Below are 288,358 nucleotides of genomic sequence, written 5' to 3' on the forward strand. Positions count from 1 at the left end.
TTTTATTCTAATATATATGTATTTTTTTCACCTGTTCTTTGGCATTCATGGGTGTCAGTGTAATATCCTTGGATGAAAAGACTGAAAAGTCATATCTTCTATCTCACACAAATCAAAGTGTACCCAAAATGAGAGTATTAGAGAGAAACTACCCATGTTTTGCCAGCTACTGTGAAAAACACATAACAAAAAAAAGGATCCTCTAGTCTTTGAAGAATATCCCAAATAAATTTTGCAAGTTCCAATTTTCATCTTCTTGAGAAATATTACCATGTTCCCTCTGAATCACCAGTATAAGTTGTTGCCATTAAATTCAAATAGCCATTTTACTGACTTGAGGCCAAAGGTTAAAATGCAGGCATATGAACTGTGCAAAATGACTGTGTTTTTCTTCTGAGGGAATGTAGCCGAATTTTTGTTCTTAAAAATAGCATGCAAAGGTGTAGAGAAAATATCATTGCCTTATTAGGACATGGTGCTCACCTTCAGAGAAAAAAAATGTACCTTCTGGGGAAGCTTCCATGGGTGAGGAGAAGAGGCAAGATGTTCTACTGAGAGCCCTGGAATCCTAAGGACTTGAAAGTTATGTCCCCTCTGTTATTGCTGTCAGTCTCTCAGTCATGCCTGACCCTTTGCAACCCGATGGACTATAGCATGCCAGGCTTCCCTGTGCTTCACTATCTCCCAGTTTGCTAAAACTCACGTCCATTGAGTCAGTGATGCCATCCAACCATCTCATCCTCTGCTGCCCCCTTCTCTTCTTGCCTTCAATCTTTGTGAGCATCAGGTTCTTTTCCAATGAGCTGGCTCTTTGCATCATCAGGTGGCTAAAGTATAGGAGATTCAGTTTCAGCATCAGTCCTTCCAATGAATTTTCAGGGTTGAGTGCCTTTAGGATTGACTAGTTTGATCTACTTGCTGTCCAGGGGACTCTCAAGACTCATAAGCAATTTATTTATTTAATTCCTCTCTTGCTTTGGTTTCATCAGCTATAAAATGGGGTTTCAACTACACAGGTCTACTTACACTAGAAAAATTTTAAATAAATACAGATATTTACTGTAAATGTCTTTTCCCTATGATTTTCTTAACATTTCCTTCTCTCTAGCTTACTTTCTTATAATACCTATAGCATGTAAAATGTGTGTTAATCAATTTTTATGCTAAGTTTCTTGTCAACAGTAGGCTATTGATAATTAAGTTCAGTTCAGTTCAGTCACTCAGTCATGTCTGACTCTTTGCAACACCACGGACTGCAGTACTTCACTGTCCTTCACCAACACCCAGAGCTTGCTCAGACTCATGTCCCTCGACTCAGTGATGCCTTCCACCATCTCATCCTCTGTCATCCCCTTCTTCTCCTGCCTTCAATCTTGCCCAGCATCAGGGTCTTTTCCAGTGAGTCAGTTCTTCGCATCAGGTGGCCAAAGTATTGGAGTTTCAGCTTCATCATCAGTCCTTCCAATGAATATTCAGGACTGATTTCCTTTAGGATCAACTGGTTGGAACTCCTTGCAGTCCAAGGAATTCTCAAGAGTCTTCCCTAACACCACAGCTCAAAAGCATCAATTCCTCGGTGCTCAACTTTATTTATAGTCCAACTCTCACATCCATACATGAATACTGAAAAAACCATAGCTTTGACTGTACAGACCTTCGTTGGTAAAGCAATGTCTCTGCTTTTTAATATGCAATCTAAATTGGTCATAGCTTTTCTTCCAAGGAGTAAATGTCTTTTAATTTCATGGCTGCAATCACCATCTGCAGTGATTTTGGAGCCCAGAAAAATAAAGTCTCTCACTGTTGCTACTGTTTCCTCATCTATTTGCCATGAAGTGATGAGACCGGATGACATGATCTTAGTTTTCTGAGTGTTCAGTTTTAAGCCAACTTTTTCACTCTCCTCTTTCAGTTTCATCAAGAGGCTCTTTAGTTCTTCTTTGCTTTCTGCCATAAGGGTGGTGTCATCTGCATATCTGAGGTTATTGATATTTCTCCTAGCAATCTTGATCCCAGCTTATGCTTCATCCAGCCCAGCATTTCACATGATGTACTCTTCAGATAAGTTAAATAAGCAGGGTGACAATATACAGCCTTGACATACTCCTTTCCTGATTGGGAACCAGTCTGTTGTTCCATGTCCAGTTCTAACTGTTGCTTCCTGACCTGCATACAGATTTCTCAGGAAGCAGATCAGGTGATCTTGTATTCCCATCTCTTTCAGAATTTTCCACAGTTTGTTGTGATCTACACAGTCAAATACTTTGGCATAATCAATGAAGCATAAGTAGATATTTTTCTGGAACTCTCTTGCTTTTTCAATGATCCAACAGATGGTAGAAATTTGATCTCTGGTTCCTCTGCTTTTTTTAAATCCAGCTTGAACATCCGGAAGTTCATGGTTCATGTACTATTGAAGCCTGGCTTGGAGATTTTTGAGCATTACTTTGCAAGTGTGTGAAATGAGTGTAATTGTGCAGTAGTTGGACCTTTCTTTGGTATTGCCTTTATTTTGGATTGGAATGAACACTGAACTTTTCCAGTCCTATAGCCACTGCTGAGTCTTCCAAATTTGCTGGCTTATTGAGTGCACCACTTTCACAGCATCATCTTTTAGGATTTGAAATAGCTTAGCTGGAACTCCATAACCTTCACTAGCTTTGTTCACAGTGATCCTTCCTAAGGCCCACTTGATTTTGCATTCCAGGATGTCTGGCTCTATGTGGGTGATCGCACCATCATGGTTTTCTGGGACATGAAGATCTTTTTTGTATAGTTCTTCTGTGTATTCTTGTCACCTCTTCTTAATACCTTCTCCTTCTGTTAGGTCCATACCATTTCTGTCCTTTATTGTGCCCCTTTGCATGAAATGTTCCCTTTGTATCTCTAATTTTTTTGAGATCGCTATTCTTTTCAATTCTATTGTTTTCCTCTATTTCTTTGCATTGATCACGAGGAAGGCTTTCTTATTTTCCTTGCTATTTTTTGGAACTCAGCATTCAAATGGGTATATCTTTCCTTTTCTCCTTTGCCTTTCACTTCTCTTCTTTTCTCAATTATTCATAAGGCCTCCTCAGACAACCATTTTTGCCTTTTTGCATTTCTTTTCCTTGGGGATGGTCTTGATCACTTCCTCCTATACAATATCATGAACCTCCATGCATAGTTCTTCAGGGACTCTATCAGATCTAATCCCTTGAATCTATTTCTCACTTCCACTATATAATCGTAAGGAATTTGATTTAGGTCATGCCTGAATGATCTAGTGATTTTCCCTACTTTCTTCAGTTTAAGTCTGAATTTGGCAATAAGGAGTTCCTGATCTGAGTCACAGTCAGTTCCCCACCTTTGGCTGCAAAGCATATAATCAATCTGATTTCGGTGTTGACCATCTGGTGATATCCATGTGTAGAGTCTTTTCTCGTGTTGTTGAAAGAGGGTGTTTGCTATGACCAGTGCATTCTCTTGGCAAAACTCTGTTAGCCTTTGCCCTGCTTCATTCTGTACTCCAAGGCCAAATTTGCCTGTTACTCCAGGTAGCTTTTGACTTCCTACTTCTACATTCCAGTCCCCTATAATGAAAAGGACATCTTTTTTGGGTGTTAGTTCTAGAAGGTCTTATAGGTCTTCATAGAACTGTTCAGCTTCAGCTTCTTCAGCATTACTGGTTGGGACATAGACTTGCATTACTGTGATATTGAATGGTTTGCCTTGGAAATGAACAGAGGTCATTCTGTCATTTTTGAGATTGCATCCAGGTACTGCATTTCAGACTCTTTTGTTGACTATGAGGGCTACTCCATTTCTTCTTGGTGATTTTTGCACACAGTAGTAGATAGAATGATCATCTGAATTTAATTCACCCATTTCAGTTCATTTTAATTCACTGATTCCTAAAATGTCAATGTTCACTCTTGTCATCTCCTGTTTGACCACTTCTAATTTACCTTGCTTCATGGACCTAACATTCCAGGTTCCTATGCAATATTGTTCTTACAGAATCAAACTTTACTTCCATCACCAGTCACATCAACAACTGGGCATGGTTTTTTCTTTGATTCTGTCTCTTCATTCTTTCTGGAGTTATTTCTCCACTCTTCTCCAGTAGCATGTTGAGCATCTGCTGACCTGGGGAGTTCATCTTTCAGTGTCATATCTTTTTGCCTTTTCATACTGTTCATGGGGTTCTCAAGGTAAGAATACTGAAGTGGTTTGCCATTCCCTTCTCCAGTGGACCACATTTTTTTCAGAACTCTCCACTATGACTTATCCATCTTGGGTGGCCCTTTATGACATGGCTCATAGTTTCATTGAGCTAGACAAGGCTGTGGTCCATGTGATCAGTTTGATTAGTTTTCTGTGATTGTGGTTTTCATTTTGTCTGCCCTCTGATGAATAGGAATAAGAGGCTTATGGAAGCTTCTTGATGAGAGAGACTGCCTGAGGGGGAAACTGGGTCTTGTTCTGATGGGCGGTGCCATGTTCAGTAAATCTTTCATCCAATTTTCTGTTGATGGGCAGGGCTGTGTTCCCTCCCTGCTGCTTGACCTGAGGCCAAACTATGGTGGAAGTAATGAAGAAAATGGTGACCTCCTTCAATAGGTCTTGCCACACTCAGTGGCCCCGACCCCACAGCAGGCCACCACCGACCCACGCCTCCACCAGAGACTCCTGGACACTCACAGGCAAGTCTGGGTCAGTCTCTTGTGGGGCCACTGCTCCTTTCTCCTGGGTCTTGGTGTGCATAAGGTTTTGTTTGTGCCCTCTATGAGTCTGCTTCCCCAGTCCTGTGTAAGTTCTGGAAACTCTGTGGTGGGGTTAATAATTAAATTGGGCAGAGTCAAAGATACACATAGGAAAGATACACAAAGATACACACATCAGGAAAGAAGGTGGTTAAGCAGAGGTAAAACGAAGAGCAACAGGTGTTCGTTTCTCTCATGGAGTTTACAATCTAGTAATCTCAAAAGCCTCCCCACCTTATGGCTCAGACGGTGAAGCATCTGCCTACACTGTGGGAGACCCGGGTTCGAGCCCTGGGTTGGGAAGATCCTCTGGAGAAGGAAATGGCAACCCACTCCAGTACTCTTGCCTGGAAAATCCCATGGATAGAGGAGCCCAGTAGGCTACAGTCCATGGGGTCACAAAGAGTCAGAAACGACTGAGTGACTTCACTTCACTTGACTTCAATCTCAAAAGCAGATATGCACTTTTGCCAGCTAGAACTCTCTACTCCACTCTGATTCTGATTAATTTCTACTTATCCTTTAAGAATCATTTTAGGGGAACTTCCCTGGCTAGGAGTGGATATGAATTGATTTGTCAGTGCAGGGGACATGGGTTGAATCCCTGGTCTGGGAAGATTCCACGTGCCACAGAGCAACTAAGTTCATGCGCACAGCACTGAAGCCCACTTGCTCTAATGCCTGCCAGCCACAACTAGCAAGCCCCTCTGCCACAGCTACTGAGGCCCCCAAACCCCGAAGACAAGTCACAACCACCGAGGCTGCATGCTACAACTACTGAAGCCCATGTGCCTAGAGCCTATGCTCTGCAACAAGAGAAGCCACCACAATGAGAAGCCCGTGCCCCTCAACTAGAGAGGAGCCCCCGCCTGCTGCAACTAGAGAAAGGCTGCATGCGGCAATGGAGACCAAGCCTGGCCAAAAATAAATAAATGAATACAGCAATGTGTTAATGTCAAAAATAATGAGTATATATATACATATATATATATACGAATCATTTTAGAAACAAATTATTCCATTAAACTTTTCCAAGTTATATGCTATGATGATCAGATTTATGGATTAATTTGGTTCAGCTACAGTCCTCAGCTATTTGATCAAACAGTATTTTAGGTGCTACTGTGAAGGTATTTTGTTGACATATGATTAAAGTTCATAATCAATTGACCCTAAGCAAGGAAGGTTATCTGAAATAATCTGGGAGGGCCTGCTTCAATAAATTGAAAGGAACATACAGCAGAGCTGGGGCTTCCCTGTGAAACAGTAAATTCCACTTTTGAACAGCAGTGTCAGCCTTTGCCTGAAAGGTCCAACCAGCTCTTATGATGGTCAGCTCTGCAGATTTCCAATTGGTCTTGACAATCGTGTATGTCTGTTCCTTGCAATACATACATTCATACATACACCAGTGAAATAATGACTGCACCAATGAATGTAATAATCAGTGAATTAATGAAAATTAACACTTGTCTGGTTAAACGCTGACCAATACAGATGCTTCTATCTTATTTCTAACATAACACTTATTACTCTCCTATTATAATTGTCTCTATTATAACTAGTTTTTGGAAACATAATAGATAAATTCTCCTTGCTAGGAGAACACCTGTCACATAGTGAATTCTGTATGGATTTGTCTAATTAAATTAGTTTTAGATAACTGTCATTAGTAAATATCCTCTAAGGATTAAGCTTTTGGGTGTTAGGAAGACCTCAGTTTTTGAGTTTTGTCTCTCATTAACAGTGAGGTTTCAGGCAAGTTATCTAATACTTTTTACGTTTTATTCTCCTGCTTTAGTCTGGGATGCTATGACAAAAACATGATAGACTGAGTGGCTTATACAACAAACATTCACAGCTCTGGTGGTTGGAAGGTGGAGGATCAAGGTGCTGACAGATTCAATGTCAGGTAAGAACCTGCTTCCTGGTCATAGGTTGCTATCTTCTCACTGAGTATAGTGAAAGCAGGAAGGGAGCGCTCTAGGATCTTTTCTCTGAGAGTGCTAATAGGGCTTCTCTCTCATGACCTAATGACCTTCCAAAGGCTCCACATCTAATAATATTACACTTGGGGTAAAGGCACTAACATATAAATTTGGGAGGGACATAAACATTACATTCATCTTCTTTTCAGCAAAAAAGGTAGTGATAATATATCTACCACATAGAGTGATTTTAGGAGATATGAGAATAATTGCATTAAAATAGCATACTCAGAGAAGGCAATGGCACCCCATTCCAGTACACTTGCCTGGAAAATCCCATGGATGGAGGAGCCTGGTGGGCTACAGGCCATGGGGTCGCTAGGAGTTGGACACGACTGAGTGACTTCACTTTCTCTTTTCACTTTCATGCATTGGAGAAGGAAATGGCAACCCACTCCAGTGTTCTTGCCTGGAGAATCCCAGGGATGGGGGAGCCTGGTGTGCTGCCATCTCTGGGGTCACACAGAGTTGGACACGACTGAAGTGACTTAGCATAGCATAGCATAGCATAGCATACTCACTGTCAAACATTAAGAATATGATAAATATTTGCTATTCTTGTTCTTATAATCAACTGAAATGTAGAACAACTCTATGTGGCCTTTCTTTGAGAAATGTCCAATTAATTACCCAAAAGCAATTAATCTTTGTATCTGTGCCTTATTCCTGATGCTAGATGCCTCAGAGAACAGCACCTTGGCTGAGGTGCCTGCTGACCCAAGTCTCTGTAATGGACAGCCAATAACTAATAAGGTGCTGATCCCACTTTTAGGATTCTCTCACACATGCATGCATAATGAATCCAATGAAATCTCAAACAGTACTTTCTTTTCATAAACATACCAAATCCATACAAGAATATACAACACCTCGCTCACTCAACTCTTCCCTGAAAAATGCAGCAATGATAAATCCACCACCACCAAGGGCACTCATATCTATGTGGCCCTATCCCTTCAAAGCATTTTAATATTAAACAACCTTCTTTGAACCTTAGAGTAATCATTTAATGAATAGAGAGCATTTGCAAGTTCCCTTGGGCATTTGATGAGACAAATGATTTTTATATTGGTCTGTCAATTGTGTGAAGGAATTTATTTAGACTCCATGCAGCTTAGATAAAGACACTGGGGAACATCTCCCACTTACAGACTCTGTTTGCTAGTGTCTCTGCTGTGAGAATCTAGATCTTATGTACTCAAAACGTTTTCTGGGAGCACCAAAATACAGGGATGAAATATTGCCTTTTCTTTTCAAGTTCCAACTCTAACATTATGAGTTGTACACCCTTGTACAATTCACTTAACCTTTCTGAACCTCAATTTCTTTAACTGTAATGTTGGCAATAGTAGCATCTCCCTTAGAGGATTGTGAGGATTATAGTTACTAACATAGAAAGTAGCTCATAGGATCCTTTCAAGAAATGTTAGCTACAAACACCTTTTCTTTCGAGAGGCCATTGTATGGCGTAGGAGAACTGCTGCTGCTGCCTGCTGCTAAGTCGCTTCAGTCGTGTCCGACTCTGTGCGACCCCATGGACTGCAGCCTACCAGGCTTCTCCATCCATGGGATTCTCCAGGCAAGAACACTGGAGTGGGTTGCCATTTCCTTCTCCAATACATGAAACTGGAAAGTGAAAGTGAAGTCACTTAGTCGTGTCTGACTCTTAGCGACCCCATGGACTGCAGCCTACCAGGCTCCCCCATCCATGGGATTTTCCAGACAACAGTACTGGAGTGGGGTGCCATTGCCTTCTCCCTGTAGGAGAACAAGCTGACCCAAATGCTTATTCCCCAACCAAGCTCAACAGAGACACATAAGATGACATATTAACAAGAACAGCCAAACAGTGAATAAAGAAAGATTATAGCAAATGTCTATATTAATGATGTAGAAAGGTCATGGTTACAGAGTATTTTTCATTTCACAAATTTCCACCTGTGATTAAGGAAAGCAAAGTATACCTATGCTTTTCCTTCATCAATATCAGTGCCTACTCATGAGATCCATATGCTAAGTACAGAGAAATCTATCAAGAATATTATTAGAAAGACATTTTTAAAACAGCAGTGAAAAATCTTAAAATTTATGAGTTTTACTTATTTCCTTCATTTCCTAAGTTATAATCTTTTTCTCAAAGGATAGATGCTCTGATATAGTATCATAAAAACAAATAAAATATGTTTAACCCTTTCTTGCTAAACAATGTGAGCAACACTGCCACTTTCTGAATTTCTTCTCCATATTACATCCATTCTGAAATCTGAGCTCTAATAAATTTTTTAATATAAGATAATGTTATTTATTTCCCAGAACCAATAGCTTAGTTTATGTCTTGCAGCTGGTGTACCATATCAAAAATTCTGATAACATTATTAGGACCCTAAAACATCTTCATAAGATAGAATATTGAACGCTTCTATTGGTCATTTTCTGAGGCAATTTGATATTGTCCCATTTGGGGAAAAATAGAGCACTTATATAAGGGCTCTCAGAAGCAGATCTTTACTTCTTTCTCTCAGCTGCAAAAAAAGAACTTACTATCTGACATCTACCAACTCTGTTTCTTTCTGTGAATATAGCAAGCCTCAGCACCTTGTCCAGCTCTCTATCATCACCTTCACCCTATTCCCACATCTGTCTGCACATTTCACTAACTAACCTAATCTTTCCCACATCCTTCCACTCTATCCTCCAAAATATACAGACTGCCTTATTTAAAAAAAAAAAAAAAGAAAACCTTTATATCCTTAACTTGTTCATTGATGTTTCTGTTAACCTTTCTCTCCCCACTTAATTGAATGTGATCTTTCCACAAGGATACCACTTGCCCTAAGCCCTCTCAAGTAGAAAGTCACTTTTTCCTCCTGCACTCCAACACCTCAAGGCTAAGAAACAGGCAGAGTATTCCTCATACTATTTTCACTCCCAAGCTAATTTTTATCCTTCCCCCCACCCACACACAGACACAAAAAATCTTAGAACATAGGTTTTGAAGTTTTAATCATCGTAACTAACAACCACTATCCCTTCCCTTCTTTTGTAGATGTCATTTCCCAACCTCTCCTTGCCATTCCTCTCATTTCTTTTAAAATGTTAAGGTGCTCCTAATATCTGTCTTCACCTCTTATCTGATCAGGTGTATCCTTGAAAACACTTTAGATACTCTTGGATAATCCACTCATGACTCTGATCTCTCTTTTTCTTAACTTTCTCATTTACAGTTATCTTTTCCATCATCTCAATTCAGCCACCAGTTACTATCACCAGTATCATTCTCAATATTTGCAACTTCTTCTAGCATTCAAACTTATTGCTTCTAGAAACACCATGTAAAAAAAAAATCATATTTTTTTATATTGCCCATTTATTAACTCTAATTTCAATTAAGGTATAATCTCATATATTACAATGAACTGAGTATTAGATTTCTGCTTACTCCCCATACTAGCAAATATTTAATGACAGCTGGTATTTTTTCACTTCTATATTCTAGTGGATATCTGGTAATATTTCATATAAGTTTAAATTAGCATTTCTTTGATTACTAGTGATGTTGAGCATCGCTTCATGTGCTTATTGAGCATTCACATGTTTAATTTTATGAAGAATCTGTCAAATCTTTTAATATTTGTGTATGTGAAAAATATGTGTTCACATAAAGACTTGTACGAAAGTGTCCATAGAAGTTTTAACTACAATTGCATGAAAAAAGAAAGTGAAACTGAAGTCTCTCAGTCATGTCTGACTCTGCAACCCCATGGACTGTAGCCTGACAGGCTCCTCCATCCACGGGATTTTCCAGGCAAGAATACTGGAGTGGGTTGCCATTTCCTTCTCCCGGGGATCTTCCTGACCCAGGGATAGAACCCAGGTCTTCTGCATTTCAGGCAGACTCTTTACCATCTGAGGCACCAGGGTAACCCTACAGCTACACGCTGCTGCTGCTGCTGCTGCTGCTAAGTCACTTCAGTCGTGTCCGACTCTGTACAACACCATAGACGGTAGCCCACCAGGCTCCGCCATCCCTGGGATTCTCCAGGCAAGAACACTGGAGTGGGTTGCCATTTCCTTCTCCAATGCATGAAAGTGAAAAATGAAAGTGAAATCCCTCAGTCATGTCTGACCTTAGCAACCCCATGGACTCCAACCTACCAGGCTTCTCCGTCCATGAAAGTTTCCAGGCAAGAGTACATACAGTAACACAAATATAAAAACCATTATGTTGAATGAAAAAAAAACAGACAAAATAGAGTTCATACTGTATGACTATTTGTTTGAAGTTCTAAAACAGGCCAAACAAGCCATAGTGACAGAAAACCTATCAATGTTTGCCTGGAGCTAGAAGCAGGTGGGTGTAGGTATAGTTTGCAAAGTACACAGGAAACCTTTGAGTTGATGAAAATGCTATATCTTAAGTTAGAAGTAATTTCATGAATATGCACATATTAAACCTCTGAATCAGTTCAATTTATGGTATGCAAAATATACTCTAATACATATTATTTTTTAATGAAAACATATTAATTTCAACTTGGGCCTAATAGGAAACACTGAATAAAGTAATGTTTACCCCTCACTGCACTCAGTGTGATTAAAAATTCAAATGTTACAATGAAAATAAGGCTATTATTTGGAGAGTTCTATATATGACTCTGTATATCAGGGTAATATGTGGCTCAATCATTTTCACTTTGAATGAGAAAATTGGGGCCATGATGCAATTATGAGTTTATAACTCTGGTGAATAAGAATGAATGAGAAACTGAACTTTGCTACCTAATGAAGTATGCATGAAGATTATTTATCCAGATGAAAAATAACAAAAAAAGAAAATTTTACAGAAGAGTAATACTTTTAGAAACTCGCAACCAATTCAAAACTATTCAATAACAAAATATAAAAAGGTAGAGTAACATTTTGTGTTGAAGGAAAACTATTAATTAGTATAATACATAATAAAATATATAGTCATATATATGTTATGTAAAATGTTTTATAAGCACTATAAAGTATTATTTTGGATGTTTCAAATATCCATAAGAGTATCACACTCTTACTGTGTTTATTCTACTTTGGGGATATAAAAGTTGTTTAAGAAAAAAACTCTAAGGCAAAGAGCTGTAGTTGGAAGGATCCTCAACACTTAGTATCATTAACAGCTCTATGTCTGTTGGTGAGATATTGCACAAGGGTGTTTTTACTTATGTATATCCTAGACAGTATTGATGGTTTCTCTGAAATGTGAAACCTGATTATGTGAATTTGCTTCACTATTCTGTGACATTGCTTCAAGCTGTTTTTGTGCCTGATCTATCAATCTCTTTCAACTACTGTCATTTGAAAATGGGATTTCCAGACACCAGCCCAAGGACTTGAAAGCAAAACAACTCACTAGTCTGTGAAACTAGGTACTGGTGTTTCCTTTAAAAAAAAAAGTCATTTATCAGCTGCCTGTCCTTTTCCAAGAAAGAAAATCATGAGAATTCCAGTGCCATTCTTATCCTCAATCCTGGCCTCTCTGCAAGCTGTTATCTTCATAGTACTGGGATTCTGACATTTCAAAATGATTTGCGTAAGTGCAAGTCTTATTCATCCATTGTGGCAGTTGCTTACTGTCCTCTTCACTGTTAAGACCCATGTTCTTCAATCATGGGAACTTGTATACTATTTCTTTGGTATAAAGTCATCTCTTTTAATCTGTTCTACATTTATGAAATAATAGGTATTCTAATACTGCTTTTCCTGGATGAATCCTAAATTTTCAAAACATTCTCCCCAAAGCAGATGTAATTTAATCTGCTTTTGAAAAATCTTCCATGGTTTTTATCATCTAACACAAAGAATTTGTGGGAAAAATAGAAATAAAGTTTATGCTCCTGGAAGCTCAGCTTTTCTAATAATGAGTAGATTGATACTAACTTTCTCATAAGGAAAAGCCCCATGCTCAAGGTTGTCTTCTCATGCTACTGCTGCTGCTAAGTCGCTTCAGTCGTGTCCGACTCTTTGCAACCCCATGGACTGCAGCCTACCAGGCTCCTCCGTCTATGGGATTTTCCAGGCAAGAGTACTGGAGTGGGGTGCCATTGCCTTCTCTGTATCTTCTCATAAGAAGGACTAATCCATGGAAAGAATTTAAAAAACAACAAAATTTAAGGGAAAATGTAAAAAATTGTAACACAATTGGAATTGGATTCTCAGAACAAAACGAAACACAGAACATGCTAGAAGTAGTTTTCCATGTTTAATGCCTAAGAATTTTCCAGAACTGATGAATGAATCTATTTCATAGATTCCAAACCCCAGAAAACCCTGAGCAGGATAAATTTTAAAAATAATAAAATTTAATATACAAAATAACAAGTGGATACATTTTGAAACTGCTAAAAATCAAAGATTTTTCATCTTAAATGAGCAAAGGTAATAGAGGTAAATCATCTTCAAAGGAGAAAGATTGGTATTTCTTAATAGAAACTAGAAAAGCCAACTGACTAGACAATAGCATTGTTTAAGTGTTGAAAGAAAAATATTGTCATATTAGAATCTTATATCTTACAAAAGTATCCATCAAAACATGAAGTTTAACCAAACATTTTCAGACACACAAAATCACAGATAAATTGTCACTTGAGTGTCTGAACCAAAAGTAACAATAAAAAGAATTTCTTGGGCTCAAGGAAAATGATGTCAAATGGATGCACAGAAATGTTAAAAGGAAAAGGTCCACTGTAAAGGGTAAATGTTGACACACTGCAGTGTTCAGTACAGTTTAGATATGTGTATTCCTTGATGGTACCTGGTGGTTTCAAAACCGCAGTAGCCAAAGATTTTTACTCTTTTATGTATTTCATGATAGAATATATCTGGACCATCCTGATCTCTCTTTCCAAAAAGCATGAGACATAAATAAAGCTGAGTGTCATGTGTCTTACTGTAAAAAAGCCTCCATTACTCCATGGGGATGCATCATGCTTATAAAAATCATCTAGGCTGCTGTTCCCACTCCTTCACTCCTCCTCCTTGTAACTGTCTTCTTCTCTACTGCTACTGCTAAGTCACTTCAGTCTTGTCCGACTCTGTGTGACCCCATAGATGGCAGCCCTCCAGGCTCCCCCGTCCCTGGGATTCTCCAGGCAAGAACACTGGAGTGGGTTGCCATTTCCTTCTCCAATGCATGCAAGTGAAAAGTGAAAGGGGAGTCGCTCAGTCGTGTCTGACTCTTCGCGACCCCATGGGCTGCAGCCCACCAGGCTCCTCCATCCATGGGATTTTCCAGGAAAGAGTACTGGAGTGGGGTGCCATCTCCTTCTTCTCTGCAGCACCACCTTTTTACCTTTCTTACAGAAAACAGGGAGGGTCCCTGGCAATGCCTGCCAGAGATGCTGCTTTGATCTGGACAGTGACCCTGGGGTATTGAACCACTCAGTCATTCCTGAGTACGGAAGGACTTGAGCTCTGATCCAGATCCCATTACCTCCTATGGTATGTGACATCTAGGGAAACACTATACTTTGAGCTTCAAATGTCCCTTTCTATGAGATAGGGGTCATAGAAATAGGTATGGCACAAGATTGCTGTGCTTTGACCATCCCAAAGCTCTGGGTTCCAGGTTCCAGGTTTTCATCTCCCTCATAGTTCAGGGACACCCAAGGAAACATGAAAGGGCTTCCTTGGGTTGTATCCTGTGAGACCGACAGCCCTTTCCATCAAAGTGTTGGTCACTGGAATGAAAAGAGGGCCAAGTTAAGGGTGTATGAGAGCATTGCGATCCTGAGTGATTGGAAAGCACATCAAAGAATGTTTTAGGGTTCCAGACAGCTTTGACGCTGGAATGGAAATGAATGGCTCTGTGGCATCTAAATGAGGAAAATTGATGGGAATCAGGTGTTCATTGGTGACCACTTAGCCTTAACAATCACATCAGCCATCTCTACAGATACTAATGTAAGAGTCGCAGGGAAGAAAAAAGTGGGAAATGTGGGCGTGCCATATATATTCCTGAAGGGGACAGTATTTTTGCTTACAAGAAGAGGACTTTGCATGCTGTCTTAAATAAAATGGAACTTTTGGGAATCTAGTAACCACACACTATTGTATTCAATTCTGCTTCTACGCATTCAGGTAGAATGTGAAGTCTGACTCAACTAAGTCTTATGATCTTAGTTTTGAACCACACCACTTGCCCTTAACAGACAAACCATACTAATGGCCTTTGGTGAGAGTTTCTTATTGTAGGCATTTGTTGATATTTGGCTCTTTATATATTGTAAGTGGTGATTTTTAATTCTCATAATACTGTCATGTTTAAAATAGTTCTAAAAATTATTTTACACTGAAATAAAATATAGTAGTGGAATGGGAATTATTCTTCTGTATGATTGCCATCAACAATATTCATTGGATACCCTCTGTGTGCTGGAAACTCTGGAGAAAATTAAATATAAGATATTACCTTATATGCTTCTTTAGTTGGGAGGCTAAAAGGAGTCCTCCTGTATGCTTCTCTAACTAAGGGGGTAAAAGTGACTGTATGTATTCTCACACATACCGTCTGGTACAAGGCAATAAACACCAAATGAGAATGATAATTAAGTGGTTTCTAAACTGACTGGTCATTTAGATCATCTCAATAGTTTAAATTTCAAAAACCTTATTCCAACCCCCAAAGACTGATCTGATCATTTGGATTAAGCTGATTCTTGGGCATTGGAGTATCAGTATAATTTTAACACAAATTTTTAATATTATTTACACCTACAAAGTAAAATTTTTAAATTATAAAAATGTAATGAGATATGTTTTACTCATCATCTGTTCTCTTGTCTGCTTTCTCACAAGCAAACATTTTTACAAGTATTTTAATCCTGTGTGTGCGCACACACACACACATATCTTTTTTTGAAAAAGTTAACCCACATATACACTGTTCTTTTACTTTTTCACTTAATGGAACTTGAGATTGTTTTATATTCTCAGGTAAAAATTGTTGCAGCCCTTTAACAGACCAGAACCTGGTGGTCCGGAATCAACGATAAGAAAGTGAAAGAGAGAGAGAGAGAGAAGGAAAGACACGGGGACCCAAGCTCTGATGGAGCAAGGGTGCTTTATTAGCAGAAATGCAGGCTTATATATCATTAGTAAGATGATTACTCAGCTATTATACAGGATGAAATTTTATCAATAGCCACAATATGGATAGTCTAATACATACAAGGTCACTGACGCTGAAAAGAGTCACTGCATGTCTCATCCTATGACCTGAGTCCTGAGAACTGCGTAGAGCTCCACTGGTTCTCGGAAGAGGAACTGATAAGGAACAGAGAATCCTTGAGAAATAGAAAACAGCATGCAGGAATCCTCCTGTTAAATGTTCCCTGACAAAAAATAAAAATCATGTGCACAAACTGTGTCAGTATTGAGACCATTCCTTTTATGCCCAAGTAAGACTCTGATGCTGCGAGGGATTGGGGCAGGAGGAGAAGGGGACGACAGAGGATGAGATGGCTGGATGACATCACCGACTCGATGGACGTGGGTCTGAGTGAACTCCGGGAGTTGGTGATGGACAGGGAGGCCTGGCGTGCTGCAATTCATGGGGTCGCAAAGAGTTGGACATGACTGAGCGATTGAACTGAACTCAACTGAACTAAGTGGGGAAAAGATCATCAGGCTGAAAGAAGGACAGGGTGAGAGGTATGGAGAAAATAACATGAAAATTTACATTACCATATGTAAATTAGATAGCCAATGGGAAGTTCCTGTATGACTCAGGGAACTCAAACAGGGGCTCTATAACAACCTACAGGGTAGAATGGGGAGGGAGATGGTAGTGTGAGGTTCAAGAGGGAGGGGACATACGTATACCTATGGCTGATTCATGTTGATGTTTGACAAAAACCAACAAAAGTCTGTAAATCAATTATACTTCAATTAAAAATGAAGAAATTTTTTAAAAATATCAGACATACCAAAGTATGTCAGTTAGGAATTTTAACTGCAAACTACTCAAATTGGCTCCAAAATCACTGCAGATGGTGATTGCAGCCATAAAATTAAAAGAAGCTTACTCCTTGGAAGGAAAGTTATGATCAACCTAGATAGCATATTCAAAAGCAGAGACATTACTTTGCCAACAAAGGTCCATCTAGTCAAGGCTATGGTTTTTCCAGTGGTCATGTATGGATGTGAGAGTTGGACTGTGAAGAAAGCTGAGCGCCAAAGAGTTGCTGCTTTTGAACTGTGGTATTGGAGAAGACTCTTGAGAGTCCCTTGGACTGCAAGGAGATCCAACCAGTCCATTCTGAAGGAGATCAGCCCTGGGATTTCTTTGGAAGGAATGATGCTAAAGCTGAAACTCCAGTACTTTGGCCACCTCGTGCGAAGAGTTGACTCATTGGAAAAGACTCTGATGCTGGGAGGGATTGGGGGCAGGAGGAGAAGGGGACAACAGAGGATGAGATGGCTGGATGGCATCACTGACTCGATGGACGTGAGTCTGAGTGAACTCCGGGAGTTGGTGATGGACAGGGAGGCCCTGGCGTGCTGCGGTTCATGGGGTCGCAGAGTCGAACACAACTGAGTGACTGAACTGAACTGAACTGACTCAAATTCCAAAGAAGAGGAATTTTCAATGCAACCAAAGTGAAGTGCAATTGCCAACATGCATATGATATTTCAGTCATAAATATGAGACTAGATATGAAGCAGGACTGAGTGGACTTCTTCCAAAGCAAGAAAATTTCAGTTTCTTACTTATTATAATTCCCATGAGAACTTTTGTTAACTGTAATACTACTGCTTGTGGCCAAAGTAAAAATGATGTCCCAAAATATGATTATATCAAAAGTGAAGGAAACCAGAATGTTTGAAATAGAATATAAAATGAAGCTTAACAATATTTAGACTGAAATAACTGGAAAGTCATGGGCTCTCCTATGATGAAGACAATGGTCAATGAAAACTGGATTTCACTTCTTTCTATTTGACACAATCTAGTTTTCTTTGTCTTTTCAGTTTTGAAGTAAAAGTCAATTTCATCTGAGAGGCAAATGCTGATGTTATTGTTATTACCTTAGATTTTAGAACCAATTATTGACAGAAAATCAAAATCGAGAATCCCATTAAGAGAACTGGCAGGAAATTTCTGCCTGATTTGTGTAAAGTTACCATCAGCATTTCAACTGAATTGTTAGGAAGATGGAGCAAATGTAATGCTTTTAATAAAACAAGCATGTATATGGCATGCAGGATAATTCATTTTTCTGCTGTAGCTTTCATTTTTTCCCTATAAATTTGGGAAGTTGAACTAGATCAGAAAATTATGATTTGTGCCCCAAATCCAGCCTGCCACCTGCATTCACATATAAAGATTTATTGGAATACAGTCACACCATTTATTAGTACATTGTTTGGGGCTGCTTTTGTCCATGATGTCAAAGTTGAATAGTTGCCACTGGGATTATATACATGGCCATAAAGCCAAAAATATTTATGGAAGTTTATAAACTGCTAAATTAAATAATGACTAGCAAGATTTCACATTTGTGGAACACATGCTATATTCCACAAACTATACTAACAACTTTCTGTGCTTTATTTCATTTGTATTTGTAAAAATGTATAATGACTACTAAACTTTAGTACCTAAACTCATCTCAGGGGAAGTAATCCTAGTTCAGGTAAGATGGTTTTAAGGTCCTCATTCCTTATACAACACTTGTCAGTCTAATTAAGGACTAGGTGTATTTATGGTATGTGTATATTTGATAAGATATGATGGATTTAAGAAGTAAAATGCATGAGTAAAATAATTGTTAGGCTATTTGAGGACAGGCATGATGTCTTTCTATTTCCCTAGTAATTATCACAGAACTGTCCTGTAGTTGGCACCTATTAAAATTTGCATGAATGCATCAAGTCTGTGATCTTAAAGCCCCTTAATATTATATGAGATGACAAAAGACAATATAAAACCATAATAGAAGCCAGATATATTGTGGTATACTCCTCTAAGAGACATAAGAAAAGTAAGATGTGTTACTGGAGGGAGCAATCAAAGTTGAAGCTTTCTATAATGCCTTTGAACCAGAAAGTGAATAGGAATGGAATGAAGCTTGGACCTAGCTGCAGAATCTGTCTTCCAGAGCACAGCCTTAAAATTCCAGTTAATTCTCCAAGGCATAGAGTGCTTACTGTCACACATCTGGAGAATACAAGTACTAACTACCCTTTCTGCATGTTTTCTTGTGTGTGAGGAGACCTCCTAGACAAGGAGATTGCTTTCTAACTAGAAAATGTTATGACTTATTCCTCTGGCCACACCTCATTCAAAACAATCAACTGAAAAATTTCTAACTTCCTGTAGTACTAATAATTCTCAAAGCAGTCTCACAGGGATCAGTTTCAAATCCGAACCAGAAAAAGTATTAAGAGATGTTATATAGATTTCATGTATTAGAGTAAGAGATCCCCAACCAAATCTAGGGGTTGCCAGAGTTGGTTAAATATTACTTTTATGTATTCTCTGGTTTTATGTGCCTATCACTTTGAAACTCTTATAAATGAAAGGTATTTGCCTGTTCCCATCTGCAACAATAGCCCTTCACTAACTCAAAAACTGTTTACACTTGAATGATTCAACTCAGCTTAACACTAGGTCATATTTGTGACCATAATGTGATCGAAAGACACAAGCAAAGAACACTTAATCTCCTCTGTCAAATCTCCAGTATTATATTTTATATCAACTAGTCCATGTAGGAGCAAAAGCCAATAGTGATTAAACTTCTGCAAGTCATAAAAGGAGGACTGTGATGAGGTGCCAGCCACCCACTGATGATTTCCTGGGATCATCAAAGCTTGTTGTCTTGAAGGAAGGAAGGGTCGCGCTGTTCAACTATCATAAGTGTGAAGTGAGGATAGCAGCAACACAAACAAGGAAAGGAGCAAGCAATGAGCACACAGAATCATAAAAAATAATTGACCTCAGAAGCCAGAATACCAAGTGACTGACAACTTCCCCCATGGTCATACGTGTGAATGGAAATATGGGAAGCTTCCTTTCTTAATATTACAAGACACTGAAAGTCCTGTATTTCATAAAACACACACACACACACACACACAGCCAGTAAAATACATGCACTTGGGTTAAAAATACATCTCACATTCAAGGAAGTTCTAGACTGATTTTAAATCTTAGCATGCACCTGAAATATGGTCAAAATTGACTTTTCTTCTGATTGACCTCTCTCAAACCTACGTACCATCCCAGTGGTTTCAGAGTCCTTATAACAAAATCCTCTGCTTTTAACTTGAGAACCCAGACCACCTGCATCCACAAAGATTGGGATCTATTTGTGTCAACATGACTCTTTCTTATTTGCTCAAGAAGATTCTTAGCCAAGAATATAAGGCTATAAACCAATAAATCACTTCACTATTGGTTCCAGGAATTTTCTAAAAGCCAATATATTTGATTGAATAGTTTGCTCATCTGAGCAAACAGTCTCTGCTCTAGGAACAATGAGTTGGTCACTTAGCCAAAAAACTCACTTATCAAACAGCTATTCATCAAAACGCCTTATAAGACTTATTCCCCTGTGTCCACCGAACCAAAAATACTACCTCATGAACTTTATCCAAATCCAACTCAGAAAATGCCTTGAAGGACCTGTCCTAAACCATTAGGTCTCCCAAAGTTCAAACTCCTACCAATATCTACTCCTGACTTCTTTTTGAGGCACTATTGAGACTGGCAAAGTGCTACTCTCCCTTCCTGCAATAGGTTTAATGAGCTTTGTTTTGAACAGTAGTTTATCCTGATGGTCTTTTGAGATGTTGATAGTCAATCTTTCCCAACTATATACCTGTCAGCTGCAATCTCCCCTGCTCTCTGAATAATTAAACTTCAGTAAGCATGGTGGGAATGTAGAAGAACAAGCTACTGAGGATGTAAATATGGAAAACCTATTCTACCTTCAGACATTTAAACTAGCTTGTCAGAAACAAATAAGACCACAATTTTATCTAAAATCAAAAAGGTGTTTTTGTCATATATGTGTATATTCATGAATCATCAAATACCTTTAAAAGACTATCGTGAGATTTTATGATTCACATTTCAGATTATTTAATAAGAAGTAATAATACCTGAAAAGATAGGAAAAAGAGAAAGAGACATTCCAAACACAATTTGTAATATACATTTTGTTATTTTAAATAGCTTCTCAACACTCGTTCCCACCCCCCCACCTCAATTCCCTTACTTCCTCTCCTGGTAAATGGCTTTGTTGACATCGGGTGTCCAACAATGCTTTGGAATTTTGGACATATTTTGGAATGTTAAATCCCCCATGTTAGCTCAATTTTGTCAGCCAGAAAATTTCCTCCTTTCCATCCTTCATCCTTGTTTCCTTCCTTCCTTCTATTCCCTTTCTTTCTTTTTCTTCCTTTCTTCCTCCCTTTCCCATTCCCATCCCTCCCTCTTTCCTTCCTTTCTTCCTTCCTTCTTTCCTTCCCTCCTCTGATTTGCTTCTTCTGTTTTTTGTATTAATAATATATAAATATTATAATGATATTATAATATATTAAATAGTTAAATATATTAAAATATATTTAATATATTAAATAGTTCTAATGATGCTATGCTAGTCTGTATCAATGAATAACTGGAAATGTTATGTGAAATATGCTTTATAAAAGATAATTTCATGACAGAGCTAGTTTTAAACTTTTCTGCTCAATTATATCTATACCATTTGACCTCTGGGAGATAGTGAAGGATAGGGAAGCCTGGCACACTTCAGTCCATGGGGTCATAGAAAGTCGGACATGACTGAACAACTAGACCTCATCGTCAGCTCTCCTAGGGGTCACACGCTCTGAGTCACTCTAAGAGTTTTTATTTATTACTGGTTGATTACTCATTTAATTCTTCCTGCGCTGTGTTATGCTGTCCTTGGTTGCTCAGTTGTGTCCAGCTGTTTGAAAACCATTGGACTATAGCCCACCAGGCTCCTCTGTTCACAGGGATTCTCCAGGCAAGAACACTGGCGTGGGTTGCCATGCCCTCCTCCAGGGGATATTACTAACCCAGATCTCCCATGTTGCAGGCAGACATTCTTTACTGTCTGAGCCACAGGGGAAGCCCAAGAATACTGGAATGGGTAGCCTAGACCTTCTCCAGGGGATCTTCCTGACCCAGGAATCAAACTGGGGTCTCCTACATTTTAGGCAGTTCTTTACCAGCTGAGCTACCAGGGAAGCCTTAAGTCTTTCTGCTCAACCCAAATAACAAAATTAGCTATGTATTAAGTGTTGTTTCCCTGTTGGCTCAGATGGTAAAGAATCTACCTGCAATGTAGGACACCCAGGTTCAATCCCTGGATTTAGAAGATCCCCTGGAAAAAGGAATGGCTACTCACTCCAGTATTCTTGCCTGGAGAATCACCATGGACAAAGGAAACTGGGCTACAGTTCATGGGGTCACGAAGAGTTGAACACGACTGAGTGACTAACCCTTTCACTAAGTGTGGTTGTTTAAAAGAATGATTCATAAAAACATCCTACTATTACATTTTATGTTTGTTTTGTTGTGTTTTAAAATGTAGGGTTTTTTATTTTGTAGATATGGTGAGGCCAGCGGATCAAGAGATGATTACCACTGGAAAAAATAGTTTGTTACTCACAGTACTCCAGAGAAGGGGGCACACCAGGCCACACAGGACTACATAGGAAAGCAGCTAGGTTAATTAGGAAGCAGCAGTAAGGGGAAAGTATAAGCAGGAGCCCCAATTGTGGTTTTTGCGGGAAAAGTAAGACACCACAGGATAAGTAGACTTAGAATAAGCTAGTCTGAAATATTTCTGTGTACAGCACTTCTGGGTGATTAAAAGGTATTTTAGGTTTTACCATGCCAGTAGTCATATAGCGATTTTCAATTATGGTTTCAATTTCCATTTTCCTGATAAAAAATGATGTTGAACACTTTTATGCATGTTGGTTAGTACCTCTCCAGGATGTTCTACCATTTTTCACATTGAATTCTCTGTGTTTTTTCCTCAGTTAATTTGTAGAATTCCTTTACCTTTTCTGAATATGAGTCCTTTGACAGGTAAGTATTTAAAAATATTTCCTCCTAATCTGTGACTTCACTTTTATCTTTCTTAACAATGTGTTTTGACAAATAGAAGACCAATGTATGGTGGCTCAGATGGTAAAGAATCTGCCTGCAATGTAGGAGACCTGGATTCGATCCCTGGGTCGGGAAGATCCCCTGGAGGAGGGCATAGCAACCCACTCCAGTATTCTTGCCTGGAGAATCCCCATGGATAGGGGAGCCTGGCAGGCTACAGTCAATGGGATCACAAAGAGTCAGACACGACTGAGCAACTAGGCACAGCACATGTAGTTTTTTACTTTTATTTATTCTTTATCCATTCATCTGTTGATAGACACTTAAGATGCTTCCATCTTAAGCAGCATCTTAGCAATATGCTGCTTTGAACATGTATCTTTTTGAATTAGTCTCTTCAGTAAGTAGACAGTTACATTTAAAAGAATGAAATTAAAACATTCTCTAATACCATATACAAAAATAAACTCAAAATGGATTAGAGACCTAAATGGAATACTAGAAACTATAAAACCCTTGGAGGAAAATATAAGCAGAACACTCTTTGACATAAATCATAGCAATATTTTTTAATCTGGCTCTTAAAGCAAAGAAAATATAAGCAAAAACAAGAAGGCAGACCTACTTGAACTTAAAAGCTTTTGCACAACAAAGGAACCCATTGACAAAATGCAAATATAGCCTACAGAATGGCAGAAAATATTTGCAAATGATATGAACAATAATGGGTTCAGTTCAATTCAGTCGCTCAGTCGTATCCAACTCTTTGTGACCCCATGAACCGCAGCATGCCAGGCCTCTCTGTCCATCACCGACTGCCAGAGTCTACCCAAACCCATATCCATTGAGTCAGTGATGCCATCCAACCATCTCATCCTCTGTCGTCCCCTTCTCCTCCTGCCCTCAATCTTTCCCAGCAGCAGGGTCTTTTCAAATGACTCAGCTCTTCGTATCAGATGGCCAAAGTATTGGAGTTTCAGCTTCAACATCAGTCCTTCCAATGAACACCCAGCACTGATCTACTTTAGGATGGACTGGTTGGATGTCCTTGCAGTCCAAGGGACTCTCAAGAGTCTTCTCCAACACCACAGTTCAAAAGCATCAATTCTTCAGCACTCAGCTTTCTTTATAGTCCAACTCTCACATCCATACATGACTCCTAGAAAAACCATAGCCTTGACTAAACAGACCTTTGTTGACAAAGTAATGTCTCTGCTTTTTAATATGCTGTCTAGGTTGGTCATAACTTTCCTTCCAAGGAGTAAGCGTCTTTTAATTTCATGGCTACAGTCACCATCTGCAGTGATTTTGGAGCCCCCAAAAATAAAGTCAGCCACTGTTTCCACTGTTTCTCCATCTATTTGCCATGAAGTGATGGGACCGGATGCCATGATCTTCATTTTCTGAATGTTGAGCTTTAAGCCAACTTTTTCACTCTCCTCTTCCACTTTCATCAAGAGGCTCTTTAGTTCTTCTTCACTTTCTGCCATAAAGGTGGTGTCATCTGTATATCTGAGGTTATTGATATTTCTCCCAGCAATCTTGATTCCAGCTGGTGCTTCCTCCAGCCCAACACTTCTCATGGTGTACTCTGCATATAAGTTAAATAAAGGGTTAATATCTAAACTATATTAATAACTAGTACAAATTAGCATTGAAAAACAAACAACCCAATCAAAAAGTGGACAGAAGACCTGAATGGATGTTTTTCCATAAGAGAAATGCAGGTGGTCAATAAATACATGAAAAGATGTTTGACATCATCAGGTAAATGCAAATCAAAACCTCACACCTGTCAGAATGGCTATCATCAAAAAAGAACACAAATAACAAATGTTGGCAAAGATGTGGAGAAACAGAAACTGTTGGTGGAGATGTAAATTGGTGCGGCCACTGTGGAAAACAGGATGGAGTTTTCTCAAAAAACTAAAACCAGAACTACCATGTGATCCAGAAATTCCACTCCTGGGTATACATATCCAAAAGAAAGTATTTCCTACCAGTTCTCCTTGAAATCCTCAGATGGATATTATGACCTTGAATTTTGTTATAAACTATGGTAAGGACCAAATGTGACTGATCAGAAAAATATAACAACCACATTAAAAAACTCCACTGTGTGGCTACTTTCCCATAATCCTTCATTATTTAATAAATATATATTGATTTAATATATTAGGAGAAGGGGACAACAGAGGATGAGATGGCTGGATGGCATCACTGACTCGATGGACGTGAGTCTGGGTGAACTCCGGGAGTTGGTGATGGACAGGGAGGCCTGGCGTGCTGCAATTCATGGGGTTGCAAAGAGTTGGACACGACTGAGCGACTGAACTGAACTGTACTGAGACTATAAAGCTGAACAAGAAAAACATGGTCCTGAACCCTCAGGAAACTTCGGGAACTTCTATTATAGTAGGGTAAATGGGTCAATTCATAGACCAGAAAAATAATAATTGCAGGATATAATGAGTGAAATAAAAGCAAGTGCTTTGACAGAGAAGAAAGGGGCCAGGCCAACCCTCAGATAATAACAAGTGATCAGGGAAGATCACTGCAAGGAAATACAGAGCATCCACAGAAAATTAAGCTAACCATACAATCTAGCCAAAGAATTGATGCTTTTGAACTGTGGTGTTGGAGAAGACTCTTGGAATCCCTTGGACTGCAAGGAGATCCAACCAGTCAATCCTAAAGGAAATCAGTCCTGAATATTCATTGAAGGACTGATGCTGAAGCTGAAACTCCAATACTTTGGCCACCTGATGCAAAGAACTGATTCATTGGAAAAGACCCTGATGCTGGGAAAGATTGAAGGCAGGAGGAGAAGGCGACAACAGAAGATAAGATGGTTGGATGGCACACTGACTTGATGGACATGAGTTTGAGCAAGCTCCGGGAGTTGGTGATGGGCTGGGAAGCCTGGCATGCTAGATGGGGTCACAAAGAGGAAACAACTGAGTGACTGAACTGAACTGAACTGCAATCTATCCAGGCAACTTCACATGCAAATTGCTCACTGAGGCAGGTAAGAGAGCACATTGACAGGAGGGAGGTCAGTTGCTTAATTTGCTTATTTATCTGACTTTGAAAGTGGAGCAGACAAGACTAGAAATAAGAGCAAGTTTGTAAAATACTGCAAGTGAAATCCCAAGATGGGCTGTCAGTCGTTCTCTCCAGGAAAACCATGTCAGTATCACTGGGAGTCCTTAAATCCTGCTTGTGCCTACACACATAAAGGCATAAAATAAAATAATTCTTATGGCACAACAGACACCCAGCCTACAGCCAGGAAAATGTCCAGAGATCCAGAGAGAACATTTGGTCTCATGGACTTCGATCTGGCCAACCTATAGTCATGGGACATAAACTATTCCAATTTCCCCCAATTCTCTCTGGCTGAAGTTTATTTTAGCCTTGCCACTGATGGGTTTATTATTTTTAATGGTGTTCTGGGCAAAAGTACAACCTATTTCTCAAACAGAGCCTTGGTTTGTTCCACAAAATAATTTAACTTCTTCAGAAGACCCTGAAACTTTCTCAACTAATATAAAAAGAACTTTGAGATCTAGCACATTGCATTTTCATCTAAACAGTTCATATTTAGAGTGTAGAGGCATTTTTGTCTAGCAAAGGAAACACCAAATTTTTCTTCCTCTTTTATTAGCTCTAAGTTAAAAAAGAAACATTTCTTTAAATTTTTTTTTGTTATCTTTTGGAATTCTTTTTTTTCTATAACTATTCTGTGCTGCTACTCTCACAATAAAATAGAGAACACAGCACAACTATTTTCTATGAAGGCTCTGGATTCTTTTCACCAAGGATTCTCTGAACTTGATGTATTTCAGAATGTTAAGATACATGAATTAGAATATCTGGTGACTAGATCTCAGTCTCTTATGATCAAAACTCAACTAAATATTTACAAAATCTGCAGTGAGATGGCCCCATGGTGTCCAATATTCAGGTGTAACAGAGAGGAAGAATGCTAGATTTTTCCCCCGTTTCCATCCTCAAGAGTAAAACTGGAAGAAACATTGTCGGTGAGATATTGTTTTCTTTGGACTGATACTCTGAGCAAAGGCTTGAAATCACTCCTAGATGAAAAACAAGTGCCTCAGAGAATTCAAGAAGAAATACTGAAAAATGTGTTTATGAGGTTAAAGTTAGCACAATAAATTGTTTAATCCTCTCTAGGTGGAAACTAGATAGATAAGCAAAAATTGTAAATATATGTTTATGAGGGAGAGTTATATGCTGAGTTGTTTCCTATCAAAATTCTTATGCTGAGGTTCTCACCCCATTCCCTCAGAATATGATTCTATTTTGACATATGATCTTTACAGAGCTAATTAAGGTTAAATGAGATCATTAGGGTGGGTCGTAATCTAATATAACTGGTGTCTTTCTAAAAAGAGACTAGGACGCAGACAAACATAGAGGAAAGAGCAAATGAAGACGTAGGGAGAAGACGCAGCACTGTTCTCCCTGAAGATAAATAGGTAGATGTCCCAGGTGACATGTAGTAAAGAACCTGCCTGCCAAGGCTGGACATGTAACAGAAGCAGGTTTGATTCCTGGGTGGGGAAGATCCCCTGGAGAAGGGCACAGCAACCCACTCCAGTGTTCTTGCCTGGAGAATCACATGGACAGAAGAGCCTGGCAGGCTGCAGTCCACAGGCTGGCACGGAGTAGGAATGACTGAAGTGACTTAGCATGCAGCACGCAGGCATGTATCCTCTAAAAGTCCCCTGCCTTTAAGAACACAATACCCAGGCATGAACAAAGCAGGTTGGCTAGTTTGATTAAGATTAAAGTGCATGTAGAGAAGAAGTGGACAATACATTTGAGAACAAGGGGTACTAAAAAGGGCACTGACTGCAAGTTAGGCAATCTGGGCTTTTGCCTTGCTTCTGCTACTTAATAGACTCGCCAAACCTGAATAAGTCATTCCACTTACTGAGGCTTCTGTTTCTTCATCTGAGAAATGGGTATCATAACATTTTCACTTTTACCCTCAGCAAAAGTTATGAGAATCAAAAGAGACTGTGAATAAGAAGATGCCTTGAAAACTAGTGCACTGTATAAATATAAATTGTTTTTTCAAAAATTACAGTTTGTGCCCCAAATAGAGAAAACTAAACTCACAAAGCAAATGCATTGTTTTTATGTCGAGACATTTGCATTTCCTTCAGAATGGGGTCTTGTTTATAGCAAGAGCATTTTCACACTAGAGGAAGGATACTAATTAGCTATCTGTAAAAGCGAAAGGGTAACCTTTCTATTTTTACTATAGAAACTGTAACTTAAACTTATGCAAGTAAATTTGTATTAAATTCCATGCAGCATTTTGTTCTCTGATTTTCTGCTCTTAATTATGGATCGCAGCTATTTGATTACTATAAATGTATACATGCATATTGTTCAGAAATATTTTATGTTCATTTAAGGTATGACTTTTATTGTCTTTTATTATGACTTTTATTGTCTCTTTGGTAGACCTGTTGGGTAGACTATGTCTTGTGTTTCTGAGAGAACAAGATGTTTTCTGATATACAGAGAGGCATATTAAGCTATGGAAAAATATAATAATATACCCATGTAGCAGCATATTCCAAATTCCTATTTCCATTAATATAGAATTAAATAGAAAATATCTTCTCCTATAGAATTTACTGGCAAGTCATCTTTTAGCATGCTAAGAGTGTCTCTACAAATTCTGAATTTCACAATTCACAATTTGTGATCTAATAGTTTAAAAATGTTGCTGTTTAGTCGCTAAGTCGTGTCTGAGTCTTTTGTGACCCCATGCACTGTAACCCACCAGTTTCCTCTATCCATGGATTTCCCAGGCAAAAATACTGGAATAGGTTGCCATTTCCTTCTCCAGGGGATCTTCCCAACCGGGCATTGAGCCTGATCTCCTGCACTGGCAGGATTCTTTACCACTGAGACACCTATGAAATTCATTTAAAAAATAATCCTAGCTAATATTTTTGATAGACAATTATGTGCCAAGAACTGTGAATTCTTTACATGCCTTAACTCATTGAATCTCTAAAACAAAGCTACAATGTGCTTGTTATTAAGATCCTACTTTTATAGATCAGGAAAGAGTGTGTATCTCTCAGGATTAATCAAAGGAAACAAAAACTACTCTAAGTGTTTATGGCAGAATTTTTAAAAATCATTCTGCTTAATCATTCACAATTTAAAGAAAACTCTTAATAGACATTTTTAAAGATTAATGGCAGACACTACATATCAAAGCACATGGAATGCATCAAACATAGTCATTTGAACGATTTTGTCATCTTAAATACTTACATTAGAAGATGTTGAAGCCTCAAGATGAATGAGCTAAGCATTCACACTAAGAATTAGGTGGTCCACTAAAAACCATAAATAAACCCAAATAAAATGAAAGAGAAGAGAGAGTAAACATATAAACAGAAATTCATATTTAAAAAAAAACAGCAAGAAAGTTGGTTCTTTTAATAAAAATTGTAACAAAGTTACCTATGTTAACATTTTTAGAGAAGAGAGTAGATGCGATATTACAAATGAATATAATCACAGATAGTATAAAGGATAAAAAGATGAGAATATTAACAACTCTTTGTCATTCCTAAGGAAAACATGCAATTTACAGGAAGAAATTGAAATTTTGAATAGTTACATAATCATTAATGAACTTGAAGCAGTGATGAATCTATAAACCAATACCAAGGTCCTTTTGGTTATAAAACACAAGTTCTACAAAACTTTGCACGAATTTCTGTACCTATTTTCCTGATCAACAGAAATGGATGATTATTCCTCAATTCAAAGTATGATACCAAAACTAGACAAATCATTATGGGCTTGCTTCATTCGTAAATATAGAACCAAAATTCCTAAAAAATAAAAAAAAAAAAGTTTAAAATTATAATGAAATAGTGCATTAAGAAGATAATGTATTCTGACCAAATTGGATTTATGGCAGGTATACAAAAATAGTTTATAAAATCTAGTAATGTAATTTTCCACAGTAATGGTCTAAAAGAGAAAATTATATAATCATCTCAATAGATGCACAAATGTAACAAAATGCAAAACCTATTCAAGATAATAATCTATTAGTACATTAGAAATAGAAAGGAACCTCCTTAACCTAATAAAAAATATATCTCCCAAAATCATACATTACTCTGAAGCATTAGCTTTAAAATCAAGACAAGAAAGCAAATTTATCACCTTTTTAGCTTTGTTTTTGTTTTTTTATTTATTTTATTTCAACTTTCAATGATTCTTTTTTTTTTCTTATTGGAATATATTTGCTTTACAATGTTTTGTCTGCCATAAAGAGTGAGGTAAGTCAGAAAGAGAAAAACAAATATTGTATATTAATACATGTATATGGAATCTAGAAAAAGGGTACAGATGAATCTATTTGCAGGGCAAGAATAGAGATGCAGACACAGAGATATCTATCACTTCTAATCTACAGTGTGTTGAATTTTAAAGCTACTAGCATTAAGCAAATGAAAGAAACTAAAGTCACAAGAATTAGAAAGGACAACATTAAACTGATATATTCGCATGTACTCTCATTCACCTACAAACCCCAGAAAATGCATAGAAAAATAATTAGAAAAAATAGCAGCAGTTAATAAGGTGAATGGATATAAACATTACATAAAAGTCAGATATATTTTTATTCTCCAGCAGCAAAAATGAAAAAAGCATATTTAAAGAGAGGATTCCATTTAGAACTGTATCAAGTAAATATTAAGTGCATAAAAATAAATCCAAAAAAATCATGTTCAATATCTGCAAAGGAAAAATTTTAAAACTCTGTGAAGTGGTATTCAAGAGTACCAAAGAGATATAAACCATGTTTATGGACAGGCAGACTTAATGTTATGAAAATGTTAGTTTTCCAAAAATTAATCTATAAGATGAACAAAATTTCAAAAGCCTTCCTCAAAATGTTGGGGTTTTTTTTAGTGGAACTTTACAAAGACTATTCTAAATGTGTATGACAAATTTGGAGCTGAGCATACCCAGGAAAATTCTAGTAAAAGCAAGAGGGAAGTATTCTCCTTATTATATATCAAGATTGATTATAAAATGTAAATAATCATGGATAGATAATAAGAATACAGGTCTTTGAGATGACAGATATATTACGTAAGATGAAGAAAGCAGAGATTAGAAATAAGTAATAAGTCAATTTGAACACTCTTTGCCAAGGCCTTTCTTTGGGATTGGAATGAAAACTGAACTTTTCCAGTCTTGTGGCCACTGCTGAGTTTTCCAGATTTGCTGGCTTATTGAGTGCACCACCTTACCAGCATCATCTTTTAGGATTTGAAATAGCTCAACTGGAATTCCATCACCTCCACCAGCTTTGTTTGTAGTGATACTTCCTAAGGCCCACTTGACTTCACATACCAGGATGTCTGGCTCTAGCTGTGTGACCACACTATCATAGTTATCTGGGTCATGAAGATCTTTTTTGTATAGTTCTTCTGTGTATTCTTGTCACCTCTTCTTAATACCTTCTCCTTCTGTTAGGTCCATACTTTTCTGTCCTTTATTGAGCCCATCTTTGCATGAAATATTCCCTCGGTATCTCTAATTTTCTTGAAGAGATCTCTAGTCTTTCCCATTCTATTGTTTTCCTCTATTTCTTTGCAATGATCACTGAGGAAGGCTTTCTTATCTCTCCTTGCTATTCTTTGGAACTCTGCATCCAAATGGGTATATCTTTCCTTTTCTACTTTGCCTTTCACTTCTCTTCTTTTCACAGCTATTTTTAAGGCCTCCTCAGACAACCATTTTGCCTTTTTGCATTTCTTTTCCTTGTGGATGGTCTTGATCATTTCCTCCTGTACAGTATCATGAACCTCCATGCATAGTTCTTCAGAGACTCTGTCTATCAGATCTAATCCCTTGAATCTATTTCTCACTTCCATTGTATAATCATAAGGGATTTGATTTAGGTCATACCTGAATGGTCTAGTGATTTTCCCTACTTTCCTCAATTTAAGTCTGAATTTGACAATAAGGAGTTCATGATCTGAGTTACAGTCAGCTCCCAGTTTTGTTTTTGCTGACTGTATAGAGCTTCTCCATCTTTGGCTGCAAAGAATATAATCAATCTGATTTTGGTATTGACCATCTGGTGATGTCCATGTGTAGAGTCTTCTCTCGTGTTGTTGGAAGAGGGTGTTTGCTATGACTAGTGCATTCTCTTGGCAAAACTGTATTAGCCTTTGCCCTGCTTCATTCTGTACTCCAAGACCAAATTTGCCTGTTACTCCAGGTAGGTCTTGACTTCCTACTTTTGCATTCCAGTCCCCTATAATGAAAAGGACATCTTTTTTGGGTGTTAGTTCTAGAAGGTCTTGTAGGTCTTCACAGAACTGTTCAACTTCAGCTTCTTCAGCATTACTGGTTGGGGCATAGACTTGCATTACTGATATTGAATGGTTTGCCTTGGAAATGAACAGAGATCATTCTGTTGTTTTTGAGATTGCATCCAAGTACTGCATTTTGGACTCTTGTTGACTATGAATGCTACTCCATTTCTTCTAAGGGATTGGTGCCTGCAGTAGTAGATATAATGGCTATCTGAGTTAAATTCATCCATTCCAGTCCATTTTAATTCACTGATTCTTAAAATGTCAATGTTCACTCTTGCCATCTCCTGTTTGACCACTTCCAATTTGCCTTGATTCATGGACCTAACATTCCAGATTTCTTTCCATATTGCTCTTTATAACATTAGACTTTACTTCCATCACCTATCACATCCACAACTAGGTGTTGTTTTTGCTTTGGTTCCATCTCTTCATTCTTTCTGGAGTTATTTCTCCACTCTTCTCCAGTTGCATATTGGGCACCTACCAACCTGGGGAGTTCATCTTGCAGTGTCATATCTTTTTGTCTTTTCATACTGTTCATGGGGTTCTCAAGGTAAGAATACTGAAGTGTTTTGCCATTCCCTTCTCCAGTGGACCATGTTTTGTCAGAACTCTCTGCCATGATCCATCCATTTTCTGTGACCCTACATGACATGGCTCATAGTTTCATTGAGCTAGACAAGGCTGTGGTCCATGTGATCAGTTTGATTAGTTTTCTGTGATTCTGGTTTTCATTTTGTCTGCCCTCTGATGGATAGGGATAAGAGGCTTATGGAAGCTTCTTGATGGGAGAGACTGCCTGAGGGGGAAACTGGGTCTTGTTCTGATGAGTGGGGCCATGTTCAGTACATCTTTCATCTAATTTTCTGTTGATGGGCGGGGCTGTATTCCCTCCCTGTTGCTTGACCTGAGGCCAAACTATGGTGGAGGTAATGAAGATAACAGGGACCTCCTTCAAAAAGTCCTGGGCATGTGCTGCCACACTCAGTGCCCCCGACCCCACAGCAGGCCACCACTGACCCACGCCTCCGCCAGAGACTCCTGGACACTCACAGGCAAACGTGGGGCAGTTTCTTGTGGGGTCACTGCTCCTTTCTCCTGGGTCCTGGTGTACACAGGGTTTCATTTGTGCCCTCCAAGAGCCTGTTTCCCCAGTCTTGTGTAAGTCCCAGTGGTTTTATGGTGGGGTTAATGGCGACCTCCTCCAGGAGGGCTTATGCCATACCCAGGCCCACTGCACCCAGAGTCCCTGCAGCAGGACACCCGTTCCTCCACAGGAGACACTCAGACACAGTTCCAGTTCAGTCTCTGTGGGTTGGGCATGTGTTTTGTGCCCTTCCAGGTCTGAGCAGCTCAGGCAACCAGGTGCTTGGTGGACGCATTGTCCCAGGTGGGCCATGCGTCTTAATCACCTTCCTGGTCCTGGCCGCTCGGTTTCTCCAGTGCACCGTGAAAGCACCTTTTCAGGTGTGCCGTATGTCTCCTCTGGAGAGCTGATCTCGGGCTGCAACCCTCCTGGCAGGTGTCAACTATTCACGATCTCGGGAAGACATGGTTAGCAGCTGGGAGCCTGCTTCCAGTTTGGTGAAAGATGCCATCTCTGGGGCTGAGATTGTAGCAGCCCCTTGCCTTCCAGCTCTGGATGTTGTAAGCCCATCTCTCTGCCTCCAGGTGGGGAGGGGCCGGTATGCAGCCAGCTACATTTCCTTTGGTATTGGCTCAATCCTTTGTTCTGTGAGCAGGCCAGGCTTCAGGCTAGGGTGTTAGGTTAGAGCTTTTCTCAAGAAAGTTTTCTTTTCTGCAGTTGAGGTTAGGCATGTATTCTGTGGGGTTTTTGGTTTTTTTCTCCTGCTGGTGTTGCCTTCTGAGATTACAAAACTCCCCATAGACCTGCCTGTAAGAGGGTTTCCTACTGTGTGGAAACTTCTCCTCCTTCACGACTCCCTCCCCAGGTCAGATCTCCATCCCTAACTTTTTTGTCTCTCTTTTCGTCTTCTATATTTTGTCCTACCTCCTTTCCAAGAGAGTGGGCTGCTTTTCTGGGTGCCCGGTATCCTCCACCAGTGTTCAGAATTTGTTTTGTGGAAGTTGCTCAACATTCAAATCATCTTTTGATGAATTTGTGGGGGAGAAAGTAGTCTCCCCATCCTATTCCTCCTCCATCTTGAAGATCACTTTGACTGTGTGGATCACAACAAACTGGAAAATTCTTAAAGAGATGAGAATATCAGACCACTTGACCTGCCTCCTGAGAAATCCGTATGCAGGGCAAGAAGCAACAGTTAGGACTGGACATGGAACAACAGACTAGTTCCAAACAAGGAAAGGAGTGTGTCAAGGCTGTATATTGTCACCTTGCTTATTTAACTTATATGCAGAGTACATCATGCAAAATGCTGGGCTGGATAAAGCACAAGCTGGAATTAAAATTGCCAGGAGAAATATAAATAACCTCAGATATACAGATGACTCCACCCTTATGGTAGAAAGCAAAGAAGAACTAAAGAGCCTCTTGGTGAAACTGAAAGAGGAGAGTGAAATAGTTGGCTTAAAGCTCAACATTCAGAAAACTAAGATCATGGCATCCAGTCCCATCACTTCATGGCAAATAGATGGGGAAACAATAGAAACAGTGAGAGACTTTATTTTGGGGGGCTCCAAAATCACTGCAGATGGTGACTACAGCCATGAAATTAAAAGATACTTGTATTCCTTGGAAGAAAAGCTATGAGCAACCTAGACAGCATATTAAAAAGCAGAGAAATTACTTTACCACTGAAGGTCCATCTAGTCAAAGCTATGGTTTTTCCAGTAGTCATATATGGTGTAAGAGTTGGACTATAAAGAAAGTTGAGTGCCTAAAAGTTGATGCTTTTGAGCTGTGGTGTTGGAGAAGACTCTTGAGAGTCCCTTGGACTACAAGGGGATCCAACCAGTCCATCCTAAAGGAAATCAGTCCTGAATATTCATTGGAAGGACTGATGCTGAAGCTGAAACTCCAATACTTTGGCCATCTGATGTGAAGAATCAACTCATTGGAAAAGACCCTGATGCTGGGAAAGACTGAAGGTGGGAGGAGAAGGGGATAACAGAGGATAAGATGGTTGGATGGCATCACCAATGCAATGGACATGAGTTTGAGTAGGCTCCAGGAGTTGTGATGGACAGGGAACCTGACGTGCTGCAGTCCATGAGGTTGCAAAGAGTTGGACATGACTGAGTGACTGAACTGAACTCAACTGAACTGAGTAAGTCAATAATTAGTCAATAAGTAATAAGCTTCCCTGGTAGCTCAGTTGGTAAAGAATCTGCCTGCAATGCAGGAGACCCTGGCTTGATTCCTTGATCAGGAAGATCTTCTGGGGAAGGGATAGGCTACCCATTATGGTATTCTTGGGTTTCTCTTGTGGCTCACCTGATAAAGAATCCTCCTGCAATGTGGGAGACCTGGCTTCCATCCCTGAGTTGGATAGATCCCCTGGAGAAGGGAAAGGCTACCCACTCCAGTGTTCTGGCCTAGAGAATTCCATGGACTGTATAGTCCATGGGGTTGCAAATAGTCAAAAACAACTGAGCAACTTTCATTTTCACTTTTCAGTCAACAAGTAAAGTAGGGGAACTTGGCTATTTGTATAGGAAAAGATGAAGTTGGATCCCTACCTGATACATTATGCAAAATCTACTCCATATGAATTAGGACTTAAATATGACAAATAAAAATTAAAACTCTTAGAAAATATAGGTTATAACTTTTTAGTCTTTGAGATATGAAAAAAACTTTTATATGTTTACTGTAAAAAAAAATTTAAATCGATAAATTATGCTGTGCTACATTAGGGTCAGGAAGATCCCCTAGAGTAGGAAATGGCAACCCACTCCCATATTCTTGCCTGGAAAAACCCACAGACAGAGGAGCCTGGTGGGCTACAGTTGCAAAGAATCAGATACAACTGAGCACACACACATTAAAATTAATAATTTTGTTCAGCAAAATAAAACTTTAAGGACTTTTAAGAAAGTGAAAACACAGGCCCCATGCTTGCATGATATATTTATATTACACATAGTGGACAAAAGATTAATATCAAGAAGATATAATATAATATAAATTAGCATCCAAAACAAATACAAATATAGAAAAATGGGAAAAGAAATGTTAGAGTTCTTCACAGAGCAGGAAACATATGATCAATAAATGTGAAGAGCTATTCATTATATCAGAGAGAGAAAAATTAAGACCATAATGAAATACCATTTCACATCCTTTCAATTCACAAAACTTAAAATATCCGAACATTCCAAGTGTTAGAAAGGATCCACGAGATCACTAAATTTTTTCTGATGGGGATAAAAATAAGCACAATCACTTTGAAAAAGTTTGATTTTATAGTCAATTATTGACTTCTCATATATCTGAAGGCTCAGTAATTCAACTCATTTTGTACACAAGAGAATCTCTTGTGGAGGTTTAATAGAAGTTTCATTCAGAATATTCATAGCAGTCCTCTCTGTGATAGCAAAAACTTGGGAATACCCCAGCAGCCCACTGAAGACTATATAAACAAAATGTGTTTTATTCACATGACAGAACATTGCATTGCAGTTAAAATGAATTAACTACAGTGTCATGCAACAAGCTAAATGAATCGTAGTCATATATTAAGTGAAATTCTAAGTCTCAAATGATTACATGAAGCATGCTCTATTTTAAAAGCTGAAAATAACTTTTAAAAAAAGACATAGTGCTTTAGGAATGATTATAGAGGCAATGAAAATGAGAGCAAGGGGACAATCATAGGAGTCAGAGGAGCGGGGATTCCTCTGGAGGACAGAACGAAAAGCGTGAAGCATATAGCTGGATATAGATTATTTTCAAGGTCTTGGTTGTAGTTTTGCATGACAGGCTCACGGATGCTTATCAAATTATTGTTTAGCTTATATATACTAGTGTGACTATGTTAACTGCAACCTCCTAACTTATCCCCCTTTCCCCTTATCACATTATTAAAAACAACTAGCTGAATATATAAATAAACATGGGGCATTCATTGACCATAGAGAAAAGTGTATCAAAGGATAACAAAAGAAAACTGCAATGTTTATATATTGAGTATTCCTAAATACTCAATAGAAACTCTCCTTTATATTACTGTGTGAACAGCCAAGGTTGGAACAGTGCAACAAAAAACAATTACAGATCATTAATCATGATCTAGATCTGTTCCAAAATGATTTCAATTTCTAAGGAATTTTGCCCTAAAAGTTATTCTCCCTGGGTGCATCAGTCCCTCAGTTGCTACACGCACTTCAAAGGATCCCAGTTTATGACAATTTAAATAATTTATACTCAACAAGTAAAGCAAAGCATGAAAATTAAAGACATCTTAAATCATTTTAAGGTTGCATAAGCATAATAGAATAATCTGAGAAGTAATTACATGATACCATGGGTGTGAATAAAGTCTAGCTCATGAATTAGGTTGCCTGTATCCTTTCTTAGTTCTCTACAAATGAGTCTGCATTTTAGAAATTTAAAGAGAGTTTAAACTAAGACCTCAGTGAAATTCTCTTTAGGGGCGAGCAGGCTGGCTCCTGAGTAGATGTCTGATATATGAAACAAAAAAAAAAAAAGGCATTTTTCAAGACATTTCTTTTTTCTCTTAGATAGAGGAAACATCCCTGTTTATCAAGTTCATCAGCATCTAAAATATGTTGCAGAATGACAATAAAGCTGTCATGGAGAAAATAATCCTAACCAATTTACTTCAGATGAGTCAACCCACTGTGTTATCTTCTCCAAGGGAGTGAAACAGTAACACCACAGGAGCAAACGCAGCAGGTTTAGAGGAAGGAGGACTATTATTTCAGTGGTGAAGTGAACCTGCTTAGCAGGGTCAGCGAGCAATTGAGAGCCTCCCTTTATCACAGTATACTGATAAAAGATAAGTTTAAACTGCCTTTCAAATTAGCAAACCACATATAATATGTTAAGTTTGCATTTGGTGGAAAATGCTCAGAGATCCACCTTGGGTATGAGACACAAATTTAATAGCTTTAAACCACTCTGTATGGATAGAAAGAGTAACTTCCTAAGTTTCTGCAGGGAAAAAAATAAAACCAAAGAATCACAGTCTGATACCTGTGGCTGTAAACTGATGTCATTGACAATGAAGAGTCCGAAGAGTAAATAGGATGATTTGAGTCAAGACCAACCACCCAAATATATTCCTATAGTGCTTGATTCACCTCGGGCTGCCATCACAAATTGCCACAGATTCAGTGACATGAAACAACAGAAATATATTCTCTCACAATCCTGGAAACCATTAAATACTGGATCAAGATGTTAGCCCATGGTTATTCCTGCTGGAGACTCTGAAGAAGAATCTGCTCCATGGTTCTCTCCTAGATTCTGATAATTGCTGATGATCCTTGGTGTGCCTTGGCTGGTAAACTCCTCTTTCCATGCTCTCTCCACTTTTTAATGGAGTTTTCCCCTGGAATTCATCACATAGTGTTCGCCTAATGTGTCTGTCTCTGGGTCTCTTCTCTTTTTACAAGATATCAGGTATACTAGATGAGGGTCCACCCTAATCAAGCAGGATCTCATCTTAACATGATTACTTCCACAAAGATACTATTTCCAAATAAGGTTACGTTCATGGGCCCTGGATGTTGGCTCTTTAATATATTTGAGGTGGGGGGGAATTCAACCCACAACACTAATCAGTGGGAAAGTTTCAGGAGAAAGAGAGAGAATTATGGTCATAAAAAATAAAATTTCCTTCCCTGCCCTTTTATTCTGAGAACATCATTTGATTAAACATTCTGGGAATTAATAAGTTCCCAACAGCAAAGACCAGTAATACATTTATATGTCTCATAGGCTAAGAAGGTAACACTATTGAGTGAAATAGACTGCTTAATATGAGTTGATTTATTCACTTTATACATTAAAAAAAAAAACAGCCTTAATAGAAAGTTTAATCCCTACCTTCTTTTTCAAATCACCATGTACCTTTTCCATATATATTTTCCATGCAATTTTCATAATTCTCATTATGGTTTGTTTTACATAGGCATCTTGCATTGAACCTTTGACAGAGACACTTCACTGGAAATGTAGAAATACTTCTAATTTCCACAAGGATATATGTTTTGTCTCAATTTTCTTGAAACACACACTTAGTCTAGCATATATCCTCTAACTTTTGATAGAATTATAGGCAGAAAATCATTTCCCTACTCTAAGACAAACTATAGTAAAAGCATAATGACATGCAGTGGCTGACACACAACTTCAGTGATAGGTGTCAGTAGGGAAGAGTGGGGTTTGCCACACCTGTCCAAAAGAGGAAGACGCTACTTAACTTCAACCAGTTAGCGCCAGAAGAGCAGGCATGGGCAGTCCTGAATGCAGGATGTCCAGATAAGACATTTTAAGAGAAACTGGAAATCCAGTTCTGGTTTTTCAAGAGAAACTACAAAACCACATTTTTATGAAAAATCTCCAGATTTTTTAAAAACATAAAAATATTATTTTATGAAAGCCAAATAAAACACAACTGTGAATTACATTCAGTTATAGACCACTTGGACTGCAAGGAGATCAAACCAGTTAGTCCTGTATGTTAGTTCCTCAATTGTGTCTGACTCTGCAACCCCATGGATTGTAGTGCACCAGGCTCCTCTGTCCATGAAATTCTCCAGCCAAGAATACTGGAGTGGGTTGCCATGTTCTCCACGGGATCTTCCCAACCCAGGGATAGAACCCAGGTCTCCTGTATTACAGGCAGATGCTTTACCATTTGAGCTACTAGGGAAGCCCAGTCCTAAAAGAAATCAACATATCAACCTTTAATATTCATTAAAGGACTGATGCTAAAGCTGAAGTTCCAATGCTTTGGCCACCTGATGCAAAGAGTTGACTCGTTGGAAAAGACCCTGATGCTGGGAAAGATGGAAGGCAAAAGGAGGAGGGGGAAGGGAGGTGGCAGAGGATGAGAAAGTTAGATAGCATCACTGACTCAATAGACATTAATTTGAGCAAACTCTGGGAGTTACTGAAGGACAGGGGAGTCAGGTGTGCTGCAGTCCATAGGACCACACAGAGTCGGACACGACTTCGTGGCTGAAGAAATAGGCTACTACTTGTATCCTTGAGACCACCAGGACAGCCATTTGAATGAATAGTTTTCCCTTTGGAAAGATTGGCTTCCCTGCCTCCTTTCCCATTTCACCACTTCCTGTCACTGCCTCTTCCTCTTTCTCCTTATCCTCTCTTTCTCCCTCCATGACTATGTTCTGGCTCTCAAAATATGCTCTCTTCAAACAGAATTTGAAAAACTGAACCTAAGTAATCAGCTACTAAAATTAAACTCTTGTTGCCTAATTTGTAGAAGAAAATTTAATCTATGAATAGAAGAATCTCGATTTTAAAGTTTTCTTCCTCAAACCAGCCCATGTGTTTTACCACTGACAGGAGACTTGATTATGTACAGTTTGACAGCTTTAGCTCTCTGCAACCCATCTTTATTGGATGTTATTTTCCATTGCATACATGAAATTAGACACTTTTTTTTTGCTAATATACAGATTTTTTGATAGACATTCATCATTCTCATTAGCTACACAATAAGAAAATCTTTCTTCTTTTATCTTCTGAAATCTCAATTTCACAAAACAAAGGAAAACGATTCTCTTACTAGAAAGTTCAAAGAATGACTCAAGTACCCCAGAAGAAGTTGAAAATGCCAAATGCTCATGCTTCACTATCAGATGCACCAGCTAGAATTTTGATACCCAAGTTAGGACCAAAAAGTAGCAGAATCTGTCCACAATCCTTTCTGGTGAGAGTGCTAGACAAATTGACCAACTTATAGAAATCCACCTTGACAGGCAGCAGGGAAAGTAATGGTTCTAGCTATAATGAATGATATTCAGCATTTGAGAACTGGTGGTGTCAGCTTGAACATCTATACCCAGGAGCAATGTTCAGTGGCAGTCCCCAGAAGGTCTTCATGTCCCATGGCATAACATAGGCACTGCTGCTGGCCGTGAAATCTCTAAGCTCAATTTTCCACATATCCAGAAGATTATGGATGATGTTGGGAAAGACTGAAGGCAGGCGGAAAAGGGGATGACAGAGGATGAGATGGTTAGATGGCATCACCGACTCAATGGACATGAGTTTGGGTAAACTCTGGGAGTTGGTGATGGACAGGGAGGCCTGGTGTGCTGCGATTCATGGGGTTGCAAAGAGTCGGACATGACTGAGTGACTGAACTGAAACTAAAAACTGAATTTCAAGTAACCAGATAATTTCTGTTGCTTGTAACCAAGTTGCTTGATTTATATAAAAATTAAATGGTAACAGTTATAGTATTTGTCTCATGATGCCTAAGAATTTTGCCTGATGAATAGCTTCCAGAACCACTGTTCTAGAGATGGAAGCAAAGCATAGTGGTTATTATTATGGACTCCACCTTAAATCCTGGCTCTGCTAACTCTTTGCACTTCAGTTTTCTCATATGTAAAAAAAGGAGTGGGTGCAGTAATAATGAACAATTATGAAATTTTTGTGAGGATTAATTAGACGCTTGAACACAATGAACACTCAATAAATGTTGCCTATAGACATTATTTTCTCCTGAGCTATGCCACACAATTAGATGGAATTAGCCATTCCATCTGGATGGATGATAAAGACATAGAGCCAGAGAGGAATTACAAGGTCTTGAAGCTGGAGTACTTAGGGTTTCAATCTCTTTTGAAAGCAGTCCGCTGATACAGGAGTTGGATTACCCCAAAGTCTAAAAGCTTAAGAGAAAAACTGCAAATAATATCTGTTGTTTTAATGCTTCCCTCCAAATTCTAAAAATAAAAATCCTAGGAAGTCTCACCATTTCCATTCCTACAGTTTTTCCTCAAGTCTGGTATTCTCACAAGGCTCTTGGGATCTTTCAGAGAATACAATTGGAGATCTCTGCCAGTAGAGCTTATAGTATAGAACAAAATATATAAATAAATTAATGATAAAGTAGTAGGAAGGTAATTCATATGGTATTTGCACTGTAGTAAGTATTAGGGGATATAATTGAGCAAGATAAGGGAAAATCTACAGTGTCTGGAGTCAGAAGTTATAGCAAGTTACAATTTTAGAAGAGGTTGATATTTGAGTAGAGTTAAGGAAATCAAGAAACTACCTGTGTGTGAATAGCTCTGGAAAGAGCTTTCCAGGAAGAGGGAACAGCCACTGCAAAGACGCTAAGAAAGTTACATGCCTAGTCTTTTGAAAGAAGAGCAAGGAGTTTTAGATGGAGCAGAGTCAGTAGGGGAAATTCACTGGATGAGATCACAGAGACAACTAGGGATTATTTTGTGGAGGCCTTTGTAGTTATTACAATGATTTTGACTTCTTCTGAGTGAGATGAAAAGCCACTGGAGAATTTTGAAGAGAACCAACCTCATACAGTTTATGTTCTAATAGCATCATTCTAGCTACAATGTTGACAATAAACTATAAACAGAGATAAGGCAAAGATAGAAAGAGGGAGACCTGTGAGGCAACCACTTCAGGAATCCAGCAGAGCAATGACAATGTCTTATCCCAAAATGGTACTAGTATACATGGTAAGAACTGGTCATACTCTATTTACAGTTTGAAGGTAGAATCAGTAAGAGTTCTGGATACTGATGTTTAGCTCTTCCCTGTGTCTTGTCAATCCCACTTCTGTATTTTGTCTTATCTCACACCAATGGCCATCTCTCCCGCTACATTGATGTGAGAGGTTCACTTCAGACATTATCATCCTACTTTCCTGAATTATCTTCCATGGCCCTTCACATATCTTACAATATAAACTCCTTAATATAACTCTCAAGACCTTTTATGAACTGGCACCTGTCCATGCACAGACTTTACCTACCTCTATCCCTGCAAAAGCGCAGTTGACTTCAGCCAAAGGATACTGAATGACGTGCCCTGTACTCATATTGCTACTTCACATGTCTGTGCCATCAGACCTACATTCCTCTTCCCATAACGTCTCTCTCCAGCACTTCATCTTGCTGACTTTTACTAGAGATCACTTAATCCAGTGTTTAATGAAGAAAAGTGATTTCAGGGAAGGAAAAAAAATGTCAACAGCCAACTACAGAATATTGACCACATTTATGAAAAGCTGGGAGCATAATTAGATTTCTAAGTTCATTGGATATGATTAAAAGAGATGAAGATTTCGTATGTGCAGAAGTTTCAGTTAACTACACATCAGCAAAAGCATTATAGCAGAAGGAAATTCAGAAAAAAACACTCTTTTTGTGTGTTAAAGTACACTCTTCATATCATTTAGTCAAGGAGTGACCTTAAGCATTCTCAAAGGACCCTTTCCATTGGAAAAAAAGTAGACTCTCTACCCATAACCTGCATCCAAGAGAATTTGAGGAAATGATCTGATATAAAAGTAAGTAGGGGAGTGATATAACCTGCTTACGTTTTTAAGATTATACGGGTTCCGTTGTATAGGATGGCAAGGAAGCAAAATTTGAGACAAGGACACCACTTAGGAAGCTATTGCAGTAGTGGTTCATGCATGAAATTGTGAGGCCTTAGACTAGGATTGTGGCTCTGAAGATGGTGAGCAGCAGCTAGATTCAAGATGAATGTCAAAAATAGGGTAGGTATAGCCCACTTGTGAAGGCTTATTCATGCTCAGATATAACAGCATGAGAGGAATCAAGAGTAACAGTCGGCTTTTGCTTGAAGCAATGATGTCAGGACAGTGGTTTGTACAGTGCTGTACATGATGTTGGAAGGTCTCTGTGAAGTCAGACATACACTGATATACCTGAATGTGAGTGACCAACATCTCCCTTTCTGCCAACCCTTTGGACAGCTCCATCACCTGGCTAGAATCAGTGCCTGTTACCTGTGGCTATGACATTTAAGAGTAAGATGCCAGATTAGCCATCTTCTCAACCTTGGAAACTTGTCCTGTAAGTTCCCACCATGAGTGGTTACTGGGAATGTCTCTTCAAATGTGCCCAGACACTATCTGCACCAGGCTGGTTTATAATCTAACACAGAAAGAACATTAAAACAAGAAAGAATTCTAGTGTTCAGAACACCAAACCATCTACAAATGTTCTCCAAACTTACCTAATTATCATAATAACTTGCTAACAATGCAGATCCCAGGACTCACCCTGGATCCATTGGGTCAGAATTTCCCAGAAAGGCAACTGTAAACTCATTATTTTTCTTTTTTAACAAGTTCCCCCAAGTTAGACCAATGAGGAGCTCAGTTTGGGAAACACTGGTCAACACCCAAACCTTCATTACAAGAGGAAATGAAAAGCCCCAAGGAGTTAAGTAATTTCAAAAAGAAACAGTTCCCCTCCTGCAACTGAGAGTTTTACTTTTTTGCTTTCTTCTTTTAACTTTCCTCACTCCCTGTGCAATATATAGAAGTTACACGTTTTTGATCAATTTCGGAGAGGACTTGCTAACACTTCCTAATCATGTCTCTCAGGAGAAGTGACTGGAAACCTGAAATGGTCTCGGGAACTGCTCTATCCTTTCCTCATAAAAAGCTCACCTTGAAACAGAGGCAGACAGTCTCTACTCTAGGAAAATTATTTCTTCTTAATTGGAACCATCTAGAGAGATTTGGACCCATAAAGTCTCTCTGCCAAGTCTAAAAAAAAAGAAAGCTGTCCCTTTGTCCTTATTATTTTCGAGATGATACATGTGATCTAACGGTTTTTGCACACCATGAGGCTCTCGTGGACATCAATAGGCATTATGCATGTAAAAGGGCAGCAGAAGTAGCTCATTATCTCCAGCCCAAGCAGAGAGAAATGCAATAATCATCGTTCTCTGCTTCTCTTCAAGCTTTTAACTGGCAATGGAAACGTAAGTAACCTTAATGCCTTGGGTTAGGTTGAGTAACACCTTTTTCAGTTGCCAGATGGGATTCAATACCTGCTTGAAGAGCACAGAGGACTCAGTGAAGGAGCCATGGAATAGTAGGAAATATTCTTGTCTCCAAAATGGAACAATTTGATTTGACTGAGAAGAACAGTGAAACCCCCAATAATACTTTCCAATACGCCCAAACTCTTAAGTAAATGAGGACTCTGTGTGTCCATCAAAGTTTAAAGTTATCTACATCAAAAATAAAAGTTGACTGGAGAAAATGCCAAAACCGACTTCAAAAACATTAAGTCAAATCACTTTGCTTATCGAGTCTTCTGTTCTTTTTCTGGTCTAGACATTGCTGTTGAATTGATAGAGCTTTATATCATACGAAGCCAGTTAGGTCTCAATTACCTGTTCCAATGACAGAAGCCCGGCACAGATCATTTAAAATAGAAAAGGCACATCTCTGGATCAAAGCCTTGGCTTTTCTTCCCTCTGAGAAGCAATATTATCCTCACTTTTAGTCTTTCTCTTTTCCTGTTTACATTCTGAAGCTTCCAGGAGAAGAGAGTCATTCATTCATCACTTCCTTTGCTGAAGCAAAAATTATAAGAAAAAACACTATTTTTTTCCTAATAATGATGGTTTCCTCCTCTCCACTTGTGTAGGCTCTCAAACTGCCTACTCTGTTGTATCTCACTCTTTTCCCAAAGGAAAAAATCCTTTTAAGATTCTTTTGGTCAGCATCCTTTCAGAAAGGTGATCTTTTAATTGAGAACTGGATTTCAGGATTAAGATTTGCCCTGAATATCTGTCAATACTGCTTCAGTCACCCAACCATTAATATCAGCGGTATTCCTTTCAAGCCAAGCTAATTCAGGCCAGTCATGCCATCAAGCATGATAAACAACAAAATCGATATTATGAAAATTGAGATGACAAAGATCTCAATTTCTCTAAGTAATTCATTGAGAACAGAGCTTTACTTTTGTCTTTGCATTCTAAGCTACAGTAAATATTCTGTTCTTTTTTCTTGCTGCCAATAAAAAACCTGTTTTTTTGTTTTAGTTTTTGAAATACATTTTGGCCACAGCCTTTTCAAATGCAGTGAAACATAGAAGGAGGCCGGCCTGATCCTTGCTCTCCTAGGGCTATTTCCAGAGCATTGATTTATCCTTGAATCACCATGTTCCCTGGGGTCTTTCTGCTGGAGACCAGGCCACTCAACTTCACACCCACTCCATGTACTCAGAGCTGATACCTCTCACTTCCTGCTGTAAATACACATGTGCACATCCCTAACACAAAATTGCATACCTGGGTATGAAGAAAGAGCTAAAAGCCAAGCATCCTGCCTTCTCAGGTGGTAATGGACGAGAAAAAAAGCCAAGAAGGAATGTAAGTATTCTTTTCATGCTTCAGGCTGTGTCACAAGCCTATTATTGTTATCAAATCACCTTTCTTTCTATAAAACCACCCTGGCCCCTGAGCTAGATGATTCCTTAAGAGGAAGGACTGTGATTGATACTTCTTTGCATGACTCTCAGCTCAATGCCAATCACACAGTAATGGTCAAGAAATTCTTATTAATGGGCAGAAAATGTGATAGGTTTTTTAAATCATATAATTTAAACCCTTTTTTAAAAATAGTAAAATGTTTTCAGAAAAATGAAATGTAATCTCTAAAGTCACATGTATAACCAACAGGAGCCTAAGGCAGGACTAGAATCCAGGAATTGAATCCATGAACATCTAGGCTTTTTGTGTTTCAAGAGCATGGTCAAATAGATCCTCAGAATGATTCAGATATAAGAGATGTGGAGTTCCACACTTCCAGCCACTCAACTAAGGTGTCCTGTCAGAGAAGCAGGCCAGAAATTCAATTTGACAGGGATGAATTGGGCACCTTCTACATACAAAACTCAGTGTCAGGCATTTGGAAGAAAATATAGTAAAGTATATTGGTTTATTTATACTTCACAAAAACAATGACCCAATTGTCTTTATATAGATCACATACTTAATGAGTATAAATGTGTAGTAAACAAGTACATCTTGAATGATTTTTATGAAAAATAATGTAGTTACTCAAAGGACAGAGTATTTTTATTCATTCACTCATGTATTCACTTATTCAAAAATACATGTTGAGAATCAAACATTTTCCAGGCCATCTCTCAGACAATTTGAATACAAAAATGAATAATTCCCAGCCATTATTCTTTGTGACTTTACATACCAAAAGAAAAGTAAGGACGACAGAGTGAGAAAAATGTTATGGCAGCAACTCTGCTCTGTAACAGACCATTGGCATGGAGATGGAAGTTCATGAGAAAGAAGAAGTCAGCTCATAAAGTATTTTAACTTGGAAGACACTCATTGAGCAGTTAAAGGTGAGATTTGTTTCAGATGGAAGGGAAAGATTAAGACACGAAGACTTGGCACCACCTTGATGAAGGCTGTGGAAGAAGAAAGGGATGAAGTCAGGGAAAACAACAGGAAAGAATGGGGAGAAAAAAAACAGATCAAAATCTTTAGGAATTGATAAAGATTTTGGATTTTATTCTGTGAGCAGTAGAAGCCAATGAAAGTTTTCCATCAAAGAAAGAATTTGATCAGATTTGAGGTGAAATGGGGAGATATGCTCAACAAAACATAGACAGCTAAATGATGCTTGAAGTTTTGAATTAGAAACAACTGACTTTTGAATACACAGTAGAGGTTTGATAAGGAAGCAGGAAGGAGGTAAAGAATTTGATAACAAGTTAGATTTTGGACTTTGTGTTAGGCAGAAGAAGGACTCTCCACAATGTCTCTGCTTTAATCTCCATAACCTGTGAACACATTACCTAACATGGCAAAAAAGATTTGCAGATATTAATAAAGTTATGAACCTCAAAGGCACAGATACTTTCCCAGCTTCCCAGCTATGGTCAGAGAGAGGTGAAATGAAAGGAGGGAGAGATTCAAAGTGTAAGAGGGATACAACTCTCCATCTCTGGCTTTAAATATGGAGAAAAGGGGCCAGGAGTTATGGAATATGGATGGCCTCTAGAAATGGGGAATGGGCCTCAGCTGATAGCCAACAAAGAAGGAGAGATCTCAGCCCTATAAAAACAAGGACCTAAATGATGTCCAAAAGCATAAATAAGCAAGGAAACAGATCCTCTTCTAAAAGCTTCAGAAAGAAACATAGTCTTACTGACATCTTGACTTTAGTTTGGTGAGATCTGGTGAGACCTATATCAAACTTCTAACCTAAAGAACTACGACATAATAAATTTAAGTTGTTGAACCCACCAAGTTTGTGGTAATCTATTGTGGCAGCAGTAGAAAACTAATACAGATTTGAAGACAAAAAAAAAAAAGTCTAAAGAATTCCCAGAGAGGGAAAAGAAGAAGAATCTTCCAGAGATTTTGTAAAGGAAGAATTGGAAAGGTAAAGAGAAATCAGAGGAAATAATAGAACCAAAAGAGGAAAGAACTCTGAGAAGGAATGATCCAAACTGCTAACTGCAAGATGTCAAATAATATTGGACTGGTAGCCTTTGCCAAAGATAGTCTTCAAATCTGTGAAAAGACTCTTTGAAGGATTAAACTAAAAGCTAGAAACAAAGCCTGTGCCTGGTGGACTGGCATCCCATAAATGAGTTGGTAATTTGCAAGAGATGATTTGACTCTAATTTGAATCAAGAGAGGAAAAGTCCACAGAACCAGTAAAGGCATGAAATGTGGTTTCTGTCTTCCTTTTGGCTTTATGTTTCATGAACATACACCCTAATAGGTTAAACCAGTTAGTTTTAAAGCACTTAAAGTATTATTTGAAAGCTAAAAAGGATAGTGATTTTCTCTATTCCTTGGGGTTCCAATGGCATGAAGTGCAGCTGCCAAAGAGCTAAAAAAACTCTAGTTGATCACCCTATTCTCCCACACGCTTTCAAACTTCTGAATGACTTTAATTTAAATACAGCTCTTTACACCTATACCAGCCAGGCCTATCTTACTCAACTTTGTATCTCCAGCACCTAATCAATGGTGGGAACGTAGTAGATCTGGAAGATTTCTTTCCTGACAGCATTGGTGAATAAAAAAGCCTCATTATAAGTTGGTGAAGTCATAATAATATCCAAAACACGAATTATCACATGACTTTCAAAGACTCCCATTACCATGCATAATATTCATTATATCTGAACCTAGTTCTATTAAAACCCATACAAAACAAAGTTAACAGTAGCATAGAGATAATATTCAAAGTATTACATGTTCCCACATACCTCACAGAGCTTTGTTCCAGAGAATAATTGTTCCCAGGAAGTACCTTATCCTAACAAGGCTGGTTTGGCACACAATTGTGATGTATGTCCTTGACTAAATTCAAATTCACAGAACACAATACATATTTTATTTTCCGAAATAACAGAGCATTGTCTTGCCCCAAGCATTCCTGGGAATACTTGGGTGTTATTTGAAAATCACTTTGAGATTCTCTGGGCAGCTTTTTTCAATATTTCCCCAAGTAGGTCTTCAGTTCTCTTTACCCACATTATCCTTAGCTGCCTTCTCTCTTTAAAGCTTGCCTCAGCTAGAGCCTCCAGGGCTCTCTCACAGCCCACCTCCACAAGAGCCTAAACTCGTCAACTTACTTATATGGAATTTAGAGACTGCTGGGGGATTTAGAGACTATTCAGTCCCACCAAGAAGAAGAGAAAATGGAATCAAAGGAACTGAGGTGAGATGTTCAGGAGATAAGGCTTATTAATGGCAAAGCCAGGCTGCAATCCTTGTTTATTGACTCAAAGGTGAATGTTCTTCCCACAACATACAGAAAGATGCCCATTCTTTTTTATAGGATTCAATCAACTTAGACAAAGTTTATATTCCTTGCCCCCTTTGCAGAATGATTCTTCTGGTTCTTTCTCAAAGTATTAGGCTGATTAATACTGTCCAATGCAACCCACTCCAGTATTCTTGCCTGGAAAATCCCACGGATGGAGGAGCCTGGTAGGCTGCGGTCCATGGGGTCGCTAAGAGCCGGACATGACAGAGTGACTTCACTTTGACTTTTCACTTTCATGCACTGGAGAAGGAAATGGCAACCCACTCCAGTGTTTTTGCCTGGAGAATCCCAGGGATGGGGGAGCCTGGTGGGCTGCCATCTATGGGGTCTCACAGAGTCGGACACGACTGAAGAGACTTAGCAGCAGCAGCAGCAGGAAGGCTCAAATAGTAAAGAATCCATATGCAATCTGGGAGACCTGGATTCTATCCCTGAGTTGGGAAGATCCTCTAGAAGAGGGCAAAGCCACCCACTCCAGTATTCTTGCCTGGAGAATCCCCATGGACAGAGGAGGCTGACAGGCTATAGTCCATGGGGTCACAGAGTCGGACACAACTGAGTGACTAAGCACACAATGTGTAGATTGTTAAACCAATCATAAAACCCCATGGAAATCAATCCATGATATCCTCAGTTGTGGACTTGTAACATCTTTTGGAATTCATGTTATTTCCCTCTCCAACTCACTTCTTTCTACTCAAATTAAATTACATCATTTAGTCTATTTATCCATTCTTTTATTCATTCGTTATTTATTTCTATTTATTCATGCATTCAATATTTTATACTTATAAACATTTATGTATCATTTAATATTATGACAATCTATTCCTAAGCACTAAAAATACAGAGATGAAAACAGAAATGCATGTGTGTGTGTGTGTGTGAGTGTGTGTGTGTGTTTGCTTGCTTGATGCGAAAGGTCACCAAGAGATTTGGTTTTATCCTCTTTATGTGTTATGCTTTTACTAGTGATATGGACAAGTTTATAGGCCCATGCAAATGGGAAAGGGGAAGGAGATTTCAAAATAGGAAAATCTGAACAAGAATTTTACCCCCCAAAATAGCTTTTATTTCTTCAGTGCAAGTGATTTACAAATAGCTTAATTTGTGACTGTCAGGTATATTCTGTTATTTCTTTGTAGTGATAAGAGTTTCCTTGGAGACTGGCAAAATCCAGGCTGGGAAACAGATTTTTAGACAGATAAAAAGCCATCTTCTATTTCAAGCATAGCATTTGGTCTCCTCCTTGTACTATATATGTGCTCAGTCACGTCTGACTCTTTGTGACCCCATGGACTGTAGCCTGCCAGACTTCCCTGTCCATGGGATTATCCAGGCAAGAATACTGCAGTAGATTGTCATTTCATCTTCTAGAGGCTCTTCCTGACCCAGGAATCAAACCCATGTCTCCTGCATCTCCTGAATTGACAGGTGGATTCTTTACTACTGAGAAATCTGGGAAGCACTTCTTCTACTAGATAACTACTTAAACATAAGAAAGATTTGATAGATAGATGATAAATAGATACATACATTCTTTCAGGGATTTCTGGCCCAAGATTTAGATGGATGCCTTTCCCTTTGCCACGCTCCAGTTAATCAACTGATTCTTTTTATATTTAGAACATGAAAGATTCCTACAGTTTCCATGATTCCCCAGATTCCAAGATTCCTCAAATGTCCCTTCAGGTGAACGTGCTCTGAGGAGCCTGAGCAGCTGACAGCCCCCATCTGCCACATGCCAGAGCAGTTATGTCTAGACCAGGTTCCCCTGGGGGCTGCTCTCTCTTATTAACTGAGCACAGCAGGGGATGAGAGCTGGACAGTTTCTGCCCAACACAGCTTCTCTGCTGGGCAACCTCTGCTCTGAGACTCTTGTCACCCTGGCCAAGACTCTCAGAGCTGCATGGAAATCTGAAACTCCTTCTTCCTAACTATTTACCCTCCCTTCTCTTCTTTCATAAAAGTCATTCAGGCACTGTGGGTGAGAGTCCCTTATGCCTGTTCCCAGTCTCAGAGGCAGAACTCAAGGAGATAAATATTAGTCAAGGGATGTTTTATACTTCTTTTATGGCTTCTAAGAGCTCTCTTGATAAGTTTTCTTTTTAATTTCAAAATTCTATGCTACAAAGAAATCCTCATCCATATTCTACCCATTTTAGGAAAGAAGAGAAAACGGTCTACAGGCAAGCCTTGTGGGTATGCCATGATTACTGCTTCCTAAGAAAGGAGGTGTTTGGATGATGGACCATGATTGTATTGAGTCACAGGTTTTCTTGAACTGAGGAGCAGGGAGGGGTCTTGAAGCCAGGATTTTTCTGTTGTGTAACAGAAATGTTGCAAAGGAGCAAAGCTAACTAATTCATCTAAATAAAGAATGAGATGTGAGTTCAAAAGCCTGTTGGTGTTTCTGTTTCTTCCCTCTGTCATAATTATATAAACCATCTTTTGTAATGAAATTGCCAAGGTCTTTCAGGAGTCAGGAAACACTTGTGATGTTCTAGGGGACAGACTATGGCCTGAATCATGCTCTCCCAAAATTCGCATGTTAACAACTTAACCCACCATATGACTATATTGGGAATTGAATCTTTAAAGAAGTGATTAAGATTCAATGAAATTGTAAGAGTGGGACTTTAATCTGATAGGACTGGTGCCCTTTTTTATTAATTAATTGATTTTTTGATCTTGCAGCATGTGAGATAGTAGTTCCCCAACCAAGGATTGAACCTGAACCCCCTTCACTGAAAGCACAGAGTCTTTACCTCCGGACCAGCAGGGAAGTCCCAGTGCCCTTATAAGAAGAGGTAAAAACACCAGACCTCTTGAGCTCTCTTTATCATGTGAGGACACAGTAGGAAGGTAGCCATCTACAAGCCAAAAGCAGATGCTTCAGACGGAAACCTACCTTGCTGATACTTTAATCTTAGACTTTCCAACTTCCACAATTATGTGAAATAAATTTCTGCCATTAAGCTATCCAGTCCAATTTTAAGATAACTAATACAGGCATTAGGACAATTATCGTCTGTATTTTTCCAAATATTGTCATAGGGTAGGTGGCCAAGAGTCTCCTAATACAGTGACATACAAAGATACCTTTTAAGGAAAAAACCATTAATTTTCTCCTTTGGTTAATTTCCTATTAGATAACTTTTACTGCTTTTATATATTAGTTAAAATATATAACTCAGTACCATTTATTCTTTGATTAATTCAGAAGCATCTGCAAAGTTCTGCTAGCACCCAAATAGTATCTCAAAAGAAAAATATTATAAAAAGAGTTAAACTTTCACAATCAAGGCTACGGTTGGTACAAAAGTGTATGTGTGTTGGCGTGGGGCAGTAACATGTAATAGACAAGAGACAGAGATATATAGATAGAAAAAAAAAAGGATGCCTTTAAAAATTCCACTAATTGCTATTTGTTTTCCTTTTAATAGAAAAATGTTGGAAAATAACAAAGAATAAAAAGTTAACGGGAAGCCCCCTTTCTAACAGACATTTTTCTCTTACAATCAGTTAAAACAGTGATTTTATCTCTAGTAAAGCAAGGTCATGTTTTGTTTGTTCTCTGCAGTAAGTTTAGATGGAGTTCCTTAGAAAACTGAGAATGGAAAGGCTGAATGACAGTTGCAAAGTCAACTGTTGGAAAGTCAGGCAAGATACACTAAATGAAGAGTGGTGATCAGATTCCCCTCACAGACTCGAATAAGCACAGACCCTAGGACTGCTTTTTTTAGACCATGCTCCTCAGGATCCCTGGATTTCCTAGAGATATATCACGGGACTCCTGGAGTGGGATGGGGACCCTAATCAATTGATACTTAATGTTCCCTTCCTCAGCCCCTCTCTATTTCATAAAAATGTTTTAAAACCAAGCATGGTAGGTGCCTCCCCAAAAATGTTCAACTCCTGGTCTCCACATTGTGTGAATATATTGCCTCACATAGCAAAAAGGACTTTGCTGATTGATTACTGATTCTGAGACAAAAAGATCATCTTGGATAACACAATCACAAAGATCCTTATAAGAAAAAAGGGAAGTAGGAAAGAGTCAGAGAAGCAGATGTGACAGCAGAAGCAGAGAGCCAAGTGATGGAAGGGAGCATGAGCCAAGGAATGTGGGCAAAAGCAAGGAACCAGATCTCCACGAGGGCTTCCCTGGTGGCTCAGTAGTAAAGAATCTGCCTGCAATGCAGGAGACCTGTTTTCAATCCCTGGGTCAGGAGGATCTCCTGGAAAAGGGAATGGCTACTCATTCCAGTATTCTTGCCTGGAGAATTCCATGGACAGAGGAGGCTGGCAGGCTATAGTCCATGGGGTTTGAAAGAGTTGGACACAACTGAGTGACTAACATTTTCACTTTCTTTCAAATCTCCTCTAGAGCCTCCAGGAGGAATGGAGCCCTGTTGACACTTTGATGTTAGTCCAGTGAAACCCATTCTGCATTTCTGATGTCCACTCTGGACTTCTGACTCTCCCAGTTATAAGGTAATAAGCATGTATTAAGTCACTCAATTTGTAGTAATTCACTACAGCAGCAGCAATAAACTAACACACTGATGAAATACAACAAATATTTCTCTAACTTTAATATATATAAGCTTCATCTAGTATTTTTATAAAATATTAATTTCCAGACTCCATTTCCCAGAATTCTGATGTAAGTTGTCTTCTGGTTAGTCTGAGAACATGCATTTTTAAGGAATCCTTCTCCCTCCGCACATGATTCTGATTCCAGGTTTTCAACACTGAATGAAACCAGATTCACCATAAACAATCTCATAAGATACAGGAAACCATGATACTAGCTAGAATAGTGTTGCCACAAATATCCCATCCACCCTCTAGTACTTTCAGCAAACATCCCTAAGAAAGATGCATCAGACACTGAACTCTGCCTGTGTTTCACAGCAAGCTTCCAGTGTAAGCTTCCATCTTACAACCGTTCGTTGTGACAGTACATTGCAATGGAGGAGTTATTATTTACCTCACCAAAGAAATAATAAGTATAAGGAAATATAATTTAAAAGATCTGGGTCTTAAAATCAGTAGAGATTGATCGCACACTCTTCTGAGTCCCTGTCTAGATGCATGGCACTGGACTTCTCATCTTTGAACCTCGGTTTCCCCACATGTAAGGTGAGAGTTTTTAACAATCTCATAAGTACTTCCAGCAAGAATGTCCTTATGGTCCACTTGAGTCTACTTGAAAGCAAGCAAAAGACACCAGCAAATTCCACTTTTTTTTCCTTTTGTCTCTAATCAACTTTGCTTCCTAAGGACATTCAAGAATGTATGGAATGTATGGAAAAGGGTTTCTTTTCCACTTTCAGGTGTCTACATTCTTAGGAAAATTATATCCCTTCAAGGGGAAACATATGTACACCCAGAATATGCCTAGTTTCAATGACTATTTCTTTACAGGCACACTTTCCCTCCAAAGAAGGTCATGACATATGGAGGGCGTGCCTGTTCATCTGGCAGACCTACCATCTTCAATTACTCTGAGACTCATGCAGCATCCTATTAATCATCTGGTTCCTTTGTTTCACTACTTCTTTCTCCCACTAGACTCATCCTTATCAGTCCTTTGGTTTGGCGTAATTCCTAGAACAAGGTAAGTAACTACCTTTCTCCACTCTGAACTGCTTAAAACAGACCTGGAACATTAAGCTTACATTGGAGAGGGAGATGGCAACCCACTCCGGTGTTCTTGCCTGGAGAATCCCAGGGACGGGGGAGCCTGCTGGGCTGCCATCTATGGGGTCACACGGAGTCGGACACGACTGAAGCGACTTAGCAGCAGCAGCAGCAGCCTGGGGTGGGTGAGGGGTTGTTATCACATCTCACAAAAGAATTATAATGTACAATTAAGAACACCTACTTTAGAATAAGAAAAGGCCCTAGTTCAAATCCAGGCTCTGCCAATGACTAATACTAGATATGCATCTTTGGGAAAGCTACTCAACTTCTCCTTACTTTGGTTTCCTTAACTACAGATATAGAGAGATACAGATTTATATCTAAATCTATAGAATGAAGATGACAATACCTAATTCACATCATTGTGGACATTAAAGGTAATGTTTGTAAGGTACCTGGCACCCATTAAAAGCTTAATATGGTAGATTTTATTTTCCCTATTATTCTGGTCAGTGAACTTTGGCATGTCCAGAGCTTAGGGATCTAGGATGGCTAGACTCAAAGTCATAGCATAAAATTATAAATATCAGGAGTATTTGGCATAAGGAGACAGAACACAGGAGACAAAATAATTGTCTTTAAATATATGAAAAAACAAATTACATATGTTTTCTCCATTTACTGAGAACAGAGCAAAATTTGATAGGAGGATTTCTTTTCAGCCTAACAAATAATTTATTGACTTCTAGGACTGTGTGGGAATGGAAAGGACTCCCTTGAGAGGTAATGAGTATCCCATGGCTGAAGGAATTCAAGGGAAGCCCAGCTAGCCCTTTGGTGGGCATGTAATATAAAAGATTCAAGCATGGAATGAACTATTGGATTTTCATGACATTTAAAATACCTTCTAAGACTGAAATTCTATGGTTCTGTGATTATTACCAGCCCCAAAAGAGGAAGCAGGAGAAAAGTTTTAAAAGGTGAAAGAAAAACCAATCAATTTGGCTATCTACAAGAAATTCTTGAGAGAGACAGATGGGCTACAAATGTTGGCAGCATTAGTAAAACTAAGGATTGGGGATTGAAACATTCTGCACCTTCCCATTTACCATGGCTCTTAAATGTGCTTTTCTCAGTTGTAGTCCTGTAATGCCAAATACATTATGTAAAACCTAAGTGTATGGATAGATTGTGAGAGACTCTTTAAAATGTAAACTCAATGGCAGAGCCCATTACATGAAATTATGTTTACTTAACTAGCTAAGGGCTTCAAAGCAGTTAAAACACATAAACCACCTTTTCTCCAGCTGAGAGACCATGAAAATGGATATAAAGAGTGTTAACAAGTATCCAAGGATTTGTAAAATGTCAGGCCCAGTGAACTCTTGAGTTTTAAGGAAGTGTACATCCAAGTGTTTTGAAGTCTTAATAAAGGCTGCATATTGCTCTCTCACTAGATCACTGTCTTTGGCCCTCTCTCTCTTCTTCAAAATGATTCAAGCATGTCTCATAGAAACAAGAAGTTAGTAGGCTCATAATTGAAAAGAAATTATGGTAGATACTTTGGACATTATTTATAAAGAAAATTCAATAGAAGCATTTGAAAAAAGCTGATGATACATGTACGTACATGTACCTACACACACGCGTGCACACACACACACATACACACATATTACAGACTAACAGACTAATATCCTTCTCTAACACTAACAAAGTTAGGTGTTGATCTTAGGGCCTGACATAAATGCTAGGATGGATTTTCACCATGTATCAAATCACTTTTTAAAAAACAACATTCTTGAACTGTGGTATTGGGGAAGACTCTTGAGGCCCTTGGACTGCAAGGAGATCCAAGCAGTCCATCCTCAAGGAAATCAGTCCTGAATATTCATTGGAAGAACTGATGCTGAAGCTGAAACTCCAATATTCTGGCCACCTGATTCGAAGAACTGACTCATTTGAAAAGACCCTGATGTTGGGAAAGATTGAAGGTGGGAGGAGAAGGGGACAACAGAGGAGGAGATGGTTGGATGGCATCACCGACTCAATGGACATGAGTTTGAGTAAACTCCAGGAGTTGGTGATGGACAGGGAGGCCTGGTGTGCTGCAGTCCACGGGGTCACAAAGAGTTGGACACAACTGAGCAACTGAAATGAACTGAACTGAACTGAAAGTTTGCAAAGGGCTTTCAAGTCTATCTTTATTCTCACTCCAGTCTCTGTTGAACCAGGCAGGAAGAAAATTTGAGGATCAACTGTATTCTTAATATTATACATGGCATGTGTGACCAGCACACACACATAGAACAACATACACTTCTGAAACATTCAAAGTGGAGTCATCCAAAGATGCTGATGATTTTTTGTTTCATACAGTGATTATTATCAAAGTGCTACTCACATTTAGAATATTCATTGAAAGACAAGAAATAGATTATGAGTCCAGAATATCTTGCAATGTTCAAGGGCTTTTCTGTCACTCAAGAATGTATATATGCTTTTGAAAAGAGAGAATTTTATTCTTTGCAGTTTCTATTTAAGCAAATTAGAATGACTCCAGTGTTAAGCTTTGGTGACAAGTTGTACATTTAGTTTCTAAAAGCCTTTAAAAAGAATGCGTAGGTAATCAACAAGAAATGAAAATCTATCCATTATGCCCTGATTCTATCTGCAAATGGTACTATAAATAGGACCTAATAAAAGGACCAGAACAAAGCCCTCTAGTCAGGAGCTGGGCCCCAAATCATCTGAAATTCTATTTAGGAGATTAGATTGAAACCAATTCAATCCTTAAACAGAGGAACTAACATTAGACCTTAACAGAGATAACAAGATACGGTGATAAATGACATCAGAGGTGACCAGTAAGCCTAACAGGACTGGAAAAGCCTACAAGTCATTCAATTTGCTGCTTTTCCAAGTAAATCACTAATGTCCACAAGCTGGCTCCACAGGAGCTGTGGGTGTGACTTATGACCAAACCTGAGAGGCTGAACGGTGTAATTAATGGAACATAGAAAGGATCTAACACTGCCCACGCCTCTAAAGCAATCACTGCTGAATGCCCATGGAATGAACTGAAATCTCAAGTTTTTCTCCAAGGAGCTTTCCTTTTCAAATGAAATTTAATATGACATAGCTTTAAACCTTTACTATGAATAAAAATCATAATAATAACTAACATTTATTGAGCACATAGCATGTGTGGGTATCAAAATTCAGAACACCATGAAAAGGAAAGAATTCTAGATTTAGGCAGGTGTCTTAGGTTATAAAAAGTAAAAATGGCAAGGCATGAACACTGAAGACAAGAGCAGTATCTTTTTTTAGGATTAAAGAAAAAACTATTGAAAGCAACCCTGGATCTGGGAGAGCTCTGAGAAGTAGCTGTTCATCAACAGCCGCTGAATGCAGGGAAGAGCAGGGGACATGCAGGAAAGCAGGCTGCCAGCTAATAGGTATGATGCTCCAGAATGCTCTGTGTTTATGTGAAGGAATTTACAACCCAGCAATCACTACCGCAAAGCTTATACTTATCTCTTTACAATGCGTGCCTGCTCCTGGAGTTTTCCTGTTCCCTAACTCAGCTGTCGAGAGAAAGAGGGGATAAAGTCCCAGTAATAAGAACTGGAAGACAAACCACTATATTTAGATATAGATTTAACCCTCTGTCTATATAAGTAGTGTCCGTGAGGCACAAAGCTGCTTAATCTTCCTCTCTTTGTATGCTTCCAAATCCCATCTCGTTTTGCATCCTGTGTGCTCTGCACAAATGCCAATCCCCTTGGATTCAACCCTGATGTCAAATGACAAAGGGAAACATTCCCACTTGAACTCCTTCCCTTTCAGCCTTTTTGCTTCAAGTCTCCTTCAAACAAAGAATGCCTCTAATTCCCAGCTTGAGACTCCTTTCTTACATGACGGGTAGCCTGGTGTGGCCAGGCACTTAAGGAAAAAAAAGGCAATGCCTTAGATTTCCCCCATGATGTAAATTAGAGAGTTGCAACCCCATCAGGGTCCTCCAATGAAGCTGCCCGCTGAGTGAGAAAGTATTGGATTTCCATCTGTGTGCCTCATACCATTGGTGGCTATTGTTTAAATAAACATTACTTTGTATTGCATTTTTTAAAAATTCAATACATGTTGATGCCTGGTTAAAAGGAAAGAAAATTGCAGTATTAAAAGACTAGTATTTTCAGAGTCTTGTGATGTAAATTGCTAATTTAAAACCCAAAATATTGTTAAAGTGTCTTTATTTAATAGCAGGTGATTGCAAGCTGTAATTTGCAAGCTGTAGATGCAGATGGTAATGTTTTTCCTCCCTTTTCAGCACTGCAGTACAGTATTTATTGCAGATCTATGCAGACACAGAACAGCCAACTGTGAAAGAAAACATTCTGCAAGAAGATTAACCACAAAGTTCATAAGACCAACATGGCTTTTGAGACCTGAGCCACTCTGTCAAGGCAGGATCCTCTCCTTCCAAGCTTAGAGAATGTTTGCTCACCAAAAGAAGCTGAAGGTGACGTCATTGGTCTGCCAGGTCCCCACTAAGGTTAAAATACATGAGTGAGAAAGTGATATTTAATTTGGGCTTCATTTATTTATTCTCTGGCAGGAGAGAATCCAGGGAAGAGATGGAATGTAGAGATAGGGTTAGAAGATAAAATATAGGACTCTCAGTTAAATTTGAAGTTCAGACAGACAAACAATAATTTATTAGGATAATTGTATCCCAAAGTGCTTGGGACATCCTTACACTAATAAATTATGGATTCTTTATCTGAACTTCCAATTTAAGTGAGAGACATGTATTTTAATTGGGAGACATATATAGGAGGGCATGGCAACCTACTCCAGTATCCTTGCCTGGAGAATCCCATGGACAGAGGAGCCTGGTAGGCCATGGTCCATAGGGTCCCAAAGAGTGGGACACAACTGAAGTGACTTAGAACGCATACATAGACATATTTTTATTTGCTCAATCTTGCAACTCTATGTAGCGAGAAAGGGTAAGTAAATAAATCTCAATGTCATTTTCAGACAACAGACATGGCACTTGATGTTTATGAACACTGGGCTAGGGACTTGCCTTTTGCTGCCCATGTAATCATGGCGAAGATTTATCAATTAGCCTTATTTTGAAGATTCATAATTGTGGTTCAGAGACCTTTGGTAACCTTCCACATAGAGTTCACAGTAAGTCTGGACTTGGTGAGCAAGGTCTCTGTGACTTCAGAGCCTGAGTTCTTTCCATAAAATGATGCTGAGGGTTCACCTTTGTTCATTCTATCTCACAATACTCAGGGCATCTGACAGAAAATCAGTGCTGTTCACCAGCTCCTGGTGGCCTCCCAACTCTCTCAACCCTGTAACAAAACAAACCAACAAACAAACCCATCTATATCCCCCTGTGGGTGTGTGCTAAGTTGCTTCATTCGTATCCGACTCTTTGTGACCCCAAGGACTGTAGCTTGCCAGTCTCCTCTGTCCATGGGAATCTCCACTCCAACTGGAGTGGGTTGCCACACCCTCCTCCCAAAGATCTTCTTAATCCAGACGTTGAACCCAAGTATCTTACATCTCCTGAATTGGCAGGCAGGTTCTTTACCACTAGTTATGCCTGGGAAGCCCACCCCAGTGACAACTAAAGCACTATTTGCTTTCATTTTTATTTTCAACAAGGATAACAGCTGTTTCCCCATGCGTGTCATCCAAGTGAACTCCTGATAATTATTATATTCTCTTTGATTTGATTGTAACTGATTACCAAAAGACCTGGGAAGTCTGGCCTTCTTTGAGCACTTGACCTTACACATTTGTATGGAATTCCAAAAGTGGTGATGTAGGACTAGAGCAAGAACAAGAAGGGGGCTGTTGACTGCTGACTCAGTAGCCACACCTCCCTTCTTTCCTGTTGATTCAGTGTCCACTACCTTACCGATGACTTCATAGCAGGTCATGATTGAGTGGTAGGGCTCCTCAACAGGCGTATTGTTGGCATTTGGGTGACCTAATTCTTCATCCCAAGGGACTCCTCTGAATATCACACTTCTCCTTCCTGTATCCTGGATCCTTAGTACTGCAGTTGGGCATTTAGTCACTTTGTAAACCTAGAACAGCCCTACTCATTTCTAATACTTCTGTTGGGGCAGGGACACCTCCATCAGGCAATCTGGTTATCTCTTTACCTTAGCAGTCATGGTTTGGTGGCCAGAGTCATCCAGGTCGGGCCAATGTAGACCTGAAGGGAAGTCCACTTGGAGCTTCTAAGAAAGGTTTCCTCACTAAAGGAAAGAGAGTCAGGGACAGAAGAGTGTCTCTTTCATCACTGGGTGTGCTTGTGTCTGTGTGAAATGTGGAGCTACCACAGCAATTTTTCACCCATTAGGGCAAAAACTGAAACTGGGAAAATGGCAAAGTGCAAAAATGGAAAAATCCTGGGCCCATTATGACATCACTGAGCTGCAAATTAGCAAACCTTGGGGCTGCCTGACTTGAAGCGTGCTGTCCTTTTTAAAGGCTCTTGAATGTGGGGGAGGGGGAGCACTCAAGCCACTTGCAGCTCAGAGGACCCAACTGTTCCATGATCCAAGGGCCCTGGACGTTTGAAGGGAGGGCAAGGAAAGAACTATGATGGGTGTGGGGTGCCAGAGACAACTTTGGCACATGATGGTACAATTATAGGGGGAGAGGGGAAGGGGTGAAATCAGAGTAGTGGAATTGGAAGCCTAACTCTATCCCTAAATAACTTTGCAATCTTGAGTAAGGTCAATCATTATCTCAGCCTTACATTTCCAATCTGAAAACTATAAGGATGAAATTTACAAAAGGTTTTAGCTCACACCGTTGGGCCACCCTACACCGACAGGACTGCTGTTTTTCACTGGTCCCTCCTCCTGACACCTGTGTGGTTCAGCCATACAGACCACTAACCCCACAGTCTTATAGCCAGGCCTCTTCACTCATCTCACCTGTACAGTTTCTGAGCCACTTGAATTCAGCAACCCAACCTAAACCCACTCCCTTCACCCAGCTCCCTATCTGCCTACACTGCAGCCATGGCTCCTATGAAAAAGCTTGTGGCATAGGGATCAATGAAAAGAAGCAGATCCTGACGTTTCCTCTTGACAGTGCCCATCCTGTCAAAGATGGAATCATGGATGCTGTCAGTTTTGAGCAGTTTCTTCAGGAAAGAATCAAAGCGAGTGGAAAAGCTGGAAATCTTAATGGAGATGCTGTAACAATGGAAAGAAGCAAAAGTGAGATTACCATAACTTCTGAGGTGCCTTTTTTCAAAAGGTATTTGAAATATCTCACCAAAAATATTTGGAAAAACATAATCTATATGATTGGTTACAAGTAGTTGCAAAGTTACAGATTGCATTACTCCAGTTTAATCAAGATAAAGAAGAGGAGGAATATTTTGTATGATGTCTTGAATAAAATTTGGGCTTCCCAGGTGGCTCAGTGGTAAAGAGTCCACCTGCCAAGGCAGGAGACGAGGGTTAAAAACCCATCCCCTACCATCCTAGGAGATGTAGATATTGTATTTTATGGCTCTAATATGAATGTCATTTGGGTCAAGAATCAGCCTCAGGATCTCTGCTATTTCTACGCATCTTTATGTCTGCACCAAATGAATGTCATGCTAATTAAAATACCAAAACCCAGTTCTGAGACACCCACAGTTAAAAAATTACCAATTTTTACTTTCAAGGAGCACCTAGTATACAGAATACATAAATGTTAACATTGCATCCCATCCTGTTCAACTTCTTATTAACATTTATTTGCAGAAAAATAAAAATTACTTCTCTTCATCTACTTAGGAGTATTATATAAACCACTTAGATACAGGATTCTCTAGTGCCATCTAGGGGATTTCAGACCAAAAAAAAAAAAAAAACGAGAATCGTCGGCTCAACTGAAAGAGAAAAACAAGAACTGAAAAATCAGCTATGACTCACAATGTAATTTCTTATACATCCCCAATAATGTTTCAGTAATCTTTTATTTTACAGTTTGGATGGCTGAGCAAGATCACACATGGTGCAGCATCTGGGGAACACATTAACGAGCAAAATGTATGACATTGCACCCGTGCTCTGTAGCCTGATATTTCAAAAACATAACCTTGAGAGAAAATGTTTCCCTATTAAAATCAATGCTTCTTTCTAAAACCAAATCAAGCAGGGTTTGCTAATATTTTAAAATGTGTTTTCTACATTCCTGGTTCCTACATATTAATCATGTGCAGTTAAGAATCCCAGCAAGCTCCCTATAAAGTTAAAGAGAAAACCCAAAAAGTGATGCACTTTGCAAAGACCTCATCTTCATCCTCAGGCCTGAGCACAGTGCCAAGCAGATTGAGGTCACAGCTAAGATTTCATTTTATTGAACCGAGGTCAGTGAAATGAAAGTGAATGTCACTCCGTTGTCCGACTCTTTGCAACCCCATTGACTACACAGTCCATGGAATTCTCCAGGCCAGAATACTGGAGTGGGTAGCTGTTCCTTTCTTCACGGGACCTGCCCAATCGAGGGATGGAACCCAGGTCTCCCACATTGCAGGCAGATTCTTTACCAGCTGAGCCACCAAGGAAGGCCAAGAATATTGGAGTGGGTAAGCTATCTCTTCTCCAGGGAATCTTCTTGACCCAGGAATCGAACTGGGGTCTGCTGCATTGCGGACAGATTCCTTACCAGCTGAGCTACTAGGGAAGCCCAAACTGGGCTCAGTAGCTTCTAAATGGTGTTGATTGACAATATGCAGTCCATCACTTCAAACATGCCATGGGTGACCCAATTACAGTAGTCTCCATGGACCTAAATAGCACATTTCTTGGGGAGGTTTACTTATATGATGACACTGTGAGGCACTTCTCCCTTAGGGGACTGCATTTAATCCTTCCCTCCAAACCTCTGATTCTTATAAATACCTATTCCTATTTTATACATAAGAAAACTGAGGCAAAGAGAATGGAATAGCCTCTTCAAGGTAACACAGTAAAAAAATGTATAAGCAAGGTTTCAAATCCATATCAGACTTCAGCCTCAAGCAGTGTGCTTCTTCCAATAAGTGGAATTTCAAATATAGTATTTAAATATGTCTACCAAATATCTTACAAACTATTTCAGCCAAAGGGAAAGTGCTCATCAGGCTGAACCCTGTGAAATTCCTGACATTCAATCATTTTGTGCTACTGAAAGAGCACTTACATGCGATTCAGCACATGGGAAGGCAGACTCAAAGAAGTCTGGGGAGAAAAGAGACCTGTGTCTAAGGGTGTGCAGTACCCTGGGCTCTGCTATGTGAGCACCACCCCCAGACTCCAACCCCATGCATCTTTTACATGCAGCAGAATTCCCACACAATCAAAGAGATGGTCTTCATGGAGAAGCCTAGGAAGGGAAGAGATTTGTGTCCAGGTCAAGAATGGGGCACATGAAAAGTCTGACCACCTGGACAAGGGGGCAACATCTGACCTGGGTTCCTGGTACCCACATGTGAAATGACCCCCATTCCAGGCCTTAGGTCACACCTGCGGGGAGCCCACCAGGGCCCCAGTGCTGGTGTCCCAAGCTGAGGACTGCTAGCCTTCCCTCCCTGCTCCTTGGCAACAAATCTAAAGTTCTAACAACAATTCCATCTGGTAAGGGTAGCCCTGGTAAACAGGTCGCAGGTGCCTGTCTCTCTGCTGGTTTTCTGCCCTGAGGTCACATCCTCTCTGTCTTCTCCCTCCTCCAGACACTGTGCTGTGCTTCTACACACTTCCTGCCTGCAGCTGGCAAGCTCCTCGAGCTTTCGATCTTAACTTCCATATTCCTTTCCCTAGGAAGGGTTCACCTCACCTCCAAAGCTAAATCCATGTCCCTTTTTATGTGATCCTTTAAGGCTGGTAGGAGGAAAAGGTAGCTTTTGTTACATTTGATTTGCCATAAGCTTTTCAATTCTTCACTACTGCAGACTTTCTTCATTAAACTGAATTACCTCCAATGATGCAGCTTCCTCATGTATACTCATGTGCCTGTCAAGATGAAGGTTCCTAAACTTCACCTCCAAATGTATTGATTTTATTTATCCCACAAGTATTCTGTGATAGTAGGCACTGGCAAGGCAGCTCTCACATAATTTCTTCAGACTAACTTTGCTAATATCTGGCTTAAACAAATGTTCTTTCTCAGTTGCTTCATTTAGCTGGAATAAGTCTCCGTGAATGTGTTGAGTTTGATGGGGTGATCAGGAATAGATGATGGGTGGGTAGATATTTTATCTAGCAATGGGTCAGAGCACCTTATTATTTTACAAAACTGAAAAGCATTGACTGTTTAACGGTGACTCTCAAGCAACCCTGATGGAGCCGCAATGGGCCTTACAAAGGCCATATACTTGAAAGTAGAAATGATCAAGGCTTATTGGTTCTCATTCCAATAAAGCTAATGACTTCTGCTTAATATGCAGTCAAAGGCTAATTGGTTTTAAGCAAAGATTTCATAACTTACTTATACTTTGTTTCAAAATACTTTCTCTCCATCCTTACCTTTCAAATATAGCAGGGGAAAATATAATTTATATATGAGTATATATAACCTCCTTCTTTTGTTCAATCCATCTCCATCTACCCATGAAGGAAATATTTTGCAGAGTTGTCAAAGGAAACGAGGATAGGGACAGAAACTGGGGCCCACAGAAATGGCTGTGCAGAAGCACTTCATGGAAAACTAAAAGACAGGAAAGAAAACAAAAATTGAGCATGGACAGATGTTGTGGCAAACAGGAGAACGAGAGGAGTGTGAGCAAAGAATTTAAGAAATACTTTCATGGATGATGAAGCGGAGCATCTTTGACTTTATTGAAAATTATCAAATAAAATAATATTTCTCTATTATTTCAGAATGCTGAACTATAACCAATCAATTATGACCCTGCAGTGAGACTAGGCTATGTGGAGCCCTAAGATTTACTCCTCATAACCTGAGGCAAAGAACTGACTCATTTGAGAAAACCCTGATGCTGGGAAAGATTGAAGGCTGGAGAAGGGGATGACAGAGGATGAGATGGTTGGATGGCATCACTGACTTAATGGACATGAGTTTAAGTGAACTCCAGGAGTTGATGATGGACAGGGAAGCCTCATGTGCTGCAGTCCATGGGGTCGCAAAGAGTCAGACACTATTGTGTGACTGAACTGAACTGAAGATTTACTCAGATTACACTAATGTGATGTACAATAAGAAAGACGAGTAGAATTGTGACTTTGTATAGAATTATCCTGCCCAATTAGCCTGCCCTATTTCCTCTAGGGCTGCAGGATTTATTGCATTATTTGGTTTTCTGATTTTTATTGTCAACTCTACACAGCATCCTGACAACCAGTGTCTCTGCTGTTCCCCTTGCCTCAAATATCCCTCACCTGAAAAATCTCCTTACAGTATCAATTCTGAGTTCCCCTGAAAGAGAAGAGGATTATAGATAGAGAATGAAATAACACTTGAGATTAGACCTTTAGTGGGAATCTACCCAACCATTTACCAGGGCCTCAGCTAGTCTGCTGGAGAAGGCAATGGCAAGCCACTCCAGTACTCTTGCCTAGAAAATCCCATGGATAGAGGAGCCTGGTGGGCTACAGTCCATGGGGTCGCCTTGAGTCGGTCGCGACTGAGCGACTTCACTTTCACTTTTCACTTTCATGCAATAGAGAAGGAAATGGCAACCCTCTCCAGTGTTCTTGCCTGGAGAATCTCAGGGACGGCAGAGCCTGGTGGGCTGCCGTCTATGGGGCTGCACAGAGTCGGACATGACTGAAGCAACTTAGCAGCAGCAGCAGCAGCAAGTCTGCAAACCATCAGGATGCTCACTAAAACCCAAATCCCAGAGTTCCATCCTCAAAAATGATGACATCCAGACATTCAATATTTGAAGGCCCAGTGGTTTTCTTTACAGCCTTATTAACAAAGAGAACACTAAGAAAGTTCTCTTTGCTGACTTCTTTCTTGGCATTTCTTTTTTTTTTTTTTTTTTTTTTGCTTGATTGTTTTCTGTTGACATGATCTGTCAACAAAAAGGCACTGAAGGCGGTAAGCCTCATTTTAATTGTTCACAACGCCTTCTATCACCTTATACCACTGGCTTATCACAATCTTGGTCACTAATTTTGGACTTCACTAAGCCCCAGTTTTCCTAGTCTATGAAGTGAGATGTTGCAGCTTTCCTTTCTTCAATATATTTTTTTTAATATCCTATTGGATGGTTTGAGATGCACATTAACTATTCCTGACCATGAAAGGCTTATTACATTTTAGGCATTTAGCTGTTTAGCTAAATTTATGGCATTACATTATAAGTTTTTGATATAATATTCATTAGTGACATCTGAAATGTGTTCACAAGTACACTGGCATTTATTGGAACTAAAAAAACTAAGTTGGTTTAACTTTTACACTGTCTACAACTGCATATTTCTGACTCCGTGGGCTTAAATCGGTAACTTTACCTCTTTGATCTTCATTATTTCATGAATAAAATGACTATTAGAAAATTATGTTAATAACGATGGAAATGACTAAAATAAACACATTAGAATCTTAGTGGTTTGATACAACAGAAGGTTTTTCTTATTCACATAGTGTTCAGTATGGGTGTTTAGCATTGTCTTCCGTGCAGAGATTCAGGGATGCAGGCTCCTTTCATCTTACAGATTTGTCTTCCCCTTCACTATGGCTCAGAGGTTAAAGCGTCTGCCTGCAATGAGGGACACCCAGGTTCGATCCCTGGGTTGGGAAGATGCCCTGGAGAAGGAAATGGTAACCCACTCCAGTATTCTTGCCTGGAGAATCCCATGGAGGGAGGAGCCTGGTGGGCTACAATCCACAGGGTTGCAAAGAGTCGGACATAACTGAGCTACTTCACTTCACTCACTATCTGTAGGACTTCCCTGGTGGCTCAGATGGTAGAGTCCACTTGCAACACAAGAGATCTGGGCTCAATCTGTGGGTCAGGAAGGTCCCTTGGAGAAGGGAATGGCAACCCATTCCAGTATTCTTGCCTGGGAAATCCTATAGACAGAGGAGCCTGGTGGGCTACAGTCCACGGGGTCTCAGTCGGACACAAATTAGTGACTAAACAACAACAAATGGGCATATATGACTCTAAGCAAGCCTGGAAGAAAACTTGTGTTGGCCCAGGAGAAAAAGAAACTAGGGTCTTATAAATTCATAACATTATCTGCCAAAACACTTTTTTCAATGGTTGTGGAGAGGGTCATATGAGATAATGAGCATGCAAAATTACTTTGTAAATTATAATCTGCTATGCAACTACAGAATGCTATTTTTATTATAATTACTATATGTAACGTCTCTGTGAATACCTTACCACCAGGGAGTGGTAGCCTCCTTGGAAAGAAGAGAGTTTATGAATATAAAAAACACAAAATTTGGGGATTAAGCAAACTCTAAAAATTATGTTTTATGAAACAGGGTAATCAGAGCCCTTTCCTCCAACTTGGGTGCCCTGGACTGCCCTGAAATTTCTTCTTCCTCCATGGTAGTAACAAGTTTTGTATGCAGAGAAACAATTACCGAAGCACTTTCCAGGTTATCTCAGTAGTCAGATTATTCACTGTAAAATTGAAGTTTATTTATGATACCCTTCAATGCCAGAAACAATGAGTTGGAAATATAAAAATGAATCTACCCATAGTATTAACTAATTAACTAAAAAACTGTGGTTAATATTCTCTAAGAGTAAAGCACTGTGCTGGGAAGATAGGGCACATCGGAAATCATATAAACCAAGATAAAAACAATTCTCACTGTGATTCCTTCAATCAGATTTTTGAAGGTCTCACTTCTAAACCATTTAATGTTTGAGATCGGGTCATAGTATTTTTTTCAACAGCCTTCTCACAAAGTAGCATGAGCAGCCCAATTATTCCACTAATTTTCAAAGAGTTCACTTCTGTTTGTGTCTTTTAAATGATGGAACATGGAGAAAATGAAAATCCAAAAGATTGAATTAATTATATTGAATAGGGATAAAGCAGGAATGATTCATTCATTTATTTAATTTTTAGCCAAGAGAAACCTTGAAGGGACTTCCTATGAGGCAATTAGCCATTCAACCTTTGTAATTTCAAACAAACTAAGTGAATCAGACATTTAAAGGGGTTTACAAAGATCTCACAAACTATAGGAGGTAGAGTACAGATGCATTTGCAGACCACTGCGTTGACTAGTGGGGATGATGGCGCTGGTTGAGAGTAGTGATGTGGGTGTGTCTCTATGTCTTCATATTACATATAATCTCCACACTTGTAAATAGCCTGTGTTCAATGGATAGGGTATGAGTAAAGCAGTCCAAGTTTACCCTTATTCCCCAGCATAACTGATGGCTCAGTGGGTAAAGAAGCTGCCTACAGTGCAGGAGACACAGGAGATGCAGGTTCGATTCTTGGGTTGGAAAGATCCCCTGGAGGAGGGCATGACAACTCACTCCAATATTCTTGCCTGGAGAATCCCATGGACTGAGGAGCCTGACGGTCTATAGTCCAAAGGGTCATGAAGAGTCAGACACAACTGAACAACCAAGCATGCACACTCACTCTGTAGAGTGTTCCCAGTTTGGACAATTCATTATATGGACAGGCTGTCAATGGATATGTGTTCATGGCTTGATAAGCAGAACTTGGGAAGCTGGCACTCATGTCACCTCATAACAGCTTCAAAGATGATTAAAACATCAAATGCACAAATAACTGAGCACAGAGAAAGTAACAGTATCTCCAGCTCACAACTAAAATTCTTACTTTCCTTCTCATTAACATGGCCAGAGAGATCTGCAGCAACAAGAAGATGGCCAATCAGCACTGATTTGTGAACTGCCACCCCAGAAATAGGAGGTGAGTGGTTATTTGAGAATCTGTATGAACTTGTATCACCATTGCTAAAAGCCTGAACTTTGGCACCCGAAGTAACTTGTCCAATTTTATTAAAATGCAGTATTCCTTGCTTTGATCCAGTAAAAATAATGACTCTATATCAATTAAGTCCTTTACTTATCTTTTCCAAGGGTGAATCTTGGGTGTACTTATTTATTGCCTCATGATTGATTCTGAACTTTATTAATCATAATGATAACGTTTCATATGACAAGAGGTCAGAGAGAACTTGGGCAGCATCCGGTTCTACACACTTCAAGTTACAGCACCCAGAGAGAACTAAAGCATTAGCTTATTGGAAACCTGGGGGGACTCTCCCAGTCCCCAACTCCTTACCTATATCCAAGTCATCACAACACCAACACTTGACTTCTGCTGGTTTCCAGTTCCTGCATTAGTGTTTGGAAGCATTAATACTGGAAATGTATTTCTTTCTCTAGAAGAATTAGGAAAGAGAAAATGAGTTTGGCATTCAGACAAGATCGAGCAAGTTCAGGGTGGTATGACCATAGACTAAGCTAGCATTCAGTTAGAGAAAGATCAGTTCACCCAAGCCATTCCTCCTAATTTAGGGAATAACTGTAAAACTCTTGATTCCTCCTGAGATAGCATCTTGCTTGAATGTGTGCTAAGTTGCTTCTGTCATGTCTGATTCTTTGCAACCCTATGGACTGTAACCCACCAAGCTCTTCTGTCCATGGGATACTCCAGGCAAGAATACTGGAGTGGGTTGCCATGCCCTCCTCCAGGGATCTTCCTGACCCAGGGGTCAAACCTGTGTCTCTTATATTTCCTGCATAGCAGTCAGGTTCTTTACCACTAGCACCACCTGGGAAGCCCTGAGATAGCATCAGTCAACAGCAAATGATATGCTTTCTCCTCTTAAATGTTCTCGGAGCCCATGCTCTTCCACAATCAGCCATAACAATTCTCACAACCCTCCATGTAAGGATCTTTCCTTTGTTCACTGTTGTGTCCCCAAGACCTGACCTACTGTCTACCTGGGATCTCTTTCAGACATATTTGTAAATTCATGAAGAAATGATGAAGTTCCCAAAGGGAAAATGCAACCAGAATATGAGTCTTCTGGGCAGTAAGCAGCCACGTGTCCCCCTCACTGCCAGGACTCTGTAGAGTTGAGGAACCACCAGAGTCCCTGGGAAAACTGCCTTAGAGCCCAGAGAAACCAAGTAAGAAAGAGGTTTGCAGAAAAGTTATTAGCACTGCAAAAAGAAAGGAGTCGTTCCTGGGTGAGAATATTAACATTACAGAGACACAGCAAAAAATATATGCAAGAGGTGAATTGCTTATTGCGGAGGATAATGAAAGTGAAAGTGTTAGTCACTCAGTTGTGTCCGATTATTTCCAACCCCATGGACAGTAACCTCTGTCGGTGGAATACTCCAGGCAAGAATACTGGAACAGGTTGCCATTCCCTTCATTCAGGGGATCTTCCCGACCCAGGGATCAAAACCCACATCCCCTTTATTGCAGGCAGATTCTTTATCATGTGAACCATCGGGGGAGGATAATAGCATTTGGGATTGAGTGGAGGTGGTTGTTGATAGCTATAGACAACAGAAATAAGAACACAAACTGGCTTAAATAATCCTAATGTTATATTTTCTGACATAATTGCTAGCCCAGGGTAGCTAGGCTTGTGGGCTGGAGAATTCAGAGTCAAAATGTCATCATGGGTCCAGGTTCCCTCCAACCCCTGGCTTCTCAGAATCCTCACTATCAACATGACCTCGGAATGGCAGCACCATGGCTAAAGCAAGTGTCAAATCTAGATAACAATGCCCACAGGAAGAAGAGAGACAGACACTCCCTGTGGCTCTCTTTGTTTTATTTATGTATGTGTTGTTCATTTATTTTTGAAGAATGCATGCTCTTTATTACTATTAATGAGGCTGGTAATCCCCTGACTATCGTTTTCTCCCTGAACCAGAGCAAACATAATTCTTAGAGTCAGAAACTGCAGCTTTCCTTTACCAGCAATGAAACTTTTCCAAGAAGCTCTCAGTCTTTCCACTCACATCCCATTGATTGGATTCCACTTCTTTTCCTAACACATTCCTCAAAGCAAATGGAAATCCCCTTGCTGCTCTTATAGGGGCTGTGACAAGCTTAGGCTAAAGCCTATGACTGCATAGGGTGAACACCTTAAAAAAGAGTTATGCTAGAGAGAATAAAAAGAAACTGCTGTGTCAGCACCCATTAGGACTCCAGAGTAAGAGCATCAATGATTAATTAGCAACCAGGGTTAACTCTGTGACATGTGAAGACTGAGGCAATCCCAGAGAAATATCTCACACAGGCAAGGTACTTAGTTTAAAAAATCTTTCCAGATCTCTGAAGAGGATAGCTACTGTTATCCTACTATCCTCTTTCCAGATAAGGAAACAAAGGTTCAACTGACTGACACATCAAGTTGTATAATCAGGAAGTGGCAGTTGCGTATGAGGAGTCACACAGTTAGTGAAAATGTGTCTGGTTCCCTGTAATCAAAATTCCAAGTCACAGAGTTTTGAAAGAAAACTTGCAAGCAAATGCCCGAGACCCTATGAAGCCATATGTTAGATGTATTTCAAGAATCATAATCACATTCTTTTGGTACATCATTTATTCATTTATTCAGTGACTTATTATGTGCAAGACAAACTGCCAAATACTTGAGACTAAAAAGATGAAAAATACTCCACCTCTGTGTAAAGTCCTGAGTTCACCTAACAGGTAAGAGTAAAAGGAAATCATCAACCCTATTTCCTAATCCTAAAATGTCATCAATTGGAAAACATGCAAAACCACACTGAAAAAGGAAAGGGGAGAGAAAATGCAACGTTAAGTGCACATATTGATTGTAAACTGCATATAAGTTTCAGAATGGTTCTAACCTGGAGGGAAAGACTGTCAGAAGAGGAGTGCTCTGCCAGCCAGAGCACAGGTTCTATAATAAGGGAGACATGCAATGCTTCATGCAGGCACAGAGCTGAGTGTTCTCCAAGGAGGGTGTGGGGGTGATCGATGGGGAAGTTAACATTTTAAATACGAGCACAGGAAAATGAGCTTTCCAGATAGAGAGAATCCAGGAAGAAAGAACACAATAAGAAAACTGGTGCAGGTGAACCGAGTTCCAGGGTAGGAATAGAGATGCAGATGTAGAGAATGGATATGTGGACACAGCGAGGAAGGGGAGGGGGGAATGAATGGGGGATGAGGTTTGACATAAATACACTGCCACGTGTGAAATAGCCAGTGGGAGCCTGCAGTATATCCAGGGAGCTCAGCTTGGTGCTCTGTGATGACTTAGAGGGGTGGGATCGGGGCAATGGGAGGGAGGCTCACGAGGGAGGGGATATATGTATACAATATAGCTGATTCACGTTGTTGTATTACAGAAACTTCCCTGGTAGCTCAGCTGGTACAGAATCCGTCTGCAGTACCGGAGACCCTGGTTCGATTCCTGGGTCAGGAAGATCCACCTGAGAAGGGATAGGCTACCCACTCCAGTGTTCTTGGACGTCCCTGATAACTCAGCTGGTAAAGAATCTGCCTGCAATGTGGAAGACCTGGGTTCAATCACTGGATTGGTAAGATCCCCTGGAGAAGGGAACGGGTCCCCACTCCAGTATTCTGGCCTGGAAAATTCCATGGAGTGTGTAGTCCATGGGGTTGCAAAGAGTCGGACATAACTGAGCAACTTTCACTTTCACTTTTCACTGCAGAGACAAATACAACATTGTAAAAGAATTATACTCCAATAAAATATTTTTTAAAAACCATGGTGTGGGAAACAACAGTGAATAATCAGTTCATTGTGGCTTCAAGGCAGGATCTTCCTCATTAAGGCAAGGGAAAAAAGGCACAGTGAGAAAGACAGTGAGAGAGAGAGAAAGAGAGAGAGAGAGAGAGCTGGGTACACATATAAACTAGGGCTTTTCAGCATGAAAATTTCAGCTACCCAATTATTCATTGAGCTACTGGAGCCAAATGCCTCTTGATGAGAGTCCTTAGCCCCTGCACTTACTGGCCTGGTCCTATAACTTCATTTTCCTAAGCCTCATCCCCATCCTGTGTAACAGTGGCAGAGTCCCCAAGCCTGCTTCTCAGGAGGACCTCTCAGGGCTTACTGCCAAGCTACCCAGGAGGCCAAGAGCTCAAAGCTTGGTGTGTGACAAGCATCCAATAAATGATAGCAGGCTAATAAAAATGAGGAAAAGAGACCATTACTCAGCTTGACATTCAAAGAAACACCTCTCTTGGGTGCCACTCACACCCCTTCAGGAGAGCAAGAGGGTTTAGACAGAGGGACTGTGACCCTAAACGTAAAAACAGCCCAGTGCACCTCATTTCTGCAACCACCTGAAAAAAAAAAAAAATGGCAGGGTTGAATCTAGGGAAGAACAGAGTGGAGATGACAGAGAGAGAATTATAAGCTGTACCACCTAGTAATTTCTGGAGATGGCATGGGTGGGGGAGGATGAGAGAATCTCCCCTGAGGTGTGGATGATTTCAAAATAAGGAGACTGGTGTCCCATTTCATTTGAAGATGGTTGAAAAATGGGAGGTTTACAAACGAATCAGTGGAGTGTGACAGAACCAGATTGAAGTGTTTCTTGTCAAAAGAATGGCTCTCACCCATTCTTTATGCTCTGAAGGCACTGAAGGGCACTCAGTATGATTCAAGGCCACTGAATGGAGAGGCACAGAGGCTGGTGGGCCATCATGCTGGCACACTACTCTGGACAGCGGTCCACAATGTGGGCTGGCAGAAGCCCAAGTGACAACCCCTCCACCCCAAGAAGCAGAAGTAAAGCTGAATGCTAATGGAACATGGGTGGAGATGGGGACATGCGTGCCCCAATATAACACAAGCTCACCACCCTAGCTGTGAACCCAACATTAAACAAGTCCGGATAGAGACAGTGTATGCCACCCAGTCCCCCCACCAGATTCCAGGTCTTCCTGCTGTGAGCCTTGAACAACTCCCACCATGGGGACTAACCCAGTGATGATTTGGAAAACTGTCACCAGCAGAAACTCAGGACATGAAACACACAGGCTAACCTCCTTCCCCATAACCCAGATGCCATCCTGGGAGGACGAGAAGAGGAAACTCACTGAATATCTACCCCAAGGACACTAGGCTTTAAACCAGTAGAACTTTGGGACTATGTTTTCTGCCATGTGTTAGTCTGTTCAGATAGCTGCAACACAACAGCAGAGACTCGATAACTTATAAATAACAAACATTTGTTTGAGGCTGGGATGTTCAAGATCAAGATGTGGATAGATTCAGTGTCTGGTAAAGGCCCACTTCCTGGCTTATTGTATCTTCAAGTGGAGGGTAGAGAGTGAGCAAGCAGGCTCATCTGTCTCTTCTTTAAGGGCACTATTTACTTTCTTAAGGGCTCCACCCTCATGACCTAATCAACTTTCAAAGGTCCCACCTCCTAACACCATCACTTTGGGGGTTAAGGTTTCAACAAATGAACTTGGGGGGACATATACATTCAGCCCGCAATATAAGAGGCCATGAGAGGATTCATGAGTTAAAATGAGTTTAATCATAAGAAACCCAGGAGTTGAGAGAATTTCAGCTAACATTATTGAACCTTTGATTTTGTCAGGGGTTAGGTTACACATTTACATGGATTGCCAAATTGAATCCTCCTAAGTAGATAGCTGCTACTGTTATTTCTATTCCACAGGTGAGAAAACTGGTGTAAGAATTCTGTGCTCTTATGTACATATTGAGCAGAAACAGGAGTTAAAGGAGTAATACGCCATTTTATTCTATCTCTAAAACACAGCAGCAAACATCACCTTCATGGGGGAGGAGTGCAGATACCACCGAACACCCTTGAAATACCGTCTCGTAAAAACGTGTGTTCCCAGCGCATGGGGTCTCCCCGTCCATATCAGATGGGAAGGACAGCAGTATCCAGGCAAATGTGTGATAGGGTTTTGGCCAGTGCCTCCTGTTCTCAGTGGAAAGCCTGGACTCTGGATCTGAGCTGACCAGTCTTGTCATCCTACGTCTGTGTCAACTGGGAACGTAATTCCTCTGTGCCTCCCTTTCCATGTGCATCCAAGAAGATGAAAATGCCAATGTGTCAGTATTGTAACAAGGACGGGGAGCAAGATATGCACAATGATTTGTGTAACACCTGGCACAGTGCTGTTACTTTTGCCATCTCCACAGCCTCATTCTCAGATACCTGTTCATGTATTAATAGGGAGCAAATTTCTCCTATTTTATTAGATTAAGATTTTCCGTCTGTCAAATGAAGATTAAGATTTTCAATGGGTCAAATCCCTTTCCTAAAACAATAAGAACATCATTTTAACTTTTTCTTTATTTCTAAACTCATTCTCTTCAGAAAACATGTGAGATGGTCAGGGAATGAAGCCAATATATTTTGTGAAATATTAGTTATTAAAAAAAAAGAAATAAAACATCAAGAAAGGAGATAGAGTCAACCTGTTCTTCCAAAAGGTCATGCCAAGCTATAGCGTCTAAAAACAACAGACCTTGATCTGAGTGTCTTATGAGCTAAAACAAAGTGTTTGTGTTGCTCCCGAGAATTTACACCTTTAAAGCATCTTCACCTACATGTTTTATTTGTTCCTCTCAGGAATCCAGTGAAGAAGAAATTATACTCCCCATTCAGTAGATAAGGAAACTTAGATTCCAGAAAGCAAAACCATCAGACCCAGACATCTTAAATCCTTGTTCAATGGCTGTTTGACTCTTCTGTTACCCCTTAGCTACCTACTTTCCAGGACAAGGTAGAATTCTGAAGCAGAAGAGGACTTTCGAGGTTATATAGTCCAGTTTTTAGACAGCTGTTTTGAATTATGCATGTGTTTCAATACTCACATAAATAGTATTAAATCCAATAAAATAATATTGAAATTCATGGTTATCAGTGGTACATGCTTGACAACACACCTGGCCACTTCCTTTGGGTTTGAGGTTGTATATTTTATGACACAGAGTAGCTAGAAGATCAAATTATATATTAGGGCATGATCCAGGTCCCTTTGGTTTTCTCATTTTGGGCATCAAGTGTCTAACAAGATTCATATCATTATCCCTGATAAGTCATGAATTAGGCATGTTTTTAAAAACTCTCCGTGGTTAAATAATACTTAGCAACATCATCCTCCAGAAGCACTTCTCTCCAGTCATGATTAGCCCTTTCTAATGATTCCGCTCAGCTAGGATTTTTAGTGTTTTTTAATTGTGTATTTTATGATATTTTAATTTTATGTTTATTCATTATTAATCATCTTTATTATATTTTAATTGTCAATGCAGCATCCTAAGCAGTGAGAGGGAACACTTCACATATAAGAATATTAATTTATTTGCCTTAAAATAACAATTAGGACTTTAATAAAATTACTTCTCTTAATAGGTCTCTGTGGAATGCTAATTCCCCATCCTTTAATGAACTAATGAGATACGAGGTGAATTTCATTAAGCGCTGTGCTCGCTTCTAACCAAAAAATTGTGAGCAACAATAGTAAACCTTCAAAATATTTACCTAAAGGTAAGTTGCTGATTCCCTCTAAAAGGAAACCTAAGAGTTGTACACAAAGAACTAACCTAAATGCATCCTCCCTCATTCTGGTGACTGTTGAGAGGATTGAATACACTGACACTGCCCATCCCATTGTGGGCTCCAAACCACTTTGCAGTTTACTTGCTCCCCTATAAGGAAAGGGCTCCCTATGAGCACAGTTCAGTTGTCACTCAGTCGTGTCCGACTCTCTGCGACCCCATGGACTGCTCCAACCATCTCATCCGCTGTCATCCCCTTCTCTTCCTGCCCTCAATCCTTCCCAGCATCAGAGTCTTTTCAAATGAGTCAGCTCTTTGCATCAGGTGGCCAAAGTATTGGAGTTTCAGCTTCAACACCAGTCCTTCCAATGAACACCCAGGACTGATCTCCTTTAGGATGGACTGGTTGGATCTCCTTGCAGTCCAGGGGACTCTCAAGAGTCTTAACCAACACCACAGTTCAAAAGCATCAATTCTTAGGTGCTCAGCTTTCTTTATAGTCTAACTCTTACATCCATACATGACCACTGGAAAAACCATAGTCTTGACTAGACAGACCTTTGTTGGCAAAGGAATGTCTCTGCTTTTTAATATGCTGTCTAGATTGGTCATAACTTTCCTTCCAAGGAGTAAGCATCTTTTAATTTCATGGCTGCAATCACCATCTGCAGTGATTTTGGAGCCCCAGAAAAATAAAGTCTGACACTGTTTCCACTGTTTCTCCATCTATTTGCGTGGAGTGATGGGACCAGATGCCCTGATCTTAGTTTTCTGAATGTTGAGCTTTAAGCCAACTTTTTCATTCTTCTCTTTCACTTTCATCAAAAGGCTCTTTAGTTCTTCACTTTCTGCCATAAGAGTGGTATCATCTGCATATCTGAGGTTATTAATATTTCTCCCAGAAATCTTGATTCCAGCTTGTGCTTCATCCAGCCCAGCATTTCCCATGATGTACTCTGCATATAAGTTAATTAAGCACGGTGACAATATACAGCCTTGACATACTCCTTTTCCTATTTGGAACCAGTCTGTTGTTCCATGTCCAATTCTAACTGTTGCTTCCTGACCTACATACAGAGCACACAACTCTGCAAAACATCCTCAGTTGCAGGACCATTCAAGGTGCACACCTAATTAAATAATATTGACTATTGATGATGCTGTCTTGCACCCAAAAATGTCACAGAGCTCTAAAAACATCATGTAAGCCCCACAAGTTCTCAACACCAGGAGAAGACTGCTGGTCCAGTCTTATAAACAGGGGAACTGAAGGGCAAGGAGAGGAAGCCACTTCTGTGATGCTTCCCGGACATGGTGGAAAGTCACATGGAAGAACAAGCTGGCCACAAGCAGGCTGAACTTGCCTGGCCCTTCATTAAACATGGACTATCTTAATGGCTCTTGAATTTGCCATTAAGTTCTCCTACTTATGTTGTCAACACAGGAAAGTTGTGTGTGTTCTTTCGAATGAATGTATTTTTTGTATTAAAAAGCAGAGACATTACTTTGCCAACAAAGGTTTGTATAGTCAAAGCTATAGTTTTTACAGTAACCATGTATGAATGTGAGGGTTGGTCTATAAAAAAGGCTGAGCACCAAAGGATTGATGCTTTCAAACTGTGGTGCTGAAGAAGACTCTTGAGAGTCCCTTAGACTGCAAGGAGATCAAATCAGTCAGTCTTAAAGGGAATCAACCCTGAATATTCATTGGAAATATTGTTGCTTAAGCTGAAATTCCAATACTTTGGCCACTTCCCAGATAGCTCAGTTGGTAAAGAATCTGCTTGCAATGCTGGAGACCTTAGTTTGATTCCTGGGTCAGAGAAGGAATAGGCTACCCACTCCAGTATTCCTGGTCTTCCCTTGTGGCTCAGCTGGTAAAGAATCCTCCTGCAATGTGGGAGACCTGGGTTTGATCCCTGGGTTGGGAAGATCCCCTGGAGAAGGGAAGGCTACCTACTGCAGTATTCTAGCCTGGAGAATTCCATGGACTATAGTCCATGGGGTCACAAAAAGTCAGACACAACTGAACGACTTTCACTTCATTCACTGACATGAAGAACTGACTCACTGGAAAAGACCCTGATGCTGAGAAATTGAAGGCAGAAGGAGAAGGGGTTGGCAGAGGATGAGATGTTTAGACAGCACCACTGTCTCAGTGGACATGAACTTGAGCAAATTCTGGAAGATAGTGGAGGACAGAAGAGCCTTTCAGGCTACTGTCCATACATGCATGCTAAGCTGCATCAGTCATATCCAACTCTTTGTGACCCCGTGGACTGTAGCCCGCCAGGCTCCTCTGTCCATGGGATTCTCCAGGCAAGAATACTGGAGTGGGTTACTATGCCCTCTTCCGGGAGATCTTCCTGACCTGGTGACTGAATCCGAGTGTCATGTTTCTTGCATTGGCAGGTGAGTTCTTTACCACTAACACCACTTGGTTGGCCTAGGCTACAGTCCACGGGGTCGCAAGGAGTTGGACACAGTGTAGGGACTGAACAACAACTCCAGCTTTTTTGTATTGCTGTCAAGGTTTGTTTTAATACCACCCATTGATCTTCAGCTTTCTTGTCACTTGACAGTTTTAATAATCTGCTTCCATGTTGCAGCAGTAATTTTTCAAGTTGATATTTCCTCTTTTGGCAGACAATGCTACAGCTAATATGGAATTAACCTAATATTCTTCCAGTATGATTTTAAAAATAATGCCATTATAATGGCTTTTTTGGTCATATCTGTTACTGTAGGATTGTGATATGTTCTTATACTGTTAATTTTCCAAATGCATAATTTATAAAAATCCTTCCCCAGAAGAGAAATACAAATGTTAGTAAATCTTCCCATGTAGGTAGAAGTTTTTGTTTTGTTTTGTTTCAATCAATGGTTAAAATAATTCCCTTCCCATGACTTTATTGTTTTCCTTTGAGGTCTCTGAGAGTAAACTAATTCACTTCAATGGAATCACTGCATTAGTCTATTTACCACACTGAAGTTTATAGTACATGACTACTAAATGAGACTAGCAGGAAAAAAAAAAAGCAACTCCATGAACTCTCAAGTAACAGTATGTTTTGTGCCCCAACACCCACTCCTACACACACGCACACACACACACACACACACACACACATCTTTTGCAGTGTAGTTTAGGCTCCAGACATCTTTTAAAAACCATTTGGTAACTGATTAGGAGAATGAGTCCCTCTCATTCTTTAAATGACCCATTAAAATATCATTGTAAAACCTTCTACTATAAAGTCCAATTCCCATGATATTATGAAACCCAGCCCAAGGAGAAGAACCACAGAAGTGTTATTTGTTGAGACTAGAAATAAGAAGGCTTTCAGAGCTCTCATTTCCAAGTTCTCTTTTGATCAATCAAGAAGTGAAGTCTAACAAAGATGTCATAAATCTAAAGGTATTTAACACCATAGCAACCTAAGGAATAAATCTTACAACAGCAGGACCCACTTCAAAGAGCTGAAGGTAAATGTGGGAAGTAAAATTGTCTTCAGCAAAGTGACAGAAGAGAGGGACAGTTCCAAAACACACTTGGGTTAATTTTATTTCTCTTTCCATGAATCAATCATGAATTCTTAGAGGAAAGTGTTGATCAAAATATCTTTACAAATAACAGAAATCAATAAGGGTGACACCAACATGTAGTGTGATTTTTGAGAATTAAACAATAAAGTCAACATTAAGAAATGTAAAATATACAACAGATGCCTGAAAGACACAATGGTTTTGTATAAACAAGCAAGTAAATCATAACGGACTTTATGTAATGAAAAGTAGCTGCTAAGTCACTTCAGTCGTGTCCAACTCTGTGCAACCCCATAGACGGCAGCCCACCAGGCTCCCCCGTCCCTGGGATTCCCCAGGCGAGAACACTAGAGTGGGTTGCCATTTCCTTCTCCAATGCATGAAAGTGAAAAGTGAAAGGGAAGTCGCTCAGTCGTGTCCTACTCTTAGCGACCCCATGGACTGCAGCCTACCAGGCTCCTCCGTCCATGGGATTTTCCAGGCAAGAGTACTGGAGTGGGGTGCCATTTCCTTCTCTGAATGAAAAGTAGAAGCTTATCTAAAGAATGAGAGGACCAAGCGCAAGGGATGGAGAAGGGGCTCCTTGAAGTTTAGGAAAGCAGAGTCAGAGAGCCTGGTGTTGGCAGAAGAGGGGGGCCCTGGCCCACAGGCTTGAGTCCTCCCGCTCCTGAATGTCACTTTTGTGGAGAATAGACTTGAATTACCTTAGCTCATTATTACTAGACATTAAACACCACCCTGACACAAACTCCCTTTGTTGTAGTGCTGTGCCAACCAGTCAGTCTTCTAATTCTCAACTCGCTTCCATAATAGATGTGCCGCCATTCTAGTCTAGTTATGTTGGTAGTTAAATTTATCTTGAGAAACCACCCAAAGTGGCATTTCAGTTGATACTTTCTCATTTGTGAGTTTGTTTAATCTGGTTTATAGAAACAACTGGAAAAATAATAAAATATATCTGAAGAGTTTAGGTCTGAAACTGTCTTTTCCATCTTCCCCTCTTAGGCTGTATCTCTTCCTCAGAGTCATTGAATTTCTGTTGCCCGCCCACCTCCATCACATCTCGGTGCCCATTGCTAATTGGCCCCTCTAGTTGATCTCTGAAGCTTCAGACTAGCCCCCGATATTAAGTTATCCTCACTTCCCCAGTTTAGAGGTTTTAGATCTCCAGATTACAACTGTGACTAAGACCCCTGACATCTGGGCAACCTACCCAGCTTTAATCCAATAAGAAAAATAGATCAGATAATGGAGGACTCAGACTTCAGGCAAAAGATATTAAAGGTGACAAATTAAAATGAGACTCTATGCCCCATGGCACCAGCCAGCTCACTGCAGGACATCTGCCATCTCTGGTCTGCATCCACTGGATGGCTTTGGGGTCCTCTTACCACTGAGACAATAAAATAACCCCTACAAATGTCCAAAATGTCCCCTGGGAGTGGTGACATTGGTTGAGAAGCACTGTTTTAAGATTTCTCATAAGCACAGATCGCTGCCCTCCATCAAAATAAATAAATAAATAAAGCAGCCCATAAAATAAAAAAAAAAAAAAATAGAAAGAGACCCTAATGCCTCCTTAACAATTTTGTTATATTTTCTTCTTCTCTTCATTGTCTTTTCCTCAGACTTGGCTGAAACGCAGAGAGAAATCTCCTGACCTCAGCCCCTACTGAAACCTACCAGCAGACTTCCTGTTATTCTTAGCTGGAAAGCCTGATTAGGATTCTGTGTCTCATATGAAACTGGGGACCCAAAGGTCGAAGGGACAATTTGAAATGTTTTCATCAAATAGCCATGACCCTTTAGGAAAGCCATCTGATATAGAGTCAAGGAATTTACAAGCTAGAAAGGACCTGAGAGATCACCTAATCTCATCCATCTATTATGACTCCATGTACATGGCAATGGCAACCCACTCCAGAACTCTTGCCTGGAAAATCCCATGGACAGAGGAGCCTGGAAGGCTGCAGTCAATGGGGTCGCTAAGAGTCGGACACGACTGAGCGACTTCACTTTCACTTTTCACTTTCGTGCATTGGAGAAGACAATGGCAACCCACTCCAGTGTTCTTGCCTGGAGAATCCCGGGGACAGGGGAGCTTGGTGGGCTGCCATCTATGGGGTCGCACAGAGTCAGACACAACTGAAGCGACTTAGCAGCAGCAGCAGCAGTACATAACAAGACTTCTCCAAAATCACATATATAAGATATGAAAGGGAAAATCATACTCACCCTCAAATGCAAATGTTTTTCCATTCCACCAAGCCTTTTCTTCTTAATTTTATTCAGTTCAGTTCAGTTTGGTCACTCAGTCATGTCTGACTCATTGCGACCCCATGGACTGCAGCACGTCAGGCCTCCCTGTCCATCACCAATTCCCGGAGTTTAGTCAAATTCGTGTCCATCGAATTGGTGATGCCATCCAACCATCTCATCCTCTGTCGTCCCCTTCTCCTCCTACCTTCAATCTTTCCCAGCACCAGGGTCTTTTTAAATGAGTCAGTTCTTCACATCAGGTGGCCAAAGTATTGGAGTTTCAGCTTCAGCATCAGTCCTTCCAATGAATATTCAAGATTGATTTCCTTTAGGATGGACTAGTTCAATCTCCTTGCAGTCCAAGAGACTCTCAAGAGTCTTTTCCAACACCACAGTCCAAAAGCATCAAGTGTTTGGCACTCAGCTTTCTTTATAGTCCAACTCTCACATCCATACATGACTACTGGAAAAACCACAGCTTTGAGTAAACAGATCTTTGTTGGTAAAGTAATGTCTCTGCTTTTTAATATGCTGTCTAGGTTTGTCATAGCTTTTCTTTCAAGGAGCAAGAATCTTTTAATTTCATGGCTACATTCACATCTGCAGTGATTTTGGAGACCAAGAAAATAGTCTCTCACTGTTTCCATTGTTTCCCCATCTATTTGCTACTTTTTAATACTTTGATAATTAATTTCATTATTAGCAAATAAATGGGTTGAATTTTAAAAGATTGTTACAATCTCTTTACAGTTGTAAAGATTGTAACAATCTTTTTAACAGATTGAAGCAATCTGCTATAGTCTCAACAACTCTTCTGAGTTGTTGAGACTATAACAACCTCGGCAATGTTTCTAGTATCAGATTCCTATCCCTATTTCAATTGAAATTGTAGAGAGAAGGAACTATTAGGGCACTATTAATTTGCAGAAAGTTCTGGTAGCATTGCTCAGCTTGGGGAATATAAGACATTATCCACCACCTATGAAACACATGCTGCCTGAGAATGAAGCCAGCACGGAGAAGGTAGATCTGAGAGCTAGAGACAGCATCCTGACAATGTCCCTGGGACATCTGGAAACAGGTAAGCTTAAAGTTAGGCCTGACTTCACACCTGAAAATTGCAGTTCTATGAATTTAAGGAAAAAAATCTCATTTTTCCTTCAAATAGTTTGGGTTCTGTCTCTTTCACTTGAAATCAGGAAAAAACCTAATACAATGATAACATTTTCATGCAACTTGAAGGAAAGTGATGGTCAATGATAAGGTTCTGAATTACAGAACAAAGTATTAAAAAGTGGACTGAGTATTCCAGAAAGCCTTGAGTCAGAACTGTGATTTGGGAAGAAAACTATCTTCTCTAGAATCCAGTTTTCTCATCTGTAAGACAAGACAGTACCTCCCTCACAGCGCTATGGTGAGAACTAAATTAGTTTATAAATGTAAAATGATCAGATCAGTGTCTGGCACGTATCTACATACCAGTGTGCATTTTACATTGCTGTTGTTGTTGAGTCGCCGTCATGTCCGACTCTTTGCAACCCGATGGAATATAGCCTGCCTGCCTCCTCGGTCCATGGATTTCCGAGGCAAGAATACTGGAGTGGGTTGCCATTTCCTTTTATATTGGACATTAATTAGAAATGAAAGCTAAAGTGTAAGTTATGGCAAAGGCCACTTGGGCTACACTCAAGTTGGGAGACCTCATTACTCCTGGCCCAGCACCCAAGGAACCTGGGGGAGCCCCAGATAGCAGGGGTTAATAAAAGGGCTCACTTCCACAGCTTTGAGAATCACATACAGATTCCAAAAGTGACCCTGGCATGTGAGTGCTTCATTAATATGAGTGCATTTGTGTGTACATTTTAGCTTTACTTTTTACATTTTGGAAGAATCAAGATCTTATTTTATGCTGTGGCAGCTATAGTCATCATACTGCCAATTGAGTTCTTCAACCCAGGTCCAAAAAGACAGTGACTTGTCTCTCTCATCACTTTTATTACAGTGATCATGCCAAGCTCCTAGGTTTTGAGGAAATCCCTTGCCTGTCTCATTTCCAGGCAGAGCACCAGTCAGAAAAACTGAGTAACAAACTTCTCCCCTTAGAAAAACACTTCCTCGTCACAATGAACTGACAGCATTCTTTTGAACTCTGCCTTTCCCATGTTTGTGATGTGAATAGACCTTGCAATTAATTATCAACATGAATAATATATGACTGTGAGCCCAAGAAATAAGTCAAAGGTTCCAAACTCTTTTTCTCTAGTTTCACCCATGAGTGTTCTTGCAAATCCATGTTCCATTTTAAACATGTCAACACATTTGGGGATAGAAACATTTTGGTGCTGGTCTTTTCAAAGGTGGCTCATTAGTGAACAACTCATGCAATTGATAAGTTACCGACCGAGGATGGAGACTCACATTTCTTATCTCTGCCTTTGCATGTTCAAGTGTCTCAGATGTACCGATGAAACTTTATTTTCTGTCTCCGACTCTGTCTCTCTCCTCTTTCTCGTTTTCTCTCTCTCCTCTGTGTATCACAATAATTAGTTAGAACAGACTGGAGTTTTGCCAACATGTAATTCTCTTTTATCTCCAAGTGTGTCTTTTGGTCACCTTTCTTTTCCTTCTTCCACCCTCCCACAAGTTGGTGAGTGGCTCAATCGTGTCCAGCTCTTATGACCCCAGGGACTTTAGACCACCAGTCACTCTGTCTGTGGGATTTCCCAGGCAGGAAAACTGGAGTGGGTTGCTGTTTCTTTCTCCAGGAGATCTTTCAGACCCAAGGATCGAACCCAGGTCTCCTGCATTGAAGGCTGATTCTTTATGGACTGAGCCACCAGGGAGTGACAGGCCTTTTTGATTATAAATTGAGGCTTTGCGGCAACTGCAAGATTTCAGTTACAATATCTGATATCTTAAGACATAATAAGTATTCAGTGAAGGATATAGTTCGAAGTTCCATAGGAAAAAGAGATTGGGCTAAAACAATAGTGTTTTTTTTTTGTTTGCTTTTTACATTCTGGCTGTAAGGCATGTGGGATCTTAGTTTCCCAACCAGTGATCAAACCCATACTTCCTGTGGTGGAAGCGCAGTCTTAATCATTGGACCACCAGGCAAATCCCAGTGACAGACATTCTTTATGACAGCACTCGAGCTAAGTTAAAATGGTGATGCTCACTTTTTGGGGCATGCTTTCCAGGTATCCTTTTTTTTTTCTCTCTCATTAATGACTGTGAAAACCAATATGGGAAGTAGCATGCAGAGGCTAATTTGGTTGACTGACTAAATCAAATGGGCTGTTAGTGAATTACTAGCAGGGCTGTAGATTTGCATGAATAATCTTGGCTGATATCCATAACATCGCAGTAACACTTCTGCTAGTCTGTGTTTCATGAGGGCTGACTGGGCATAACTGCTTCCTCTCTGGTTGTGCCAGTGAACTAACTACCATTCCTGATGCTGACTGCTCAATGCATCAAAGAGCCCCACTCCTCTGAGCCTAACAGAGGTGGGAGAAAACCAGGGCATTCTGTTGCTTTCTTGACAAAGGAAAAGGTACAATCCTTCCTCCTTCTTCAATATCTCTAGGCAACCATTTAGCAGACAACAGAGCTCAACCCCTGGAAGCAGAGACCTAGGCTTCAGTTCCAACCTGATCAGATACTAGTGCCGAGGACTTTAGCAAATCATTTCAATTCTGTGCCACTCATTTCCTCATCTGCAAAATGAACTTACTAATGTCTACCTTTCAAGGTTCCTGGGAGAATCTGATGACAGATAAAAAGCAGGAGCCTAAGAAATAGTAGTTCTTGGTAAAAATTTTGAAGAAAGTAAATGAAAAAATTAAGAAACAAAATTTCGTGTATATATATATATATATATATACATATATATATATATATATATACTTCTCAGGTTGCTCAGTGATAAAGAAGCTGCCTGCTAACGCAGGGGATGTGTGTTCGACCCCTGAGTCAAGAAGATCCCCTGGAGAAGGAAACGGCAACCCACTGCAGTATTCCTGCCTGAGAAATCCCATGGACAGAGGAACCTGGTGGGCTACAGTCCATGGGGTCACAGAAGAGTGGGATATGACTTGGCAGCTAAGCAACAATAGCAATATGTATACATACTTTGCAGTACACTTGAGACTAATGTAACATTGTAAATTAACCATACCTCAATTAAAAAAAGAAAGAGAAAAGGAAACAAAATATTAATAGTATCAAAGCAACAATAATACTATTGTTATTATTAAACTAATTCTATGAGATATTATCAACAAGATTATCTAAAAATGATTCCAGGGGTTCTCTCTGGATTGTGTGAATAAGAGCTAGCTAGCACTGGGGTTTACTCCCTCCCTCAGCAAGAAAAACTTCTCCTTCATTCAGCTGCCAGTGGGAAGGGGGTGTTCTTCCCAGCAGGAGGACCTGCAATGACCCACACATCCCAAAATCTATGGGTCCTGGGGAAGCTAGTTTTCCCAGACAACCCCTGTAATAGCAGCACCTAAGTCCTGAGAATCTGGATTCCAGCAGCATATCCGTCTTTTCCCTCCACATCATACCCACTTGACAAGGCCCCTGTCCCATGTTAGATTTTCTGTCTTTGTCTGTCTGAGCTGCTGTAACAAAATACAGTAGACTGGGTAACATACAAAACAATAAAAATTTCTTTCTCACAGTCTGGAGACTGGAAGTTTAAGATCAAGGGGCCAGAGAGGCCAGGTTCTGGTGGAACCCTCTCCAAGTGTCTTCACATGGTAGAAGGGATCTCTGTGCAGTTTTATTATAAAAGCATTAATTACATTCATGAGGGCTCCATCCTCAGGACCAAATTACGTCCCCATATTCTACCTCTTAACGCCAACCCACTAGGTGTTAGGGTTTCAACATGGGGATTTTGCGGGGACACAAACGTCCAGATGTAGCCCATTATAAGAAAGCACAGGAACAGGGGACAGGGTTCCTCTTCTGATATTTATCCCAGAGGTTTGCTCAGCAGAGTACCTGGTCCTCAAGCACATTTCCTTGGGGATCATGAAAGATATCAGGACTGTGCACTTTATTTTCTTGCTAATTCTTGTGTAAATTTCCCAAACGGAACCTGTTCCTTAACCACACCCTGTGATACTGAGGAATTTTTCTGGAACCTATGGTACTTAGTCGCTAGTTGTGTCAGACTCTTTGCGACCCTTTGGACTGTAACCCATCAGGCTCCTCTGTCCATGGGATTTTTCAAGTAAGAACAGTGGAGTGGCTCGTCATTTCCTTCTCCAGGGGATCTTCCCGACTAGGATTGATCACACCTCTCTTGTGTCTCCTACATTGAAGGCAGATTCTTTACCCACGGAGCCATTGGAGGAGCCCTGGAGCCTATTGCACAAGTGTAAAACTCTGGAATCTTTTTTGCCAATCAATTCTAAAGATCCATCAATGAATTCTAGTTACATTATCTGTCGTTATTGGCACAGATTTTCTTCTCTGGCCAGAGCACTCTACTAACCTCAGGAGGGCCAATTAATTAAAGTCTCCTCAAAGTGTTTGGTTTTTGTCATTATCATGTGGTCATTTCATATATTTAGGGGGAAGGAAAGAGATACAATAGATTTAGCAGGACAGAACAAAAATATATCCTCAGTGGTACCTGTGTCGCCCATTGATTGATAACAAATTATGAACCAGGCACTATACAAGTCACTTAATAGATAGTGTCTTACAAAATTCTGACTTACCCTCTGATAAGAGAACTGGGATTCGGAGTGGTTAGATAACTTGCCTGAGGTCACACAACTGGTGAGTGATGAAAAGAGTTTGAACTCAGCTCTGTTCTTGTAATAATAATTTATCCTGCTTCCTAAACAACTTGAACAGCCAAAGGGAAACTCAGAGCAGATGAATTGGGCTGGACTCAACACCCACACAGTTAGTCTCTTTCTTTCCAGTCACTAAAAAGGTGCCCCAAGGGCCTGAGAGTCTACATGTGTCTCTGTAAGTGATCATTTATTTCCAGAGAGTGACTTAGTCATTAAGGAAGAAAACAAGTAGAGTAGTTCTAGACACACAAATCACTTTGCAAAGTATCTTTGTACACTGATCAGCTCTCATAAAGCTCATATTTAAAGCCCTGTCACATTCAAAATGTTGGAAGTATAAGTCGAGCTTTTACAGTGAATAGGAAGAATAAGGACAGAGTTTCTAAAGTTATAGCAAAGTCTACAAAACATGCAAATGAAATAAAATGATATTTTTCAAGCTTCACAAGCTTCATAGTCTTTCAAATATTTACAGTTTTTAGGGACTAAAAGTACAGTACCCTTAGAACAGCAAAAAGATAATAAATGAGCAAGTCAGCACTACAAGTCACTTGAATATGCTTTATAAATTCCATTAATATTACCATAAATTGTAAACATGTTGATCCAGAGGAAGGTAAAAATGGAGCTCACATTTGTTTAGGACCAATTGTGCACTAGATTCTGTTCAGGAATATAATCCCACTTAATCTTCAGAGAGTAAATATTTGTATTTATTTTTGGCTTCCCATCATCTTATTCCCTCCCCTACATTTGAGTAATTCTCCTCCTGATGAGTCTTGTTGCAAGGCTGAAACTGCCTCTCAGTTTGGAAGTTGCAACCCTTGCAGCCAAAGTCAATATGCTCCAACTTCAGAAAACCAGTTACGCCTGCACCAGAGTATGAACAAGGAACCAGTGAGAAAAAGCAGCAGCAATTCCACCACTATCCGTGATAGTGTCCCTTGACAGCGTCTCTTGACTTTGGCCATTATTCTTTCTGCCTCCATGCCTGATTCCTCATCACTTCAGGTGATTCAGTGAATCCCGTTTCTGCTTAACTCAGCCAGACTAGGTTTCTGTTGTTTGCCACTCAGAACCCAGCCTGATCCACCTTACAACAATCTATCCTTTGGTAGGAGTATTATTATCCTATTATATAACCAAGACAATGCAGCTTTGAGATCTCTAGTGATCTTTCCAAGATCACACAGGTTGTAAGGACAGAATTGTGCACAATAGATTCTGTGTTCTGATAAGAACAACAAAGTGGTACCCAAAGCTTGTGTTAGCACTGCCATCACTTGATGAAAGCTACCCAAGGAGACAGCTGCCAAATGGCTCCTTCTCTGGAGTTGGAGTTTGCAAGGTTCAATTGTTAAGCAAACTGACTTATTTTAAAATACCAGGATCATATGCTGTCTTTTGTGAGGAGGCACTCTGACTATCCCAAGTAGAAGTGAACTTCCTGGGTAATACTGTGTGTTTTGATATTGACATTGCTATTCTGGTCTTGCAAAGCCATCCACCTAGGACCTTGTGCAGAGTTTAACCTCAGGAGATGCAGGAAGCTTCATCTGAACTTCAGCCCTGCTAACTCCATGACAAGGAAGAGGGAGGATGGGAAGAAGGAGGAGAGAAGGTTCTTCCTTTATGCCCCAGCACAAGAGAACTTTGGGGGTTGGGGGTAGGGGGGAGCGGGTGTGCAGTTTCTCCAAATGGAGGCTGAGTTTCACAAGGCTGGGATCTGTTTTCTGACACAAGGAAGGAGCAGTGAAGAAAAGTCATTGCAGAACATGAGCTTGTCACCTCTGTGTTTACCAAGTGCTCCTTATTTGTACAAGGCAGTTAATGGGAGTACATTTAAAGGAAGCTGGAGGAATCCAGTGTTTTGAAGCTCGAGTTTTTCTATCTTCCATTGATCACATATCTCAATAAATAGACTTGCTGGGTAGAGAGTGGCCTGAGTGACACTCCAAGCAGTGATGACTGGGACTTCCCTACCAGCTGGCAGAAGACCCTGCCTCAAATGAAAATGAACACTGGTTCTTGTGTTTAAATACAAAGAACACTGCAATGTGTCCTCCAGGGTCTGACAGATCTCTGTTAGAATGAAACAGGACCCACCAGTGCCTCCGTAGAGGCCCTTGCTTTTCAGATGGGAAAGGCTGATTCATTCCACCTCCCCTTAAAACCTTTGAACAACTGGCCTGAACATCCTTGTTGTCTTCAGAATATGGGCTTCAGGACGTGCTTGGGTTCATGTCTTCTGAATGGAATGTGCCTGGGTTCACACTCTGCTTCTGTGTTTGTTACTCCTAATTTTTGCCCAAGTTCTTTGCTTTTTATGTATCTCACTTTAGTTATCTATAAAATGAGAATTATAACAGGACCTACCACACTGGTTTGTCATGAAGAATAAATGAAATCCTTCCTTTAAAAGTTCTGAACATAAACTCAAAATGATACCTGTCTACAAATATCCATGTACCTCTTGGCTTCTAGAGAAAGATGAGTTAAAATTTTATGATTAGCTCAGTGCTTCCAAAGTCCCAAGCACCCCAGCGTGGCCAAGTTACCCCTCCACTTCCCCAAGCCTCACTTCCATGTGTGTGAAAATAACCAGTGGTAGATTGTTGTTGTTCAGTCATTAAGTTGTGTCCGACTCTTTGAAACCCTAAGAACTGCAGCATGCCAGGCTTCCCTGTCCTTCACTATCTCCCAGAGCTTGCTCACATTCATGTCCATTGAGTCAGTGATGCCATCCAAGCACCTTATCCTCTGTCACCTCCTTCTCCTCTTGCCCTCAGCCTTTCCCAACATCAGGGTCTTTATCAGTGAGTCAGCTCTTGGCATCAGGCAGCCAAAGTATTGGAGCTTCAGCTTCAGCACCAGTCTTTTCAATTAATATTCAGGGTTAATTTCCTTTAGGATTGACTGGTTTTATCTCCTTGCTCTCCATGGAACCCTCAAGAGTCTTCTCCAGTACTATAGTCCAAAAGCATCAATTCTTCAGTGCTCAGCCTTCTTTATGGTCCAACTCTCACATCTGTACCGTGACTACTGGAAAACCCATAGCTTTGACTATGCAGACTTTCGTCAGCAAAGTGATGTCTCTGCTTTTTAATACGTTATCTAGATGTGTCATAGAATTTATTCCAAGAAGAAAGCCTCTTTTAATTCTATGGCTGCAGTCACTGTCTGCAGTGATTTTGGAGTCCAGTAAAATTAAATCTCTCACTGTTTTCACTTTTTACCCATCTATTTGCCATAAAGTGATGGGACTGGATGCCATGATCTTTGCTTTTTGAAAATGGAGTTTTAAGCCAGCTTTTTCACTCTCCTCTTTCACCTTCATCAATAGTCTCTTTAGCTCCTCTTCACTTTCTGCCATTAAAGTGATATCATCTGCATATCTGAGGTTATTGATATTTCTCCTGGCAGTCTTGATTCCAACTTGTGAGTCATCCAGCCCAGCATTTTGCATGATGTCCTTTGAATACAATTTAAATAAGCAAGGTGACAATATACAGCCTTGATGTATTCCTTTCCCAGTTTTGAACCAGTACATTGTTCCCTGTCCAGTTCTGTTGCTTCTTGTCCTGCATATAGGTTTCTCAAGAGACAGGTAAGGTAATCTGGTAGACTATAAGAAGATCCATGGGCTTGAGGCAAGGGTCAAATGCAAAAAATATAGAAGCTGTCAAATCAACTAAAAATCGGCAGGGATGATTCAACATTTTCCTAGATAGAAATCAGGCTTCTTGCTGTTTTTTGAGCATGCAGATGATATTCTCACCTCAGACCTTCACCCGCACTGGGCTCTCTATTTGGAACTCTCTTCCACCAGCACTTTCCACAGTTAGCTCCAGCTCAAAGACCAAAGACCACTTCCTCAGAACAGTCTCCCTGACTACTCTATCTTAGTTAAGCAACACGCACACACACACACACACACACACACACACACAAACTAGTCACTTGCCCTGCATTGTTTTAGGAACCCCACTGATTATATATTTGACATACTTATTTGTGGTCTGGTTGTTCCCTGTCCCCCTCCCACCCCCACCCCACTGGAACATAAACTCCTTGAAGAGCCCTGTCTCTCCTGCAGCTAGAGGAGCAGCTGGTACATGGTAGGTGTCCAGGAATACTTACTTGATGCATTAAAGAATGAATTCTCTGTTACTCTAGTGTTTACTATATCAGTTAACACTGTGGCTGTAATCTTCTACTTACTTGGGTCTCAAGGCATTTGAGTGGCCAGGCTTTGTCAAGGTCACCCAAGGGCAATGATTTTCATGCTATGCTCTCTGGCACAGCTTCCTAAGCCAGACAATTGCTGACACATTCAGCTCTCAGGGCCTTCACCTCCCTCCTAGAGCAGAGTTCTTCCCATATTCTGAATGGGGTTTGATGAGGAAAACCTTGAGAAGCACTGCTCCTGGGAGCCTGTGTGATTCCAGAGAGGTGCCCCAGGATCCCCAGCTTAGCATGGTGTGGCATGGTGTGGTGTGGTATGGCAGGAATCCAGTGGCTTGACTCCTGGGTGCCCCACCCCATTTCCAACACAGCATCTCCACTTCATCGCTTCTTTATGCACTAAATGTCTAGAAATTGTGATATGCAAGAAATGAGTCAACAGCAACTTAAATCAAGACTTGAGTGATCCAGGCAGATGCAGATTATATCCTCGGAGGCACCCTTGCAGACCCTCTACAAAAATAAACATCTACCTTTCAGTGGTGAGTGCCTCATTGACAACAGTCCTCTAAATCACAAATTATCCTGCAGAAGGTCATGTGTCCTTGAACCTTAGAGAGAATGAATTCATTAACCCATTTTCTGAAGAATTTGCAGGAGAGCTGCTGTCTTAGGGAAGTGAGACAGAGCCATAGCACTAGGACATGATCAGAAAAGGCGTGAAGGGAGGGGGGACACCAGAGACCAATGGCCTCTCCCAGTGTCGCCCCTGCTCACACTGGTTATTGGTAAATGCTGTCCCATTGGCCCTACTCTGTCCCTTGCACAGACCTGTTGGCCTGAAGCCATTCATGAGCCGGCAGCCAACACAGCTTCTCATGCAATCCTTCTCCACATATCGTGCCAGGGAAACAGATTTTCAATGGCCTCCATCTGTAGGATATTGCTACCCATTCAGGGGTAAATTTCTAGTTCGGGGTAGCATAATAATTCCCATTAATGATGATATTATTCATGCAGCTAAAATCTGCATGCCCCCAGCTAAAACATTCCCCTGTAGAGGCTGCAACCCTTATCTATTCAGAAATCCTTCATTACAGGTGGGTAATGCGTTTGCTCTGTACAGGAGTGTGACACACAGTAATAGCCTCCCTCATTGTGCCTCTGAATCCTTTAAAACACCAGGGGATTTTTATGTGCACCTTTAATCACTAAGCCCAGACTTCTGTTTGCGAGCATCCTGCTATCAGAGCAGATGATGAGAAGCGGTGCTTTCAAGCCCTGTGTTAGGAGGGTCTCATTTATCGCAAATATCTTCTCCACTCATCCCTGGTGCTGTTGACATTTTGAGCTAAATAATTCTTTGTTGGGGCAGAGCGGCACTATCCTGCACATCGTAGAATGCTTGGCAGCATCCCTGGCCTCTACAAGGTGCCAGTAGCATCCCATCCACAGTGTAACAATCGGAAGTGTCTACAGATATCAAATAGCCCCTCTGGGGCCGAACTCACCCCAGTTGAGAAACAGGAACATAAATATAATGAAAGGAGAGGAGAGATATCCCCTATTGTCCTAAAGCCCAAAATGTGAAACCCAGTCTACACACAAAGAACCCACACAAAAGCAAGAAAGCAGGTATTTTTCGTGTCAGATGAAACAGGTAAGTGGGCGTCCTAGGTGGCTCAGTGGTAAAGAATCTGCCTGCCAATGCAGGAGACATGGGTTCTATCCATGACTCTGGAATATTCTTTGGAATAGGAAATCGCAGACAACTCCAGTATTTTTGCCTGGAAAATTCCATGGAGAGAGGAGCCTAGTGGGCTACAGTCCAAAGGGCAGCAAAGAGTCAAACAAGACTAAGTGACTGAGCACAAGCACAGCAACAACGGTCTCCAAGTAGCGACGGGAGCAGGAAAATTAACTTGGGTTTTATGGGTTTTAAATTAAATAAGTTAAGAATCCCTGATGAGAAAGGGTGATAGAGATCATTCTGGACGACTCCCCCATGATACTTGGGAGAAAACTCAAAAATGATAAGTAACTTCTGAATGGTCTCACAGTAATGATGACAGAGCCTGGACTCATTATTCAGGTGCCCAGACTCCCAGTTTTTAGCTTGCTTCTTTCTAATTTATTCATTTATTTATTCATCAGGCATGTATTTTACATTTAATCCAACGTAAAGGACTGAGCCAAGGTTTGCAGATGAAAAAAGAGGCATATTCCCCAATAACGACAATGAAGACCATTCATCAGATACCTCTTATGGATCCATGGATGAGGCGCTTTAGGTACATCATGTCAGTCAATCCTCATTTAAAAAAAAACAAAAATCTATGAGGTTGGTACTAGTTCCTCACTGGTGATATTGATGGGTGCAATTAGACAATGGAGCCCCTTAACTCAAGTGACATTTACAAAGCCCAGCATTGTAACTGGAAATGTGCCAAGTGTCCTTTAGGAGTGATGTATCCACCAGAGCAGAGAGAAGTCTACAGTCCCTCACTGCTGGTAAAGGAACCATCACCATCTGCCAGCTACACATGATGAGTGGCAAAAGAAGGGACAGCAGCAGCAGCACAGAGCTAGGGTCAAACCCTGGCTCTGCCCTTTTTCTTTGCATCTTTTGAGCTAATCATATAAGCTCACTGGACCTTGGTTTCCCTGTTTGTAAAATAAAGACTTTAAGACATTCAGTAGGCAGTTAGTGTGGCTATGAAATAGATCATATCTTAAAGTCACCTCATGTAGCCCCCCGTAAGAGTGAATGTTCACTATTTCCTTTTCTTACTTTTTCTGCATGTTGGTTTCTTTATCTATAAAATGGAGATAATAAAAGTAGTTACTTAGTAAAGTTGTGAGGACTAAGAATGTATATATTGGATTAGCCAGAAAGTTCCTTCAGGTTTTCCACACAGTATTTCCATACCAGAAAATGTATAGGGACTAGAGGTTAATACATATCAGATTTAGTTATTTTTTCAAATGCAAATAGCTCTGGAATAACATTAGTAGATGAATCAAAGGTGAGGATTCACAGATGCACCAAAGAGATGAAATATGCTTTCCTTCCAATGCCCACTTCCCTTCCTGCTCATTTTGTGGATGAACAAGTAAGAAATCTAAGACCTTAAAAATGGAATAATTTTCCCAAGAGTTCTTGGTAAGCTGCTTTGTACCTCCAAGAGCTACCCTGAATCTGGCTGGAAGAAAGTTTCCTGTGGGTCAAAAAAATGACATACATACCGGTCACAGACTGTCCATATTGAGGTCTCACTACAAATTTCATTGTGCAATTATTTAATTTGAAGAGTCAAAAATTACTCTGTTGTAACTAACAACAGAGTAATGCCCATGTAAAAATACTGCCACAGCTCCTGCAGGGTCACCCCCAATTGGAGATGCCACTGAGTCACTCAGTTCTCAGCAATTATCACTGCTTCAGAAAGCCTTTCTCTGACTATTCTATCAAAAATAACATGTCTTCCACTAAAGGTAACATTGCCTATATCACATCAGGCTTCTCAAAATTGATGTATTGAAATCTAATCCCCAGTAGGGTGGGGTTTGGGAGGTGATTAGATCACAAGGATGGAGACTCATGAATGAGATTTAGTGCCCTTAAAAAAGAGAGCCCAGAGAACCCCCTTGGCTCTCCCACCATGCAAGGATACAGAGAGAAGACAGCCATCTATGAAACAGGAAACCGGGCTTCACCAGACAAGGAATATCTGGCACCTTGATCTAAGACTTCCCAACCTCCAGAGCTGTGAGCCATAAATTCTGTTGTTTACATTATTCATGAACCACCGAGTCTATAGTATTTGTTTATAGCAGCCCAAATGGACTAAGGTACTTGGCTAATTGCTTATGTTCTCAGAGGTTTAGGTTCTTCTTCTGCAAAACTAGGATAATAATACATTCCTCAGAGACTTCTTACGATGACTAAATGAATTAATACGTGCAAAGTGCTTAGCACATGTCAGGGCCAAAAAGTGATATTTATCATTATAATTCTGAGCTTGCTTAGGTGTAAACCTCAAGAGGAAAAGTCAATACCAGTGCAGGCTTTAAAAATACCCCTTTGAAAGGTAAGAAAAATTTCGTGCAACAGGACTCCATAAATTGCTCTTTCACTGTGCCTGACAGTGTTAAAGCAGCTTCCCCAAGGACCTCTAATTCATCAGGAGAATCTGCTTCCTCCCTCACGTTTCTGCTCGCTCTCTTTTCTCCCATCTGCACCATTAGCAGGGAGCAGATTGCCAGAGACCTGGGAAAGCACCTGGAAAGCAGAAACGCCATACCATGAGCGGGTGAGGCTCTGGAGCCCGTACAGGTAATGGGGTCGAAAATGAAGATGTATTAGGGAAGAGGAGTTACAACTCTGCTGATTAAGTGATGAAGTGAATGGAAATGAAAAACACGGCATCAATTATTAAGTGATCTTCGCAGCTCCAGGCAAAGGTAACGGATGAAGGAGGCTGGATACTGTTGAAGGTTATAGAATGATCCGGCACCTGTAACCTGAGGCCTCGCTGTGACACAAAGGAGGTGACTTTACTCCCAGTGTTTTCTATATTTGTTCATGGTTTCTATCTTTTCAAAGATGTTATCAATTCTCTGGTTAGCTGGCTCTGCTCACTGAATAAGTATAGGAAATATCTTCAGATTAACACACAGATAAAAACACAAGTTTCTGCCTATAACCTGAAAATTTGAGCTGAAATATTTCAATAAGCCATTTTGGATTCTAGATGCAGTGTTGTGCTTAGTTGCTCAGGCATGTCTGACTCTTTGTGACCCCACGAACTGTAGCCCGCCGGGCTCCTCTGTCCGTGGGATTTTCCAAGCAAAAATACTGGAGTGGGTTGTCTTGCCCTCCTCAGGGAATTTTACCAACCCAGCGATCAAACCCAGGTCTTCAGTACTACAGGCAGATTCTTTACCAACTGAGTTTGTAGGGAAGCCCAAGAATACAGAAGTGGGTAGCCTATCCCTTCTCCAAGGGATTCTCCCATGAATTTTAGTTCAGTTCTGTTCAGTTCAGTTCAGTCGCTCAGCTGTGTCCGACTCTTGGCGACCCCATGAATCACAGCACACCAGGCCTCCCTGTCCATCACCAGCTCCCGGAGTTCACTCAAACTCATGTCCATTGAGTCAGTGATGATGTAGATTCTTGTAAATAGAAACTGTTGTGAAAATTTGCCCCATGTATAGACACTTTGGGCTTCCCTGGTGGCTCATACGGTAAAGAATCTGCCTGCAATGCAGGAGACCGAGGTTCCATCCCTGGGTTGGGAAGATCCCCTTGGAGCAGGAAGTGGCTAGCCACTCCAGAATTCTTGCCTGGAGCATACCATGGACAGAGGAGTCTGGTGGGCTACAGTCCATGGGGTCACAAAGAGTCACACACAACTAAGCAACTAAAAACGCACACACACACACACACACACATTCATAGGTACCTTGGGAGGGGGAGGCTTGAGTATATTTATCAAGTGATGTATTCTTCACTACTTTAAGTTGTGATAGTGGTTTCTCCCCTGACCACAGGTACTTGCTTGAATTGAAATTTCTCTCTCTGTTTTTCTCTGTCTTCTCTCTTTCTATCTCTCTCTGTCTCTCTTTTTTATCTAAGGACACAGTCTCTGGCAGTTTCCTAGAGGAAAGATTTTGTGGCTTAGAGGTTGGGTTAGCAAAGATCATGCAAGATGCCATTGCAGAGGAAAGCAAAGAAGAGATACCTCACAACTCCTGGGAGAGACTGATTGTCTTGGCTGGCAAAGACTTTCCCAGTTCCCCCATCTCACTTCCTAGGAGCCTCATTGTGCTTCCTGTTCTGTCCAGGGATTACAGGAGAGGGAACCTGATAATTAACTCTCTTCTCCTTGAAACTTTCTTAGTTTGAGGGAGGATCTCAAGTCTCACAAAGGTAATTAGCTGATTTATATGAGGCTAGAAGTCTCTTAATCACATTTCAGACAAATGGTCATTCAGACTCTGCTTGAATACCTCTTATGATGGTAAACTCATTACCTACAAAAATAGGTCATGCCATTTCTGAACAATTCTTCTTGGCCAGGAGGCCAATTGGTACAAATAAACATTTCCATTAATTAGTCAATCAACTAATAACATTAATTCAAAGCTAAGGATGAAAACACAGCCAGAGCAAGAATGGTTAATCACAATCCGATTATATATCCTTCCCCCAAACCTTCTTTCCTACAGCACCGCTGGCCCATGCACTAAACAATGAATCAGGAAGCATGGAAATCTTTTTGTCAGTTTGGTCTCTGTCCACATTTGAACAGCTAGAAGGATAGTATCAAAAGAACAACAAAAACTTACTTAGGAAACATTATAAAGCACTCTGCCTCCATTAGATTAAAGCTGGGGAGTCATAAAAAATGCTTTTGTGGCTCTTTTTGTCCATAGTTCTTTGTGTAAAATTGTGTTTTTTATTCTGGTGACAGAAGTAATATGTTTTCATTGTAGAAAATTCAAAAACATGGTAAAGCACAAAGAAGAAAATAAAAATCATCCATAACCCCACTATCCACAGATAAATACTGTCATATTGAAGTATATGCTTCCAGAGGGTTTTGTTTCTTTGATATATTACTTAATCGGGATTATATTTTTCATAGTGTTTTATAATTTGCTTTTATTTAACATAACAATCTATTATGAACATTTTAACAAGTTACTAGATTTCTTCTTCAATGTAATCTTTAATGGTTATAGTATTTGTATACATACAGGTATATAACCTGTTTATACATACTTTTGTTTACAGTATACACATATGCCATCTGTTTATATATCTGTTTGTAATGTTGTTGATGGGCCCCTAGGCTGTTAGCAGCTTCACATAATATAATATTACACATGACAGATCAGGACCTCTGGGACTACAGAGGAAGAGCCCAGAATCTAGACTTCAAGGGTCAAAGAGAGTTTCCTGGAAGGTGTGACAATGAATATTACTTTTCAGATTAGAACGTACAATAGCATACATTATCTGTTTAGTCTTCATGGTCAACCAAGACGGTCTTACCATTTTCCTTGTCCAATTAAACTTTAGACAAACTTTTTCCTGACTCTAAGCCCTGACCTCCCATCTCTTAAAGCATTTACTTCAGAAAAATCTGTCAGTTCTTTCTTTGCTCCTTTGACAGGTCAATCTTTTTAAAAGCTTCTTGCCAATTTTAGGGAACAAGAAGGTCTTTCTCAAGGACCTGGGAGCCATTCATTGGAAATGTAATCTTGGAGGACAAGGATGCCCCTTTGTCTAAGTTTCCCTGATAAGGCAGGAGCCTAACTTTGGCAGGCACCTTGCTCCAAGCTAACTACCTCAGATCATGAGAAAGTTTACTTTTTCTTTCAGTGAAGCCAATTAGCAAACACAGATGGCCTGGAATTTGCCCTCATGTTTGCTCTTAAAAGCTCTCCAGTTCTTGGTTTCAGCAGTTAAGCTCAAACTGTGTTCTGGCCTCTCTTCCTTATTGGAATAGTCTTCAGTAGAGTCTTCTTTGCCTATTAGACAATCTTTGTCTCAACACCATGAAAGTTTCAAGAGATGTCATACCTCATTGTGCAAGTGAGGAAAACATGCCAACAAGAGAAGTAAAGTAGCTAAGAAATTTGAGAGCACCCAGAGTGGATACTAGTAAAGTGTTTGAGTTATCTTTGAATGGCCACATGCTGAGCTGCTATAAAGAAGTTGAGATTAACTGAAGCAGTTGTGTTATGCCGATGAGAGTTCTGAAAGTTCAGTGGCTGCTCTGTGGCTTCTTCACCCACAAAATGAGAACAGTAATAGTACCCAATTACAGGGTTGTTGTGAAGGTGAAATGAGTTAGCACATGAGAAATAGCCATTCCTGGTACACAGAGAGTGCTGTTCTTATGAACAGCATTACAATTATTACCAAGGAAGAGCACCGATTCTAGATTCAGAATAGACTGGGAACCAATGCCAGCTGCATCACTTACTGAGTGAATTATGCAATTAATTTGTGTCCTTATAGATTGTTCAAAGGTTTAAATTGAGTAGTACATGCAAAACAAATCATTTACATTGGTCTTGTGGTGAGCAGAATTCTAAAATGGCCTTTAAGGTTGCTAGTACCAACTTATTCATTTAAACACTAATATAAAACCTGTAACCTGTAATCTATAACCCTTTATAGGCACTGCTTATAAAGGAATTTTGTAAATGCAATTAAAATCCCAAATCAGTTAACCTTAAAATACAAAGATAGCTGCAAAGGTATACTCTAATCACTCATGCCTTTTAGAAGCAAAAATTTCCTTGGCTGGTCAAAGAAGAGAAAGAAAAATTCCAAAAGTGAGAAAAATTCAGTGTGCAGTTGATGTCTGAAGTTGTAGGGGGCCACACGGAAGGACCTGAGAGCAGCCTCCTGGGGCTGAGGGTGTATGCCTGTGTGCGTGCTAAGCCGTTTCAGTCATGTCCAACTCTTTGCAACCTTATGTACTGTAGATTGCCAGGCTCCTCTGTCCATGGGATTCTCCAGGCAAGAATACTGGAGTGGGTTGCCATGCCTTCCTCCAGGGATCTTCGCAATCCAGGGATCAATGCACATTTCTTATGTCTCCTGCATTGGCAGGCGGGTTCTTTACCACTAGTGAGCAGCAAAAACCATTCCTACATCTCAGAGAACCTACGCTCCAGAGAACTGAGTTCTCCCAACAACCCTCATGAGAGTACAAGTAGGCTTTTCCCCACATCCTACAGATGAGAGCACCACTTGGCCTATATCTTCATTGCAGCCTGTAAGACTGTAAGAAGGTAGCCAAGCCTGCCCCAACTTCTGATCTACAGAACCATGAGATAATAAATGAGAGTCATATTAAGCCACTACATTTGCGTTCATTTGTTATGCATAAGTAGAAAACTAACACAGTCCATTAGTTACATGGGAAGTTTCTTTTTTTACCCCAAACCTCTTTAACCACTGTCAAACTCAAATCAAAGGCAGATCCAGGGGCAGCCATGTAACACACTCTTTCCGGGTGCCAATATCCCCTGACCCAAGGTCAAAGTATTACACTATTCCCCGAAAGATACCCTGGCCACTCAAGCCGATGTCCTGGTTAAAAGTCTAGGGCAGCCTCCAGAGTCCCTTTGAACATATACTTGCTTTTCAAGCCTCAGCACCAGTGTACTAAAGAGATCAGACTGTTTTCAAAATTGAGAATCTCAGGCAAGTCCATTTGTCCCTTTTTATTGACATTTCTGACCTTGCTGGAAAAACGTGTTATATTCTGTTATAAAAATTATCAGAGAGTGCAGCTTGCTGAGTGATGTTTTATATTAAAGGACAGAACATTCAATGCCACTCTCCTTGAAGAAGTCCTACTGCCACTAAAAATCTCTAGGATCTTGGTGAGACTTTTTTCCCCCCTAATGTCAAGCAAGTCCTCTTTGTTAAGTGGGCCTCAATGTTAGCAAGTAGGTGGAACCATAGTGTGACATTTTCTTGATTGAATCTCTCCAGCAAGTTTAAGTACAGTTTTAAATCTAAAAGAAAGGCTTAGGCCTTATAAGAAAAAAAAAATTATTTTCTAAAAGTTCTTGGTGATTATCAAGGATACTTGTGAACACTGAGTTTGTTTAGATGTTGCTTCTTTTGACAAGTCTCAAAACAAAACCCCAAATCAAATTAGGATCAAATAAACATAAGTCCTCTGGGCTCTACATTATCCTATTCAGATGTCTTCAGATAGAAAACTTGTTCTGTTTAGGATAACCCTACTATATATCTACCCTAATCTACAGTGAAAGAGTGTCCATGTTGGCCAGTATTCACTCAGACTTTAATTAAGTGTTTACTGATATATGTTAGGGACAATGACAGATGCTGGAGATGCAAGTTTGAAGGAGATATAATCCATATGTTGAAATAGAAAAGGCAGATATTAACCTGTATAAGGAAATCAAGCTACCCTTTCATCCTTTCCTATGAATGGATCAAAATTAAAAGCTGATGGGATTCCCTCATGGCTCAGATGGTTAAAAAAAATAATAATAATTAATTAAAAGCTGTATTGTGTTTTACAATAAGATAGTTGGACAACTGAGGGTCAACTCCTACTGGCCTAACTACTAGCTATGTAACCTTGGACAGATCATTTAAGTTCTCCAAACCCCACTTCCGTCATCTATAAAATGGTGGGGGGATATAATGATAATAAGATAATGAAAGTATTGTGCTGATGCAAGGAGATGGTCCATGTAAAACACTTAGCACAGTGCCAGGTCCATAGCAAACAAGGGGTGATGATGATTACCATTATTATAATGGTGATGATAATAAAAGGCCTTACTTGGCACATACTAGTACTAGGAAGATGGATTTTTCTGTATGATTAGTGAAACAGCTAAAGCTCTGGCTCCCATGAGCTGTGGCTTTTCTAATTTGTCCCTGTAGATTGCTTGTCAGCACAGGGCAGGAGGTCTCAGTCTTCCTGCAGGGATGTCATTCCCACCTGGAGAGGTTTAGGGTAATAAGGCATGAGACCTGTGAGAAGACATGTTCAGTTTGGGAAGCTTCCCAGAAAAGGACAATTTTCTAGGTGGACTAGAGAAGAACCAGTGTTGACAAAATGTTCTGATCCATGCAGAGGTAGTTGGAATGGCTAGATCGTGTGTGAGAGAAAGGAAACAGTAAAAGTGGAGACCACTAAAGTAAGGAGAATCTTGTGAAAAATGTCCTGTACCATGTCAGGGCGTTGAATGCTGAAGCATATTGTGTGGGGTTGTGGTATGTTCAAGTCTACACTTTTAAAAAGGTCACCCCTAGCAACCATGAGGTTGGATTTATAGAAAGGCAAAATGAGAGGCTGGGATCTCAGAAGGCTTTTATGCTGGAGAGGAAGGAAGGGGGTGGTTATGAAAACAGTCATTATGATGTGGACTGTGGCACAGAACCATAAAGGAATATGACATAGTGTAGTATGGACCCTACATGTATAGTAGACCATGACCCCTGTAAAGTAAAAAGCCCCACAGTGTCTTGCTGATGCGACAGTAGGAGTTAACTGCTCTCTACTTTTTGAGCCATCTTCTCCCCTTCTGATGTGAAAATCTGAGTTTCCAGTTACTCTCATGACTTAGCCTCCATCTCGTAATCTCTTGGTCCATGTTAAGCCTTAGTCTAACTGCATACTTTGTGCAAATCTCCAAGACCTAAAGAGTTTTTTCAAAGGCATAAAAGGTAACTAATTTTACACAAACCACATTTCCACTTCTTCATAGCCTGCCTTCCTCTGGAGAGAAAGAAACCAAGTTTGGGATAATTAGGATGTGGGGAATGGTACTATCCCAGTAACAGCTAGCAACTAGGGTTATGACTCTATTACCACTTCCTGTGCAGGGAAGATATTTTCATTTTAAGGGCTGCAAATTCCCTATTAAACCAAAAAAATATGAATTAATTCACCTGCAGCATTTTCTGTTGTTGATTTTCTCTTTTGATCCCCTTATCTTCCTAGTCATTCTGAACTGAATTCAAATCAGTACCTTACACCTTTGCAATGAACAACATTTAAATAAATTTCTGGTTTGAAAATTGTCTTACTGATTAATTTTCATCTTTAAAAGATATTACCAATGTTGTATTTGCATTTAGTTAAAGAAACCAGGGCTTCCCAGGTGGCTCAGGGGTAAAGAAACTGCCTGCCAATGCAGGAAACATAAGAGATGCAGGTTCATTCCCTGAGTTGGGAAGATCCCCTGGAGAAGGGCATGGCAACCCACTCCAGTATTCTTGCCTGGAGAATCCCATGGACAGAGGAACCTAGCAGGCTATAATCCATGGGGTAACAAACAGTCGGACACAACTGAAGTGACTTAGCATGCATGCAAAGAAATGAAATTACTCCCACTCACAATACCTATACCTAGGTGAAGAATGCACAATTGGCAAAAGTTATAATGATTTACTCTTTGGTTGATTTATTGATTCTGCTTTTCAGATCTGATAATAGAGAGTAGTTTTTATTATTATTATTATGCTTTTATATTTCAAAACAAGATATATCCTGAAAATCACTATGAAAACTAAAGTGCGCTCATTTTTAAGTCACAAATGAGCTGAAATTGATAAAAATAGATTTTTTTGTTTTTACTTCTAAGTCTGTGCAAGAAACTACTAGCAATTCAACAGGCATGAGAGTAATAAATATTTCTTGATTACAAACATTTTACCAGGCTCCAGAAGATTGTCCATTACTTTTTTTTTTTATTTTATTTTATTTTTAAACTTTACGTAATTGTATTAGTTTTGCCAAATATCAAAATGAATCCACCACAGGTATACATGTGTTCCCCATCCTGTACCCTCCTCCCTCCTCCCTCCCCATACCATCCCTCTGGGTCGTCCCAGTGCTCTAGCCCCAAGCATCCAGTATCGTGCATTGACCCTGGACTGGCATCTCGTTTCATACATGATATTTTACATGTTTCAATGCCATTCTCCCAAATCCTCCCACCCTCTCCCTCTCCCACAGAGTCCATAAGACTGTTCTATACATCAGTGTCTCTTTTGCTGTCTCGTACACAGGGTTATTGTTACCATCTTTCTAAATTCCATATATATGCGTTAGTATACTGTATTGGTGTTTTTCCTTCTGGCTTACTTCACTCTGTATAATAGGCTCCAGTTTCATCCACCTCATTAGAACTGATTCAAATGTATTCTTTTTAATGGCTGAGTAATACTCCATTGTGTATATGTACCACTGCTTTCTTATCCATTCATCTGCTGATGGACATCTAGGTTGCTTCCATGTCCTGGCTATTATAAACAGTGCTGCGATGAACATTGGGGTACACGTGTCTCTTTCCCTTCTGGTTTCCTCAGTGTGTATGCCCAGCAGTGGGATTGCTGGATCATAAGGCAGTTCTATTTCCAGTTTTTTAAGGAATCTCCACACTGTTCTCCATAGTGGCTGTACTAGTCATGATTTCCTATGCCTGGACTTGAAGAAAAATTTACATTTGAACAAAAGAGGTTCTAGCATCTGTTCTAACATATATTTTTGATGTCACCAATTTGTTCCATTTTCAATCTCCCCATCAATATTTGGTATGCTTAAAAGTTGATCTTTAATCAACATGATTATATAATTTAATGACATAGGAAATTGCCCATTAAAGTTAATTTCAAAATAAAAGCAAAATGAAGAGAGATAACTATTTAAATAAATGTATTGACTTCTTTAAAATCTCAGCTAAAATGTATATTCATCAAGGTCAGTATCCACACCTATTTGTTTCTTGTTTCTCTGATTCCCTTTTGTCATATTTCTATAAATAGTGCTCCATAAATTTTAATTAAGTAATTGTAGTCATGCCGCAGGTTGACATTCATGTCCCACACTCAGCTAGAACATACAACAGTGAATCAGGACAGAGCCTCTGCCACAACCACAAGAAACAAGTAGCAGCCCAAAAACCCAGACTCTAGATGTTAGTCATCTAATGAGACACATAACTTTCAGCAATTTCTATTCCATTTTCTTCACATGGAATTTTTTTGTCCACTAAGACCTCACAACAACATTTTTTGTACAAATATGCTATTTTATCTAAGCAGAGACTATGATAGATTACAATAGCTCTTTGGTCAAATATTAAAAACATAGGGAAACTTGGGAAGATAGTCTTTTGGTTTCCCCAACCCAGAGTGCTTAAGCTGATTTTAGGCAATTAGCTATCAAGGCTGAATTTTCTTCCTGCCATTTGTTTTGTTTTCTCTGGAGGAACCAATCCATCTACTGCTCCTACAAATATTCCTGAGGCATCTACTATTGGCCAGGCCCTATGCCAAATGGGAAAGTAAATAACAAATACAGTCCCTGACCTCAGGTAGTTTATAATCAGGTAGAGAAAATCTGTAACCGCTTAAAGTATTACATTAGTTTCTGACTGCAGTTCCCTGTGAATATGACCTGACAGGAGGCTGTGAGGTAAAGCTCAAAGGAAATCGTGTGTGTAAAATGATAAGTTTAAAGCCTGGGACAGTTCAAGTACCCCCACCAGCCCTTGCATAAGATCATGGAATCAGGGCCCCTGGGTACAGACACTGGGAGTGCTGAAAGAGCCTCTTTCCTGAGAGATGAGTGGAAATGGTACTATTATGGGTGACTGAGAATGCAATGGAACCTGGAAAGAAGAGGTACTGAAGATATTATTTTCCATGTGGAGCTTTTGAGAGGATAAAGCTAAAGCCAAAATAATTTTCTTTCCTTGAATATCAACTGTTAAATACCAATTCTTCTTTTGTGTACATTCTTCATTTTCTTGGCACTTGCCTGCCTTTCTAAGGTAGTTCTATAAGCCCTTCGCTGAATGACTTCAGTAGTTACTGTGCACTAGCACTACCATGCCAAGAAGTGTGCACAAGGCACCCTGCTGAGCCCTCCAAGGAAGAGCTGCTCTGCCCGGAGAAGGAGGGTGGGGTGGCCTTACCGTCGGACTGCAGGCATGTAACACAGCACATGGGCTTGGACCAACGCAATTCTCTGCCAAATTTCTAGTCACTGGGATATTACTCTTCCAAAACCTGCAGGTCATCCTGGATCTCCTCTCTCTCTCTCTCTGTCTCTCTCTCTCTCTCTCTTTCCCTCGATTCTTTTGTTTCATCAACAATCAAGTACTTAAGATTCTGCCTTCTAAATACTTCTCAAAATGGCCTCTCCTCTCTACCTGACTCCATTGGACTTCGGCTGTGGCTTCCTTCTTTACTTTGTTGCCTTCAGCCCTTCAGCTCCTTAACATGTTTTCCAAAGTCCTTTACAATCTGTCTCTTACCTGACTCTCCTGCCACATACTCCACAGTGCAGTCTGCACTTTTTCCTCCAGCACACATGCTGGTCTTTGGTCTAGGATGCTCTCTCCAAACTCATGTTTCTCCTTTGAGGAAATATAATGACATTATCTCCACATATGGTGACTAACTTGTCCAGATTTATATGGGAATTGCTAGGGTTTACACTGGAAGTCCCATATCCCAGGAAATTCTGCTCAATAGCCCCCTTCCCTGGTGGCTCAGATCGTAAAGCGTCGGCCTACAATGCGGGAGACCCGGGTTCAATCCCTGGGTTGAGAAGATCTCCTGGAAAAGGAAATGGCAACCCACTCCAGTATTCTTGCCTGGAAAATCCCATAGACGGAGGAATCTGGTAGGCTATAGTCCATGGGATCGCAAAGAGTCAGACACAGCTGAGCGACTTCACTTCACCCCGCTTCTCTAAGCTTTCCTCTCCCCTCAGGTCAGTACATCTTTGTGCTCCCATAGTGCAGGCATGCTGTCCTCACCACGCTGTAGTCTAATTATAGATTTATTTATCTTGACTCACCCTTTGACTCTAAGCTCCTTGAGGGCATATTTATTTTCTTCTTTGAATGCAATAAGCACTTAGTAGGCGGAGCCTGGCAGGCTGCGGTCTATGGGGTCACACAGAGTCGGACACGACTGAAGCGACTTAGCAGCAGCAGCAGCAGCAGAAAGAGAAGGAAGGAGAGAAAGACGGAACAAAAGAAAGAACACAAGACCGAAGTTATGTTATAGTAAATCTCGTTGAACTCCAGCTGACAAAGACATTAAACACTTCTCCATCACCATGCTTTTTAAACACGGAGTATCTGTTGACTTAGTTTTTCTTCCTAAGTGCACTTCTTTCTACAACGCATGGGGACTTCCCTGCAGGAAAAATGGTTAAGACTCCATGCTTCCATTGCAAGTGCTGCAGGCTCAGTGTCTGGTCAGGGAGCTTAAAATATCAGGTGCTACATGGTGAAGCCAAAAATAATAATAAAAAATAAAGAAAATTTTTTTAAAAAATTAAGAAAACATTCATGGGAGTAGAGAGCAGTATACTACTCAATAGGATATCTTTTCCAGGAATATACTGAGTGGGGACTAAGAATAAATGCTAAAAAGCTGCTGTAACAAATAAGTACCAACACTTCAATAGTGGGACATAATAGAAGTTTAGTTTTCATTTAGATAAAGTTGAATTTAGAAAGCAAGTGCTCTTCTACAGCAGACACCTCTCCTCCATGTGGTCAGAGTCCCAGGCTCTTTGGGGCTAATATCTCTGCCATTCCCTTGAATTTAGAGTCCTCTAAGCCTAGACAACACAGAAAAATAGCCTAGAGGATAGATTATGGGAGGCTACATAGGTCAGTCCTGATGAGGTTTGTGCACATCACTTCCCTCTCAAGCCATTGGCTAGAACTTGGCCCATAGCCACAACTATCTGCATAGAAGCTGGGAAAGGCAACCTGTGTGCCCAAGAAGTAGCAAAAACAGGTTTGATGAATGACTACTCAGCTTCTGCCACTTCACTGAAACGAAATGTACTCCTACTAGCTGGGCAAACTTGAGGAAGGAAGTTAGTCTCTCTCAGACCCAGTTTTCTTACCAGTAAAATGGGAATAATAATGGTGCTTAACTCGAGGTTGTGAGATGAGGCTCAGATGAGGTAATAGATGTAAAATGACAAGCAAAGCCTGACATAGTCTATGTGCTTCATAAATGTGCATTAATTATGATTATGATTATTACCTACTGCTATTACTATTATTACTGGTATTACCACTACCACTTTATGCCAAGGACATTTTGAGCAAGAAGTTATCATTAAAACTGTTTTCTGGAGCCCATAAAAATTTTCTTCTGGAGCCATAGCTGCCTTCACACAGTCGGGTCATTTCCTCCATCAACCCCAGCCTCAGGTCTTCCAACTGCCCTTTTTAATCCTAAGCCACTAGGAGGAGAGAAGCAGAGAGTTCAGTTCTTTGACCACATATATACTAAATAGCAAGCTTTACAAGTGGCAGTATTATCCATCATCAGGCAATGATAAACTATAATGAAATACAATTTCACTTGTACTCAACCATGTATTTTATGAAGCAGCATAAAGTTTTACCATTAGCCTCAAAACACCTATGATTCCTTTTGTTCTATTTTCCTGGGCACCTTCAACAAAAACAACTATTGATTTTGAGTTGTCTGAAGTACACTCTGTAAAAAATTACCCTCAGTCCGTGGCTTTCTTTTTACTACACTCCGATAATGAGGGAAAATAGGAAAGCAGAGAAATACACATCCAAGAGAGTTGCATGGAATCTTACGGTTAATGGCAACCTCCATTTTAATTGTCCTCAAACCTGAATCTAGAAACCAAAATCCTAGCACTGCAGATCTGTCTCGAATAGAAACCTACATTCTTTCTAATACCAAACTGAGTCAAAACAGAGACAATAGAGAAATATTATTTCAATTTCACAAAAGACTCTTCTCTTCATAGGTTTTTAAATGACCCATTATCATATTTGATCCTCACAACACCCCATGATGGAGATAACATGTTCCATGTTTAATAAAATAAAGTTTTGAAGTTAGTTAAGAGGTTGCTCAAGGTGATAAAGAAGTACTATGCTGGTAATAAGAACCCAATTCTTCTGTTCTAATTCTTGGACCATCATTCATTCCTCATTGTGGAATTCTTTAAAAAGTCAGGAGGATTTAATTCTGCAATGGATGCAAGGATAAGGTGTGAGTTCCAAGAGTGAAGCCCTTAGAACTGAAGTCACACAACACCTGAACCAGATCGTACTTACTCCAGCCGCCAAAAGGAACACGGGCAGCCATGAAGTCTCCTGCATCCTTAGAGGAGAAAGATGCATCTCTCCCAGCTTTATTTGGGGTCATGGACTTTGGACTATATTGAGGTTGTGATGTGTTTTTCACAGTTCTTGGGTCCTTTGTCTCTCCCCCTAAGCCCACATATTTCCAAGCTTGGCTCCTTTGGCATACACTCTTCTACTTAGGGGCATCCTGGTTTTTGATAGTGCATGATAAGAATTCCACAATGAGGAATAAGTGATGCTCCAGGAATTAGAACAGAAAAATTGGATTCTTGTCACCAGCATACTACTTCCTTACTACCTTGGGCAGTAGACACAGTGGCTTGTATGAAAGGAAGCTTTTCAAACAGTGGCGGTTTATTTCTTTTCCTTGCTTATTTCCCCAAAATGCCTGCAGAAAAGAAAGATACTCAGCATCTGAGCGGCTGTGGACAATTCACAAGGACATGCTTATTTCTTCCTAAATGATGGGAATTTCTTTTCAGATTATAATTTAAAACACAGAGCTGACCCCAAACCATTATCCCAGTTACTTACTAATCCTCTCTAGCTTGTGTATTTCATGACTGTGTGCAATTTCCTTTGTTTTATTATGTTGCGTTTTACCACCCCGCTCCCCCCGACTGCTCTGCTCAAGCTTGATGTAAGGTATGTAGGTGGGGGTGGTGGGTACACATGGAGGCATCTGCACTGCATCTGTCTCACCACAGCACTGTCACCTATGAGCAGAGATCCTTCTACAGAGGCACTAAAACCACCTCCAGGAGACACAGATGCTCCATAGCTTCCTAGAATCATTTGGAAACAAAGTTGCCTGTGTACACCCATAATTGTCAAACTCATTTGTAGCCTCTGCATTGCCACCACCAACCCCCACTGCCTTCTCTTACCCTAAATTGTTCCCTGAAAATGTAAGTTCCTCCCAAGCATGTGTTACCCAAAGAATAAATGCAATCATCTTACAGAAGCATTTTTGCAGGAAGACAATAATAAAGAATGACTAGAAGAAACTGGTGGCAAGTCAAAAGCTAGTAGCAGCTGATAGCTTTTGTACAACCTGTCTCAGGCAATTTGGTAAGGGTGATTTCAACCCACCCACGGGAGACACCCAGCCGGTTAATCGTCTGCCCCAATCTGCATCAGATCTTTCCAGCAACGGCCTCCTCCCCCAAGTCATCGAAATGAAAAGGCAAGTTAGTACACCTTCGCCATTAGCTGTTCACTGCAGTGCCGTCTTGTTTCACCTGAACTTTGTCATTTGGAGGCTAATGTTAGATAAAAAAGATAAAAGGCTGCTTTACATTTTATCTAGCCTGTTTTTGGAGTTTGAAAGGCTTCTGTTCTTCAACAAAGCCCTCAGTAGCTTGGCAAATGTGACAAGTGTGATTAGGCTGGAACGTCATTTTAACAGTCAAACTCAAGGTAGTGCGAGTTTCACAGGACAATGAGAACTATCGCTAGAGCCCTTCCTCCATCACCAGGTCCTGGCAGAGAGCTGAGTGCTACTCCAATATGCATTCCCATCAACACACAGCACAGAGGTCTTCAGGGCACAGTGAACGCCTTTCCAATTGAATTGAATGCAAAGGAGTTTATATTGAAATAGCCAAAGGATCCTTTTCCTCTCAAAAAGGTCTCCTGGTGGGTGATTTTCATTTTAAGGTCTCCTGGTGGGTGATTTTCATTTTCTCCTTGGCCTTTTCTACATTTTTTTCAGGTTCTCTGACACAAACATTTATTACTTTCATAATCACTTACTTGAAAATCAGTTGTATAAAAATGAAGACTCCTGAGACCCTGCCTCCAAGAGGGTAAATTTCTATTCTGAAAAATACATAAAATGCAGGTTTTGCTGTGATCCCTACAACCTTAGATTTATGAAATGATCATCAGCATAGAGAGAGGGAAATGGTGTCCTGGACCAAATCCTATACATCTCTGTAGCTCCCAGGACACAGTGATATATTAAAACCGTATATGTACATCAGGTACCTCATATACATACGTGCAGTACACATGTGTGCAAAAGCTCTGACTAAAGCTTCACAGTTTCAGCTTAAGCATTTAGGTAACATTTATTTCCTGCTGGAAAGGGAATCTAATCCCTAGTTTCTGGGAAGTATGTCACCTTTCTGTGGCCACAGAACCAAATATGTCTTAATAAGAGTCCTCACAGCATAACTGATGAAGCCTCAGTTTTCCTTCACCCCCAAAACTTTAGTGTCTTTTTTTTTACCAAACTGAAAGGGTCAGGGTTGTTGTCACCATCTGAAAGGATTCAAGTCTGCTTGAGTAAGCTTTCACTGCACTAGAGAGCTTCTGGGGGCTCCACAGTCAAGGAGAATACATGTACCTCGAATTCAGTGGAGAGAAGGGTACTGGTCCATCCACCACTCAGTCTGGACAGTGGCAGAGATGCTGCCTGCCTTTTCTCTAAAGTTGCCAAGATTTTTTCCAGTTCTCTTTTGATTGGAAACAAAACTTGGAGAGAAATTCACACCGCCATCCTTTCTCTTACTGAATTGATAGCTTTGTTCTTGCCCCTGCTGTTCATCAAAGGCTCCTCCAGAAACCCAGAGTGGTACCTGGCTCTAACTAGTTTTCTTGGGAAAGCAGTGTGTAGAGGTCAGTGGAGGGCACTGGGGTCTTGACTCAGGTAAAGCACGAAGGTGGGGAAAGAACCCAGGCTGAGGGGACTCAGGGGCTCACCGCATCCAACCCTCTTTCCCTCTCCCAGATCAGCTTCTTTCTAGGCATCAGCTGTGTTTTCTTCAAACTCCAGTAAGAAAGCTTGGTGGCTTTGCTCCTGGAAGTTCTTATCTCAGATGCTTTACACCTCACAACTGGGATTAAAACTTCAGTTTGAAAATCTAGGGAAGGCTTCTGACCTGGCTGAGGTTGTTGTGAGATTAGGATTCCAAAGCAACACTACATTCATTATCTCACTTGAACACTACCAGAATCCTATTTAAAAATATTATTGCATGCATGCTCAGTCACTCAGTCATGTCTGACTCTTTGAGACCCCATGGAGTATAGCCCACCAGGCTCCTCTATCCACGGGATTTTCCAGACAAGAATACTGGAGCAGGTTGCCATCTCCTCCTTCAGGGGATCTTCCCGGACCCAGGGATCAAACTCATGTCTCTTGCATCTCCTGCATTGGCAGGTGGATTCTTTACCATTGCATCACCTGAGAAGCCCACAAGTATTATTATGTGTTTCAAAATGAGGAAACTGAGGCTAAACAGACTTTCCCAGTGTCTTGCAATTCAAGAGTGAGAGCAGAGAAGCCCCTGCAGTAGAAAATAAAAATAGAAGGCAATAATAAATATGCTGTAATAGTTAAAATCAATATATTGTTTTACTGAAACCATAATAAGCATCTTTTATGCATTACCTCATTATCCTTTCAGCAACTGAATGGTGACGTTTCTGTTATTATCTTCATTCTACAGAAGAGAAAACCAAGAGATAAGGGGGTTTAATGACTTGCTTAAAGGCACATGGTAAGGGAAAAAGACTTGGTCACATGTGCGCTCTGAGCCACTAGTCTACATGGCCCCGTGCCTAAGAATCTGCTAATCTATTAGCATGCAAAAGTCCACTTTATGAAACAACAAGGATAGATGATATATAATTCATTGAGAAATTGTACAGGATACACCATGAGTTCTACAGGAATTCAGAACAGGAAGAAATTAAATCCATGGGACCTAAAGTAGTCAGGAAAGATGTGATCAAAGTTCTAGACTCCAAAGGATATGGGCAGTTATTTGAACAAAATGTCGGAGTGATAGCATTTAGGGAAAGAGGGCAGCATTAAGAATGGAATGCAGTCAGAAATAACTTTGGTATTTTTGAGGATGGAAAGAAGAAAATGAGTAGACTGGAAAAGCCAGTCTCTGGATCTTTTTTTCCCATTACTTCATGTTATGATCATTACTATTTTTTTTAATAACGTGGAGCCCTCCTTCAGAATCTGATAAAGGCTATGGGCTATATTTCCTCATTAAAATGTGCATACACTCTGATACCACTTACATGTAGAATCTAAAAAAATGCAGCAAACAAGTGAATATAACAAAAAAGAAGCAGACTCCTACAAACTAGTGGTTACCAATGGGAAGGGAGGGAGGGAAAATACAGGGGTGAGGAATGGGAAGTATAAACTGCCGGGTGTAAAATAGACTACAAGGATGCCTCGTTGTACAACACAAAGAACACAGCCAATATTTGTGGATAAAATGATTAAAATGGTAAATGTTACGTTATGTATATATACCTTACCAGCATAAAAAGAAGAGACAAAAAAAGCTATCCCAAAAATAAAATGAAATAATATTCAGCATTCTTAAAAGGAAAAAAAATGTACATCACCTTAAAAATTGTATCGTGCGTAAACACTATGATTGACCCTCCCCAATATAGCATTTCCTTCCCCAACCAAGCCCATGGCACCCCACTCCAGTATTCTTGCCTGGAAAATCCCATGGACGGAAGAGCCTTGGAGGCTGCAGACATGGGGTCGAAAAGAGTCGGACACGACTGAGCGACTTCACTTTCACTTTTCACTTTCATGCGTTGGAGAAGGAAATGGCAACCCACTCCAGTGTTCTTGCCTGGAGAATCCCAGGGATGGGGGAGCCTGATGGGCTGCCGTCTATGGGGTCTTACAGAGTCAGACACGACTGAAGCGACTTAGCAGCTTAGCAGCAACCAAGCCCATCCATGAAAGTTTGCTGCAGAACTCCTGCACTACAATGTCCTAGGTTGGATTGTTTTCTAAATTAAACAGAACCAGGTACTACCAGTCTACATGAGGACGACTCAGAACTGGAAAAACTGGATTCTATGTCCTGGTAATTTCAGCCTCAGTCTAGGTTCTCAACTTCTATGTCCTGAAGTACTCTGCTTCCTCATTTGGAAAATATTTATGGAACACCAAGGACTTACCCGGTGGCTCAGAGGGTAAAGAATCTTCTTGCAATGCAAGAGACCTGGGTTTGATCCTTGTATCAGGAAGATCCCCTGGAGGAGGGCATGGTGACCCACTCCAGTATTCTTGCCTGGAGAATCCCATGGAGAGAGGAGACTGGTGGGCTACAGTCCATGGAATCGCAAAGAATCAGGCATGACTGAAGGAGTAAGTACAAGGAACAGCGAGGCTTCCCAGGTGGCATTGGTGGTAAGAACCTGCCTGCCAGTGCAGGAGATACAAGAGATGTGGATTCAGTCCCTGGGTCAGGAAGATCCCCTAGAGAAAGAAATGGTAACCCTCTCTAGTGTTCTTGCCTGGAGAATCCCAAGGACAGAGGAACCTGGTGGGCTACAGTCCATGGTATCTCAAAGAGTCAGACACGACTGGGTGACTTAGCACACACTCACTTGAGTCCCTGCTAGGGAGGCTCATGCTGGGCTCTGGCAGGACCCAGTCTCCAAAGAACTCATGTCTTGGTTCTCACCCTGACATTTCTGTCCATCATCTAACCTTACCTTTCTCATTTCTACATAGGTGGAATGATGCTTTATCATTTGAAAGGGTTCAGAGTATATACTCAGAGAAGGCAATGGCACCCCACTCCAGTACTCTTGCCTGGAAAATCCCATGGACGGAGGAGCCTGGTGGGCTGCAGTCCATGGGGTCGAGAAGAGTCGGACACAACTGAGCGACTTCACTTTCTCTTTTCACTTTCATGCACTAGAGAAGGAAATGGCAACCCACTCCAGTGTTCTTGCCTGGAGAATCCCAGGGATGGGGAAGCCTGGTGGGCTGCCGTCTATGGGGTCACACAGAGTCGGACACAACTGAAGCGAATTAGCAGTAGCAGCAGCAGCAGTGAATATACAGATATACTAAAGAGTATACTTATATACTCCATTATCCTAATACCTACATACTTGATTCACCTCACATTTGCCTGCTGAACAAATCCTTTCTGGATCATTTCACTCTTACCTCCATGTTTTCTAAAATTCAACTCTGTTTATATGTGGGTGCTATTGACATATATGGAAAGTCATGTGGCCTATCAGAAGCCAGGCACCTTCAAAGCTGGAAAGTTAAAAACTTGACTCAACCACTTCCTAGCTGGAAGATCCTGGGGAAAATGGAACTCACTAGCCTTGGTTTCTGAACCTGATAAATGGGAGTAACAATCTACATTTCACAGTTATTATTTTGAAAAGAAGTAATCGATATCAGGTGTTTAGCATTTAGTTGCTATTATTCTTTAGTTGCCAAGTTATGTCCGATTCTTTGCCATCCCATGGACTGTAGCCTACCAGTCTCCTCTGTCCATGGGATTTCCTAGGCAAGAATACTAGATGGGTTGCCATTTCCTTCTCCTGGAGATCTTCCTGACCCAGGGATTAAATCTGCATCTCCTGTATTAGCAGGTGGATTCTTTGCCACTGAGCCTTAGGGAAGCCCTCGGCATTTAGTAGCTGTTCAGAAAATTATATAGTATATGTATTTTTTCATTTCTTCCAACATGTCTATTGCTTTTACATTTTAAACTGTTGGAGAGCAAAACAAATCAACAAAAGTGCTAGAATCACATGCATCATTTAATCCTGGGCAAGGGATGGAATTTCTTGTGGCAACATTAAAGAATCAGTTAGTGCTTTCTTCAAATAACTCAAAGTTTGGCATTACTCCTGACTTTCAATTATTAGCTAGTGTTGCCCAAATCCAGTTTTAGCTTCAAATGTGATACATGTCCTAATTATTTGGCTAACTGTGTAATAACAGACACTTTACTTTAAAGCATCAGTTGTGAATCCTTATGTTGCTAAGGATATATTTCAGTGCCAGAGGACCTTGTTAGATCATTTCTTATAATCAATTAGTTGGCATATAGGCAAGACTATAAATTCTTTAACTGTCCTCTCCCTATAGGTTTTGATAATTTTCTTTCTTCTTTTTATTGAAGATAAAACACCCAAGAAACACCCTAAGCAGTTGCCATCACATTTCAGATAGTTTAAAAGTTTTATCCTTTTCTGACTCAGCTTCTCATCGAACAGAAAGCAGGGGTCCACTGCAACCCCTCCCTGCCTCACAGCAGAAAAACAAGCCCACTCTGGGCTCCCTGAGGATTCTGGACAAAAGCACACAGCGCTTTGGCAAGTTACTGTGAATGCAAAGCACCACCATTAAAGGAACTATTTGAAACTAAATTGATTCTTTGTTCTTTCGCCAATTGGCTAATCCTCCTCTTGAGACGCAGTTCCATTTCAGAAATCTAAAAACACAGCTCTCGGATTGAGACTTAAAAGAGGCGAGGGATGTGCTGACATAGACATTAAGTAGGATTGAGCCGCCCAGCAGCTGCATCCTGATGAGCTCGTTCAGGATTTCCCCAGACTCCGCACTCCTGGAGCAGAAGAGAGAGAAGAGAAGGGAAAGTGAGAGGAAGGTCTGGGTGTCTGAGTCTGTGTTGGTGCTGCCCAGAGTGGCCCGTACCCTGCACCCCACCCACTAAATTCCAGCAGTGACCTTTTCCTCTGCTGGACACTTTTTAAACAGTTCCTGACTTTCATGAGAAAACTCTGGTGTCCTGGTCTCCATCTTCACAATATGGTCCCGGGGAGAATCCTTAGGTGTAAGCAGCAAAACCGTTCAATCTGCCACATGTAGTTCGCATTGCATTTCTTTTAAGGGAGGATCAGGGGGTAGGGGAAAGGGGAAACAGAAAAATGGGGGGGGGGGAAGGGAGGGTGGACTAATCTAGGAAAGCAAGGGTGTGGCCAGAACCTCATGGAGATCTCTCTGAGATCTTCTGAGTATTTATAACAACTTTGTCTTCTTTATTTTTAAGCTTTTGCATTATTTCATTATTACACGGTGTCTGTTCAATGCACAAATGTAGAAAGACAAAATAGAAAAAAAAATCATAATCCCCAAATTCTTTCATCCTTCCAGTCATTTGTATGCATATATATGTATATATGGGCTTCCCAGGCAGTGTTAGTGGTGCCAGTGCAGGAGACATAAGAGACCTGGATTCAATCCCTGGGTCTGGAAGATCCCCTGAAGGAGGGTGCGACTACCCACTCCAGTATTCTTGCCTGGAGAATCCCATAGACAGAGGAGCCTGATGGACTACGGTCCATGGGGTTGCAAAGACTAGAACGCTACCAATGAGACTTAGTACACACACGTATGTATATATACATCTTTTACATAAATGAGATATACTGTATGTATTTACTTAATTATATATCACTCATTCATTTGGGGCTAGTAAATTATGATAATTACTTTTATGTGTCAATTTGACCAAGCCATGGATTCTGAGATATTTAGCTAACTATTATTTTTAAGTGTGTCTGCGGGTGCATTTCCAGATTAGCATTTGAGTTAGTAAATTAAAGCAGACTGCCCTCCCCAGTGTGGGTGGGCATCATTCAATCCCAAAATTCACTCTCTCTGATTAACTGAGCTGCAACATCAGTTTCCTGTACCATCAGTTCCCCTGATTCTTGGTTTTCAAACTGGGACTGGAAATGCACCACTGGCTTTCCAGAGACACAAGTTTGCATCTCTGGAGAACCCTAATACATAAATACACATTCATGCTAATATTTTTAGTGGTTGCATAGAATTTTGTTGTATTACTCAGCTGTGGGTCTTTCCTGGCAGCTCAGCAGTAAAGGATCCGCCTGCAATGCAGGGATCAAAAGACATAGGTTCGATCCCTGGTTTGGGAAGATCCCCTTGAAGGAAGGCATGGAAACCCACTCCAGGATTCTTGCCTGGAGAATCCCATGGACAGAGGAGCCTGGTGGGGCTACAGTCCATAGGGTCGCACAGAGTCAGACACAACTGAGTGACTGAGCTCACTTGTACTCAACCATAATTTAATTTTTTAGTTTCCTGACAGGACATTTATATTGTTTTCAAATTTTTAACTATTATAAACAACTAAGAAAAACTTTCTTGATCACATATTACTGCACATTGTTCTGAACATCCTGATGGCCATGTGGCTTAATCATCCCTGCCCTGTCCCCAGATTCAGTGCCTGGATTATGATAGGTGATGTAGGCCCCAGCTGTTGCCTGGGATGAAGGAAAAGACAGCACCACACACTCCATCCAAAGAACTGACAGGGGCTGGGTCATTTTAGGCTTCCTTAGAATTTCTAACACCAACACATCCTTGAATTATGATTGAACAGTTACTTCTTGGGGAACACAAACAGCATGTGCTTCTCAGACATCAGCTAATTCAACCCTACTAACCACTGCTGCTGCTGCTGCTAAGTCGCTTCAGTCGTGTCCGACTCTGTGCGACCCCATAGACGGCAGCCCACCAGGCTCCCCGGTCCCTGGGATTCTCCAGGCAAGAACACTGGAGTGGGTTGCCATTTCCTTCTCCAATGCATGAAAGTGAAAAGTGAAAGTGAAGTCACTCAGTCATGTCCGACTCTTAGCGACCCCATGAACTGCAGCCTACCAAGCTCCTCCATCTATGGGATTTTCCAGGCAAGAGTACTGGAGTGGGGTGCCATTGCCTACAGCGTTGGGGAAACACCTGATAAGATAAACTCCAACCCAATCTACAAAGAATCTAAGTCAGAACTGACACTTTCAGCATCCACCTTAAGGGACTCAGAACAATGAGATCATATTACATGGTTCTTTTATTCTCACTCTGTTTTGAATGGTTTTACATTTTTCAATTGAAAAAACCCTTTTTTTTTTTTTTTGCTGCACCGGGTCTTAGTTGTGGCATGTGAGATCTAGTTCCCTGACCAGGAATCAAACCTGGACTTCTTACATGGGAGCTCAGAGTCCCACTGGACCACTGGGGAAGTCCTTTGAATGGTTTTATAATCATGTTTAGACATAGCAGCTGTAAGATGGATGGAGTTGGGAAGCTGCACTGGGGAACGAGTGAATTGGAGCAGGTGAATATAACTGTCTCCAGTCAGCAGTGGCATTGGTACACATCATAAAATATTCAAAGGCTTCCCAGGGATGTCAACTTATTCATAATTGACTTAAATGAATCACTGAAAAAAATCCTTTAATCTCTCATATAACATGTCTCTAAAAAATAAAGCTGGAACCACAGTTCAGTAAAAAACAAAAAATATATCCAGCAAGGGTTTCAATCACCTAGATGGATTTGTTGTTTGGTGTGGTGGCTTCATTAAGCATTCCACGTTTGAAGGCACTCAAAACTTGGTCTCAATGGTCTTTAATGAAAGACATATCTAGGAGGATAAAAAGGCATTGTCCTTCATGTTATCATTGGGGTTTTAACTTATTTTTCCTTCAGAAAAAAAAAAGAAAGAAAAAAACACAAAAGAAAGGAAGAGAAATACTTAAACTTCTCAACTTCACTGTTTCAAAAATGTTTTAAAATTCAAATGCAAGTGTTTAGAAGAGCCCCAGATGGAAACACCTTCTGTGTGGCTTCTGCCCCTGGAATCTCTTTGCAGAGATGTAACTGATAGTGCACACTGTGGCAGCTGATGGGCACCAATTGGGCACATCCCTTGGTCATGCTGCTGCTGCTGCCAAGTCGCTTCAGTCGTGTCCGACTCTGTGCGACCCCATAGATGGCAGTCCACCAGGCTCCGCCGTCCCTGGGATTCTCCAGGCAAGAACACTGGAGTGGGTTGCCATTTCCTTCTCCAATGCATGAAAGTGAAGTCGCTCAGTCGTGTCTGACTCTTCTCGACCCCATGGACTGCAGCCTACCAGGCTCCTCCGTCCATGGGACTTTCCAGGCAAGAGTACTGGAGTTTGCCTTCTCCATACTTTGGTCATAGTGGGAGTTTTCATCATGAAAATTGGCAAATGTTACTAATCAGAGCTCTCCCTCCCACCCCCAGAGCCAGTTGTTAAGCATTCACTAGTTCCTGCCCCATCCCTGCCCACAGCCCAGTAATCCGCTTCCTCTGACCAAGCATTGCCAGTGCAGAGAAGAGCTGCTGGCTGGCCACACACACAGTCTTTGGAACACTGAAGAAATACATCTTTATCAATCAATAAAAGAGTAATCTTAGATTCATGAATAATAGGCATTTTTCTCTATCCTCAGAAAGGACTGAAATTCTACTTATAATTCTCATTTTCACTTTAATGTTCCCAAGACACATTGACACCCTGAACTCTCACAGTAGTTAGAATAAGAAATTAAATTAGGAACTCTTGTGCAGCTTATTATAAATTGCTCATTTGTCAAACCATTAAAGTTTTCGGAATGGCTGTGACTCTTGCCTGGGTTGTTCTGGTCAGTGAGCAAAGCATACAGGCAGGTGCGTCCCAAATGCATGTCCCCAGTAAACACTCAGTTTTCCAGTGCAGTGATTGGTTCATAGTCTACAAGCCCCAGAGTTGGATCCTAGGTGAGAGCTGCTACTTCTCTGCTATGGATTAGCCTTTCCACATGAATGCATTAATAACCATCATTAATAATCACACGAGCATTAAACTGACAAACAAAAGATTTGCAGGTCATGGCTCTATCACACACAGTTTCATTTGTTCACTGATTTATTAAAATTTCATGGCTAAGATAACACAAATTTTAGCTATGCTAACATACATGGCTCTTAATTCTTTCTCTGCCAGGCTGCATTAACAAACAACATTCTCTTTGAATTTTTAAATTTTTTTAATGGAAAAGAAGAATAGAGAGCAAGATATGTATAAAAAGCTTAAAATATCCCACCAAAAACCAATAGAAGTTTTAATAGAATACTAAATATACAGTAAAGTATCCCACCAAAGACCAATAGAAGCTTTAACAGAATACTACATGTACACTAACTGGCATTCTAGTAAAAATTTGGAATCTCCAACTGGCTGCTTGGGCTGAAAGAAAAAAAAAGAAAAGAAACAAAGAAGATAAAAAGAAAAGGCACCGCTACTTTTGTTTCTCGGAGTCCAGTTGTTTGTTGGAAATCTTTCAACTCAGAAAGATTGAACTCATCCAGTCACCTATTGTAGCAAATCACCGAATACTTAGTGCCTTTAAACAACACAAATTCACGATCTTACAGTTCTAAGAGTCAGAAGTCTAAAATAAGTCTTAGCTTAAATCATGGTGTAGGCATTCCCTTTGGGAGATCTAGATTTTATTAAAAAATTTAACTTTTTTCCAGCTTCTACAGGCTGCCTACATTCCTTGGCTTGTGGTCCCATCAACCATTTTCAAATCCATTGATGTATCACTTTTAAATCAACATCTCTCTTCCTCTCTCTGTCCTTCCCTTGGACACTTAAGATTACATTTGGCCCACCTAAATAACCCAGGACAGATTCCCCTATCTCAAGATCCTTTACTTAATCACAACTGCCAAGTCCCTTTTGTCATATAAAGTAATATGTTCACAGTTTTTGAGGATTAAGACATTGCTCTCTTAAAAGGGCTCACTATTTTGTTTCAGTTCAGTTCAGTTCAGTTGCTCAGTCGTGTCTGACACTTTGCGACCCCATGAATCACAGCACGCCAGGCCTCCCTGTCCATCACCAACTCCAGGAGTTCACTCAGACTCATGTCCATCGAGTCAGTGATGCCATCCAGCCATCTCATCCTCTGTCGTCCCCTTCTCCTCCTGCCCCCAATCCTTCCCAGCATCAGAGTCTTTTCCAATGAGTCAACTCTTCACATCAGGTGGCCAAAGTACTGGAGTTTCAGCTTGAGCATCATTCCTTCCAAAGAAATCCCAGGGCTGATCTCCTTCAGAATGGACTGGTTGGATCTCCTTGCAGTCCAAGGGACTCTCAAGAGTCTTCTCCAACACCACAGTTCAAAAGAATCAATTCTTCGGCGCTCAGCTTTCTTCACAGTCCAATTCTCACATCCATACGTGACCACTGGAAAAACCATAGCCTTGTTTACCACAGAGCAAAAATTGCCTTTGGAGGCAGGGAAGATAGTTCCTCATGGTGTGTGTAGGGAAGTCAACTGGAAATACTATTGCCTATATTTATTTGTAAGATAGAGCACGGCCATGTGGATATCACTAAGGGGACTTCCAGGTAGAACGGTGAAAGTGTCAACTGGTTCTCTTGAGTAAAGAAGAGAGAGATTATTTACAGAGAGAATTGTTCAGTTTGCAGGCAGAATTGCAAGGAAATATAGATGTAATGGGTTGTAATGCAATGGGTTGAAAAACAAAACCCAGGATGTAATGAGTTGAAAAACAAAACTATTTCACCTTTTCACTATCATTAGTCAGTGAAAGATTAAAACGTGAGACCTGGCCTCAGGGTTAAGATCAAATCAGAAGTGTATTTATAAGAGCTTTTGTTAAGACCTCAGAAGGATTTAGCAGAGTGCCTAGTTAGACCCTCTCCATGAGAATAAAGAATTTCTAAAAATTTTAAAGGCCATGTCCCACAGCACCCCGACACTCAGTCCAAAATAAAGGTCTGCCTCAAAAAGAAGTACGTGTGTGAGTTTAGGAACATGGGGTGAACCTAGTCAGACTCATAGAATTCCCACTGAGTGACCAAATGTAATAATGTATCAGCTTGGACTAACAGGGGTATAGACAGTTTAAAACGAATAGAGTCTGGGCTCTACCAGCAGCAAGTGGATGGAGAAAGCTACCTAGCTGCAAATACAGGCCATTTCTTTTGGAAAAAGAAATATCAGAGGGTAAAAACAGAAGCTGCAGAGAACAATGGATTAGGAAACAGCTAGGGGTGGGGTGGGGGGTGGCAGAATTGGACCCTCAGCAAGCAACAGTTCTTTATTTGGAATAAGGAGCCCTAATATGGTGGGCCAGGCTGGAGTTCAGAATTGTTATGGACCCATGACTGCTATGAGACCCTCCTACCCTTTGTATTTTGCTTCACCTTATCTTGCTTTGTTTTTCTAAAGAGGGGCAGAATGCCACTGGCAGTGCCTCATTTGTATATATCAGAAGGGTTTCCCAGGTGGCTCAGTGGTAAAGAATCCGCCTCAGTGCAGAGACGTAAGAGATGCCGGTTTGATCCCTGGGTCAGGAAGGTCCCCTGGAGAAGGGAATGGCCACCCATTCCAACATTCTTGCTTCGAAAATTCCATGGACAGAGGTGGGCTACAGTCCATGGGGTTGCAGATTCAGGCATGACTATGTGAATTCCTTTGGCCCATAAGACACCTGCAAACAGAAACAGAGACTTGAAAAGAGCTTATATGTTTGGGCTTGTCCTCTTGTAATGCTGCCCCCATCATGACTCAGTCTAGCCTCCTTGAGGATGAAGAATCACATAGAAAAAGAGGTCCAGCCATCTCAATGCAGTCACATGAATGTGCACAGGCAAAACCAACAGAAGAGATAACAGCAGTAGATAACTAATGTAGGAATTTAGTGTGAAGATGGTCCCAGGGCTTCCCAGGTGGCACTAGTGTTAAGAACCTGCCTGTCAATGCAGGAGACATAAGGGACATGGGTTCGATCCCTGGCTTGGGAAGATCCCTTGGAGGAGGGCATGGCAACCCACTCCAGTATTCTTGCCTAGAGAATCCCATGGACAGGGGAGGCTGGTGGGCTACAGTCCATAGGATCACAAAGAGTTGGACAGGACTGAAGCAACTTAGCTGGTGCCGCATTGTCCCAGGAGCTCTTGAGAGCAAATGAACTTAAGTACCACTCTAAATATCTTTTCTAGAATCTGGACCCAGACTACCTCCTCATCTACTCTAAAAATCAACCTACCACTCAACTGGTACCATTGCCTTCACTGATACTGGATTATCATTCATAAATCCCATTCCTAAAATTGAGTCCAACTCTTGCCCTCACTTGCATCCACCTTGAGACTCCCAGACTCATATTTTAAAATTTGAAGAACAGTTGTCAATAGTTTTATGAGGTTTTAAAATAACATCATCCTTATAAGATGTCATATATGGGTCCTTGGGCCTTCTGTTTTCTAATAGCTCAGATTACAAAATTATCACGTGTCATGAGAGTAAACCTTCTTCATCGAGAGGAACTTCCGTAATATGCTGTTTTAGGAGACACTTTTCTCCCTCGAAATATTTTGTCATTTTTACAAAAAAAAAAAGCTGTTAATATTTTACGTAGCTTCTTTTTATCCTCCAGGTCTTCCTGAGCCTGGACTCCCAAGCAAAGTCAAGAAAATTAGAAACTTCTCTACCACATAGATTAATGAGGCAGATCCACATACTTCACCACCCAAGTCCCTCCTGGGAAGTAACTCCCATGTTTAGAAAAGGGCTCTTCCAGGTGGAAGCAGGCTATAGCACCAATGGGAAAATTAAAGAGCAGAATGACTCAAACAGATTCTCTTACTCACTGCCAAGGACACTGGTAAGAAACAAGTTTTCACTATTATATCATTTCACCTGCTTCTCTCCTCACACCCATGAGATGAGCAGAGCTGGTCATCATCACCACTTTAGAGATAAAGAAACTGAGGCTTCAGAGGACTAAGCGATGGCCAGGAGATCATGGAGATTGTATGAGGCAAAGCCACAGCTTCAGCTCAGGTCCCTCTTTGAAACAGTATTTTGACAATTATCACTGTTTGGAGATGTCTGGACCCAAGCCTTGAATCTTTCTCATATGAGCAGGTAAATTTGAGCTGATTTTGTAATTTTATCTTTTATCTGTGGATGATAGTAGTTGCATTGCAGAGTCATCATGAGAATTAGATGAAACAGTGGGGGGGGAAACAGAGAAGCAGCTGTTTAATATGTAAGAACTGAATCAGATTGTATGCATGCATGCTAAGTGCTTCAGTCGTGTCCAGCTCTTTGCAACCCTGTGAACTATGACCCTCCAGGCTCCACTGTCCATGAGATTCTCCAGGAAAAAATACTGGAATGGGTAGTCATGCCCTCCTCCAGTGGATCTTTTCGACCCAGAGCCTGAACCTAAGTCTCTTACATTTCCTTCATTGGCAGGTGGGTTCCTTACCATTAGCACCACCTGGGAAGTCCTATGTTGTTGCTCTTGTTCAGTCACTCAGTCGTGTCTGACTCTTTGCGACCCCATGGACTGCAGCACACCAGGCTTCCCTGTCCTTCACCGTCTCCCAGAGTTTGCTTAAACTCATATCCATTGAGTTGATGCCATCCAACCATCTCATTCTCTGTCGTCCCCTTCTCCTGTTTTCAATCTTTCCCAATATCAGGGTCTTTTCCCATGAGTCAGCTCTTTGCATCAGATGGGAAGCCCTTCAGTTCAGTTCAGTTCAGTTCAGTTCAGTTGCTCAGTCATGTCTGACTCCTTGTGACCCCATGAATTGCAGCACGCCAGGCCTCCCTGTCCATCACCAACTCCCAGAGTTCACTCAAACTCATGTTCACCAAGTCGGTGATGCCATCCAGCCATGTCATCCTCTGTCATCCCCTTCTCCTCCTGCCCCCAATCCCTCCCAGCATCAGAGTCTTTTCCAATGAGTCAACTCTTCACATCAGGTGGCCAAAGTATTGGAGTTTCAGCTTTAGCATCAGTCCTTCCAAAGAACACCCAGGACTGATCTCCTTTAGAATGGACTGGTTGGATCTCCTTGCAGTCCAAGGGACTCTCAAGAGTCTTCTCCAACACCACAGTTCAAAAGCAGCAATTCTTTGGCACTCAGCTTTCTTCACAGTCCAACTCTCACTTCCATACATGACCACTGGAAAAACCATAGCCTTGACTAGACCGATCTTTGTTGGCAAAGTAATGTCTCTGCTTTTCAATATGCTATCTAGGTTGATCACAACTTTTCTTCCAAGGAGTAAGCGTCTTTTAATTTCATGGCTGCAGTCACCATTTGCAGTGATTTTGGAGCCCCAGAAAAATAAAGTCTGACACTGTTTCCCCATCTATTTCCCATGAAGTGATGGGATCAGATGCCATGATCTTCGTTTTCTGAATGTTGACTGAAGCATGTTAATATCTCTGCCTCTGTTTCCACAACTTTAAAATGGAGATAAAGATAATAGTCTTACATCATAGGATTTGGGGGAAGATTAAGGATGAGCTAATGTGTGAAAAGCTCATCTAACAGAATCTGGCTTATAGTAGGTATCAGTTTGGCCTGTAAGTCACATTCAATTGGGTACAAGTCCTGGGTTCTTTCCCCTGCTCCATGCTACCTCAAAACTTTAGGGTTCCCAGGTTCAAATATCCAGTTTGCAAACCAAAAGACATAACTCCTTTTAGGTGGCACTATTTTTAAAAAATAGAGAGTTTGTCTCTGCTTTGATGAAGCACTAATGATTTTTCTGTGTGTGCCTGACTATAACTGACTGTATGAAATAAATTATTTGCTATGACAGGGGAAAAGACTGAACATTTTTGAACAAAAGAAACAGTTCCACACCACCTAAGAAAGCTCCATGGTCCCCTGTGGAGCTGAGCAGACACTGGTAAGGATCAATGTCTCGGAGAGCCTAGACTGTACATTAGCCATTCAGCAAACCTCTATCAGCCTTCTGAGACTCTGAGCTCTAGGGATAAAAGAGGATGTCAATCAGAAATGCTAATAAATCCTGAGTCTGAAAACAAAGGAGTTTAAAAATAATGACAGAATTCAGTGCATAATCAGGGGAGTTCTATTATATGCCTGTTTAATTTTTTTTTATTTTTTGTAATTAAATTTATTTATTTTAATTTCAGGATAATTGTTTTACAGAATTGTGTTGGTTTCTGCCAAACATCAACATGAATCAGTCACAGGTATACCTATGTTCCCTCCTTCTTGAACCTCCCACCCACCTGCCTCCACATCCCACCCAGCAGGCTGTTAAACAGCCCCAGTTTGAGTTCCCTGAGTCATACAGCAAAGTCCCATTGGCTATCTATTTTACATATGGCAATGTACATTTCCATGCTACTCTCTCTACACATCCCACCCTCTCCTCCCTCCCCCGCACACATACAGACATAGTTTTTATAAACTTTAAAGATATACTTTTAGGTTAAAAAAAGAAAAGTCAGAGAGACGGGGAGATAAGGAAATAACCACATGAGGAATGCAGTTAATCTCAACCAAAACCCTACTCGCCATTACTACAGCCGGGCATGACAAGGACAGGACAGTGACACAGCCACCTCACAGTAGACTCACGAGCCTCCCCAGTGGAGTCCCTCGCCTCACCGAGGTGTGAATGGAGGGCAGAGAGGGGGCTGCTTTTCATATAGCCTGTCTCAAAGGCAAGCTAACATCTTCCCCTCGTGCCCAACCAAAGCAAGATCCATCTGCTTTACTAATGACCCAGTTTTGTTCCTTTCTACGGCTGAGTAATAGTCCATTGTATATATGTACCACATCTTCTTTATCCACTCATCTGTTCATGGTCATTTAGATTGCTTCCAGGTGGGTGTGTGCTTAGTCATGTCTAACTATTTGCAGCCCCAAGGACTATAACCCGCTAGGTTCCTCTGTCCATGGGATTCTCCAGGCAAGAATACTGGAGGGGGTTGCCATTTCCTACTCCTGGGGATCTTCCAGACCCAGGGATTGAGCCCATGTTTCCTGCAACTCCTACATTGGCAAGCAGATTCTTTACCACTGAGCTACCTGGGAAGCCTTGCTTCCGGTCCTAGTTATTGTACATAGTGCTACAATGAACACTGCGATACGTGTGTCTTTTTGAATTATGATTTTCTCAGGATATGTGCCCACTAGTGAGATTGCTGGGTCATATGGTCAAGGCTCTGTGATGATCTAGATGGGAGGGAGAGCGGTGCGGTGGGAGGGAGGTCCAAGAGGGAGGGCATATATGTATACATATTGCTGATTCGCTTTGTTGTACAGCAGAAACTAACACATGTTGTAAAGTAATGACACTCCAAAAAAATATATAAAAGTAAAATTAATGCCAAGAAAAGATGCTCCATCTGCTCTTACACTGGAGGAGAAACAGCCTTCAGTGGATTTCCTGACACAAATGTCACATCCAGTGAGCTGCCTTCCTAAGAGTTTTTAAGGGTAATCTTAACAACAGGAGATGTTCACCTCAGCTGCAACTCCATTGTTCTGTATTCTTAGAATGTATACAACAGTGCTTCAACCCTGGATCATTAATGTAACCTAGAAGAAATAAGAAACTTCAGTCTTCCTTCTAGAATGCAATTGATCAGGCCTTGTCAGTTCACACCCATACATTTAATTGGATTGCATTTTGATAGAACACAGAATTGCAATCTTGTGTACAAAAAAGGAAAACAGAGATATTTATTATTCCTTCACCCATCCTAACAATTATCGTGCTTCATCCTGTACGAGTAACAGTGCATTCACCCTTCAGCCACTGGGCTTTGGCCACATTCCTGTGATGAAGTGTAATATTTGCAATAATGAAACTCAGCAGGAGTCATTTCTTTGAAAAAAAAATGTAGAATAACTGTAGTACTACGCTTTCATCATCTGCTATGAAAGTAATACCACTGTCAGGAGGATTTGCTTTAAGTTTATCTGAAACTAATTTATACAGAATGGGATAAAGTACTGCTTCTCCCTGGAAATTGTGTCTGAGTGAGGAGAGGGGAGGAGATACAATTAAAGAGCCTTTCCAAAGAGAGCTTTTAATATAGGAGATTCAGACAGATAAAATATCTGTTTTCAATAGAGTTAAAATTCCTTAAACTTGAAGCTTTATTTTATATATAAAATAAAAATGAAATGATCCTATTGTCTCTTTCTCAGCTTGATTATCAGCATTCAGTTCAAATTTGGCCCAGATTATGTTATCAAGAAGCAATGCAAACAAAAAAGAAAAATAAATTCTAAGTATTCAATTGATAGCTGAATATCAATTGATATTATCAATTGATAGCTAAGTATTCAATTGAAAGCTGCTCAATGAATTGCATCTCATTTAATTGATAAAGTTATTAGTATTATTCCCATTGTAAAGATGAGGAGCCTGAGGTTCCAGTAAATTAAGTGACATACTATTGTCTCATAGGTGATGGAACTGGGATTGAACTTAGTTAAGTCTCTTTACCCCAACATGGCTTTTTTTTCATATGACTCACATCCCTGAACCATAGGACCATACCAAAGGTAGCTAACTTTACTCTTTGTGTAATCAGAGATAGATCTACTATATCCTGGGCCACTGACTAAGAAAATAAAGAAGAAATAACATCCTCAGGCCCTCTCTCCTTGGCCATTTTATCTATGCTTGGATAATCTGGGACAAATCCAAAAGTTATAGTGCGCTGTCTTTCAAGAGCAACTCTTCCTCTCTAACAGCTGGTGGAAAACTGCATACAATCTATGGAAATCACAAATCAATTAATCAATCTGCTGGCCAAAATCAGAGCAAAAGATATTTTAAAACCTGTAATAATTCACTTAATCTTAAAGGTGTAAAAGGTTTAGAAATTTAAGAATGTGTCATTATAAAAGGCATGTTTGGGTACCACTGAAATCGCACCCAGACTGCTGAGCATTCAGCAGAGAAGAACTGGCTCAATGTTTAATGTATCAAGTGCTCTCTGTGGTGGCACCTGGCCCTCTCAAGGCCTCCTCCTCTGCTCAGCCTCAGGGAACCAGAGGAGCAGCAGCCTCTAAAAAGCACTGGGAGCAGCAAGAAAAAAAAAAAAAACAACTAGGTAACTTGAGATTAACTTTCTATCCCTCGGGCTGATAAATGCAGAGTGGGCAAAAGCAAAAAATAGAAATTTCCCATCACCTTCTTGCAATCTTCCCCCAGGATTCTGCAAGACCACTGTGCTGTTGATGGTAGCAAGATGTATTCCCTCACCCAACCACAGAAGACTGGCTTCTTCAGCAAACACCCTGTTTTTCACACACCTTGATTCTGTCTTTTCTAGTTTTCAATTTTCTAATCCATTTCTTCCAATAGCTTCCAAGAGAAAAGGGGAAAATGCTTTCAAACTCTAATGTAAAAGTATACAAATGAATAATCATATGCAATCGTATGCACTTCTGTATGCTTTTAAGTGAGTATTTTGATTCTGTCGACAAAGCACAAAATGAAGTGGGTACTAGAAAATAAATTCATTCCTCACACATAATTCAGGCCTTCCAAAATCAAATGGAAGCCCAAATTATTTGATCAAGTGAACCTGATAATAACCAGCTCTGCATTGTCAGTCAATTGCATGTGGGAACAACTTGGTGGAATGCCATTGCTTATGACTGTTATCATGGCCATCTACAATGCAGCATTTAGACACTTAACAAGTTCTAAATAAGCATTGTGTCTCACCACTTACAATGGTCCTAAATAATGAATTCTCTGAGGTTTAATTTATTAATCTGCATAATGAGTAAGTTCAAATAAATAAGCCCTGATATCCTTCCCAGCTATCTTATTTTCTAAAAATAGTCTAAGACCCTCAGTATGCCTGAAATAAGGGCATTTTGTAAATTATAATTTAAACCAAATGAAAAACAAGAAATTATTTTAAGGAAGCCATCAAAACAATGGACAAAAGTCAAAGGAACTGATTGTCTTGGTTAGCTATTGTGAAATAAAAACCACATGAAATTTAATGCAATACACAACAGTAATCAGTTATCAGTATTTCCTCTCACAGTCTTGGACATTTTAGGTCTTGGAGGTGGGTGTTGTTCAGGATTTTCCATGAAGTTGGGGTCTGAAGTGCCTTGGGGCTGGAGTCATGCCAAGCTGTCCTCACTCCTCAGTCAGGTTCTTGACACCAGTGATCAGCTGGGAAACAGCCAACGCTGCCCAAAATACCTTTGGGTAGCCTGTACTTTCTTGAGGCATGGCAGCTAGATTCCAAGAGGGAGCATTGCACAAGAGAGAGCTAGGTGGGTTGCCTTTTATGACCTGGGTAGTCACGTATTTTCACATCCCTGCATTCCTCCATGTTTAGCGTTCAGAAGCAAGCTACTAAGTCCTATCCATATTCAAGGAGAAAGGAAGAAGTTTATACTTCTTGATGAGAAGAAAGTCAAAGAATTTACATGATTTTTGAAATTACCACATTGGCTTTGGTCAAATCACTTAATATTTATGGCTTCACGATTCAATAAATTATGAAAATATGTATTTTGATGTTTAAAAGTCAAATATAAAACAGCAATGAATTCACCTGCATTTCTACAAATAGTTTCTCTTTCAAGAAAATAATAGCAATAGTATTATTAGCATTCATTGTGTGATTATTATGCTAAATGCCTTAAATATATTTTAAATTCCCTATGTCATAAATGTAATTATCATCCCCTTCAAACCTTATTGGGCTTCCCTGGTGGGTGATACAGCTGCACCTAAAACTCAGAGTAATATGTTAACATTTGAGAAACCTAACAAAATCTATGTTTGCAATTGCTCACATAAAGAAAGACTGTAAACATTTCTTTAGAGCTCTGCAACAGTAATGTTATTTTGGTTTAAAATGTGTTTTCAGTACACTGATCATTATCAGGGAATGTTACTTATTCTTTATATGGAGAATAAATACAACCATCTCAAGTCCCTTTCCCAAGTTCCTCTGGGCAATTTATTCTGTAGAATAAATCATCCCCAAAGGAGTGTGCTTTGAGGACAAATGTATGTTCCCATTCTGCCAGTAGACACTCCAGAAGAACCCTTGAAACCACTTTGGAGGATACCCATTCAATAAAGAAAACTTACCCCTATCAGAGAAGACCATGGGCAGTTATGGCAGGCCAGGCTGCAGGGAAATTCTGAAAGCAGAACTTTATCAGAATGCCAGAGCCCAAACCCAAGTGTTATTGAGCATGGAAGAAGCCTGTTCCTTCCACAGAGCATTTCATGCAGACTGGCCTCATTATTTTAAAAGACAGTCAGTCACAGCCTTAACAAGAGGTGCATGTAAAAGCCAGCTCCAGCATGATCAGGCATTCAACTGAAAAGTGAGTGTGTGCAAAGGCCAGGGGTTAAGTTAGACAGAACATGTCCCTCCCCTCCCCAATTATTGACATATTGACTGAGCAGAACAGTCAGAAAGCCAGGCCATCCCTCAGTCCTCCAAGTCCACACCACTTTACTGCAAAGGGAAATAGCCTTGCAACAAGTTGGAGAGCATGATGCTGATTATACTAATCAAATGTCGCTCTTTCATCATTTCCAAATCACCAAAATGACCATTCAGAAAAGGTCAGCTTTAATTCAACACAATCACCCACAGGGAGTATGGAATCCATGCTATATTAGGGTTGGATTAAAAAAAAATTAAAGAAAAGATAAGTAACAGTACAAAACACCTAAAGAAGAAAAGGAAAAGAACAGATACTGTTCAACTTCCCCCTTGGAATTTATCCCATTGAAAAGTGTTTCCATGCACATTCAGCACCCAAGGAGGCTGGGGTTTTATTATATATCAGTAGACAAGCAAATATGAATAAATCAAAACCTGAATTTGCTTGGACAAAAATATGCCTGAAAAGAAATCAAACTGGCCTCTTATGATACACAGAAGTCCAGATAAACTTAATAACAGAGTTTATTGAAACGGTTGCCATGCTGTTAGACTTTTGCCAGTCCCTGCTACCTTGTGAAATTTCCGTTATGTAATTAGCTTGCAAACATCCCCTGACTGCTCTTATATATGCTCTCCAGGGATGACTAGGAGGGCTCCATGATTGTTCTTGCTTATTGCAGAGCAAAGGTATCAGGGGGTTGTTTAAGATGTGGCAATGGCTATTCCAAGGTCTGGACCACACTAAGTCACCAAAAAAGGATTTGAATCCAAACTCTGTGGCTTGTTTCTAATAGACCTTGCTCAATATAGCTTGAGTACCCAAGTTTTCTAATGTTCTTTAGAAATATAGTGAAATTCCAGAGCAGAGAACATGACCCCCAAAAGTCCAAGTTTCAACAAATGAACAATATTTGTATAAATTTATATATATTTGCATATATACTTATATATATATTTGTATATTATATATAAATTATATATAACATATGTAATCTGTTATATATATAATTTATATATTTGTATATTTTATATATATGTATTAATTATAAACCATTGAGTCACCGCCTTATTTTCTACTTTCTCATACTGGATGTGTTACTTTTTTTCCCCTTCATAGTAGGTGGTCACTTTTCATTGAATACAAAGACTCAGAATTAATTTTAGAGTTAATTAATGTATGTTGAAAAGTGCATACTCTATGCTAAAGACTGTGAAAGGCACTTTCAACTGCTTCTACCTTATTTAATCTTCCACTCCTTTATTTAATCTTCCAGCTTCTCCCTCTACTACATGATGTGGGTAAGTTAATTGGTGTCTTGGAGCCCCAGTCTCTTCATAGGGACAACAGGAATAACTGTTGTACCTACGTCATAGGATTACTGTCAGAATCAAATAAAATAATGATGAAAGTGAAATGGAAGTGTTAGTGGCTCAGTCGTGTCCTACTCTTTGAGACCCCACGGACCACAGCACACCAGGCTCCTCTGCCCATGGGATTCTCCAGGCAAGAATACTGGAGTGGATAACCATTCCCTTCTCCTGGGGATCTTCCCAATCCAGGGATCAAACCTGGGTTTCCCACATTGCAGGCAGATTCTTTACCATCTGAGCCACCAGGGAAGCCCCGAAATAATGATAGTGTCTATATATAAGGATTTTTTTGTTGCAAACAAATTTAAAAAAAAAAAAAGACTTGAAGAAAAAAGGTTTGGAGAAAAAAATGGAGGAAGTAAAAAGATTAATGAAAGCCTCAGGACAATGTTCTCAGCAGCTACAGATTCCCAGAAAGTGTTCAGGGCAGGAAGCATGCTACCGTATCACAGTGAAGGCACCAGCAATGAATGAATTCTAGCTATATCTGCCAGTTATTTGCTCAATATATATGACTCCCAAACCAGAAGCTCTGGTTAACCATATTTGAATTATGTGACTTTCCTTTGGGGCTTCCCTGGTGGCTCAGTGGTAAAGAACCTGCCTGCCAATGCAGGAGATATGGGTTCGATCCCTGGGTCAGGAATAGCCCATGAAGAAGGAAATAGCAACACTCTCCAGTATTCTTTCCTGGGAAATCCCATGGACAGTGGAGCCTGGTGAGCTATAATCCATGGGGTTGCAAAAGAGTTGGACATGACTTAGCAACTGAATAAACAACTTTCCTTTAGGTATATTGGGTGAAGTAAAGAAAGATCTGGCAAAAGGAATCCCATCAACTCCAAGGTTGAGAAAGGAGACCCTGAGTTGACACCCCCACTAAGAGGCCACAGACCTAGGGAGAGTTAAATCTCCCACAGGACACGGAACCCTATCAGAGGGAAAGAGAATGGGTGCCATGTATCAGGATAAAGGAAGTCCACTACTGTATGACATACATGGTGCATGCGGGAACTCAGTAAGCGTCAGTTATCTATACCTTCCTTAGGATGTAGCTATGGTTATTCCATTCTGCAAAAATAAATAAATAAACTAAAGTTCAGAAAGGTTAGGTAATTTTCCCAAATTACATTTAAAAAATATTAATAAGTCAAACAAACTATCTGAATTCCAAGGCCAAACATTTCCAGTGGGAAGAATGCGGGTGAAGAGTTGAGAAAAAATAAAGAGCTATATAGTGCAATGAGTAACAAACAAAATATGTTTAGGATTTTAGTTATTAAGCTTGCTTTTTCCTTGGGCAAGGCCTGAATTTTCAATGTCTTGCTCTTCTGCAGTCTTTTCTGTGATCTTTGGATGTGCATTCCTGTGGGGATAAAGTATCATTATTCCCCCTTGGGGAAGCCTTCTGTTCAACAAAAGAAAAGCCAAACTTCTTCAGAGAGGTTAGAAGGTGCAAGTACAAGCTTTAACCATGTGTTTTCTGATGAAATGGTAGAAAGCAGTAAATGTTGATGAAGCCAGACACACATGAATTTTGCAACTCATCCCACATGAAGGGAAGGCCACCTGAGGCAGCTGAGATGGCAGAAGGCATTGGTATCTTATGACGGTTATCTGGACATGTTTCCCTGAACCCTAGACCCCAGTCATCTCTAACTGATAACAAAGCCTGTTATCAGTAAAAATATTAAAATTGAAGGAAAATAATGCATTCGTTTTCAAGGGTTACTTCCTCATTCCTACCCCACAATCACAATTCAAAGAAAATTCTAAGTGCAGCTTGTAGCAAAGGTCTGAGCACTTCAGACAGAGTGGAGAAATGCTAGTGGTATATATGCTGCCCTCAATTCTAGCATGTTGCTGCTGCTGCTAAGTCACTTCAGTCGTGTCCGATTCTGTGCGACCCCATAGATGGCAGCCCCCCAGGCTCCCCCATCCCTGGGATTCTCCAGGCAAGAATACTGGAGTGGGTTGCCATTTCCTTCTCCAATGCATGAAAGTGAAAACTAAAAGTGAAGTCTCTCAGTCGTGTCCGACTCCTAGCGACCCCATGGACTGCAGCCCACCGGGCTCCTCCGTCCATGGGATCTTCCAGGCAAGAGTACTGGAGTGGGGTGCCATTTAGGACAGTTTACTAAGAGTTCCCTTTGCAGAACTTTAGGGAGAAACAGGAATAGAATTTAGTGAAGTTGGTTAGATCCTTGGACATCAGGATAAACACTCCTGTGAAGGAAAAAAAAAAAATGAGGTCAAAAAGTATATGAGGGGATGTGGGGCTTGGAGATGGTATATGGCAGACATTCACTGTAAAGAGGAGCATCCCAGTGCCCAGATTCTGCCTAGAGTCAGGGGATTTCAGGGTCAGCAGTGAGGGGTGCGTTTTGAGGGTGGTGATCCTTGTTTCAAGTACCAGGGCAGCAGGAAATATTCACCAAAGGTGTCGATTTTCTATGAGAGATGAACTAGTGAGAGACTCAGCTGGGACAGGAGTAGCCAGAGCTAAGAACAGAGAAGGTGCTAAGGCAGTAAAAGAAGAGGATAGCAGACAACCCTAGGGAAAAGAGAAGTGTGTCATCAGTGGAAACAGAAAGTAGGAGGATGTTCACAGCCCCAAAGAGCACATGAGCAGTCAAAGAACCAATGGGAATGAGAGGGCAAGTAGATAAGCCATGGTATAACTGCTCTTTGTGCCGACGTGCTCGTAGGGTACTGACCCTGTGCAAGCACTCATATTTTCTCATAACAACAGAGGAGGTGTATTATTGTCCCTGTTTTACACGTAAGGAGACTTAGCAAGGGCAAGTAACTTGTCCGAGGTCACACACGCTACAGTAGAAGCAGGGCAAAACCCAGTCTGTCTCCACAGCCCACAGTTTGCATCAGCGCACTATGCCCATATTCCAACCTACATGTTGATATACACATGTCAACATACAACTGTCATGTGCATTTTTCTCTACAATTCTTTATAACAACTGCATTCTATCAGACATATTACCTTGAAGCTTGAATTTTATTCCTTAATATCATATCTGGGATATTTCTTGTCTGTTATCTGTTCCTTTGGTAATTTTATCATGTTACTTAGAATATCACAGTGCACTGGTCAGCAAACTATAGCCCACTGGCCCAATTTGGCCTGCCACCTATTTTTGTAAATAAGTTTTACTGGCACTCAGCTACATTCATTTTTTTATATTTTCTATGGCTACTTTCCTGCTTTAACAAGAGTTGAACAGTAACTACAGATGTTATATGGCACAGATAACATTGGTATATTTTTATAAACTTTCTTTGATTACTAGAAAGAGAATGAATATCCTTTCATATGCTTATCGTCCATTGCATTTTCTCACCTATTGCCGCTTTGCTTTGCTCACTTTTGCACTATTGTTAGGAGTACAATGTAGGATGAAGCATACTTTCTCTGCATACTGCTGGAATTAGCTAAAATCCTGTCCCCAAAACTTATTAGTTGTGTAATATAGGGCATGGCACTTTATTTTTCTGTGCCTCAGTTTCTCAGTCTATAAAGTGGGATGATAATATTGTCTCTGTTTATTACAATTATTACAAGAATCAAGAGAAAACTATCCTTTTTATTTATCACTTCTCTTTTTCTGTTTTTGACATCCTGTGTAGTCAAACAGTAAGAGATTTTGCAACTTCCTTTTCAAAATTCCTAAAACACAGAATTTTTAAAGGCACTAAAAAGTGTGTTGTTGGCCTTTGGGTAAGATCAAGGAGGCCCATAGCTAATGGGAACAGAAGATCTTGCTGATGTGATTCCGGGTGGTACAAGAATAAAATATCTTGTTTAATTTCTTTGCTCACAAACCTTTCCTACATCAGTCCAAGAAACCATAAGTGAATCTTACTGTAATAAGTTAGGGATCACCTTCTTAACATTAGTTTCATTGTATCGACAGTAGGAGACAGAATCCAAAATCCACTGAGACTGTGGTCTGCCTTGATTGGAAAAAAAAACATTTTTCCCCTAAATTGCAGATTTCCTGCAATTTGGAAAAATATTTATATCCCTCTCATTGCTCTTATTATCTATATTAAACTTATGTCCTCTTTTAGCTATTAAATTGAATGGCTTGAGAACAAACTAAGCATTTGTTTTATCTTTGCATACCTCACAGGCCCCAGCAGAATATGTTACACAAATAGGTGCTCATTAAATAATAGTTTACCATCAGATCAGATCAGTCGCTCAGTCGTGTCCGACTCTTTGCGACCCCATGAATCGCAGCACGCCAGGCCTCTCTGTCCATCACCAACTCCTGGAGTTCACCCAGACTCACGTCCATCGAGTCAGTGATGCCATCCAGCCATCTCATCCTCTGTCGTCCCCTTCTCCTCTTGCCCCCAATCCCTCCCAGCATCAGTCTTTTCCAATGAGTCAACTCTTCGCATGAGGTGGCCAAAGTACTGGAGTTTCAGCTTGAGCATCATTCCTTCCAAAGAAATTCCAGGGCTGATCTCCTTCAGAATGGACTGGTTGGATCTCCTTGCAGTCCAAGGGACTCTCAAGAGTCTTCTCCAACACCACAGTTCAAAAGCATCAATTCTTCAGCGCTCAGCCTTCTTCAAAGTCCAACTCTCACATCCATACATGACCACAGGAAAAACCATAGCCTTGACTAGACGGATCTTTGTTGGCAAAGTAATGTCTCTGCTTTTGAATATGCTATCTAGGTTGGTGCCGGGGACCAGCCCCGGCTGATCCAGGGTATTCGAAGGAGAGACGGCGTAGGCGAAGATCAGGAGACAATTGCTTAATTAAACGTTAATTAAGGATATAAAGAGTAATAGAATGAGGATAGCTCAGTAGGAAAATTCAGTGGAGAAAAGAGGCTGAGTAGCTTGGTTTACGCGGGAGACCAATAAAACTTCAAGACAAGAAGTTTGCACCACTTACGTAGGCCGCAGGCGTCCTTCCGTTCTCCCGAAGGAGAGGAGTCACTGAGGCCTCCCCGGTCGGATCTTAGAAGCCCAGGCATAATTAGTAAGCATGGCGGGTTCCGCGCTCCAGATGGAGACTCAACCAGAGTGAGAGAGAGAGCGACATGGGGAGACCAGTATTTCGAGAAACTGATCCCAGTTCTTTATTTTCCATGGTCTACTTTTATACACTGAGATGTTATGCAAAAGTCATGCGGGGTCAGCAGTCCTGACTTTTATCAAAGTCAGGTGCTTCATACAAATGTATACAGAGGTCTTAGGGGTGTTACATCATCTTCTGGCCAGGGGGGCCTGCTGACAATTTATGACCCTCTCCTTGTGACAACGGTCAGTCAACCAGGACACTTATTTCTCCAGGGGTGATTATTCTTAAAACAGACGCCACCCAAATAAAGTTACATTCCTACAGGGTGAGGGTGTAGTGGGTTTTAGTTAAGGAAAGAATTTACTTAGCCTAAGGTCTAACGTGATTAATATCAAAGGTTAATACTTATTTCTTCTATATATTCATTAACGTGTGTAAGGGCAGGGGATGTGGAGACTTAGCAACAAACATTGGCTCAACAAATGAAAAACCCTTCACCAATACAATTTCTAATCAGCCCATTATACTTATACTAATAGTTTTCTAACTTTTCTAAGGAACCTGTTTTTAGAAGGTTTAAAGCATCTTGTGCCTCTCACGGTTGGGAGGCTGTGAGCAATCACATGTGGCCGGACAAGCCTGTCAGGCAGGCTAGAGAACCTTCAGAGGAGTTTGTAGGTTAAAACACTCTTATCATGCCCAGGAATTATTATTAACTGGAGCTCTAGGTTAACTCCTTCTCCGAAAGAGGTGGTGGGGGACAGCCCCCCGTAAAGTCAGAGATGTAGGTGAGAGCACAAAGTAGTAAAGTAGGCAGGCTCTGGTTATGGGGGTAGATGCTTGAGGAGTTCCAGGGGGACTCCTGAGGCTCGATCCCGCCTTTGCGTATGTCGAGCCTCCTTCCTCATGACCTTTGTCACGGGCGGAGTACCTCACTCTGGCCCCCAACAGGTTGGTCATAACTTTCCTTCCAAGGAGTAAGCGTCTTTTCATTTCATGGCTGCAGTCACCATCTGTAGTGATTTTGGAGCCCAGAAAAATAAAGTCTGACACTGTTTCCACTGTTTCCCCATCTATTTCCCATGAAGTGATGGGACGGGATGCCATGATCTTCGTTTTCTGAATGTTGAGCTTTAAGCCAACTTTTTCATTCTCCACTTTCACTTTCATCAAGAGGCTTTTTAGTTCTTCTTCACTTTCTGCCATAAGGGTGGTGTCATCTGCATATTTGAGGTTATTGATATTTCTCCCGGCAATCTTGATTCCAGCTTGTGTTTCTTCCAGTCCAGCATTTCTCATGAAGTACTCTGCATATAAGTTAAATAAGCAGGGTGACAATATACAGCCTTGACATACTCCTTTTCCTATTTGGAACCAGTCTGTTGTTCCATGTCCAGTTCTAACTGTTGCTTCCTGACCTGCATACAAATTTCTCAAGAGGCAGATCAGGTGGTCTGGTATTCCCATCTCTTTCAGAATTTTCCACAGTTTATTGTCATCCACACAGTCAAAGGCTTTGGCATAGTCAATAAAGCAGAAATAGATGCTTTTCTGGAACTCTCTTGCTTTTTTTATGATCCAGCGGATGTTGGCAATTTGATCTGTGGTTCCTCTGCCTTTTCTAAAACCAGCTTGAACATCAGGAAGTTCACAGTTCACATATTGCTGAAGCCTAGCTTGGAGAATTTTGAGCATTACTTTACTAGCATGTGAAATGAGTGCAATTGTGCGGTAGTTTGAGCATTCTTTGGCATTGTCTTTCTTTGGGATTGGAATGAAAACTGACCTTTTCCAGTCCTGTGGCCACTGCTGAGTTTTCCAAATTTGCTGGCATATTGAGTGCAGCACTTTCACAGCATCCTCTTTCAGGATTTGGAATAGCTCAACTGGAATTCCATCACCTCCACTAGCTTTATTCGTAGTGACGCTTTATAAGGCCCACTTGACTTCACAGTCCAGGATGTCTGGCTCTAGGTCGGTGATCACACCATCATGATTATTGGGGTTGTGAAGCTCTTTTTTGTACAGTTCTTCTGTGTATTCTTGCCATCTCTTCTTAATAACTTCTATTTCTGTTAGGTCCATACCATTTCTGTCCTTTATCGAGCCCATCTTTTCATGAAATGTTCCTTTGAAATCTCTGATTTTCTTGAAGAGATCCCTAGTCTTTCCCATTCTGTTGTTTTTCTCTATTTCTTTGCATTGGTGGCTGAAGAAGGCTTTCTTATCTCTTCTTGCTATTCTTTGGAACTCTGCATTCAGATGTTTATATCTTTCCTTTTCTGCTTTGCTTTTTGCTTCTCTTCTTTTCACAGCTATTTGTAAGGCCTCCCCAGACAGCCATTTTGCTTTTTTGCATTTCTTTTCCATGGGGAGTGTCTTGATCCCTGTCTCCTGTACAATGTCACGAGCCTCATTCCATAGTCCATCAGGCACTCTATCAGATCTAGGCCCTTAAATCTATTTCTCACTTCCACTGTATAATCATAAGGGATTTGATTTAGGTCATACCTGAATGGTCTAGTGGTTTTCCCTACTTTCTTCAATTTAAGTCTGGATTTGGCAATAAGGAGCTCATGGTCTGAGCCACAGTCAGCTCCTGGTCTTGTTTTTGCTGACTGTATAGAGCTTCTCCATCTTTGGCTGCAAAGAATATTATCAATCTGATTTCGGTGTTGACCATCTGGTGATGTCCATGTATAGAGTCTTCTCTTGTGTTGTTGGAAGAGGGTGTTTGTTATGACCAGTGCATTTTCTTGGCAAAACTCTATTAGTCTTTGCCCTGCTTCATTCGGTATTCCAAGGCCAAATTTGCCTGTTACTCCAGGTGTTTCTTGACTTCCTACTTTTGCATTCCAGTCCCCTATAATGAAAAAGACATCTTTTTTGGGGTGTTAGTTCTAAAAGGTCTTGTCGGTCTTCATAGAACCGTTCAACTTCAGCTTCTTCAGCATTACTGGTTGGGGCATAGACTTGGATTACTGTGATATTGAATGGTTTGCCTTGGAAACGAACAGAGATCATTCTGTCATTTTTGAGATTGCATCCAAGTACTGCATTTCAGACTCTTTTGTTGACCATGATGGCCACTCCATTTCTTCTGAGGGATTCCTGCCCTCAGTAGTAGATATAATGATCATCTGAGCTAAATTCACCCATTCCAGTCCATTTCAGTTCGCTGATTCCTAGAATGTCAATATTCACTCTTGCCATCCCTTGTTTGACCACTTCCAATTTGCCTTGATTCATGGACCTGACATTCCAGGTTCCTATGCAATATTGCTCTTTACAGCATCGGACCTTGCTTCTATCACCAGTCACATCCAGCTGGGTACTCTTTTTGCTTTAGCTCCATCCCTTCATTCTTTCTGGAGTTATTTCTCCACTGATCTCCAGTATCATGTTGGGCACCTCCCGACCTGGGGAGTTTCTCTTTCAGTATCCTATCATTTTGCCTTTTCATACTGTTCATGGGGTTCTCAAGGCAAGAATACTGAAGTGGTTTGCCATTCCCTTCTCCAGTGGACCACATTCTGTCAGATCTCTCCACCATGACCCGCCCATCTTGTGTTGCCCCTCAGGCATGGCTTAGTTTCATTGAGTTAGACAAGGCTGTGGTCCTAGTGTGATTAGATTGACTAGTTTTTTGTGAGTCTTTTGTGAGTATGGTTTCAGTGTGTTTGCCCTCTGATGCCCTCTTGCAACACCTACCGTCTTACTTGGGTTTCTCTTACCTTGGGCGTGGGGTATCTCTTCATGGCTGCTCCAGCAAAGTACAGCCATTGCTCCTTACCTTGGACGAGGGGTATCTCCTCACCGCTGCCCTTCCTGACCTTCAACGTGGTCCTCCTGCTCCTCTAGGCCCTCCTGCGCCCGCGCAGCCGGCTCCTTGGACGTGGGGTAGCTCCTCCCGGCTGCCACCCCTGACCTTGCACGTGGGGTAACTCCTCTGGTAGCTGCCCCTGACGTCGGACGCGGGGTAACTCCTCTCGTCGCCGGCCCTGATCTCGGACGCTGGGTAGGTGGCTGCGACGGGCATGCTAAAGCGCAGGCGGCTGCGATGGGTAATTATTAGTGGTTATTACCATTAATAACAATGTAAATAAAAATCAACTATCCCACCTGGTTTCTTTCTTTCCCCAGAACAAAATTTTTAAAAAGGAATTTTAGTCAATTTAGGGCTTTGTGTTATTGGGTTATGACTAATTGATTTCCAGGTTGAAGGGTGGCTTAAACATCAGAAATGTATTTTCTCACAGATCTGGAGCTTGGCAAGTCCAAGATCAGAGTGTTGGAAGGTATCATCCAAGGCTTCTCTCCTTGGCTAGATGGCCTCCATCTCATCATGTTCTCATGCGGTTTTTCTCCTATACACATGCATGCATCCTATACACGTGCATCCCTGTTGTCTCCTTTTGCGTCCAAATTTCCTCTTCTTTTAAGGACACCAGCCACATTGGATTAGGAAGCACCCAAGACTTCATTTTAACTTAATCACCTCTTGAAACACCCCATCTTCAAATACAGTCACATTCTGAGGTAATGCAGGTAGGGCTTCAACATATGAATTTGGGTGGGAGATGCGATTCAGCTTGGAGCAAAGAAAATCTCTCTCTCTTTAATTGGAGGCTAATTGCTTTACAAAGTTGTGTTGGTTTCTGTCATATATCAACGTGAATCACATGTCCCCTCCCTCTTGAATATCCACCTACTCCTCACCCCATCCCTCACCTCTAGGTTGTCACAGAGCAGTACCAGGTTGGGCTCCCTGTGTATACAGCAACTTCCCACTAGCTATCTATTTTATTACATGTGGTAATGTATGTTTCAATGCTACTCTCTAATTTTGTTCCACCCTCTCCTTCCCCTGCTCTGTCCACAGGCTTGTTATCTATGTCTGCATCTCAAAGAAAATCTCTTTAAAACAAGTATAAACTATACTCATTGACCCACAAAACTGAGTACAAGTAGATGATGGAGAGATGTTCAGAGGATTAATACTCGGAATTCTAAGTGACCCAGATTATACAGCCCGTCTGAAGACTTGAAGCTGAGTCATAGAGCCAATTATCTCAATTATCCTCATTTCACTGCAGCGATACTTCAGGGGTTATGAGTAGTATTACTTTTTAGAAAGATTAATTATAATGGCAAATTTCACCAAAAAGTCTAAAAATAATTTTAAGTATGTTGCCAACCCTACAGGTTATTAAACATCTTTAGACTAGAAAGAACAGAAAAGGCACTTCTAAAATTAGAGACCTCTACATCCTGCATGGTGGGAGGGAGATGAGGATGAATTTGTCTCTAGCTGTGTATGATGATGTGAGTCTCTGGTTAACTGATGTTTTCCTGGCCCCATGCCTTTGCTTAGGTTCATTCCTCTGTTGAAGTCCCCTTTCCTTGACCCATGAAAAAATGTTGAACCTAAATGTCCCCTTCACCATGAAGCATCCCCTGATCACTGCAGCAGGAAAGGATCTCTTTTTTTCTTATATTTCTCAGAATGACTTAGGAGTGAAAACTGAGCTCTTGTAATGAAAACCCCCAGAAACATTGTGGCTTGGATAAGATGAAAGTGTATGGATTTCCAATATAAGATTCTTGAAATAAGCAGTCCAGGCGAGCCCCCATCATTTACAAACCCAGACTCCTTTTGTCCTTTGGTTCTGCCATCTTTGGGGTCATTATCCTTATCCACGTAGTTGAAGCTGAGTCACATAAAAGAGCTCAGAGGAAGTAGAAATAGCAAGAATCCAGGGTCTGTGATGTTCTTTTAAGCAAGAGAGACAAAATTTGAATATGCCATTTTTGCTCACATTTTACTCATAAAATTTATCTCATGGCCACACCTAACTGCACAGAAGGATGGTGTACTACTTGGGGTTCTCCAGAGAAATAGAACCAATAAGAGAGAGAGAAAAGGGGGGGATTTATTACGGGAATTGTCTCATGCAATTATGCAGGTTAAACAATTCTGTAATCTTCCATTTGCAAACTGGAGGACCAGGTAAGCCAGCAGTATAATTCACTTCAAGTTCAAAGTCCCGAGAACCAGGGCATGATGCTCTATATTCTACAGCAGGAGAAAATGGTTGTTTCTGCTCCAGCAAAAGGAGAAAATTCACACCTCCTCTGCCTTTTTGTTCTTTTCAAGACCTCAGGTGAATTGGATGATGCCCACTTGCATTGATGAGGGCAATTTTCTTTCCTCAGTCTACCTATTCAAATGTTAATATCTTTTGGAAACACCCTCTCAGACACAATCAGAAATAATGTTCTACCAGCTGTCTCCACACCACTTAGCTCAGTTAAGCTGACACATAAAATTAACCATCACAGCTGGGAAGTGTATTTTCTCACCAGAAGAAAGGTAACTTTTGGGTAACTAGTTGTCACCACTCCAAATTCTTATAACACTTCTAAAACACCTTTTATCAGAGTTCCTTGTGAAGGTGTTTTATTTCCTCAATTCATTGTAAACTCTGCAAGTGCAGAGATGACTAGAACTCATGAGACTGGATGTTTTGTAGCAAGACGGCTCAGCGGCCCACACTTGTGTTTAATAAAAAAGAGCTAGATGAGTGAAATGTTCACCTTATTTACACAGAGGCCATGGATACTCTGCCTGATCACTCTTCTTGTAACACATACTTCAATTAAAATGAATCACTTATAAATATATCTATTTAATATTATTTTCTCCTCGTGTGTACCATATTCCTTTGTGATACTATAAGTAAAATGAGGACAGGGGCCAGGTCTGCAGTCTATGTTCACTTGGCAAGTACATAGAAAATATTTATTAAATAATTAATGAGTGTATTTGTCAAATGGTGGTGATGGGTTCTTAAGAAATGTAGAGGTGAGGGTAGTAGTAAGGAGTGTGCTAGAGACTGGAAGGCATTTCCCTTTTCCCCTGGACAGGCAATTGGACCTGTTGGTGACAAGTGTGGTCTTGAGGGTGGGTTCTGGCCAATGGGATGTATGGGTGTAAGGGTAAAAGTGAGGTCCTTCCCTTCTAGCCCCAGGCCATGTAACCCCTCCAGGGCCACCTTCTACCTGCGCATCCTCTGCCTGCTGACAAGATACAAGAGAAGACCCTGAGGTCTTGAGGGATGATGGAGCCATCAGATGGAAGGATAAAGGTCCCTGAATTATCATGTAAAACACTGCCAGCCAAGGACTTGCAAAGAATAGGAAGCAAGTTTCTACGGTCCTGAGCCACTGGTGTTCTCCACCTACCCTAACACAGAAAGAAAATCCCAGAAAAAACAATTTGATATTTCTTAATCTTTTTCAGCAAGATGCTCCACTTCTTTCCTCATTTCCAGACATGAAGTTCACTAACCAAAATGCCTGAAATTCTCACAATTGAAAATTCATTATTTTTAGATTTTAGAACCTAATTTTTGCAACAGTTTCACTGCAGTTAATAGGCATACAGTAAACTATACATATCTAAAATGTATCAATGTAATATTTCTCCACATGTAAACACCTGTTAAAACATACCTACACACATGTATCATCTCCAACAACTTCCTTATGGCCTATTTTAATCCATTCCTCCTTTTCTTCCCCATCCTCTCCTTGTGACATCCTCCTCCCCAGGCATCAACTTATCAGTTTTCTGTCACTATGCGTTAGGTTGTAGTTCCTAGATTTTTATATAAATGGAACCACACAGTATTTACTGGGCTTTTTCCGGCTTCTATCATTCACGTAATTATTTTTATATTCTTTTATATGGTAAGGTATATCTACAGTCTATTCCTTTTTATTACAGAGCAATCCTCTATCATGTGGATATACCTCAATGTCACCACCTGTTGATGGACATTTCAATGGTCTCAGTTTGGAACGATAACAAATAAAAACCATTATGAACATTGGTGTACAAGCCTTGATATGGACATATGTTTTTGTTTCTCTTAGGTAAATAACAAAGACCTTAAAGGCTGAGTCATACAGTAGGTATTGATATATGCTTAACTTTTAAAGTAAGCATCAAAGGAAATGTACCACTTTACATTTCCACCAGCATTGTATGACAATTCTATTTCAACTATATCTTCCCCAACAGCTCACATAGTCAGTCTTTTAAATTTTAACTGTCTTAGTAAGTATATATGGTATCTCATTGGCCTGAGAGAAAAATCTTGAAGCTACTTTTAAAATGCCATTTTGACATTATGAAAAGAACATGGACATTAATGGTAGAAGAAATGGCTACATGTCTTCAAAATAACATTTTTGTAAATTAAAACTCTGTCAAACAAGGGGGCATTCTAGGGAATGGCAGCTGCAAGGACTTAGAAGTATAAAAGAGCTTGTGTGACCCATGACAACCATTCAATAGTGCTAGAGTTTACAGTGAGAAGTCCAGATTGGCAAGAGACAACTCTATAAAAGCAAGTGGTGGCCAGTTCATAAAATGTATGGCATGCCATATAAATAGCTTCAGATTCTGATCTTTGAAAGGGAAAGCCATGATGGAGGAGAGTGCCATAATCAGATTCATGAATTAGAACTGGCAGATCTTTTAGGAACCAGCAGAGATGTAAACCCTGTGGAAGAGAGTCCTCTAAGAAGATTTCTGCGTGAGTGGGTCCGAGATGATGAGAACCTGATCTAGGATAGCAGTAGCAGGGAGAGAGGATGGAAACCAAGATACAGAGGAAAGAATTAGCCAGGTTTGGGAGGATTCCCTGGATTATGGGTGACTTACAGGTTTTTGCTTTGAGCAGATGGATAAGCAGGGTGTTTCCTTGTAAAATAAGGAACAGGGAGAGAGGATGCAAACAGTTGTGTCAAAGAAGATGATAAATTTTTTCCAGGACATTCTGAGATTAAGGTAACTGACTATCAAAATGGAAGCATTTGGGAGTTAACTTTTGCTTCATTTATTCAAAACAAATGTATTAGTCATTGTTTATGTGCCAGACATTGTAAAGAAATGTGGGGCTGGAAGTAAGACTAGACTGCTGATCTAAGTCGCTTCAGTTGTGTCCGACTCTGTGTGACCCCATAAATGGCAGCCTACCAGGCTCCCCTGTCCCTGGGATTCTCCAGGCAAGAACACTGGAGTGGGTTGCCATTTCCTTCTCCAATGCATGAAAGTGAAAAGTGAAAGGGAAGTCGCTCAGTCATGTCCGACTCTTTGCGACCCCGTGGACTGCAGCCCACCAGGATCCTCCGTCCATGGGATTTTCCAGGCAAGAGTACTGGAGTGGGGTGCCATTGCCTTCTCCTAGGAACTAGATATCTCGATTTCAACACTGGTAAGCCAGCCAGTCAGCTAGTTATTTTTCATTTATTTTGGATAAGTCTCTTAAATTCTTACTTATCTTTAAAACTGAGGTAATAATACAAATTTGGCCATATGCAATAGAGTAAAGAACAGTATTATATCAGATATAAGATGATAATTCAAAGTAGAAAGTGTTAAGAACCCTATAGGAGATTCAAAGGGTTCTGGAGACCCAGAAGAGTGTTTACTTAAAAATTGTCTTTGGCCTCACATTGTAATATAAGACTACTTTGCCCATATTATTTACAGTCATACGTGAGGGGAGGGTCTTGAAGGAAAGAGCCATAAATGCACTGTGATGATTTGATGAGACAGAGAGAACGCCAGGTCACAGTATTCCAGATGTGGTTCAGGCAGCAAGAGGACTGGAGAAATTCACGCTATTCCTCCTAGAGGCCAGTACAAAGGGGTGTCTCAGTTCAGTTCAGTCACTCAGTCGCATCCAACTCTTTGCGACCCCATGAATCACAGCACACCAGGCCTCCCTGTCCATCATCAACTCCCGGAGTTCACTCAGACTCATGTCCATCGAGTCAGTGATGCCATCCAGCCATCTCATCCTGTGTCGTCCCCTTCTCCTCCTGCCCCCAATCCCTCCCAGCATCAGAGTCTTTTCCAATGAGTCAACTCTTCGCATCAGGTGGCCAAAGTACTGGAGTTTCAGCTTTAGCATCATTCCTTCCAAAGAAATCCCAGGGCTGATCTCCTTCAGAATGGACTGGTTGGATCTCCTTGCAGTCCAAGGGACTCTCAAGAGTCTTCTCCAACACCACAGTTCAAAAGCATCAATTCTTCAGAGCTCAGCTTTCTTCACAGTCCAACTCTCACATCCATACATGACCACAGGAAAAACCATAGCCTTGACTAGACGGACTTTGTTCACAAAGTAATGTCTCTGCTTTTCAATAAGCTATCTAGGTTGGTCATAACTTTCCTTCCAAGGAGTAAGCGTCTTTTAATTTCATGGCTGCAATCTCCATCTGCAGTGATTTTGGAGCCCCCAAAAAATAAAGTCTGACACTATTTCCACTGTTTCCTCATTTATTTCCCATGAAGTGATGGGAGGAGAGGCCATGATCTTCGTTTTCTAAATGTTGAGCTTTAAGCCAATCTTTTCACTCTCCTCTTTAACTTTCATCAAGAGGTTTTAGTTCCTCTTCACTTTCTGTCATAAGGGTGGTGTCATCTGCATATCTGAGATTATTGATATTTCTCCTGGCAATCTTGATTCCAGCTTGTGCTTCTTCCAGCCCAGCATTTCTCATGATATATTCTGCATATAAGTTAAATAAGCAGGGTGACAATATATAGCCTTGACGTACTCCTTTTCCTCTTTGGAACTAGTCTGTTGTTCCATGTCCAGTTCTAACTGTTGCTTCCTGACCTGCATACAGATTTTTCAAGAGGTAGGCCAGGTGATCTGGTATTCCCATCTCTTTCAGAAATTTCCACAGTTTATTGTGATCCACACAGTCAAAGGCTTTGGCATAGTCAAGAAAGCAGAAATAGATGCTTTTCTGGAACTCTCTTGCTTTTTCCATGATCCAGAGGATGTTGGCAATTTGATCTCTGGTTCCTCTGCCTTTTCTAAAATCAGCTTGAACATCAGGAAGTTCACAGTTCATGTATTCCTGAAGCCTGGCTTGGAGAATTTTGAGCATTACTTTACTAGCGTGTTAAATGAGTGCAATTATGCGGTAGTCTGAGCATTCATTGGCATTGCCTTTCTTTGGGATTGGAATGAAAATTGACCTTTTCCAGTCCTGTGGCCACTGCTGAGTTTTCCAAATTTGCTGGCATATTGAATGCAGCACTTTCACAGCATCATCTTCCAGGATTTGAAATAGCTCAACTGGAATTTCATCACTTCCACTAGTTTTGTTCATAGTGATGCTTTCTAAGGCCCACTTGACTTCACAGTCCAGGATGTCTGGCTCTAGGTCAGTGATCACACCATCATGATTATCTTGGTCATGAAGATCTTTTTTGTACAGTTCTTCTGTGTATTCCTGCCACCTATTTTTAATATCTTCTGCTTCTGTTAGGTCCATACCATTTCTGTCCTTTATCGAGCCCATCTTTGCATGAAGTGTTCCTTTGGTATCTCTGATTTTCTTGAAGAGATCTCTAGTCTTTCCCATTCTGTTGTTTTCCTCTATTTCTTTGCATTGATCGCTGAAGAAGGCTTTTTTATCTCTTCCTGCTATTCTTTGGAACTCTGCATTCAGACGCTTATATCTTTCCTTTTCTCCTTTGCTTTTTGCGTCTCTTCTTTTCACAGCTATTTGTAAGGCCTCCTCAGACAGCCATTTTGCTTTTTTGCATTTCTTTTCCATGAGGATGGTCTTGATCCTGTCTCCTGTACCATGTCATGAGCTTCATTCCATAGTTCATCAGGCACTCTATCTATCAGATCTAGGCCCTTAAATCTATTTCTCACTTCCACTGTATAATCATAAGGGATTTGATTTAGGTCACACCTGAATGGTCTAGTGGTTTTCCCTACTTTCTTCAATTTCAGTCTGAATTTGGCAATAAGGAGCTCATGATCTGAGCCACAGTCAGCTCCCAGTCTTGTTTTTGCTGACTGTATACAGCTTCTCCATCTTTGGCTGCAAAGAATATTATCAATCTGATTTTGGTGTTGACCATCTGGTGATGCCCATGTGTAGAGTATTCTCTTGTGTTGTTGGAAGAGGGTGTTTGCTATGACCAGTGTTTTCTCTTGGCAAAACTCTATTAGTCTTTGCCCTGCTTCATTCGGTATTCCAAGGCCAAATTTGCCTGTTACTCCAGGTGTATCTTGACTTCCTACTTTTGCATTCCAGTCCCCTATAATGAAAAGGACATCTTTTTTGGATGTTAGTTCTAAAAGGTCTTGTAGATCTTCATAGAACCATTCAGCTTCAGCATTACTGGTTGGGGCATAGGCTTGGATTACTGTGATATTGAATGGTTTGCCTTGGAAACGAACAGAGATCATTCTGTCATTTTTGAGATTGCATCCAAGTACTGCATTTCAGACTCTTTTGTTGACCATGATGGCTACTCCATTTCTTCTAAGGGATTCCTGCCCACAGTAGTAGATATAATGGTCATCTGAGTTAAATTCACCCATTCCAGACCATTTTATTTCGCTGATTCCTAGAATGTCAACATTCACTCTTGCCATCTCCTATTTGACCACTTCCAATTTGCCTAGATTCATGGACCTGGCATTCCAGGTTCCTATGCAATATTGCTCTTTACAGCATCAGACCTTGCTTCTATCACCAGTCACATCCACAACTGGGTATTCTTTTTGCTTTGGCTCCATCCCTTCATTCTTTCTGGAGTTATTTCTCCACTGATCTCCAGTAGCATATTGGGCCCCTACTGACCTGGGGAGTTCCTCTTTCAGTATCCTATCATTTTGCCTTTTCATACTGTTCATGGGGTTCTGAAGGCAAGAATACTGACAAAATGTGGTCCACTGGAGAAGGGAATGGTGAGCCACTTCAGTATTCTTGCCTTCAGAACCCCATGAACAGTAAGGGGTGTCTAAGAGACACATATAAGAGAAAACATATAAAGCAGCTCAGGATCACTACGTCTATGTGATTTTTGCACATTAGCAGAAACTGTTTGTAGGTTCACAGGCTGTTCCCCTGCTACAAGGGTGCTTGTGTCAGTGAGAAGAATTCTATAGAAATCAGAAACTAGAAAACCAGTCTCAACACCACTACAGAATAGCTATGTGACCTTCAATGTCGCTTACCATCTCTGGTTCTCTAGCCCCATGTGGAAAGGAGAGGTTTAAATGATTCTACCAATCCTGCCAGCTCCAACAATGAATGTCTTTATGAAGTCTCTCTGGACACATCAGTCCTTGAAAAAGTAGCTCCTTTCCTTTGCTCATAAATCTAGTTGTTTGCTCACCAAGATTAAAGAACATAATAAATATTCAAGCCAGAAACTGTTTGGGCTGTGACGCAGTTTAACAATGCTAATCTGCTGCGTGGCAGTCAAAGTCTGCATCAGTTCCACATCTTTGTGAAGATATCCTTATCACCCAATGCTTGGGTCATTGTAAATTCAAATTTGCATTGGTGACTTCATTTAGCCATCTCCCTGCCACTGGTTCATTAACTGGGTCTTCAGCATATAGGAGGTCATCTATGTAGAGGGAAAGTAAATGTCTCCATATATTTTGAGAATCTGAATGCTATTTCAGAACTATAGCAAAGTGATCCAATCTGTCACCTTGGGGATCTGGATTTTCTGAGGAAACATTAATTGTTGCCCTGGTCTTGGCTAATTTTTGCTAATTATTCAGGACTTTGAACAGGCATATTGCACTGAATATGCTGGTAGATGCAATGTGAAAATCTGAGAACCTGTTTGGTGGATTGGAGAAAGCTGCCTTCGAACTTAAATAGGGCAGACTATCTTTGCAGGCAATATAGTGGAAAACTACCTTTGTCAAAATGTGCATGCTCTGCAAATGAGAGGTTGCTATTTTCCAAAGAAGTAATCTTATAGTTGGGGGGAGGGGAGGTGCTCATATAACTCTCACCAGTATCTATTACTGTAAAATGCCAGAAGCAATTATGATGTCATGTGTTGTCTAAAATTGGAGCAGTCAGACAGCTTGAGATACAGTCAGAGCTAATAAACCAAATAAAATCTGCAGTTTTACTGCATCATTTTCTTTCTTTACACAATTATAAGCACAAGAAAGGCATCTGCCACATTACAGTCAATTTATTCCTTCTTTACTTTCTCTCTTCTTTCTTCCCTTTGTTAAAAAGGAAGCATGTGAAGTTGAATTGGTTAGGGATAAATTTCAAAGGTTACAGTGGGAAAACGAGGTGCTGTTATTAAGAAAAACACCTTCCTGGAGAGGTCCAATGTAACTTTCTGTTGCAAGCCTTGAAAATACTCCCCTGATTAAAATATGCCTTCCCATTTTGTACCTGCTTTAGCATCAAGCATTTGAGAAAGGAGCAGAAAATAAGAGATGCCTGCCACTCAGGATCCTTCTAATAAATTCTACCTAAGAAGGTCCAGCACTAAGGGCTAATTTCCAAGGTATTTCCTTAATCAGATTCCTAAAGCCAAATGTATGCGTCTTTAATTTCCTTTGGATCTGACAGCATTAAGTTGAGAAAAGTCAAGAGCTTATTTTTTCATTTTCTGTGTGTTAAAAAAATTCGCCCTTTCCATGTGATTTTCAGATGAGATCAACTGTTTAATTTCTCTCAAAAGCTAACAGCCAGAGGGCAGTGAAGGAAACCTAGGGACCCAGAAGCCAAGAGGATCCTCTGACCTTGTTCTTGGCAAGCCAGACAAGCTACTTCCTTAGAGTTTAATGGAGCAATATATTCAGAAAAAGGGTTTTTGTTTCGTGTTTGCTTTATCTTCCATCACGAGCTGTAAAATCCTTCACATCTGACCGATTAAAGAAAAGAATACATCACAGTACATCAGAATGCACACCATCATTTCAATTGGACCCAAACAACCTTCAAGGTCACTGATTTCTACCAACCTCAGGCTCCCTTGCTTTCTTTATCCATCTCTCACCAGCCCTGCATACCGTGAAAAAAAGCTTCATGCAAGACGCAAGCATCACATTAATTATGTGAACCACATCTGCACACAGGTTGTGGGAGCTCTCAGACCGCATCTGTTGAATGCCAAGGCCAAAAACACCCAGCTCCACAGGGATGTTGTTTGCTATGCCCTTTTGCTCATTGGTAGATTGATTTTCATGTTCTGGCTAAACAAATAGCTAGCAATGCTGAGCATCGTTCCTTGCTTTGCACTGAAGACCCAATTAGCAAGCACAGTCAATGGACAGGTCAAGAGTTGAGGTTCAGACAGACTCCTCGAGGCCAAACCTCTCTGTTTGAACAGCTTTCCACTGACCTTTGTCCTCATCACAGGTGATCTCCTGTGAAACATGTCACCGAGCTCCATGTGCAAAGCCAGAGAGGAAATAAATAGCAGTTTATCCAAATATCATGTGTCACTGCACAGACAAATCAAACTGCTCTGGAAAGATCTTTACTGATAAAGAATGAACTGCTGGCACAGAAATGTAAAGTTGTGGGTCAGAAAAGGCTGTAAGCTACAGAGGTGAATAGATACATGGTGAATATTTAGAGCCGGCCTGTGTTACAAGTAATTTAAATGGGATATTACTTTTAACTCATGATAGACCAGCTTTGTGGATGTGGGTGTGTTGGGGATCCCCTGTGAGTAAGTAAGTGATGGAAATACCTTGCCATCAGTTACACTTCAGTCTGCTGCTATAAATTCACATCGGATTTACAGCTTTCTGAACCTTCTCAGCAGAGTTACAGAACAATAACACAACCAGAATGACAATCTGGCTAGCTGTCTTACCCAATACTCATTTTACAGACTATAGTCTTCAAGACACCAAGGGACTGTAACGTCCAGAAAATAAATCCACCAGGGGTCAGAGCTACAGGGATCGTGTTTAGACATCTGACCCATGAAACACACTTGTGCAGGTAAGATTCATCTATTTGTCTCCTGTGAGGTGCTGTTGCATAGCAGACCCATTTCTACAGAGGCTGCCCCAGAAGGACAACAAATTAACCATCAGTCCATCCACCAAGTCCCTCTGTGAGCCAACAGCTGGGGTGGTCTGGGATCCTCCGCCCCAGGAGTCATCACTGCCTTGTCCAGATGATGATGGCAACGGATTTCCAAACATCAAGGATTTGTCTCTCTTTGAGGTTTGTAAAACCTCCAAACTCTTTAAGCTGATTCCCCTCAGACACTGGAACAGAGAGATGGTGATTAGAACAATGAAGTGAGAAGCCACACATGGATGGCCCTTTCATGAGAGGGCGAATATTTTCCAAAAGCTGGACTTACTCAACCAGACGTATTCATGACTGGTTTCAGGCACTGAAAATGAAAAGAAAACAAATAAACCTAAGCAAAACTAACAATCGTCCCTGACTTCACAGCACTCACACTTTAGTGATGTAGGTGAGCCATCAGTAATTATCTGAAACCACCACCAATCACTAGGCTAAGACAATCCCTGGAGGTGATCTCAAATTCCAATAGCTATTGACCTGAACTCTTTAATATTCTTCTAATCACTGTTATCCTCCTTTCTCACTGCCAGTAGGTTAGAGTCACCAACCCTCCATCAGTTCCTTCCAATGCACATGAACTGAGTACACTGAAGCATGGTCTGAGATCTACCCAAGTGAGTGGAGTGGAGTTCAGTCGCTCAGTCATGTCCAACTTCTTGCAACCCCATGCACTGCAGCACAACAGGCTTCCCAACTCCCAGACTTTACTCAAACTCATATCCATTGAGTCGGTGATGCCATCCAACCATCTCATCCTCTGTCATCCCCTTCTCCTCCTGACTTCAATCTTTCCCAGCATCAGGGTCTTTTTAAATGAGTCAGTTCTTCACATCAGGTTGCCAAAGCATTGGAGTTTCAGCTTCAACATCAGTCCTTCCAATGACTATTCAGGACTGATTTCCTTTAGGATGGACTGATTGGATCTCTTTGCAGTCCAGGGGACTCTCAAGAGTCTTCTCCAACACCACAGTTCAAAAGCATCAATTCTTCGGCGCTCAGCTTTCTTTATAGTCCAACTCTCACATCCATACATGACTACTGGAAAAACCATAGCCTTGATTAGATGGACCTTTGTTGGCAAAGCAATGTCTCTGCTTTTTAATGTGCAGTCTAGGTTGGTCATAACTGTTCTTTCAAGGAGTAAGCATCTTTTAATTTCATGGCTGAGGTCACCATCTGCAGTGATTTTGGAGCCCCCCAAAATAAAGTCTCTCACTGTTCCCACTGTTTCCCCATCTATTTGCCATGAAGTGATGGGACAGGATGCCGTGGTCTTAGTTTTCTGAATGTTGAGTTTTAAGCCAACTTTTGCACTTTCCTCTTTCATTTTCATCAAGAGGCTCTTTAGTTCTTTTTCACTTTCTGCCATAAGGGTGGTGTCCTCTGCATATCTGAGGTTATTAATATTTCTCTCAGCAATCCTGATTCCAGCTTGCACTTCATCCAGCCCAGCATTTCTCAAGTGAGGCAAAGGCCAAGACATCTTCACACAATGTTATAGTAACTTAGTTACTAACTTGTTTAGTAGCTAACTTGGTCAGTGACTTAGAGTACATTTGGTTTGTTACAATCCACAGCAAAGACTCCATACTTTCAAGAACATGGTGTTAAAAAAACTACCAAACAATTCTGAAATTAGACTAGCTTTGGCAAAATTTCCATCCTACTTTTTCAGCCACATTTTATCTGCCTGCTCCTATTTTTGTCTGTTGATCCTACTCACTAAGCCCATACCCACTGCTCAGTCAGTGGTCACATCAGGTTTAAAACTTATTTCTTTGCATACGTTTCCCCCTTGTGGGGGAAGCATACATCTAAGTTTCTGGTGATTTCATGGTTCTGCCTAGAAAGCAGATTCATCTTCATATTATGCAAAGAGGAAGAAACACATAGAGTCTAATCTAGAGAAGTTTAAAATGCCTTTGAACTCAAGTATCCCTCTGCCTCTAATCCCACCATTAGAGTTCCACTGGTTGAATCTTGAAGAATAGCTTTTGTGGTTGTTTACCAAAATTATTCAGATAAAAACAAATATCCAATGGGAACTTAAATCTCAATTCATGTTGTAGGAAAGGGTTCCCTAACCACCTTATCCCATCCAAGCATGAAGCTTGGACTTTTCTTCCCATAGCATCTTTGCCCCTCTTGGTGGTGTTGTTCAGTCACCCTGTCAAGTCAAACTCTTTGTGACCCATGGACTGAAGCACTCCATCTCTCACCATCTCCCAAAGTTTGCCCAAGTTCATGTCCATTGCCTCGGTGATGCCATAAAGCCGTCTAATCCGCTGATGCCTTCTTCTTCTGCCCTCAATCTTTCCCAGTATCAGGGATTTTTCCAATGGGTCATCTGTTTGCATCAGGTGACAAAAATACTGGAGCTTCAGCTCAGCATCAGTCCTTCCAATGAGTATTCAGTGTTGATTTCCCTTAAGATTGACGGGTTTGATCTCTTTGTTGTCCAAGGTATTCTCAGGAGTCTTCTCTATCACCACAGTTTGAAGGCATAAATTCTTTGGTGCTCTGCCTTCTTTATGGTCCAGCTCTCACAACTGTACGTGACCACTGGAAAGACCATAGTCTTGACTATACGGACTTTGGTTGGCAAAGTAATGTCTCTGATTTTTAACACACTGTCTAGGTTTGTCATAGCTTTCCCACCAAGATACAGATGTCTTCTGATTTTATGGCTGCAGTCACCAGCCTCAGTGATTTTAGAACCCAAGAAAAGGAAATTTGTCACTGCTTCCACCTTTTCCCCTTCTATTTGCCATGAAGTAATGGAGCCAGATGTTATGATCTTAGCTTTTTTAATATTTAGTTTTAAGCCAGCTTTTTCACTCTCCTCCTTCACCCTCATCAAGAGACTATTGTGTTCCTTTTCACTTTCTGACATTAGAGTGGTATCATCTGCATATCTGAGGTTGTTGATATTTCTCCCACCTATCTTGATTCCAGCTTGTAACTCATCCAGCCTGACATTTCTCATAATGTGCTCAGAGTATGGGTTAAATAAAGGATATCAGTAGATAGCCCTGTCGTACTCCTTTCTCAATCCTGAACCACTCAGTTGTTCCATACAGGGTTCTAACTGTTGCTTCTTGACTTGCATACAGGTTTCTCAAGAGACAGGTAAGATGGTCTGGTATTCCCATCTCTGAAAGAGCTTTCCACAGTTTGTTATGATCCACACAGTCAAAGACTTTAGTGCAGTCTATGTAATAGAAGTAGATGTTTTTCTGGAATTCCCTTGCTTTCTCTATAATCCAGCAAATGTTGGCAATTTGAGCTCTGGTTCCTCCTGACTTTTCTTTTGGTGTAATGACATCTATTCTTTATTTTGGGGCTTTTATGTATATCATGGGCTTCCCAGGTGGTAAAGAATCCACTTGCCAAGCAGAAGATGTGGTTTTGATCCCTGGGTCCGGAAGATCCCCTGGCAAAGAAATAGCAATCCACTCCAGTATTCTTGCCTCAGAAATCCCATGGACAGAGTAGACTGGCAGGCTATAGTCCATGGGGTTGCAAAGAGTAGGACATGACTGAGCAACTGAACAACAACAATTGTATGTCTCAGGCCACAGAAAAAGGTGGATGTCCTCCCAGAGCAATTAGATGGCCTCGGTGAGGTATCGTAATAAGTGCCTTTCCCTCTGGACAATCCATAAACTACCTACAGGCAACTCTCCATGGAAAGTCCACATCTCACAGGGGCAATAAGGCTAACGGCCCCACTAACGCGGTTTCTCTGCCCACCTGAAGATATACATTAACAATATCTTCTATGGATTGGTTCTAGGACACCCTGTGGACACCAAAATCTACAGATGCTCAAGTCCTTTATTTACATATAACCTACTCACTTCCTTCTATGTACTTTAAATCATCTCTAGATTACTTATACAACCTAATGCAATGCAAATGTTATGTAAATAGTTGTAAATACAATGGAAATGCTATGTAAATAGTCACCAGCATACAGTAAATTCAAGTTTTGTTTTTTGAACTTTCTGGAATTATTTTCCTGAATATTTTTGATCTGAGGTTGGTTGAGTCTGCAAATGCAGAACCCATGGATATTGAAATTCAGCCATACTCTCCATTGGCAGCAAGTGATCTGCCTATGATGACTGGGCTTCAAGGATGCTCCCTTGTGCTCTGTGTGGCTACCTGTATTCTTTACCCCATACCACCTCTCCACCTGATTTACATCACCTTTCCCATTCACTCATCTGCCTCCTACTTCCCCTCCACTAAGGTCACCCATCATCCCTGCTTTTGCCTTTCATGCAGGGACCTGCCTTTAGTGATGTGGGAAGAAGAGCAGCCTGACTTTCTAGTTCTTACTCTATCCTCTCTCCAATTTTCTTGTTACAGCCCTGCTTTCTTAGGACCCACTTTCAAGGTCAGAAAATCAAACTTGATTGTTTCTTGAAGTTCCTAAAAGTATTGTGGATGCCTCTGATTAATAGGGAGAGATAGGGAAGTTGAATGGGGTGATCATGTAAAGAAAATGGGACTAAAAGAAATGCAGACTCTAATACTTCAAAGTATTATTTGACTTCACCAAATATAGGCTTTTATCATTTGAAAAGGGAATTCCTTGGTGGCCCAGTAATTAGGACTCTGCACTTCCACTGCAGGTGGCATGGGTTTGATCCTGGTTGAAGAACTAAGTTCCCACATGCTGCCCAGCACAGCCAAGAAAAAAACATAGTGAAGAAAATCAAAGGACCTTGAGTTGACTGTGCTAGATGCTAGAGTATCCCTTCCTCATAGGGCTGTTACAGTGTTAAGATAATACATGTAAAGTGTTTAACACAGTACCTGACACACAGTAGGTGCTTGATAAATGTTAGCTATGTTGTTATTATTGAGAAGAAAAAACTGAGCTGGAATTACCCAAGGAGAGAATAAAAAAAACAAAGAAAAACACCACTGTTCAATCTTAATGATAGCCAATAAGACCAGCCTGCCATCTTGATTTCTCCTTCCTTGGAATCCTTTGACATAATTTGTCTCTCATGGCAGCTAGGAAGCTTCATCCTACTTACCTTCCACAAATTATTAGACCCCAAGAAAGCTTTATCAACACTTTATCAACCTCAAAGGCTGAGTTCATTTTTGACCTATTCTTTGAAATTTTCCAGCAAGGCTTTTGCTGTGCCTGTAATTATATCGAAACACTCTTACAGAAATTCAATGTCAACATGGTATTGTGGCAGATAATACTGTTACAGAGTGGCACCATATGTCTCTAGTGACAGGATCCTGCAGGAAGTGGTCCCCTTCAAGCCACCACAGAGACCCTCTGACAACAGGTAAATACTACAAAACTATTCATTAGAACCAGAATATAACATGCCATCACCACAGGGAAAGCCAGTTTAAAATCATAAATGTCAAGACATAATTAGCTTAAAGGTCAGGTTTAATTACAGTTGTTGAAACTGAAATACACTAATTATTGAAACCATGTCAGAAAATTATTTTAATGGAGTAGAATGTTTTGTCAGTGCCTTTGTTTCTACAGAAGGACGGTTCTTAGTGCTTGATGGAAACAAAAAAAAAGATGACGGGCATTTGCTTCCCTGCATGGATGGAAGCAGAGAGCAAAACCGACAATAGGGCTGATAAAAGGAGCCCAGAACTCCAAACAGTTCCACAGAGCAATAGTCCATGTTATTGTATTATTAATCATTTTCTTATAATCTGTGCTTTAGATATAATTTTAATGAAGCTTCAAGGAAAGCTCAATGCATTACATTGTAACAACAAATGAAGAACATTTATCACTGGGTTCATAGGTTTAATGGTAAACCAAATCAGTAAATAAACAACTGGTGAGAAAATAACTCAATAACTGTAAAAAGTTGTCATACCTGTATGATTTCTAAGATTTCTACTAGGAATATTTATTGACTCACCTAAATATTTTTGTTGAGTTTTATCATCTTTCTCCTTTGAGTTTCCGAGGACGAGAGACATTTGAACAATCTTTCATTTAATTGAATTTTGTTTTGTCCCCTGTTTTGTTTAAGAAAAAATAAGGGATAATACCTCTTAAAGTTCAGCTTTGTTTGAAAAAGCAAATAAAAGGAAAAAACTCCACAAGAAATGCAAGTGATAAGTAACCATGCGTTACCAGAAGCTCCTCATAATTGGTAAGAAAAGTCCTTTGGAAGATTCGGTCTGAATACTGATATATCCCTATAGGGGAAAAAAAAGTTTTATGTAGTGTAGTTTTCATATGGAGATTAGCACTCCTGAGGAGAACTAAAACATCAGTTTCAGAAGGAAAAAAAATTGTTAAAATGAGGCAAAAATCTACAGATTATGTTTTGTCAAAATGCAGAACAAAGGGCTAAGGAAACAGTATTTTACTATCTGAAAGACACATTGGGAGAGACTGTTTTTGTTAAGAGAGGAGAAACTGCATGACTCCAGAGCATTTTAAATAGCTCCAAAGAACCCGCTTATGACAAAGCAAGAGCTGAGCTATTCCCCAGTAAGCTACAGACAATGCCAGCAGAGTCTGCACTCCGCTCTAGTTCAATAATGGAAAAAGAAAATGACATTTAATTAAGAGTCGCCTGCCTTCCAGGTACTTATGACATTGAAATCAGTGTGGACATAAGGCATTAAAGCTGACATCAACATAGTTCACCCAAGAAGTCATTTACTTAAGATTTACAACTGACTGTAAGAGAAAAGTGAAAATTTATGAAAGGTTTCCATCTGGCAGTCTATATCATTAGTATTCACACTGATAGCAGCAATGATTTAAATTTCATAATCTAAGTGAAGATATGCATCAAAAAATTCTCCTAAAATATGTCTAATAGCTCTAACTGACTGCTTTATTAGAGTCTGTCCGTGAAAAAAAACGTTAGATATCAATGAAGAAGTCATCAACCGTTAATTTCAGTCTATTCAACTAATATGCATAATAAAGTGGCAATGACGGGGGCCGAAACCCCCACCCAAACTCTCTGAAAGAGACACAATAAACTAACTGCCTTCCATTGCTTTAAGAAGTAAAAACTGATTGCCTTGTTTGATCTGGTTATAGCAAGCATTTCAAGTCATAGCAATGATTATTTATTAAATATTAATGACTATTTTGGAGAATGGAGGGGAGTAAAAAAATGCAGCCTTTGGCGTGTGTTGTTCAGGGCGTATGAATAAATCCTGTTAACAGAGAGGAGGAAATATGTATAAATCTCCTACTGCAGAAGAATCACTGTGCCATCCATTTTTCTGAATTAAAGCACACTGTCACTGCAAAACACCCTCATGTTGTCAGAGTAAGACTGTGTAAGAAGATAAACCCTGGATACCCTCTCTTAAAACTGTAGACAGAGAAGTGTTTAAAACAAAAAGAAATGTGGTTTGCACAGCAGAAAACAAAATTAGAATACCATTGGATGGTGCTGGGTACAGATTAAAAACATCTTTAAAAGAGGTTAATATAATTCCAGGAGTTTCATTAAGAGGCTGCAGAAATAAAGGAAAGAACAAGAATTCCAGAGTCAGGCTGCAGGCAGGCATTAAATTTGGCTCCACCGCATTTTAGCTCTATGACCTTGTGCAAATTTATTTATCCTCTCTGGTTGTCTGTATTCCCCTCTGGAAAACAGCACCTAGCTCACTGGGTTGTTGGACTAAGTGAGTACGTGCTCAGACGTGTCCAACTCTTTGTGACCCTATGGACTGTAGTCCACCGGGTTCTTCTATCCGTGGGATTTTTCTGGCAAGAATACTGGAGTGGGTTGCCATTTCCTCCTCCAGGGGATCCTCCAGACCTGAGGATCAAACCTTCATCTCCTGGGTCTCCTGCGTTGTCAGGCGGATTCTTTACCACTGAATCACTTGTGAATCCCAGGTAGATGTTATATAGGAGGTTCCCAAAGCAATAGTTCATAGAGAGGTTTCAGCTATGCAAATCTTATCATGGATGTAAAACTTTTTTCTCTATTTGTGGATAATTGCTTTACCATGTTGTGTTGGTTTCTGCCGTACAACAACGTGAACAAGCTGTAAGTTTATAAATGTTTCCTCCTTCTTGAACCTCCCCCTGACCCCTCTCCCCCATCCCACCCCTCTTGGTTGTCACAGAGCACCAAGTTGAGCCCTCAGTGTTATAAACTTGAACAGAAATCTCACTTAAATAGAATTGGGAGACCAGAAGGGGGAGCTCTCATGCCCTACAATATTAATAGCAGAGTCCAAAAGAAAGAAGACTCCTTTCCTAGCAAGGACTCAGCCATAGCAATGAAAAGCCATGGGCTCCATTTACTAGAGCCCTCCTAACTTTGTTGTCCCCTCTGTAAAAGTGTTCTCCTTTCCTGGCCATGGGGGGATTCACACATGATTCCCCATGGCTGCAGACCCCTAACTGCAATTCTCTGATATTCACAAATAAAACCCATCTTTGCTAGAGAAATATCTGGCAGTCTATTCATTTCAGAGCAACATGGCTCTCCATGGAACTGAAAATGCATTACACTAGGCTCTATGGAACTCTTAGACCCTTCCAGTCCCAGAAGTTAGCTGCGGGAGGTGAAGGAATAAAGTTTCTAAGACACTGTTGGTTATCCATCCAACCACCACCCCTCCCTTCTCCTTGCTAAGAATATGTCAATTGCATCCAGATACACCATATAAATGTGCACAGGAAAACAGGTGCCTCTCAAAACTCCAGGGGATAACCATGAGTGGTTTTACTGGCGGGGGGGGCGGGGGGGGCATATATAGTCATAATTAGTACTAAATAATCACCAAATATTTCTGTCTCTCTGCTGCATATGAACAAGGTCATCTGCACTTCCTGGCTTTTTTGTGCTTGGATGGAATCACGTTAAAAGTTGCAAATGATAGATGGGGAATACAAGATTTGGATTTAGTGGCTTATGTGAAATCCTCTCTTTTCTCTCTGATACAGTAACCAGTTATTTTTAAGATGGTGGCTGTTCACTCATCCTAAGTCTGAATGATGATGTGGAAAGAGACGCTGGCCAATTCATGATAGATGTGGAACATGAGCAGTAAGTAAACCTCTGTCACTGCAGCCCACTGAGACTTTGGTGTTGTTTGTTCCCATAGCAGGCCTGAAGTCTCCTGACTCACGCAATAGATGTTTCTACTGGGACCTGATAAAATGATGGAGGAATGAAAAGAGAGAGATGCACAAGGAAAAGACCTCATTCTTCCAATTCCTGTGCAATTGTGTAAGCAGTCAATTCTACCAGAGTCAGGGAGGAAGTAACGAGGTAAACATCATAGAGAAAGTAAGGCTTGAAATAAATTGTGATTTTAAAATATTTGAGCTTACCAAGTTGATTGAAGGGGAGGGTGAAAATATTGCAGAAGGAGAGACCACATTGAACAAGTAGACAGAGGAACTGGTACTCTCAGAGATTTGTCTAAAGAGATAAAATATCAGGGAAGTTCTTATATAGTCTTCACGGAATTTGGAATTTATTTGGTGAGTTAGAGGCTGTCCTACTGTAAAACCTGTGACAATTGATGATGCAATTCAGGACACATATCCCTGGAAAATCCCAGAATTTGAGTGAAATACTGAATGACATCATCACAGTCATTGCTGGTAGTTGCCACATGTTGTATCTCATGACAGAGAAGAAAACTACAGATAACCTCATTTCTTGCTATTCCATTCAGGAAAGATGTTGGAGTTCAAAATGACAAAATTCACATTGAAAATTAAATTACTACTGATCTTCAATAGGTTAACTCAATTAGTAGCAGACAGTTCAGTTCACACTCCACCAACTATCCTAATGCACTGATAGGTCCTTACAAAGAACTTCCATTGTGGGTAAGGGGAGGATCAAAAGATTTTAAGCGAGGAGTAACAGAGCTGGAGAAGTAATACATTTTAGAAAAATTTTTCTAGCAACATGGGATGGATGGAGTGAATGGGGTAAGATGATGGCTAGGGCGTCATTTAGGAGACTAGCAGTCATAGTTGTTACAACTTACAAAGAAAGACAAAAAAAGGCATGTGTCTATATGACACATTTTGAGAAAGAGAAAATCTGTCTTTCTTGGTGTCTGTGCTTAATTGAAAACTATGCTCAAATAAGTTTTGTTTTCCTCCCAATAATCTGTCAGTGATGGTACTTATCCACTTAGTTCTACCTTCTGTCTCTCTTCTCTCTCCATCTCCATTCCCTCAGCATTCCTTCATCCCTTCCTTGGGAGAACTTGTAAGTATGTTTCAAGACCTTAAGCAGCTGTGCTGTCAGTGGAATGGAGTGGCTTCCTCTTAATGCCCAGAAACCCATGATGATAACAGCCCAGGTTATGATGATGAGGCCCTGATCTGAGATAATGGCAAATAAAAGGAAAAGAAAGAGATACAGGACGTGAGTGGTAAACTATAGAACTTGGTACACCCTGCTTATCGTAGGTGGAATCCACTTTCTGATTGAACAAATTCCCAGAATATTGTAAGTACTCAACAAGTGTTGCTGAATAAATAAATAAGTTTGAGAACCAAAATGCAAAGCACTGAATGTATGTTAGGATGAATCAAATTGAGTCAACCATGACTCTCACCCTAGAAGATTTTCTGTCATTACCATTAACCTGAAACCTTAAGACATGGATAGCAAATATCTCCTTCATTTTATGCACTCATGGGATTCACTTTTAAGTTGACTACAACAATTTTTCACTTTTGAATCTAAACACACCATCGGAAGCCTTCAGAAGACAATGCTCCAGAAAGTCATTGCCAATTGATCCAAACTGGCAAGGGAAATGGAATCCAATTGCCTATTCTCAGACTTACCAATATATTTGATGAGTTGAAAAGGAATTAAGCAGCAAACTGAAAAAGAACGAGCTAATTCTGTGTTTTGTTCCTATGCTCCCTTTAACTGTATTTCTTGAGATTCTTTCCTAATGAAGGAAAACTAAAGCATTTGCCATCAGCAGATGCCAGCTGACAAGTTTTCAGTCTCAAGAGGAGTAACAATGAAGGGGAGGCCTATGTGGGTTGAGAAAGGATGGGAAGGATGAAGTGAGTGGGTTAGCCAATGTAAAGAACTTATTTTGAGAGAAAAAGATGAAATTTGTTCTATTTATTTTGTTAACACAAAATCTGCAAAAATGACTCCTACACAGATCTTTTCAGTATAAACCATCTAAGACAAATAAAGATTATGAAAACCACATCAGACAAGAAATCAAGGACCAGAACATTTAATCCTGCTCTCACAATGAATTCATAGAGTAACCAGAGATATCAACCACCTTTCAATTTCCCTATTGGTAAACAGGGGCTCAGAATTTCTTCCAATGATAAAAACCACTTATCTAATGTATACCAGACATTCTAAGCATTTTGCATATATTATGAAAGCCTGGTGCATATCTCCCTTGGAACCAGGAATGGTGAAAATGCATTCTCCTTTTACTTTATTTGTATTATTATCCCCACTTGATACATGGCAGAAATCAAGGCTCAGTAAGATTAAGGAACTCATGTTCACATCATATAAAAAACAAAGTCTGCCTGGTCCCAAAGCTAATCAGAGTAATCACTATGTTATATAGAACCTGCTCACTGTCATTTTTCAAATTACATCCAGGCAGTTGGTTGGGCTAAGACTGAGACTTCAGAAAACAGTACAATCCCCATGTGTGGTGGTAACACTTCTGTTTAAGAACATAACACTGACAAGACTGAAAATGAACACCATTCAGCAGACACCGCCTGCTTAATGACTACCAGTGTCCTGCTATATGCTGACTGACATTGGCATATAAAACATTTTATGAGGCCTTTATTGACCTGTTAATGTCACTCCCGGGGCTAATGGAGTAGTACATTATCCACAATGGAACTGTGGAAACCTCTATCCAGTGGCAGTCACTAGGACTAACTCAGAAACATACAGTTAACCTGGGCTGCCTGCCATCGGATAAATGAAGAACTTTGGCTGCTTTATCTTCCTACAACACAGATAACAGTAATGTCCTGGTGAAAAGACTGATTCTTTTTTTAAGAAGTAAATATCCCCTTAGCATTCACAATTACTAGATGATTTCACACTGTTGCCAGGCAAGAAATAGGACATTCTGGAAATGTCCTCTCTCAACATTTGGCACCTCAAACCCAGAGGAAGAAAAGAACTTGGCAAAATCACTTAGAAGGATGAGAGATGTAAGTACCATTATGAACCATTTTCCAGTGGTAAATAACCAAGCTTTTATTGGGTGAATGTAATTAGAGACAGATTTCAGTGCAGCTTGGATACAGCTGTTTCTGTCCTTCCAGTGCCAGGCTTTTGCTGGATCGTTCTGTGGCCATTGGCAATTTAGCCAATCAGTTCTGCTTGGTGCACCCATTTGATCTCCTTCTTCACTGAGATGATGGACCTGCTTATTAAGACTGCTCAGAACTCCAAACAAGGTCCCCAGATCTCAAAGGCACCTTGAAGTATGTGCCTCCAATGGCATATCTTATCTTGATAGTGTTTGTTCTGGGTTTGCTTGTGCTTTAGGAGGCGCTTGGGGAAAAAATTCCTACAAACAGGCTGATGCCTCCCTGTCACTGCCAGGTAAAGGTTTTGCTTCTCCTGGAGATCAGAGGAATTAAAGAACAATGTCTATTGTCTATTCTTCTGTAGGAAGAAATGAAAGACCTCTAAAAAAGTTAAGAGATAGAGTGTCCACAGCAAAAAGAGATACATGCAGATGCTCAAGTCTCCTATGTTTTTAAACTATGATTGCTTGCTGTTTATGGATTCATAAAATTAGGGTACCTGATGCTGGGAAAGATTGAGAGCAGGAGGAGAAGGGGCAGCAGAGGATGAGATGATTGGATCACATCACCAACTCAATGGACATGAGTTTGAGCAAATTCTGGGAGATAGCAAAGGACAGGGAAGACTGGTGTGCTGCAGTCCATGGAGTCACAAAGAGTCGGACATGACTTAGTGACTGAACAACAACAACAAAAATTAGGAGAAAGCTTGTTTCCCAATGTCCCAAATATGAGCTTATAAGATACTGATAGGACATCAGGATAAACTCAGTTTCTGTGCCTTGAATGAAACAGTAGAGGGGTTAAGAACATCCTTGGTCTTACATAAGTCACCCTTTACTTGTATGTAGACTTAAGACAAAAGCTTCATAGACATAAGCTTCAGATTAACCCCTTCAACTATTCACCTTAACAACAGGAAAGCCTTATCAACTCCTGGGCCCAATATTTTTTAGATGGAAAAAGTCTCATAGTTCTATATAGGTCAGGAAACAATATAAATAGTGCTTGTATTTGTTGGGAAACAAAGGAAGAGAAAACCCTTAGACCAGTCTTTGTCTTTTGGTGTTTTGCAATTTTAGTCTCCTTGTTAACAGTAGGAATCAAGTGCCATCTGGTCAGGAGAAGAGAAGTGCCACCAATTTGCACAGAGCCGAAAATAATCTCTCTCCACCCTAGATGGTGAGTAACTACTAGAGGACAGGAACTGTTATTCTGCTCATAGTCCTTGCCTCATAATGCTGAACACAGAACTGTTCCTCAAAGTTACTCTACAAATGTTCGTTGGATTGGATTAGAGTAGACAACAATACTCTAAATGTCTCTTCCTCAGTTTGTAACTGAAGGGAGGAACACTATTTTGTTAAAGCTTTAAATGTAGTTCTGTCTTTGTTTGCAAGGCAACTACAAGTGGTACACCTTCTTCATTCCATTGGTATTTGAGCCCTAAAAATAAAGAGACTGAATATATCATTGTCTACAGGGAAGAAGATCGGTCCTGGGTGTTCCTTGGAAGGAATGATGCTAACTCCAGTACTTTGGCCACCTGATGCAAAGAGTTGACTCATTGGAAAAGACTCTGATGCTGGGAGGGATTGGGGCCAGGAGGAAAAGGGGATGACAGAAGATGAGATGGCTAGATGGCATCACTGACTTGATAGACATGGGTTTGGGTGAACTCTGGGAATTGGTGATGGACAGGGAGGCCTGGCATGCTGCAATTCATGGGGTCACAAAGAGTCGGACACGACTGAGCGACTGAACTAAACTGAACTGAACAGGGAAAAAGTCCTACAAACTCACTGAACAACAATCTCAAGAGGTCAACTGGTCAACCTTCAAGCCAGTGATAATCGCAGTGACCACCCCCCCTTTCCCACAGCTCAAAAAGGCATTGTATTTAGAAAAAATCAAATTCCTTTCTATATAAGATCCTATTGCTACATAACAAAGTACCTCAAGTTTAGCAGCTTGAAACAACAATTATCTCACCATTTCTAATAATCAGGAATCTGGAACTCGTTTGCTCAGTGGTTCAAGCACAGGATAAGATTGCAGTCAAGCTGTTGACTGGAGTTGCAGTGATCTGATGGCTTGATTGGGACTGGAGGATCCAGTTCTATAATAACTTATATGGACTTAAACAGGAAGCTACATTTTCTTACCACGTGAGCCTCTTTATAAGATTGTTCACAAGATGGCAGCTGGTTTCCCCCAGAGCAGATAATCCAAGAAAGAGAGAATAAGAAAAAGAGAAAGAGAGGGAGAACACACACCCAAAATACAGCCCATGGTATTATTTATAACCTAATCCCTGGTGTCCCATACCATCACTTCTACCATATTCTACTGGTAACACGGACTAATCCAAGTACAGTGTGTGGAGGGGCCACGTGAAAGTGTGACAGGACACCACCCTGGCTTCCACCTTTACCCAAACCCATAACGTACAACACGGTCCCCTCTTCTGACACCTCCAAATTCACCTCATGCCATACTCCCCATGCAAACCCTGCTCTAGTAACTTGCCCTTTTGACAGTTCCTAGACAGTTCCTTGAAGTATTTCCTTCCTCAGTTTCTTTTTTTTGGCTCTTTCCTATGCCTGGAATGCTTTTCAGCAGTTCTCCAAACAGGCAAATCCTTTTCATCAGGTTAAACATCCCCTTATCATATAGATCTTTCCAAACCATCTACTTTAACGAATCTCTTCCATTGTGTGATACTCTATGGTTTGTTTGTTTTCATAGCATATTTGGACTTACTTTTACTCATGTATCTACCTGCTTATTTCCTTTCTGTAAATATAATAAGCATTATGAAGATAGGGATACTGTCTGTCATGCTCACAGTTGCATCCTGGGTATCTGGTACTAAATTGGTGCTTGATAAATATTTGTTGTCTGAAGAAAAAGGTACAGGCAATAGATCTTCCCAGGCAGTATCTTGTACTCTAACCACCCTTACCCACTCTTGCACAGTGGGCCAGTGGGCATTTTCCTAAATCAGACATCAAACCCCAGGACACCTATTCCTTTCCATATCCTCCATCTCATGATTCAGCTTCCTCTAAGCAGCCACAGACAGAGATCTAAACTGGCTTAGCACCTCTAAGGTTTCCGTCCCCACCTTCAGGTATGGAATTAGGCTTTTCTTTTAAAGTTCCCATAATGTCAACCCATAATCAACTCACCACCTTCCATCTAACCTAGCCTTTCTTGCTCTGCTGTACCAAGTTTTCTGCCAGTTGCCTCATATTCAATTTCTACTACTTAGACCAATATTGTCAGGTAGCTGCTTGGGCATTCTGTCTGCGTGGGCTCTCAAACTCAGCATCACCCAAGGATATTAAATTCCTGACCTCGCTCAGGTCCTCATTTTACAATCTTGTGCCAAGGCTGGTTCCACACCCACACTTAGCCAGAACTCCCAGAACCCCTGCTTGAGTCCAACAAGCAAGGCTCAGCCTGAATTAGAACAATGTAAGAAGCTCAGACAAGTGCTCGTTTCTTGTTTTTCTATGGCCTCTTGTTCTCTAGCGCTCTGGTTATCATTTGAACTCCCACATATAAGGTTTTCAAATACTGAATTGGTTATTTTTCTTCCATTGGTTTTAGTTAGAGCCTAATTGCCAATTGACTCATTGGAAAAGACTCTGATGCTGGGAGGGATTGGGGGCAGGAGGAGAAGGGGACGACAGAGGATGAGATGGCTGGATGGCATCACTGACTCAATGGACATGAGTTTGAGTGAACTCAGGGAGTTGGTGATGGACAGGGAGGCCTGGTGTGCTGCAATTCATGGGGTTGCAAAGAGTCAGACACGACTGAGCGACTGAACTGAACTGAATTGCCGATTTTAATCAGGTGTGATGTATGCACAACATTTGATTGAATGTTCCCCTTCCTTTAACCCTGATTCTACATTGTGAAGTGAAATCTGCCAGTAGATCTAGGTTCTAGACCAAATGCTAAATTTATCATCAGTTTCCTGATCTGTAAAGTAATAACACAGATGTTTTGAGATGCTCACCAAAGCCTTCCTAAACTTTCTAAGTGTAATATAAAATGTCAAGGCACATGCAGCTTTCTGTAGTTTTTGTTTGTTTGTTTAATCTCTGATTCTTTAGGTACTTCTGAAATCAGATGCCAGTTCCCTCAGCAACAGACATGACATCCAAAGCCCCAGTTCCCCCTCTGCATGTATTCTCTTGACCCAGGTAGCCTCCTTGCTCTGCCTGGAATTTTGATTCTCCTTTCCTCAGAGATGTGTTAGAATCATCTTCCATAGAGGTGAACAGGTCCCTATCCTGAGACATGTACTAACCTCTAGAGACCTTTACACCAATCAACCCTGACAAGGTTGTCCCCATCATTAGCACAGCTTGACTTTCTAATCAACTGAGACACAAAGTCTGTCACATTCAGAGAACACTGAAGGATTTCTCTATTAACTCCCCAGATGTGTCCAGAGACAAAAAGAAAGAAATGAAAAAAGAAGTAAGGACGCGGGAGGCGGCGGCCCTCCATTGGTCGGGCTAGTCGGCCAATCCCTGGAAGTCCGGGGGAGGCGGTGGGGGGCAGTTCGTGCGGGACTCCGGAGCCGAGCGGGAGCGTCTGGGGGACCTCGTCCGACCGAGTAGCCGAGGCACCGCCCGCGTCCCGCCGCCGCGTCCCGGCGACTCCTGCGCCGCCCAGGCGAGCGAGCTCCTTTTAAAAAAAAAAAGAAAAGAAAAGAAAAAAGAAGTAAGAAATCTAAACTGTTTAAACCTGAGTGCCAATATACAGGTACTCTGTCCCCTTTTACTCACTGTTACAAAATACATTCTTAAAATCAGTTTATACAAAATGTTTTCAATCCTTTTTGCTTTCAGGGTCTATAAACAAGAACTCGTGTTAAGTTTTGGACTTTCAGAATGACAGCTGGAGTCACACTCAGGATTTGTTGAGTCTTTGCTTTTTTCTTTTTTTATTTGCAACATTTTATTAGTTTTAGGTTTACAGCAAAGTAATTCATATTTATATATATGCAAAGAGTTGACTCATTGGAAAAGACTCTGATGCTGGGAGGGATGGGGGCAGGAGGAGAAGGGGACAACAGAGGATGAGATGGCTGGATGGCATCACTGACTCGATTGACGTGAGTCTGAGTGAACTCCGGGAGTTTGTGATGGACAGGGAGGCCTGGCGTGCTGCAATTCATGGGGTTGCAAAGAGTCAGACACGACTGAGTGACTGATCTGATCTCATCTGATATATATATATATATACACACTCACACATTCTTTTTCAGATTCTTTTCCATCATAAGTTTTAAGATTTAAATATTATAAGATTTAAATTATTAAAAGATTTAAAAATTATTATTCTTTTTCAGATTCTTTTCCATCATAAGTTTTAAGATTTAAATATTATAAGATTTAAATTATTAAAAGATTTAAAAATTATTTTTTTTAATTATAATTTTTAAATTATAAAAAATCTTATTATTATAAGATTAAAATATATTCCCCTGTGCCATACAGTTGGTCCTTGTATTTTTATCTATTTTACTTATAGTTGTCTGTATCTGTTAATCCCAAACTCTTAATTAATACATGCCCCTCCACCATCCTCTTTCCCATTTGATAATCCTAGTTTGTTTTCTATGCCTGTGAGTTTTTTTCTGTTTTGTAGAAAGGTTCATTTGTATCATTTTTTAGATTCCATAAGTGATATCATATGACATTTGCCTTTCGCCGCCGTACTTTACTTAGTGTGATAATCTCCAGGTCCGTCCATGTTGCTGCCAATGGCATTATTAAGTAACCTTTGTGCAAAAATAAAAGAAAAAAGTACCTTATTTAAGCAGATGTTTCTGCACGGACAGTTGGCTTGGTCCATGGAGAGATCTTCTATGAAAAGTAGAACAAATTTCTTTAGGGCAGATGCAACTGTGACGTTGTTAGAGGACACGGTGTGTCAAGCAGAATGGTGGCTGTATTTCAGCCCCTCCTCACCTTTGGCTTGGCTGAATATTTGTTGAATAAAAAAGCAAATCATAAAATAATATTCTGTGCATATTGCATTCTGTGTTTCCACCCACATTCATTGTTTTCTGTTATATTTGGGGTATATAAACAATCAAAAGAAGAAACTAGATTGTCTCTACCTGAAGGCAAAGTATCTTATCTTTTTTATAATTTTTAATTCAATAACAGTGCCTAAATCCAAGAGTCTTTTCATCTCTTTACACACACACACCAGACAAGCTCCCAGGAAAAATCTCCAGCTAATAATTATCACAACACATTCGAACATATCTACTTTCATTACCAAACAATGTGTGATAAGCAAAACTACAGTCATTCTGCTCAGGCTCCCGGTGCCTCGGGAAACTTTTCAAGTTTGTGAAAATGATAAGAGATTGGTCTTCCTCAGTCTGAAACCAGTTTCTCCACATTCTCTTAAAACAACTTGTTTCAGAAAATACTTTTTTCTAATCTTCTTTTTTTTTTAATCCTTACTGATATTTTCCTATAGAAAAACCAAGAGATAGTTCAGAGTCTGTAGTTAAAGAAGGCCACTTGTGCATTCCTATCAAGGGTTTTAAACTAAGAGGATTTCTTCAAAGTCCATCATGAAAGAGTCTTTCAGTTATGCAACACACCAAGAAAAATAAAATGCCTCAGAATTATCTCCTCCAAGTACTAGTCTCTTCTGCTTCCTACCACACACATATTTTAGCTACTGTGCCATCTGTTAAAATTCATTATTAATTATTTTACTTTTCTTCTGGAGTTAATTGTTGTTAATCTGCCTTCAAGACAGGTTAGAGTCATGCAAGCAAATGAACAACTCAAGGCAGAAAATACATTTCACAGACCTGGTTCATTGTCATAACTCATCCAATTATTTTCAATGAAATGGTTATTTTAAAAACTGGCTAGAAAGAAGGGAGCCATGTAACTTTGAGAAAGTTAAAAATAATTCCTTAATAGTATAGGATTAGATAGCTATTGTTCTATATAGATATACAGACAAAGGCATAGGTTACAGATTAGGGCTCTATAAAATAATTATTTGCCCTAGGGAAAAGGAATAAGCAAATCATTGTTTTACTTTATAGAATATATAGAATTAAATGACAACTGCTTTGCTCTGAAAAATGAACAGGTATCGGGTATCATATATCACGTATCCCAAATGTTAAAAAAAAAATATGTATCAATTAAAAGGAATGATTAAAACAGCAAAAAAAATTTAATTTTTAAATCTTAATTTACTGAAATCATTCTTATCTTGTTTTGGATTCTCTTATAAGCAGAACCTATGACATACTTTATGTGATTTTGCATTGCCTGAGAATATTCTTCAAAACTTGGTTCTAGAATCTTTCTTTCTCTATATGTAGTTATGCTTTCATCTGCTTCTAAGTATTCACTTGCTTCCATGGTTTAAGTTACCATGGATTTGGCTCTCAGATACTTCTTCAAGCAACCCCAGGGCTGTTCTGCTTGGAATTCAAACCAAGATATCAAAACTCAATTTTATCATCTTGGATTCCAATAAATCCAGCTCTTCACATTTTCCTACCATTGACGTAGGAATCACCATCTTTATGTCTATGCAGCTAGGCATTCTTGAAAATAATTTTTCATTTGCCCCTCTCTTTTGTCTACAGATCAGTTTCCCAATACTGTAGATTCTCAGCAATATAGTTGTTCTTAATCCATTTCCTCTTTCTCAGTACTTAGCATCATGGTTCTACCTCAGTTCAGTTCAGTCGCTCAGTCGTGTCCAACTCTTTGTGACCCCATTGACTGCAGTAGGCCAGGCCTCCCTGTCCATTACCCACTCCCAGAGTTCACTCAAACTCATGTCCATTGAGTCAGTGATGCCATCCAACCATCTCATCCTCTGTCATCCCTTTCTCCTCTTACCTTCAATCTTTCCCAGCATCAGGGTCTTTTTATTTTTATTTATTTTTTTTTTTATTTAAAATTTTTTTTCTATGGAGGATATTTAGGCTTGCCATTAAACTAAAGATTATCACTTTTTCCCCTCCTAGCTAAGCACCTTCATTTGCTTGATATCTTCGAGTTCTTATTTTCTTTTTTTTTTTTTTATTCTTTTTTTATTTTTTTTAATTTCAGATATACGCATGCTCCCCATCCTGAACCCTCCTCCCTCCCAACCTCCCCATACCATCCCCCTGGGCCTTCCCAGCGCACCAGCCCCAAGCATCCAGCATCGTGCAGGGTCTTTTTAAATGAGTCAGTTCTTTGCATCAGGTGGTAGGAGTATTGGAGTTTCAACTTCAGCATCAGTCCTTCCAGTGAATATTCAGGACTGATCTCCTTTAGAATGGACTGGTTGGATCTCCTTGCAGTTCAAGGGACTCTCAAGAGTCTTCTCCAACACCACAGTTCAAAAGCATCAATTCTTTGGTAATAATTAGAGGTTCTACCTCTTATTATATTAAACCCAAATTATTTCTACAGCTACTTTCTGGTCTTTAATCCCCGACTTCAAAAGGATCCCCATCAGTGGATTAGGACTTATAGAAACATAACAAAACTATACACTAGCTGTCTAAGAAGGATATCTTCTTCCTGAGTTTTTTCCCAGATTCCTGAGTTTTCTTTTTCCATGATTATGTATGCATGCTCAGTCATTTCAGTCATGTCAGAATGTTTGCAACCCTATGGTCCATAGCCCTCCAAGCTCCTCAGTCCATAGGGTTCTCCAGGCAAGAATACTGGAGTGGGTTGCCATGCCCTTCTCCAGGGGCTCTTCATGACCCAGGGATAGAATCCACATCTGCTGCATTACAGGCAGATTCTTTACTGCTGAGCCACCGGGAAAGCCCTTCCATGATTACAGTAGTGACCTATTGTTTCCTCTTCCAGAACATCCAGAAAAATTTTACTTTCAAACTTCCTTTGAATTGAGGCTATCTGACTGAGTTCCAGCCAGTGAAATGGCTATAATCCTTATGGTTATAAATATCTCAGGCAGGTGTCATATTAGGCCTCGAAGGTGGCAAGAAGCAGCCCAATAAAGAAGCAAGCTGAGGAGCTGGACAAGGCATTCAGTCAGAAACAGAAGGAGGGGCAGAAGAAACTTGAGGAGCTAAAAGCAAAGGCCATAGGAAAAAGTCACCTGGCTACAGGTGGAATTAGGAAATCTGGCAAAAAGTAAGCTGTTCCTTGTGCCTGAGGCAATGATGAGCCTTAGTTCCATTCCTGTTTGAACATCTGTGTTCCCTGCCATAATATCTGTTGCCACCTATAGCTAGAATGAAGTATTGTCTTGGAACCTATTGTAAATTTAAGGATAAAATTTTGTAAAATATAAACTTTCACAGGATACCCCATATCTCTCTGTGACTGGTTACATTGCTGGCCACCTGTTCCAAATGGTATAGCTAAAAGATAAAGAAGAGCCACCCTGCCTACATGACAGTGTGCTTGAAGAAAGAAATAAACTTAAATGTGTTCAACACCCATGACTCAAGGGTTTCTTGGCACAGGAGTGACATTATTACATGTCGCTTCATTCTACCTCCTGATCCCCAAGCCCTTAGATGAGGTAGCCAAACACCATGGGAGCAAAAAGTGAGTAACTTTCTTAATCAACATTCATGCAAAATGAGAGACTGAAAACTAAATTATCTTTAATTTAAATGAATCAGGAAATAAAAATGGATCCAGATTAAATTACTATAGGGTTATGTGACATCATCAGTACATTGCAAAGGAAGACGTAAGACACAGCACTCCACCAAATTACCCACAATGAGGCTCAGTCAGCTTCGGTTACTTCAGGTCTTAACCGGCTTGATTTTTCAGTAACAACGGGACAGGAGGTAGACATCTCAACCATATTGACTCTTTTATTCTACAAAGACTAAGAAAATCTTCCCAGCACTCCTCTCAACCTTTGACTGAAGTAAAATATCCACATTCTGTTCCTAAAAGTTTACCTTGTTTTCCACTTTCTTCTAACTCTTTCAGATTATCTCATGGGTTTGGACTCTCTGCCTGGCTCGGCTTCTCCTGATAGCACTGCTCTTTAGGTCGTTTTGGGCTCCAGGCTCGATGGCCTGAGGGCTAGCCCAGAATATGCATTTCAGCTAGTCCAGGCTTTGGGAACTTCTGCCTGGACTTTGAGATTCTCTCCTCATTGGTTCTGAGATACTTTAGTCCTTTTAATTGAGACTCTGAACCCTGCCCACACACTTATAAATAATTTTTCATTAAATCATCTTTTTTTTAAATTTTATTTTATTTTTAAACTTTACATAATTGTATTAGTTTTGCCAAATATCAACATGAATCTGCCACAGGTATACATGTGTTCCCTATCCTGAACTCTCCTCCGTCCTCCCTCCCCATACCATCCCTCTGGGTCGTCCCAGTGCACTAGCCCCAAGCATCCAGTATCGTGCATCAAACCTGGACTGGCAACTCGTTTCTTACATGATATTTTACATGTTTCAATGTCATTCTCCCAAATCTTCCCACCCTCTCCCTCTCCCACAGAGTCCATCATCTTTAAAGTACCAATTGAGACCTCTTTTGTTCTCTGCCAAAGTGAAACTGAAAGTGAAGTAGCTCAGTCGTGTCTAACTCTTTTCGACCCCCTGGATTGTAGCCCACCAGGCTCCTCCCTCCATTGGATTCTCCAGGCAAGATTACTGGAGTGGGTTGCCATTTCCTTCTCCAGGGGATCTTCCCAACCCAGGGATCAAACCTGGGTCTCCCACATCACAGGCAGACGCTTTAACCTCTGAGCCACCGGGGAAGGAACTTAGCTAATTAAATAAAGGAAAAAAACAATGGAACCACCACAGTCTTTGTTGTTGTTGTTCAGTCGCTAAGTCACGGCTGACTCTTTGCAGCCCCATGGACTGCAGCACGCCAGGCTCCCCTATCCTTCACTATGTCCTGGAGTTTGCTCAGACTCATGTCCATTGATTCAGTGATGCCATGCAACCATCTCATCCTCTGTCACCCCCTTCTCCTGCCCTCAATCTTTCCCAGCATCACAGTCTTTTCCAATCATTTGGCTTTTCATATCAGGTAGCCAAAGTATGTGTAGATTTGGCCATTATAAACCTGGAGTTGTATAGTTCAATCAAAACACCCTATCCAATAAAAAAAAAAACAGCACAACTACTCAAGTGATTAAAAAGTAGCTCATGGACTTCTGTGGCAGTTCAGTGGTTAAGACTATGCACTTCCACCCAACAGGGCACGGGTTCAAACCCTGGTCAGGGAACTGAGATCTCACATGCCTCATAGTGCAGGGGAAAAAAAAATAGTTCAAAGCCACTTGTAATCCACCACAGCAGATACAAATCTCACTAGAAGCAAGGTGTTACACAGGGTGGATCCAGATGCATGACATGGGCTCTTCCCCAATGACATTCTTTATGTTAAATAATAATAATAATTAAAAATAAACACCTTGCTCTGGTGCTTCCATTGCCATTTCAAAAGAACTAACTATCATTACAAAGGATTATTTACAAACACTGGTCTTTCCTGGTTCTTAAACTAAACCCAACAGCATCTTAGTTTGGGAAGGCCACATCTTTAAGCAGGGAGTGAACAATACCTTTAGCCTTGCAGAAACTCAGATGTTACTTTGCAGTTTGTATTACAGTTGGTCCTAGGTATGGTGTGTGTGTGTGCTAAGTCACTTCAGTCATGTCTGACTCTTTGCAAGACCCCATGGACTTTAGCCCACCAGGGTCCTCTGTCCATGGGATTCTCCAGGCAAGAATACTGGAGTGGGTTGCCATTTCCTCCTCCAGGGTCCTTCCCCACCCAGGATCAAACCTGGCTCTCTTACATTTCCTGCATTGGCAGGTGGGTTCTTTACCAATAGCACCACCTGGGAAGCTCCCTAAGCATGTTATTTGCCCAGAAAACAAAGAAGGGTTTGCAATTTTTATAATACAGTGTGCTCCACACAGAAGACACAGAGATGTCTTGTCTCTCTGCCAAGCAAAGGACATTGAACCATTCCAAGTGACTATTTGTAAGGTGCAGGGTTAAAGTACTTTTCTGCATGTAGATAAAACCAGCCAATGAGTCAGTGAAAAAAATTCCCCGTGAAATAGCTTTTAGATGTACTTGTTCATTGTCCATACAAGCATTTATCTTAAAAGGATATGCTCATCTGTTCCACTCACTAACGTTTATACCTATCCAAACCACAATTAAATCCTCTTGAAAATTTTGTTTTCATGATTATTATGGACCTTAATCATGTTTATGGCCAAAACCAGTTTAGTCATTTGAACTAGGCATCTTTTGCAGAACAGGCCACCTCATTGTAGACAGACCATATAACACCTTCTAGACAAATGCTCCCCACAACCTGTCCCCAAAGCAATATGAACTCAATGTTCTATGAATGAAGGGGAGGGGTAGGAGGACTTTCCAAATATTTTTATTCTCGGAGATATGCATATATGCAAGGGTATGAATATATAACATTTCAGTATTGTTGGAATATACATATATATTTCAACTTGTTGCCAAAATATACCAGAAGTTTCTCTATAAAAACATGTAATCTTTGCAGATGTGGCACTTTTAAGTCCACAGTCTTTGCAGGACCCAATCAGAAGACTCTACTCAAAGAAAAATAGGACAACTACCAAAGTAGTTAAAAAGGATGTCAAACCCACTTGTAATCCATCACAATCTCTCCTTTTCTCTATACTTCTCTCTCACCTTCATCTTCAACCAACGGTGATTTTTTTTTTTTTATTGAATGACCAAAAACTTTTTCCCTCACATATCCTCTGTGGTTCCTACATGGATCACTAATGTTGACTGGCCTAATATGTTGACTCTCTCAGCCAACAATAATCTTTCTCTTGTTGGGAGCAGAGAGAGAAGAACCTGGAAAATTGAGGATAATAATACATGTGGACAGTTTTTCTCTAACACAATGCTAACATTTAAATAAATATTATTTAAAAGTTGTAAATTTTACTATAATCAACTTTCTATTGTGAGAAACAGAAATTCAAACTAGCTCTAGAAAAATAGAGTAGTGGAAAGGGAGAGTTATCCTTCCTATAAGGATACAATAGGCATTTCGGCATTCAAAGACAAGAAATTAAACAGAGCTGGGCCTTCCTGGAAATTGTAAATTTAGAAACTGAGTTTTCTGTTTCTCGGGGGCCTATCTCCATCTCTGTTTATGAGCTCTCTGTTCTCTTTATTCCTCTTCCTGAGTTGCTTTATTTACTCACCCTCCACTTTGCCCATAACGCGGACATCAGCCTCTGATCTTTCAGATCGGGTCTTCTTTACTTAAATCACCTACTATGCATCGTAGTTTGAAATCAAACCCTGCCCCCCCAAAAAAAAATTAAGATTTAATTTAGTGAATTGATTTACTGCCTTGGGTTAGGGATTCTTCCCTGGCCCAAGAAGCCAGAGCTAACAAACAGGATCTCATGGGATGTAATACTTCCACTTGCAGAAAAAACATCATACTTTCCAGCCACACCTTTGAAATTCTGAAGTCTAGATGAGAGCTGCTAGTATAATCCTGATGTTTGATAGGCTGGTGACAGGTTCTGCTAGATGAACTGACTCACCATCCTTTCCAGCTTCCTTCTTAAACTGTGGACAGCTAAGAGCCACATTTCCCAGACTCCCTTGAAGACACATTTTGGATATAAACTGGTTTCCATTAAATCTTAAATACTGCCCTGATATTTTGTCATGAGATTTTAGAAGGTGAGCATGAAAAACAGGGCTTCCTTCTTCCTTGGTATTTGCCATTGCAAACATGGTCATGAAAAATATTGGGATTTACTATGTGTAGGAGCATTTGAGGTCTAGCCCTTAGCCTCATGTGAGTGGGGTAGAAAAAGCCAGGAAGTTAACCCTGAATCACAGACAAGGTGATGTGTTCCTGGGGACACTGTTCCAAGGGCAGTCTCCTCATTCCCCACATTGTTGGCACAATGAACAGTTTCCCTGATAGCAAGCCTAACAGGCTTGTTCTGGAGGTCATTTCCAAGGGCTGGTCCACGTCTGAAACATAGCCCTTCCAAAGATTGTGTAAGCACTAGATTCTTATATTAAAACTCATTCTACTAAAAGTAGCCACAGTGGTTTATATTTCCTGCAACTGAAAAGTCACTGGGCCCAGATCAATAAGATTCAGTGTAGCAATCAAAATCTAGAGGAAAAATAAAGCTGAAAGTCAAGAAGTGTCTCCCAGGAATAGAAAATTACTGTGAGGTTATCAAGAAGCTTATTCTCCGTTCTAGTTGCCTAAACATGGAGGGAGCTTTGGATACAACCATAAAATATCCTCTGTTAAAGGAAAAAACAACTGGACAGTACTTAAAGCAGTAAAAACAGATTTTATTCAGGAACTATAGCAATAAGGGGAACAAGACCCAAGTATAGAACCAGCCTCAATCTGAATATAACAAGGAAAACCAGAGATTTGTAGCCCAAAAGCAGGGTAGGGTGTCAGTGGATGGAAAAAAAAAAAAAATAGTACAAGAAAACATTACGGACAAGGGGATTCTGGTGAAACAGATTCAGTAGGATTCTTGCTGAAAGCAAACTGAAATGATCAGATACCACCTGGGGGAACACACAGGATGAGGGATCTTATCAGATGATCGAACACTGAGGGTGGAGGATTCTCTCTAAAGGGATTTAGCATGATTTTTGCAAAAATTGGGTGATACAAAGATGGACATGTAAGTTCAAACTAGTTGAGGAGAGCATTCAGAGGCATCAGACTAAAGTTAAGTCAAGGACAAACTCTTTGTCCCCTCTACTCCAACCCCAAAGGTACAGATCTGGGTTCATATAGTGGAGGTTTTAAGGAAATGAAGGAGTAAGCCCAATCTCTTGATAATTAAGTAAAATGACTGTCACATTCTGAGACCTACAACAAACTAAGAGAATAAAGTTAACATTGATGAGGGAAAAAACATCATTCCCCTGAACAGTCAAGATGATAAAGTTCTATTTGAGAACTTTAATAGGCACAGAAACCACAGGAACAGATAAAAGCTAGACACGTGAATGGAGACTAGCCAGAGTACCTTCAGCAGGTGCACTTCCGTAGATAGCAGATCATGAGACACTCAGAACAAGTAGGCAAGGTGTTCACTCTCATCAGTCAATGGTGCAGCCCAGCCCTCCTAGTCTGAGTCTCGGGGCCATTCCTACTGATATCACTGGTGGCCATATTTCTGATGTTACAGGGGAACACACTCTTTTTATTTTCCTTGACGAAAGTAACACAGATCTAAAGGAAGATTCAATTAGATATTTTCTTATCAGGGTTCTACCATGATGTGAGAAGTAAAGGGAAAATATGTGGATTTGAAAAATGGGAAAAACATGCATGAACATAAACACAGTTAAAAATAAGAAAATGATAAAAGGACTTGGAGACTGATATAAGAAAAATAAGAAAGATCAATTTCAGAAGGAAAGAGAATGAAAATGGCAATGGTAAAATACAATTTAGTAAACAAAATTTATTGAGTACCAACTCTGTACCAAGCATTGTTCTAAGGCCTGGCGATATTGGAGTGAGTTATAAATACAAGGAGAAAAGACATGGTCTAATGAGACTTAGATTCTGATAGTGAATTAGGATAAAAATCAACAAAGAGCTTTTTTAAAGCAATTTTGACATTGTCCTTTAGAAAATCAGGAGCCATATTTTTAATTTTTGAAAAATAATTCTGGCTCATGTTAGAAATGGATTAAAAAGAGATAACACTCCAATTCATCTATTCTTGCAGTAGATAAAATAGGTAAGGGGCTATTGCAATGGTACAAGCAAAACTCATTATCATCTTCACCACCATCATTATCACTTGATCTTCCATAATTACTTTTTAATTGTTTTCATCACTTTCTATCTTGAATAATTAGGTAGCATGAATCACATTGGTAAAGGCAGAATAGGAAGTTTTCTGTTTCCGTTTTGGTTTAGGTTTTCAGAAAATAGTTTTCTGTTTTGGTTTAGGTTTGGAAGGGAACTCAGAATACTACCGTGGCCTGTTGAATTTGAGGGACCTATATCATAACCTGGCTTCCCTGGTTGCTCAGCTGGGAAAGAATCTGCCCACAATACAGGAGACCCAGGTTTGATTCCTGGGTCAGGAAGTCCCCTAGGAAAAGGGATAGGCTACCCACTCCAGTATTCTTGGGCTTCCCTGGTGGCCCAGACAATAAAGAATCCACGTGCAATGCAAGAGACTTGGCTTCTATCCTTGGGTTGGGAAAATCCCCTGGAGGAGAGCATGGCAACCCACTCCAATTTTCTTGCCTGGAGAATCCGCATGGACAGAGGAACCTGGTGAGCTACAATGCATGCAATGGTAAAGAGTCAGACACGACTAAGCAAATAAACACACATATCATAACTAAGTGAAAGTGAATGTATTAGTCGCTCAGTCATTCCGACTCTTTGTGACCCCACAGACTGTAGCCCACCAGGCTCCTCTGTCCATGGGACTCTCCAGGCAAGAATACTGGAGTGGGTTGCCATTCCCTTCTTCAGGGGTTCTTCCCAACACAGGGATCAAACCCACATCTCCTGCATTGGCAGGCAGGTTCTTTACCATCTGAGCCACCAGAGAAGCCCAACTAAGTTAAGGTTAGCTCCAAATATCAATAATTATAGTTTGAGAAACTGTAATTAGCATATAGTTTATGCTTTCCTACTGGGCTTAACGGAGAAGGCAATGGCACCCCACTCCAGTACTCTTGCCTGGAAAATCCCATAGATGGAGGAGCCTGGTAGGCTACAGTCCATGGGGTCGCTAAGAGTCAGACCAGACTGAGCGACTTCCCTTTCACTTTTCACTTTCATGCATTGGAGAAGGAAATGGCAACCCACTCCAGTGTTCTTGCCTGGAGAATCCCAGGGACGGGGGAGCCTGGTGGGCTGCCATCTATAGGGTCGAACAGAGTCGGACACGACTGAAGCGACTTAGCAGCAGCAGCAACTGGGATTAAGGAAATGTTTGCCAGCTCAAGGAAATCCAAGCTGTCAGTTTCTCCACAGTATACACCACTGAGGGCTTGGAGCTTCCCCTGATCTTATGTTCTACTCCCATCGTACTAACCCTGTCTTATCCCTCCAAAAATTCCCTCCAAGGATGAACTCCCTGCAACTGTCACGAAGAGTTTTCATAATCTTGGAGAATATTAGCAGTCCAATGATTTCTGAGATGGGGAAACCTCCAAACAGGCTTTTAAGTCAAATCCAAGTAAATTAGGTGTCTGTGTCCAAAGACAACTAGTATATAACCAGGACCTAGTACCAAGTCCAAAGTACTGGTGCCTGAAATGAGTTTGAAATAACTATAATACTTTAAAGAAGTTTAAATATATCCTCTGTACTGGGAGTACCACATTATTTATTTCTCCCCACACCATCATCACCTTGCCAAGCTTACTAGCTCTATTATGCCCTAATGCACCTGCCATGTGACCCTGCCTCCTTTGACTACAGTTTATTGGACCAGAAGTAAATGACTGCACCAAATTGGGCTATTAGATTCTCTCTCTTGGAAATCACTTAATTAAAGCAATTCATTCTGAAAGATCATTAAAAACACAAAGGCTGCCCTTTTTAGGTGGTCTGTTGTGAAGAACCCAGATACAGGCAGATGAATGACAAAGAACCTGGCGAAAAGCCAGGAGATAAGCATAAATGAGAGACCATCTGACCAAGGATGAGAGAGGTGAAACAGCAGTTGTCTGACATTGTCCCAGGTCCTGGGAGCTCCCCAGTGATCCAGGGGCACCAGGGACCAGAGGAACTAGTGTGTAGATGCCCCTTGCCCTCCCCCTTCATCTCCCCATCTCTTCTGATGACAAATTGAAATTAAACTGGAACATCCAAGTTCAGTGTCCAAGAATAGATTAGGAGGCCATGGAGAATCTGGTCTCAAATGCATCTCTGCACCACTGAGAACTTGAACTTTCTGTGAACGGTACCTAGCCAAGGATACCAGCAGTTTTTAAAACACATGCCAGCTGAAACTTTGTGTCTCAACGTCTCCCCTTGTAACTATGCCACCGTGTCCCACTCCAACAGATTCCTACTTAACAAGCACCATTTCTTCTTTTCAGCTCCAACTATAATTCTTGATAAACAACTCGTGTAACTACTATAATCTTGCCATTTCTGCCTTTCATCAGCTTCCCCCACTTTGAAGTCTGGGGCAACACAGTAGAAGTGCTTACTGAATCTATGTTTCCTGGGCTGCAGTCCTCACAAATCCAAATAAAAACCTTTGATTTCATTCAGTTATCCATTTCTGACATTTTGGTTAACACTTCCAATCATCTTACCTCCTTTGTACTTCAAGGAAGTTTATCTCTTTGCTACCTAGTTGCTTTTAACTGGAAGCAAAGGAAAAATTCTGGCCAGGCAGAAGAAAACAGAAGTCTTACTTGAATCAGCAACAGAAAAAAGTCAGAAAATATGGATCAAGATAGATAAAAATTCTAAGAGCACAGATATCAGGAAGAGTTCTAAAGTAGTTTGTTGAAGTAAAAGAATCTAGAGAAGGCTGGGAATTAAGACACATACAAAAGGGATTTGTGAAAGTGTTGCTTTAGCTAATGAATTGTTTTTGTTGTTTAGTCGCCAAGTCACATCTGATTCTTTTGTGACCCCATGGACTGTAGCCTGCCAGGCTCCTTTGTCCATGAGATTTCCCAGAGAATACTAGAGAATGAGAATCCTAGTGAGAATATTAGAGTGGGTTGCCATTTCCTCCTCCAGGGGATCTTCCTGACTCAAGGATCAAACCCACGACTCCTAAGTTGCAGGCAGATTCTTTACCACTGATCCACCTGGGAGTTTACAAATTCAGTTATTTTAAAATCATCTTCAAATGACCCAAGAAAATAATATTCTTATTTGATATATTTCAGAGGCTAGACTATGCATGCTTGTGTGCTGAGTCACTTCAGTCATGTCTGACTCTTTGTGACCCTATGGATTGTAGCTCACCAGACTCCTCTGTCCACTGTGATTCTCCAGGCAAGAATACTGCAATGCATTGCCATGCCCTCCTCCAGGGGATTTTCCAGATCCAGGGGTGGAACCTGAGTCTCTCATGTCTCCTGCATTGGCAGGCGGGTTCTTTACCACTAGCGCCACCTGGGAAGCGAAGTCTAGACTATGCTGGTACAGAAATGTTGTATACTGAGTCATAGTACATAGGCCCTAGGTTTACATGGGGTGAACCTATATTAAATTTTCAATCTTTTAAGCTAAATTGAGTGAAGTCCCGTTTCTTGTTTCTGAATCATTCTTTGGATATCATCTTTAAAATTTTAAGATTCAATCCCAAACTTATCTCATTCATCAAACCATCTCTCCATCCTTTGCTGTAGTACAGAGTTGGGTATCTTGTTCTTATTTTACAGAGAGAAAAACAGAAGCTCTGAAATTCTATTTGGAATAAAGAAATACAGAATTTGACTATCTTTTCTATTAGCCTGATCTCCTTCTAATTTAGATGGAGTTTTAATAATTATTGAAAGTAAAAATAAATGGATGAATATTAAATAGTAAAACAAGTATTAACACTTCTGTCTCTGGATTTTAATTCCCAGTCCTCTAGCAGACTGACTTGCCCCCCACTCACTATTCAATGTCCCTTAAATTTAATGGTATCAAGCCCACTGCCATTTCCATCTTTCTTCATTCAATAGCTGGAGAAATTGTCATTGGTATGCAGACTGGTCTCAGGCAAGGAACATTACTCTTTAATCTCCTAATTTTAATTGGTATGCCATCACGCAGACTGAGGCTGCTAATGGCCTAGTTTGTAGATTAAGATCAGCAGACCTGAACTACGGTATGCCATTAGTTACAAATAAAGAGAGGAAAAACACTGAACAATGATAAAAGAGGCCATTCCAAATCAGACAGAAGATGATTCTTCCTCATCTTCTCCAAGGTTCGTGACCCTATTTCAATGTCCATTTGTAACACGATCCAGATTAATGCTTTCTGCTTGGTCAGATAATTTCAGAACAGTTGGTAAATTGAAATGATTAGTTGTGTGTTTACCACTGTTATTGGCTGGCCCAGAAAATGTTGCTGAATTGTTTGCTCATAAAAGCATTGTTCCAACTGATAGAGTTGTTTCTTTCACTAAGAAATAAATATTTTAAATGAAAAGACTATTTCATTATTTAAGGAAAGCATGTTTTTCTCCAATGGAATTATGACTTCTAGTGTCTTTTCACCCTCCAATAAGGAAAGAATCCAATATAAGTTGAGCATTCATAGAGTTCACACATATATCTGTCACCAGTAAAGTTCCAAGTGAAAAAGGAATATATGTTTAGATAGATAATTGATAGACACACATATATATAAACACATAGATGGACAGATAGATAGATAAGGGAGACAGTTATCAGACATTATGAGACAGGAGTAAAATAGTTTACTTTCCTGACCATGGCAGTGGTTCTTATTTTCTCCTTGTGAGAAGTTAAATAAAAATCATTGCCAAGGTTAAGAAAATAGACAAAAAGGAAAGAAGGTCGCGTTACTCTGAAAACAAAACTAAGGAAATACGGTAGTTTTATTCCTAGTTTGTTAAGGACTCTCCATACTGTTCTCCCTAGTGGCTATATCAATTTACATTCCCACCAGTGATACAGGAGGGTTCCCTTTTCTCCACACCCTCTTCAGCACTTACTGTTTGTAGATTTTCTGATGACAGGCCATTCTGACTGGTGTGAGGTGATACCTAATCATAGTTTTGATTTGCATTTCTCTAATAATGAGCAATGTTGAGCATTATTCATGTGTTTATTAACCATCTGTATGTCTTCTTTGGAGAAATGTCTGTTTAGATCTTCTGCCCACTTTTTAATTGGGTTGTTTGTTTATCTGGTATTAAGCTGAATGAACTGCTTGTATATTTTGGAGATTGATCCTTTGTCAGTTGTTTCATTTGCAAGTATTTTCTCCTTGGAGATTCCTTTAAAAACTAGGAATAAAACTACCATATGACCCAAGAATCCCAGTACTGGGCATATACCCTGAGAAAAACATAGTCAAAAGACACGTGTGCTTCAATGTTCATTGCAACACTGTTTATAATAGCTAGCGCATAGAAGCAACCTAGATGTCCATTGACAGATGAATGGATAAAGAATTTGTGATATATACACACAATGGAATATTACTCAGCCATAAAAAGGAAGGCATTTATTAATGAGGTGGGTGAACTTGGAGCCGACTATACAGATTGAAGTAAGTCAGAAAGAGACAAATATTATGTATTAATGCATGTGTGTGGAATCTAGAAAGATGGTACTGATGAACCTATCTGCAAGGCAGCAATGGAAACACAGACATACAGAACAGACTTATGGACACAGGGAGGGAAGGAGAGGGTGGGAAGAACTGAGAGAGTAGCACTGAAACGTATGCACTACCGTGTGTAAAATTATTAGGTTGGTGCAAAAGTAATTTGGGTTTTACATTGTTGAACTTTGCCATTTGATATTGGAACACATTTTTAAATAAATGTGGCTATGTTACTTTAAAAAAGTTAACTTGTATCTCAACTGAAAAAAAATCTAAGGAAATAAAATACAATAACATGTTAATGCCTATTAAGAGTTGAGTTGTGTCCCCTGAAAAGATACAATGAAGTTCTAATTCTCAGTGCCTATAAATGGGACCTTATTTGAAAAATAGAATCTTCACAGATACTCAAGTTATAATAAGGACATTAGAGTGTGTCCTGATTCAAAATGACTATTTTTGTTGTTGTTCAATCATTCAGTCATGTCCAGCTCTTTGCAACTGCATGGACTGAAACATGTCAGGCTTCCCTGTCCTTCACCATCTCCTGGAGCTTGCTCAAACCCATGTCCATTGAGTCGGTGATGCCATTCAACCATCTCATCCTCTGTCATCCCCTTCTCCTCCTGCCTTCAATCTTTCCCAGCATCAGGGTCTTTTCTAATGAGTTACCTCTTCACATGAGGTGGCCAAAGTATTGGAGTTTCACCTTCAGCATCAATCCTTCCAATGAATATTCAGGATTGATTTCCTTTAGGATTGACTGGTTTGGTCTCCTTGCAGTCCAAGGGACTCTCAAGCATCTTCTCTAACACCACAGTTCAAAAGCATCAGTTCTTTAGCACTCAGCCTTCTTTATGCTCCAACTTTCATATCTGTACATACTGGAAATACTGACTACTGGGAAAACCATAGCTTTGACTATAAGGACTTTTATTGGCAAAAAAAAATGACTATTATCTTTATTTTAAAAAGGGAAAATTGAACACAGAGACAGACACAGTGGAAAGACAATGTGAGGACGCACGGGGAGAAGACAGCCATGTGTTTTCTGGAGTGATGTATCTACAAGCTAAGGAACACAGGATTGTTAGAAAATACCAAAAACTGGAAGAAACGGAGGAAGGTTCTCCCCTAGAGCCTTGAGAGACAACACATCCCTGCTGACACCTTGACCTGGAGACCTTGGACTCCAGAGCAGTGAGAAAATAAATGTCTGCTGTTTAAAGCCACCAAATTTGTGGTGCTTTTTTTTTACAGCCCTAAAAGCTCACACAATGCTTACTTTAATTCCACACACACATACCTTATTTTAGTTTATTTCTTACAAATTGAAGGTTTGTGGCAACCCTGAGTTTTGGGTGATTGTTAGCATTTTTTAGCTACAAAGTATTTTTAATTAATAATTGTGCTTTTTTTTTACACATATAGTGCTATACACACTTAATAGACTCAGTTCGGTTCAGTCGCTCAGTCATGTCCAACTCTTTGCAACCCCATGGACTGCAGCACACCAGGCCTCCCTGTCCATCACTAACTTCCAAAGTTTACTCATGTCCATCAAGTCAGTGATGCCATCCAACCATCTCATCCTCTGTAGTCCCCTTCTCCTCCCACCTTCAATCTTTCCCAGCATGAGGGTCTTTTCAAATGAGTCAGTTCTTCACATCAGATGGCCAAAGTATTGGAGTTTCAGCTTCAACATCAGTCCTTTCAATGAATATTCAGAACTGATTTCCTTTAGGATTGACTGGTTGGATCTCCTTGAAGTCCAAGGGACTCTCAAGAGTCTTCTGCAACACCACAGTTCAAAAACATCAATTCTTCAGTGCTCAGCTTTCTTTATAGTCCAACTCTTACATCCATATATGACTACTGGAAAAACCATAGTTTTGACTAGATGGACCTTTGTTGGTAATGTCTCAGCTTTTTAATATGCTGTCTACATTGGTCTTGGCTTTTCTTCCAAGGAGCAAGCATCTTTTCATTTCATGGCTGCAGTCACCATCTGCAGTGATTTTGGAGCCCCAAAAAATAAAACCTCTCACTGTTTCCACTGTTTCCCCATATATTTGCCATAAAGTGATGGGACCAGATGCCATGATCCTAGTTTTCTGAATGGTGAGCTTTAAGCCAACTTTTTCACTCTCTTCTTTCACTTTCATCAAGAGGCTCTTTAGTTCTTCTTCACTTTCTGCCATAAGTCACTTCCCCACTATCTGCCTCTATAGTCACTTCCTCACTATCATTCTTCTAGCCTACCTGTGTTCCCTCCTTTGCTAAGAAATTTGGTTTTATAGAAGGTCACAGAGAAATAACAGAAAGTAATGTTTCTTGAGATCATTCATAAGCCATGTTCTTTAATCCTTAAGCAACCCTGAGGGCACATGTTATCACTGGAGCTCTGAGATGTTGAGTGTTTTGCCCAAGGAAGCACAGCTAGAAAGAAATACAGCTGGGATTTGAGCCAATGGAAAGCATGCTACTACCCTAGGCACTCTACTGTGTCACACTGCTGCTACGAACTTTACAGAGTGAGTAAAACAAAGTACTAAAATTCTTGGTCTCTGGCAAATAACTTCATCGTTTCAAAGCCAACGTTGCCACAAGCTAGAAAGGAAGATTCTGGGGACTGGAGAGAAAGGTAGGTATGGGGATTGGTGAGGCAAGGGGATGGGATTGCTCCCAAGGTCCTGCTCCTCTTAGCTTTCTGGGGCTGGCCCTCAGGATCCCTGGGTATTCACCCACATAGGCTGGGGAAAAGTACAAGGAAGGCAGGCTCATTGCTCTCCTACAAAAATTATTATATTCTTCAGTCTTCTCCAGAGATCCAGCTTTGCAATGAACTACACACACACGAAACAGACTGTTTTTGCAGAGATTGGCCTCTAAACAGATGTCTAGACCCATTTTTGGAGCTGGCATTAAAAATAGAGCAGGATATCCAGAAACCATCCCTGTGGGTGCAAAGTAGCTGAAGATGTATCTGGGGCGGACAAAGGTATGTAGGGAGAACAGAGGCCAGGAAGGCTGCTCCTTTCCCCTGTCAGATAAGAGACGATTCCTGCCCTCATGGAGGCGGAGGGTGACTGGCTGTTCCTCCTGTCACAGGAGGCTATTTGAAGCTCTTCAAATGCACCAGGAATCTCAGAGAATAAAGATTCTGCTGGCCTCTCTCTCTCCTTTCCACAGCCACAGTGATTGAAAATAAGCATCAGCCTTGGGAGCCTATTGGGATAGTTTGCTGTTGTTTTGTTCTGTGTCAATGATAATATTTTTAAGCCTGTGCCTCTGAGACACTCTCTGAAAATAGTTGACAACAACCACAATAAAAACACTTAACTTTCCATACAAGTAAAATCATAGTGACTTCTTTAATAACAATAATGACCATCATATTGTTCCTGATTGTTACACACCAAGCTCTGAAGGAAGTGTCTTAGTAGTAGTCACGTTGGTCGCTCAGTCATCTCTGACTCTTTGAGACCCTGTGGACTGTGGCCTTCCAGGCTCCTCTGTCCATGGAATTCTTCAGGCAAGAATACTTGAGTAGGTAGCCACTCCTTCTCCAGGGATCTTCCCAACCCAAGGATCGAACCTGGGTCTTCTGCACTGCAGGCACATTCTTTACTATCTGAGCCACCAGGGAAGTTGCAAGTACTAAATCATAGAATCCTCTCAGCAACCCAGTAAAGTAGTTGTTATTATCACCAATTTATGGATGAAGAAACTGAGGCTCGAAGAGGACAAATGAACTTACTCAAGGCCAAACAGCTAGAAAGTGGCAAAGCTCAGGATACAATTTGCAGTTTATTTTGACCCTAGAGTTCATGTTCCTCTCCCTAGAAATGAAGACAGGCAGTTGAATGGGAGGTTCAACTGGTTCACCCTGAAAGAATCAGAATCCCTATTCCAGTCCACATATTGTGGGAAGGATCCTCAGGGAGTAGCAATGTCTTCTTGTAATAAACAAAAACCTCTTCCTGTTGCTCCTCCAAAAGCCCCGCATCCTGCAGGGCACTCATGTGATTAGCTGGTGTGACCAGAAAAAGTGAGGAAGCTCCCTCATCTTTCCCATTCAAGCCAAGGTGAGAGATGATGAATGTGAGGCTCCAAATGAGCAGGTCATGTGTTTCCTGAAGGAGCATCACTATAGCAAACAAATGATCCTCAGCCCTCTTTTGCAATGCAGTCAGAACTCTCCTACTGCATACCCCATTAGGGACAATGACCTCCAGAAAGTTGTAGGGGATTGTGGATTCAGTTCATTATCTGACAGGCACACCCATTAACAGCTGAGGCTAAATCCAAGGCACCCACAAGAAATGAATCTGAAAAATGAAAGCATTTCTCACTCACTTTAGACTCAGAGCAGTGCAGCACAAAGATACACTCAGAAAATATTTGTGGTAGAGCTAGATAATTGACTGGATGGTAAAGAGAAATTATTAAATCTTTGGTAAGCAAAAAATCATCAACAGTCATTGTTGGAGGGAAAGTGTTGAAAGAAAGCAAGAAATTGGAGACGGATGAACTGTCTGAAGGATAGGAAACAAGAGCACCATCCATTCACTCAGCAAATATAGAATGGACTATATGTCGATTCTATAATTTTTTTTACCAAGTTCCCACCATATGCCATGCACTGTCTACACATTTAGGGTACAATGTCAAAAATCTCTGCCCTCATGGAGCTTATATTCTAGAGGGTAAAATATAGTTGAAAATATAAAAAATCAGTAAAGCAAATGGTATTCTGCTGCTGCTGCTGCTGCTAAGTCACTTCAGTCGTGTCCAACTCTGTACAACCCCATAGATGGCAGCCCACCAGGCTCCCCCGTCCCTGGGATTCTCAAGGCAAGAACACTGGAGTGAGTTGCCATTTCCTTCTCTAATGTGTGAAAGTGAAAAGTGAACGTGAAGTCACTCAGTCATGTCCAACTCTTCTCGACCCCATGGACTGCAGCCCACCAGGCTCCTCCGTCCACAGGATTTTCCAGGCAAGAATACTGGAGTAGGGTGCCATTGCCTTCTCCGTAGTATACTGCTAATGGAAGCAAAGACAGCAAAGAAGAGGGAAAATGTTGCAGTTCTATAGAGTGCAATAACAAAAGGCTTTACTGAAATGATATTTGAGCAAGGAAAATCTGGGAAAGTTGAGAAGCAAATCATGCAGATCTGGAGGAAGATAACTGATGTCAAAGGAACAGTCAGTACCAATGCCTGAAGCTTGGAGTAACGAAAGAGGGGCAGGTATGTTTGAAACAGTGACAGAGGGAAAAAGATTAGGGAGGTGAGATCAAAAAGGTTAACATATAACTAGGTTCCCTACTGGACAAAGAAAGTGAAAGTCACTCAGTCGTGTCCGACTCTTTGCGACCCCATGGACACAGTCCATGGAATTCTCCAGGACAGAATACTGGAGTGGGTAGCCTTTCCCTTCCCCAGGGGATCTTCCCAACCCAGGGATTGAACCCAGCTCTCCCGCACTGCAGACGGATTCTTTAGCACAGGGATCTACCTAATGCACTGTGGTGACCTGTTGGAAAGAAGTTCAAAAGGAAGGGGATATATATGTGTGTGCGACTGATTCATTTTGCTGTACAGAGGAAACTACCACAACACTGTAAAGCAACTACACTCCAGTAAAGGCTAATCCAAAAAACAAAGAAAACAGTCTTGCTGTGGACAGATGAAACTTTTTTTTTTTTAATGGTTATCATAAAGGGGCAGGTCACAGGGCTTTGGAAATTCTACTGCACCAAAGGAAGATTTTGAGCAGAAGACTGGATTGGTCTGACTTCCACACCCTCCCTTCTACGTCCAGACAGGAGAAGGGAGAAAAGAATGGTATCCAGAGACCATCTAGAGGATGATTGTAACTTACTGTTGAAAGGCGTAACATTGTTGAAAGGTGGTTCAGTGGTAAAGAATCCTCCTGCCAATGCAGGTGATAGGTTTGATCCCTGGACGGGAAGATCCCCTGGAGGAGGGCATGACAACCCACTCCAGTATTCTTGCCTGGAGAATTCCATGGACAGAGGAGACTGGAGGGCTACCGTCCATGGGGTTCACAAAGATTTGGACATAATTGAGTGACTGAGCATGCATGCATGCATTATTGAAAGGTCTCACATGATGCTGGTATGGTGATGGCAGCATAGATGGTAATAATTATCACATTCTTGGTGCATTTTCCAAAAGAATGCCTCTAGATTTTCCCTACTTGCTGAATATGGGCATGAAAACAAACAAGGAAAGAAGCCACAGGTGATTATTTATATATATTATTGGCCTGAGAAATTAGAGTTATAAACTTGGATGGGAATGCCAGCAATGGACCAATTATGGAGGGAAGCTGAGGACTCGGATGTAGATATGTAATGTCTGAGGTGTCTGTTCAGTGGTGATGCAAAGTGTTGGAGTTGCATGCATGGATCTGGAGCACAAGGGAGAAGTCTGGGTTGGAGACAGAAACTTAGGAATCACCAGTTACATATGATATTTAAAGTCCTGAGACTGGCTAAGTCCACACGGAAGTGGATGTATATGGAGAAGAGAAGAGACAGAGATCCGAGGCCTGGAATTCTCCAACATTTGGAAATCAAGAAGAAAAGATTTTGTTATGAGATCCCAATGAAGTCCTCCCCAAGTCGGGATGGTGCCCCAGAAGCCAAGAAAAGCAAGGAAGAAGAAGTAAGCAAGAGTGACAAATGTTGCTAAGTCAAGTAAAACCAGAACTGACAATCAGCTGTCAGATCTACCCAAGAGCTAACTGGGTGAAGCGGTTGGAGTCGAAGTCTGGCTGATGGAGCCTTTGGAGAGAATGGGAAGAGAGACAAAGGAGACAATGAAAACAGACCAAAACTATAAGAGAGGGAGAATAGGAAAAGGAAAAAGAAGGAGAAAAGGAATGAGCGGCATGCCAAGGAGGCAGGGACATGAGAGAAGCCCACCCTGGTGCAAGCAACAAGGAGGTGCATTACCTACAAAGAATCTTTAGACAATTTTTTAAAGCTGACTAAAAGCCAGTCTGCTTTGTATTATCACCATGGTACAGGTATTCTAAACAATATCAGCATAAAATACTCCCACTCGTTAAAGCAGGCGTCTCTCTCTTGCCACCTTCACCCTTTGGGTTAACAATTATAAAGAATGGAAGGAAAAGAGTGCTTTTTAAAAAACCTTATTTTTACCTGCACATAAAACCCCTCTCTTCTTATTGTGGTAGGTGAGATAAACGTAACATAGCCATTGTTGTTACCTCCTTCCTGACGACAGACACAAAGGTACACTGGATCACCTCCCAACCTCTTGATCTGAGATCTTGAATCATTCCCTTTTGTCTCATGAGGACTGTAAATTTCCCAGACATGCCTCTAATAAAATAGAGCAGACCTTCAGCAGCCTCTTTCCTATATGGTGTTGAGAAAGACATCATGTTTTATAAAACATATACCTGATTATTTCCCTGTGGTCAAGATGACTAGGTGTCCACTGAAGTCACTCTAGTAATAGAACTGAAGCCAGATCTTGGCTGTCCAGCCAGACTGCAATTAGCTGTGGTCACAAGACTACAATATCGTCAAAGCAATGTGAGTAGCAGTGGCGCATGCCACCTCTATGCCTGGGACTTTAATCAACAGGTGTACTTTCTCTACATTGTCTTTCCTCTTCCTCTTTTCTGGAACCCAGAAGGCAGCCGTAATGCACTTTTGAGGATGAAGAAGACAGTGTATTGGGGATGAAAAAGAAATGACTTAGCAAGAGATGAGACCCTAAATGATCATATAGAACAAGCCAACCAACTAGATATGGCAAGTGGAAGAAAATCAACTCCTGTAAACTTTAAGTCATTATTCTCAGGGTCTATCTGGGATGGAACTTTGCACCTGCCCTGACTCATATGTTTATCTGTCCTCAAAAGTGTCTACAGCCCTTCAATGCCTAGAACATAAAGTGCTGGTTACTCAGTACAACAATGGGCTTCCCAGGTAGCTCAGTGGTAAAGAAACTGCCTGCCATGCAGCAGGCAGGGGTTTGATCCCCAGGTCGGGAAGATCGCCTGGAGGAGGAAATGGCAAACCACTCCAGTATTCTTTCCTGGAAAATCCCATGGAGAGAGGAGCCTGGCGGGCGACAGTCCCTGGAGCTGCAGAAGAGTTGGACGCAGCTGAGCAACTAAACCACAACAAAACTCAGTACAGCACACGGCGGGGGACAGGGGGCTCGGCGCTTCACTGTGCATCCCTGTCTTGCACCATCCTGCATCCCCAGATCCATTTTCAGTGATACCGAATTAATGTTCTCAGAGACCCAGCACAGAGCCAGCACATTGGAAAAAAAAAAAAAGTGTCTAATTGATAGTAACCTGAAGAAGTTAAGGCCCTAAAAGAATAAAAGAATGATGTCTTTTTTCCCCTGTCTTCTTCAGTAAGTAAAGGAGAACACAATATCAAGATTGCATCTTCTCTCCTTAATAGAAGGGGAAAAAAAATGATTCCAAGCTGAATAGGGTAGAGGGACAAAGTCTGCAGGCATTTTGAGCATATGGATTTTTCAATGTGATCAACACGTTTCTTCCCTTTTCCTCAAGAGAAATTCACTCCTGAACTATTCATTCATTCTAGTAGCAGCCAGAGCTGCAGCAGTGTTTTCACTTCCAATTATAAGCTAAGAGCTTTACATGGACCTATGATTAAGAATATACTTCTGTCTCCTTAACAACTAGAAAGTCTGCAGTTACATGATGTTGCTGCTGCTGCTGCTGCTGCTAAGTCACTTCAGTCGTGTCTGACTCTGTGCAACCCCATAGACGGCAGCCCACCAGGCTCCCCCATCCCTGGGATTCTCCAGGCAAGAATACTGGAGTGGGTTGCCATTTCCTTCTCCAATGCATGAAAGTGAAAGGTGAAAGTGAAGTCCCTTAGTCGTGTCCAACTCCAAATTAATTACAACTTAGAGTCATATTGCGTAGTTTTTGAAATTCTTCCACATCCGTAGGCTCGTTTGCTTTCATGCATGTCTTCCTCCCTCTATCCACTAGAGTTCCTGGGGCCCACCGTAGTGCTTAGTCCTATATCTCTATTTTTATATTGATTTTTGTTAGGTCCAAAGCAAATGTTTTGTACATTTAATTGATCTTGATCCTCATAGCAACTCTGGGAAAGGCGAGGCAGATAGCAATACAACTATTAGACTGAAGAGGAAACTGAGGCTCAAAGAAGTAAAAGGACCTTCTCATACAAGTTCCCTTCTTAGACAATTCTTATACAAGTTGCAATTTGCTTATTCCTCCCTTGTTGTTGAACTTCTCTCAGGAGAAAACAGTGAGCCAGATCAGAATCTTAACATGTCATTTCCATTTATATCTCATATATCTAACTCCTTGTTGGGTTTCTTTAAGCTTCAAAGTATTAAAATGCCTAGGGAGGAGAAGTACTTTTAATTATCTTATAAATTATCACATGCACTTGATTTACAGATGCAAGCAATAACCAGAACACAGAATAAAGGGTAAATTCTCCCTCCATTTTTCATCCAGGCCTTCTTGGATGAAAACTAAAGTAGCACTTTCAGTTTTCAGTTCTTCCTTTAGTAAATTAGACCCCAGACCCCGGATTTCTCAGCCTCAGCAAAAATGTCCATGCCCTCACATGGCACAAAAATGATGAGACGCCTGACATCAAAGGACCACAGTGGTGTGTGGACCAAGGCAAGAGGGGAATCCTCAGGAATAAGGTTTGTGTGAAACCCCCATGATCTTTGTGTTATTCAAAGAAAGTTAATCTAACGGTTAAAAGTATTTATGATATTTGAGATTTAAAAAAATAGAAGATTATTTCTTGCTCAAGTAAAGTCTATCCGGGTGGTCCCAATTAGCCTTCCCCCAACCCAAGCACCCCACTCCAGTACTCTTGCCTGGAAAATCCCATGGACGGAGGAGCCTGGTAGGCTGCAGTCCATGGGGTTGCTAGGAGTTGGACACGACTGAGCGACTTCACTTTCACTTTTCACTTTCATGCATTGGAGAAGGAAATGGCAACCCGCCCCAGTGTTCTTGCCTGGAGAATCCCAGGGACGATGGAGCCTGATGGGCTACTGTCTATGGGGTTGCACAGAGTCGGACACAACTGAACCGACTTAGCAGTAGCAGCAGCAACCCAAGCTTGTTCTTCTAGGCTCCCTTCTCTTCTCAGACCTCAGTGGCCTCAAACAGCAGAGGGAAGAGGGGTGGGAGAGCCAAGCCTGGAAGCAACACACATCACCTCCACTCATGTACTGAAAGCCAAACTCAGTGACTCACCCATGACCACTTGTCACAGAGCCTGGGAAATTCTAGGTATCCCAGAGGAAGAGGAAGGAGGCTTGGCCCATCTAACTACATGGGTGGAGGTGGGGAGGAAAATCCCTAATCCTGACTGTGATTGTATTCTTATCAAATTAGCAGGGTAGATAGTGTAGCTTTATTTCATTAGATTCAAAAAAAGAAATGAACATTTCTCATACACTTGGAGTTTTGGAATATGACTCATATTTGCTACAAGCTACTGCCTTTATTTTGTGATTTATCAACCCTGGATAGCACCTGTTAGCTCCTCACTGTGAAGGATGAAGAATTTAGTTCATCTATTCTGTCTTCCACCTTCCCTCCCTGCCTTGCTCTTCAAATTTTGTTGGTGATATTGTTATATTTGTTTGCTTTATGACTTGAAATATGACAAACAAACTCTGTGTTCTGGAGTTTGAAATTTAACCAATATCTGTTGACTTCTTGCTATGAAATATGAGGAAATTACTTTCTTTCCTATTTTTACCTCTCTTTTTCTTCTCTACCCTTCTTTTTCAGTGGTTGTTCTTTTTCAGGCTTGCTGTATTTTTTATTTTATTTTATTTATTTATTTTTAATTGGAGTATAATTACTTTATTATATTCTGTTAGTTTTTGTTGTACAACAGCGTGAATTAGCTATGTGTATGTATATATCCCTTCCCTCCTGAGCCTCCCTTCCAAACACCCGACCCCTTCCCTGCAGGTCATTAGAGAGCACCAAGCTGAGCTCCTTGTGCTATGCAACAACTTCCCATTAGCTGTCTGCTTTACACATCGTAGTATATAGATGGCAATGCTACTCTCTCAGTTCATCCCACCCTCCCCTTCACCCACTGTGTCCACAAGTCCATTCTCCTCACCTGCACTTCTGTTACTGCCCTGCAAATGGGTGAGTTGTTATTTTAAATTGTCAAGGTTTATGACCTTAACATTCTATTCTATAACTCTAATATCAAGTGTACCAGCTTTTATTTACAAAATTAATGCACAAATTGAAAAACAGAAAACATTTTCATGATTATGCTTATGTATTATTTAATGCAGAATCATATAGTATGGTTCCAAAGACAGCAAAGGAAATGTAATGTATGCTACTGAGGCCCTGTTGGTAAAGGGAAAACCTTTTCAATGTCTTTAAAGAATGCTTCTCAAACCTGAATACACACCCAGAATTTTGTTCAAGTGCATTTGGTCTCAGGTGAGGTCTAGGATTGCATTCTTAATAACCTCCCAGGGGATGCCAATAGTGTTGGCATGCACCACTCTCTGGATATCAAGACCTTCTTTTCATATCTTTTTGACTTTCATCATTTCTTCTGGGTCATAGCAAACCCCTAGTGTTTTTAAATCCATTATTGTCTTCCTTTCTTGAATTTCTAATTCCATGTAATCTCTGCATTCCATTTTCAAGTCCCAACAAAAGAATGTTAATCACTTATCCAGGACTTCTTTTTCAGTTGACTATATGTTTCGAGATATTTAGGTGAAAGACTTTTGACTCTGTTAGTTCAGTACTCTGTGACCAATTCACACCCCTTTCTGAATCCATTCACTCCTATTTCCCTGCTTAGAACTTCAGAATTAACATTCCAACCCAGTTCTAATTAAACTAGTTCCAAACAAATGACCTGGAGAAGGCAATGGCAACCCACTCCACTACTCTTGCCTGGAGAATCCCATGGATGGAGGAGCCTCATGGGCTACAGTCCATGGGGTCGCTAAGAGTCGGACACGACTGAGCCACTTCACTTTCACTTTTCACTTTCATGTATTGGAGAAGGAAATGGCAACCCACTCCAGTATTCTTGCCTGGAGAATCCCAGGGACAGAGGAGCCTGTTGGGCTGCCTGCCGTCTATGGGGTCGCACAGAGTCGGACACGACTGAAGCGACTTAGCAGCAGTAGCAGCAGCAAACAAATGAACAGAGTTTTGAAATATGTTCATCAATCAAGTCAACTGACTCCAAATCACCATTTCTATCAAAATATGCCAATCTGAGGCTTTATCAAAACTAAAATGTTTCCTCCTTGAAATCTGGTCCTTAGACCTGACCCCTTGAAAGCATAACCCACACCCTTCCCAAAAATATATCTCATTTGCTTTCCAGAAAAATCAGTTTAAAGTTGTTTTCTCATCCCTGTGACACTAACAAATGATACAGAGGAGAAATCATCTAGTTATTTTAAAAAGTTCTTCTGAAAAGGACTATAATTCGTTCTCGTTTCACAAACTACAGCGTTAAGAGAAATGTGATAAATCCATTCTAATGAGAAATACTGTTACAAGAAAGAAGAGTACTCGGTTAATACATTTTAAAATAATCATAAAATAATGCCAAAGAGTACTCTCGATTCCACATCTTGAGATGTGATTAGTCATTTTTTTCCTTTATCCCACAAACCCTGATTACACAAAAGCAATTATGAGGAAATGTGTAATAAAACAGCAGGTGATACCTAATGGAATTCAGAAGACTGCCCAAGGGGAGAAAAAAAGAGATTCATTCATTGCTAAGCATCCCTAAACACTATACTTTAGGAAGACTAGTGAATATTAATTTTAAATATTTAGAAACTCAAGGGTGTGTTGAATACAGATCACCCGCCTCCCCTCCATTCTCAGCTTGGGAAAAACTGAGTCAGCAATCCTCAATGCCCCAAACTTCTGCAGGGTTTAACCCCAGAAGGGCACTCAGAGCACAATTTGATTTAGAAGTGTAATTAGGAACTCTTCTTTTACTTAGCTGAGTCACCTGGTGTCTTATTGCACACTTCTACTAAAATTAAATGCATTAATTTTTTAAATTGAGTCAGGGAGAGACCCATCTGCAGTGTAATCAAGGTAAATTATATTATTAAGTGTCAGAAGGCCCAAGACACAAAATAAAATAAAATAAATATGTATAAAAGACTAACAATGCCCTAGGCAAAGAGCTAGGAAACTGTTGATCATATTATTATTTGAAACTATTACCAGCCCTAAACTACAAAGGTTGAAGCAGAGGCACAAATATTATTTTTCCTAGCAGACCATTTTCTCCAGTGCAAAAGAAAACATACTAAAATTAGAGCTTCTGGTTGGCTATTTGATGAGATCCTGAAATAAGTACTTAGCTTTTTAAGCTATAATTTACATCTCATGGGAGTCAATCTGTAAGGCTCTGCATTGTCACCAGGAGAGTGCTGGCTTCCAGAAACTTCACATCCTTGGGTCTGCTCCCCTAATGGAGCAAAGCACTCTACTCACTTGCTTCCAAAATTCTATCTGTACCAATAAAGACATCTTCCAAAATTAGAACTCATTGGGGTCCAGGGCTCACTCTTAATTCTAGGAAAGTTTCATGATGATCCCCTGCTCAGGGTATTTCCTGGAGTTTGCAGGCATTCTGTTCAGAAATGGGGGACCTTACAAGTTTATGGAATTCACAAGGATCACAGGCCCCTTTCCACCTAAGGGAACATAACAAATATTATGCATTTTCCAACGACATGAAAAATACTGAGGCAAGGACAAGGATGTTGTTAAGAATGAAAAAGGACTCAAGAGGGAAAAAGAAATGATGAGCCAGAATACAACAGAATGAAGTCCAAAGGAAAACGCAAGGAAGCATTCCTTCCACCAAGTGCAGGCAGGTTGTCTAAGGCACAAGGAGTGGTGATGGCTAAATGCATTCAAAAGGTGTCTTCAGGGCATGGGGACATATATATGGAATGGAAAATATATATCAATCTGGAAAAATATATCAACCTTTGCTCTTCTACTGCTTCAAAATGGCTTCTGCTGCAGGTTTTGATTTAGGGACATGAGGTGGTGGTGGTTGGTGGTTTAGTCACTAAGTCGTGTCTGACTCTTGTGACCCCATGGACTGTAGTTTGCCAGGCTCCTCTGTCCATGGGATTCTCCAGGCAAGAATACTGGAGTGGGTTGCCATTTCCTTTTCCAAGGGTTCTTCCCGACCCAGGACTTGAACCCAGGTTTCCTGCATTGCAGGCAGATTCCTATAATCAGGTATATTATTAATATGTGCATGAAGACCAACGACCTCATTGGGGATGTTAGAGAATATATATAATAGACCCTGTGTTACTGTTTCTTGTTGTCCTTTAGTCTCTAAGTCATGTCTGACTCTCTGCGACCCCATGGACCATAGACTGCCAGGGTCCTCTGTCCTTGGGGTTTAACCAGGCAAGAATACTGAAATGGGTTGCCATTTCCTTCTCCATTAGTGACTTATGAGATCCCAATAAAGCAACTAAGTTTACTAAACTTTTACAAAATTAAGAATTCCTTGGTATATCCATGTGCCCACAGAGATGCAGGACAGGAGTTAGCACACAATAAGCCTAGGGCCTGTTTTTGTAAATAAAATTATTTTGGAGCACAGCCATGGCCATTTATTTGACTGTTACCTATGACTGCTATTATGCTATAGCACTAGATTTTAAGCACTGCAGCAGAAACCATGTGGCCCTCAATGCTTGAATCACTTCATGACTGTCTACACAAAGCGTTCTGCTGACCCCAAGATAGGTAGCAGACCCCTCAGTCCCAAAGCAGTGTAACTGACTTTTAGGACATCGGATTTGGCCCATCACCTCTAGTTTGGGCTTCCCTGATGCCTCAGGTGATAAAGAATCTACCTGCAATGAGGGAGACCTGGGTTTGATCCCTGGGTTGGGAAGATCCCCTGAAGAAGGGAATGGCAACCAACTCCAGTATTCTTGCCTGGAGAATTCCATGGACAGAGACTACAGTCTATGGAGTAGCAAAGAGTTGGCAGCAACTGAACAACTAACACTCTAGTCCAAAGAGGGTTTGAGACATAATTGCTGACAGCATTTTATCTGCTACACATAGTGAGCATGGTTGCACAAATCTTAAAAGCAGGCCAAAGAGCTGACTAGTTGTGTGTGTGTTTTTGGTTTTGTTTTCATTTTATTTATGTATTTTTGGCTACATGGGTCTTCATTGCTGCGGGCAGGCTTTCTCTAATTGCAGCGAGCAGGGGCTACTCGCTAGCTGTAGTGCTCGGGCTTCTCTCACTGAGGTGGCTTCTCTTGTGGAGCATGGGCTCTAGAGTGTGTGGGCTCGGTGGTTGCAGCACATGGGTTTAGTTGTGCTGCAGCAGGCGTAATCTTCCTGGACTAGAGATTAAACCCATGTCCAGTGAGTTGGCAAGTGGATTCTTAACACTGGACCACCAGGGAGGTCAGATTACGTGTATTTTGATCCTAGCTCTGCCACTTACTATCTGTGTGACTTTGGGCAAATTGTTTACCGATTCCATGCTTCTGTTTGCTCACCCATGGCAGACAGCTACTACCCTTGACTTCAGGTATTCATGCCCTTCTGTAATCCCTTCCTGCATAGTGTAGGCCAGACCTAGTGACTTGCATCTAATGAACAGAACATGGCAAAGTGATGTGATGTCACCCCTGAAATTGGGTTACAAAGACTAAGCCTGTCTGTCTTGTTCTCCCCTCTGTTCTCTCTTGTTTGCTGCCACGTAAAAAGATGCCACATGAGAGCTTCACATGGCAAGGAATTAAGGGAGGCGTCTGGCCAACACCCAACAAGCACCCAAGTCCTCAGTACAATAATCTACAAAACACAAAATCCTCCCAACAACCATTTGAGTGAGTTTGGACTTAGGCCCTGTGATGACCACAGTTCCAGCTGACACCTTGAATGCTGCTTTTGAGAGACCCTGAGTCAGAGGTCCCCAGCCACAATGTAACTGGATTCCTAGAACACAGAAATTGTGAGATATTTAATGTTTCGTTGCTTGCTCTAAGCAACTCCATTTCATGATAATTTCTTGTGTAGCAGGCTACTGTTTAATATTGTTATAACAAGTAATGCATGCATACAAAGTGTACACAATTATGTCTGACAAATGTCTTACAAATATCACCTATTATTAGGTGAAAACCTTTTTTTTTCTTCCTTTATTTATACTTTCATTGCTTCAATTAATAGGACCGTGAGCTAACTACATCAATTTGGCAAGTCACTTTACCTCACTGAAATCAGTATCTTCACTTGTCAATGTGGATAAGAAAATAATGCCAAACTCAGGATTTTCATGTGTATTTATGATGCATAAAATATTCCATAGATTAAGTGGCTTATTAAACAACATAAATATATTTTCTTGGACTTCCCTGGTAGCTCAGATGGTAAAGAGTCTGCCTGAAATGCAGGAGATCCAGATTTGATCCCTGGGGTGGGAAGATCCCCTGGAGAAGGAAATGGCAACCCATTCCAGTATTCTTGCTGGGAAATCCCATGGACAGAGAAGCCTAGCTGGCTACAGTCCAAGGGCTTGCAAAGAGGCGGACACAACTTAGTGATCAAACAACAACATATTTTCTCACGATTTTGGAGGATAGAGATCCAAGACTAAAGTGTCAGCAGGTTTGGTTTCTTCCTGAGACCTCTCTCCTTGGTTTTCAGGTGGGCACCTCCTCACTGTGTCTTCAGGTGGTCATTGCTGTGAGTGTGCATGTTTCCAGGGGCTTCCCAGGTGGCTCAGTGGTTAAAACAAATTCACCTGCCAACGCAGGGGATGCAGGTTCAATCCCTGGGTTGGGAAGATCTCCTAGAGGAGGAAATGGCAACCCACGCCAGTATTCATGCCTGGAAAATCTCATGGACAGAAGGGCTTAGCGGGTACAGTCCTTGGGGGTTGCAGAGTCAGACGTGACTGAGCAACTGGCCACAAACCAACATGTTTCTAGTATCTCTGCTCTCTCTCTCCATCTTTTTTCTTCTCTGTCCTAATCTCTTGTTATAAGAACAGTAGTTGTATTGATTAGAGTTCACCCTTATATACCCATTTTAACAAATTACCTTTTTAAAGGCTTTCTCTCAAAATACAGTCACATTCCACATTACCAGGGTTTAGGGCTTTAACATATGAATTTGGGGTGAAGTGGGGTTGGGTGGTCACAAATCAGCCTATATGAAATGGATAATCCAAAGAAATTAAAAAAAAAAAGGAAAAAAAAAGAAAGCCCGTAAAAGGTACAAATCCAGGTTAGCTCTTATTGGTTTTCTTTCCAAAACATTTAATTTTGAGCCATAATTTTAAGCTATAAAGGGCTGTAGAGGCCCAAAATTCAAAACCCCTTACTTCAGAGATGAAGAACAACCTACAGAATTCCATGTTAATCACAGTAGAGAAAGAAATACAGGGCATTTTTAAACTTCCCTAGAAATACACTCAATATTTTCTCTGTCTCAGCTCTGTTCTTCTGCTCATGTTAATCCTTTTAACCTTGAACATGGTCAGACCATGACCCTTCAGATGTTAATTCTAGACTCCTCTGTCCAGATAAAAGAAGAAGAGGGAGTAGAAGTCATTAATGCTGTGCTGCTCATTAACTATTTCAGACTTTCTGTCTTCCTGGCCACTTGTGCTGGCCAATGAATGGTGAAAAAAAAAAAAAAAGCATATGTCATTTCTGAGCCAATGTGAGATTCTCCTGCATTCTGTGTAACGGTGCCACAGCTCCTGATGATATTCAAAATAGAGATCTCTTAAGAGACCAAGATAAATAGATCTCCTGCTTATCTTCCCATCCAAAAACCCACAATGGAATTTATACTGAATGAGAAGTAAGCCTTTTATTTTAAGATGCTGAGTTTGGTAACCAATAGATGCTATTTGTTACCACAGCAAATTTGGTCTATTCCACTAATAAAAAGACCCATTGTTTTATGGACTACTCAAGTATTGTTCAACATGTTTCTTTATGTACTTTTGTAAAAAAAAAAAAAAAGTTGAAGCCTAATTTAAGAGAGAAAAAAGAAAACAAAAAACAGTTGACAACAGTACCCTAAGCCTGACCTTACTTTGTACACTTGCTAATATTAGCATGTTCATTTTTAATAATTACCACAAAGGTACTTTCATCTGTAAGAGAGTTTTGTTCTCTTATTAACACTCCTTTCTGATTCCAAAAATAAAATATGTTTATTGAAGAAAATATGAAAATACAAAAGGCATAAATAGAAATTTTAAATCATTCATACTCCCCAAACTCAGAGATAACCACTATTAGTTTTGCAAATAGCCTTCCTGTCTTTAAATTGGGAACCATATTTTCTGTTTAGTTTCCTAATCTTCTACTTTACCTAAAAACGTATTGTCAATAATTCCCCTTATCATTAAATATTCTTTCCACCATTTTAATGGCTGAATAGTATTCCATCACATGGCTGCATAAAGATTTGTTTAATAAACCCCTTAGAGTTGAATTGTTTCTAGTCATTTTCCACAAAATCAACATTTTCCTAAATCTATAATAATTTTCTCAAAACCAGTTTGTAAAATGTGAAACCTTTTGATCTATTTTTGCCAAACTGCACTTTAGCAATTTAAGTATATGTCACAATCCATCCAGCAGTATATGAGAGTATTTATTTCTTATATGCTCTTCAACATTAGAAATTCATCAATATTGTCTCAAACATGAAAATCACTTTCAAATTTCTTTAATTAAATGTTGAATGTCTTTCCTACCCCACTATAAAAAATATTTTTTTCTAGATCTTTTATTGTTTAATTTGTTAATATTTCTTTAGATAAGCCAACAAGGTTTTGTTTTGGTTTGGTTTGGTTTTTTGTTTGTATTTAGTGTATAATGTGAAAGACACATATAACTTAGTTGCCAAATAGCCATTTTTTCTAAAACATCTATGAAATAAACTATCCACAGTCTCCATATATTAAGATTTGTTTCTTGGCTTTTCTCAGTTATGTAGTATTTTAATTACTAAAACTTTTATAGTATTTTCTTAAGATTTTAAAAAATGCATATGTACACCTCAAGGATAATCATTGGTTTTCTTTCTCAAATTCATCTTTCAGTTCTTCAGATTGTTTTAATTTCTGTTCTCCTCTTTTGATGTTCACATGAGGTGAGAAGATAAAGACTTAGGGCTTTTATGTTAGGAGCAACCCCTGAGCAGGTGCAAAAACTATCAGTGGAGGAAGCTTTAGACTCGTTCCACAGGGCAGCTGACGGCATGATCATGGCTATGAGACAGAGTCTCTTCTTCCCAAATGAGGTTTCATTCTTTCAGTCTGAAAAATATTTATTTAGTTCCTTAATGTGCCTGTGCAGTGGATAGGATACCATCCCTGACATTTCCACAATAGAGTGGGAGAAACAGACAAAGAGGCAATTGCTACATATTGCGATCAACTGCTGCAACAAAGCAGAGCACAGGACTTCCTGAGCTCAGGTCCTTCTGACAGGCAAAACGACTGACAGACTAATCACAAGTAGGCAGGCCACACTTTGGGAAGCCACAAACGAAAGTATTGAAAGTCTCTGTCCTTTCCACAGAAGAGTCAGGATTTTTCACCCACATAGTCCCACAGCAGGGCAGCAGGTCTAGGCTCTAGGTGATGCCAATAGCGCACTATACCGATCTGCCTTCGCCACTGATTTTATTAGGCATGCACCACTACAAAATAGAAATACTAAATAATTTACTGAAAGCCCTTTCTTCACTGAAAATACCATGCATGATTAATTTTGTCCTTGATAGTGAGATGCAAGCTGAATTGTTTCTGTCTAATTGGCAGTTCCTTTCAACAGCTTATTTTCATTAGTAAGCACTTGTCATTGCTTTTCTTGATGCAAAGTAAACATCATAATGATTCCAAATGTTTTTAGGAATGAGATGAGATGTGCTGCCTGTGTCTCCAAAGAGAGGCAATTTCATAGACAGTCCCTCAGGGAATATGAACTAGGACCTTGCCATTCATAAAGTGGTCAGCTTCCCTCACTAGCTTGTTAGAAATACAGAAACTGAGACACTGTACCAGACCTACAATATCAGAACCTTTAACAAAAAATCCACTGACGCTGTGCACATTGAATATGAGAGGTTCTGACCCAGAAAGTATAGGGAAAACTCATGGCCCCAACTGTCTTTCTCCTCTCACAATTCCATCACAACAGATCGGTGGCCCAGCCACTGACCTGAAATATGCAACACAGAGAAAGGATACAACCAAAAAATGAAGATGCCCCTCTCAGTTTTGCCACTGGAGCTGTCCTTGAGGGTCCAGCAATCCACTGTTGTCAGCTTGTCCACCCAGGGAAGCGACGAACACAGGTCTGGTGTTTTTTAATTTGGAAAAATACAATAGCTAACATTAGATATTTTCTAATATTTTTTGGATTCTTCCACGTAATGGAGAACTTACCAGCTATGAAAAAATTATTATAGTAAATGATATGCGGTAAATGGCTATCACATTGCAGTGGAATACTTTGTTAGAAACATTCTTGCTTCCCTCTCACGTCTGTAGAATTCTAGAATTTTAAAGCTGAAAGAGACCTCAGAAGTCTTCCGATCTGACCTCCACCTTCCATTTACTACTTATCCAGTCTTTGCTTGAGCATCTCTGTGATGGGGAGCTCACTACTGGAGCAAGGTGGCCCGTTCACTTTATGAAAGTGTGCATGGATAGAGAGCACCTTCTTCTTCTTGTTTAATAAGCATGTCTCTCTATAGCTCCTTTCCCATGAGCTGGTGTTCTACTCTTTGGAATCCATGAGTAACTTAACCTCTTCTTCCACAAGCCAGTCCTTCAAATAGCTGAAACCACTCACTATGCCTTATCTTCTGAAAACTCAGCATCCAGATATGTTATAAGCTGTAAGAGGAAAATCAACTACAATTAGAATCAACAATAATTTCTTATGGTTTGGAATTTTCTGGTCTGGCTACTTCCCCCTGATTACAGTTCAGTTTATATCCAACAGGATCCATGTGTTAATACTTTGATTCATTTATCCAGCAAATATTTATTGAAAAATTGCATGCTTACTGGCAGTCAGGCACTGTGCCAGGCACTAGAGATACAGAAATGAATATAATCAACAAAATTGTAACTCTCATGGAGCTTACATTCTAGCTGTGGGAGAGCGCAACCAAAAAAATGTAACAATAATAGGAGTATATTACCCTAGAGAACAGTGTGTTAAGGTGGCACTGGTGGTAAAGAACCCACCTGCCAATGCAGGAGATGTAAGAGACGTAGGTTTGATCCCTGGGTTGGGAAGATCCCCTGGAGGAGACCATGGCAACCCACTGCAGTATTCTTGCCTGGAGAATCCCATAGACAGAGGAGCCTGGAGGGCTACAGACAATAGGGTTGCAATGAGTCCAACACGACCGAAGCAACTTAGCATGCGCACATAAGAAATGGTAATTGCTGTGTAAAAAAACTAAAGCTGTGTAGGAGGGATAGAGAATTGCTATTTTATACAGAATAGCCAGAAAAGCCAATATTTGAGCAGAGACCAGAAGGAAGTGAGAAAGTAAACCATATGGATATGGAAAAGAGCATTCCCAGAGAGAGGAAACAGCAAGGACAAGCCTCTGAAGGAGGAGCACGCTTGGTGTGGTCATGGAACAGTAAAACAGCCGGTACAGCTGGAACTGAGTGACTGCAAAGGTGAGGAGTCAGGGGCTGATTACAGAGACTTAGAAACATTGAAAAGACTTTGGCTTTTTTTTTTCCTTTGCAGTAGAAATCCAGTGGTAGGTTATAAGCAAATGAATGACATAATCTGATTTAACGTTAGATGGACCCCTCTGGCCACTGTGTAGAGAATAACTGGGCAAGGTGAGGAGGCCAGCCAGGGATAGAAGAGCAGCAACGAAAACAAAGAGAATGAAAAAGCAACCTATGGAATAAGTGAAAATATTTGCAAACAATGTATCTCAGAAGAGGTCAATTTTCAAAATGTAAAAGGAACTCTTACAAATCATAGCAAAAAAAGTCAAATAACACAATGAAGAAACGGGCAAAGGGCATGAATATACATTTCTCTAAAGAATACATAGAAATGGCCAACGGGTATATGTAAAGATGCTCAACATTACCAATTATTGGGGAAATACAAATCAAAACCACAATGAGATGTCACCTCACAACTGTCAGGATGACCTTTATATAAGTGGCAAGTGTTGGCAAGAATGTGAAGAACTTGGAACACTTGCGCACTGTTAGTGGGAATATTAAATTGATGCAGTTGCTACATAAAGAAGTATGAATTGTCCTTTAAAAACTGAAAATAAAACAACCATGTGTTGTATTCAGTCACTGAGTCTTCTCCAGCTCTTTTGTGACCCTGTAGACTGTAGTCTGCTGGGCTCCCCTGTCCATGGGATTTCTCAGGTAAGAATACTGGAGTGGATTGCCATTCCCTTCTCCAGGGGATCTTTCCAGAGTAAGTGTCAAGCCAATGTCTCCTGCATTGGCAGGAGGATTTTTTACTACTGAACCACCAGAGACACCAACAGCCGTATGATCCAGGAATCCCACTTCTAGGTATTTACCCAAAAAACCTGAAAACAGAATCTAGAAGTGTTTGTATTCCCACGTTCAGTGCAGCAGTGATTATAATAACCAAGGTTTAGCAACAACCTAAATGTTCATTGACAGTTGAATGGATAAAGAAATTGTGTGTATGTACAATGGCATATTATTCGGTTTGAAAAAAGGAAGAGAATTCTGATACATGTTACAATGCAGAAGAACCTTGAGGACATTATGCTCAGTGAGATAAGTCAGCCATAGGACAAATACCTCATGTGTGCTGTGCTGTGCTTAGTCACTCAGTTGTGTCTGACTCTTTGCGACCCCATATACTGGAGCCTGCCAGGCTCCTCTGTCCATGGAGATTCTCTAGGCAAGAATTCTGGTGTGGGTAGCCACGCTCTCCTCCAGGGGATCTTCCAACCCAGGGATCGAACCCTGGGTCTCCTGCACTGCAGGGAGATTCTTTACCATCTCAGCCACCAGGGAAGCCCATGGTTCTACTTGTATGAGGTATCTAAAGTAGTCAAACTCATAGAAGCAGAAAGTAGAATGGTGGTCACAAGGAGCTAGAGGGAGGGGGGACTGGGGAGTTGGTGTTCAGTGGGCATAGAGTTTAATCATGTAAGATGAAAAAGTTCTAGAAATATGCTGTCCAATAATATTCATATAGTTAATAATACTATACACTTGAAATTTTGATAGGAGAGTAGATCTCACGCTGTGTGTAAAAACAAAAAGTAAAGCAAAATTTGCCAGCAATAGTCATGAACACATGTGCATTAAATATAAATTTATTAATATGAATTTTCCTTTATAAAATTGGATAAACCATTTTGGATGAAGCTTGGGCCATCAATCTAGAATGCCTATTCCTTTCTTCTAGTTTTATTATTCACAACCTTCATAACCGTGAGCAAGTCTCTTACCTTCTCTGAGCCTCAGTTTCCTCAGTAAAATGATTAAGATAAATTAAAGTTCTGTGGGTCTATGAGTGCCAAAGGGGAGGGGGGATAAATTAAGAATTGGGATTAACATATATCCTTACTACAAAAAACAACAATCACCTACTGTACCACACAGGAAGCTATACTCAATATTTTATAATAACCAATAAGGGGAAAAAATCTGAAAAAGTATGTGTGTGTGTGTGTGTGTGTGTGTAACTGATTCACTGTGCTATGTACCTAAAACTCACAACATTGTAAACTGTACTTCAATTTAAAAGAATTATAATAGAGTTCATCCTACCTTAAAGTCTTACAATTCTGAGTTTCTCATTTATTCAGTATAATCTTAGTGATAAAAGCCACAGTGATCAACTAACTAATTTCATATTTTCAAGTAGCTCATGGAGGCAATTTCTTTCTTAGCCTATTCTCCTGTGCTAAACTGTATAAATTTGGCTTCTACATGTGCCTCAAGCAAAATGGTTGACAGAAACTGATGAACCTATCCCGCTCTGAGTCATATGATGTAATTGTCGATAATCCTAATTCTGGATCATAGTTTGCTTGTCCATAATTATGGCTGCAATTGAATACTTTTAGCGTTAACATTAGCCCGGAGTTGCCAAGCTCCCTCCCTATCTTAGGGAAACGGAACTGTGAGTACATCTCAAAGCAAGGTTTGCTGCTTTTTTGCCCGGAACACTTTTTAATTGGGTATCATTTGGAAATTTCTAAATCCCATTTTGGAGCTTCTGGTCACTGCGTTTCTTAGTGAAGCCCAAAAAGCTGGTTATGAGGCATGCCTAAACTGTGCAAATGTCAAAACAAAAATTACTATCATCCCTGATTTCTTCACAAAGTGAAAAAGAGGCATCATCTTGACCCTTTTTTAATATATACTAATAGAAACCAAAGATGGCAAAGCTGCAAGAGAAAGCACTCATGAATTCGGGATGGAAATTGCACTTCTAATTTAAACTTTTCCATCTAGTTAGCAGGGTTTAAAATCACTGGGTTTTTCAGAAACCCACAGACTATGTAAATGTGCAATTTGAGTATATTCACCCAAGTGCCTGCCTAGAAACCTTAGTCATCTTTACCTTCCACCCTCTCCTCCCCACCCACACCTCGTGAGTCAACAAACTCTACCCTTTAACTCTCTAGTGATGTGGAAATCTACTCCCCTGCCTCCCACCCCCATTCTGCTGAAAATGCAATTAAGAATCTCAGTACTTCTTAAATAGGTAAGTGGTTGGCTTGACCCCAGGCCTTCTCCACCTCCAAACTCTCCTCTATAGATATAAGAGTTGGCTTTAACAAAGCACAAATTGGAGCCTGTTCTATTACTTAAAAATACAAGATGGCTCTCCATAGTACAAAATAATCTAAAACCTTAGCTTGGTATTTTCTACCTCTTTAGTTCACTTCTCAAACTTCCCCCTCATCCCTTCCAGGTTTCTAGACCTTACTCCAAGGCCTATTATTTCTCAGCCTCTAGAACCCTCAATGGTCCATGATGTTGCAAATATTCCTCTTGTTAGCTCTTTTCCATGAACTCCAACTTTATACACTGATATCCTACTCATCCTTGAATATGAAATTCAACCATTATTTCCTATGAAACCTTCCCTAATCCTTTCAGAACAGCTCTTTCCAACATGCTTCTCTAGAACAATTCTTTCCTTCTTTTTTTTTTCATTCACTAAATCTAAGAAACAATTAAGTTCTGGGGATATGGCCATTAATAACATAATCATGGCTTTCTTGTGGATTGTTTCTACCATATGTTGTTGCTGAGTTGCCATATGTATGCCAGCCAACTATCTTTTTGACTGTATTTTTAAATTTTATTTTACTGAAGTATAGTTGATTTATAATGTTGTGTTAATTTCTGCTGTACAGCAAAGATATTTATATATAACCCACCAGGCTCCTCTGTCCATGGGATTCTTCAGGCAAGAGTACTGGAGTGGATTGCTATGCCCTCTTCCAATGGATCTTCCTGATCCAGGGACTGAAGCTGCAACTCCTGCATCGCAGGCAGATTCTTCACCACTGAGCCATAAACATTCTTTTTCATATTCTTTTCTAGTATTTCACAAAATATTGAATATAGTTCCCTGTGCTATACAGTGGGCTTCCCTGTTGGCTCAAATATAAAGAATCTACCTGCAATGCTAGAGACTCAGCTTCAATCCCTGGGTCAGGAAGATTCCCTGGAGGAGGGCATAGCAACCCACTCCAGTATCTTTGTCAGGAGAATTCCATGGACAGAGGAGCTTGGCAGGCTACAGTCCATGGGGTCACAAAGGGCTGGACACGACTGAGTGACTAACACACTTTTCATACATTAGGACCTTGCTGTTTATCCATTCCCTATACATAATAGTTTGCATCTGCTAATCCCAAACTCCCACACCATCGCTCCCCAACCCCCTCCCCCTTGGCAACCACAAGTTTATTCTCCGTGTCTGTGCGTCTGTTTTGTAGTCAATTCGTTTATGTTACGTTTTAGATTCCCCATATAAATGATATCATATGGTATTTGTCTTTCTCTTTCTAACTTACTTCATTTAGTATGATAATCTCTAGGCCCACCCATGTTGTTTCAAATGGCATTACTTCATTCTTTTCTATAGTTGAGTAATTTTCTTACCCTCTCCTTTCACCTGTCGATGGACATTAGCGTTTCTTCCATATTTGGCTATTGTGAATAGTGCTACTATGAATATAGGGGTGTGAGTATTGTTTTTAAATTAGAGTTTGCCTGGATATACGCCCAAGAGTGAGATAGTTGAATCACATGGCAACTCTATTTTCAGTTTTTTGAGGAACCACCATACTGCTTCCCAGAGTACTCATATTTTAATTGGTGTTCGGTTTCTTTCCTTGGACGACAAACTCCTGAGGAGGGGATTATGTTTCATTCAGTTTCCAGCACGGTGAGTGAATCTCAGCTAAAATCTATTGAATCTTATTTAAATTAAATTGGCTCATTACTTGACTATATATATGTTTGTGTAAATATATATTTGTACTCAAACCAAGTAGCTTATAAGGCCTTGTAATTTAGAAGCCATACATTGTCCTAAACATCCCCCTTGTGCCCTTATTCATCTTAAGACCAGACATTAGCATAAACACCTCATGAAATTTATCAAAGATAACGTACCGAAGCACTTGCTACAGTGACTAGCATTGAAAAAGAGCTAAATCAACACAAACTCCTTTTCAGTTTAATTGGAGTAGATTTTAATTCTTCTGATTGATAATAAGCTAGTATTTGTTTAAGCTTGATGGACTTTTCCAATAAGAATATCCAACAAAGCAAGAATTTCCTTCAGATCCATCTCATCAAATGGTTACCATTCAATTAGAAATATTAGAGGTGCTCAAAAGCACTTGCAGAAAATGGTGAATGTTTAAATTCCTGATCTTCATATAAGACTTGGTAAGCAAGGACTGGGTGATGTAAGACCGGGATTCTAGAAGCAACTCTGACACGAATTGAATTCTGAAAAATCACCTTATTTCTTTCCATATTCTTATCTGTTGAAAATGGGGATATTAATACCACTTTTCCCTCCCTTGTAGAGTTCTGTGGATAAAAGTATAATACCTGTGAAATTACCCTGGGGAAAAAAAAGGTAAAGACTTATCAAATGTGAGGTGGTATTTGTAATAGTGAGAACTCACGGCACACTCTTATGACAGGACCATCTCTCAGGGATGTCCCCAAGCGAATATGAGGCTGCTCAGCAAAGTGATACACATATGGTCAAGGATTTAGTGTGAAGAAATAATAAATCCTTCTCGAGTCCTCTTGGGGCAGATAAGGAACAAGTACAGCCAACCCTCAGTGACCTGTGATAACAAGGCTGGGGATAATATGGATAAACGGATTTCACAGATTATCCAAAAATATAACTTTCACCATTTACAACCTCTAAACTTTTGCAGAAATTCCTTAAAAGAAGCCAAATTACTTTCACCTGGACTCATAACTTATGTGAGTTTCACTGCCAGTTCCTACCTCTATCTGTGCCCAGACACAACTTAAAAAACAAAGAACAACCAGTAGAAATACTGATGGTAGTCTAGTCACTAAGTTGTGCCTGACTCTTCCGATCCCATAGACTGTAACCCACCATGTTCCTCTGTCCATGGGATTTCCCAGGCAAGGATACTTGAGTGGATTCCCATTTCGTTCTCCAAGGGATCTTCCTGGTTGAGGAATTGAACCTGAGTCTCCTGCATTGGCAGGCAGATTCTTTACCTACCAAACCACCAGGGAAGCACTGAGTAGCTGTCATAAAAATTGCTGGTCTATCCAAGAAAGCTCAGCACATTTTGTTCCCAGAGACCTATGAGGTATTTGTCCTGTCCATATTTTCCTGGGGCAAGGAAGAAGCAACTGGGACCAGCAAACCCAGAAAATTCTGGTAGTGACCTCAAACCGTGGTGATTTCCCCAAGTTATGTGAAGGAACTTGTCCCCACTCCAGTACTCTTGCCTGGAAAATCCCATGGATGGAGGAGCCTGGTAGGCTGCAGTCCATGGGGTCGCTAAGGGTCGGACACGACTGAGCAATTCACTTTCACTTTTCCCTTTCATGCATTGGAGAAGGAAATGGCAACCCACTCCAGTGTTCTTGCCTGGAGAATCCCAGGGACGGGGGAGCCTGGTGGGCTGCCGTCTATGGGGTTGCACAGAGTTGGACACGACTGAAGTGACTTAGCAGTAGCAGTAGTAGTCCCTTCAAATGATCCTTCCCAAAGCAACAATGAAATCAGTTCTGGGCTAGTTCCTCGTCCAGAACTATTCTACAGATGTCTCCAAAAGTGGGATGGGAAATGGCTTAGAAATAAATAAATCTGTTATTTGAATTATTCAACAGTTCTCTCCCTGATATTCCCAATGAGAGAGAGGTCTTCCTGTCACTTCTCATTATGATAGCTTTTCTTTCCCTTCTTTTTGCCATCTTTTCTGCTATATTGCCAAGATGATTCAAAAATGCTGTGAAAAACACCAAAGGAAGAACCATCTGCAAAACAGCAGCCCTGTAGGTTCTACAAGACTTCCTCTTATCCAATAACTCAAGATCAAAACCTGGGCAAGTTAAAAAACAGAAAATCACTGATAGCCTCTTCTGAGAATGAGAGTAACAGTGAAAAAATAGATTAATGATATTCCTGCTTCAAGGGGCTTGTATCCACTCATCCACTGATTCAACAAATGTTTGTTGAGTATTTGCTCCATGTCAGATAGTTCACAACAGAATGCTTGGGATCTGTCCATCCAGTTTCTAGAATACCATCAATAATTGCAATGTGTGATTCCCCTCCAGCATCTGTCCATTTTGCATCATGTCAGTGAAATAAGTAACTGACACCTTGAAGAGAGCGCAAGGTAGGTGAACAACCATCCTTGTTAGTCCAGGACTATCACGATTCTACCTAAGACTTTCCATTTTAAAACTGAGCAAGTCCTGAGCAAACAGGAATAAATTGGCCCCTCTAGTGCAAGGCCCAGAACCCATTTCAAATCTCTGGCTAATGGCTAGATTTGATCTTTGGCAATCTTTGTGTGAGCTTTGAATTTTTTTTTTTAAATCTTTAGACCTCAACTTCCACTTCTGTAGAATAAAGTTGCAAGACTAGATTATCTCTAAGGATTACCTTCCAAGTTTAATAGTCTAAGAGTGAATTTAACATCTTTTTAGGATTAAAATGGATCTCAGTGTGCTACAAAGCTATAGGAAGCTCCCTGCAAATCTCTGTCCACCAGTGAAGATAACAGCAAGTTGAAATCCTGTTGAATCCCCAACAATTATAAGGATCACACCTGAACTCAAGCTACTCCTCTAAATTAAGCATCAGAGTTCTTTGCCTCGGTGCCTGGGTTAACTCAGCCCAGAACAGAGAATATTCTATTCAGAAACTTGCAGAAAACCTTAGAGTCTATTTTGGAAGAATATAGTTCAGAATTATATTTAGCTGTGTTACTTTAGCAATTAGACAGAGTCATGACCTCAGAGTATTTAAGGTGAAACAGACCTTTGTTGCTGGCAAGTGCCTTGGTATCTTAAGATTGTAGAAGGAATAAAGGAGCACTCCCGACATGAACAATCACTTCTTTGGAAGAATCGTAAGTAAAAAATAATAATAATAATAGGGGTTGGGGGAAGCGTGATCCCAGTTCTAAAACTAGCTTGCTTTACTTTAATAGCCTTATCATAAAATGGGCAGACGACATACTTCTCAGGGTCATGTGAAGAGAGACTTGTTCCTTTTATTAAAGTTGTGTATGTGTATGTGTAGTCTTATATTCATCCATCCTTATATTTTATACATATGGATTTATATATGAATGGATTTATTTTATAAATCCATCCTTATACTTTACATATAATGTATATATTTATATATAAAATATCTATACACTATATGTAATATATATAATACATATACATTCCTACAATGTTCCTGTTACATTCTTACATATAAAAAGCATTTCAAATGTCATACATGTTACACAAATCTAAAAGAATATGTTGTGAAATAGTTTCAGAAGAATTCTCTTTAGCTCCTTCAAGTCCTATCAGATCATGCTTTTGGCTAACCCAACACAGTCACCCAGATTAAAATAGGAAGTAAGTTGTCAATGTTCTCTCTCTCGGAGGAGCATTTACCCTTAAATTTTTGTGGACAAAAAATAAGAATCCCTCTTAATCCATAGAATGCTGTGCTTTAATCTCAAGAGTCCCCTTGTCTGAGGATGCCTTCTCCAACTTGAACAGATGCCCACCCCAGTCCTTGCTTGAGAGCAGCCAGGAGCTCAGAATTCAGATGCTCTGAAAACAGTGCTTTTTGCCTTAATGCATTTAATCCCTGGCTTGGGAAGATCCCCTGGAGGAGGAAATGGCAACCCACTCCAATATTCTTGCTGGAAAATACCATGCACTAGGAAGGCTGGCAGGCTTACAGTCTGTGGGGTCACAAAGAATTGGATAACACTGAGCAACTGAGCACACAGGAGCACAGTGCATCTTCACAGATTCAGCTCCTATGGATTCCCCTGGTTGCATCCTTTGTGATTCCTGAAGTTAGTAAGGAGCTAACCCTCTTCTCTCTTATTATTTCCACACACACATACAGTAGGCACTCAACAAATGACAGTGGGGGTCCTTCCTCCCTTTTTAAAAATTTATTTATTTATTTTGGGCTGCGCTGGGTCTTTGCTGCTGCCTGGGTTTTTCCTTAGTTGCAGGGAGCAGGGGCTACTCTTTGTTGAGGGGGGCAGGTTTCTCATTGCAGTGGCTTCTCTAGTTGCAGAACACGGGGGGCTCTAGCGCACGTGGGCTCAGTAGTAGCAGTTCCCCAGCTCTAGAGCACAGGCTCGATAATTGTGATACACAGACTTAGTTCCTCCCCAACATGGGGGATCTTCCCCCACCGATGGAACCCTGTCTCCACCATTGGCAGATGGATTCTTTACCGCTGCAGGCTCCTGGGGAAGCCCCCACCCGCTTTCTCCCTTATGCTTTTCTCTACCCTATGTAATTGCTAACTCGTTAGGTCATGGATAGCATGCTTTAAAAAACAGTTTTCCTGATGTCCCTGAAGGCGTGCTCTAGGCTGACGATGGCCACGAAGTTCCTCGGAGGATTACCAGAGCAAATTCAGGAGGAAGACGGGTGAGTGAAGTCGCACTTTGGCGCAGGGATGTGCATCCTATTTGCAACCCAAAGAGGCTCTCTCGCCTTTAGATTGGCAAATAGTCCAAGAACTGCTGAAATTCCTGCTTGGTAGTGAAAGCCTATTGCTCTCCCAGTCCTTACATCAGGGGCATTGCAATGCTGTCCTGAGTTTGATTTAACTTCCTTGCAGATACACGGGAACAAGTTGTTGAAAAACAATTATCTCAAGACCTCCCTCAAAACTGCTCTGTTTTTCAACCCCATTAGGGCTGAGATAGCAGCACACAATTTCAGGATGATTTATCTCTCAATACTGATCTGCTGCTACATTACTGGACATTTCCTCCACCGCCGATTCCATCAATCAAGCAGTCATCTGAGCGCTTCTGCAACCCGCACTCCTCTGACAGGGCCGCGCTTGCTATTTATCTTACAGGCCGTCTCTCACTCTTGTCAGTTTTAATTCCGCTCCATCCTCATTCTCTTCTCCTGTCCCCTGAGGGCTCTCTGTCTGGGATATATTATTATTCAGTATTTACAGGGATGTCACTTGAAAAATGTCACCATTGCAAATGACAAAAATTTGGGAATTTGCACAGAATTGTCTGTACCCCAGCCACCATTTTGAATTTTTATACCAGGATGTGAATTCTGCAGCTACCCATGAATCTTTCAAACCACTGACCTGGTTCAAAGAAGCCTTAGGGCAAGAGTATGACACTTGCTAAAATTCCTTCTAATTTAATTGTAAAGTTTCCACTTTTGAGGAGGATTTATTCAGTTCCCTATATTTAGAAAAAATATAATTTAGAAACTCTCCCACCATTATTGGCATCGTCAGGCAAGTCAATGTGCAAGGTTTATCCTTAAGCCTCTATAATGTATAATTATGGGTTGTCCACGCCCTATTATCAAATGTCTATCTCTTTTCATGATGAAATTGAAATGCTTATTTTAGCTAACACCCAAGTAGCATTTCTGATGTTTCACAATCTGTTTTAAGCATATATACTCACATATGTTAATCCTTAAATCAAACCTACATTCCTCATTACCGTCAAAGAGGATATTTGGACAAACTAAATAGAAGGGGAAATCAGATTTATTCAACACATACTATGAGCTTGGCTTTTTCACAAAAAATTGTCTTTCAAATGCTGAGCACAATTCTGAAGTATTAATATAATCAACTACATATTCATAGATGAGAAAGCTGAAGTGTGCCCAAAGGTTTGCAGACTCAATGAGGTCACTAAGCCAGCATTTTAACCCATATCTATCTGATTTCAAGTCACTCGCTGTCTCTGCTTTTAGAAAGAGATCTGAGGCTATTCTAGGTTACTGTCAAAAATTCTTTGAAACTTGTAACATCAGTCATAGGTCAGTCATCTTTTTATATCACCATCAGCCTTGGTGGTGATTCACTTGTCCAGATTCATTATGAGAGGCAGAAAATGTGCTTGCCTTTTCCCCAGACTGGACTAGAATGATCTAAAATTCCAGCGTGGTCCACAAATTGGGTTTGCATTGGTGCCAGGCCACATGAGGGGATCCAGTTTAAGAATAAAGGTAGCCTTCTCATGGTCCTTGATAGCTCAGCTGGTAAAGAATCCACCTGCAATGCAGGAGACCCCAGTTCAATTCCTGGGTTGAGAAGATCCACTGCAGAAGGGATAGGCTATCCACTCCAGTATTCTTGGTCTTCCCTTGTGGCTCAGCTGGTAAAGAATCTGCCTGCAATGCGGGAGACCTGGGTTCGATCCCTGGGTTGGGAAGATCCCCTGGAGAAGGGAAAGCCTACCCACTCCAGTATTCAGGCCTAGAGAATTCCATGGCCTGTATAGTCCACAGGGTTGCAAAGAGTCAGACAGGACTGAGTGACTTTCACTTTCACTTTCTCATGGTCCAACCACACTCACTGGAGTTGTTCACCTGGATCTGGGACCCAGGGTCCAGCCAGGGAAATAAATTCACTTAACTTGCTTTGTTCAGTACAACTGTTTCTCCTATAGGGCTTACATGGGGCAGTGACTGGTTGATAAGAAAAATAACAAGTATTTCTTGGTCTTCCAGCCAATCTACCATACCACAGATGATTTAGAGGAAGTTCAGGGGCCAGCAGAGTGAGGTATTCGGGGCATGAATTAGCAGATCATGAAGGCAATCCACACAGAGTATTCAACAGCAGGGAGGCCAAGCAAAAAGGATCAGGTGGCTAAAGGAAGACTGGAGGCCAGTATAAGAGGAAGGTGAAGATCACAGGAGAAATGTGGGCACACTTAAGGAAGTCCAGGTGTGGTCTACAAAAGCTAATCCCTGGTCTCTTGGATGACTCAAGGGAGATGGATGGAGCCCTAATCTCCAATAATTCAATTTTCTGGACAAGTTATCAGGACATACTACTACTAATAAGATCTTACTCAGTGGCAAGCACTTTTGCTTTATGTGTTAATAACTCTTTTGGTCTTCTCAACAATCATATAGTTCAGTTCAGTTCAGTTCAGTCACTCAGTCGTGTCTGACTCTTTGCGACCCCATGAATCACAGCACGCCAGGCCTCCCTGTCCATCACCAACTCCCAGAGTTCACTCAGACTCACGTCCATCAAGTCAGTGATGCCATCCAGCCATCTCATCCTCTGTCGTCCCCTTCTCCTCCTGCCCCCAATCCCTCCCAGCATAGGAGTCTTTTCCAATGAGTCAACTCTTCGCATGAGGTGGCCAGAATACTGGAGTTTCAGCTTTAGCATCAGTCCTTCCAGTGAACACCCAGGACTCATCTCCTTTAGGATGGACTGGTTGGATCTCCTTGCAGTCCAAGGGACTCTCAAGAGTCTTCTCCAACTCCACAGTTCAAAAGCATCAATTCTTTGGCACTCAGCTTTCTTCACAGTCCAACTCTCATATCCATACATGACCACAGGAAAAACCATAGCCTTGACTAGACGAACCTTTGTTGGCAAAGTAATGTCTCTGCTTTTGAATATGCTATCTAGGTTGATCATAACTTTCCTTCCAAGGAGTAAGCGTCTTTTAATTTCATGGCTACAATCATCATCTGCAGTGATTTTGGAGCCCAAAAAAATAAAGTCTGACACTGTTTCCACTGTTTCCCCATCTATTTCCCATGAAGTGATGGGGCCAGATGCCATGATCTTCGTTTTCTGAATGTTGAGCTTTAAGCCAACTTTTTCACTCTCCTCTTTCACTTTCATCAAGAGGCTTTTTAGTTCCTCTTCACTTTCTGCCATAAGGGTGGTGTCATCTGCATATCTAAGGTTATTGATATTTCTCCTGCCAATCTTGATTCCAGCTTGTGCTTCTTCCAGCCCAGCGTTTCTCATGATGTACTCTGCATAGAAGTTAAATAAGCAAGGTGACAATATACAGCCTTGATGTACTCCTTTTCCTCTTTGGAACCAGTCTGTTGTTCCATGTCCAGTTCTAACTGTTGCTTCCTGACCAATCATATAAATCAACTGATATTCCTCTCCCCAATGGATATATAAATTTGTTCAGTATCTTTAGGCCCATATCTGAATGAACCAGACATTCCACAGCTGATCACATGAACTCTAGAATTTACACTCTCAATCACTCCCTACTCATCACCACCTCTTGGGGTTGAAATGAAGACTAAACAGCAAACACTTATTATGGACTGTGATCTGCAATGGAAAGCACAAGTCCAGGCAGTTATTTTAACCCATAAAACTTTTACAACAATACTATGAGACAGTGTGATAGCGTTTGGTCAGGAAAACAGAAGCTACCTTGAATGTTCCAAGTATCAGTAATTCCAGTGCAGGGAATTTCAAGGCCTTCCTTACACAGTCTTTTGGAAAGGCTGGGCAATGGATTTTAGGGAAGCCACATAGATCTGATGCGTCTATGCAAATGGGCTCAGCACCTATCCTGAGATTAACGCACATCCTCCGGGCCTCTGGGACACTCTCACGGCCTATCTTGCAGGCAGCTCTGAGACAGAAAATTCTCAGTAGGCTCACCTGAAAGCCACTTTGAACCTCGCATCTTCCCACCCACACATCTGCCTGTAACTATCTCTTTTGGGGACATAATGTGCCCTTCTCTTTTGCCAGGAAAATATCACACCAGTGTCTCTCTTCATGAGATGACAGCCAAAGCCGTATGTGAAAGGATATCCTGGGAACAGGCTTCTTCACAGTGCACAGGCGATTCAGAAGGTGGTACAGATGCAGTAAGCTAACAACAGATAATCTGGTAGAGTTGGATATAATTGTTATTCCCATTTGGCAGTTGATGCAGCTGCGGCACGGAGAGATTAATCGATTTGTCCCAAATTACAACAGAAAGTGATAGAGTCAAGATTCACATCCAGAGTCTGGCTCTAGAACCCTCTCTCTCACCAATGCATGAGACTGTGTTCATGAAAGACTTAGCCCAGTAAAGCTCAGCACAGATTATACACATTACACTAAGCTGTGGTTGTTGTTATTGGGCTTCCCAGGTGGCACAGTGGTAAAGAATCCTCCTGCCAACGCAGGACACATGGGTTGGATCCCTGGGTTGGGAAGATCCCCTGGATTAGAAAACAGAAACCCACTCCAGTATTCTTGCCAGAAGAATCCCATGGACAGAGGAGCCTGGTGGGCTGCAATCCATGGTGTCACAAAGAGTTGGACACAACTGAGCACTGAGCACTGTTGTTATTATTGTTGTTGTTCTTATTATTGTTATATTGTATTACTATGTTTGTTTTTCTCATAATTATCATAACTGGGGTTGCCCAGCTACTAGCTAAAATATGTTGACTATGCCCACCAACATTCTGTCCCACATTAGCCACCTTCCAAGGCCACCTAGGTGGATTTTCTTGCCCTAATGAATGTACCATTATAATTTAGTCCCAGACTTCTAAATAATCTTTTAAAAAACAATATCCTGAGTAGCCACAGGTATATATGTATGAATATGAGCATGCATGAATATGTACACACACACATGTTTTGTGAACAACAGAAAGGTAACTATTTCAATGGATTCAATTGATGTTGGTGAGCTTCTGAGAGCAGGCAGTCCCAGCTGTCCAATTATTGCAGGCAACCTGCCCCCACATATTCACTGCACAAAAATCATGTCAAATGCACTTGGAAACAACCCTAGGCTGCAGCACACTGAGAAAGAGAAGCTGGGAGTTGGACTCGCTGGCTTTGGGCTGCCCAGCACAGCCTGGAATGCATGTGTGGTCTCTGATTCCACCTCTAGATACTGCAGGGAAGACTCTGTAATTGAAAAAGCCTGCCCAAGCAGAAAGTCTGCCTTGTTTAATAAACAGTGTCCTCTGAAGAAGTTCAAAATTTACCAGAGAAGAAATGCAGCCTCTCGTGTTCCCATCAGTGTTTTAGAACTAGCTGAAACAGATCTAGGTCCCAGCTGCATTCTTTCCTTTACAGCTTTACCCGTACAATTTGGCAGCTAGATCAGATCAGATCAGTCGCTCATTCGTGTCCGATTCTGCGACCCCATGAATTGCAGCACGCTAGGCCTCCCTGTCCATCACCAACTCCCGGAGTTCACTCAGACTCACATCCATCAAGTCAGTGATGCCATCCAGCCATCTCATCCTCTGTCGTCCTCTCCTCCTCCTGCCCCCAATCCCTCCCAGCATCAGAGTCTTTTCCAATGAATCAACTCCTCGCATGAGGTGGCCAAAGTACTGGAGTTTCAGCTTTAGCATCATTCTTTCCAAAGAAACCCCAGGGCTGATCTCCTTCAGAATGGACTGGTTGGATCTCCTTGCAGTCCAAGGGACTCTCAAGAGTCTTCTCCAACACCACAGTTCAAAAGCATCAATTCTTCGGCGCTCAGCCTTCTTCACAGTCCAACTCTCACATCCATACATGACCACAGGAAAAACCATAGCCTTGACAGATGCTAAATATCTAGAATTAAACATGCCTGCCATTAATCCAATGGTCAGAACCTTTTTGGCTTCAAGGTAAATGATCAACGCGCTCTTTCTTTATCCCTTTTTCTTCATTGCTACTGTCTCCAATCATGCTTAGGGGGTAAAAAGGAAGAAGGAAACAGAGGTGTTTACCTTCACTCAGCAATTTCATGATTTCTATCAGACGGTAGGAGCAAAAATAATTTGGAAGATTTCAAATGAAAAAGTTATAGAGCAGAGCACATGGTTGCTAATGCATTTGGTAAATGTTGGGGGGTGGGAATTATGCATGAATACCAAATTTCCGTGATAGGAAGGTGAACAGCTCGTTTAAGGACTGCAGATTCAATGCTGGAAATCACATCACTCTGAACAGGTATACAGTATTATATTCCAATTGAAAAAGGAATAGCATGTGAAAGCACTGGGCAAAAAAGGCAGCAGAAGACTATTGCATCTTTAATAGGATTTTTTATTCAAATGTGCTGAGCCAAACCATTTAAAATTGCATTTGAATAGTGAACAGATAACATCATCATTTAAAAAAAAAAAAACCTGCCCACTTGTGCAAGATCAACAGAGGGCCTACAAAATAAAAACAGGGAAAAGGAGGTGTTAGCTCTGAATAGAAAATAAAATTAGATATGACTTCTCAGCCATGAGGCCTTCTTCAGGCCTCAAAAAGGTAAAGCAAGGTGAACACCATCTTTTGTTAGCACAACTCCAAGAAGATTTTGGAGTCTGGAGGTCCTTCCTCTTCAAAGTATTGTTATCAAAGATGAATTTAATTTTGGTGATGATTTATCTTGCTTCTTCCACAAAATTGTTTTAGTCTTATTCATCAGTTTGCATTATTGGTATTGAATATGTGAGATCGGGAAAAGGGAAGGAGAACATATGATCGGGGTGGAGAACAATGCAACCAGGGGCAGACCCTCTAGCATTAAAATGCCCATGATTCAAGTGTAGAAGGTGTCTGAGGAAGTCCAATGAACCATAGGAACCACTGCCCCTGCTAGCAAACCCTGTGTTTCCTCCCAAATGAATCCTTCTGTCTGACCAAGTTCCTGCCTAACTGAAGGCTAGGCAGCTAGCTTTGGTGTGCTGACTTCCCTACAGTCTGTGTTTTCCTACAGTCTTTTTTGAAACAGTATTTCCCCATATAGTGTATACAGATCCAGGGCTCTGGGACCTTTGTCTACTTTAATTAGCATTCCTCAGGAGAAATTCATACAGAAGAGAAAGAATTCCTTGAGTAAGTGAAGGCATACATGGCTGTCAACTGAGAAATTCCTCAGATTTTTAGTGGAACTTCTGAGCCTAGGATTTTCTGATCTGCTCATTAGGCAACATCATTTTTCTCTTCTCTGCTTAGAGGATCTCAATGGCTTGCAATCAAGGCTTATGTCCTTGAGAAAAGCATCAGTATTGAGGGTTGGAAATTTACACCTGGAAAGACCAACATGAAGGTCTCTGGTGTACCTCAGGCAGAAGACACACAGTCTGAAGCTTTGGGAAAACTATAGCTTGCCCGTGAAACAGACAGAGGCATGATCAGAATCAGCACAGCAGAGACAGAAGGTCATGGTTTTCTTACATGATGTAATAGGGAAGAACAAATCTGACTCCATATTGGAGTCACACACTTCTTACACACACCAAGTGTCAAAATATGCTGGTACCAGTTACCAGCTGGTACCAGGTATCCAGCTAGTTTAGAAACCTGATGAATTTCCTGCTGGATTAATCTTTCAGGTCCTAAAATATGTTCTTCAGAGGCTGATACTTGGAATCACATGAGTTCATCTGGCCCGGTGATTTCTATTCCAATAGTTTCTGGACTCACTTGACCCCAGAAACACCTACAAAAGCAGCAAACAAGAATCAGCATTGTTAACAAAAGCCCCTCGGTGGGCATTAGGCATACAACTTGCTGCTGCTGCTAAGTCACTTCAGTCGTGTCCAACTCTGTGTGACCCCAGAGATGGCAGCCCACCAGGCTCCCCCGTCCCTGGGATTCTCCAGGCAAGAACACTGGAGTGGGTTGCCATTTCCTTCTCCGATGCATGAAAGTGAAAAGTGAAAGGGAAGTCGCTCAGTCATGTCTGACTCTTAGTGACCCCATGGACTGCAGCCTACCAGGCTCCTCCATCCATGGGATTTTCCAGGCAAGAGTACTGGAGTGGGATGCCATTGCCTTCTCCCACAACTTGCACTAGTCCTCTAATCTAACCCATCACTTAATTACCAAATAAACCCCAACAGTTGAACCCTGAACTTGCTTTCATGAAGTCTAAAGATACTACTTCCTAACGATAGCTCAGTCAGCAAAGAACCCACATGAAATGCAAGAGACCTGGTTTCTATCCCTGAGTCAGGAAGATCCCATGGAGAAAGAAACGGCAACTCCCTCCAGTATTCTTGCCTGAAGAATCCAATGGACAGAGGAGCCTGACAGGCTACGGTCCATGGGGTCACAAAAGTCAGACACGACTTAGTGGCTAAACAACAACAGCAACAACAGAAGAGGTATAAAGAGTTGTGGTATTCCAATTTTGTCATATATATTTTATTTTCAGTCCCACAAAACACATTCAGGCTCTGTGTTGGAGAGCTATAGGGTTTAGATCAGCGTGTGTGTTCCATGGAATGATATCATTCCCAAGGAGGCAAAATTTGATTCTTGAGAACATAAAAGCCTTATATATTACGTTGGTTTATGGTCCTCTAAAGGGCCACAGTACATAAACAGATACACAGCATATCCATGGTATTACAATTTTATGGAGATGGGGAAGTAATTAGAAGGGGAAAAAAATGTCTCCAAAGGTTTCTTAGAAGAACAAAACAATTAAAATGTTTAGAAATATCAGGAAGTTGAAGAACTTGGGTATGGAAAAATGCAACCATTTGTAGCTACAACTAAGCTGTGCCTGTGTTAAAATATGGTACGGCCATAATTTTTCAAGACAAAGCATAAATCTAGGTATTTAGAAACAATTGCCCAGTTTTTAAATGTTAGTTTGTTTTGAAAGAAAATCAGCAAGAGCCCTTTGTACTTTGTAAGCCAAAGAAAATATATCTCCAGGGCCATGTGGCCCACCAGATGTCAGTATACAGTCCGTATCCTCAGGGGAAATTTGAAGGAATGGTTACGTCCTTAGAGCATTTGGTGGTTACTAATCAGTTAAATTAGACAAAGAGCAAAAGCATTATTCATGTTGTACTCTTTTAAGAAAAATGTTCACCGTTTACTCCATAAGTGAAACCATTTGCCTATTGGCAAATTTTAAGAAACATTTTTCTGGCTTCTCAATATTTACCAAGGTGTCAATAATCTTTGCAAAGGGGCCTTAGTCATTCCAAAGCTATTTTTAAATGAACAGAACAATTCTCCCATGAGAAGCATGCCGTGATCCATTCAAGCTTTGAAAGTTGCGCTTTTCAAACTAGCAAACCCAGCTCCTGTATAAGAAGAGATTTGTTTATTCTGCTTATCTCAAACCACAGAGAATACTGTCCCTGTCTTTAAATGGTCAGATTTCTGCATACCATATCTTAATTCTGCATTAGAAAGATAACTCCAAAAAGTTAGAGACTGTTTACTGAAGTTGTTATATTCACACAAAAGGATGTTAAATATTTGATGATAATCTTCCCGCTCTTTGAATTAATATGAGTGCCAATCTAAACAGCACATGTTGAACAAAAATTTTGTTTTAATTGCATTTCCTATGTTGCCTTCCCTTCACATATATTCTAAGAAGAAAATTAAAGTCTGCTCTAAAAAGTATGTCTTCCTGCCTCTAAATGACATGAAGACATTAGTTTTGCTTTAATCACTCTTCATTTGAGCAGCTTAGGAAGGCTCAGCATGAATTTTTTATGTATCAGATCTCTTCTTCCACCTCCTCAATCCTTTCCTGCTGTTTTCTGCGTTTCTCCCCCCATTTATCCAAGTCATCCTTGACTTTGGATAATCTATTTCCTCCAAGATATTTGATGGGTTTGTAAAGTATTTTTACTCCCAGTTAGCTGGAACACAATGCTCAGTATATAGGAATATTGGTAAACTCAGCAATTCAACAGGCAAAAATAGAAAGTGTCAAAGTGGTGGAGGATTTTGGAAACTCTTCTGATGCATTCCCACTGGGTTCCAAGAGGTCCTGACGAGTCTGAGGAGCACGTTCATATCCAAGACGGACAAGAACTTTGTTATTTCCTCTGTGTCCTCACCTAGAGGAGTTGAGTTTGGGAATTAAAATTTAATAAAGGATCAAGTTTGAAATTCTGTACCATATCCAATACTTATAAATACACCACAGAGATATTATCTAGGTATTATAAATAATACATGTAATGCTGATTAAAATTTTGATGTAAATTTCTAAAAACTTTATTAAAGTTGTAGAATAACTGACATAGGCTGTTTACAGTTGGATGACAACTTAATTAACAGTTGCTGTCTCCCCTGCAATAAAGATGAGAACTACACATTCTCCACTTTATTTTTATCCCTGAAGAATGAGCCAGAAAACACAAAATATCCCCCTTTTAAAACACCAAATTACCTTCCTTTCAAAACAATATGAGTATTAACTATGAAGCATGATGGTACATAATCTTTGCCTAGACCAATAATCTGGAAAATACAACTCTCTGACGTTCGACTGGTAAAGAGCTAAGGGGCTAAACAGAGAACACTTATGCACACTCAGTCCAGAAATGATCCTTTATATCTTGATACAGAGAAAATTTTCAATTTTCAGGTCACTAAGCAATTTAATTCTGTGTTAGAGATAAAAATTAAGAGCACAAAGCATTAGCACACACCAAAAAAACCTATATATACAAATACATTGCACACTGCTAGTTTCAAGATTCTTGCTTAATGAGACTTTTGCCTTTTTAAATGAGAAATCCTAGAGCAGTACTGAAAATAAGATGATGTTGAAATTAATATAGATAGTTGTTACTTTATTATTGCCTTTTTCCAACAGTTTTGATACAAATAAAATGCTGTTGACTTAGGAATTATAAAATACTAGTTCTTAAGGGAAAGTGTAATCACTGAAGCAGGATCCATTCATTCATTCATTCATTTATTCAATAAGTTTACTACTATAGCAGGCATCAGGAGAGTTAGAAGGGTCAGCTAGATGCAATTCCACTGAAAGGAGTTTACAGAGTAACACAAGACGCATCATGGACACAGATAACTTCGTAGCACAGAGACTGAACCAAACACACCTGGATTCAAATGCCCCCTCCATTTGACCTCTCTGATGCTCAATTTCTTCATCTATAAAGTATGAATAGCAATATTACTTCATTGAAAATTTGTTATGTGGTTTCAGTGAGTTAATTCATGATAAATATGGAGCTCAATGTCAAATATATATTAAGTTCTCTACAAAAAGTTAATTCTTCTTCATCCTGTAACTGCAGTGCTGTTGTGAATGTGGTTGTTGTCCAAAGAATTAATTGCCAGGTCCTGAGCTCTTAGCATATCACAAGGAAAACCTGCTTAATCAATACTCAGATCTACATCCTTTCAAAGCACCATGATTATCCTGGCTTTCCCTCTAGGCTCAGCCATGTATAATAACTATCTCCTTAAACCTTCAAATCTGATTCATGTTGCTGTCTACCAGCATTAAACAAGAGATGTGAAATTCACCATTAAACAAAATAAATATGTGCTTAGGGTGCAAAGGGACGGGAAGGGAGGCACCTCAGAGTTTTTCTCCCTAGCTAACGTGTCCTTAACTCTTTCACAGTCAATCTCGACTTGACTGGGGTTTTTTCTTTATCATTGTCTTTGTCATGTTTAGCTTTATATTACTTTAAAAAAAAGTTTTGGGGGACATGGTGGGTAATTAAAGTTTAAAATTTTGGTTTCAAGGTGTGCTTAGACATAACATTTGTTTCCATTTCATGAAATGAGAGTTTCCACTCCCCTTTGTTTGTAAACACAGCTGGCTGGATCTGGCTAGCATTTAACTCATCAGCCGATTGTGTAACCCATACTTAAGCTTCTTATTGTAAGTGATGGAAGGGCAAAGCGAGAACCATTGCTGATCTGGTCTCAGGGCATTACTTAACCTTCCTCCAGCCGTGTCGTCAAACATGGGGCTATATAGCCTCTCTTGTCTTGTATCCTGATAAAGATTTTCCCATATACATGTGAGTCTGACTCTTCTTGCCCAGATGGAGGACCACATTCACTGTTTTCATGAAGTTCAAATTTTCAAGGACCACTCAACATTGTCCAATCCAGCCTCCTGTTGGAGGTCTAAATCCCCTTTCTCTTTTCGCTGCTAAATCACATCAGTCATGTCCAACTCTGTGTGACCCCATAGATGGCAGCCCACCAGGCTCTGCCGTCCCTGGGATTCTGCAGGCAAGAACACTGGAGTGGGTTGCCATTTCCTTCTGCAATGCATGAAAGTGAAAAGTGAAAGTGAAGTCGCTCAGTCGTGTCCGACTCTTCGCGACCCCATGGACTGCAGCCCACCGGGCTCCTCCGTCCATGGGATTTTCCAGGGTAGAGTACTGGAGTGGGGTGTCAGTGCTTTCTCTTTTTAGTTGCCTTATGAGTCTCTAGTCCTGCTGTGTTCTGCTGTTTACTGTTCCTACAGCATTTTGAAGTGCCTTTGAAGTCCCTCTACTGTAGCCTAATCAGTTTGTACTGTCACTATCGGTTTATGTGTTTATCCCTTCAAGATTACACCACACTCATCTTTCTGTCTTTAACAATTGACTCACACATACATAGTGAATGCTTAATAAATATTTTGAACAAATGAATTAATAATTTAATTCAAAAATCAATCAAAGTAGCTGAAAGCATATTTAATGCTTTTTATCCAGGTTCTAATTAGATTGAGCCTTAAGAATCTAGTCAATCAGGGTCTCTTTGCAAAATCCCTTCATCACTGAAGTTTCTAGACCTGAAAGGCCAAGTTTGATGACTGATAAATCTCAGAAGATTAATAGTGTCCAAGATACTTATCCTCTCAGACAACATGAAAAGCAGTTAGAATGTTCTGGGTCACTCAGATTGCCACCTTCTCTTACAGTTGATTCTGATGACATTAGTTAAATATCAGTTTACTTTAGATTCTCATCTTCAACTACTCCACCTTCTGCATTTCTTTCCAGAAAAACAGGTCAATGCAACTGTCTATTCTTGCAGATTTTTACCAGTTGTCCATATTCCCATGTCAGTCCTCATATGTATCTAAGCGCAGGATGTGGCATAGTTTATTACTTTCTGCTCCTTGAAACATTTTCTTCACTTAATCACTTCTTTTTTGGCTGGTTTCTCCTTATCCCCCTACCCTCCAAACACAGGAAACACTTCCCTATCATCATTCACTTTAGACACCTCATTTATTGTCATGGTTTTAAATACCAACTATATATGGAACCTGGAGGAGGAAATGGCAACCCACTCCAGTATTCTTGCCTGGGAAATCCCATGAATAGAAGAGCCTGGTAGGCTACAATCCATGGGGTTGCAAGAGTCAGACGTGATTCAGCAGCTAAACCACTACGTGTAGGTAAAGTATCTCCACCTAGACACCTAACAGGCATCTCTAACCCATCATGTCTAAAATTACCCTCATTCTTCCTGCCTCATCATAGCAACTCTTTTCTTTTTTGTGGTTACCCAGTTCAAACTCCTTAAAATCACCCCCTTAGCCCTGTCTTCCCCTCATCTACTCTTCTAATCATGTCTACTCTAACTGTAAATCCTATTGATTCTACCTCCAAAACACATCCAGCATTGACCACTTCTCCCTACTTCCACCCTGGTCCAAAAAGCATCACCTCCGGCTTAGATTATTATGATAGTTCCCTAGCTAGGCTTCCTGCATCTGTCTGTCCTCCCTCTAGAGTCTATTCTCAACATATTGACAAACAAAGTGATACAGTGAGCTAGATGATGTCACCTTGCTGTTCAAACCTTCTGACAGCCCCACAACTCATCAAACAAAAGCTGACATTTTACAACGGCCTCTAAGACTCTGCAAGATCTTGTCTACTGTCACCTCTCCACCTCTACAGCCTCATCTCCTACCATCACCTCCTCACTCTGTTCCAGCCACACTGACATCTTGTTCTTCCTGAAACACACCTGTGTCTAGATCAGGATTTGCCACCTGTGGGTATTTGATAACTATTTGTGGAAGGAAGGAAAGAAGAAATGGAGGGAGGGAGGGAGGAAGAAAAGAAGGCAAGAAGGAAGGAAGAGGAGAAATGGAAAATTGTTCAAACATAAACACAAAATGTACTCAAAAGCAAAGTGGCTGTTTTTAAAATAATATGCTCTGTTATTTTAATAGTCAATAGAAATACTCTTTAGAATATGTCCTTGCAGAATTTGGATTTTGATACTAACTTTAAGACTAAATTGTAGGTTTGTAACCATCCATACTATTCAGGGTTTTTAGAAAATCATCTAAGTGTCCAAAGGCAAATGGAAGGGACACATTATAGATCCTCAGAATGATTTCAGAAATAATCAAGGCATTTTATACAACAGGAAAAAATATTCTGAAGGATTATGTAGAGGAGCACAGGCCTTTATTTCATGGACAAATCAAAACTGCAGTGCTGAAGAAATTGATGTTATGTCAGGGAAGAAGTATACAACTTAAGGGGAAAAAAAGAGGTTAAGAGAAGACAAATAAACAACTTCTGATATTAGATAAAGAATTCAGAATAAGTATGTAGAAACTTGTAGTTGACACAGACTGTGTCAAACCTAACAGACTGACTTTAAAGGCATTCTCATTGTGCTACAGAAAACTTGCATCTAGATCTGTGAAACTTCAGTTACTGAAATGTTAACAACTTTTATACCATTTAAAAAAAAAAAACCATCATGACCTCAAATCTCATAAACTGGGGAAATAAAGTAAACGGGGTCTGAACAATGAGCTGAAAGATTCTGCAAAGATCCAAGACACTGTGAATAGATCTCTACTGAGAATGAGAAGCAAAAGGCTGATGTCACCTCTTGAGGGACAAAATTCAAAGTGACTGTTCAATATTTGATGTAATTGCTTAGAGTGCGCCTAATACGACATAGCATCACAGTGGCTCCTTTTTTCTGTCTGTCTAGTCCACTTAAGTGGTTTATCCAGATAACTAAACCTTACATGATTAAGTCGTGAGCCTTTTGCTTAAATATGCCTAAAGTATATTAGTTCCTTGCCTACATTTTCAAGCAGAATTTACTGAACATAATTTAACTTATTTCTGATGCTTAGCTGTTGTCAAGGAGACATTTTGATGTGTGTGTGTCATGCACTCGTGCTCAGTCGCTAAGTCATGTCTGATTCTTTGCGACCCCATGGATTGAGCCTGCCAGCCTCCCCAATCCATGGAATTTCCCAGGCAAGAATACTGCAGTGGGTTTTCATTTCCTTCTCCAGAGGATCTTCCCTACCCAGGGATTGAATCTGCATCTCCTGCATTAGCAGGCAGCTTCTTTACCACTGAACCGCCAGGGAAGCCCACAGTTTGATGTAGCAATTAAGAATTGGATTTTTTCCAGCTTTATTAACATGTAATTGACAATTAAAACAGCATGATATTTAAAATATACACCATGGTGATATGATATACATATATGTGATATAAATACACATTGTGAAAGGATTCCACCATCTAATTAATTAACATATGCATGTTGTGGGGGTGGTTTTGGTGAGAACATCCAAGTTCTACTCTCTTAGAAAGCTTTGATTATATAATATAACTTAAATATAACAAAATATCATGTAATAAGTTATATATAGTAATACAAGATATACAATGTTAGATATATAATGTTACCAACTATATGTAATATGTTAAACCCCCCTCATTTTATAGCTGAAAAGTTTGTACCCATTTACCAATCTTTCTCTAGTTCCTCTGTTTCTGATAAACCCCAACCCCTGAGCTTCTGGCAACCACTTTCTACTCTCTTCCTAAGAGTTAGTCTTTTTTTTTCTTTTAAGAGTCCACATATGGGGATTTCCCTGGTGGTCAAGTGGCTAAGACTCCACAATTCCAATGCAGGGGGCTGGGGTTCAAACTCCGGTCAGGGAACTAGGTCCCAAAGGCCCCAGCTGAGAATTCACATGCCACAACCAAAACCTGGCAGCCAAATAAATAAATGAATTTTCTTTTTAAGTCCACATATGAGTGATATCATGCCGTATTTGTCTTTCTCTGTTTAGTTTCTTTTAGCATAATGCCCTCAAATTTCATCCATGTTGTCATAAATGACAGCATTTCTTTTTTTATGGCTATATAAATTCCACTGTATGTATATATATATGTGTGTGTGTATATATATATATATATCTTTCTCATCCATTCATCCACTGATATATCCTTAGGTTTCCATATCTTGACTACTGAGAAAATACACATGAAGTAAGGTGGCTCAAGAAGTTGCCAGGATGACTCTATGGACGTGAGTTTGAGTGAACTCCAGTTGGTGATGGACAGGGAGGCCTGGCATGCTGCGATTCATGGGGTCGCAAAGAGACACAACTGAGCAACTGAACTGAACTGAACTGAAAGGATACTTTGCAACAAGTAACAATACAAAAGTTTTCACTAAAAATAATGTCTCCAATTATAGAAGGTTCCTGATGGTTTATTGATTCACAGGAAATCCAGTCAGAGGCTGGAGATACCACAAGCAGATCCCTCAGAGGGAGTGAGGAAGGACTCATCCTTGATGCTTACGATTCTGTGACCAAAATATGATCTAGATGCCACCAGGCAGAGAAGCTCAGATTGCTAATACATTTCCTGCCCAGGTCTGAATGAGCTCAGAAATTGAGTGAAACTGGGGGAGACCATCAAATCTATCTAGTCAACTCCCAGGAAGGCACAGGTGAACATAATACTTCTTCCCCTGGCCTAGCGTCTTGAAAACTGTGGCCCTGCTGATAAAAGGTGGTATCTCCCTGAAAAGGAAATCAATTAGTACATGCAAACAGGGTCTATGCCCTTCTCAGCCCACTGGAGTTGGCATTTCTCCACTACATAAAGAAGAGAACAGGAGCATAGCATTCACCTCTCTCTTCCACTAAACAAAGCCCAGACATGTAGCTTAGTTTAAAGTGCCTTCAAGACTAGAACCCTCTGGGACTTCCCTGGTGGTCCAGCAGTTAAGACACCATCCTTCTACTGCAGAGGGCACAGGTTCCATCCCTGGTCCTGAGGACTAAGATCCCACATGCCCTATGGCTTGGCCAAAAGAAAAAAATAAAATAAGGGAGAACGAAAGTTTAAAAAAGAAAAGGACTGGAGCCTCGTCACTGCAGGCACCCTCCTCACCATCACAGCACTTTCCACTGCCTCTAATTCACGTTAATCCATCTCAACTCCAATGTGAGTCGGGAACTCTTGAATCACAGAGCTTTTCACCATACTTTCAGTCTGGCAATCACCCTGCCTCTGTGGATAATTCTACTTTTTGAATTCTTCAAACGTCATCTGTGCAGTCTTTTGCAGAAACCCACACCTCATTTGGTCCTCACTACTGGCAAATATCAAACCCTGAAGATGTGTTGGCAACTCTCGCTGGATTTCTGGCTCCATGCAAAACCGCTCATTCCCATAGTGCTCGGATATCGTCCCCAGGTGCCAATCACATTATCTTGATGAAACCCGTCATAGATTCTAAGTCTAGTGGGGGAAATGGCCAAGAACTAAGGCAGTCCAATGTCTGTTTAGCCCATTCTAAGGTATCATCTACCTGCTATTTCCTCCTATCCTGGGTCTTCCCTGGTGGCTTAGTGGTAAAGAATCTGCCTGACAATGCAGGAGATGTGCATTCAACCCCTGAGATAGGAAGATTCCCTGGAGAAGGAAACAGAAACCCACTCCAGTGTTCTTGCCTGGGAAATCGCACAGACAGAGAAGCCTGGCGGGCTACAGTCCACAGAGTCACCAAAGAGTCAGCATGACTTACTGGCTAAAAAACAACAAAGGTATTACTGCCAGCTATTCCTCCTATCCCAGGTCTTGGTTTATTTTTAAAAGAAGCCTCTTGTCCTCCGACCTTCTTTATTAATAGCTGAGAATGTCACCCATAAAACTTTTTCCCCACCCCTGCTTTGACCAAATAATGCATCCTCCCAATCCTCCAGTGGCATTCAATATCATATCAAATTCAAATAAATCACAGTTGACTTTAAAGCCCTCCAGCAATTCATGTCTGCCTATATCAACTCCCACACTCCTCAGCTGCTCTTGTCACATAAACCATCTCACAGCCTCTTTCCTCTACTACTTGCAATTCTTTCCCTTCTCCCTTGCTCTCTCACCCACCTGAATCAACATCCCATCACCAACTATCGAATTACTTATTTTAGAGGAAGCAGAAAAGGTTGAATAAGGTATCTTGGTTCATAGCCTCATCCTGCTAATTCCTAACTACATGACTTTGTCAAACTGCAATAATAGTGATGAGAACAACACAAGCCTTTAACCAACACTTTTAGGTGTTCATCCAGTTAACCCTATGAGGGAAAGGCTAGCATTATCCAGATTTTGAGGATGCAGAAAATCACCCAATTTTACTAAATACACATTTTCTTATGTGTAAACTAGAAATACTAACATTTACTTCTCATAGATAAAAGTAAAACATGACATGAACAGCACACACATTTATGTCAATTTCCTTTCCCATCACCAAACCCATCTTATTCACCATCTATAATGATAGAAATAATAGAGCTCTTCTCCAGCAAGATTGTCCCTTTCTTATCTTCACAAGGCATAGTAGCTAAATACCAGAAAACAAATGGTATAATCTGCTGTGAACCAGAAAAGTAATGACCTTCAACACAGCACATTGTTCCATGATCAATGGTTGGAAACAGAAATTGGACTTTACCTTTAGGAAGGACAGGTAATTCCTACTAAAAGTAAATTGAGGCTTTTTACCCTCTGCTTCTCTCTCTGGAGAGAAAACTTCTTTCCCACCTGTTTTGCTGAAATTCCTTCCTCAGAGGACAAAGATTTCATTCCACAAAGCCAGGCTTAAAATGCAAATACCATTGCATGAGCTAATACTTTGATGTGCTTCCAAGTTACTGGTTTCATATCTCTTCTTGCCAACAGGACTTGGCAGAGATGATGAGAATCAGAAAGGGAAAGAGGGCACCAAAATGAATGCGTCCACTTAGCTATTTGACCCAGAATAACAACATTTGTCACCATGCCTAGTATAGGAAAAGGCTATGGCAATAATCAAGCTAAAAGATACGAGTTTTTATGTGACTTCAGAGCAAACAGAAGATTGATAAACTATGATTACAGGCTATCTGTAGCCAACCAAGAAGACAACTCAGTTTATAAGGTGGCACATCTGTGCTTCTCCTCTACATCCTTGACATTAACTGATTATTAATTTTCTTATATTGACAGTCCTCTAAAGTCATTGCAATTGCCAATATTTCACATGTTTCAACGTAGGGCTGGAATTTACCTTCCTTAAGTAAATAGCATCTTGTTGTAAAGATTATTGTTTTCCTCTAGCTAGAGACACAGAATAATCACTTCCTAATGTCCAAAATCACTGTTCTGAAGTAAACAAGGTGGAGGAACATTTGATGTTGTGGGAGACAGCCTCTACGATGACCCCAGTGATCCCCATCTTCTGGTTTAACAGCCTTGCATAATCCTCTCCCCTTAAGGGCAAATTGAAATTACTGACATGCTTCTAATTAATGTAGAAAAGCAATGGGATGTCCCTCGTGAGATCAGGTTATAGGAAAACTGGCTGCTGTCCTGGATGTTCATTTCCCTTCATTCACTCACTCGCCTTGAGGAATTCGGCTGTCATGTTTTGAGCTTCCCTATGAAGTCCACCATTTCTGTCCTTTATCGAGCCCATCTTTGCATGAAATGTTCCTTTGGTATCTCTGATTTTCTTGAAGAGATCCCTAGTCTTTCCCATTCTGTTGTTTTCCTCTATTTCTTTGCATTGATCACTGAAGAAGGCTTTCTTATCTCTTCTTGCTATTCTTTGGAACTCTGCATTCAGATGTTTATAGCTTTTCTTTTCTCCTTTGCTTTTCACTTCTCTTCTTTTCACAGCTATTTGTAAGGCCTCCCCAGACAGCCATTTTGCTTTTTTGCATTTCTTTTCCATGGGAATGGTCTTGATCCCTGTCTCCTGTACAATGTCACGAACCTCATCCCATAGTTCATCAGGCACTCTGTCTATCAGATCTAGGGTCTTAAATCTATTTCTCACTTCCACTGTATAATCATAAGGGATTTGATTTAGGTCATACCTGAATGATCTAGTGGTTTTCCCTACTTTCTTCAATTTAAGTCTGAATTTGGCAATAAGGAGTTCATGGTCTGAGCCACAGTCAGCTCCTGGTCTTGTTTTTGCTGACTGTAAAGAGATGGGAATACCAGACCACCTGATCTGCCTCTTGAGAAATTTGTATGCAGGTCAGGAGGCAACAGTTAGAACTGGACATGGAACAACAGACTGGTTCCAAATAGGAAAAGGAGTATGTCAAGGCTGTATATTGTCACCCTGTTTATTTAACTCATATGCAGAGTACATCATGAGAAACGCTGGACTGGAAGAAACACAAGCTGGAATCAAGATTGCCGGGAGAAATCTCAATAACCTCAGATATGCAGATGACACCACCCTTATGGCAGAAAGTGAAGAGGAACTAAAAAGCCTCTTGATGAAGGTGAAAGTGGAAAGCGAAAAAGTTGGCTTAAAGCTCAACATTCAGAAAACGAAGATCATGGCATCTGGTCCCATCACTTCATGGGAAATAGATGGGGAAACAGTGCCAGACTTTATTTTTTTTGGGGCTCCAAAATCACTGCAGATGGTGACTGCAGCCATGAAATTAAAAGACACTTACTCCTTGGAAGGAAAATTATGACCAACCTAGATAGCATATTCAAAAGCCGAGACATTACTTTGCCAACAAAGGTTCGTCTAGTCAAGGCTATGGTTTTTCCTGTGGTCATGTATGGATGTGAGAGTTGGACTGTGAAGAAGGCTGAGCGCCGAAGAATTGATGCTTTTGAACTGTGGTGTTGGAGAAGACTCTTGAGAGTCCCTTGGACTGCAAGGAGATCCAACCAGTCCATTCTGAAGGAGATCAGCCCTGGGATTTCTTTGGAAGGAATGATGCTAAGGCTGAAACTCCAGTACTTTGGCCACCTCATGTGAAGAGTTGACTCATTGTTAAAGACTCTGACGCTGGGAGGGATTGGGGGCAGGAGGAGAAGGGGATGACAGAGGATGAGATGGCTGGATGGCATCACTGACTCGATGGACATGAGTCTCAGTGAACTCCGGGAGTTGGTGTTGGACAGGGAGGCCTGGCGTGCTGCGATTCATGGGGTCACAAAGAGTCGGACACGACTGAGCAACTGATCTGATCTGATGAAGTCCACAAAATGAAGAACTGAGGGAAGAGTCTTCTAATCAACAGCCAGCAGGAAACTGAAGCTCTCACTCCAACAGGCTGCACAGTAGGAACTCCTTCCTACAGTCACTTAAGAGGTTCTGGACATGAACCCTCCCTTAGTCAACTTTCAGATGAGACTGCGGCAGCATGGCTACAACCACACAACCTTGAACCAGAGACACTCAGATAAGCCTCATCTAGATTCCTGACCCACCCTGGTGGTGGTGATTTAGTTGCTAAGTCATGTCTGACTCTTGAGACCCTATGTACTGTAGCCCATCAGGCTCCTCTGTACTTGGGATTCTCCAGCCAAGAACACTGGAATAGGTTGCATTTCCACCTCTAGAGGATCTTCCCGACCACCTTAACTGTGAAATAATCAGTGTTTTCTCTTTCAGAAATCGAATTCACGTCTCCTGCATCTCCTACATTGGCAGGCAGATTCTTTACCACTGAGTCACCTGGGAAGTCCCTTGTATCTCAACAGGAAACAGCTCATTGATTGGCCAGTTTGCCAACAGTCCTGATTTCTCAAGTAGATTTCATGGGGCAAGAGCTCTCCTTGGGGTTAACTTGCTCTTCACCTAGGTTAATTTAAATAGCAGTTGAAAATTTAGCTTGAAAGGATAATTACAACATTTCACCTTCTTTTATCTCAGGTTATGTAAATGAGGCTTTCGTCTTCTCACAGTTCATATTATATTAATACAGGGAATAAAAAGGTCTCACTATATTGTGTGCTGTCAGTCACTTTAGAAGAATATTCTCCAATAATCATAGTGGGTACAAATTGGACAAATTTCCATCATCATGAGCTGTGTCTATTATCAACAAGGAAACACATAAACTTATAGCTTGGCAGAGTTCTCACCTGAGCAGTGAAAGGTGTCAATTTTATCAGATTGCAAAGTTGGAGGGGCTTTTTTGACATTTATCAAGTATTAAGAACATTTACTGTATAGCTAGGAATAGCCCTGAAGAAGCAAATTCAACTTCTACCCCCTTTTAAACCATGACTTTCATATCCTGCTGAAGGTGGTGAAAGCACTAACCCTGAGTGACGGGCCCTGGACCATAGCTTTATCCTCTGCTTTGCACCACAGCTCTTCTGGGAGATGCTGTCATTCACAGTATTGAACAGTGAAATGTGATGGTTAGACAAATGCAGCATCGTCGAGTTTAATAAACATCAGGAGGAAGCTGGCAGATAAGTTTTAACCCCAGGGCATTTTTAGAAAATCAAAATACTGTTCTATGTCCTCCTAGTGTTAACGCAATACCATGTGTTTAAACTAGAGTTTAGAAAAAAAAAGAAACTAAAACTTTTCTATTATACCTAAGGCCAGGCTCAAGGTCTTATTCCTCCAGGAAACCTTCCATGATTATCTCAACTCTAAATAATTACTCCTTCAAGTGTGGGACCAGAAGACATTACTCATTCCATTGAAAGGCAGTGTACAAAAGTGGTTAAGGGAGTAAGTTCCATGAGTAGGCCACTTGGATTCAAATTCCAATGAGCAGGGGCTCACTAGCTATGGAGGTTGGAGCAAACAACTTAACCTCCATAGGTTGGTTTCATCAATAAAATGGGGAGAGTATCTGTGCCCTAGATTGCCTTAGATAATCATGCAGAGAGACCGCAGCTGCATGGGCCCTCTAAAAACATTTGCTCTTGAGCAATTACTGCATGCCAGACAGAAACATTGACGTGTTATATCTCCGTACCTCTACTGTATTGTAAAACCCCTTGTGGATGGACCTAGGGTCTGTCATACAGAGTTAAGTAAGTCAGATAGAGAAAAACAAACGTCATATATTAATGAATGTATGTGGAATCTAGAAAAATGGTACAGATGAACCTATTTCTGAGGCAGAAATAGAGACACATACATAGAAAATGGGCATGTGGACACAGGAGGGGAAAGGAAGGATGGGACAAATTGGGAGATTAGGGTTGACATATACTCACTATGATATATAAAATAGACAGCTAGCAGGAAGCTGCTGTATAGCACAGGGAGTTTCAGTTCGGTGCTCTATGATGACCCAGAAAGGTGGGAGAAGGAGGCATATCCAAGAAGGAGGGAATACGTGTATCCATATGACTGATTCACTTCATCATACAGCAGAAACTAACATAGCATTGTAAAGCAACTATATTTCAATTGAAAAAAAAAAAACCCTGAGTTAAATCTTATTACCTCCATCTTACAAATGGGAAAGTAAGGCTCATAGCACTTAAGTAACCAATTCCCACATACACAGTTGTAGAGGCAATATACACAGTCGTAGAGGTAATATATGAAACATGGCATCTGGGGTCCAAAGTCCACTACTACAAAATATCACAACTCTTGTACTTGTGGAAAGTACTATCTTCAGTTTTCAATAATTTATTACACCTGAATACATACATATCTATCTCCCTTACTGTACTGTTGAGTTACCCTGGGGCAAGTACTGTTTCTCGTTCTTCTTGGGATCCCCAATGCCTAGCATAAAACACTTAGCCCGTAATAGATGCTCATTACATTTTCTTGAAATAAAATAAGTTGGCAAAGTTGCAGCTGCCCTATAGGAACTGTAACCCTTCTTTAAAGAAAAAGTTTTACCAAAAAGGAAAGGCCACAAATTTCCCCTCAGCAAAGAAAACTGTTGAAAAATGAATAAACACACTTGTGGGCCCTGAGCTGTCAAAACCAAAATAGGACTTAGATTCTGCCAGATACATCTCCCCTCAAGCCCATCAATCAGCGTATACATATTGATTATCTTCTGGGTGCTAAAATAACCTCATGATATCAGTGACTTACAAACAGCCAGATCAACCTTATTTCTGACACACAAAGGAAGAGTACAGGTGACTATCGAACCCTAGAGGACCTTGGAAAACCTCTATTTCCAGTTATCCATAAAAGTTTATAGTTCCACAACAAGCTGCTTGTCACATGTTAGTCCCTTCAGTAAATGAAGTTGCTATTTTCAGGTCCTACTGAGGAAACGTGGTCCGTGGATGCTGTTCCTCTCTAAATGATATTTGTCAAAAATGGAGTTAACCCTTAAAATGTGAAGTAATGAGAAGAGTAATTTTGTCCTATTTTTCTGTGATAGTTGAGATGAATTCTTAAAGTTCTAAAGATATTGACAAGAAAGAAAAACAACATTTGTCAGAGAAGTAAAGAATCAGTGATAGGGATGATCAGATTTTCAAACACAAAAGAATTACATTGAACCCCTACCTCACATCACAGCCTTTTATCCCAACCTATTCAAGTAACATTTAAAGAGAGGAGCTTTTGCTTATTATTTTATAAACTAAGTCCTAAAGCTAGGCTTGAATATATTATCATTTAACTCTCATCATAATTGAGGTATTCTATGTTTATAACAGTTAATTGATGTGTCACTTTCTCAATAAAAAATTTAATCGCATAAAATGACATACCCTTTCTTCTTTCTGTAACTCTCACCAGAAAGAACTTAGCTGTGCCCCAAAGCACACTGGCCCCAGCCAATCACAGGGTGGCTGCTGCCTGAATGCAGGTAACCTTTACAGAAATGACTCTGCAATTTCAGAGCCTTTTTAGTCATCAATATTTCAGAGAACTGAGGCCATTTTTGAAAATACAGATTTGGGTTCAATCACTAGTCAGGGAGCTAAGAAGATCCCACAAGCCACACAGGCACCTGAAAAAAAAAAAAAAAACACACACACAAAAATCACTCCAGGAAAGATTTCTAGATCTCCAGAAACTTACCTCAAACCTGAAGTGGCTTTCAAAAATAGAAGACTTGTGTTGAGTTCTATGGGCTTCCCTGGTGGCTCAGACTGTAAAGAATCTGCCTGCAACAGAGGAGACCTGGGTTTGATCCCTCAGTTGGGAAGATTCCTGGAGAAGGGAAGGGCTACCCACTCCAGTATTCTTTCCTGGAGAATTCCATGAACAGAAGAGCCTAGTGGGTTACAGTCCATGGGGTCACAGAGAGTCAGACACAACTGAGTTTTATGGAGGTTTGGGCTTTCAAAATGCCAATCCCTTTGTTTCTATCATTTTCCTTTCAAACGTTAAGGGTTTCATCAGGCCAACATCCATATCCTGCCATGCTTGTAACCTAGACAGGTTCACAGCAAACCACATGAGGAAGATGGGTTCTCCATAACATGATTTTGGTGTAATTCACAAGAATAAGATATAAACCAAATTAAATCACAGCAAGAGAAAATAAAGATATAGCAGGAAGATAAGACCAGGGGAAAGAACTAAATAAAGCCATGAAAGTGATAAGATCTTAGAGGAAATAATACTGAGCCAAAAATAGAGTTGTGAGGTTCTGGTGGCCAAGAATTTACCTTTTTAGATAAACTAATATGATTATAAAATCCAGGTTTTTTGAGAAAAGAAAAAAGATATACGATTTCCTTCCAAGAAGCAAAGCTTTTTCCTGAAACTTTAGTACATACCAGTGCTGTCCAACAGAAATATAATGTCACATATGCAATTTTAAATTTTCTAATAAATACATTTAAAATGTAAATAAAATGACATTAATTTTTATAAAATCTTAATATATTCAAAGTATTATCATTTCAGTATATAATCAATAGACAAATTAACCATGTGGGTTTTTTTTGCATACTAAGTCTTTAAAATATAATGTACATTTTACACTCATAGCACTTCTCAGAGGCACTAAATTTTCACTGGAAATACCTGATCTATTATATTGGTGCAAAAGTCATTGTGGTTTCACACCGTGAATTTCATTATGACTAGGCTCAAACACATCTTTATTAATCAAAGTAGGAACCATTATAATCTACATATTTTTGCCAAAGAAAAATAAGTTTGCTTATTCCTGTAGCATAAAAATTCATACTTCAGGATTCAACGAACTCTTGGAAAGAATGTTCTGCCTCCTGCTCATCGTGGAAGCGTTTTCCCTGCAGAAAGGTGTTAAGATGTTGAAGTGGTAGTCAGTTGGCAAGAGGTCAGGTGAATAAGGCAGATTAAGCAAAACTTCATAGCCCTATTCATTCAACTTTTGAAGCGGTTGTGCAACACGCTGTTGGGCGTTGTAGTGGAGAAGAACTGCACCCTTTCAGTTGACCAACGCAACTGCAGGCGTTGCCGTTTTCAGTGCATCTCACTGATTTGCTGAGGATACTTCTCAGATATAATGCTTTCACCGGGATTCAGAGAGCTGTAGTGGATCAGACCGGCAGCAGACCACCAAAGAGTGACTATGACCCTTTTATTGTGCATATTTGGATTTGAGAAGTGCTTTGGAGCTTCTTTCTGGTCCAACCACTGAGCTGGTCATCAGCAGTTGTCCTATAAAATCCACTTTTCGTCACACGTCACAATCCAATAGAGAAATGATTCATTGTTGTTGCATAGAAAAAGAGACAACATTTCAGACTTTTTTTTTTTTTGGTCAGCTCATGAGACACCCACTTATTGAGCTTTTTCACATTTCAATTTACTTTACATGCTGAATGACCACGGATGGTCTATGTTGAGTTCTTTGGCAACTTCTCATGTAGCTGTAAGAGGATCAGCTTCCATGATTGCTCTCAGTTGGTCGTCATCAACTTCTGATGTCTGGCCACTATGATGCTTATCTTCAAGTCACTCATCTCCTTTGCAAAACTTCTGGAACCACGACTGCACTGTATGTTCATTAGCAGTTCCTGGGCCAAATTCGTTGTTGATGTTGAGAGTTGTCTACGCTGCTTTATGACTCATTTTTAACTTGAATAAGAAAATCACTCAAATTTGCTTTTTGTCTAACATCATTTCCTAGTTTAAAATAAATATTAAATGGATAGCAAATAATAAGTCATTAGCAAAAAACATAAAGTGAGAAATGAGTATTAAAATGATCTATAAAATAACCACATTTATTAAGAATGTATTCTGATATTAAACAGCAAATTTCAACAATGCAAAAACAGCAATTATATTTGCACCAACCTAATACATCTTGATTTCACAAACTGTACAGAGGGTTCCCTGGTGGCTCAGACAGTAAAGAATATGCCTGCAATGCAAGAGACCAGTGATCAATCCTTGGGTTGGGAAGATCCCCTGGAGGAGGGCATGGCAACCCACTCCATAGACAAAGGGGCCTGGAGAAGCCCCATGGACAAAGGAGCCTGGGCTACAGTTCATGGGGTCTCAAAGAGTCAGGCACAACTGAGCAACTAAGCACAGCACAGTAGAAAAAGTAGATTCACATAACCAAATTATTCCAACATACTTAAAGCTTTTCCAATTGCTGAATATTCATTTTTAAATTTAAGTTAATTAAAAATTAAATAAAATTTATTTTCTTAGTTGCATTAGCCATATTTCACATGTGGACAGCACAGTTCTAAATGAAAGAGTTGTCTAGGTCTACCTAGAGGATACAGAGTAACACAGAGTACAATGTCTTCAGCAATCCCCCTGCAAAACTTTGATTACATCTGTCAGTGTAAGCTGGGGGCACAAAATCCAACTCGGTGTCAAGCAGAAAGTCAAGGCTTTGAGGTCCACTCACCCCAAACTCTGATGATTTGGAACAAAAGAACCTCTCAGATGCCCTCCACTCTATTCTGTCTACATTACCTCCCTTGACTGAATTTTTGATTCACAGACTAAAGAAGATAATGTTCATATGCAAGAGTCTAAAGTTCTAATAAGGTTTTTCTTTTTTTTTAAGTATGTATTTTTACTTATTTTAATTTTAATTTTTGGCCACTCCCATAGCTTGCAGGCCCTTAGTTCCCTGACCAGAGATTGAACTCAGAGCCATGGCAGTGAAAGCATCAAGTCCTAACCATTAAACCACCAGAGAAGTCCCAAGTAATGTTTTTCTTGATTAAGAATAATCCATGTTTTTTTTAATAAATAAATACAATTTTTTATAAAAGAATAATCCATATGTTTTGAAAGTATGATAGTAGGAAATTGATAAGTACATCCAAGAACAAAGTATACAAAGTTCTTTTGAGAATTAAAAAAATTACTTTTAAAAGCTCATGAGTCAAATAGAAATACATAATTCTAATACTATTTAAGTACTCTTTAAACAAAAAATAATATAGAAAGCATCCTTGTTTATTTTTATCAAACCACCAGAACCCTGGGGCTTCCCTGATAGCTCAGTTGGTAAAGAATCCACCTGCAATGCAGGAAACCCTGGTTTGATTTCTGGGTCTGGAAGATCTGCTGTAGAAGGGATAAGCTACCCACTCCAGTACTCTTGGGCTTCCCTTGTGACTCAGGTAATAAAGAATCCGCCTGCAATGTGGGAGACCTGGTTTCAATCCCTGGGTTGGGAAGATCCCCTGGAGAAGAAGCTCTATACAGTCAGCAAAAACAAGACCGGGAGCTGACTGTGGCTCAGATCATGAACTCCTTATTGCCAAATTCAGACTTAAATTGAAGAAAGTGGGGGAAACCACTAGATCATTCAGGTATGACCTAAATTAAATCCCTTATGATTATACAGTGGAAGTGAGAAATAGATTTAAGCGACTAGATCTGATAGACAGAGTGCCTGATGAACTATGGATTGAGGTTTGTGACACTGTACAGGAGACAGGGATCAAGACCATCCCCATGGAAAAGAAATGCAAAAAAAGCAAAATGGCTGCCTGGGGAGGCCTTACAAATAGCTGTGAAAAGAAGAGAAGCAAAAAGCAAAGGAGAAAAGGAAAGATATAAACATCTGAATGCAGATTTCCAAAGAATAGCAAGAAGAGATAAGAAAGCCTTCTTCAGAGATCAATGCAAAGAAATAGAGGAAAACAACAGAATGGGAAAGACTAGAGATCTCTTCAAGAAAATTAGAGATACCAAGGGAACACTTCATGCAAAGATGGGCTCAATAAAGGACAGAAATGGTATGGACCTAACAGAAGCAGAAGATATTAAGAAGAGGTGGGAAGAATACACAGAAGAACTGTACAAAAAAAGAGCTTTACAACCCAGATAATCATGATGGTGTGATCACTGACCTAGAGCCAGACATTCTGGAATGTAAAGTCAAATGGGCCTTAGAAAGCATCACTATGAACAAAGCTAGTGGAAGTGATGGAACTCCAGTTGAGTTATTCCAAATCCTGAAAGATGATGCTGTGAAAGTGCTGCACTCAATATGCCAGCAAATTTGGAAAACTCAGCAGTGGCCACAGGACTGGAAAAGGTCAGTTTTCATTCCAGTCCCAAAGAAAGGCAATGCCAAAGAATGCTCAAACTACCGCACAATTGCACTCATCTCACACGCTAGTAAAGAAATGCTCAAAATTCTCCAAGCCAGGCTTCAGCAATATGTAAACCATGAACTTCCTGGTGTTCAAGCTGGTTTTAGAAAAGGCAGAGGAACCAGAGATCAAATTGCCAACATCCACTGGATCATGGAAAAAGCAAGAGTTCCAGAAAAACATCTATTTCTGCTTTATTGACTATGCCAAAGCCTTTGACTGTGTGGATCACAATAAACTGTGGAAAATTCTGAAAGAGATGGGAATACAGACCACCTGATCTGCCTCTTGAGAAACCTATATGCAGGTCAGGAAGCAAGAGTTAGAACCGGACATGGAACAACAGACTGGTTCCAAAGAGGAAAAGGAGTCCGTCAAGGCTGTATATTGTCACCCTGCTTATTTAACTTCTATGCAGAGTACATCATGAGAAATGCTGGGCTGGAAGAAGCACAAGCTGGAATCAAGATTGCCGGGAGAAATATCAATAACCTCAGATATGCAGATGACACCACCCTTATGGCAGAAAGTGAAGAGGAACTAAAAAGCCTCTTGATGAAAGTGAAAGAGGAGAGTGAAAAAGTTGCTTTAAGCTCAACATTCCGAAAACTAAGATCATGGCATCTGGTCCCATCACTTCATGGGAAATAGATGGGGAAATAGTGGAAACAGTGACTGACTTTATATTTTGGGGCTCCAAAATCACTGCAGATGGTGATTGCAGCCATGAAATTAAAAGATACTTACTCCTTGGAAGATAAGTTATGACCAACCTAGATAGTATATTGAAAAGCAGAGATATTACCTTGCCAACAAAGGTCCGTCTAGTCAAGGCTATGGTTTTTCCAGTAGTCATGTTTGGATGTGAAAGTTGGACTGTGAAGAAAGCTGAGGGCCGAAGAGTTGATGCTTTTGAACTGTGGTGTTGGAGAAGACTCTTGAGAGTCCCTTGGACTGCAAGGAGATCCAACCAGTCCATCCTAAAGGAGATGAGTCCTGGGTGTTCATTGGAAGGACTGATGCTAAAGCTGTAACTCCAATACTTTGGCCACCTCATATGAAAAGTTGACTCACTGGAAAAGGTCCTGATGCTGAGAGGGATTGGGGGCAGGAGGAGAAGGGGACGACAGAGGATGAGATGGCTGGATGGCATCACTGACTCGATGGACGTGAGTCTGAGTGAACTCCGGGAGTTGGTGATGGACAGGGAGGCCTGCCGCGCTGTGATTCATGGGATCGCAAAGAGTCAGACACGACTAAGTGACTGAACTGAACTGAACCCACTCTAGCATTCTGGTCTAGAGAATTCCACAGACTGTATAGTCCTTGGGGTCACAGAGAGTCAGACACAACTGAGTGACTTTCACTCGGTCACTCACTCACCATAACCCTTATAACAAATTCTTAAAAAATATTTCTTAAATTTAAGAAATTACACATACTGAATTAAATTTATAGTGCCAATTTCTTTCAAGAATAGATCCAAGAATTCACTAATGAAATTTGAAAATCATTTATACTGGTTTACTCTTCTCAGCATCCTCATCTCTCTAATTCAGTTGTGGAAATAGATAAATTCAAGTATATTTGAATTGTCAAGGATTAACAGTAGAGAAATTACCAAAACATAAGCAGTACTCTTGCCTGGAGAATCCCATGGACAGAGGAGCCTGGTGGCTGGCAGTCCATGCAGTCACTAAGAGTCAGACGCAACTGAATGACTTCACTTTCACACATTGGAGAAGGCGATGGCAACCCACTCCAGTGTTCTTGCCTGGAGAATCCCAGGAATGGGGGAGCCTGGTGGGCTGCCGTCTATGGGGTCGCACAGAGTCGGACATGACTGAAGCGACTTAGCAGCAGCAGCAGCAAGCATTAAAAAAAAAAAGGAGCCTTAATCAGAATTTTCTAAGAGAAAACATAAAATTTCCCCCATATTTTTCATTTGCCGTAAGTTTTTAAATGCCTGTCCTGTGTAAAAATTAGTTTTGCGAGAAACTTTCCATTTAAATCAACACATCCATCTCTTGAAAAGAATCCCATTGGAAAAGGGTACTCAGGTTCCATATTGACTCTAGCAGGTCTCCTCCTCTGGCAGCCAGAGATGATTATCTACACCACAGGGTGCACAGAATAAATAAAGATTAAATGATTATCAAAATGTGACCAACATCTGAGCAAACAGCATGCACCTTGGCAGGAGGGATACCAGCATTAAGGCAAATCACATCCAACTGTGGAAATAAACTTGTCAGATACAGGCTCCGGCTGCATCCCAAGCTACAGACCTTCTCCGGGGCTGCCAGGCTGCAGAGGACGATTCCAAAATGGTTCAGCAGCACCGGGCCACCTCCCACGGCCACCTTTGGCTTCCCTTCACAGCTGCCTCTGCTCCCTGTCAGTCAGTTTCACTGCTGCATGTGTCACAGACAGCCTAACGTTTGAACTCACAAGTCCTAATTGGAAGGGACTGGGAATAGCAAACGGCAGTATTTGTGTAACTCAAGTGTGAGGTCTAGGGAAGAAAGAATCTTTGATCTGTTGGACTCCACAGCCAGGAAGGATGAGAGCTATTTGGGGCAGGCAACCCTGAAAGGAATGAGATCTCTCAAAGGGAGTTCTAGGGGCAGGTTTACTGGGTGCCAAGGATTGTGTGAAGAGCATTGTCTCATCTAATCCATGTCCCTATATGTGATGTGATGTGAAAGTCGTGCCCAATTCTTTGCGATCCCATACTGCAGTGGGTAGCCTTTCCCTTCTCCAGAGGATCTTCCCAAACCAGGAATCAAACCAGGGTCTCCTGCATTGCAGGGGGATTCGCTTGCAGTGTAGGAGACAAAGGAGACCCAGGTTGCATCTCTGGGTGGGGAAGAGGGGAGGAAATGGCAACCCTCTCCAGTATTCTTGTTCGGAAAACTCCACGGGCAGAGGAGCCTGGTGGGCTACAGTCCATGGGGTCGCAAAGAGTGGGACACAGCTAAGCACAGCACAGCAGCGTGGCCCTATGGAGTAGGTTCTATTATTATCCACGTTTCAAATAAAGAGACTAAGATACAGAGAAAGTAAGAAACTTTCCCAAGGTCACACAGCTAGGAAATGGCGGAGCTGAAATGTTAACCCCAGGTGGTGACTCTAGAAACTTCCCTCTTTAATAGCAATGCCACACTGCCACCCCATGGCCTGCTGGGAAAATCCACTTGCCAAGGGAATCCAGTTAAGTGAGAGTTTTAGCAGATGTTAACCTCACGGATGGCAGAGCTCCAGTAAGAAAGGACTGATGGTGGGTAGGGACTCCTTTTAAAAACAAACAAACAAAAAAAAAACACTTGACAATTGTTTGAATTACAGATAATAAAGAAAAAGTAAACTGTGAACACTATAAGAGAAATAACTTTAAAAATCGGGAAAGAGGGAATATGAGAATACTAATCTTTTATGGCAGAAACTCAAACTCAAAATGTAATTTTTTTAAAAAAATGATAGTGATTCCAACTTGTCAATATTTTGCATAATCTTTTTAGTGGAATATTTTAGGAAATAACATCTCTTACAGTAAAAAAATAAATCCGTTTAAAATTTCACCTTTTATCTTCATTTTTCTCTTCTGTTCAGTCAAATAAAATTAAACTTAAAACACTCTTAAAAGAGCACTGATAGTCCTATCCTATTTTAATATAAATATGTATAGATGACTCATTGGAAAAGACCCTGATCCTGGGAAAGATCGAAGGCAGAAGGAGAAGAGGGTGGCAGAGGATGGTTGGATGGTTGGATGGCATCACTGACTGAATGGACATGTGTGTGAGCACACTCAGAGAGAAAGTGAGGGTCAGGGAAGCCTGCAGTGCTTCTGTCCACGGGGTCAAAAACAGTCAAACTGAACGACAACTGAACAACAACAGCTAAACAACATCAGGGTGGATTCCCTGGCGGCTCAGCATGGCTCAAAGAATCTGCCTGCAAGGCTGGAGACCTGAGTTTGATCCCTGGGTTGCGAAGATCCCCTGGAAAAGGGAATGGCAACTCACTCCAGTAATCTTGCCTGGAGAATCCCATGGACAGAGGAGACTGGCGGGAAAGAGTTGGACACAGCTGAGCGACTGACACTTCCATTTTCACAACAGCAACAATATAGAACAGTATCTGAAATGAGGTGGATTCCTCATATGAACGGTGTTTATTTCTGGATGAGAGTATTTGGAAAGATTTTCTTATAATTAATATTGTTTCCTTTATTAATTTTTCATTGATTCAATTGTTGTTTATTTATTGAGCAGGTACACTACACCAAGAATTGTTCCTGGCTCTGGGGGTATGGGTGTGAACAGAACAAGTCTGGTCCTTCTTCCGCTCCACAGGGAAGACAGATGTTAAACATGTAAGCACCTGCTCCCATGTCAGTACTTTAAAAAGAGATGATAGAGTGATGACAGGTCCAACTATTTTTAACAAGGTGATGAAAGAATCTTCCCATGGTAGGAACACTGAAATCAAGAATCAAAAAAAGTTCAAGAGGGAATCACTGTAAATACCTAAAGAAAAACACCGATGTAGAAAGAAAAGCAGATATAAATGTCTTGGGGCAGGATATAACAATTCAAAAAAGGATGTCCGTAAATCACAATGCTAAAGCTTTCCAATTTGAACCAAGTATTTGGTAAATCAGATGGCATGCTTAATTTCATGCTATGTAATACATGACTAATATTCAAGTTCAGTCTAGCTCTTATTTATTTTCATTTTCCTGTAGCCTCCCCCGATTTCCCCAGACTCACCGAGCAACCTCTTTACACTTGGATCCAAGTTCTTGTCCCCATGGAACCCTGAATTTAGCAGATAGCCTGCTTTGGTCTTTTCCCAGAGCAGTGATGGCCCAAGTGGAGTTGTTAAATGCTTACTTAGCTAAACTAATAGCTACATTGAAATTTTATTGACATTAAACCCTTTCAAAGGTATCTGACAACCTGGCTAAAAGCAAATATACTGTGTGAATCTCCCTCATTAATGAGGCAATTAATCCTGAGAATTAGCCAGCTTCACGGAGGACCAAGTGAGTTGCTATAAAAATGGAATTCTGGCTTCTCCCAAAATGCCCAGTCAGGAAAGGCAGCCCCTCGCAGTTGAGGAAGCCTGGGAAGATTGACAGCTCAGCTTATTGATTTCGGATGTCAAGAACAACTCCCAGGGGGCTGGTATCAGCCAGTCAGAAGCAGAATTTGATGAGGCAGATGGGACCCTGAGGGAAAACATCGCAAGGCGGAGCAGCGAAATGCCCCTTCCCTGACCTTCTCAGGCACGATAAGAGATGGCCTGGTTCTCATTTTTACAGGATTCATTCCCACCAGGCTGCATGTGAAGAAGATGTCAGCCCAGAAGAGTCTTGCTCTTTGGAAAAAAAAATTAAGCTTCTTAAGTGCAAAGTTTTAAACTGCCACCAACTGGCGTGTGCTTCAGGGAAGCAGGTAGGGGCAAAACATCTCATGCCCAGACCCACTCTGCCTCCAGTTTGGATTGTGCTATATGTATTGAAGCGTGTGTGTGTGTGTGTGTGTGTGTGTGTGTGTGTGTGTGTGTGTACCCTCTCCAACCTGAGAACAGATTCTAGCAGCTTTTCTCAGGATATGTCCTTGTAAGGGAGGCCCCTCACCTCGCACCCCATGACACCTGCCATCAGAGGCAGGTGGTGGGATTATTCTAAGCAAATGAAACAGCAGGTCGTTTCCCCTCTCCTAAACAAACAATTCTCAGACACACTCGGGTGGAGGAGTGCCTGGGAGCTGTCGGGGTTCTGCCATGCGAAATAATGATGTGCTTCATTCCAGCTTACAAGAGAGAAAACGCTTCCTCTGGCAGGACGCATAACTGCATGATGTGTATTTCAAGTGAAATCTCAACCAGAAACACACAGGCCCCTGAAATAAAATGTGAACTGTGAGGGTGTGGCTAGGAAAGCTTTTTGCATCAGAGCACCCTCTCAAGTGTCAAGTGTTCATTTACTTTCTCATCTCTTCACATTATTTGCATTTAAGCTCTGTTGTTGTTGTTTAGTCACTGAGTTGTGTCCATTTCTTTGAACCCCATGGACTGTAGCACACCAGGCTCCTCTGCCCACAGGATTTCCCAGGCGAGAATACTGGAGTGGCTTGCCATTTCCTTTTCCAGGGATCTTCCTGACCGTAAGCCTTAGCAGATGCCAAAGTTTTCATGGAAAATTACCAGAAGACAATTTTAAGTCATCAGCATTCTAATCTCACTGTTAACTTTGTTGTTTCTATAAATTAACTAAAGTTTCCTTTGGTTGTTTGATTCTAGAAGTAGAACAGCTCTGTTCAAGGTGGTCAGCAGGAACATAGTGTAAGCTTCACACCACAGCTTTTGATTCTGTGAAATAGTTTTCATTTTCTTGATGCCACACACTTCTCCCTGCTCCCAGCGAGCCCACTGTCACTCCCAATAAAGTTTCAAATGAGTGAAGGGAGGATCTTGCCTGGCAGTCCAGTAGTTAATTCACCTTCCAATTCAGGGGGTACCAGTTCAAGCCCTGGTCAGAGAGCTAATATCCCACATGTCTCACTGCCAAAAAACCAAAACATAAAACATAAGCAATGGTGTAACAATAAAAACCTTTTTTAAAAGGAGTGAAGGAAATCATTGGGATGGCTATGAGGCTGCAGGGTACCCCGCATCCACTCTCTCAACCTGCCAAGTTAAATGAAGTGGAATCAAGGAGAGCACATGGCAGCCTAGCTAGATTACACAACCAGCCTCTTTTTGTCCCTTTGACCTAGTTGTGGGGCATGGAACGCGCCTCCTCTGTGTTCCCCATTCCCCTTTCCAATGGCTGGAACCTGAATGTGACATCAAACCAGCTTCAAACATGAAGAAAATGGCAGCACCCCAGACGACAGCAGACCAGCCCACCTGGACTGTTCACAACAGGACTGTTTCATAAGAGGAAAAAAAAAACTGCTTTACTCATTAAGCCACTGTATTGTCAGGTCTCTGTTATAGCAGCCTGTGTGGGCTCAGTCACTCAGTGAACCCCACGGATTATAGCCCATCAGTTTCCTCTGTCCATGGGATTCTCCCAGCACAAACATTGCCAATAGCTTGCCATTTCATTCTCCAGGGGATCTTCCCAACCCAGGGGTTGAACCCGTGACTCTTGTGTATCCTGCATTGGCAGGCAGATTCTTTACCACTGAGCCACCTGTTATAACAGATTCAGTTCAGTTCAGTTCAGTTCAGTCACTCAGTCATGTCTGACTCTGCAACCCCATGAATTGCAGGACGCCAGGCCTCCCTGTCCATCACCAACTCCCGGAGTTCACCCAAACTCATGTCCATTGAGTCGGTGATGCCATCCAGCCATCTCATCCTCTGTTGTCCCCTTCTCCTCCTGCCCCCAATCCCTCCCAGCATCACAGTCTTTTCCAATGAGTCAACTCTTCGCATGAAGTGGCCAAAGTACTGGAGTTTCAGCTTTAGCATCATTCCTTCCAAAGAACACCCAGAACTGATCTCCTTTAGAATGGACTGGTTGGATCTCCTTGCAGTCCAAGGGACTCTCAAGAGTCTTCTCCAACACCACAGTTCAAAAGCATCAATTCTTCAGCGCACAGCTTTCTTCACAGTCCAACTCTCACATCCATACATGACCACAGGAAAAACCATAGCCTTGACTAGACGGACCTTTGTTGGCAAAGTAATGTCCCTGCTTTTGAATATGCTATCTAGGTTGGTCATAACTTTCCTTCCAAGGAGTGTAGCAGATAGTCTTACTCTAATCTATTATAGGAATTAATCACAAGACCTATGCTGTAAATGAGCTTCCCTGGTAGCTTAGCTAGCAAAGAATCCACCTGCAATGCAGGTGACCCTGATTCAATTCCTAGGTCAGGAAGATCCCCTGGAGAAGGGAACAGCTACCCACTCCAGTATTTCTGATCTGGAGAATTCCATAGACTATATTGTCCATGGGGTTGCAAAGAGTCAGACATGACTGAGCGACTTTAAAAAAAGAAAAAAATGCTGTAAATACACAAGACATGCAACCATTAAGGCTACTTGGCTCTTAACTCCTTGTTTAATATTTCTCTTGGTTTGTTAATTCCTCCTTTCACCTATTAAAATCCCTGTCCTTCCAGGTTAATCTCCAACATCACCTCCTCCAGGATGGGAACCAATCATACCAGCAATCTGTTCCATTATCTCACTTAAATGCCTCATACAGAGCCTGGCCTGTAGGAAGTACACAGTTGGTTTCCTTTCTGGTAGTTGTTTAACATCATCCAATGCAAGACGTCAAGTTCTTCTTGTGAATTTAGATATACCTTTGAGAATTTTGGCTTGAATGATCACCTGGCTCGTGTAGCCGTTAACTAAGATGAATAACAAAACTACAGAGAGAAAAAGAAGGTCGGCTGGAGTGGGAAATTTGGTCACCTAAGCAGTCCTCCAGGAAACTAGCCAGTTCTAGAAGAGAAATTGAAAGATGTTCTAAAAGAAAAAACAAAAAGGAAAAAAAAAATGTAAAGCCATGTTTCAAAAATAATAACCAAGACTAGTTGGGTCAAACAGCCCAGAACTGGAAAGGAGAGGGAGAGAGGCTACCAACCTCATTGGCCTTAATGTAATGAAGCAATTTGCAAACAATCATTATTGACTAAACAAAAGATTTAATTCCAAATACAATCACTTTCCCATGGCCTGAGATCCCCAGTTGATCACCTTTATCTCTATGTATTTGCTTTTTCATCTGAAAAATGGGAATAATTTCCATCTTAAAAAAATAAGAACAATGATATAACTAAACAGAATAATACACATGAGAGAAACATATAAAAAAGAAAGAGGCATATGTATGTGTGTTTTTATGCTTTACATTGCATTCAAAATGAGTGGGAATGTGGATAGTATCTCTAGAGATAGAGATAGGATGGTGCAGGCTGGGGAATGGAATAAAAATAAGTTTAGAATGTTAAATAGGACAGTGTGAGGTGATGAAATAGGAACCTAGAAAAATAGAACAGTAGTGAAAACAGGTATTTTTTATCAAGCACAGCCCTTACTTCTTTTATCCCCCACTGCTGTCCTCCCAGTTCTGCCACACACACACACACACACACACACATACACACATGTGCACAACACCTGATGAGTGATGGGGCTTAGACAGGGAACCCACAAGAAGTAGAAGTCAAGCTGGCAAAGCACACACTTCAAACAGAAGTTGAACAGAGATGGTTTATGAGATCATACAGCTTAGCAGGTGCTATGGATCAAGAATAGATTTTCACAAATGGAGGATATAGACTTTGGAAAAATGAAGAATTGTTCACTGGACATAAAATTTCAGTTATGCTAGATGAATAAGTTCTAGAGATCTGCTCTACAACACTGTGCACTCAAAAAGTAAAGAGAGTAGATCTTGTCTTAAGTATTATTACCACAAAAAAAAAAAAAAAAAAAAAAACTCAATGGGGAAAAAGGACACAGAAAGCTTGGGAGGTGTTAGATTTGTCTGTTACTTTGATTGCCGTAATGTGGTTGTCATTGTTCAGTCGCTCAGTTCATGTCTCTATGACCCCATGAACTGCAGCACTCCAGGCTTCCCTGTCCTTCACTATCTCCCAGAGCTTGCTCAAACTCATGTCCATGGAGTCAATGATGCCATCCAACCATCTCACCCTCTGTCGTCCCCTTCTCCTCCTGCCTTCAATCCTTCCCAGCATCAGGGTCTTTTCCAATGAGTCAGCTCTTTGCATCAGGTTGCCAAGGTATTGGAGCTTCATGGCCCCTATAATTACTTATAAATGCTTTCTCTGTCATAATTTCTTTTCTGCCTGTTCTCCCAGTAGCTTTTTTAAGCTTTCAGGTGTTTTATTAATAGCATGGGCATTTCCTTGGCCAAAGGTGGCTATTCTCTTATCCCCTTTGGTTCCTGGTTCCCTTTAAAATTCCTAAGAAAGAGAAATTATGTAGTTTAAGGTAACCGGCATATAAGTAGTTCATTACTTTCCCAAACCATATACAAAAATAAACTCAGAATAGATTAAAGAACTCAATGTAAGACATGAAACCATAAAACATCTAGAGTATGCTCTTTGACGTTTGTCTTAGTAATATTTTTTTTTAATATGTCTTCTTAGGAAAAGGACACAAAAGCAAGAAAAAAAGGGACTACACCAAACTAAAAAACTTTTGCACAGCAAACAGAACTATCAACAAAATGAAAATGTAACCAACTGAACGGGAGAAGATATTTGCCAACAATATATTCTATAAAGGGTTAATATCAAAATATACAAATAGCTCTAGGATGTGGACTAAAGGGAATCCTTATGTGGTGTTGGTGGGATTGTAGATTGGTGCAACCACTATGAAAATAGTGTGGTGGTTCCTCAAAAAATAGAACTAACATATGAATCAACAATTGCACTTCTTAATATTTACCCAGAGAAAATAAAAACACTAGTTCAAAAATATATATGCTCTCCAATGTTCATTGCAGCATTACATACAATATGTAAGATATGAAAGCAATCTAAGTGTCTGTGTATGTGTGTGTGTACAGACATATGCAATGGAATATTACTCAGCTTATAAAAAGGTATCTTGCCATTTGCAACAATGTAAATGGATCTAGAGGATATTATGCTAAGCAAATCAAGTCAGACAGAAAAAGACAAATTCCACATGGTCTCACTTATATATGGAATCTAAAAAACAAAACAAAGTGAAAACAGACTCACAGATACAGAGGAAAACTGGATGGTTGCCAGAAGGGAGGGATGTAGGGAGTGGACAAAATAGATAAGTGGGATTAAGAGGGACAAGCCTCCAGTTCTGTAATAAGGAAGGCACGAGCATGGAATTCACAGTGTAAGAAATATGGTCAATAATATTGTAATAACTGTGAATGAGGACAGATAGCTATTAGACATGAGGTGGTCATTTCATAATGTATGCAAATATCAAATCATCATGCAGTATATCTGAAATTAACCTAATATCAGACATCAACTACATTTCAATACAATAAATAAATAAACAGTAAAAGTTACATCTAGCTGAGTTTTAAAAAAAGAACAACAAAAAGAAAAACCATTAAGTCACAAGTCACCAGCAGGACTATAGTGTATCATAGATTTACTTGAATACAGACCATTTGAAATTTTTACTTAACTTAATCATTTTATTTATTTGCAAAAATGCTATTAACATCTTGCTAAACAGTGCTCCATAGAGCACCATTTGCAAAATGGAGTTCCAAATAGTGGTTCATGACCACAGCTATGAACTGTGATGTCAATGGTGGCTCAGTACTACTGGCAGAGCACAGAAAACCTGAGGGTTGTGAGCTGTTCTCTGCGTGTTCCCCAGAGCCCCCTCACTTCCTGCCCTGTTACTGGAGGATGCTGTAACTCCTGTGCCCATTCAGTGCATCAGATCAGATCAGATCAGTGGCTCAGTCATGTCCGACTCTTTGCGACCCCATGAATCGCAGCACGCCAGGCCTCCCTGTCCATCACCAACTCCCGGAGTTCACTGAGACTCACGTCCATTGAGTGGGCGATGCCATCCAGCCATCTCATCCTCTGTCGTCCCCTTCTCCTCTTGCCCCCAATCCCTCCCAGCATCAGAGTCTTTTCCAGTGAGTCAACTCTTCGCATGAGGTGGCCAAAGTACTGGAGTTTCAAGAGTCTTCTCCAACACCACAGTTCAAAAGCATCAATTCTTCGGCGCTCAGCCTTCTTCACAGTCCAACTCTCACATCCATACATGACCACAGGAAAAACCATAGCCTTGACTAGATGATTCAGTGCATAGTCACTTGCTTAGCACAGTGAGCATTATAAAACAAAGCAAGAACTTTTTTATCTTGCTCCTACAGTGCTTACAGTCCAGCGAGGGCATGCAAATGCACTCACAGCCCCAGTGAAGGGCATGATGGGGTAGTAAACACACAAAGTGCTCTGAAGGCCAGAGGAAGGGTGAAAAGTGAGCTCTTGTATGTTCTGTGTGTGCATACACACACACACACACACACACACATACCTACACTTCACCTGGGGTGTCTCCATGGTGCTCAGGATAATATTTGAAACACCACTCCACTGCAAGTCAGCAGAATTATGTGATTCTGTTACCAGCATCAGTATTGATTTACTTCCCGCCCTGAGAGAAGCTCTATAACCTCCCAGGGACATAATCCCCCATTTTCTCTGAAGGAAAGTCCCCTCTTGACAGAGGCCTGGGGAGAGTCTATTACCTCGCTGTCACAAGCCAGGGTTTCAGACCAAACACAGACAGCTTAGTTTTCAGCCTTTAGCTCCCAGCTAATGAGTCTGCAGCCTCAACCTCAGGCTTAAGTTCTTCATCCCTGGTTTAACAGGACCCAGACGGCTGAGCCCCTACCCCAGTGCTCTAAGATGACATGCAGTTCGGGTTCTGCAGCTTAGTTAAAGCTAACCCCTGTGAGTTTCTGTACTGTTCTTTTATTGAGTCAGCAAAGTATAGTCCTCTGTTATGTATCCCTTTTCTTGTTCCAGAAGGAAACTACTTTGGATCAAGAGACATACCCACTCTTGAACATCATCTGTTGTGTGTGTACTTAGTTGCTCCGTCATGTCCAGCTGTTTGCAATCCCATGGACAGTAGTAGCCCACCAGGCTCCTCTGTCCCTGGGATTTCCCAAACAAGAATACTGGAGTGGGTTGCCATTTCCTTCTCCAGGGGATCTTCCCAACCCAGGGATCAAACTCGCGTCTCCTCTGTCTCCTGCAGGTGGATTCTTTACCTGCTAAGCCCTCAGGGAAGCTGATTATCTATTACAACAGTCAAAAATTTTGCCCACTCTCTCTTCTCTCACAGCACTTACATCTAATCTAGAGTCCTGTCCACACTCTGCTTTTGACTGAGGCTTTTTGGGAATTCCCTGCCTCCACCACCAGACTATTACTCCTGTATTGGTCCAGTGGAAGCTCCCAAATTTCAGGTGGCAATGGGGACCAGCGGGCGGTAACCTGATTGGCAAACCTCTTTCTAGGGGTTTACCTAGAAGTTCCGTTTGTGTAGCGAGCACACTGCAGCAAATTCTCCTGCAACTCTATATATTTCTTTGGAGCTGTATGAAGCTGATTACATTTCAAGCTCCCAGTGTTTACTACCACTCTCTGATAGTATTTTTATGTGTCAGTTTGGCTGGCCATCAGATGCCCATATAACACATTACTTCTGAATGTGCCTATGAGGGTGTTTCCGGATGAAATTAGCATTGGAATCTGGACTCACTAGACAGCCCTCTCCTATGCAGGTGGGCATCATCCATTTCATTGAGGTCCTGAATAGAATGAAAAGTAGAAGATGGAGGAAATTGCCCTTTTTGCTTCCTCCCTGCCTGCTTAGGCTGGGACATCTTGTCTCAACTTCTCAGCCCTCAGACTGGGATTTAAAACTTTGGCTCCCCCAGTTTTCAGGCCTCTGGACTCAGACTGAATTATACCACTGGCTTTCCTGGATCTCCAGCTGGTGGACAGCAAATCATGGGACTTATCAGCCAATGTCTCATCATTCTACATATATATTTTTTGTTAGATAGAAAGACAGATATTTATTCTACCAGTTCTGTTTCTCTAAAGGATCTTGGCTAATACATACCCTATGTTGAGTTTGGATGGATTTGGGAGAGTGGTGAGGATGAGGGGGACAATAAAGCCCTTTCCCAAGGTCACCCTTGGAGTTGCCCATGGCTGGAACTAAATCCTGTTCATTATAGTATCTCAAAGAACACCTAGCACAGTAGAGGCAGGAGTTGCAACATTTGACTACAAAATAACACCTGAGATGGAGCTATGATTCAGAGAAGTGAAGTTGCTAAGTCGTGTCCGACTCTTTGCCACCCCATGGACTGTAGCCTACGAGGCTCCTCTGTCCATGGAATTTTTCAGGCAAGAGTACTGGAGTGGGTTGCCATATCCTTCTCCAGGGGATCTTCCCGACCCAGGGATCACACCCAGGTCTCCTGCATGGGAGGCAGATGCTTTACCATCTGAGCCACCAGGGAAGCCCTGATGATCCAGAGAAGGACACAGCAAAACAAAGCTGGTGAAGGCACAGGTCCACAGAGCTGGGCCTGAGCAGGTAGAGTCCAGACTATTACAATAAGGCAGTACCCAAGGCAGCCATGTGGCAGTGTGCAGAAATATCAAACAATAAAAGAAAATCAGCCTAGCATTAACAACAATCCCACTGATCCCTAGGAAACACAGTGGGTCACCTCTAGGCAAGCGCTCTAAAAATTAAGGGAGAAATGTCAGTGCTACCAAGTCGCGGTCAGACATTAGAGCAAATTTAAGTTCTTTGTCTCCTGAGTGCCAAGCTCTCTCCAAAGGCATCTTGCCCATTAGCCTGCTAGTGTCTTGATCTAATACCCTTGAGGTCTCTAAGTAGCAGTTTTACAAGGATAATTGAAAGGGTATTACTGGCTGCCTATTTATCATCTCTTGTTCACCTAATACCATGGTACCTACTCAGATGAACTAGTGGACTCTGTGCTAAAGGTGCCTCAGCTAGAAGCTTTGCAGCTTCTCCAACAGGAGACAAAACAAGATTGTCCTCAAATTCTCTCATTTTGGACCAATCCTGTGGAGCAATTCTGCTAATTAATCATGATTACTCTATACAGTAAGCATATTTGAGGAGATTAATCTGCGCTAGCCTCGGGTAGTGTCCTAATTAACAATATGCTGAAGCAGCATTCTCCTTGTGAGTGTAAATACAGCTTTAATGCCATTTGCAAAACAACATGACTTTAAAAAAACTTTCTGTCTTCTGACTTTTCCGCCTTGTCATCTTGGCTGGATAATCTTATACCAACCAGAAGCAGCAGAATATGTGGCTCAGCACCTTAGAAGATCTTAATCAAAGAAAGAAAGAAAGAAAAGAGTGCAGGCAGGAAAATATCAGAGTTAGGAAATCTTAAAGAGCAACATGGAGAAGAAAACGGCAACCCACTCCAATATTCTTGCCTGGGAAATCTCATGGACAGAGGAGGCTGGCAGGCTACAATCCATGAGGTCACAAGAGTCAGACATGACTTAACAACTAAACAAAGCAACAACAAAGCAAAAAGCAACTATTCACCCTCTTCTATCAGGTTATAAGAGCTGAAATATCTGGAGTTGAATTAGTTATGATAGATAATGCAGACAATACATTTCTTCATCCATGTTTAAGGGGAAATGAAGCAGAGGCATTTGTAGGAATGCATTGACCCCCATCCCATTCATCCAAGCTCATGTGGCCCTTGGCCTTCCTTTAAAGCCCTCCCAGCTCCCAAGCCTCCCTCTACATTTCACTTTCTCTGTGCTGTTCTTAGTCGCTCAGTCGTGTCCGACTCTTCAGGACCCCATGGGCTATAGCCTGCAGGCTCCTCTGTCCATGGGAATTCTCCAGGCAAGAATACGGGAGTGGGTTGCCATTTCCTTCTCCACACTTTCTCTGTACCCCAGCTGTTTAAGTTGATCTTGGACTCCCATATCATGGAGAAACACATGCTTACTTTAATAACTCACTGAGGCTCCATAATATGGATGCCCCATAATCCATTCATCAACTCCCTTACTGATGAGTATTCAGATGCCTTCAAGATTTTCCACTGCAAAAATATTGCAATTAACATCTTTGTACACATATGCTTAGCTAGTTTGCTTTTCTTTTTGTAGGATGAATTAACAGGAAATTGGAAAAGATTTCTGGGTCAAAGAATATGTTCACTTTTAAAATATTTTTTCAACAGTATATAAAAATTAATAATCCTATTAGTAATGTATAAGATGTCCTATTTCCCCACATCCTCACCAACACTGATTGCTACCAACTTTATAAATTTCTGCTGCTCTTCTGTCCAGTATGTTCTCTCATTCTTTTCAGTTGCATGTTCTTGATAAACCAGCAAGCTAAGCAGCTTATCATGGTTACTGTCCACATATCATTTCTTTTCTGAGTTGCTCATTCCAGACTTTTACCTAGTTTTCAGTTGAGTGATATGTCATTTCCTCATCAGCTTGTAAATTATGGTTATTAATCCTTGTCATTCATATGTGCTGCAAATATCCTCTCAGTCCATTGTTCAACTTTTTATTCTGTCCCTGTTGCATTTTTCTGTGAAGAAATTTGAGTTTTTTTTTAATCTTTTTATTATTATTGGCTATGCTGGGTCTTTGTTACTGCATGCAGGTTTTCTCTAGTTTTGGAGAGCAGGGGCTCCTCTCTAGTTGTGGAGCGTGGGCTTCTCATTGCAGTGGCTTCTAGTATGGAGCGTGGGTCCTAGGTGCACAGGCTTCAGTAACTGTGGCATGAGCTCAGTAGCTGCAGTTTGTGGGTTCTAGAGCATGAGCTCAGTAGTCATGGTACACAGGCTTAATTGCTCCATGGCATGGGAACTCTTCCTGAACAAAGGATCAAGCCTGTTTCCGTCTCCACTGTGCCACTAGGGAAGCTTGTAGTTTTAAGTGATCAAGTCCATCAATATTTCTTTTATAAACTCACAAGGTGAAACTTAGGGGTGATAAATGTAACTATTGTCATCCCTTTATCAACCTCCTGATTGAAGCTCAGAAAATCTTTATTGCCAGAAATTTTGAGGTTGGGAAATTAAGATAATATAACAGAAATCAAGAAACTGAAATCAGAATTGAACCTATGAAAGCTCATTTAAATGTATTTTTCATTTATGAAAATAAAAGAATAATTATATTATTAGATTAGTAGCATGGATATTATGACATTAATTTCCATTTAACTTTCTTGAAATTTTGAGTTTCTTAAAATTTCAGTGAAGCGCTTGTAAATTCTATTTCTTTTTTTCTTTGCCTGGTTCTCCATTCAAATGATCAATGCCTTCCTGATTACATGACTCAGAAGCTGCTTTCTACCTCCTCCCTGGATCACATGCCTGTCAAATATTCTCTCTCACATCTCAGCTCTCAATTCCTCACCTCCTCCTCACAGATGTCACCTGAATATCCTGAGTCTGCTGTGCTTCATTTTCCTTTGTCTTCCCCAAGGATTCACTGCAAAACTCTCCATCCTTCCTCCGCCATCTGCTCTACCTCCCCTATCTATTCCAACTCCCAGTTTCCTCTCTTTCTGATTATCCTCAGCAGAAGTGACTCACAATCCACGCAATTCTGTTTTTCTGGAACCAAAATTCCAACAATTACCAAACAGGTGTGCAGAAGTAGATTTCATTCCAATTTAGCATTTTTTGAAGTTGGAGAAAGATTATTGCACTTGAATTAAGTTCAAAAAAATCATAGGCACTAGTATGGAAGAAGTAATCTAGTTTAATAACTGTTCATGTAAAAATTATCTAAGGGTATTAGTTTTATACAGGTTTGAGCTGACAAAATTATAATAACAACAGAAATGGAAAAATTAGTATACCTCAAGAGAAATATATATTCAGATCAGTATTCAGTCCTCAGTGATTACAGTGGAGGATAGGGAATTATCTTCATCAATCTTCATCTTCATCATCCAAACATAGCCAACTAGAATAGCACTAACAAGATGGGCCCAGACCAAACTGGTTCTCCACAGTGAGTGGGAATTAGGGCTGCGGCAGCATTTCCTGAAGTACCTGGTCATGGAGACTGAAAATCCAAAGTACTGTTTGAAAATATAAAGAAGAATATTTGTTTCCCACTTCTCATGTTTCCTTCCATGTTGTAGGGAGCCCCTTTAGTATAAATCTCCTGGGTCTTCTCTACCCTAAATCCAATTCAAAATGATGGGAAGAGGAGTGGGATGATATATCTGGCTGGTAAGTTTGGGAGGATCAGCTGGCCAGATTTCCATACCACTCCCCTCAAGCCCTTCTCGTTATTTGAGAGGCATGCAATCTCCTCTCCACCTTCTGACTCTTCATCTGTCAACAGCAGTACTCCACACAGGAAATAATATATTTTGGTGAGGGGATATGCCTAGTGGCTCAGATGGTAAAGAATCTGTCAATGCAGGACACACAGGTTCAATCCCTGGGTTAGGAAGATCCCCTGGAGAAGGAAATGGCAACTCAACTCCAGTATTTTTGCCTGGAGGATCCCATGGACAGAGGAGCCTGGTAGTCTACGGTCCTTGGGGTCACAAAGAGTCAGACCCATCTGAGCAACTAACATTTATGTTTAATTCAGGTGACAGTGAGCTTCTGGTGCATGAGTCAGGAACCCTGGGAAATAGAAAAGGTGTAAGATATGGGGCAGCAAAGTCTTCATGAACCTGTTGAAGCTTCTGATGGACAAGGGCTCCCAGTGTGGGGCTGTGGGTGTGAACGTGCAGACACAGTGTTATGGTCTTGTTGGTTCCTAAATGTTTACTTTGATCCATCCATACAAGTCTTTTTTACACATGTGCAGTAGGCGTTAACTATCAGGTCAGACCAGAGGCACTAAGCATCTTGGCAACAGTGCAGATTTCTTTGCTCAGAACAGCCTCTTCAGTGTGGCAGATTCTACATAAAAATCTTGAGCAAAGTCTTCTGAGTCTCATCAAAGACAGGGAGCCAAGGGCCTCAGCAAAGGCAGAGGCCATAGGGCTCCAGCTAGGAAAGGGATCTCACCCAGCACCAACCATTGAGGGTTTAGGAAAAGAGAAGCCCGGCCTTTGCCCCTGAGCAAATGCCTACGTTATCATCAGGCATAGAGACTGACTTGGATACAGGTTACTTGCTCTTGACTTTGAACTTTGTCTCAGCTTTTCCTCAGCAGGCATTATCTTAGGTCAGGTTCCCCAAATTGCTGCTACTGCTGCTAAGTCGCATCAGTAGTGTCTGACTCTGTGCGACCCCATAGACGGCAGCCCACCAGGCTCCCCCATCCCTGGGATTCTCCAGGCAAGAACACTGGAGTGGGTGGCCATTTCCTTCTCCAGTGCATGAAAGTGAAAAGTGAAAGTGAAGTCGTTCAGTCGTGTCCGACTCTTATCGACCCCATGGACTGCAGCCTACCAAGCTCCTCCGCCCATGGGATTCTCCAGGCAAGAGTACTGGAGTGGGGTGCCATTGCCTTCTCCAAGGTTCCCCAAAAGCAAACTCTTAACACAAGGATTCACATGCAAGCAATTTATTAAGAGAGTGCTTCTAGAAGAAACTGATAGGGGCTTAGGAGAGTGGAGAAGCCCAGCAAAGATGCCATTTCAGGTCAAGCCCTAGCCTCAATCTGAACTCTCAGTGTTGTCGGAACTACAAATTATCCTGCAGAATTTGTCCTGGCTTAAGGTAAGAATGCCGGGCAAGCATACTCTCTAGCACAAGTATGAAAGCCAGCACTCTTATAGTCTGTGAGGATGAGATGTCTTATTGAGGATCTGATCTTGATTCTGTATAACTTCTGAGACCTGAGTTGAAACTCTGCTCTACCCAGTCATTGAAAACTCTTCTAAGTAAAACTGAGCTGAATAACAAGCTGACAATATGAGACAGCATACAGTTGTATCCATACTAGCAGGATCTCCAACAGCCCTCTGGTAACCTTGACAATGAAAGCCACACACTAAGGATGGCTTGGACAGAAAAAGAGAAAAGGTTTGGGTGCCTGACAACTTCATAATGCTGCTCCAGCTGGTATGAATCCCCTACTTATGGGTTTTGTTTACAGGAGAAAACAAAGTCCTAATTCATTTAAGTCCCTACAATCGGTCCTCAGTTCCTATCAAACAAAATAACTACCTCATATAGTTGATGAACTACTCCAAGAATTATTAAATCCAAAGTTACAAAAATGTTATAAATAAAACATTTTTTTTGCATTTTTGTTTTGGTGTTTTGGATGTTCAGAGATCATCATATTTTTAATTCCCAGAATTATGTTCAGCCTGTTATGTGCTTCCCTGGTAGCTCAGATGATAAAGAATCTGTCTGTGATGCAGGAGACCTGAGTTCAATCCCCGGGTCTGGAAGATTCCCTGGAGAACGGAATGGCAAACCACTCTAGTATTCTTGCCTAGAGAATTCCATGGACAGAGAAGCCAGGCAGGCTGCAGTCCATGGGGTTGCACAGAGTCAGACACAGCTGAGTGACTATGTTTTTTGTTCTGTGCATGTTAATTATTTTATTCATACATTTATTTACTCATTCCTTCAGCAAATATTTATTGAGCATCTGTAGCCTGCCAAGAACTGTGCTCGGCTCTGGGAATGTTTCATAAACAAGACAGAGTCCCTTCCTCTAAAAAGTGCAGATTTAGTGGGAGAGGCAAAGCAGGGAGAAAGATAACACAGTGCAAAGTGCCAAACACTATGATAAATATCTGAACAAAGAGGCTGTGGTATCCCAGAGGAGATGGTTTGTTTCTCTGGTAGCTGGAGGGAAATGTGCAAATAGCAGCACACTTGGCAAAAAAACCACCAAGGAAAAGATTATGTCTGCCCTCACTCAGCTCTGAGGGCCTCCGAGTCATCAGCTGGGTATTGCATCTGCCCCTTCTGTTAGGAAAGAAACTCCTGGAGCAACCACATCTGTAGGCATAAGAACGAATAAACTAGAGGCTGGAGGTGGGTCTGTGATGTGATAAAGCCACCTGCCACCAGCCACACACATGATCGTTTCTCTTAGCCTCAGCTTCTAGTTCATTAAAGGAACTGCAGACAAAAGTTGTCCTTGAGAAACCTTTGTAGTCTCCTTTTTTCTCAGTCTTTTACCGCATCCTTGTGGTTTGGGCTTTTTATTTTTCCCCATGAAGATGTCCTTGTGAAATTTAGCCCTCAAGATTAAATCTTACCTTCTAGTCACATTTAATGTTTTCAAACCCACAGTGAGTTTATATTTAAATGACAGTACAGTTATTCCCTAAGAAGAAGATTTTTTTTCTGAATCACTTAAAGAAGGTTATTCTCTTGCAAAGTTTTCTCTTTAAGGTCTCTGTTACAAGAATCAGTTACAGATGTTAAGGTTGGAGGATAGTCTCTTGGAATAGACTTTCCCAGGACTCAAGGAGGGGAGAAGAGGGAATGAGCCATGTAATCTTTCCAACCAGATATTTTCCCCAAGTGGGTCTGCGTGTGAGCATGCATCACTTCAGTCATGTCTGACTCTTTGTGACCCTATGCACAGTAGCCCACCAGGCTCCTCTGTCCATGGAATTTTCCAGGCAAGAATACTGGAGTGGGTTGCCATTTCCTTCTCCAGGGGATCTTCCCAACCCAGGGATCAAACCCAGGTCTCCCACATTGTAGGCAGATTATTTACCATGTGAGCCACCAGGGAAGCCCAAGAATACTGGAATGGGTAGCCTATCCCTTCTCCAGGGGATCTTCCTGACTCAGAAATCAAACCGGGGTATCCTGCATTGCAGGCAGATTCTTTACCAGCTGAGCTACCAGGAAAGCCCGAGATAGTATGGCAAATACGGTCTAAACACAGTCTCAGAAAGAAGACAAAATGAGTTTGATGGACAGCTAGACAGTCTCTTCCATATGCCTCTTTAAAAAAAGTTACTAGCTTCCCATCCAGGTAACCAAGAAACCAGGAAATCAAAAGAGAGAGATTTATAAGTTGAAATTACAAATCTTTCTCCTAGTCAATCCTCTCCCAAAGTGAGATTTCTCATTTAAGGAATTGCAATCAATCAAGAAAAGATCAATGGCTATATTTTGAAGCTTTGTCACTACAGCTTACCAAATTGAGGCTAAGAGTGAGAAAGGGAAATAAAAGCCCAAGAAAAACATACACACACACACACACACACAAAATATTATTAGCCAAAGAGACAGCAGTTGTGTACCAGAACCTAGGCAAACCCACTATTGCAAATTAAAATGCTAATAGGTCCTTAACTCTTGATAAAATATTAGCAGTGTTGTAAGTACACTCACTCATCTCCAGGAGATCATGCTTAATGAGTATAACTTCCTGACCTTAAGGTTTCACTTGTATTTTTCAAGATGCCCCTGAGAGTCCTTATTCTGTTGCCATTTAGCCATTGGTCACAGGATAACAATGCTCTTTGATATAAGTAATTGCTTAGAACAGTCAATGCTCTCCAGGGTTTCCTTCTTCTCTAGAAAGACAGTATCTCCAGGTTTGGAAGGACTTAGAGAGGTCATTTAGTCTCTTCTTACCTTCAGGCTGAGACGTATTTAAAAGCTGTCCCCAAAAAAATAGAAATTTGACCTTCACTCACTAACCCTTTCAATTTTCATCCACTCTCCCTAGGAAGAATTCTGCTTTTGTTTAATGGAAGGATCATTGCAGTTAATTTACTTTCCTCTTATTTTGTCATCAGGGAGACAAGAGATATTTAGATACCAGTATTCTAAGTTCAAGAGCCTTTTGAAAATGTGAAGATCCAACATGTAAATTCACTTTATTGAGCACCACTTATATGACTGACACTCTACTTAGCACTGGGAGTATAAAGGTGGATAAGTCTATTGACTGGAAAGTAGAAAATTACTTGTTAGCAATAATAAAATATCAAAATTTCCAAATAATATTTCCTGAAAAGAAATATATTCCATAGTTCTTTTTTATTGAAGTATAGTTGATTTTGGCTTCCCTACTGGCTCAGACAGTAAAGAACCCACTTGCAATGTGGGAGACCTGGGTTCAATCCCTGAGCTGGGAAGATCCCCGGGAGGAGAGCATGGCAACACACTCCAGTATTCTTGCCTGGAGAATCCCCATGGGCAGAGGAGCTTGGTGAGCTACAGTCCATGGGGTCACAAAGAGTCAGACATGACTGAGCGACTAAGCACAGCACAGCACAACACAGAGTTGATTTACAATGTTGTTCCAATCTTTGCTGCACAGCAAAGTGACTCAGTTATACATATCTTTTTTAAAAACTATTCTTCTCCATTATAGTGTATCACAGGATAGTGTACATCGTTCCTGTGCTATACAGTAGGACCTTGTCATTTATCCATCCTATATATGATAGATAGCTTACCATGATTCCTTTTTAACAAGGAACCTCAGAATGGTATAAACACAAGGTGCAAACATGAAGCTCTTCCTACTAGAAATCAACCAAAATGGAACCTCGGAATCTGGAAGGACAGCCTCACAGCTGTCTGGGAACTGGCTGTGCTTGGCCGCCTTGGCAATTAGGAAGCCATCCTCAGCCTTCTCCTACCCGGTGCTATTCCCAACAAATCACTGAGCAACACCTTGAGTTCAGAATTAAGCTAAGTGCTATTACAAATACAAATAAGGGCAAGACTTGATTTCTGCCTTCTGGAAACTGAAATAGAGGCAGTCTATTTCAGAAATGGCAATTACATTTCCCCAGCACATCAAGTCTTATTGACTGATGATGGTTGAGCTAAGTGCTATGTTGAAAATTATAAAGCTTGATCTAAAGTCAATGAGAAAGTACCAAGTCTAATTAGCCATATGTGCCAGGACGTGGACTATGGGGGTGAGAGCATGCTTTCTAGGTGTTTTCTTTCCCCATTTAGTATAACAGACTCAGACTTTACCCAGATGGAGGAAAATTACTTCCCCAACCTACCACTTGCCATTATCAAAGTTTCCTGCAGGTCCTGCAGACAAAGATAAGATCCCAAAAGGAGGCCCCTGAGGCCTCAAGAACTTGGCAGTTGGTCCTTATATTCCTCCTATCACCCGCAAGAGGGACGCAAGCGATTCTGTTACTTTTCCTCCCTCTCCCAAAAGAACACTTGAATCACACAGAATCTAATCTTCCCCCATGTATGTTTGGTGTGATAATGCCTGAAAGCAAAAGCAGGTGCAAGCTGGAATTACAGAAACAAACATTCTCAATAGCCAAAACCGCATTTATTTTCCTTCCAGTTTTCTCACTCTGACTCACCTCCCGTAGAAGAGGCCCCCGTGGCCCTCTCTTTAAAATGGTGACCTGAAAATGTATACACACGTCATTCCCGAGACAGCCTGACATTTTCATCAAGAGCTTTATTAAAATCTAACAGAGAAAAAAAAAAGTGATTACAGAAATGCTAATGGTGTTAAAATAGTTGGGTCTCCAAAGCACGGATCTGTGATCCTAAGCATACCAGCAAACCACAACTAAGAAAACACTCTTCGAAATTGCTCACCCTCGAGTAATTGCCCCCAGTCCTGTTGCTGTTGTTAAGTCACTAAGTCGTGTCTGACTCTTTGCAACCCCATGGACTGTAGCACGCCAGGCTACGCTATCCTTCACTATCTCCTGGAGTTTGTTCAAATTCCTATTCATTGAGTTGGTGATGCCATCAAACCATCTCATCCTGTGTGGACTGGAAAAACCAGTAAGGGCCTTTGCTGGCTCCCTCCTCAACTTCTAGAAGGCGACTTCAAGTGACTTTTGCTATCCTGACCCTGCAATTTTGTCCAAGTGCAAATTCCAGCTCTCTTTTCCTAGTTCCCCACTCCCCACTCCTAGGGCCCTCCTCCTCAATTTCAAATCTTAGTCACATACGCTTTTGTTCCTAACTCTGTCTCTATGAAATAGTATGAAGTAGGAGAAAACTGTAGTCTTGGTATGTTTTAATGCCAGAGGCTATTATATTAGAAAGACTGTTAAAAAAAAAAAAGGAAAAAACAGCAGTACAGAGAAAAAGGCAAAAGTTATCTCACATATTGTTAAATACCTTCAGGTAGAAACAGAAACTATGAGAAGTGAATAAAAAATATGTTTTTCAGTGCATGTATCAATACCTTATTAAGAATTAGCATGTAAAAATAAATGCTTATTAAACTACATGGTGGAGGATAGACTAGGAACAAAGTGAAGGAAGCAGCTACAAGGTTGAAGAAGTTTCCCTCACTATTGAGGGAAATTCTTGATACATGTAGTACATGAGGTTCTGGTGAGAAATTTTCAAGAATTTAGAAATAAGGAAAATAAGACTGGAATTATAACTTTAAGACTAATAAAAAAGGGATCAGAGAAGAGATAAGCAAAGTCAACCTAAAGAAATAGAATAACTCATGCAACTAATTCCCTTTATTCAGAGTCCATGTTGAACAAACAATATTTTGACGGTCATTTGATTTCCCATGTAGTCTCTAGTGTGTTGAGTTTTATCTCATAAAAAGATACTGACATATACACACTACTGTATATAAAATAAATAATAACTAGAGTAACTAATAAGGACCTACCAAATAGCACAAGGAACTGTACTCAATACTCTGTAATGGCGTCTATGGGAAAAGAATCTAAAAAAGAGGGAATATATGTATATATACAACTGATTCATTCTGATGTATACCTTAAATTAACACAACATTGTAAATCAACTATACTCCAATAATTTTAAAAAAAGGGTATTTCCAAGTCCCAACAGCCACACTTAACAGTAAGTGTGACATTATTTGGAAATTGGAATTTTTGCAGATGTAATTAAATTAGAAGTCTTGAAATAGAGTCATCCTGGATTTAGAGTCATTGGATTTAGTGTCTAGAATCCTAGATTCTAGTGACTAATGTCATTGGATTTATAATGAAAAAGAAAAATTTGAGACACTGAAACACACACACAAAAAGAAGGCTATATAAAGATGGGGACAAAGATTGAAGCTATGCTTCCATGAACCAAGAAATACCAGAAGTCACCAGAAGCTGAAAGAGACAAGTAAAGATCCCCCATAGAGCCTTCAGGGGCAATGGGGTCCAGCCAAGGCTTTGATTTTGGACTTCCAGTCTCCAGAACTGTAAGAAAAGAAATTTCTGTCATTTTAAGCCATCAGTTTTGTGCTAATTTGTTGCAGCAGCCCTAGGAAATGAACACCTGATCTTCTTTAAGGAAAGAAAACACTGATCTAAGGTCTCAGATGTGCAGCCCTTTAACACTGACATTTATCATTCCTAACTTTAAAATCTGCAGATATAGATATACAGATAAATAAATAGATAGATAGACCTGTTTATATATATCTGGAGAAAAGCTTCCCTGGTGACTCAGACAGTAAAGAATCCACCTGGAATACAGGAGACCCAGGTTCAATCCCTGGGTCAGGAGGTCCCCTGGAAGAGGGCATGGCTACCACTCCAGTATTCTTGCCTGGAGAATCCCATGGACAGAGGAGCCTGGCAGGCTACAGTTCATAGCATCATAAAGAGTCAGACATGACTGAAGTCACTTAGCACACACACACATCAGGACAAAAACATGATCTGAAAGGATACATCACCCCAGTGCTTATTGCAGCACTCTTTACAATAGCCAAGATGTGGAAGTAACCTAAATGTCCATTGACTGAGGAATGGATAAAGAAGATGTGGTACACACAATGCAATATTACTCAGCCATTAAAAAGAAAGAAAGAATGCCATTTGCTGCCACATGGATGGACCTAGAGATGTCATACTGAGTGAAGAAAGTCAGACCGAGGAGAAGCATCCTACGACATCCCTTGCATGTGGAATCTGAAAAGAAAGGATACAAATGAACTTACAAAACACAGAGACTCACAGACTTAGAGAATGAACCTTTGGTTGCTGGGGCAAGGACAGTTAGGGAGTTTGGGATGGACATGTGCACACTGCTATATTTAAAATAGATAACCAAAGAAGACCCCTTGTACAGCACATAGAACTGTGCACAGTGTTATATGGCAGCCTGGATGGAGGGATTCAAGGGGAGAATGGATACATGTATACGTATGGCTGAGTCCCTTCTCTGTTCACCTGAAACTGTCATTACATTGTTAATCGGCTATACCCCAATACAAAATAAAAGGTTTTTTAACCAATCAGCATTTGATTTCTATACAACGATCTCATACAGTTAGTATATTAGGTGGAATTCTGCTGCAGTGATAAACAAACCCAATATCTAAGTGCCTTAACTTGCTACAAGTTCACAGGGCAAGCAGTGGGGGGAGGTGGGGTGGGGATAATGCTCTTACTTATTAACTCAAAAGTTGAAAATCCACCCAGTTGAACTGTACCATGTGGTAGAACACAAGGCCTCCTGAGTGACAACAGCAAAAGAGAATGCACAGGAATTTCACACCTACTCATCTATGTCTTAAACCAGAAGAGGAAAATACAGAGTCCACCAACAAAAACTGATCACTCGGCCTTGCCTTATTGCAAGACCAATGGAAAATGTAGGTGAATAAATGAAATATTTTGCATACATTACTTTTACTGCCATACTCTTTAAATGTGAATATTGTTGTTGCTGAGTCACTAAGTCATGCCCAACTCTTTGCAACCCCATGGACTGTAACCTACCAGGTCCCTCTGACCTTAGGATTTTCCAGGCAAGAATATTGGAGTGGGTTACCATGCCTTCAACAGGGGACTGTCCCCAACCCAGGCATCAAACCCACATCTCTTACATCTCCAGCACGGGCTGGCAGCTTCTTTACTACCAGCGCCACCTGGGAAGCCATAAAATGTGAATACACATGGGTTAAAAAAAGACTCTTCCTTTAGTAGATTCAGAACAGAAAACAACTAAGCTTACAAGACTGAAGGTTAGTTCTTAAACTGAAGAAAATGTCTCTTATGCTGCTTAAGGTGGCTTTCTCTAGCCACATACCATCCACTATTTTAGCACTATGTGCAAAGAAAATATCTTTTTAATATTTTTAATTTCATAGTACAAAAATACTGAAGGAGATCCTCAAGATTCATCCCAAATCTGATACTTGGAGGCTTTAATTTCTGACATCCTACCACTTCTGGCACCCTGGTATATATGTGCAAACCATTCCATCCACCACCACCCCGCCAGATACTCTGCAGCTTGGATTCCCTGGGATCCTCAAGAAAGAAGGTATGCCAGGATGCTGAAATTCTTGTCAATTGCAGGACCAAGACCAGAAAAATTTTTATGCCAAACTTTTACTACAAATTCTTTAAGAAGTCTCCATTGACAATTATGACTTGCAACTTACTAACTGGAGTCAATTAAACATAAAAGAATCTTTGATGTTCTGACTCATGTAATACCTAAGGGTCAATCTTAAGATATCCCAAAGATATCTCTCAAAGACTTTATTTTGAGGGGCCCGAACTACAGGAACTCTTCCAGATCTGTTCTCTCCTTCCAGAAATCATTTGGAATTACACCTTTCCTATTTCATCAGGTCTCCAGAGTCTGAACCCAATCTAAGTTTACTTCCCACCACTTTCAGATGAGAACAACAAAATCCAGATCTCAATAATTACCACTGAGTATGATTTAGAAGAAAAAAAGTAAACATTCTTCAAATTGCAATCCGCTGCAATTTCCAGCTGAGGTAAACAAACTCCACAAACACAAACGTTTGCAGAAAATTCTTCTGTGCTGGTAAAAACTCTTTTAAAATTGATGCAGGTGGTTCTGGTGAGAATCCAGTATAGCATTTGGGTATTCCCTTAAGGGCAAACTTCCTTCTTGCTACTTAAACTGTTATTTTTGTCTACAAATTAATAGGCACAGTTAACCTGGATTTGGGTTTAACTGGTGAATGGGGAATTGGGACCTCAGAGACTGCTACACAAAGGAGATAAGCTAGGTCTTCCCCAGAAGGCACTGTCAGCTCCCTGTGATGACGCCTTAAGGTCAGAAATAAATGTCTTGCCTTGCAAGGGAATTGGCCTAAAGGAAGAGCAAAGGAGATCTCATTTAACTTACAAAAACCATCCCAAAGTGATGGAACATATTAGAAGAAGTGTCGTGTCCTGTCACCAGCCTTGCAGTGTTCTGTTACCTATTTGAAAATGAAGACTCTGGAGACCTCTACATAACTACCCTCATCCAATAGCATTGTTCAACACCACCAGGATCCAGGTTCCAAACACTATTGCATAAAGTAGAGGAAACCAGTTTCTGTCCCTCAAAGTTTGGCTAAACGGGTGACACTGGTCTAGATAACTGATTAACTGAATGCATCAGTGAGTAACATTCTTATGGTTAATTTAGACTTGAAAACAAGGCTGTTAATACAAAAGTTTTTGAACAGTCCTGCATTAGCAGTCTTTCTTAGGAATATTGACTTGATGAAAATAAATATATTGCTTTGTCCTCTTAGCAGTTTCTGACGAGGGTTTGAGAAATCCAAATGACAGTCCAAATTTAAATGATTCAGATTCATCTGTCAGTAAATGATTACCAACTATCTCTTTTGATAGACTAGCCAGCATCCCTCACTCTTATACAGAAATAATAGCCCAATTTTGTTCAGTGAAATACTCCTTCTTTCACTCTCATCTGATGATGCTTAGATTATATCAATAATAATGCCATACCTGGTCTGGCTAATGAGAACATTACATCCTCAGCTACCATGATGGGTCAGGGATGGATAAGCAATTAAAACTAATGACTTTTGCTTGAAACACAGAGAGACAGAGACAGAGAAATATAGAGAAAAGCTCTCTTATCTTCTGGCCTGGATTAGTTGGAGCCAGGTTGCCACCAAGAGGAGAAGGCTGAGCTGACAACCAGAAAAACAAACCATGGGAAGTAGAATGGAAGGATGGAGAGACACCAGGACCTGACAATCATTTGTGACATCATTTGAGCCTGGAACCAGCCACACATGAAGCAGACAACCCCTTAGCTTTTTAAGTTCTTAAGTCAATGAATTCCCTTTTTTATGTTTGTTTAAATATTTTGCTAGGGATTCTTTTACTCAATATTGAAGTAATAAGACTTAGACATAGTTCTAACATAGTGAAAGTATTTTTAAAATACAAAACACATAGGCTATTCCCCCAGGAAATTTACATGCTAGGTAAAATAGTACATATGGTACCCAGGGGTAGACATTCATTGTTATGAATTAAACAACCTGTCACTCTGATAAGTTTTCATGAAAATTAAGATTATAGAGCCTGACAAGTTCTCATAGCTTCACAGGAAAAAGAACTGGGGTTACCCAAGGTCCCATTTTTAATCCTGGCTACTGAGTACAAAAAGGACCCATTTCAATGATGATGTGAGAACCTTGTTAGAGCAGATTTAGAGAGACCTTGAAACCCCCACCCACCACCATCATTTCTGGCTTTATTGTTCACAGTGCATGGAACTTTAGATTCTGAATTCTAAGTTCTTCAGGGTAAAGACCTAACACTGGAATCTCAGCTACACAAAGCACAAAGACTGTCAGAGATGCTACATAAATTATACACAGCAGCAGTGATGAGAGGAAGGCATTACAAAGAAATTGTGCTCCTCGGAGTTTTATGAACATAATATTTCAAATCGAAACTAGACAATCTGGGAAACAATTTGTACTACATAAGAATGGTAAAACTAGGGAGTTAAAGTCTGTGTTTCTAATATGTTATGATTAACGTAGGAATGGAAATAGAAATTTTATGATCTGGATCACTCTCCCTCAGTGGAATAATGTCTCATACTTATTTTTGTAAACTATATGGAAACTAATCTTCAGATTAAAAGCCCAAATCTTTCCATGGAGCCATTTCTTCTATGTCCTATATATTTAGAAAATTGGCATATAAGCTAATAAGATAAAAACTTTACATTTTTAAAGCTATTCAGTTTTGATGTTCTAGTTTGGAAAAAAAATTGAAATTACAAAGATATGTTATTTTTCAAAGTTTGGCAGAAAATGGTACAAGCAAAACTGGAAGATCATAAAAGATGAACAAATGGAAGGTACAGACGTAAATCAAATGCTGTCTTCTAAAGCAATGGTCCCCAACATTTTTGGCATCAGAGACCGGTTTTGTGGAAGACAATTTTCCACAGACCAGAGGTGGGGAGTATGGTTTCGGGATGATTCAAGTGCATTACATTTATTGCACACTTCTATTTCTAATATTATTATACCAGCTCCACCTCAGCTCATCAGGCACTAGATCCCAGAGTTTGGAGACCCTACTCTAAAGTTTTCTCCATTTTCTCTCTCTACTTCCCCTAGCCAAAAAAAAAAAAAAAACATTGAAATGGTCCATAATTCTTCACATATGGTCCCATCACTTCGTGGCAAATAGATGGGGAAACAATGAAAACAGTGACAGATTGTTTTGGGAAGGCTCTAAAATCACTGCAGATGGTGACTACAGCCATGAAATTAAAAGACACTTGTTTCTTGGACAAAAAGCTATGACCAACCTAGACAGTGTATTAAAAAGTAGAGACATTGCTTTGTGACAAAGGTCCATCTAGTCAAAGTTATGAATTTTCCAGTAATCATGTACGGATGTGAGAGTTGGACCATAAAGAAGGCTGAGCACCAAAGAATTGGTGCTCTCAAATGGTGCTGGAGAAGATTCCTGAGAGTCCCTTAGACAGCCAGGAGATCAAACCAGTCAATCCTAAAGGAAATCAACCCTGAATATTCATTGGAAGGACTGGTTCTGAAGCTGAAGCTCCAATACTTTGGCCACTGGATGTGAGGAGCCAACTGATTGGAAAAAACCCTGATTCTGGGAAGATTGAGGACAGGAGGGGAGGGGGACAATGAGAATGAGATGGTTGCATGGCAACATTGACTCAATGGACATGAATCTGAGCTAGCTCCAGGAGATGGTAAAGGACAGGGAAGCCTGATAAGCTGCAGTCCATGAGGTCTCAAAGAGTGGGACACGACTGAGTGACTGAACAACAACAAAGTGCAGTTACTTTTACCCTGTAAAACGTCCAGTTCAGATCAGATCAGATCAGTCACTCAGTCGTGTCCAACTCTTTGCAACCCCATGAATCGCAGCACACCAGGCCTCCCTGTCCATCACCAACTCCCAGAATTCACTCAGACTCATGTCCCTCGAGTCAGTGATGCCATCCAGCCATCTCATCCTCTGTCGTCCCCTTCTCCACCTGCCCCGAATCCCTCCCAGCATCACAGTCTTTTCCAATGAGTCAACTCTTCACATGAGGTGGCCAAAGGACTGGAGTTTCAGCTTCAGCATCATTCCATCCAAAGAAATCCCAGGGCTGATCTCCTTTAGAATGGACTGGTTGGATCTCCTTGCAGTCCAAGGGACTCTCAAGAGTCTTCTCCAACACCACAGTTCAAAAGCATCAATTCTTCAGCGCTCAGCCTTCTTCACAGTCCAACTCTCACATCCATACATGACCACAGGAAAAACCATAGCCTTGACTAGATGAACCTTTGTTGGCAAAGTAATGTCTCTGCTTTTGAATATGCTATCTAGGTTGGTCATAACTTTCCTTCCAAGGAGTAAGTGTCTTTTAATTTCATGGCTGCAGTCACCATCTGCAGTGATTTTGGAGCCCCCAAAAATAAAGTCTGATACTGTTTCCACTGTTTCCCCATCTATTTCCCACGAAGTGGTGGGACCGGATGCCATGATCTTCATTTTCTGAATGTTGAGCTTTAAAGCCAACTTTTTCACTCTCCACTTTCACTTTCATCAAGAGGCTTTTTAGTTCCTCTTCACTTTCTGCCATAAGGGTGGTGTCATCTGCATATCTGAGGTGATTGATATTTCTCCCGGCAATCTTGATTCCAGCCTGTGTTTCTTCCAGTCCAGCGTTTCTCATGATGTACTCTGCGTAGAAGTTAAATAAACAGGGTGACAATATACAGCCTTGACGTACTCCTTTTCCTATTTGGAACCAGTCTCTTGTTCCATGTCCAGTTCTAACTGCTGCTTCCTGACCTGCATACAAATTTCTCAAGAGGCAGATCAGGTGGTCTGGTATTCCCATCTCTTTCCGAATTTTCCACACTTTATTGTCATCCACACAATCAAAGGCTTTGGCATAGTCAATAAAGCAGAAATAGATGTTTTTCTGGAACTCTCTTGCTTTTTCCATGATCTAGCGGATGCTGGCAATTTGATCTCTGGTTCCTCTGCCTTTTCTAAAACCAGCTTGAACATCAGGAAGTTCACGGTTCACGTATTGCTGAAGCCTGGCTTGGAGAATTTTGAGCATTACTTTACTAGCGTGTGAAATGAGTGCAATTGTGTGGTAGTTTGAGCATTCTTTGGCATTGCCTTTCTTTGGGACTGGAATGAAAACTGACCTTTTCCAGTCCTGTGGCCACTGCTGAGTTTTCCAAATTTGCTGGCATATTGAGTGCAGCACTTTCACAGCATCATCTTTCAGGGCATTTAATAAAGTGAGATAAAGAGAAAAGACACTCCAAAACAAAGGGGGCAAAGCATGTAAGCAACTTTCCTATCCATTGTCTCGTCATAGAGTTTAGCCCATCATAAGCATTAATATTGGTTTGACAAAATTATTTATGTATTAAAATTTTTTAATGACATCCTTCTGAGAAAATGAGAAAATGTTATTTTTATTTCGGTGTGGGGATAAAAAGAACACGATAAGATAACTGCTTATTGGAGGTCAGATAATGCAAATGACTTAAGATAAGTTACCCCCCATTTCCCATTGACCACCTGCACCTTCTCCTGGGTTTGATATTTCAGTTAATATCACCACCCACAAGGCCCCTCTTGCTGAAATTGTCAGAGTTAAGCACAACCCGCTCTGCTACTTCCCGTCCTATACAAGTTGTCACTAGTTGCTACTGACTTGGCCCTTCTCTGACCCCACAGCGGTAACCTTGGTCCATCTTTGTCTCTCACCAGGACATTCAGAAAGTCAGTCGGTTACCAACCCGTCATACTTCTGAGCATTGCATTGTGCCAGATTCTGAGCAAAGGGCAAGCAGTTCTGGAAAAGAAATTATAGGATTTCCTGCTCAAAAAAAAAGAAGAAAAAAAACTTATAGTCTCAAGGGGATGATAGAAAGTATATGGAAGTGCTACAATAGAAGTAAAAAGAGGTTGCTGTGGCTGCACAGAGTTCAGACATCCATCAGTTTTCTCACTGACAAATATTTTCATGTTGAACAAACTATGCCAGGCATTAGGCTAGCACAACTGGAGAGCAGCTGTGATCAAGACAATTAAGTTTATACTCTACCCATGAAGCTTATACTTTCATGGAGGTTACAGACCAAAATTTGCATAGACAATGAGATAGATGATAGGTAAGTAGGTAGATAGGGGTGTGTGTGTGTGTGAGAGAGAGAGAGAATCAAGTAATATTAGTGTCTCTAAAGAAAAACGCATCAAGGAGAGAGATCAGTGCAGGTGGTTAGTATAGGCAGTGATCAGAGAATGCATCTCTGAGGCGGTCCAATTGGAACTGAGACCTGGAAGAAGTGAGGGAAGATGTCAGACAGATAACTCTGCAAAAACTTCCAGGCAGAAAGCACAATAAGTACACAAACCTGTGACGGAAATGTGCATTTCCCTCCAACCAGGACCCAGGGACAATCTCAGGAAGATGAAGCACAAGCTAACCTGAAGGATGAGTGAGTTGCCAGATGGAAATGGAGATGGAGTGCATCATAGCCAAGGGCAGATGCGGGCAGAACTCAGCCAGGAAAAAAGGAACATTTTATTCTGTTGCTCCAAGTGCTTAGAATTACCTAGGTACCAGCTAATCTTGATTCTGGGCCATGAGCTTCCTACCCAGTGAACTCTCCAGGGTTTATGCCTCATCTTTGCTTGATTTAAACTGTCTTTCTACACCAGCACATCACCCACAAAAGCTGTGATCAGATGCTTCTTATTAAAAGTTGACCCAGTCAGGCTCCACGGTTAAGGCTTTGGCTCTTTTCCAAAGATTGATTGGCCTGAAGTTCTTGATGAAGGTAAGGGGCTGGGCAAACCTCAGACCTGGCCCACAGACCCCCAGCGATGTGCTGGGTAGCTCCCTGAGAATGGCCACCCTCCTTTCTGAGCAATAAGTCAAGGCAAGGGGTCAGGCCTTGCTCTGTTTCACTGATTCTTTACAAGAATAAACACAGCCTCAGTTTCTCCTTCTGTTATATAAGCACCAATAGTTTGTGCCCTCCTCCAGCTTTCCAGGGCCCAAGGAGGGTAATTACACAAAGTCTGGAAAGCCTGGTGAACTCCTGCTACAAGGCTTCCTGTAAACACCAGACTAAACCTTCAGCAGTGGGCAGAGGGTTGATTTCCATTTATACGTCAGTACTCTTTATTTTTTGCTACAGAAGCAATTCCATTGCACTAGAATTCACGACTGGAGGAAAAAATCAGTCCTGATTTTGCTTCCGTGTAATCAAGAAACAGACAGCCCACAGATCTATCCCAGAGGAAGCCAGAAGGGGCCAGGGGAAGTATCACCAGGCAAAAGGAGCCAGGCGGGGGAGGTGGGGGACTCCAAGACAGCATGAAAAGGAAGACATGGTTCAGCCAGACCACAAGAGGGGAAAGGAAAGCGGGATCACAGAGTGATTAGGCAAACACCCCTCATTACACTCACATTCCCAGGAACAGGAGGCCTGGAGAAGCATCCATAATACCCTGAGCAACTCATCCTCATATGTCTTAAACCAATGACTTCTCCTCGTGATCCCCTTTAGTCAACAGAATCACCCACGTCACTGTCACCTTGCTAAGAGCTTGAGTGGCCTCCTTGATTCCCCTCATCCCTCAGAATCAATCAGCCACTAAGAAAGGAACTGGTGATACATGAGGTAGGGCTTTAAAGACAACTTGTAACTGGGCAAATGGGACTGTTCTGCCCAGAAAGTAGCCAAGCCAGATGGCACCAGGCTCCTGGAAGGCAACTGCCTGCCCAGCGTTTGCTCCAGTCTCTGACCACCTCACCTGTTCTCCAGATTCTGCTCTAGGCTCCCATTTTCCCATCTGAGGTGGATGACTGCTTATGAAACCTTGGGCTTCTCACCCAGGGGCCAAGCCCACTGGACGCATTTCGGGCACTGCCCTCACACTGAGGAAGGCACACCAGCTCCTCCTCCGCAGTTTGAATGAGTCCTTAATTCGTCTCATCACCTGCAGGTAACACCTAGGTACAGTGCTGCTAGGGATTCCCTGGTAGCTCAGCTGGTAAAGGATCCACCTGCAATGTAGGAGACCCTGGTTCGATTCCTGGGTCAGGAAGATCCCCTGGAGTAGGGATAGGTTACCCATTCCAGTATTCTTGGGCTTCCCTGGTGGCTCAGATGGTAAAGAATCTGCCTGCAATGTGGGAGACCTGGGTTCGATCCCTGGGTTGGGAAGATCCCCTGGAAGGCATGGCAACCCACTCCAGTATTCTTGGCTGGAGAATCTCATGGACAGAGAAGCCTGGTGGGCTACAGTCCATGGGGTCGCAAAGAGTCGGACACGACTGAGCGACTAAGCACAGCACAGCAGCTCAGCACTCCTGTGTGTGTCCCACGCCATTCTGAGCACCAGGGACCTGGGTGCATAAGATGGAGATTTCCACTCCCAGGAAGCACATGTGCTATAAACAGTAGAAGGGTCCACAGAAAAGAAGTGGTGATGGTGTGTCTGATGACTTTAGATAGGTGGTCAAGGAAGACCTCTCAGAAGAGATGGCGTTTATAAGATGAGAAAGAGCCTGTGGGGCACCAATGTTGGGGAACAAAGTGCTGGAGGCAGAGTGGGGGAGAAGAGTTCAAATGTCCTGGGGCCAGATCAAGTGTAGGTGAAAAGCAGAGGGAGCTTGTGTGGCTGGAGCAGAGGGAAGAGGGGACTGGTAGGGGACAAGGTGAGAAGCTCCTCAGGCACCAGATGTGCTAGGGCCTCCTCAGCTATGGTAGGGATTTAGGGTTTGTACATGAAATGGGAAGAGACTCAAACAAAGCAAAGGGAGTGTCTTGCCACTCACACTGTTCATTGATCCAGGGTAGATGAGGCGCAATCAGGGAAGCTGGAAGAAGACTCGAGGAGCTGCGTGGGCTGCAGACATATTTATTCTCTCCAGGCAGCAGCAGCAGCAGCAGCGAGTCTTCAAAGACTGCTGATACACTAAGACAGACAAAAGTGGCCCATGGCCAAGTGGGCACACAAGCCCGGTGCTACCAAGGTCA

At 40.7% G+C, this 288,358-nt stretch overlaps 2 long non-coding RNA genes and 1 pseudogene across 2 annotated transcripts; 2 read left to right on the plus strand and 1 right to left on the minus strand.

Moving 5' to 3' along the window:
• Positions 1-97,648: 97,648 nt before the first annotated feature.
• On the plus strand, positions 97,649-167,271 carry LOC147370855 (uncharacterized). The gene is made up of 5 exons (XR_015166210.1): positions 97,649-97,788; positions 98,268-98,355; positions 98,472-98,570; positions 166,038-166,204; positions 167,135-167,271. It is a non-coding gene; the product is annotated as an uncharacterized LOC147370855 (long non-coding RNA).
• Positions 167,272-173,068: 5,797 nt separating this feature from the next.
• On the minus strand, positions 173,069-240,872 carry LOC147370856 (uncharacterized). Its single transcript, XR_015166211.1, has 3 exons — positions 240,760-240,872; positions 175,066-175,121; positions 173,069-173,937 (listed from the first exon to the last, which is right to left on the minus strand). It is a non-coding gene; the product is annotated as an uncharacterized LOC147370856 (long non-coding RNA).
• LOC147370857 (translation machinery-associated protein 7 pseudogene) lies at positions 176,375-178,487 on the plus strand (annotated as a pseudogene).
• Positions 240,873-288,358: the final 47,486 nt, after the last annotated feature.

This window comes from Bos grunniens, chromosome 6 (genome assembly GCF_055505025.1).
Source record: "Bos grunniens cultivar Pamir isolate PY7600 chromosome 6, Bosgru_T2T1.0, whole genome shotgun sequence".
NCBI classification, from domain to species: Eukaryota; Metazoa; Chordata; class Mammalia; order Artiodactyla; family Bovidae; genus Bos; species Bos grunniens.